This window comes from Mustelus asterias, chromosome 3, assembly GCF_964213995.1.
Source record: "Mustelus asterias chromosome 3, sMusAst1.hap1.1, whole genome shotgun sequence".
NCBI classification, from domain to species: Eukaryota; Metazoa; Chordata; class Chondrichthyes; order Carcharhiniformes; family Triakidae; genus Mustelus; species Mustelus asterias.
In genome coordinates, this window is record NC_135803.1 from 150327400 (window position 1) to 150615757 (window position 288358).

At 46.6% G+C, this 288358-nt stretch overlaps 2 protein-coding genes across 7 annotated transcripts in view; one reads left to right on the forward strand and one right to left on the reverse strand.

The window, feature by feature from the left end:
* Positions 1 to 14692: 14692 nt before the first annotated feature.
* On the forward strand, positions 14693 to 140493 carry hemk1 (HemK methyltransferase family member 1). Of its 5 annotated transcripts, XR_013497490.1 has the most exons (12): positions 14693 to 14860; positions 16647 to 17194; positions 19506 to 19597; positions 20429 to 20522; positions 69095 to 69262; positions 73505 to 73569; positions 86827 to 86876; positions 102998 to 103103; positions 107112 to 107207; positions 127121 to 127234; positions 137262 to 138002; positions 139164 to 140493. XR_013497490.1 is itself a non-coding variant. In XM_078209951.1 (11 exons), the coding sequence occupies exons 2-11, from the start codon at positions 16925 to 16927 to the stop codon at positions 137290 to 137292; spliced, it is 1086 nt and encodes a 361-aa protein (XP_078066077.1). In that variant the 5' UTR covers positions 14703 to 14860; positions 16647 to 16924; the 3' UTR covers positions 137293 to 140368. The 5 variants fall into 5 exon arrangements, 3 of the variants coding, with proteins under 3 accessions (XP_078066077.1, XP_078066076.1, XP_078066079.1); XM_078209951.1 differs by having other exon boundaries at positions 14703 to 14860; positions 137262 to 140368; XR_013497491.1 differs by lacking the exons at positions 14693 to 14860; positions 139164 to 140493 and adding an exon at positions 15127 to 15656 and having other exon boundaries at positions 127125 to 127234; positions 137262 to 138016.
* A 142476-nt stretch (positions 140494 to 282969) lies between these two features.
* The window catches only part of LOC144491726 (cytokine-inducible SH2-containing protein-like), a 14989-nt gene continuing 9600 nt past the window's right edge, over positions 282970 to 288358 (reverse strand). For both annotated transcript variants that reach the window (XM_078209956.1, XM_078209957.1), the window contains exons 2-3: positions 286054 to 286295; positions 282970 to 283915 (exon numbers count right to left, since the gene is read on the reverse strand). In XM_078209956.1, coding sequence (XP_078066082.1) covers positions 283434 to 283915; positions 286054 to 286295 — 724 coding nt within the window. In that variant the 3' untranslated portion in view covers positions 282970 to 283433. The remainder of the gene's footprint in view (positions 283916 to 286053; positions 286296 to 288358) is intronic.

Here is a 288358-nt window from a genome sequence, read left to right on the forward strand (position 1 = left end):
AGCCTTTACAGATACAAACAGTGTGAGTGGAGAGAGGGATAATCACAGGTTAAAGAGGTGTGAATTGTCTCAAGCCAGGACAGTTAGTAGGATTTTGCAAACCCAGGCAGTATGGTGGGTGTTACAAGTAATGTGACATGAACCCAAGATCCCGGTTGAGGCCGTCCTCATGCGTGTGGAACTTGACTATCAGTTTCTGCTCGACGATTCTGCGTTGTCGTGTGTCTTGAAGGCCGCCCTTGGCGGTTGTGAGACTTCTTACTGTGCCCACTCCAGTCCAACACCGGCAGCTCCACATCAGGGTTTATAGATGGATGGTAAGAGGTGCAATTAGTGCGGTTTGAAATTAACACCCCCCCCCACCCCACCCCCTCACCCCCACCCTCCCCACCCCACCCCCACCCTCCCCACACAACCCCTCGCCCATACCCTCCCCACCCCACCCTTTCCTGCCTTCAGTCCATAACACCTGTCCACAACACACAGAGACAGAGCAACACAAGCAAGCAAACACACAGAGAGATTAGATCCAAAGGCCAAAGGCAGACTGGCAATGCAGCCGGTGGTTAGGTATTAGGAGCTTAAACTCAGATAAGTATGCAGCAAACAGATTAGAGTGAAAATGCAGCCTCTGAAACACATCAGACTCTCTTCACGACGTGATAGGTCGAGGCAAGGTTGAGATAAGTACAGAAGGTGAACCCCAAGTGATGGAAAGCGGGATTAGTGTAGATTCTGTTGATGGGCCGAAGGGCCTTTTCTGTACTGTATGACTCTGTTACCAGGCCTGAACAAGACAGGACTGACCTTACTGTGAACAATTGGGAAAAGGAGTAAGGATTGGGGTTCGGAGCCTATCACTAAATAAATGAGTCTGACTATATGCGGAAATGACTGACCACACACAGAGAATACAATACTCAAGATGAACATACACGCTGAAGGTTAAAAATGTTCCTCTGGAATGGTATTCCTATTAGGTACAGTTATTCAGTGGAATATAATAAGCACACAGGCCTACAGCACATCAACTAAGAGGATGAGCTGTGTACAGAAACAAGCTGGCTGGGTGTTATACTGAGATAGAATCTGTGGGATTGCTGTTACTCACTGTTGCCTCTGATTGCAGGGAATCAGTCCTCCTCTTCCTCCAGCTCACCCATCAGGATAAAACGTTGCGTCTTCAGGAATATCCAGGGACAGGTGACAAACCCACTGTGTGTCTCTTTAAAATTCCTACCTTGTCCTTCTTAAAAGCAACACAAACGGTGCATGCAGTTCAATCCCATTTGAGATTGAAACAGAGGAGAATTGGAGCAGAGCAGTTGCAGGCAGGGTCACTGCACTGATAGTGGGTCTGAGTTGCTATCCAGTCCTTTCCGCTCAGTGCATCGACTAGATTTCGCTTTGCAATGCCTCCCTTCCCCAGGCTACATTCAGCCCAGCTCCAGCTGATGGCAACTCCCGCCCACCACCCCCGCTGATAGGTTGGCTCCTGGCAAGCCAGCCCTTCTTCACTTGCTGATTGGGTGAGTGTGCTGCCAGTCAGGGGGAAGGAGCTGGTCCAGCCGCAGGAGCAGGTTGTGTGTGTGAGTGAGTGTGAGTGGCAGTGCCAGAGAGATGCTGCAGAAATCTCCATCTGCCAGCCCATTCTGGCACTGTGACTGGGACAGGCTGGAGTGTGGAGGCTACCTGAGGGATTATATACAGCGTTTGACCGCATTACAATGTTTTATACATCATTTATTTATTAGTGTCACACGATGGCACGGTGATTCGCACTGCTGCCTCACAGCGCCAGGAATCGGGGTTCGATTCCTGGCTCGGGTCACTGCCTGTGCGGAGTCTGCACGTTCTCTCTGTGTCTGCATGGGTTTCCTCCGGGTGCTCCGGTTTCCTCACACAGTCCAAACATGTGCGGGTTAGGTGGATTGGCCATGCTAAATTGCCCCTCAGTATCAGGGTAAATATGTGGGGTCATGTGGATAGGGCCTTGGTGAGATTGTGGTCGGTGCAGACTCGATGGGTCGAATAGCCTCCTTCTACACTGTAGGGATTCTATGATTGACCTGAACAGGCACCGGAATGTGGCGGCTGGGGGAATTTCACAGTAACTTCATTGCAGTGTTAATGTAAGCCTTACTTGTGACTAATAAATAAACTTCAACTTTAAGTAGGCTTACATTAACACTGCAATGAAGTTACTGTGAAAATCCCCTAGTTGCCACAGTCCAGCGCCTGTTCAGGTACACAGAGGGAGAATTTAGCACGGCCAATGCACCTAACCAGCACGTCTTTCAGACTGTGGGAGGAAACCAGAGCACCCGGAGGAAACCCATGCAGACACGGGGAGAACGTGCAGAAAGTGACCCAAGCAGGGAATCGAACCCGGGTCCCTGGCGCTGTGCCACCTTGCCACCCCATGCCTTCCCATCACTCGCCACCCCACAGTGCTGACAAAATGTTACAACCTGCAGACTTTGCTTTAAAAGAAGAGGAATTCTGTTCTTTCCTTTTCACTCCATAGTGATGGCTCCACCTGATGTCCACTCCACAGGTGCCAGCTTGCTACTGGCATCTTGCTTATTTGGGTATTCTACAAGCTGGACCAGAAAGGGAATAACAGGCTGGTCAACAGACAAAGGCATCACAGTCCAGCTGATTTGATTTGATTTGGTTTATTACTGTCACACGTATTAGTGTACAGTGAAAAATATTGTGTCTTCTGCGCTATACAGACAAAGCATCCTGTTCATAGAGAAGGAAAGGAGAGGGTGCAGAGTGTAGTGTTACAGTCATAGCTAGGGTGTAGAAAAAGATCAACTTAGTGAGAGGTACGTCCATTCAAAAGTCTGATAGCAGCAGGGAAGAAGCTGTTCTTGAGTCGGTTGGTACGTGACCTCAGGCTTTTGTATCTTTTCCCGACGGAAGAAGGTGGAAGAGAGAATGTCCGGGGCACATGGGGTCCTTAATTATGTTGGCTGCTTTTCCGAGGCAGCGGGAAGTGTAAACAGAGTCAATAGATGGGAGGTTGGTTTGCGTGATGGATTGGGCTACATTCACAACCTTTTGTAGTTTCTTGTGGTCTTGGGCAGAGCAGGAGCCATACCAAGCTGTGATACAACCAGAAAGAACGCTTTCTATGGTGCATCTATAAAAGTTGGTGAGAGTCGTAGCTGAGATGCCAAATTTCCTTAGTCTTCGGAGAAAGTAGAGGCGTTGGTGGGCTTTCTTAACTCTTATGTCAGCAAGGGGGACCAGAAGAAGTTGTTGGTGATCTGGACGCCTAAAAACCTGAAGCTCTCGACCCTTTCTACTCCGTCCCTGTTGATGTAGACAGAATGTGAAGATGCCGGCGTTGGACTGGGGTGGGCACAGTAAGAAGTCTCACAACACCAGGTTAAAGTCCAACAGGTATATTTGGTGGCACAAGCTTTTGGAGCACTGCCCCTTGACTCACCTGATGAAGGGGCAGCTCTCCGAAAGCTTGTGCCACCAAATAAACCTGTTGGACTTTAACCTGGTGTTGTGAGACTTCTTACGATGTAGACAGGGGCATGTTCTCCATGGGAGGAAACCAGAGCACTCGGAGGAAACCCACGCAGATACAGGGGGGAGAACGTGCAGACTCCGCTCAGACAGTGACCCAAGCCGGGAATCAAACCTAGGTCCCTGACGCTGTGAGGCAGCAGTGCGAACCACTGCGCCACCGTGCCGCCCAATTGTTAGACCAATCATGACCAATATGGAGAGAAACATCTTTATTATGCTCAATATGCCCCTCCGTATTTTCCATTTCGAGTTGGCATCCGTAAAAAAACACACAGTTACCACTGAAGTATAAAGCTGCTCCCACAGCCCGTGCTGATTCCAGTTCAGTTACTAATTCTGCTTTGCAAAGTTGAACCTGCAGAGACTTGGCCATGTAGCTAGCAGGGACAAAAAGCTGACACTCCTGAGCAGAGTTAGAATATTATTTATAAAGAGAGTGCGAATGCACTTCAAGAGCGTAGTGTCGCCTTTGTGGTAATTAAATGCATATTCATTTTGCATTTGTAGTGAATACATGCAACTGTTGGAATAGAGTTTGCTCAAACATTTTTTGGTTTGATTTGATTTATTATTGTCACATGTATTAACATACAGTGAAAAGTATTGTTTTTTGTGGGCTATACAGACAAAGCATACCGTTCATAGAGAAGGAAAGGAGAGAGTGCAGAATGTAGTGTTACAGTCATAGTTCGGGTGTAGAGAAAGATCAACTTAATGCAAGGTAGGTCTGTTCAAAAGTCTGAAGGCAGCAGGGAAGAAGCTGTTCTTGAGTCGGTCGGTAAGTGACCTCAGACTTTTATATCTTTTTCCCGAAGGAAGAAGGTGGAAGAGAGAATGTCCGGGGTGCGTGGGGTCTTTGATTATGCTGGCTGCTTTGCCGAGGCAGCGGGGAGTGTAGACAGAGTCAATGGATGGGAGGCGGGTTTGCGTGATGGATTGGGCTACGTTCACGACCTTTTGCCTTGCGTCCGTTAAACCAATGACTGCACAAGGGGCTATCAACAAATGGGAGATTTATTAACTAAACATAAGGGGCGAGATTCTCTCTCCTCTCAGCCACGTGTTTCCTGCCAGCGGGAGGTGGCGTGTTGTTTGCTGGCGGTGAGGTTCTCTGGTCTTGTCGCTGTCAATGGGAGTTCTCATTAATGTCACCCCACGCCGGCAGGGAACCCGCGGGCAGGCGTACGCTACTGGTGGGACAGAAGAATCCCGCTGGCGTGAACAGCCGAAGAATTCCGGCCATGAACTCTCATTGACACATCTGCCCTGCCCCGAGATCCCGAGTAATCTTGCCAAGCTCCACCCCCGTGACGCTCCTCACGCGGTGACCGGTCTGCATCCTCCCCATTAAGTTTGGGTCCCTCGAGGTGTGAGATGTATAACTACATGTGTGTAAACTAAACAACGAATTTACAGAATGTACAACAGTCTGTACAAACAGTGAAACACCCAGTTTGGCTCTTGCAGCCACTGTGTAGCCTGTTGTGTGCCCACTGTGTGTGTTTCCCCAGCCACCCCCCACCCCAACCCTTCCAACCCTTCTTTCAGGGTAAGCTGGGGAAGGGCAAAAGTGGACGGAAAGACTGGGGTCTGGATCAGGTCTATACCACATTCTGCCAGCAGGTGGCCCGCATCCTGCAGCCGATTGACCCCAAATTGACACAGGGCTGAGTTTCAGACTGAGATCCCAGTCTTCGTTCAGGAGATGAGGATGGCGTCCAGCGACAGAGTGACCGCAGATCAGGATGTTTCAAAGTCCCGGTGCCATGCTGCCAGACCTGAGACCATGTGCTTCTGCGTGTTCCATTCAATCACCGACTTCACAAGGGACTTTCAACAATGGCACTTTGCACAGTGGTCAGCACAGCTGCCTCACAACGCCAGGGACCCAGGTTCAATTCCGGCCTCGGGTCGCTGTCTGTGCGGAGTTTGCGCATTCTCCCCGTGTCTGCGTGGGCTTCCCCCGGGTGCTCCAGTTTCCTCCCATAGTCCAAAGATGTGCAGGTTAGGTGGATTGGCCATGCTAAATTAACCCTAGTGTCAGGGGGATGAGCAGGGTAACTATATGGGGTTACAGGGATTGGTCCTGGGTGGGATTGTAGTCGGTGCAGACTCGATGGGCCGAATGGCCTCCTTCTGCACTGTCGGGATTGTATGAAATGGGAGATTTATTAACCAAACATACAAACTCTCATTAACACACCCACTCTGCCCAAGGGAAAGAAACGGCCTAGTGGTATTATCACTAAACTATTAATCCTGAAACTCAGCTAATGTCCTGGGGACCTGGGTTCGAATCCCGCCACGACAGATGGTGGAATTTGAATTGTATAAAAAATATCTGGAATTAAGAATCTATTGATGACCATGAAACCATTGTCGATTATCAGAAAAACCCATCTGGTTCACTGATGTCCTTTCGGATAAGAAATCTGCCGTAATTACCCGGTCTGGCCTACATGTGAATCCAGAGCCACAGCAATGTGGGTTGACTCTCAACTGCTCTCGGGCAACTAGGGATGGGCAATAAATGCTGGCCAACCAGTGATGCCCATGTCCCATGAATGAATTAAAAAAAGGTCTCGGGTAATTCTCCAAGCTCCACCCCTGTGGCACTCCATGTCATCACCTAGTCACGTGATGACCCGGCCTACATTATACTTGCAACCTACATTTTCCACCCCAACTAGACTTTGCCATGCTGTCACCCTGTGACTCCCTGGACTCCATTTAGAAACTATAGTCACAGAGTCCAATCTGATCTCAACCCAATCACTCCCAGTGGCACTGACGGTAGCTTTGACATCACCTCAACAGCTTTGACTGATTTGGGGTGATTTTCAAATGCGGATGATGTAGACACTTTATCAGATTCGCGAACATGACCTTCTAGGTATATGTTACGCTACAATCTACGAACATTAAGAGTGATTCATTTTGGTAGGACAAATTTGCATGAGGATTACAGGGTCAAAAATAGGGTTCTGAGGAATGTGGAGGAACAGAGATATCTCGGGGTTCATATCCACAGATCTCTGAAGGTTGCCACTCAAGTGGATAGAGCCGTGAAGAAGGCCTATAGTGTGTTAGCGTTTATTAACAGGGGGTTTGAGTTTAAGAGCCGTGGGGTTATGCTGCAACTGTACAGGACCTTGGTGAGACCACATTTGGAATATTGCGTGCAGTTCTGGTCACCTCACGATAAGAAGGATGTGGAAGCACTGGAAAGAGTGCAAAGGAGATTTACCAGGATGCTGCCTGGTTTGGAGGGTAGGTCTTATGAGGAAAGGTTGAGGGAGCTAGGGCTTTTCTCTTTAGAGAAGGTTGAGAGGCAACTTAATAGAGGTTTATAAGATGATGAGGGGTTAGATAGAGTGGACGTTCAGAGACTATTTCCTTGGGTGGATGTAGCTGTTACTAGGGGGCATAACTATAAGGTTCGTGGTGGAAGATATAGGAGGGGTGTACGAGGTAGGTTCTTTACTCAGAGAGTGGTTGGGGTGTGGAATGGACTGCCTGCTGTGATAGTGGAGTCGGACACTTTAGGAACTTTCAAGCGGTTACTGGATAGGCACATGGAGCACACCAGAATGATAGGGAGTGGGATAGCTTGATCTTGGTTTCGGAAAAGGTTCGGCACAACATCGTGGGCCGAAGGGCCTGTACTGTGCTGTACTGTTCTATGTTCTATGAAACTGCTTTCAGAGTTGCCGCATTAAAATTGTGCAACATCAGCAAATCTCTGCAACCTCTGAAGAATTCTGTCATGTTATTGTCGCTCATCCCTAAGGGGCTTCACACATCTGGATTACCAGTTGTTCCTCTCTCATTACACAATACCCAGTCTAGGATGGCCTGATCTCTAGTTGGTTCCTCAACATATTGGTCCAGAAAACCATCCGGTATACACTCCAGGAATCCCTCCTCTGCAGTATTGTTACTCATTTGATTTGCCCAATCTTCACCCATAACTACGAATGTTCCGTTATTGCATGTGTCTCTAATTTCCTGTTTAATGTCATTCCCAGCATCACCAGTACAGTTTGGGGATATATATGCACAAACCCCCGCTAAGGTTTTTTGCCCCTTAGTGTTTCTCAGCTCTACCCATACAGATTCCACATTGTCGGAGTTAATACCCTTCATCACCATTGTGTTAACTTCCTCTTTAACCAGCAATGCAACTTTTCCTTTTTGTCGGTCCTTCCTAAATATTGAATATCCCTGGATGTTCAGTTGCCATCCCCGGTCACCCTGCAGCCATGTCTCCGTAATCCTGATTATATCATACGCCATTGTTACATCTATTTGCGTGATTTATGCATCTTCTTTATTGCGAATGCTCCACGCGTTAACGCACAAAGCCTTAAGGCTTGTTTATTTAACATTACTCTCACTCTTTTTCACTGTGGCCCTGCTTGATTCTGGCCCTTCATTTCTCTGCCGATCACTTTTCTTATTACCCTTTCCAGAGAGGGCAACCAGTAAAAGGCGAACCAGTATAAGAGGACCAGAGAGGATAACTAGTTGTATAGAACTTCGGTGAGGCCACAGCTGGAGCACTGTGTGCAGTTCCGGTCGCCACATTATCAGAAGGATGTGATTGCACTGGAAGGGGTGTAGAGGAGATTCACCAGGATGCTGCCTGGGATGGAACATTTAAGTTATGAAGAGAGGTTGGATAGGCTTGGATTGTTTTCGTTGGAGTAGAGAAGACCCCGGGGCGACCTGATCGAGGTGTAGAAGATTATGAGACACATGGACAGAATGGAGGAGGAGCAACTATTCCCCTTAGTTGAAGGGTCAGTCACGAGGGGACATAGGTTCAAGGCGAGGGGCAGGAGGTCTAGGGGGGATGTGATGAAAAACGTTTTTACCCAGAGGGTGGTGAGGGTCTGGAATGCGCTGCCTGGGAGGGTGGTGGAGACGGGATGCCTCACATCCTTTAAAAGGTATCTGGATGAACACTTAGCGCATCATAACATTCAGGGCAATGGGCCAAGTGCTGGCAGATGGGATTAGGTGGGAGTTCAGGTGTTTCTAATGTGTCGCTGCAGACTCGATGGGCCGAAGGGCCTCTTCTGCGCTGTATGATTCTATGATTCTAAGTTTGTGAACAGACTGGCTCAATCTCAGACTGTGATTAAATAATGTCCTTTTTCACAAATGGGTGTGATTATTTATTCCGGCCAGGGCAAGCCTGTTAAGTCCAATCAAAGGGCATTCTGCTTACTTATTGCAAAAAATGTGTGGAACATGGCCAGGATTGGGCGGCACGGTGGCACAGTGGTTAGCACTGCTGCTTCACAGCTCCAGGGTCCCGGGTTCGATTCCCAGCTCGGGTCACTGTCTGTGTGGAGTTTGCACATTCTCCTCGTGTCTGCGTGGGTTTACTCCGGGTGCTCCGGTTTCCTCCCACAGTCCAAAGATGTGCGGGTTAGGTTGATTGGCCAGGTTAAAAATTGCCCCTTAGAGTCCTGGGATGCGTAGGTTAGAGGGATTAGCGGGTACAATATGTGGGGGTAGGGCCTGGGTGGGATTGTGGTCGGTGCAGACTCGATGGGCCGAATGGCCTCCTTCTGCACTGTAGGGTTTCTATGATCTTTCTATGACTGGTAATTGCCCTTTGATGCCTGGGACTCCTTTGTGGGCACAGCCACCTTGGGCAGAATTTTATGGCTCTATCATGATGGGGGTGAGGTTGTAAAATGCGGCAAGCCATTCCAAATTCCATCGACTTCGGTGAGACTGGGAAAATGCCGGCGGAAGGGGTGGTCGGATTCCGTCCCTTGTCTCACAGCTTTGTACTTGCTTTGATGGCTGCATTAAAGTCTGGCGTCTTCACCCCAACACTGTTGGCTATCGCGATCTGCTGCATGTACACAACCTGCTGGCAGTGTCAGAACAATTTCACACCCTGGTTCAAAGTAAACTGCTGAGCTTATTTCGCACCTACGCTCAGATATTGACCTCTCTTTAGTCCTCAGTGTTATAATACCGTGACGGTGGAAACTATGGCAGCCAATACATCTGGCACTGAAGCAGTGGTAAAAGCAAACTACTGTGAATGCTGAAAACTGAAACAAAAACAGAAAATGCTGGAAAATCTCAGCAGGTCTGACAGCGTCTGTGGAGAGAGAATAGAGCCAATGTTTCAAGTCTAGATGACCCTATACCCTTATACAACCTCAGAAGTACATCCCTGCTCTTGTATTCTAGCTCTCTCAACATGAATGCTAACATTGCATTTGCCTTCCTAACTGCTGACTGAACCTGCACGTTAACCTTAAGAGAATCTTGAACAATGACTCCCAAGTCCCTTTGTGTTTCTGATTTAGAAAATAGTCTATGCCTCCATTCCTCCTTCCAAAGTGCATAACCTCACACTTTTCCACATTGTATTCCATCTGCCACTTCTTTGCCCACTCTCCCAACCTGTCCAAGTCCCTCTGCAGCCCCCCTGCTTCCTCAATACTACCTGTCCCTCTACATATCTTTGTATCATCTGCAAACTTAGCAACGGTGCCTTCAGTTCCTTCTTCCAAATCGTTAATGTATATTGTGAAAAGTTGTGGTCCCAGAACTGACCCCTGAGGCACTCCACTAGTCACTGGCTGCCATCCTGAGAAAGGCCCCTTTATCCCCACTCTCTGCCTTCTGCCAGTCAGCCAATCCTCTATCCATGCCAGAATCTTACCCGTAACACCATGGGCACTTAACTTATTTAACAGTCTCCTATGCGGCACCTTGTCAAAGGCCTTTTGGAATTTTAAATAAATCACGTCCACTGGTTCTCCTTTATCTAACTTCCTCGTTACCTCCTCAAAGAACTCTAACAGATTTGTAGACATGACCTCCCCTTGACAAAGTCATGCTGACTCAGTCCTATTTTATCATAATTTCCAAGTACTCTGCAATCTCATCTTTAATAATGGACTCTAAAATTTTGCCAATGACCGAAGTCAGGCTAACCGGCCTATAATTTCCCATCTCCTGCCTCCCTCCCTACTTAAACATTAACAACTTTCCAGTCCTCTGGGACCCTCCCTATCACCAGGCAAGACTGTTCTCTTCCTGTTGGGGAGCACTTCAGCGGTCACGGGCATTCGGCCTCTGATATTCGGGTAAGCGTTCTCCAAGGCGGCCTTCGCGACACACGACAGCGCAGAGTCGCGGAGCAGAAACTGATAGCCAGGTTCCGCACACACAAGGACGGCCTCAACCGGGATATTGGGTTTATGTCACACTATTTCACATAAATATTTCTGCTTTTTTCCTCCTGAGTCTTTATCATGCGATCCTAGAATCAGAATTTATGTCACACTATTTGTAACTCCCACAGTTGCGTGGACCTGCAGAGTTTCACTGGCTGTCTTGTCTGGAGACAATACACATCTTTTTAGCCTGTCTTGATGCTCTCTCCACTCCCATTGTTTTGTTTCTTAAAGACTGGATTAGTTGTAAGTATTCGCATTCCAACCATTATTCATGTAAATTGAGTCTGTGTCTTATAAGTTCTGTTTGTGAACAGAATTCCCACTCACCTGAAGAAGGGGCTCAGAGCCTCGAAAGCTTGTGTGGCTTTTGCTACCAAATAAACCTGTTGGACTTTAACCTGGTGTTGTTAAACTTCTTACTGTGTTTACCCTCCCTACCTCCAGTGATTCCTGAAAGATCACCACCAATGCCTCCACAATTTCCGCAGCTATCTCTTTTAGAACCCTGGGGTGTAGTCCATCCAGTCCAGGTGATTTATCCACCTTCAGACCTTTCAGTTTCCCCAGAACCTTCTCCTTAGTGATGGCCACTACACTCACCTGTGCCCCCTGATTCTCCTGGAGCTCTGGCATCCCATTGGTGTCTTCCACCGTGAAGACTGATGCAAAGTAACTATTCAGTTCCTCTGCCATTTCTTTGTTTCCTATTATCACTTCTCCAGCCTCATTTTCCAGTGGTCCAATGGCTATTTTTGCCTCTCTCTTAACTTTTATATATTAAAAAAACTCTTCCTATCTTTTATATTACTAGCTAGTTTACACTCATATTTCATCTTCTCCCCCTTTATTGCTTTTTTAGTTGTCCTCTGCTTGCTTTAAAAGGCTTCCAAATCCTCTGGCTTCCCACTAATCCTTACCACTTTGCATGCTTTTTCTTTTGCTTTTATGCTCTCCTTGGCTTCCCTCGTCAGCCATGGATGCTTCGTCCTCCCCTTCGCATGTTTCCTCCTCCTTGGGATGAATTTCTGTTGTGCCTCCCGAATAACCCCCAAAAACTCCTGCCATTGCTGTTCCACTGTCTTCCCTGCTGGGCTCCCTTTCCAATCAACTCTGGCCAGTTCCTCCCTCATGTCTTTGTAATTACCTTTATTTAATTGTAATATCGTTACATCTGATTCCAGCTTCTCCCCCTGAAACTGCAGAGTAAATTCTATCATATTGTGGTCACTGTTCCCTAAGGGTTCCTTCACCTTAAGTTCCTTAATCAAGTTTGCCTCATTACATATCACCAAATCCAGAATGCCTGTTCCCTAGTCGGCTCTGTCACAAGCTGCTCCAAAAAAACCATTTCTTAGACATTCCACAATTTCCTTTTCTTGGGATCCACTCCCTACCTGATTTTCCCAGTCCACCTGCATAGTGAAGTCCCCCATGATTATTGTAATCTCCTGATTTATTTTCTGCCCCACATCCTGACTACTGCTCGGGGGCCTGTACATAACTCACATCAGGGTCTTTTTACCATTGCGATTCCTCAACTCTACCCACAGAGATTATATGCCTTCTGATCCTATATCACTTCTTGCTATTGATTTAACTTAATTCCTTACTAACAATGCAACCCTGCCCCCTTTGCCTATCTGCCTGCCCTTCTGATAGGACATATATCCTTGGATAGTTAGATCGCAGCCCTGATCCCTTTGCAGCCACGAGATTTTCACCTCAATACTGTTGGTGTTGTCATCCTGTGTATGTCTCAATCTGAAAGCAAATATAGCCTTCCGGTGCAGCATCAGGCCATTCTGCCCAACTGATCTGATTTGAGTTATTATTGTCACATGTATTGGGATACAGTGAAAAGTATTGTTTCTGGCACGCTATACAGACAAAGCATACAGTTTGTATAATACATAGTGGAGAAGGAAAGGAGAGGGTGCATAATGTAGTGTTACAGTCATAGCTAGGGTAGAGAAAGGGCCATTCAAAAGTCTGATGGCAACAGGGAAGAAGCTGTTCTTGTGTCAGTTGGTACGTGACCTTAGACTTTTGTAACTTTTTCCCGACTGAAGAAGGTGGAAGAGAGAATGTCCGGGGTGCGTGGGGTCCTTAATTATGCTGGCTGCATTTCCAAGGCAGCAGGAAGTGTAGACAGAGTCAATGGATGGGAGGCTGGTTCGCTTAATGGACTGGGCTTCGTTCACAACCCTTTGTAGTTTCTTGTGGCAGAGCAGGAGCCATACCAAGCTGTGATACATCCGCAGAAGATGCTTTCTATGGTGCATCTGTAAAGGTTGGTGAGAGTTGTAGTGGACATGCCGACTTTCTTTAGCCTCCTGAGAAAGTAGACGTGTGGGTGGAAACTTTCCGAACTTCAGCATTCTTACCGGTGTTTAAGAGTCTCCTTTGTCAACTGTTTGTCTCACCCTTTCTCTTCACTCTCGTGTATTTATCTGGCTTCCTGCAAAATGCCCCGGTGTTGATGTTCCATCTTAGCGACTCACACCAGGCGTGGCAGCTTCTTATACAACAATGGGCGGCACGGTAGCACAGTGGTTAGCACCGCTGCTTCACAGCTCCAGGGACCTGGGTTCGATTCCCGGCTTGGGTCACTGTCTGTGTGGAGTTTGCACATTCTCCTCGTGTTTGCGTGGGTTTCCGCCGGGAGCTCCGGTTTCCTCCCACAGTCCAAAGATGTGCGGGTTAGGTTGATTGGCCATGCTAAAATTGCCCTTTAGTGTCCTGAGATGCGTAGGTTAGAGGGATTAGTGGTTAAATGTATGGGGGTAGGGCCTGGGTGGGATTGCGGTCGGTGCAGACTCGATGGGCCAAATGGCCTCTTTCTGCACTGTAGGGTTTCTATGATTCTATGAGACAAACAGGTTGCATTTTAGAAACGTGAAATCCAAAATAGAAAAATCTACTGAGAAGGTGAGGGTCTCCGGAGAAGTCACTTTGACCACGAAACGTTCACTCTGTTTCTCCTCAGAAGCTGCCAGAGTGGCTGAGCTTTTCCAGCACTGTGTTTATATTTTATAAATACCCATCATTTACTAATAATTACACAAACGTGGAACTGAAAAGATCCAAAGTCTCCAATGGGGAATCCAGGTGAAGGTTATTGACCAGAGAGAGGGTTTAATTGTGGATCTGTAGCAGAGAGTGTGGAGAGGCAGTTTTGGAGCATTAACACCAGCACAGTCCTGTGGGGCTGGGAGCACAGATTCTGTATTGTCTGTCATCTGGGTCAGAGTGAGTGAGAAATTAAAAGAACAGAAAGCAGAATTTCCCTCCTGGAATCTCAGCACTGGATCCACTGGGCTGGGATTGTTCAGCGGAACCCGCGGCTCCAGCCCCGAATCTCACCCGGACCCGGATCACAGACACACCGGAGAGAGAGAGAGGCGGGGCCGGCGGAGGGGGGGGGGGGGGCCGGGCAAATGGGGCGGGGCCGATGGAAAGGGGCGGGGCCCGGGAAAGGGATGAGGTGTTTGGGGAGTTGGGGCGGGGACGATGGAAAGGGGCGGGGACGATGGAAAGGGGCGGAGCCCGGGGAGTTGGGGCGGGGCCGATGGAAAGAAGCGGGGCCCGAGGAGGCGGGGCGGGGACGATGGAAAGGGGCGGGGCCCGGAGAAGCGGGGCGGGGATGGTGGAAAGGGGCGGGGCGGGGATGGTGGAAAGGGGCGGGGCGGGAATGGTGGAAAGGGGCGGGGAGAGTGGGCGGGGCCCGGGGAGATGGGGCGGGGCCCATGGAAAGAAGCGGGGCCCGAGGAGGCGGGGCGGGGACGATGGAAAGGGGCGGGGATGGTGGAAAGGGGCGGGGCGGGAATGGTGGAAAGGGGCCGGGAGAGGGGGCGGGGCCCGGTGGGAGGGGGCGGGGCCGAGCTGGCTCGGGCTGAAGGGGGATGATCCGCCGCCATTTTGTTGGGCCGGCTCGGGCTGGAAGGTGCGATTGTGGAACCTTATTGCCGAGTTCATTCCGCGCTCCCCCTCCCCACTGTTCACCTCCCTCATCCCCCACCCTCTCTTTTCCGCTCCCTCTTCAGGCACTCGCTGATGGCAGGACGGGAGCTTCTTATTTATTAGTGTCACAAGTAAGGTTTATGTTAACACTGCAATGAAGTTACTGTGAAAATCCCCTGGTCGCCACACTCCGGCGCCTGTTCAGGTTACACTGAGGGAGAATTTAGCACGGCCAATGCACCCTAACCAGCACGTCTTTCTGACTGTGGGAGGAAACCAGAGCACCAGAGGGGAGAATGTGCAGACTCCACACAGACAGTGACCCGAGCCAGGAATCGAACCTGGGTCCACGGCCCTGTGAGGCAGCCGTGCAAACCACTGTGCCACCGTGCTCCATCCCAGGACCTGCGTCTGGAGCCCAGGCTGGGGCTCTTGCACTCGGCTTAGGCAGCACAGGCGGAGGAACCCATTGCCCACCAAACTGCTGCATTTACTAAACACTGTGGATGCTGGAAACCTGAAATAGAAACTCAGATTTGCTGATAATCATCTGGTCAGGCAGCAGCTGTACACACACCATCCACAATCGGGTCCATTTCTACACATATCCCCAGGATGTCCAGCTCAACTTCACCATCATCTCGCCCAGCTCTCTCACACTCTAATTTGTCACACTCCTTGTCGAGCATCCAGTACTGGATAAGTAGAACTTTCCTCAAATTAAATATTGGAAACACCTTGGGGCAGCGCTCCGAAAGCTCGTGATACCTGTTGAACTTTAACCTGGTGTTGTGAGACTTCTTACTGAGGGTTTCAGCAGCAGAGAGGCTGGAGGTGGGGACAGTGCAATGGAGGGTGATTCACACAGACTGCTCTGATATACCTCCCAGCAACCAACCTTAAATTGGCATTGGCCAGGACCAGGGAGTAAATGACCTGCTCACCTGGGTGTGGGATGGTGTTGTCACATTAGGAGACTTAAAAAGAACAGAGAACAACATTAATTTTAAAAAAAAACAAGTTTCAAACTGTTGAGTTGTGGTAAACCAGGGAGTATTATACTGTGAAGCACTGTAAAGTCATTGTGAACTATGCTCTATTACATAAGTGAATGTCTCATCATTCCATCGTAATGTATACCTAAGCATTAGTTACATCGATTTTCTTTCAGTATATTCACAGGCAACAAATATACAATGTTTCTTCGGAAGGAACTCTTCAAATGCAGACAATAAAATTATAACAAAACTTACTCCAACTTATAAATCAACGGTAGCACAGTGGTTAGCACTGCTGCTTCACAGCTCCAGGGACCTGGGTTCGAATCCCGGCTCGGATCACTGTCTGTGTGGAGTTTGCACATTCTCCTCGTGTCTGCGTGGGTTTCCTCCGGGTGCTCCAGTTTCCTCCCACAGTCCAAAGATGTGCGGGTTAGGTTGATTGGCCATGCTAAAATTGCCCCTTAGTGTCCTGGGATGCGTAGATTAGAGGGATTAGTGGGTAAAATATGTAGGGATATGGGGGTAGAGCCTGGGTGGGATTGTGGTCGGTGCAGACGCGATGGGCCGAATGGCCTCTTTCTGTACTGTAGGGTTTCTATGATTTCTATGAAAGAAAGGGTTTAATAAAGAGACTTCATTACTCCAAACTTGAGGCCTCACCCTGGGATTCCAAGCTCCCCACAATTCCCAAGAGGTTCTTATTTATAGTGAGTCAGCTGACCATATCATTCTGTAATTGGTTCCATGGGTCAGCTGACCCTTACAGTTTGTTACCGTTAGTCACATGACATCCAATACAGAGTTGTAACATACTAGACCCTTTATTTTGGGTACTCATGATGCACAAAATTTGAACTGCTTTGTTTTTTTTAAATATAAAGTTTGTTTAAATTGTCTAATATATTTGTTTTCACAGATATCCTGCATTTGAATTTATCTGGCTGACTGCAACGATTAAATGGGACGTCTTTATTAGAGCTCTATCTACAGCAACCCTGGACTGAAATTAGTGATTACAGGAACACAGCAGATCGAACCCACAATACAAGGAATTGACACGAGCTCCTCACACAAGGTGAGGTTGTCCCAGCAACAGCGCATTTAACAACTCAAAAGAAATTATTGTCCTGAAGACTCCTGTTCCAAGTGCAGCACGGCAGTGATTGAAGTAGGAAGGAACGGTGAGCAGATAAGATGCGGTGGAAGGTTTTCTCAGGACGCCACGTGTGCTTGGCCTCCCGTTTCCGAGCACAGTCACATTGTCACGGTAGAAGCCAACACGCTACGTTTCATGGGGCTACCTCTTCAACTGCTTCCTCCAGGAATCTTTGCCAATTTGTGCATGAGATGATGACGGGAGCTACCTGTGTGACTCACTGGCAAAGGATATTTGAACAGAAGGGAATATCAGAGCCACAGCATTCAAGTGAACATATAATATCCCATGTGCTCGGAGGAAAAACTGTTAAGTATCATGAAATTCAAACTCGTAGGGACTTGGGTCTATTGAAATGCTTTTAAGTGTAAAGTAATTAGTTGATTGTCTTAAAAGGAATAAGAATATTACAAATGTTGAGTGGATTTAAGGTTATAAAAATAACGTACAGGTGACCCATAATTTTGAGAGAGTTTTAGGAACCAGGAGTAGGCCATTCAGCCCTTCAGGCCTGTTCCACCATTCAATTATATTGTAAGAAATAGGAGCAGAAGTAGACCATTTGGTCCATTAGCCTGCTCCACTACTCAATAAGGTCATGGCTGATCTCGTTGTGGCCTCAATTCCACTTTCTTGGTTCCTTGACTATCTCACCCCCCCCCCCCCAACCCTTGACTCTCTTGTCGATCAAAAATCTATCTATCTCAATCTTGAATTATTCAAAGACCTCCTCAACTACTTTCTGGGGGAGAGAATTCCAAAGACCAGCGACCCCTGAGAAGAAATCTCTCCCCTCAGTTTTAAATGAGAATCCCATAATTTTTAAACTGTGACCCCCGCTCCCCGATATGGAGAAACATTCTCTCAGCGTACACCCTGTAAAGCCCCCTCAGAATCAATAAAATGACCTCTCATTCTTCCAAGGCCCATCCTGTTCCGCTCTTTCTCATAAGCCCTTCATCCCATATATCATCCTAGTGAACCTTCTCTGAACTGTTTCCATTGCCAGTATATCCCTCCTTAAGTAAGGAGACCAAAACTGTACACACTACTCCACATGCCACCTCGTCAATACCCTGTCCAGTCATAGCAAGACTTTCCTACATTTATACTTCAGCCCCCTTGCAGTAAAGGCCAACATTCAAATTGCCGTCCTGGTTATTTATTCTACTTGCATGCTAACATTTTGTGCTGGTGATTGTGGAGCCTAAGTATGTGAAGCTGCCAACAACCTCTCCAGTGTCAAATTGTCAATGCTGCTAAATGTCAGTGTGGTGACATCCTGGAGCATGACATCTGTCTTCCTGATGGTCAAACCAAGCCCTTTATAAGCACGAGAATCTGTCCGTTTGCTGCTGTAGGTGTTTCTCGGTGTGGAATGTCAGTTCAGCCTTGTCTACGTAGAGCAGTTCTCTGATGAGGACATGGGTCACCATCGTCCTGATCCCAGGCCCATAGCTGCCATTCTTTGCACGAATCAAGTTGTGTTTGTTACTGTTAACTGCTGTCTCCCGTGTTGTGTTAACGCTCTGCAGTGATACTGGGGTGTCCTCTCCAGGGCGTAACTGATGGGGGAGACCATAGCCTGCTCAAGCATGAGCATTGCATTTGTCTGCTTCCAACTCCCATTCAGCCCTTCAGGCCTGTTCCACCATTCAATTATATTGTAAGAAATAGGAGCAGAAGTAGACCATTTGGTCCATTAGCCTGCTCCACTACTCAATAAGGTCATGGCTGATTTCGTTGTGGCCTCAATTCCACTTTCTTGACTATCCGCCGCCGTCGCCGCCCCACCCCCCGCCCCACCCACCCGCCCCCCGCCCCACCCACCCGCCCCCCGCCCCACCCACCCGCCCCCCGCCCCACCCACCCGCCCCCCGCCCCACCCACCCGCCCCCCGCCCCACCCACCCCACCCACCCCACCCACCCCACCCACCCCCCAATAACCCTTGACTCTCTTGTCGATCAAAAATCTATCTATCCCCAGCAGTCTCCTTTTATAAGTACGGTGCCGATTAATCAAAGTTGCCAGTTAATGGAGTGTTCCATTTAACAATTGCTTGTTACATATTACATGTGTGATGGCTTATTTATTCGAAGAACCAACATGAAGACAACAAGCTAAATGTCCTCCTCCTGTTCTGTGTTGGAACCAGAGAATCCCTGCATTGCAAAAGGAGGCCATTCGGCCCATCGGGTCTGCATCAACTTTTCAAAAGAGTATCTTACCTAGGCCGACACCACCGTCCTATCCCTGTAAGCCCACACATTTAGCATAGCTAAACCCCTTTGGACACTAAGGGGCAATTTAACATGGCCAATCCATCTAACCTGCACGTCTTTGGAGTGTGGGAAGGAACCAGACACCCGGAGGAAACCCACGCAGACATGGGGAGAACGTGCAAACTCTGCACAGTCACTCGAGGCCAGAATCGAACCTGGATATTCTTTGATTCTCTAATTATATTGCTGTAATATTGAAGTGAATTCATTTAACAGCAATTTGTTTCCACCATATATCATTGCGGTGAATGAACGTGGCGAGAACAATGGGGTTCATCTTTATTCAACAATCATGTTAATTTTATAATGGTTGTCTTCTTCTCCACTCTTTGCAGATTCACAGTCTTGCACGGGAGGCCCTATCTCGTCCGCTCACTGCAGAGCAGAAGCAGACGATCTGGAATTTGTGTTCTCAGCGCCTTCAACAGTATGATACTTAAAAAATATATTTCACAGTTCCTTTATCGTTGCCTTTTTTAAAGTAATTCACTCTCAGGATCAAGCACACTACTCTGCATTCTGATGTTAAGGGATTAAAGGATGTGGAGGGAAGGCGGGATCAGGATATTGAATTTGATTATTAGCCATGATCATAATGAATGACGGAGCCGACTCGAAGGGCTGAATGGCCTCCTCCTGCTTCTAGTTTCTATGCTTACGTTAATTTCACTTCATATCCAGTAACGGGCGGCACGGTGGCACAGTGGTTAGCACTGCTGCCTCACAGCGCTGGGATCCCAGGTTCAGTTCCAGCCTTGGGTCGCTGTCTGTGCGGAGTTTGCACATTCTCCCCGTGTCTATGTGCATTTCCTCCCACAGTCCAAAGATTTGCGGGTTAGGTTGTTTGGCTATACTAAGTTGACCCTAGTATCAGGGGCATTAGCAGGGTAACTGTGTGGGGTTACGGGAATAGGGCCTGGGTGGGATTGTGGTTGGTACAGACTCGATGGGCCGAATGTACTTCTGTACTGTAGGGATTCTAACTGACCAGTACCCAGGTAACCTGCCAGGATTCACCCAGCAGGTTTTTACTCCTTTACTGTGTGGAAGCTTCTAGGCTCTTCATCACGTCTCCAAAGGACAGTTCTGGAAGTGTGCAACTGTGAAATGGAGAGAGCTGAACTCTCCTTCAGTGCAGGCCACTGATACACCAGAAGTACAGTGTTACTTCTAGAGATTCCTTGCCTTTCTAGCGAAACAATATTTTAGAAACTTTCGAAATGGTTTATCTTGCAGCCTGTTCTCTTTTCTCCCTTAGCGTGCCTGTGCAGTACGTGATCGAGGAGTGGGACTTCCGTGACCTGACCCTGAAAATGAAGCCACCAGTTTTTATTCCTAGACCAGAAACAGAGGTAACCAAATACGTTCAGTCACAAAATCACTTTGCGGGTTTACAGGATGGTGTGTTTGTGTTCCAGTTCATTAATGCATCCTGATAGCAATAAACAAACTGAGTAAAGGGCCAAAGCTTTCACTGTACGACACCACTCAGGACGCAATTGTTGCCGCTCGTCTTGCTCTGTTCTCACTCTTGCTGCTCTGCCGCCACTCTTATCCTCCCGCTGCTCTTGCTCTGCTCTCTTGGCCCTCTGACACTGATACTATGGGCAGGTTTTTCTGGCCCTGCCAGGTGTGCGGCGAGAGACAGGGCTTGAAAATACTGATGCTGGTGCTTGTTTAGCTCTTTAAAAACCTTATTAAATCCAACGAAAGGAGCCTGACTGCAAATTTCTAATCGGCCCCCAATTTCCCACAATGCCGGGAGGTAGTTTAGGAGCCTGAAGGCGGGCACTCGGCAGAAGGCCAGAGTGGGTGGGGGACAGGTGCGGGGCAGAGTTCCAGACAGGCTTAGAAGCTCCCAGCTGGGTGCAAGTGCAGCTGCACCTTTCCTGTAGAGGGACTCGGCTCCTCCCCTCCCTGCCCAGAGCTGAACTAGCCGCAAGAACCATTTATGAAGTTTTAAAGATGTTGGTGAGAGCCTCTGCCTTCTTCCTTCAACAGGCAGCCGTCCTAAATTGGACAGAAAATCTGTCTCCGTTCCAATTCATGGGGTGCCCCTGTGAAAGTCCCAATGTTACCGCCCCCTCAGAGGCAGCTTCCAGACCCAAAAAGAGTCTTGACTCTTTTTTCCCAACCCATGGAGTGGGAATATCGAGTGCTATTAATTTTTTATAAATATGAACAATGTTTCCCTGGCCCCTGTGACTGGAGATGCCGGCGTTGGACTGGGGTGAACACAGTAAGAAGTCTCACAACACCAGGTTAAAGTCCAACAGGTTTATTTGGTAGCAAATACCATAAGAATCATAGAATCCCTACAGTGCAGAAGGAGGCCGTTCGGCCCATCGAGTCTGCACCGACACAATCCCACCCAGGCCCTACCCCCACATATTTACCCACTAATCCCTCTAACCTACGCATCTCAGGACTCTAAGGGGCAATTTTTAACCTGGCCATTCAACCTAACCCGCACATCTTTGGACTGTGGGAGGAAACCGGAGCACCCGGAGGAAACCCACGCAGACACGAGGAGAATGTGCAAACTCCACACAGACAGTGACCCGAGCCGGGAATCGAACCCAGGACCCTGGAGCTGTGAAGCAGCAGTGCTAACCACTGTGCTACCATGCCGCCCTCACGGCTTTCGGAGCGCTGCTCCTTCGTCAGATGGAGTGGAAATGTCCATTTCCACTCCATCTGACGAAGGAGCAGCGCTCCGAAAGCTTATGGTATTTGCTACCAAATAAACCTGTTGGACTTTAACCTGGTGTTGTGAGACTTCTTACTGTGACTGGTCCCATAACTACAGCCCAGCATCTTCTGAGCTTCCTGACAGTCTCGCCTTGTCTGTCGTATTGCCTCCCATCCGGTATTAAACTGTGGCTCCTCTTGGAGATGACCATTGGTGCGGTCCTACTGCAGTGCCACACGAGCTTGGCTCAAAATGGATGAAAGAATCTCCCGTGTAATGTGCGCTTCCTTAAAGGTGAGCAGCACCATGGGAGATCTGCTGGTGTTGGTCAGACATTTCAGCTGTGTCAGAAAATGTCACAGTTTATATTGGATTACCTTCAGACTGAAGTGTGTGACAAAGCAGCTCAAGTGACATTACAAACTGGGCCAGTGAAGTTTGAGGCATTTATCAGTGTTATCTGAACCGTGAGAGAAGGTTCACCCTTGAAATACACACCAACCTTTCCTATTTATAATCTGTACATGTCGAGTTCAGGGAAACTGTTTTATTCTGTTTCCTATTGATGGGTATGTCTTTTCCTGGCAATGTTGAAGCAAAGGGTGAACAGTGGGAAGCTTTTTCCCAGGTCGGAGGTGACGTTCACGAGGGGTCACGGGCTCAAGGTGAGAGGGGCGAGGTATAACTCAGATATCAGAGGGACGTTTTTTACACAGAGAGTGGTGGGGGCCTGGAATGCGCTGCCAAGTAGGGTGGTGGAGGCAGACACGCTGGCATCGTTTAAGACTTACCTGGATAGTCACATGAGCAGTCTGGGAATGGGGGGATACAAACGAATGGTCTAGTTGGACCAATGAGTGGCACAAGCTTGGAGGGCCGAAGGGCCTGTTTCCTGTGCTGTACTGTTTTTTGTTCTTTGTTCAAATTCCAACCAGTAGCAAAGCAAAGGAATAAATAAACAACATGAAAGTATACAGTGTACCTGAACGCATCTATCAGATGATTGGTGTACTTGCATTTTTGATTTGATTTGATTTATTATTTGTCACATGTATTAGTATACAGTGAAAAGTATTGTTTCTTGCTCACTATACAGACAAAGCATACCGTTCATAGAGAAGGAAAGGAGAGAATGCAGAATGTAGTGTTACAGTCATAGCTAGGATGTAGAGAAAGATCACCTTAATGCAATTTAAGTCCATTCAAAAGTCTGACAGCATCAGGGGAAGAAGCTGTTCTTGAGTTGGTTGGTACGTGATCTCAGACTTTTGTATCTTTTTCCCGATGGGAGGAGGTGGAAGAGAGTATGTCCGGGGTGCGTGGGGTCCTTAATTATGCTGGTTGCTTTGCCGAGGGAAGTGTAGACAGAGTCAATGGATGGGAGGCTGGTTTGCATGATGGATTGGGCGACATTCACAACCTTTTGTAGTTTCTTGCGGTCTTGGGCAGAGCAGGAGCCATACCAAGTTGTGATACAACCAGAAAGAATGCTTTCTATGGTGCATCTGTAAAAGTTGGTGAGAGTCGTAGCTGACATGCCAAATTTCCTTAATCTTCTGAGAAAGTAGAGGCGTTGGTGGGCTTCCTTAATTATCGCGTCGGCATGGGGGGGACCAGAACAGGCTATTGGTGATCTGGATTTATATTATCATTCAAAATCCGAGGACGTTCCAAGCTGTGAAGCAGTTTTTTGATGTATTGTAATGTAGGAAATGCAGCCAAAAGTTTGATTGGGGTAAGTATTAGCTGGGGCACTGGGGATAACTAACTGCTCTTTGAATAACACCCTGCGATCTTTTATGTCCACCTGAGAGGGAAGACATGGTTTAACATTTCATCTGAAAGGTGGCACCTCCAACAGTGCAGCGCTCCCTCGGTACAAGCCTGACAAGCTGGGATTTTATGCTCAAGTCTCTTGACTTCGAGAGTTGTATTCCATGTTACTCTTGGAATTTCCTAAACATTGCTGTTTTGTTTTTTTTGAATACAGCGTAATAAAATCACTACCCAAAAAAAGAATTGCAAAGGAGAGTCTTATTGGACTCGAGTCGCTAACACTCTTTCCTCTCTCCACAAAGATAAGACCATAAGACCATAAGACATAGGAGCGGAAGTAAGGCCATTCGGCCCATCGAGTCCACTCCACCATTCAATCATGGTTGATTTCAACTCCATTTACCCGCTCTCTCCCCATAGCCCTTAATTCCTCGAGAAATCAAGAATTTATCAATTTCTGTCTTGAAGACGCTCAACGTCTCGGCCTCCACAGCCCTCTGTGGCAATGAATTCCACAGACCCACCACTCTCTGGCTGAAGAAATTTCTCCTCATCTCTGTTCTAAAGTGACTCCCTTTTATTCTAAGGCTGTGCCCCCGCGTCCTAGTCTCCCCTGTTAATGGAAACAACTTCCCTACGTCCATCCTATCTAAGCCGTTCATTATCTTGTAAGTTTCTATCAGATCTCCCCTCAACCTCCTAAACTCCAATGAATATAATCCCACGATCCTCAGACGTTCATCGTATGTCAGGCCTACCATTCCTGGGATCATCCGTGTGAATCTCCGCTGGACCCGCTCCAGTGCCAGTATGTCCTTCCTGAGGTGTGGGGCCCAAAATTGCTCACAGTACTCCAAATGGGGCCTAACCAGTGCTTTATAAAGCCTCAGAAGTACATCCCTGCTTTTGTATTCCAAGCCTCTTGAGATAAATGACAACATTACATTTGCTTTCCTAATTACGGACTCAACCTGCAAGTGTACCTTTAGAGAATCCTGGACTAGGACTCCCAAGTCCCTTTGCACTTTAGCATTATGAATTTTGTCACCGTTTAGAAAATAGTCCATGCCTCTATTCTTTTTTCCAAAAGATGCTGCCAGACCTGCTGAGTTTTTCCAGCATTTTCTGTTTTCATTTATAATAAAATCAATTTTGCCCAGCCAGGTGTTGTTTATTCCAGGGGTTTCCAAAAACTATGGGTTGCAGCACCTGTTGAGGTTGCAGAACAATCATTTGGGGATGCGAGCTCTGAGGCAGTAAAAGTGACTGTCGAGTGTTGACGCTGGACGAGATATCTATTTCCTCCTCTCTCTCTCCCTCTCTATTTCCTCCTCTCTCTCTCTCTCTCTCTCTCTCTCTCTCTCTCCCCCCCCCCCCCCCCCCCCCCCCAATGGTTCATCAGTGGGACAGCCTTTCCCTGTCCTGATTGGTTGTCTCTTCACTGCCCTGATTGACCATTAATTTTAGTGTTTCGATTGTTTAATTGTGAACTTCCATTGATCCACTCACAGTGGAAGGAGGTACTTGGAATTCACGCTTGGGCGACCAGCGAGCTATCCCTGGGATCATCAGAGCCAGGGCTTCCATTACCTGCACGTGCATGTCTTTTAGCCCCGAGGTCCCATCGGACTCTTCAAAACAGGTGTGGACTCAACAGTTGGTGGCCACACAACAAGTCTCATCCTTCCTCTCAACATTCATATCACCATGCCCGACTCATCAATCTCCCCCACCTCTTGATCTTACTCGAGGATCAAGTTTCAAATATTAAAGTGGAGTCGCCATGGGAAAAGGTTAAGCAAGCACTTTTTCCCCTGCTTTATTAATATTTTAGTATACCCTGAGTGTCCACCAGATGGCTGAGTTGGCACATTTTAGCTTTGAATCTCAGAGTTAACGTACAAAATAGATACTTACAGTTTTGTGCATGAACCCCCATTATTCAAATTAGATATTTTTTTATCCCTGTCTCTAAGCGGTCACGCTGTCTCACAGTATTACTGATCTATTTTTATTTATTTACTCGTTGCAACTGCATGATCATTTCTCGATGGTGTTTTGAATATTCTGAGTGCTATTTTACAATTTATGTGCTGCTTCTCCCACCCGGCCCTCTCTGTACAATTTCACATCTGCACGCAGTTTGTCCAGCATTGTCAGATATGTGACACATTTGTTGTTAAGGGAGCTCTTAATTCAGCTTCCAGAATCTTGACAAATGAATTGCTCGATGGCCCAGGAACCAAGTTTTAAACAGCAGCTAATAATCTCTATCTATCTGGATAACTCTCAATCCTTACTATGGTGTCGGCTGTGGCATGCTCTCCTCTGAGTCAGAAGCTTATGGGTACCAGTTCCGCAAGGAACTACAAAAGGTCGTGAATGTAGCCCAGCCTCCCATCCATTGACTCTGTCTACACTTCCCGCTGCCTCGGAAAAGCAGCCAGCATAAGTAAGGACCCCACGCACCCCGGACATTCTCTCTTCCACCTTCTTCCTTCGGGCAAAAGATACAAAAGCCTGAGGTCACATACCAACTGACTCAAGAACAGCTTCTTCCCTGCTGCCATCAGACTTTTGAATGGACTCACCTTGCATTAAGTTGATCTTTCTCTACACCCTAGCTATGACTGTAACACTACATTCCGCACTCTCTCCTTTCCTTCTCTATGAACAGTATGCTTTGTCTGTATAGCGCGCAAGAAACAATACTTTTCACTGTATGTTAATACATGTGACAATAATAAATCAAATCAAATCCATTCCGGAAACTTGGGGCAGAATTTTACGGTGCTCTGCTGGCCACCTTGCAGACAGGCGAACATGTGGGAATGTAGTACTTCAGAATAGGAGAAGGCCATTCGGCCCTTTGAGCCTGCTCTGCCATTCGGTAAGATCATGGCTGATCTGATTGTGGTTTCAACTCCACTTCCCTGTCCGTTCCCCGAATCTTTATCTATCAGAAATCTATCTAACTCATACTGGAATAGATTAAATGACCTAGCCACCATCTTGCTTCATAAGGTAACCCCTTCGTCCCAGGAATAAGTCGAGTGAGCCTCCTTTGAATTGCTTCTAATGCAATTATTTCCTTTTTCAAATAAGGAGATCGAAACTGTACACAGTTCTCCAGATGTGATCTCCCAAAGGCCCTGAACAGCTGCATTAAAACCTCCCTACTTTTATATTCCATTTCCCTTGCCATAAACACCAACATGCCATTTGATTTCGTAATCATTTGCTGTACCTGCGTACTAACTTCTTGTGATTTCATGTACCAGGACATCCTGTTCATTCTCCACCTCCAAATTCTGCAATTTCACTCCATTTAAACTGCTTTCCTATTCTTCCTGCCAAAGTGGACAAGTTCACATTTTCCCACATCATGCTCCACCTGCCAATTTTTTTCCCACTCACTTAACCTATCTATATGACCCTGTGCAGACACTTTACTTCCTCTTCACAACTTAATTTCCTATCATGGTGTCATTGAAAAACTTAGCTACCAGATGTTTGGTCCCTTCATTCGAGTCATTGACGCAGATTGTAAATAGTTGAGGCCCCAGCACTGAGCCGTGAGGTACTCCACTGGTTACGGCTCGGCAACCCAAAAATTATCCCTAGTCCCTGCGTCCTGTTAGCTAACCGATCCCCTTTCCATGCTAATATGTTACCCACTACAACATGAGCTCGTATATTATGCAGTAACCTTTGACGTGTCACCTTATCAAATGCCTATAAAATTCCTGGGTGACCTTAGTACCACTATCCTGCCCGCTCCCAATCTGGCCCCAATTTTATATTGGGTGGGCAAGGTCTAGGGCAGCCTGACTACCCTTGCAGCCAATTAACTGATCACTCAAGGGTCATATCCCGCCTGCCTCAATTTTGAGGCTGGTAGGAGGATTTCAGGGGCAGGTGAGGAGCCATCAGGCCTTGGATGGGAAGAGGGCACCTTCCTCAGTGGCCCCTTTTTCATAAAAGCAAATTACTGTGGATGCTGGAGTCTGAAACCAAAAGAGAAAATGTTGGAAAATCTCAGCAGGCCTAGCAGTATCTGTAAGGAGAGAAAAGAGCTGAAGTTTCCAGTCCAGGTGACCCTTTGTCAAAGCCCCTTTTCCATGTTGGGCCACACCCCCATCTTCCTCCCCTGCTGTTGGGAACAGCAGTAGGCCATAAAGCTGCCCAATCCTGTTAGGCACTGTTCAGTATGAATGTGGCTGATCTGCTTCCTATCTCCCTCCAACTGCCTTGCCTCCATGTCCCTTACTATCCTCGGCTATCAATCTCAGATTTAAACTTATTCATTGAGTTAGCATCGGAGCACATTTTGTAAGGCAGAGTGCAGTCAAATGGAAGAGCTAGGGTGGATGTGTTGGGGTGGTAGGAGAGGACGGAGGTAGTGTGAATGACATGGGAGGTGTGAGGGAAGAGAGGATGTGGGAGAAACCGTGAGTTTCTGGGGGAGGGGATGGGATGGAGGCTGGAGCGCGGCAGGATTTACCCCGTATCCCAGATGTTGCTCCTGTCCCTGGCACACCACACCATGGCACCACCGCTTTCAACACAAATATAGAAAGAATGAAAAGGCAAAAAAAGAAGCAGAAGAAGACAGAGTTAGGCAGGAAGGGGGTTTAGAAAGAGAGCAGTGGCCAGGAAGAGAATGAGAGTCAGAAACAGTTCAGAGAAGATACAGCAGACATGTCAGAGAGACCATATTCTTTGACTTATTATCTACAGTGCCAGTGAACATTATTCAGTGTATATTTTGAGGATACTGCCTTGAACTTTATAGTGTATGCTGAATAATTTTGCTTTTGTATTTTCATTTCTGTCAATACATTCGATGAATGGTTTCAGCTGTATTTATTGGGCTTAGTACACAATGTTTCTACATTGGTTAAACTGGAAGTGGAATAATAATCCTACGCACAATTCCAGTGTGCAGTATCCTGCAACCAAAGTCTTGAAACAGATATCATGGCTGCAAGTTCAGACAGGGTTAAAGACAGATTTCAAATCCTAAGGGAGGTAGAGCTCTTCGGAACATTTTTCTCAGAATCTGGGCAAGAAACAGTCTTGGAAAACAAAACATTTTGAACAATTAGATAATTGTTCTAATGGATGCTGAAACCTGAAACAAAAACAGAAAATGTTGGAGAAGCTCAGCAGGTCTGACAGCATCTGTGGAGAGAGAATAGAACCAACGTTTCAACCTGCTGAGTTTCATAGAATCGTAGAATCCCTACAGTGCAGAAGGAGGCCATTCGGCCCATCGTGTCTGCACCCGACCACAATCCCACCCAGGCCTAATCCCCATAACCCCATGCATTTACCCTGCTGTCCCCCCTGACACTAAGGGAGAATTTAGCATTGCCAATCCACCTAACCCGCACATCTTTGGACTGTGGGAGGAAACCGGAGCACCCGGAGGAAACTCATGCAGACACAGGGAGAATGTGCAGAAAACGCGCAGACAGTGACCCAAGTCGGGAATCGAACCCAGGTCCCTGGCGCTGTGAGGCAGCAGTGCTAACCACTGTGCCGACCTCCAGCCGTCTCTACAGCATTTTCTGTTCTTGTTTCGTTTCGAGTAATTATTCTTTTTTAAAAATTTGGAGATATAATATTCACTACTAACAGATCACAAACTTCATTTCAGTTTTGTCTATTTATGGCAACTTGCAGCTTGTTTGTTTAATATTGATACTGGCCGGCATGGTGGCACAGTGATTAGCACTGCTGCCTCACAGCACCAGGGATCCGGGGTCAATTCTGGCCTCGGGTCACTGTCTGTGTGGAGTCTGCATGTTCTCCCCGTGTCTGCATGGGTTTCCTCCGGATGCTCCGGTTTCCTCCCACAGTCCAAAGATGTGTGGGTTAGATTGATTGGCCATGCTAAGTTGCCACTTAGTGTCCGGGGTAGAGCAGGGTAAATACATTGGGTTACAGGGATGGGGTTGAGTGGGATTGTTGTCGGTGCAGGTTCAATGGGCCGAATGGCCTCCTTGAGCAGAGAAGACTGAGGGGGTGGCCTGATCGAGGTGTACAAGATTATGAGGGGCATGGGCAGGGTGGATAGGGAGCAGCTATTCCCCTTAGTTGAAGGGTCAATCACGAGGGGACATAGGTTCAAGGTGAGGAGCAGGAGGTTTAGGGGGGATGTGATGAAAAACTTTTTTATCCAGAGGGTGGTGAGGGTCTGGAATGCGCTGCCTGGGAGGGTGGTGGAGACGGGTTGCCTCACATCCTTTAAAAAGTATCTGGATGAGCACTTGGCTCGTGACTGACCCTTCAACTAAGGGGAACAGCTGCTCCTTATCCACTCTTGTCCCTTATAATCTTGTACACCTCAATCAGGCCGCCCCCTCAGTCTGCTCTGCTCAAGAAGGAGGCCATTCGGCCCATTGAGCCTGCACCGACAACAATCCCACTCAACCCCATCCCTGTAAACCCCACGTTTTTACCCTGCTCTACCCCAGGCTCTAAGTGGCAACTTAGCATGGCCAATTATAACAGTCAGGGCTATGGGCCAAGTGCTGGCAGATGGGTTTAGGTGGGAGTTCAGGTATTTGTGTGTCGGTGCAGACTCGATGGGCTGAAGGGCCTCTTCTGCACCGTATGATTCTATGATAATTTAGTCATTAAAATGCTGATAAAATGAGAAACAATTGAAGCAAAAGTAGATCACCGCAGGTTGATCATTGATGATTGTGCTACAGTCTTTCACCTCATTTACGCAGGTCCTGGTTTTAAGATGAATAGGTTTAACTAACTCAGCTGCTGCATTGTGTGATTTTGGTTTGTACAAAGGCTCCTTTTGTCTCATTTTGTCCCCCATTGTAAACTGTCACTTCCACCAATCAAGGTGCACGGGGAGGGAAGGTGTTGATGACAGGGAACCTCAGATTTCTCAGTAAATCACTACCTTTCCCCCCTCGGTTCGTTCTTATTTGTACCTACCACCAGTTTGGCAGGAAGCACAGCTGTCACGAGATATTCACGGCTGTTGCTTTTTCTGTCGAACGAAGATGCTTTATTTCCAGGGGAAAATGAAGGGGCGGTGATGGGGCTTCCCCCTCTGGTGATTCAGCAGAGTTCTCATGAGAGGCACGCATGGCGTTCTTGTTGCAAAAGGTGCTGAGTTTTGTTGCACTAAACTGAGGGTTGCGGGGGGGAAGCGGAATTTAGAAAGCAAAATACTGCGGATGTTGGAAATCTGAAATAAAGGCAGAAAATGCTGGAATAACTCAGCAGGTCTGGCAGCATCTGTAGAGAGAGAAACAGAGTTAACGTTGGGGTCTATATACGGGCGGCACGGTGGCACAGCGCTCAGCACTGCTGCCTCATAGCGCCAGGAACCCGGGTTCAATTCGGCCTCGGGTCACTGTCTGTGTGGAGTTTGCACTGTATCTGCGTGGGCACCCTCTGGGTGCTCCGGTTTCCTCCCACAGTCCAAAGATATGCGGGTTAGGTTGGTTGGCCATGCTAAATTGACCCTAGTGTCAGGGGATTAGCAGGGTAAATGTGTGGGGTTACGGGAACAAGGCCTGGGAGGGATTGTGGTCGATGTGGACTCGATGGGCCGAATGGCCTCCTTCTGCACTGTAGGGATTCTATGATACAATGGTTCTACTTCAATGATTCTACGACTCTTCTACAGAACTGACAATTTATAAAGTGCTAGTCCTCTAAAAGGTTTCAAAAGTGCTCCACATGCAGTGATTTACTTTAAAGCACAGTAATTGTTGGTATCTGGGAGAAAAAGAAAGACTTACATTTATACTAGTGCTTTTCATGATATTAAGACATCCGAAAGTGTTTTACAGCTAACGATGTTCTTTTGAAGTGTGGGCACTGGTATAATGTAGGGAAGCACAGCATCTAATTTGCACACAGCATGCTTCCACAAGCGGCAATGTGAGATAATCTACTTTGGTTCAGGGGATATTGATCAGGACGCTGGGGGTAGTTCCCCGGAAATAGAGAGCTTCATGAGATCTTGTGCATCAGAGAGGGTAGATGCGTTCTCGGTTTAACATCTCACCCAAAAGACGCCAGTACAGCGCTCCCTTTGGACTGCGCTAAAATTCCAGTCTAACTCCTTTCTCTGGATTGGAGCCTGGACCCACAATGTTTGGTCTTAGAGACTTGTCATGAATGGAGTTCAACACTCTGGAATCGCCAGCAAGTGTTCACATTCTGAATTTATAACAAAAGCAAGGCCATTGATGAAGCCGTTGAAGATGGTTTATCCAAAGACACATGCAAGAGAAGCTGCAATGGCAAATTTCTGTGTCTGCAATGACTAGCCTGTAATGGCCTCAACAAGGTCCATGAGGTGGGCCTTTTGGAGTATGAGTTCCCTGATTGAGGTACTCCTGGGCCTGGCAAGGCGTTCCATCTACAGGTCCAGGCAGCGGGTGATCGAGGGGGTCGTCCAACCTGACTGTCACCCCCTCTACTGCGGCTATATTCGCGGCCGGGTGTCCCTGGAAAGGGAGCATGGGGTGTCCGAGGGCACAGTTGATGCCTTCCATGCCCGCTGGCACCGCAGGGCCTGGGGTGTATTATTGACCCCTTTAATCACATTTTAATCTGATGTTTTAAGTTTACTTTCCGCTTTGTCTTTGGTTTTGAGCGGAGCTGCCCCTTTTGAGTTGTCCCTGAGTTAGTTTGATTTTGTTTATTTGGTTCAACCGGAAAAGATATCCCTGATTGAGGTAACGATTGCTTACCCAATCAGGGAGTCTCGCCTGTGTATATATCTGTTGAGGAGTGTCAAGGCTGCTGACACTCCGGATTCTAACTTTACACCTGAAGAACTCTTAGGAGTGGGATTGATTTTGCAATAAAAAGAATCTGGTGAAGAGACACTGACCTCTGAGGAGTTATTAAATTGCCTCTACAAATCCTCCTTTTTGATATGTTCAAATTTTATATTCAATGATTCAATTCAACAGTTTACAACTGTGTAACGACAAAACTACACCAAAGTTTGCCGGCTACCTCCATGGACACCTTGCGCTCATCTTTCTGCTTTCAGGCTGTTTGGTTTGGGACAGTTTTATACTTCTGAACTACTGGACTCCATTCTGTTGCCCCAAGGCATATGCTCGAATGCTATTAAAAGCTTAATGCCAATCTCTCGGTGTTTGAATACTCTTATCACAGTGCTGTAAATGTTCAGGATGCACCATTTGAGTTCTCCAAACCCAGTCCCCCGTTCAAGAACTATCCGATCTCAGAATGATGCCCTCGGTTGTGCCAAGCCTCAGTTCTACAATAAGCTAAGGCCTTTGCTGTGGTGTTTCCAGACATCTGGACCATCAGTTCATTTTGACTAAAGACCCAGGACTTCCCAAGTGCTTCCCCCCCCACCCCCATCCCCCTCCCCCCACCCCCTGCTGATACTCACCTACCTCACTGCTGCTTAATACCAGTTATCTACCTCTGACCTAGTACATCTTGCCCAGTATCCTCTTGTATATCTTGAAAAGGAGGAATTAAACTTTGATCGCGTGTGGTGTAACACAGCAGGGGGCAAGAGTTGAGAAGGGGTGGCTCCTCCCTGCGCGTGTGTTTTATTTCCTCACGACCAGGACATCACAGCAGGTCATACGCACTGTGTTTCCCAGAAGCCCTCCCACTGAAACAGGAAGCAGAGTTGGGGATAAAAAGAAGAGTGGGGCTTGAGCAGAGGGGTCAGCTGTCGTGAGTGCTTGTAGATGTAGAAGCAAAGGGCTTCTACCTCTGGGTGCCTGCAGAGGTAAAAGAACGTGCTGTAGGTCCCTCTTGAACAATCTGAGAGAAAATGAGTTTGTTGACCGAGTGAGCAACCTGAAAGAAAATGTGTTTGACCAGCCGGCTTTGAACTGTGTTTGGCATGTGACCTTGTATTGGAATGTAAACTGAGACTAGTTGAGAACGCGGGCCTGGTAGAGCCTTAATTTTCCAAGCACGGGCAAGAGACATTCTTTCTATTTTGGATTTAACTGCACCGCTAAATAGCGTCATAGAATCCCTACAGTGCAGAAGGAGGCCAATCGGCCCATCGAGTCTGCACCGACCAGAATCCCACCCAGCTGCTACCCCCATAACCCTATCTATTAGCCCTATTAATTTCCTGACACTGCGGGGCAATTTAGCATGGTCAATCAACCTAACCCGCACATCTTGGGAGGAAACCGGGGCACCCGGAGGAAACCCATGCAGGCACGGGGAGAACGTGCAAACTCCACATAGACAGGGACCCAAGCTGGGAATCGAACCCGGGTCCCTGGCACTGTGAGACAGCAGTGCTAGCCACAGTGCCGCCCCTATCCATTTAAAGATATAGGGAAGGTAAAGATTTAAAGATACCCTCAACAAAGAGCTAGGTTTTTGTTTCTTTGAATTGTGTAATCATTTTGAAGTTGGTTGTTTATTTGGAACATACTTTGTGACAGATATACAATCATTGTGCTGCTTCCTGAACTCTTGTTAAAGTGTGTCTAATTTCCCTATTTACAAAGATCCCAGTGCAATGCAAAACTCTTACCAGTGTTACAGTGGTGGAGAATGTGGGCATAAGCTGTGTGGGGGGAAAAAGGGGAAAAGCTACACACAAACAGCAGTGAAGAAATTTGACGATAAAAATATGAAGTAGAAAGTTAGTCCGATTGCTGAGTTCGCAGAAAGGATGATTGAGAATGTTGCAGCCATGGAGAATCTACTGCAGAAACTCGTGCAGGCGAAACTTGCATAGCAAGCCACAAACCGACAACAGGCTCAAATGAACTGACGCTGATAAAAAAGCTGCAGAGGGGACACCAAACATTGACAGCGAAGCCATCAGCTGCCGAGACACTCGTGCAAAGGGTGCACTCTGAATCGGGTCAGAGTGGGGAGACTAGCCAAAATCAGAGAGAAGAAAATGTCCAGATGCAGATTGAGATGAATCAGCTCCATGCAAAGCTTCTGGAGACTGAGAGGCAACTTGGTGAGGTACAAGGCCGGTTGAGGGAATAGAGGCAGCAATCTGAAGAGAAGTTGAAGGACAAGGGACAGCAAGTGACTGAACTGCAGCTCAAACACTTCCGCATCGAGCAACAGGTACAGGAAAGTTGAGCTGCTACGACTGAAGTTCAGTATCAGTTGGACAAACCGAACCAACAGCTCGAGGCTGAGAAGGAAATGGTTTGTGGTGTAAAACAGAAACTACAGGTGAAATCGGAGGCCCGGGATAAGCCAAGGAAATGGACGTTGGGAGACAAGCAAGAACAAGCTCAACTTGGCCACAAGCTCAAACGGCTGAAGGAGGACGCAAATAAGGCAGATGGCGAGAGCAAACTGCAAACGGAGTTGACCACACTCAGACTGGAGAAAGAGGCTTCATCCAAGGAGCTGGCAGAAACCAAGTACAGCTTCACCCGAACAAGTATTGACGGACTGAAAGCCCAAACAGTCAAACAAAGAACAACAGTACAGTACAGCACAGGAACAGGCCCTTCGGCCCTCCAAGCCTGTGCCGATCATGCTGTCTGCCTAAACTAAAACCGTATGCACTGACAGAGTCCGTATCCTTCCATTCCCATCCTATTCATGTATTCGTCTAGATGCCCCTTAAATGCCGCTATCGTACCTGCTCCCACCACCTCCCCGGGCAGCGCATTCCAGACACTCACCACCATTTGTGTAAAAAACGTGCCTTGCACATCTCCTCTAAACTTTTCCCCACACACCTTAAACCTATGTCCCCTAGTGCTAGACTTTTCTACCGTAGGAAAGTGCATTTGACTATCCACTCTGTCCATGTCACTCATAATCTTGTAAACCTCTATCAGGTCATCCCTCAACCTCCATCATTCCAGTGAGAACAAACCGAGTTTATCCAACCTCCCCTCATAGCTAATGCCCTCCAGACCAGGCAACATCCTGGTAAATCTCATTCTGTAAATCTCTCTTCAAAGCATCCACGTCCTTCTGGTAGTGTGGCGACCAGAATTGTAGACAATATTCCAAAGCAGCAGGAGGGATTGAAAGAGAAGCAGAAAGCTGAGCAGCAACTCCGGACAAAACCAAAAGAATCGCAGGAATCTCAGGAGCAGCAAAAGAAGGAATATGAGACCTCAGTGAAGCTCTGAAGGCGAAAGAGGAGGGACTTTATGCTGTTGGGAGAAGTGGGAATCGAGCAAGAGAGTGCTTTGAAAGTGAAGCCTGAGAGAATTTGAAACCAGAAGGCCTCTGTTGTCACACAGTACAAGGTAATGAAGGCTGAGAAAGCCAGGACCAGGGATTGCTCACTCAACACATTCAGGCTTTGAAAGGTCATCAGTTGGACATGGAAGACCGAAAGAGTGAGAGGGACAATCTTTTGTAAAAGGTACAAACGTTGGGCACTGCAGTTGCAGAGGTGACCTCCAAAAGCCAGAGCCTCCAACCTGCCTGTGAATCCCACAAGCAAAGCCATTCTAATGAGGTTGTAGGACCTAAAGCAAAATTGCAGGGGAAAATCGGAGAGCTACAAAATAAGAAGTCATTGAGTCATAGAGGTTAACAGCATGGAAACAGGCCCTTCGGCCCAACTTGTCCATGCCGCCCTTTTTTTTTAACAACTAAGTTAGTCCCAATTGCCCGCACTTGGCCCATATCCCTCGATAGCCATCTTACTCATGTAACTGTCTAAACGCTTTTTAAAAGACGAAATTGTACCCGCCTCTACTACTGCCTCTGGCAGCTTGTTCCAGACACTCACCACCCTCTGTGTGAAAAAATTGCCCCTCTGGACTCTTTTGTATCTCTCCCCTCTCGCCTTAAACCTATGCCCTCTAGTTTTAGACTCCCCCATTTTTGGGAAAATATATTGACTATCTAGCTGATCTATGCCCCTCATTATTTTATAGACCTCTATAAGGTCACCCTTAAGCCTTTTATGCTCCAGAGAAAAAAGTCCCAGTCTATCCAGCCTCTCCTTATAACTCAAACCATCAAGTCCTGGTAGCATCCTAGTAAATCTTTAATGCACTCTTTCTAGTTTAATAATATCCTTTCTATAATAGGGTGACCAGAACTGTACACAGTATTCCAAGTGATGCCTTACCAATGAATTACCAAAGAAGAAACAATGGGAGGAGGGTCCAAAGCTGAGTGCCTTTCCCAATTAGCACAGGAGATGAAGGGGCTAACAGAGGAAGCGTAAACAAGCTAGAGTCCAGTTACCTGAGGAGTTGAAGCATCAAGAAACAGCTAAAGACCAAATGAAGCAGTCTATGAATGAACAGATGGGAAGATCTGCCAAGTTGCAGATTGAGCTATCTGATGCACCAAGGATGGTTGGGAAGAAGAATAAAGACTCCATCTTGCATCTTGGAATGAAAAGTTTAAGGCCGTTCGTCAAAAGCAGGTTCACATAGTTGAGGTTATTGTGGGCTTGAAGGAAAAGCAGCACAAAGAGAAAAGTGTGGCCAAGGTGGAATTGGAGGCTGAGTGGGCAGGCAAGCTTGAGGTGGAGGTGCCCAAGGTCCAGAGGGAATTGAAGAAAGCTCGGAAGTCAGCTGATAAGCGGGAGGCCATGTTGGATGAGGTTGAGATGATGTAGGAGAAGGCTTGACGCAATCAGGAGGTCAGCAACGTTAAGCTGCAGCACAAGAAGGTGCTGGGAATTCACACCAAGTATGAATGACAGGAACTTCGAAAACGGCATGAGGAGAGAACCAAACAGTGGAAGAGCTTTGCCAGCAGATACAGGGCATGGAAGGGGCGAAAAGCTGGTTCAGGAGGCATCTGAAGGAAGCAGAGGAGATGCACCCTACTGTGTTGTCCAAAGATAAACTTGGAATCTCACTCCATGTCCCTCTGTTTATTCAACTGGTTCAAGTAGGATGGTGAATGTGTGGAATTCACTACCTCAAAATGTGGTTGAGGCCAAAATGATGTTTGATTTCAAGAGGAAATTAGATATAGCTCTTGGGGTGAAAGGGATTAAGGGACATGGGGGGAAGGGGGGATCAGGATATTGAATTCGATGATCAGCCATGATCAAAATGAATGGCGGAACAGGCTCAAAGGGCTGAATGGTCCACTCCTGCTTCCAGTTTCTATGTCGGCTTGTATCTTTTAACAGCACCTTCCAGCAACTGCACACAGAAAAAACTTTTTCTGCTACAAGCCTAGCTCTTCCCACTTCTAGTATCAAATGACTACGTGACCCTGTATACTTAACTCACTTTCCATTACTTTAATCAAAAAAACCCCTCTAGTTATAATGCAATTAGTTTCATTCTGAGTGAACACTACATGGTTACAATGAGTAATTATCCTGCTTTCCAGCATCTGCTGCATTCTCCCCAGACATACCAACTGTTCTGATGAAAAAAAAACACAACTTTAAATACTCTGCAGAAACATGAAATATTTCAAGAGCACAGTATCATCACAAACAAGATACTCTTTTTCTGTTTTGGCTTTGATTGCACTGGTAAATAGCGTAGCTGTCCGGTTAAAGATATAGGGATGATAATTAATGTAAAGAAAGCACTCAACAAATAGCTAGGTTTTTACTTGTTTGACTTCTGTATGATCATGAAGTCACTCACTTATATGGAACAGACTTTGTGGCAATGAATATACAGTCATTGTGCTGTGTGCTGAACTTCTGTGTTATAGTGAGCCTAATTTCCCCCCCTGCAAAGATCCCAGTGCAACCTTTACCAGTGTTGCAATAGGTAGAACGTACTGGAGGCAAGGCAATTAACTTACAGAAGAGGTTTACAAGGATGTTGCCAGGACTCAAGGGACTGAGTTACCGGGAGAGATTGGACAGGTTAGGACTTTTTTCTTTGGAGCGTAGGAGACCGAGGGGTGACCTTATAGAGTGTATAAAATCACGAGAGGCATGGATAAGGTGAATGCACTCAGTCTTTTTTCCCAGGGTTGGGGAATCGAGAACTAGAGGGCATAGGTTTAAGTTAAGAGGGGGTGGGGGGGAGGAACCTGAGGAGCAGCTTTTTTACACAGAGGATGGTACATATGTGGAATGAGCTGCCGGAGGAAGTGGTTGAGGCAGAGACATTGACAACATTTAAATGGCATTTGGACAGATACATGGATAGGAAAGCTTTAGAGGGATAGGGGCCAAATGCAGGTAAATGGGGTTAGCTTAGATGGGCGTTTTGGTCAGCATGGACCAGTTTCGGCCGAAGAGCCTGTCTCCGTGCCATAGATTCTATGATTAACTTAATAATTTTTAATAACTTAAAACATGTAATTTCACTTTAATCAGTCACTGTCAGTTAATTACACTGATTTGTTGTGTGTTACATCATTTAACTGTTCCATTATTATAAAACTGTGAACAAAACCATGAGAGACCTAATTTGACGTCTAAAATGAAATATTTTGGTCTGACAGTCAGTCTGAAGCAGGATGTCCTTTGCCCACTATATAGTAACGCTCTGACTCCTTATGCATCATTGCCTGAAATTTTCATGGGGATTCCCCCCGATCATCTATTGTTCTGCAGACTTGTTTACGCAATTCCTTTGGGGTTTCTGCCGAGGTTATAGTGGTCGACTGGGGGAAACCTCTGCCCAGCCCCCAGCTCCTGCCCACTATACCGCCATCACCTCCCCCTACTTCCCTCATTGGTGAAAATTCTGCCCCAATTCTCTCATAGGTTTTATTGCAACTGGAAACCTGGTAATTTTTTCCAATCACTTACGCCTTCCTGTGCCTTGCTGGGTAATTCCTGTGCAGTTTCCTTTCACTATCTGATCTAAAACCTCACAGAAACTCTTAATTCTTGCTGCAGTGCTTTTGATAGATCATGTTTTCAGAAGAGATCTACAGCCTAGTACTGCAGTCATTTGATCTCTGATATATGCTGACCTCAGCTAGGGCAGCTTTATGGGGTTGTTTACAATTGGCTTTGGCATTCTGGCTTCGAGCCGAGGGGGGGAAAAGAATTCATCCAGGGTTCCCGTTCCTGACAGTTGTGCAGTGAGATAAAAACAGAAGGTGCTAGAACAACTCATCAAGTCTAGCAGCATCAAAGAAGAGAGGAACAGTTAACGTTTCAAGTCCAATATGACTGACTCTTCAGAATGCAGGGTGCAATAATGTGCAAGTTGTGCATTGGGCCCTGCTGCTAAGTCAGCCTGGGTCCACGATGGTTAAGAGCTGTGATGCCCCATGCAGCTGAGCAACCTGCCTAGACTCACTGCCCAGACCCATGTGAAGAATGGCCGTTTGGGCAAGTTAACTTTGCATTACCAGTCTCCAGGAACTGACCCAAGTAAGAGAAGGCATCTGCCAAAAAAAGAAAATTGAATTAAAAACAATAATCTGTACATTGAAATCCACGGAAAGTTATCATATTTTCTCAAATGATGATTTCCAGATCAGAAACCCGCTTTCATCATCGTCAATAATTTTCGTGCACTCATGATCCTTGGCCGAACCGCAACTGCTGGTGAGATCCAGTTAGGGACCAGTAAAGTAGACAAAGTTAGAGATCCAAGACTAAGTGAAGAAATCCTCAAAATTGCACGGATTTTGAACAAAAAAAAAAGGTTAGAATGATTAAACGATTTGCAATTAACAAGTTGATTGTGGTCGAACACACTATGCACAATTATGCCAGATGCAACCAAAGCAGAGTCCATGGGTTTCACAATAACCCATCCGACTGTCTGTAGTGCTGTTAGTCAGTTAATCTCACTGAAATTTAACCTCTCACGAGAGTTTCCAATCTTCACCTTCGAAGATCTCGCCTTGGAATTCTGGCCGAAAGTTGCTCCAACTCAGCTGGCTTAAATGATAGCTATCTCACGGTTTCAATCTCATCTTCCAAGATTCCATTGCCCTGGATCCCTGAGTGCACTCAAATATCAACTTAAAGCACAATTTCAACTCATTGGCTGCACCAAGCAGAACACCACTGCTCCACAGGGATATCTTTGCCCCAACTGCCCGCAGCACCTTTGGTTGCCTTCTTACATCTTCTGAGCTTTCTTTAATTACCAGATCTACTCCAGAGCCCACTTCACTTAAAGTCTGCTCCCTGCATCTCTTTTCTCTACTTGGAGCCTGTCCTCTATTTCCTTTTAACTAATGTTCCCTGCCTTTGTCCCTTACCTGTGACTCTTCTTGGGGCCACTTCCTATCCCCTCTCATCTCTTTCTGATCTGGGACACTTGCTTGGGAACTCTCCCTGTCCTCCTCCCTGGTCCTTGACCTGGGACACTTGCTGGCCACGATGGCACACCTATGGCCACCTAACCAGGGATTCCGCACCCTTCCGCTTATTGGCATAAGCGCACTGGGCCTGTCCTCAGCCCAAAGAATGTAAAACATGCCAAACTGCGCATATGCAGCCCATTCCTGGTTTATGTCTGCGTGGGAAGATTAAAGAGTTTTGGGTCTTGGAGTTCCCAACCGCCAAACCCAGCAAGGTAAAGATAGGTTTTCATAGCAAACTTCAGCAACTTGTCATTATTTCAAAGCTCAGCAGAATTTCTGCCTTAGAATTCTATAAGATGTACCCAATTTACTATTTTAAACTGGTACCTGCACACAGTGTTTATTCTATATATGGGCAGCACAGGGCAGCCTCACAGTGCCAGGGACCTGGGTTCAATTCCGGCCTCAGGTCACTATCTGTGTGGAGTCTGCACGTTCTCCCCGTGTGTGCGTGGGTTTGCTCCGGGTGCTCTGGTTTCCTCCCACAGTCCAAAGATGTGCAGGTTAGGTGCATTAGCCATGTTAAATTGCCCCTTAGTGTCAGGGGGACTAACAGGGTAAGTAGGTAGGGTTATGGTGATAGGGCCTGGATTGTGATCGGTGCAGACTCAATGGGCCGAATTGCCTCCTTCTGCACTGTAGGGATTCTATGATTCTAGTCTTGTGGATGTTCAACTTCAGTTATTTACCTGCCTGTATTCAGCTCCCTTGTATTAGATATTACCATTCAGAATAATGGAATGATACAGCACAGAAGGCAGTCATTTGGCCCCTCCTGCCTATGCCTTTACCATGTCTTTACTTTGAAAAAGCTATCCAATTAATCCCACTTATCTGTCCTTTTTCCACAACTCTGCAAAAGTTACCCCTTCAAGTGTTATCCAATTCTCTTTAAAAGTTTCACAATGTGCTTAAACTTCTGTTACAGTACATATTCAAATCTGTCCCACCCAAGAAGCATGATGCCTGCCTCTCTCTCACGTTTCCATGGCAGGCTAGTGTCTGCAGTGCTGCTGTGTTTTGCGATGTAATACAGAAGCCAAATTTAAAGTTTATTTATTAGTCACAAGTAGGCTTACCTTAATACCGCAATGAAGTTACATTACTTACATTAACACCGCAATGGACGGCATGGTGGCACAGTGGTTGGCACTGCTGCCTCACAGCGCCAGGGACCCGGGTTCGATTCCCAGCTTGGGTCACTGTCGGTGTGAAGTTTGCACGTTCTCCCCATGTCTGCGTGGGTTTTCTCCCACAGTCTGCAAGACGTGCTGGTTAGGTGGATTGACCATGCTAACTTCTCCCTGTACCCAAACAGGCGCCAGAATGCGGCGACTAGAGGATTTTCACAGTAACTTCATTGCAGTGTTAATGTAAGCCTACTTGTGACCAATAAATAAACTTTTTTAAAAAGTTACTGTGAAAATCCCCTTGGCAGAGTGCAAAAGACAGGGACCAACTCCCCAAGTTTGGCTTGCAGGAGTAGGCAGCCTTAACCCAAGAACAGATTTGCTGTTGTACGTTTCACTGCAAAGAAATGGATCCCCTGATGGTTAACCCAATTATATTAAGGATTGCAGTCAGCTCTAGGAGAACTCTGCTGTGGGAATATAAAACAATCTTTAATTCCATACCTTAAGTTGCTCCCAACTCCACTGTGAAATTCACACTATTTCACTGGAGTGTTATACTCAAAACACTGTTTCTGGACTTAACCCAACTTCAAGCAGACGCAAGCTACCATTGTACTGACAGTTGTTTTTCACAGTTCAAGTGGATATAATACAAACATTTCACACATTTTACTAAAGGCACATGTACAATACAGATGTGTAGGGATTTCACTGGTTTCCTGTAATTTCTGAACAAGATGGGCTTTTTAAGGCAATCTCATAGTTTCCAAGTCTGCACCAACCATGCTACCCGACTGAACTAAAACTCCCTAAAAGAACAAAGAAAGTTACAGCACAGGAACAGGCCCTTCGGCCAATAGTGAGAAGAATGAAAGAAAAAGGCCCAGACATTCATTCCTGAGTGAAGTAGTACAAGTTGGGGAATTTTCCAACTCATCACACCAATCCTGAGAAACTCCCCTGAATGGTGGGAAATTTATTGCAGGGAGAAGCCGTGGAATAAAGTCAGGCCAAATGTCAGTTCAGGTGTGACCATAGACTCAGCTCTCTGGGACTTTGTCCTAATTATTTTTATTACATTTTAATTCCTGTAGTCCCCATATTGCTCACCACCCCCCACCCTCTGGAATCTACATGCCAACCCACCCACCACCCTTTGCTTTACACCTTCCATGCCAACCAACCTAGTATCTACCTTTTTATTTATTCATTCATGGGACATGGGCATCGCTGGCTGGGCAGCATTTATTGCCCATCCCTAATTGCTCTTGGACAGTCAACCACATTGCTGTGGCTCTTGAGTCACATGTAGACCAGACCAGATAAGGACGGCAGATTTCCTTCCCTAAAGGACATTTGTGAACCAGATGAGTTTTTCCAACAATTAACAATGGTTTCATGGTCATCAGTAGATTCTTAATACCAGATGTTTTTTATACAATTCAAATTCCACCATCTGCCGTGGTGGGATTCGAACCCGGGACCCCAGAGCATTAGCTGAGTTTCTGGATTAATAGTCTAGCGATAATACCACTAGGCCGTCGCCTCCCCATGAGCAGATCTCAGGAACCATGTTGAAATTAAATAATATAAATGTCTAAACATCTATTGCAACCTTCATTATACTAAAATATGCACGTCTATTCATAAAAACTTATTCAAAACTTTTGAAATCCCTATGCGGGCCGTAACTGGAGTTGCAAGGAGTGGAAAAGTAACAAAGGTACGCACTTGAGTAATGGAGCCAGCGAGGACCGGGGAAGAAGAGAGCCAGGGGAGTGGGCGGGAAGGGGTTATCAATAGCCTGTGGAGGCATCAGACCCTGAATAAATATCTACAGGACCCACCTTAGCAACGAACGGAGTATTAGCTTTGAGGTCCCTCCTGTTCACAGGCCCAGGGTATTGGAATTGGAGAATTAACAGACAGAAAACTCAAACTAAATGTCACATCATGAGCTGACAAGACTCACTTGATACATCAGAACCTGAGTATCAGCAGCATCTGAATGTGGAAGGGGGGTCAGAAAGGAAGAATTTACAGATATGAAACTCAAATCAAACATCATGTCAGGATCTGACCGAGTCATCGATTCATTAGAATCTGATATCATCAAAATTTGAATGTGGAAGCAGAAATGTTTGTCTGTTCTGTCTGTGGTTAAATGTTTCAAGCACTTAACCCCTTATGAAACAAACTTGTTTTCATAACCCCAAGTCAAAGACATCTAATCCTTTAATAAATTCTTTGCACTGTCAATCAGACAGTGAATTTAAGTCTACCTGCTGAGATAGTTATACGTTATGGAAAACAGCTGAGCATGATAATGCCGTAACAATAGTCCTTGGGGAAATGTCAACAAACAGGTATTGTAAGACACATGCAGCCTGTTTTTTTTAATGTTTAAAGGTCTGTGGATTTAAATAACTTCACATCTTGATGGTTCTACAGACTGCATCAGCCCTCTGAGAGCATTTACGTCTATTCTAAAAATTCACAATTCCCATGCTACAGGTTGAGCCCCTTCCTACAGCAAAAGAAAATGTGTCTGCGTGAACTCAGCACTGAGTTCCAGTGACCCTGCTGAGGTCAGCTTTTCCTTATGCATGAACCACTGGTGAAAATGGGATCTGTTGGAATTGGGGGCAGGAATTCCGATTCCGGGTTCCGCCCGCCGTTTTGCAAGATCGTGGAGCCGTAAGGCCGAAGACTTGTTAGAAGAAAGTGAAGGCGAAAGGAGGAAAGAAGTCATTTTTAAAATGCTGTTGATTCCAGAGAAACAGGATATGAAATTCTGCTTCTACGCAAAATATCATTGGTCCTTAAGGTTGTGGGTTTTTAGTCAGTCATGAGCTAACATCTGATTGCCAAGGGAATGATGTGTGTTCTATTTATACCATGTGCACCCCATGGTCAAACTCATGATTAAGTACTGCCAATGCTCAATTTACAGCAAGGATGTCAATCCGAGCCGACACAGATTTACTGTACTGAAAATAATGCAATGTGATTTCCTGTATGTTTCTTTATGTTCATGAAGAAGCATATGAATCTAGAGCAAACAGGGAAGAGGAGAGAAAATTAAAATTAAACAAACAAGCTGCTCCTCACACACACAAACTGGTTCCATTGGCAAAGGTGACACATAAAGAATCCATTGAACCCAGATAATACTAGGTTCAGTTGTGAGCTTGATATTTGATCTGAACTTGGACTGCAGTTACAGCTGGCCTCAGCAATCCAGGAACTAGGGCAGTGAAATTAATCCCTGAAGCTGTCTTGGAAAGCATTATTCTTCTAATTAAAATGAATTGTACACCGCTGGGGTTAGATAAGAAACATATCGAGTAAAAGGAATAAAAAGGCAGGAGACGGGTCACAGTCTGTGTGGAGTTTGCACGTTCTCCCCATGTCTGTGTGGGTTTCCCCCGAGTGCTCCGGTTTCCTCCCACAGTCCAAAGATGTGCAAGTTAGGTTGATTGGCCATGCTAAATTGCCCCTTAGTGTCAGGGGGACTAGCTGGGGTAATTGCGTGAACTTAGGGGGAGAGGGCCTGGGTGGGATTGTTGTCAGTGCAGTCTCGATGGGCCAAATGGCTTCTTCTGCACTGTAGGAATTCTATGATTCTATCACATCTTTTAGATGAAACGGCTGAAATGGGCTGCTTAAGTAACTAACAAATGCAGGACTGGGGACTAAAACAGTAACAAGTGAAAGCCTGTAGGCTAAATGCCCTTAGCTATCGCCTATGTGACACTCAAATACTGGAGGAAACAATTATTTGATTTGATTTGATTTATTGTCACATGTATTAACACACAGTGAAAAGTATTGTTTCTTGCGCACTATACAGACAAAGCATACCGTTCATGGAGAAGGAAAGGAGAGAGTGCAGAATGTAGTGTTACAGTCATAGCTAGGATGTAGAGAAAGATCAACTTAATGCGAGGTAGGTCCATTCAAAAGTCTGACAGCAGCAGGGAAGAAGCTGTTCTTGAGTCGGTTGGTACGTGACCTCAGACTTTTGTATCTTTTTCCCAACGGAAGAAGGTGGAAGAGAGAATGTCCGGGGTGCATGGGGTCCTTGATTATGCTGGCTGCTTTGCCGAGGCAGTGGGAAGTGTAGACAGAGTCAATGGATGGGAGGCTGGTTTGTGTGATGGATTGGGCTACGTTCACAACCTTTTGTAGTTCCTTACGGTCTTGGGCAGAGCAGGAGCCATACCAAGCTGTGATACAACCAGAAAATGCTTTCTATGATGCATCTGTAAAAGTTGGTGAGAGTCGTAGCTGGCATGCCACATTTCCTTAGTCTTCTGAGATAGTAGAGGCGCTGGTGGGCTTTCTTAACTGGTGTTAACAATTAGTGTTCCTACTGCTGGCTGCTGCATAGTGAAGCTTGCTGGGTGTATAAAGGTGTTGATGGAGGGTGAGGACAGATTGGGTTCAGGTATGTTGTGCATCATAATTCACTTATGCACAGTCTAAGATCATGCATGCAGAATGGCCTTTTAGCAAAGGACTCCAGAGTGGCCAGTGCCTGAGGACCTCCGACACAGCAGGAAAAGAGGAGGGAAAGTAAATACCAAAAAAACCAGTGCCTTTGTTTTCTTTCCAATGTAAGTGGAGGCGATGGCGTAATAGTATTATCGCTAGGCTATTAATCCAGAAACTCAACTAATGTTCTGGGGACCCGGGTTCGAATCCGCCACGGCAGATGGTGGAATTTGAATTCAATAAAAAATATCTGGAATTCAAAACTCCACTGATGACCATGAAACCATTGTTGATTGTCAGAAAAACCCATCTGGTTCACATTAGTGTCCTTGAGGGAAGGAAATCTGCTGTCCTTTCCTGGTTTGGCCTACATGTGACTCCAGACCCACAGCAGTGTGGTTGACTCAACTGCCCTCTAAGGGCAATTAGGGATGGGCAATAAATGCTGGCCAGCCAGCAACGCCCATGTCCCACGAATGAATAAAAAGAAAAAAAGACGTAGCTTCTGTGTCATTAGGGTACAGTAATCCATGGAGAAAATATCAGTTTGTTCAAGAGCAGCATGTGTCATCAATAGATTTAAAACTAGCTGTTGGTTTATGATCTTGCTAACTACTGTAAGATTGTGATGTCCTTCCTTAATGTGTCACAAAAGTTTTTCCCCTCTTCCCAAAACTCTTAAATATCAACGGAACTTCATCAACCCAAGGCATGGTAAGCTGTGGGAATGCCTGGATATTTTCCACCAGAAGGTGCCTGATTGCTATTATTCTGAGGAGCAGGAGAGAAAATGCTCAAACAGAGATATTGGCTGCATAATTTGGCTTCGTAGCCCTGTTGGTGTCATGCATGAACCAGAATCATCAAGCGAGTTGGATTGTGATGTCAGTAACCCACTGATGCATGTTGCTGAAACCTCATCTGTGCAAGTCCACTGAATGCCTGTCCTAACCACTCATTATTGAACATGTGTTCAGCTGCATGGGAAAACCCTACTCACAATATTTAGAGGGTCAGCCATCCAACTTGAAGGTGAGAGCTTTTGACTTAGTTCTGCTATTTGAAGGTTAATCAGAACACTGTGGCTAGTTCTTCAAGCTCTGTTGGTGAGCATGTGCTCATCCGTTCAGAGAACTCAAGAGGATCTAACCACCTGTAGTTTGCAAGAGGTATGAATCTGTGCAAATAGAACAGAAGTGGCAGAGGGTGCTCCATAAGACAGGCTTATCAAACGCAGGCTTTCTGAGAAAATTTCTCCAACTTTCATCTGAGCCAGGAACAATGCCTGAGACGACTGAGCCTCACCAAGGAAGTGATTGCAGAACTTTGCCATTTCCTTCAATATGACCTGTGGCATCACACCAGGGTAAGGACATGCAGTGACAGTGAAGATCACTGTAGCTTCAAAGTTCTATACGATCAGACATTTGAGGTAGGGGCATGCAATACATCCAATATCCCCCCACTATGCCATTCGTCGATGTAAGAGTTTTAACAACACCAGGTTAAAGTCCAACAGTATCTTACTGTGTTTATCCCAGTCCAACGCCGGCATCTCCACATCATTCATCGATGTATCCAGGAAGTGAAGGAAGCCTTATGCACCAAGGGAGGCAATTACATTGCATTATGTCGAAGGATGGAGAGGCAGACTGGTTAGGTACATGGATTTGCAAGGATAGTAAGATTAACGATGGAGCAGAGCGACAATGACAGCATGCACGTGGCTCTGTGGGTCACCTATGTCAATGGGAGGAGGTATAAGAACCGCAAGCTCAATCATCCCATCAGTGTGCAGTCGATGTGTAACGATTATGGTGAATGTTCACTATTCTGGTAGCAGACTGACACTTTCATTCTGAGCCATTCCCACCATCTACGCACCTTCAGGAAGAACCGAGAGGAGCTGCCTGGACACAAAGTGTAGCCCCATACTCAGAGCTGATGACCCACCTCTGCCATCTGACCATATAAGGACAGTTGGCCCATAATGAAAATCATGGGGCGCCCAGGGACATCATGAAGTAGGCCATCAACTGGCTGAAACAACACTTCCAATGCCTGGAACACTTTGGGGAGTTCTCCAGTACACACCAGACAACGTTTTGGCCTCAACTATTTTCTTTGATTGTGAATTCCACATATCCACCACTCTCTGGGTGAAGAAATTTCTCCTCACCTCAGTTCTAAAAGGTTTACCCCTTATCCTCAAACTATGACCCCTAGTTCTGGACTCCCCCACCATTGGGAACACTCTTTCTGAATCCACCCTGTCTAACCCTGTTAGAATTTTATAAGTTTCCATGCGATCCCCCTCTCACTCTTCTAAACTCCAGGGAATATAATCTTAACCGATTTAGTCACTCCTCATCTGTTAGATTGGTTTTCAAACTTGACTTGTAGCTTACTGGAATTGTCTTCCTACATACGATTTACCTCAGACATTAAAGTGTTTTCCACCAATAGTTATGCGTCTGAAAATTATTACAAGATACAGCTTGCATATTTGTATGTATGTTGCAGTAAACATTTAGTTTCAGATTTGGTATGAAAGAGTTTTATGACTTGCACGTTTATGATTAATTTATGAATACTGTAATTTTACTGATTAGTGTAAGAGAAAGGTTAATATATGTCTAGTTATTAGTACGCACTAATTTTTTTGGTAAGGGAATATTTGATGAATGGTCATCATGGGAACAGAATCTAAGATTTCTGTATCAACCCCATTATGATCCTGCTATCTGTAAATGTGTAGATTTATTCAAGCTTGATCTTGGTCCTGTTTATGGCTGCGTTGAAAAGTAGTCATGGTGCATTTATCTGATGCATTTGCCAAAACTAAATTGCTCTGTCTTGTCTCCAAGTGCATGCAGCACACCTAATCCCTGTTTGTAACATAACCAGAGTGACCATGGTTATGAACTGAAGTCAAACCCTTATTGGGTGGCACGGTGGCACAGTGGTTAGCACTGCTGCCTCACAGCGCCAAGAACCTGGGTTCGATTCCCGGTTTAGGTCACTGTCTGTGTGGAGTTTGCACATTCTCCCCGTGTCTGTGTGGGTTTCCTCTGGGTGCCCCGGTTTCCTCCCACAGTCCAAAGATGTGCAGGTTAGGTGGATTGGCCATGCTAAATTGCCCCTTAATGTCAGGGGGACTAGCTAAGGTAAATGTATGGGGATAGAGATCGTGGTCGGTGCAGACTCGATGGACTGAATGGCCTCCTTCTGCTCTGTAGGGATTCTATGGTTCTATGGTGAATCTTTTCCAAGTATATATGCCAACTGCAGAATCCCCTGACCAAGATGTCGGGGGGCGGGGGGTGTGGAGGGTATGTGGCCTTGTAAAGAATCGTCAATGGCAACTTCAAACACGAGAGATTGATCATAATGGGAGACTTTAGTGTAAAAATAGGAAGTGAGGCACGACATGCGTGCTGTGGGAAATTCGGCTTGGGTGAACTAAACCATAGGAGGAGAACAGGGTGGATTGGCTGACTGACAGCAAACATGTTTCTGTGAATACATGCTTTCGGAATCACAAGAAAAAACACTTGGATATTGTCCAGTGGGCAAATCAGAAACATGATTGATTAGATTTTTATGAAAATATGTGACAGGGAAGAATGTATTGATTCCAGAGTTCTGGCTAGTGCAGATTAAGTATAGAGTTTATTTATTAGTGTCACAGGTAGGCTTACATTAACACTGCAATGAAGTTACTGTGAAAACCCCCTAGTCGCCACACTCCCAACACTTGTTCAGGTACACTGAGGGAGAATTTAACATGGCCAGTGCACCTAACCAGCACGTCTTTCGGACTGTGGGAGGAAACCGGAGGAAATCCACTCAAACCAGGGGAGAACGTGCAGACTCTGCACAGACAGTGAGCCAAGCCAGGAATTGAACCCGGGTCCCTGGCGCTGTGAGGCAGCAGTGCTAACACTGTGCCACCGTGATTATGGGTTGTATATGGATCAAAGTTAAGGGCAGGTGGTAGAGATGGAAACATGAAAGAGAAACCACCCCCAAATGGCAGGTAGATTGTTTACATAAGAACTCCAATATAACTCCAATAATGGCACAGTGATTAGCACTGCTGCCTCACAGCTCCAGGGACCCAGGTTCGATTCCGACCTTGGTCACTGTCTGTGTTGAGCTTGCATTTCCTCCCTGTGTCTGCATGAGTTTCCTCCGGGTGCTCCGGTTTCCTCCAAAGGTCCAAACATGTGCGGGTTAGGTTGATTGGCCATGCTAAATTGCCCCTTAGTGTCAGGGGGATTAGCAGGGTAAATGTATGAGGTTACGGGAATAGGGATTATGGTCGGTACAGACGCGATGGGCCGAATGGCCTCCTTCTATACTGAAGGGATTCTGTGATTCTATATGAACAAGTTGTACCGGGTGAAATGGTTTCAAATCACCAAAGTGGAATCAACTTGGGAAAGATTCTCATCTGCTGTAAAAACTGCATTGAATCAAGATTACATGTTGAAAAAGGCTTGTGAATTGCTGCAGTTCGTTCTGTAGGTAGCATTCACAGTGTTGGAGGGAGTGAATGTTAAAGGTGTGAGCGGGTCTACTGATCAAGCAGAACGCCGTGTCCTGAATTGTGTTGAGCTTGCAGTTGTACCTTGCCATGAAGTTTGAGAGTATTCCTCCACATTCCTGACTTGTGGCTTGTATATGGAAGAGACTTGGCAGAATCAGAAGGTGATTGAATTGTCAGGTTTCTGTGCTTTACATTCCTGTCATAGCACGTGTATGGAAAATTGAGCAAAAGGAAATGTGTAAAATGGGTGCTATAGTTATCATGGTTGACCTTAATCTACATATATGTGGAAATGCCGGCATTGGACTGGGGTGGGGCACAGTAAGAAGTCTCACAACACCAGGTTAAAGTCCAACAGGTTTATTTGGAATCACGAGCTTTCGGAGCAGCGCTCCTTCACTCACCTGATGAAGGAGCAGCGCTCCGAAAGCTTGTGATTCCAAATAAACCTGTTGGACTTTAACCTGGTGTGAGACTGCTTACTCTGACAGTTAAGGTTCTGCTCAATGGTGATGCCCAACCCCAGGTAAAGTTTATTTATTTATTATTCACATGTAAGGCTTACATTAACACTGCAATGAAGTTACTGTGAAATTCCCCTACGTGCCACAGTTCGGCGCCTGTTCGGGTCAATCCACCCAACCAGCACGTAGACAAGAGAGGTAATTCCACAGTTCAGTGCCTAAGCTGCTGAAGGCGTGGGTGCCAAGGAAATCGGGAATGCGCAGGAGGCCAAAGTTGGACACTTACTTAAGGAACACAAGTCGAACCATAGAAAAAAAAAGTTGGCAACTGAACAGACAGATCCTGTCTTTGCAATGACGATGTGAGATAATTTGCTTATTCTGTTCACAGTCATGCATAAAGCCATGCAAAGTTAAAGTAGAGGTAATGTTTTCTACGAAATGCGTTGGTGTTACTCTGGTTTGTAAACTGGTCCTCCCCTCACTGTGTAAATGCAAGTTTGTTCTTTTACTTGCATTCCATCTTTTTTTCTCATCCAAACCAGCAGATTTGTCCAGTCCAATTCTACAGAAGACAGATTCTGACCAAAACGGAATCTAACTGTCCCACATTCCGTAAATTGGAGGTTATGGGAATGGAGGTGGAAAGCGGTAGTATTTTTAAAGGTGACATCAATATTTTTGTGAAATGGACAAGTGTTAATGGACAACAAAGTTGAAACGAGACCACCATTTTACTGTATTTCGACCTTCCACAATTTCCAATTGCAATGCTAACCATGTCGTGACCCCAAGGAAAATCTGACCCATCTCCCAGTGTTTTGAAGTGCGTTGTGATTCTGCCATTGGATACTTGAGTTTAGCAGAGGTGGCTGCAATGATGGTCGGAATTTTCCAGCCCACCCCGTTGGCGGGACCTTCTGGTCCACCTGAAGGTGATTTGATTTATTATTGTCACATGTATTGGGATACAGTGAAAAGTATTGTTTTTTTGCGCGCCATACAGACAAAGTATACTGTTCATAGAGTACGTTGGGGAGAAGGAAAGGAGAGGGTGCAGAATGTAGTGTTACAGTAATGTAGGGTAGGTCCATTCAAAAACCTGATGGCAGCAGGGAAGAAGCTGCTCTTGAGTCGGTTGGTACGTGACCTCAGACTTTTGTATCTTTTTCCCGACGGAAGAAGGTGGAAGAGAGAATGTCCGGTGTGCGTGGGGTCCTTGATTATGCTGGCTGCTTTGCCGAGGATGCAGGAAGTGTAGACAGAGTCAATGCATGGGAGACTGGTTTGCATGATGGAATGGGCTACATTCACAACCCTTTGTGGTTTCTTGCGGTCTTGGACAGGAGGGATCAGTGACCAGAACACACATTTGAGGTCAGGGTCAAGAGGATCAGAAGTGAGATAAGGGTTGGAATCTGAATCAATAGTAAATTTCAAAAGAGAAAATTAGGTAAATACTTGGAACAGAAACGTTTGCAGGGTTTTGGAGAAAGAGCTGGTGAGTGGGACTAATTGCTCACTTCTTTCAAAGAGCGAGAACAGCCTTGACTGGTTAAATGGTCCCTCAGTGGTGCATCCTTCTGTGCTACCATGAGAAGGTAAAGGGCAAATTTATAGAAATGTTCAAAATTATGAGGGGTTTCAGTGGGGCAGATACAGAGAAACCATTTCCATTGACAGGAGACAGTAACCAGAGAACACAGATACAAGATAGCTGGCAAACCAGAGGCAAGGTGAAAAGATAAAAGCAAATTATCACAGATGCTGGAATCTGAAACGAAAACAGAAAATGCTGGAAAATCTCAGCAGGTCTGACAGCATCTGTGGAGAGAGAATAGAGCCAACGTTTCGAGTCTGGGTGGCCCTTCGTCAGAGAGGACTCGAAATATTAGCTCAAGATGAAAGTTTTTTTTTTAACACAACAAGTTGTTATGATTATGGAATACACTATCTGAAAGCATGATGGCAGCTGATTCAATAATGACTTTCAAAATGGAATTGGATATATACTTGCTAAGGGAAATGTACAGGATTAAGAAAAAGGGAAGGGACTCAAGTTTCTAACAATGATTGCAATTTGAAATGTAACGCTGGTACTCTGTGAGCTTATGTAAGCCCAGGGTATAGGATTTGAGTGGTTGCCAACTTGAAACGTGAGAGTTCATGTAACGGGTGCTGGTCAGGTCTGTGGTGTATGTGTTTCTTCTGTGTACTTCATGCTGCCTTAAATTCTAGGAACTTGTGCATTCAGCACTTGTACTAGGAAGACGATGCAGGCTTAATTTCTCAGGGGGACTTTGTTAGCATAGTGTGTGAACAGGAACTTGCATTTGTGATAAACACAACAATTGTGCTTTATCATTTTTATGATCAGTGAGCAAGAAAACACATGAAACTTTTATTTCCACATGACCCTTGCCTTTCAGAATTAGATCTTCAGAACAGTGATCTTCAAAATTATTAAAGCTTTTGAAATGGAAGAAATGACCTGTATTTCTATAACTCTTTCATGACCTTAGAATGCCCCAAAACCACTAAGAACAATTAGGTACTTTTTATTTGAAGTAATGTTACAAAGTCACAGAGCCAATATGTGCACAATCCCACAAAAAGCAATGTGGTAATGACGAGGTAGATTCTTTTTCACGTTGAATGATAGATATGGCTGTGGAACTGGGAAAAACGCCACTGCTCTTCTTTAGAATGGTATCATGGAATCCTTTGTGTCTACCTGTGGGGGCAGAAGAGGCTCAATTTAACATACCATCCGTACATGGGTCTGGAAATATTGTGAAAAGAAAGCATTTGCAGGTCTATGGGGAAAGAGACTGGCGTGGGATTAATTGGATTACTCTTTCAAAGAGTTGGCAGAGGTTTAAATGGCCTCCTCTGCTGTATTACTTTACATTCATGTTATAGCATGTGTATGGAAAATTGAGCAAAAGAAAATGTGTAAAAAGGATGCTGTAGTAATCATGGCTGACTTTAATCTGCATATAGACCGGGCAAGCCAAATTAGCAACAAATTGTGGCAGATGAATTTCTGGAGTGCGTACGAGATTTCTTTTTAGACCAGTATGTTGAGTAACCAACTAATGAACATGCTATCCTAGATTTAGTATTATTCAGTGAGAAGGGGTTAATTACTAATCTTGTTATGCGGGGTTCTTTAGGAAACCATAACATGATAGAATTCTTCATTAGACTGAAAACAGAAGAAGTCTGATCTGCAACTAAGATCCTAAATCTAATCGAAGGAAGCTATGAAGGTATGAGGTGGAAGCTGGCTAAGGTAGATTGGGAACTTCATTAAACGGCATGATGATGGATAGGCAATGGCTAATATTTAAGGAAGGAATATATGCTTTGCGACAGTTATACATTCCTTACTGGCACAAAAAACACAACAACAAAAGTAACCCAACCAAGGCCAACAAAAGAAATTAAGGATCGTATTAGATTCAAAGAGGAGTCATATCAATGGCTAGAAAAAGTAGCAAGCCTAACAATTAGGAGCAGTTCAAACTTCAGCAAAGGAGGACCAAGAGATGGATTAAGAGGGGAGAAATAGAGCATGAGAATAAATTTGCAAATGACATAAAAGCAGACTGTACTTCCATCATTGTATAAAAAGAAAAACGATTGGTGAAAAGGAAAAAAAAGGTCCCTTACATTCCAAAACAGGAAAATGTATAATAGAGAACAACAAAATGATAGAGCAGTTTAGTTCTGTCTTCACGGAGGAAGTTGCAAATAACTTCCCAGAAATGCTAAGGAATTAAGGGTCTAGAGAGAAGGAGGAATCAGGGTGGTACAGTGATTAGCACTGCTGCCTCACGGTGCCAGGGACCCAGCTTCAATCCCAGCATGTGTGGAGTCTGTACGTTCTCCCCGTGTCTGCATGGGTTTCCTCCAGGTGCTCTGGTTTTCTCCCACAGTCCAAGGATGTGCAGGTTAGGTAAATTTCCCCTTTGTGTCCAAAGCTGTGTAGGGAAGGTGGATTAGCCACGGTAAATGTGTGGGGTTACGGGGATAGGGCAGGACAATGGGCCTGAGTGGAATGCTCTTTCAAAGAGTTGGTGCAGACTCGATGGGCCGAAAGGCCTCCTTCTGCACTGTAGGGGTTCCATGATTCTATGAATTGAGGGAAATTAGTATTACTTGGAAAATTGTGCGGGAGAAATTAATAGGCCTGAAAGCTGATAAATCCCCAGAACCTGATCATCTACATCCCAGGGGACTAGAGGAGGTGGCCAGAGAAATAATGGATGCATTGGCTGTCATCTTCCAAAATTCTGTAGATTCTGGAACAGTCCCGGCGGAAGGGAGGGTGGCAAATGAAACTCCCTATTTACCAAAGAAGAGAGGGAGAAAACAGAGAATCGGTGAGCCTAACATCAGTGCTAGGGGGAAAAAAAGTAAAAGTAAAGTTTATTTATTAGTCACAAGGCTTACATTAGCACTGCAATGAAGTTACTGTGAAATTCTCCGAGTTGCCACATTCCGGCACCTGTTCGGGTCAATGCACCCAACCAGCACGTCTTTCAGACTGTGGGAGGAAACCGGAGGAAATATTTGAATCTATTGGAAAATTCTAGATCCTATTATAAAGGATGTGATAACAGGACACTTAGTAAATATCAAAAGGGTTAGACAAAGTCAGCAGGGATTTACGAAAGGGAAATCATGTTTGACAAACCTACTGGAGTTTTTTGAAGAGGAAAGGATAATGGATAGGGGTGAACCAGTGGATGTGATTGGATTTTCAGAAAGCTTTTGATAAACCCCACAAAAGAGGTTAGTGTGCAAAATTAAAGCATATAGGATTGGGAGTAACGTATTGGCATGGATTGAGAATTGGTTAACAGACAGGAAACAGGGAGTAGGAATAAATGGGCCTTTTTCATAGTGACAGGCAGTGACTAGAGGGGTCCTGCAGGGATCAGTGCTTGGGCCCCAGCTATTCACAATATGCATCAATGTTTTAGATGAGGGAACCAAAAGTAACATGCGAACATGCAAAGGTGTCCTCGTACACCAGTCACTGAAAGCAAGCATGCAGCTACAGCAAGCAGTTAGGAAGGCGAATGGTGTGTTGGCCTTCATTATAAGAGGACTTGAGTACAGGAGTGAGGATATCTTACTGCAGCTGCACAGGGCCTTAGTGAGACCACATCTGGACTATTGTGAGTATTACTGTTTACTGTATTTACTGTTTACCAGACTGATTCCTGGGATGGCCGGATTGTCGCATGAGGAGAGATTGGATCAGCTGGGCCTTTATTCACTGGAATTTAGAAGAATGAGAGAGGATCTAATTGAAACATATAAAATTCTGGCAGGGCTGGACAGACTGGATGCTGGGATGTTGTTTCGTCTGGCTGGGGGTCCGGGACAAGGGGTCGCAGTCTAAGGATATGGATAGGCAATTTAGGACTGAGATGAGGAAAAACATCTTCGCTCAGAGGGTGGTGACCCTGTAGAATTCTCTACCACAGGTCTGTGGAGGCCATGTCACTGAATACATTTAAGAAGGAAATAGATTTCTAGGCTCTAAACATGTCAAGGAGTATGGGGAGAGCGGGAAAGTAAGGCATTGAGATAGAGGATCATATCTGATAGCAGAGCGGGTTCCCAGGGCTGAATGGCCTTCTCCTCTTATTTTCTATGTCTCTCTGCACCTTAATTTCTCACCTCCTCAGCATCCACGCTTTTAATTTCTCCAACATTGCCTCCTCCTGCTGAGGTCTTAAGCTCTGGAATTCCATCCCTCAGCCTCTCTGCCTCTCCACTTAGCTTTCCTCCTTGGTGGCACAGTGGTTAGCACTGCTGCTTCACAGCGCCAAGGACCCGGGTTCGATTCCCGGCTTGGGTCACTGTCTGTGTGGAGTTTGCACATTCTCCCCGTGTCTGCGTGGGTTTCCTCCGGGTGCTCCGGTTTCCTCCCACAGCCTGAAAGACGTGCTGGTTAGGGTGCATTGACCCGAACAGGCGCCGGAATGTGGCGACTAGGGGATTTTCACAGTAACTTCATTGCAGTGTTAATGTAAGCCTTAATTGTGACACTAATAAATAAACTTTAAACTTTTACTTTCAAAACACTTGCTTTTCGACCAAGCTTTTGGTGATCAAGCCTAATATGTCCTTAAGTGGCTCAAGTGTCAAATTTTGTTTGGTAACATTCCCGTGAAATGTCTTGGGATGTTTTACTAACTTAATGGTGCTACATAAATGCAATTTATTGCTATGTGCAAACTCTGTGTGGGTATTGCTTGCAAAACGCTTGCCTGCCACCCACTTTGCAAGAACACAAAAGTTGCAGACCTGAAATATAAATAAATTTTATTGAAGCAGCTGCGTGCGTGTTTATTGTTCTCGAAACACTGAGCGTGTCAGATTCCTAATGATTTACTGTGCAGCTGTGGCAGATATTTATTTATTAAAGGAAATAAGGTTTTTGTTTATTTTGCAGAAACCAATCACAAAGCACTTAATTTAATTTTTGCAGAGATCTAGAAACTTACAATTCGAGCTCGCAGACAAATCCTTCCGCCTTTCCTTCCATGCCAGTGAATAGTCTGGCTTTCTCACCAGCAAACATGGGAAGTAAATCCAAGAACGGGCCACTGTTGCAATCAGCAAGATGCTACGTGTGAAGGCCAACAGAGAGCCTTTCCTGGAGTACAACTTTAGCCCCGTGAATTACTGGGCGGGATTTTACGGCATCGCTTGGGTGAGACTGGAAGTTCCCGCTCGAGGTCAACGGAGATTTCCATTGTCGGACCTTCGCCCGCTCTGATTCCGTGGTGGGCGAGGTGGTAGAGTTCCGGCCACTGTGTCTAGCATTTGAAGACCATCTTTCCTGAGCATTATCCCTGAGAAGAGTCCTCTTCTTGGTTGCATAACTCAGGAAGAAAGCGGCAGAGATATCTGCTTTTGCAATAGGTGCAGGCCCAACAAACAACTTATGTCGAGAGGGCTAGAATACAAGAGCAGGGATGTACTTCTGAGGCTGTATAAGGCTCTGGTCTGGCCCCATTTGGAGTATTGTGAGCAGCTTTGGGCCCCGTATCTAAGGAAGGATGTGCTGGCCTTGGAAAGGGTCCAGAGGAGGTTCACAAGAATGATCCCTGGAATGAAGAGCTTGTCGTATGAGGAACAGTTGAGGACTCTGGGTCCGTGCTCGTTGGAATTTAGAAGGGTGAGGGGGAATCTTATTGAAACTTACAGGATACTGCGAGGCCTGGATAGAGTGGACGTGGAGAGGATGCTCATAGGAAAAACTAGAACCAGAGGGCACAACCTCAGACTAAAGGGACAATCCTTTAAAACAGAGATGAGGAGGAATTTCTTCAGCCAGAGAGTGGTGAATCTGTGGAACTCCTTGCCGCAGAAGGCTGAGGAGGAGAGGTCATTGAGTGTCTTTAAGACAGTGATAGGTTCTTGATTAATAAGGGGATCAGGGATTACGGGGAAAAGGCGGGAGAATAGGGATGAGAAAAATATCAACCATGATTGAATGGTGGAGCAGACTTGATGGGCCGAGTGGCCTAATTCTGCTCCTATGTCTTATGGTGAGGTAGGAGTGGCATTACCAACACTGCTTAGACATATTCTTGAAGGTTTCAACATAAGACCTCCCAGTAATAAGTGCCTCACCTAGTAAACCAATTCTTTCCCCCATCACAAATGTTTTTATAACTGATAAATTAAAAGTGTTCAAAAAAAAGTGGGAAAAAAATCCTCATTCCTTTCAGTGCCTCCATTGTTTTTCTCCCAGGTATTGGTTGCTGCCGTGTCCAAAGGCTGAATTTAGTGCCTTCAGCCGAGGAAATTTTGGGGGTGGGGAGGGCGTTTAGTGGGGCTGGAGGATGACGGGCGGAGACCAGTTAATGGTAGTCCAGTAACGTTAGCAGAAATAAGTGATTCATGCCTTCATTGCTGTCTTCAGCAACATGTAAAAGCAGAAAGACTAGGGTTCACTCAGTTTTCTTCTGCCCCTCCCTCCCTCCAACCCCAACCAGTTTATCAGTAACTGCACCCATAGCATTGTGAACTCTGTAGCAACGCAATCATCTATTTTCTTCATGTCACCAGGTATTCGATGACTAGGCCTCATTAATCACGTCAGTGTCTGCTGGAGTGTAAACTTAGGCACGTAACTAGACTGTCTTTCACAGAAGCTTTTGATATTTGCTTCCCTCGTTTTGCAACCATGCTTTCCAAGCCATGAAGCATACTTCACTGTGAGCCAAGAGAGCAAGAGACAACTAATATTGGCCATGTCACAGATGTACAGAAGCTTGTTTCGCTTTTTGCTTCACCTGGCCTCTATTCAGCACCTTACTTGTGAGAAAGGCTAAAAGCAAATGCTCACTGTGGGTGGTAACCTGCAGCTAAATTACTGCGGTAAGCTCAATTAATAAACACACATCACAATTATGAAACATCTAAGTGTAGAAAACCAGACATGACACAGAAGCAAATGAAAGATGCCAGTTTCCTGTCAATGCGTCTCCATCAAAGACAAAAGTTTTTTCAATTATTCTTGGGATTATGGGCATTACTAGCAAGGCTGGCATTTATTATCCACCCCTAATTACCCCATAAAGGGTGCTTTTTCAACCACTCTAGTCCACATTGGAGAAGGCACAGTCAGTAGTCTCTCACCTGATGAAGGGGCAATGCTCCGAAAGCTCGTGCTACCAAATAAACCTGTTGGACTTTAACCTGGTGTTGTGAGACTACTTACTGTGCCCACCCCAGTCCAACGCCGGCATCTCCACAACATTGGAGAAAGTAACCTCACCTGTTTCTGTCAGAGAGTAGAAGTGCAACCTGGGTTGGTAAAGCTTCTGCTGCTCTTAAGACTTGGAAATTCCTACTGGCCTAAGGAATGTTTGTCTCACATCTGCTATGACACCACTCAATGATCCAGGGCGGGTAGCATACCATAAAAGAAGAATCATACGGACTATAAACATTGGCTGTAATTCTCCTGCTGCGCACACCCCGCTGCCCCTGCAAGTGAGGACGGAGAATTTGGCGCTCAGCCAAATCTCCATTCACTGCAGCATGATGAGAGAATCCGGCTGGCGTGAATGGCCGGAAAATCCCAGCCATTAGGCGGAATGTTCCCGTTCTGCCCGCCCGCCATGGGAATCGTATTGGGCAGGATAGGACCATGCAAAGGTCTGTTGACCTTGAACGGGATTTCCCAGTCTTGGGGCGAGCGCAGCCCAAAACTCCCGCCAACTATCTCTGTTTCCCTCTCCGCAGACGATGCCAGACCTGCTGAGTTTTTCCAGAATTTTTTGTTTTAATTTCAGATTTCCAGCATCTGCACTATTTTGCTTTTATTATACTTTTTTTATTCACTCGTGGGACATGGACGTCGCTGGCTGGCCAGTATTTATTGCCCATCCCTACTTGCCCTTGGAGTTGCCCAGTTGCGAGTCAACCGCATTGCTGTGGCTCTGGAATCACCCGTAGGCCAGACGGGTGAGGACGGCAGATTTCCTTCCCTAAGGGGCATTAGTGAAACAGATGGGTTTTTCCGACAATCGACAATGGTTTCATGGCCATCAGTAGATTCTTAATTCCAGATATTTTTATTGAATTCAAATTCCACCATCTGCCGTGGCAGGATTCGAACCAGTGTCCCCAGAACATTAGCTAAGTTTCTGGATTAATAGTCTAGCAATAATACCACCAGGCTATCATCTCCCAACTCCCCTCCCAGCTCCTCCTCTCCTGTAGCCAAAATAAAGCAAGTAAGCCAACTTTATTAATAGGGAGTTGAAGGTCTCATTCAGTTTCAGGCATCTACAAATAACCAATTCCCATTTAATTTTTATTCAGTACGCAGGAAGCACAGTTAATGGGGAGACAGCCTATGCATGGTCTTCAGGGCGGCACGGTGGCACAGTGGTTAGCACTGCTGCCTTACAGCACCAAGGACCAGGGTTCAATTCCGGCCTCAGGTCGCTGTCTGTGTGGAGTTTGCACATTCTCCCTATATCTGCGTGGGTTTCCTCCGGGTGCTCCGGTTTCCTCCCACACTCCAAGGATGTGCGGGTTAGGTTGATTGGCCATGATAAATTGTCCCTGGTGTCAGGGGGATTAGCGGGGTAAATATGTGGTCGCGGGAATAGAGCCTAGGTGGGTTTGTGGTAACTGCAGACTTGATGGGCCAAATGGCCTCCTGCTGCACTGTAGGGATTCTATGATTCTTTGCGCTTCATAGACTCATAGAATCCCTACAGAGAAGGAGGAGGCCATTTGGCCCATCGAGCCAGCACCGACAACAATCCCACCCAGGCCCTATCCCCATAACCCGATGTATTTACTCTGCTCATCCCTCTACAGTAAGGGTCAATTCAACATAACCGATCCACCTAATCTGCACATTTTTGCATTGTGAGAGGAACCTGAAGCACCTGGAGGAAACCCACACAGGCACGGGGAGAATGTGCAGACTCCACACAATACAGTCCACACTTCCAGTACTTTCAGCTTCAATGGACAGAATTTTCCAGTGAGGTATGAGATCCTAGTGTCAGGACCAAATTGGTGTCCTGAGCCTGAATGTGCCGGCGGTGAAACAGTCTACCCAGAAGCAGCCGCGTCATTGTTCACGTCCAAGCTCACTATTAGGGATGGTGGGTGGGCTCCCATTGCTCATGGCCCCATCAGAAGGCTGGTGACTGCAGACCCTTGGCAGCCTCATGAGGAGAGGTGGCTGTGGCTGGGGCAGTTCAGGAACTGCGAGGGCGCCAGAAATGGAAGGCATCCCCGCTAGGCTCCACATCAAACATCAAGTAATCAAGTTCTACCCCGGTAGGTGAACCGGCCTGTATTGGAAACTCTGTTGCATGAATTTTTCCTGGGATCTTCAAATACAATAATTCAGTCCCTCTTTGTGGAATGGAGCCTCAGGCTGTTGCAGGGAGGCCACCTCCATTGAGTTGGTGGCCTCTGTATGTGCAAAATGGCAGGAAGGCTGCAGATTTGCCCTTCATTGGAACTTTAACTGTGCTAATGGAATGCCTGTTTCTGTAGTGCTGACCTGTTTCCTATCCCATCCTTATATCACATGTGTTAGTATACTGTGAAAAGTATTGTTTTTTGCACGCTATACACTTAAAACATACCATTTATAGGAAAGGAAAGGAGAGAGTGCAGAATGTAGTGTTACAGTCATAGCTAGGGTGTAGAGAAAGGTTAACTTAATGCGAGGAAGGTCCATTCAAAAGATTGATGGCAGCAGGGAAGAAGCTGTTCTTGAGTCGGTTGGTACGTGACCTCAGACTTTTGTATCTTTTCCTGACGGAAGAAGGTGGAAGAGAGAATGTCCGGGGTGCGTGGGGTCCTTATTTATGCTGGCTGCTTATGATATCCTTATCATTGGAATCTTCAATGGCTTAGATGTTTGTGTCTGGACAAGCAGCGTGAAACCTCCGAGAACTCACTGCTGTGTGGTTACAGCTGGCTGAATCCTAGCAGAACCCGGATCCAACCTTTACCCAAATTCACTTCTACTGGTCTCATGAATAATGAGAAACATATGGAGACATACCCCCAACACTAGGTGTCTGCGAAAGTGAACCTCGAGTTGTTGATTTGATTTATTATTTGATTTGATTTATTATTGTCACATGTATTATTGTACAGTGAAAAGTATTGTTTCTTGCACACCATACAGACAAAACATACCATTCATATAGAAGGAAAGGGGAGAGTGCAGAATGTAGTGTTATAGACATAGCTAGTGTGTTGAGAAAGATCAACTTGGTGCTTAACTCATTCAAAAATCTGATGGCAGCAGGGAAGAAGCTGTTCGTGAGTCGGCTGTTACATGACCTCAGACTTTTCTTTTTCCCGACGGAAGAAGGCGGAAGAGAGAATGTCCGGGGTGCGTGGGGTCTTTAATTATGCTGGCTGCTTTTCCGAGGCAGTGAGAAGTGTAGACAGAGTCAGTGGATGGGGAATATTCCCCAGTGGCAGGAATGCATCGGGAGCTGTCCCAACCTCAGAACTTGCCACCTCAGAACCTGACATGTTCAATCTCTCATCCTTTTTACGTCATATTATTCTTTGCTGTCATTACTGCTAAGTTAATTTTTAACCTGCTAACAGAACTCTGCCTGCCAGTCCAAAGATGTGTTGGCCAGGTGGATTAGCAATGCTAAATTGCTTTTTAGTGTCCCAAGATGTGTAGGTTTGGGGGATTAGCGGGGTACATGGGGTTAAGGGGTTAGAATCTGGGTGGGATGCTCCACCGGAAAGTTGGCGCAAACTTGATGGGCCGAATGACCTCCTTTTGCACTGCAGAGATTGTATGATTCTATGTAGAGATTGTATGATTCTATGTAGAGGTTGCATGACTCTATGAATGATGATTTGCCATTGAGAATTCCACACCACTCAGCACCCTGTACGTGAAGAGGTTTATATTGGAGCCTCCTTTTCTACTTCTGTTGGAGACAGGATCCTAAATTATCTGGTGTATTAAGCATTTGTGTTTATAAACACTGCAATTGTAACCAAAAAGCACGGGTCAGCCTACCTGATGATCACATATTTAAAAATATTTTTCTCTCTCCTCTTCAAAACCAGCTTTTCTTTGAGTTGGAACCATTTTTAAAACATGTGCTGGACGACTGGCCCTCGTCTCTCATGTAGCAGCCAAAGCTGATCCCTGCAGCACATCAAAGAGTGTTCTTCACAGAATTCTTTAAAGTCTACTTTTCTAAATGTCTTCAAACCTTTGAAGCGTTTGCCTGGATTTTGCTTAGTGTGTGTTCTGATTGTGAGCCAAAATATATTTCATTTCAAGATATTGACTTGGATTTCCTTGAAGTTAATCCCACTCTGCCACCAGAGGATTGGAAAATACCAGTGTAATGACCTCAACAAGGCCCATGAGGTGGGCCTCTTGGAATATGAGCTCCCTGATTGAGGCAGGGACTGGGGTGTATTATTGACCCCTTTAATCACATCTTAATTTGATGTTTTAAGTTTCCTTTCCGCTTTGTTTTTTGTTCCCCTCTTAGGGAGCTGCCTCTTTTGAGTTATCCCTAAATTAATTTGATTTTGTTTATTTGGTTGGACGCCAAAAGATGTCCCTGATTGAGAAAATGATTGCCTGCCCAATCAGGGAGTCTCACCTCTGTATATATTGAGGAGTGTCAGGGCTGTTGACACTCCAGACTCTGACTTTGTACCTGAAGCACTCTTAGGAGGAGAGATAAGTTTGTAAGTAAGAGGAATGCTGAAGGAACACCAGACTCTGAGGAGTTATTTTAACCAGGTCAGTGTACTTACTCCCCCGGGTTTCAATGGGAAGCGGGAGCAAACAAATGGCTGGGGGGGGGGGGAGAAGAGTTCGGATTTGTCTTACAAGCCAGCCCCACTATTTGAACCTCAGCAGCACAGTGTATATAACTCCTGAACGAAGCAGATGAAAGAAGATTGGAACAGGGTATTAAAGAAATAACTTGCATTTATATAGTGCCTTTCACAACCTCGGGACACCTCCAGATGTTTTATGGCCAATCAGTTACTTTTGAAGTGTAGTCATTTTGGTAATATATGAAACCAGTTTGCACACAGCAATAAGAAAAATGATCACCTGTAACAGAAAATGCTGGAAAACTCAGCAGGTGTGTGGAAAGAAGAGTCATACGGACTCAAAATTTCCAGCATTTTCTGTTTTATTTCAGACTTCCAGCATCCGCAGTATTTTGCTTTAACACACCTGTTTTTAGATGTCGGATGAGGAACTAATAGTGATCTGAGAAACATTCTTCCAAAAAGTACCATAGAATCTTTTATATCTACAAAGATTGGGCCTTGGTTTAATTTCAACCAAAAGGTGGCACCTCTGAGAGTGCAGCACTTCCTCAGTACTGCACTGAAGTGTCACCCTGGATTTTATGCTCTAGATCCTGGACTTGGGGTTCAAACCCTCTTTTGGTCACTAAGGGAATGAAGGGATATTTGGAAAAGTGATTTGATTTGATTTATTATTGTCACATGTATTAACATACAGTGAGAAGTATTGTTTCTTGCGTGCCATGAAGGCAAAACATACCGTTCATAGAAAAGGAAATGAGAGAGTGCAGAATGTAGTGTTACAGTCATAGCTGGGGTGTAGAAAAGAGTTAGAATGAAGTTTTAGAAGCACAGAACGAGAGTAAAAGATAGAATTAGAAGGTATGCTGGGCACAGCTTGCAAGAAGTCGCCTCACTCCGGCGCCATCTTGGATCAGTTGCCCTTGTTGCTCCTTGTGCGCTATGCAGACAAAGCATACCGTACATAGAGAAGGAAAGGAGAGAGTGCAGAATATAGTGTTACAGTCATAACTAGGGTGTAGAAAAAGATCAACTTAGTGTAAGGTAGGTCCATTCAGAAGTCTGACAGCAGCAGGGAAGAAGCTGTTCTTGAGTCGGTTAGTATGTGTATGTGACCTCAGGCTTTTGTATCTTTTTCCCGATGGAAGAAGATGGAAGAGAGAATGTCCGGGGTGCGTGGCGTCCTTAATTATGCTGGCTGCTTTTCCGAGGCAGCGGGAAGTGTAGACAGAGTCAATGGATGGGAGGCTGGTTTGCGCGATGGATTGGGCTCGGAAGTGGGGTTGAGGTAGAAAACAGCCATGCTCCTTGCGAATAACAGAGCAGGCTCAATGAACCATGAGGCCTACTCCTATTATGCTCTTACCTATTTAATTGACTCAGAGGCAAAAGTACTACCTGCAGCTAAATACTGCATTTGTGTCTTTCACAACCTATGTTGCTGCTTTAAACTCTTGCCTGTGAATGCTAACACTGCATGAGGCAGCTCCTCCACAGCCAGCAGCAATGGAGATGTTTTGTGAAATTAGCTGCTCGCCTCAGTGTCAGGAGCAGACTGTCCAGGGTAATGCTGGCACATGCCACATTTGTTTCTTATTCTGTGCAGCGATTGCCACCCGTGCTTCGAGTGATAAATGACTGTTGACCAATAATTCATTAAATTGCACTAAGTTGATCTTTCTCTACACCCTAGCTATGACTGTAACACTACATTCTGCACTCTCTCATTTCCTTCATCATAGAATCATCATAGAATCCCTACAGTACAGAGGAGGCCATTCGGCCCATTGAGTCTGCACCCACTCAGGCCCTATTCCCATAATCCCACACATTTACCCTACTCATCCCCCTGACACTGAGGGGCAATTTAGCATGGCCAATCAACCTAACCCACACATCTTTGGACTGTGGGAGGAAACCGGAGCACCCGGAGGAAACCCACACAGACACGGGGAGAATGTGCACACTCCACTCAGACAGTGACCCAAGTCGGGAATCGAACCTGGGTCCCTGGTGCTGTGAGGCAGCAGTGCTAACCACTGTGCCACCGTGCCACCTTCTCTATGAATGGTATGTTTTGTCTGTGTAGATCGCAAGAAACAATACTTTTCACTGTATGCTAATACATGTGACAATAATAAATCTAATCAAATCAAAAATCAAATTATGAGGTGTCAAAACAACACTCCTAAGTTGTGCCTTGTAGATGGGGGACAGATCTTGGGGAATGAGGAGGTGAATCATTTGGTGCAGAATTCCTAGCCCCTGCGGCACGGTAGCGCAGTGGTTAGCACTGCTGCTTCACAGCTCCAGGGACCTGGGTTCGATTCCCGGTTTGGGTCACTGTCTGTGTGGAGTTTGCACATTCTCCTCGTGTCTGCGTGCGTTTTCTCCGCGTGCTCCGGTTTCCTCCCACAGTCCAAAGATGTGTGGGTTAGGTTGATTGGCCATGCTAAAATTGCCCCTTAGTGTCCTGAGATGCGTAGATTAGAGGGATTAGCGGGTAAATATGTAGGGATATGGGAGTAGGGCCTGGGTGGGATTGTGGTCGGTGCAGACTCGATGGGCCTAATGGCCTCTTTCAGCACAGTAGGGTTTTATGATTCTATGATCTTTTCTTGCAGCAGGAGTATTTATGGGACTGTTCCAGTAGGTGACTGATCACTGGGCATCCCCAGGAAGTTGATGGAGGGAGATTCAATGATGGTGATGACATTGACTGTCATGGGAAGTGGTTACTTTCTCTTGTTGAAAATGACCATTGTCTGGCACGTGTGTGATGTGTATATTATTAGTCTGTTTATTGGCAAAATCTAAATGTTGCCTAACTCTCACTACATGCAGACATGGGATGCTTCGTTATTTAATAAAAGCAAAATACTGCAATGCTGGAAATCTGAAATAAAAACAGAAAATGCTGGAAAAACCCAGCAGATCTGGCAGCATCTGTGAAGAGAGAAACAGTTAAAATTTTGTGCTGCATGACTCTTCTTGAGAGCTAAAGAGAGAGAGAGATATGATGGATTTTATACTGTTTAAGATGGGGTGGAGCAGGTGGAGCAAAATGGAAGGTCAGTGGTAGGTTAGAGCCAGGAGAGATTTGACAAAAATGTTATGGGCGCAAGACAAAGAGAGTGTTCATGGTCGTGTTGAAGGCTAAAGAAGGTACCGATAGTGGCATAAGACAGCAGAATGTGTTTAATAGCAGGACAAGAGTCAACACTTTGTGAAAGCAAAATTTAAGAACAAGTGACAGATGGCTCTTTTGGGGAAGGGGACTGTAATAAGTTTTCGGAGGTGGAAGTCCCTTCACCTAAATTTCTTTATTTACAAGATCCAACTACACTATACAGAGCGCTCTCAGTACGTAGTCTACACGCGGAGTGTCAGAGGAACTGGCACGCCTGTTTAAGTACAGAGCATGGGGCTCCCTGATTGGATCATCAATTTGGCCTTTACTCAGGGAGTTCATATTCAAGCAGGCCAACCTCAATTGCCTGATTAAAATCGTTACAGGGGCAATGGGACGACAAAAATTGGATTTAAAAAGTGGGTCAAGATGTAGGAGAGAGTTCATGGTCTATGGTTGTTGAACTCAATGTCAAGACTAGAAGGCTGTGAAGTGCCTAACTGGAAGATAAGATGCTGCTCTTCCAGTTTGCATTGGGCTTCAATTTTGCTTTGTTATTTATTGCAAGTGGGACTGTGCAATCATCAACAGAAATTCCAACTTCTGACCTTAAGTTGGGGGGGAAGGTCATTGATAGAACAGCTGAAGATGCTTGGGCATCAGACGCTACACTGAGAAACCCCTCCAACAATGTCCTGGGCTGCGATGATGAACCTCCAACAACCAAAACCATCTTTGTTTGTGCAGGGTATGACTGCAACCATTGGCGAGCTCCCCCCCCCACCCTATTCTCACCAGGGTTACTCAGGCTCCTTGATGCTACACTGGATCAAATATTTTCATCATACCAAACACGGTCTCTCACCTCTTGAATTCAGCATTTCTGTCGTGTTTGAACCGAGGCTGAAATTAAGTCAACAAAATCATCTCATTGAACCAACTCATTTACTGAATGACGATTGGGAGGGAAATGAAAAATCTTAATTTTTATGAAATCGATAATCAGACGAGTGCAGAAAATCTCTGTGTGCAGCAGTCAGTGTGAAATAAATGATAGTTATTTTATGTTGATTTTCTGTGGGGTTTTTTCGTTTTACTTAGGAGTTAGTCAATCTGGTGTTGTCAGAGTTCACCGAAGAAGAGGATGTTTTGTTTTCTGTTGAGAAGACTCGTTGGCAGAACTCCCAACAGGCTGCTCCCGCTCTGTTCCTGGAAATTGGGTGTGGATCTGGTGCTATAGTTCTGAGTTTGCTGCATGTCTTCAAACAAGTAGGTATTGGCATTTTTTTTTTTCATTAAAGCCCTTTATTCAATTGATAATAGGTTTGAACTTTGTCATCACAATGTTAAAATCATTGCAATTAATTTGCCATACTTCCTTTATTCTGTTGGTTTATTTTAAAACGGTGTTGGCACTGGCTCACCCATTTCTTTTGAAGTTATGTGGAAAATGATATTCAGTGTTTACTTTTAAGTTTGTACCTTAATTCCTTTATCGTTTGGATATGCTGGCCTTGGAAAGGGTCCAGAGGAGGTTCACAAGAATGATCCCTGGAATAAAGAGCTTGTCGTATGAGGAACGGTTGAGGACTCTGGGTCTGTACTCGTTGGAGTTTAGAAGGATGAGGGGGGGATCTTATTGAAACTTACAGGATACTGCAAGGCCTGGATAGAGTGGACGTGGAGAGGATGTTTCCACTAGTAGGAAAAACTAGAACCAGAGGGCAGAGACTAAAGGTTATAGGGACGATCCTTTAAAACAGAGATGAGGAGGAATTTCTTCAGCCAGAGAGTGGTGAATCTGTGGAACTCTTTGCCGCAGAAGGTTGTGGAGGCCAGGTCACGGAGTGTCTTTAAGACAGAGATAGAAAGGTTCTTGATTGATAAGGGGATCAGGGGTTATGGGGAAAAGGCAGGAGAATGGGGATGAAAAAAATATCAGCCAAGATTGAATGGCGGAGCAGACTCGATGGGCCGAGTGGCCTAATTCTGCTTCTATGTCATCCTTAATGATCAACTTCAGCCAAAACAAGCAAGCTCGGTCATTCTGAAAACTTTATGTCTAATTTACGAACTCATAACATCTAACTAGAAATATTTTGGTAAGCCTGAAAAACATTTTCTCCTCCATATACTTTTCTGTTTTCACTTTCTTTTCGATGGCCGGAATTTTATGCACCACCCTCTGATAGGGGGACGTAAGTTGGGCAGAATGGCAGAGGGTACCATATCCGTTGTCTACCTGTCTCTGCTTGAATTTTACCAGTAGTGGGGAGGTGCTGGGTGGCTCGCCCATCCGTGATCCAATTGTGACCTTTAAGTATTCAATGAATGACTACTACAGGGCCTCTTCCTGCCCCCTCTGGTATTTTACTACCCGTGAGCTGTGCCCATGCCATGTGGCGAGTTTGTTGGATATATTCATAATATTCTGCATAAGATAAAGGTACACGGAGTTGGGGGTAAAGTGTTAGCGAGTATTGAGGATTGGCTATCTACCAGAAAGCAGAGAGTCGGAATAAGTGGGTGCTTTTCCGGTTGGCAATCAGTGACTAGTGGCGTGCCGCAGGGATCGGTGCTGGGGCCTCAACTATTTACCATATACATAGACGATCTGGATGAGGGGACCAAGTGTAGGGTAACAAAGTTTGCGGATGACACAAAGATGAGTGGGAAAGCAAATTGCGAGGAGGACACAGAGAGTCTGCAGAGAGATTTGGATAGGCTAAGTGAGTGGGCAAGGATCTGGCAGATGGAGCATAACGTTGGTAAGTGTGAGGTTATCCACTTTGGAAGGAATAATAGTAAAATGAACTATTATTTAAACGGTGAAAAATTACAACATGCTACTGTGCAGAGGGAGCTGGGGGTCCTTGTGCATGAATCACAAAAGCTCAGTTTGCAGGTGCAGCAGGTGATCAAGAAGGCAAATGGAATGTTGGCCTTTATCGCGAGGGGGATGGAGTATAAAAGCAGGGAGCTGCAACTGTACAGGGTACTGGTGAGGCCGCACCGAGAGTACTGTGTACAATTTTGGTCCCCTTATTTAAGAAAGGATATATTAGCTTTGGAGGGGGTACAGAGAAGGTTCACCAGGTTGATTCCGGAGATGAGGGGGTTGGCTTATGAGGAGAGATTGAGTAGACTGGGCCTGTATTCATTGGAGTTTAGACGGTTGAGGGGAGATCTTATAGAGACACATAAGATAATGAAGGGGCTCAACAGGGTAGAAGCAGCGAGGTTATTTCCACTTACAATGGAAACAAGAACTAGGGGATTTCGCCTCAAAATACGGGGGAGTCAATTTAGAACAGAGTTGAGGAGGAACTTCTTCTCCCAGAGGGTAGTGAATCTTTGGAATTCTCTGCCCAATGAAGTAGTAGAGGCTACCTCATTAAATGTGTTTCAGTCACAGATAGATTTTTAACCATTAAGGGAATTAAGGGTTATGGGGGGGCGGGCGGGTAAGTGGAACTGAACCCACTATCAGATCAGCCATGATCTTATTGAATGGCGGAGCAGGCTTGAGGGGCCAGATGGCCTACTCCTGCTCCTATTTCTTATGTTCTTATATTATTCTTATGATCGAACCGTAGGTTTGGTTTGGGAGGTTTATGGACCTCTTATTTCGGACACCCATTGCCTATGGAGGGACACCCCATCCCCCCAGCTGAAAGGGCAGCCCCCGGCTTGATCGCCCTCCCCATTGCTGTCCTCGCTCCTCCTGCTCTATCCTTTGCTAGGAGCTGCCTGACTGGCCCCGACTAGCCCACCCCATTCACCTATTTCTCCGCCTCCATCATTGGTCCTGGCCAGGAACCGGTGCAGTCCCAGGAGGCGACACAGTGGTTAACACTGCTGCCTCACAGCGCCAGGGACCCGGGTTCAATTCCTGCCTCGGATCACTGTCTGTGTGGAGTTTGCACATTCTCCCCGTGTCCGCATGGGTTACTTCCGGGTGTTCCAGTTACCTCCCACAGTCCAAAGATGTGCGGGTTAGGATGATTGGCCATGCTAAATTGACCCTCGTGTCTGGGGGATTAGGAGGGTAAATATGTGGGGGTTACGGGAAAAGGGCCTGGTCAATGGGGCCTGAATGTGGTCGATGCAGACTCAATGGGCCGAATGGCCTCCTTTTGCACTGTAGGGATTCTATGAAAAGTGGCCATTGCTCATAATGGTGCTTTTGGCCATCTGTTTAGCAGGCAGCTCTCAGAGACAGGATATCCTTCTCAAGGAAGGAGAAAACCACAATCTTAAGCAACCAATGACTTGGCAACCATAAGATCTGGTCGTGGCTTCCAGGGAAAGCAGAATGATATTCTCACGCCTGGTTTTCTGACCACTGCTTCCTCATTAAATTTCAATTTTCTTGTTTTCGTCCCTTCTATTTCTGTCTTATCCCTTCTCACCATTTCTGTCTCCCTGCTTCTCTGCTGACCTTTCATTCTGTCTCTCTACATTTCCTCTGCGTCCTCGCTATCTCTTGCCATACTTCCCTTCTCTGCACTCTTCCTTTGTCCCTTTTTCACCACCCTCCCTTCTTGTTTCGCTTTCCTCACCTCTCTTGCACTCATTCTTTCCCTATCCCTCCTCTGGGTGTCTGAAATAAAAACAGAAAATTCTAGAAGCACTCAGCAGATCTAGCAGCGTCTGTGGAGAGCGAATGAGTGTGTTGTTTCAGGTCAGTGATCTTTATGCAGCCAGACCTGCTGAGTGCTTCCACCATTTTCTGTTTTTATCTCTCATCCTCTTGTTGTTTCTCTTCTGATTCTTTGTTCTGTCTGTTAACTGATACGCAAATCCGATCTTTCCAGTGTGATTATTTCCTCATGCAACAATTTAAAGTTAAAAGTTAAAGTTTATTTATTAGTCACAAGTAGGCTTACATTAACACTGCAATGAGGCTACTGTGAAAATCCCCTAGTCGCCACACTCCGGCGCCTGTTCGGGTACACTGAGGGAGAATTTAGCATGGCCAATGCACCTAACCAGCGCGTCTTTGGACTGTGGGAGGAAACCGGAGCACCCAGTTTCCTCCCACAGTCTAAAGATGTGCGGGTTAGGTGGATTGGCTATGCTAAAATTGCCCCTTAGTGTCCTGAGATGCGTAGGTTAGAGGGATTAGCGGGTAAATGTGTAGGGATGTGGAGGTAGGGCTTGGGTGGGATTGTGGTCGGTGCAGACTCGATGGGCCAAATGACCTCTCTCTGCACTGTAGGGTTTCTGTGATTCACCCGGAGGAAACCCACGCAGACATGGAGAACGTGCAGACTCCGCATAGACAGTGACCCAAGCCAGGGGGGAATCGAACCTGGGTCCCTGGCGCTGTGAGGCAGCAGTGCTGACTACTGTGCCACCGTGCTGCCCCGACCACTGTGCCGCCCCAATTTCATTTGGTTTTCTGAATTCTGCCATTTAATTTCAACGTAAGCCTGCTGCCCTGTCCCAGTCTCCTGAAGTGTCATGTTGCTTCACTGCTTTTCCTTGTTGAATTGTTTTATTTTGCAGAGTTGTGCTGTGGCAGTGGATAAAAGTCCAGAAGCTGTGGACCTCACTAGACAAAATGCTGAGAGGTAATGAATAGGCTCCTTGGACCATATAGCATTGAAACATTGTTCATAATTTATCTCTAAATGATCAATATGCCATCAAATTATACATATTAACGTAACATGTATGTATTGCTGATTATGAACTGAGCGATAGTTTCTGGTGATCGAGTGTTGAATGTCATTTGACTAAGTTCAGTGACCGCAGGATGAGACATTAAACCAAGCTCCATATGCTCTCTCAGGTGGACATTAAGGATTTCATGGCACATTGAAGAAAAGCAGAGGAATTCCCATGATGTCCTGGCCAACATTTAATTCCTAAACCAATATTCTATGTAAGCTGATAATATTCCCAGCAACCGCAAGGTCCCAATGCAGGCCATGTACAAGTCAACCCCTTTAGGTTGCCTTGAGCATGCAACCATGGCCACATAATAGATTTAAAGGGGCCATATCACTCGCACACTCCAAATAAACGGGGGGCTGCAGAGGAGGTTCACTGAGTTGATTCCGGAGTTGAGAGGCTTGGCTTACGAGGAGAGACTGAGTAGACTGGGGCTATACTCATTGGAATTTAGAAGAATGAGGGGAGATCTTATAGAAACATAGAAGATTATGAAGGGAATAGATAAGATAGAAGCAGGATGGTCGTTTTCCACTGGCAGGTGAAACTAGAACTAGGGGGAATGGCCTCAAAATAAGGGGAAGCAGATTTAGGACTGAGTTGAGGAGGAACTTCTTCACACAAAGGGTTGTGAATCTGTGGAATTCCCTGCCCAGTGAAGCAGTTGAGACTACCTTATTGAATATTTTTAAGACAAGGATAGATAAATTTTTGAATCATAAAAGAATTAAGGGTTATGGTGAGCGGGCGGGTAAGTGGAGCTGAGTCCATGAAAAGATCAGCCATGATTTTATTGAATAGTGGAGCAGGCTCGAGGGGCGGCCTACTCATAGAATCGTAGAATCCCACATGCAGAAGGAGGCCATTCGGCCGATCGAGTCTGTACTGACCACAATCCCACCCAGGCCCTATCCCCATAACCCCATGCATTTACCCTAGTTCGTCCCCTGACCCTAAGGGTCAATTTAGCATGGCCAATCCACCTAACTCGCACATCTTTGGACTGTGGGAGGAAACCCACAGGGAAAACATGCAAACTCCACACAGAAAGTGACCCAAGCCGGGAATCAAACCTGGGTCCCCAATGCTGTGAGGCAGCAGTGCTAACCACTGTGCACCATGCTGCCCCTTGTTCTCCCTACTCTCCCTAACCCTACTCCTGATCCTTGTTCTTATGTAAAAGTTAAAGAGAACAGGGTCCACTATCAACATCATTAAAACAGATTACCTGATCCTTAATGTCATTATTGTTAGCTGCCAGAGTATGAGGGAGAAATGGACCGTGATGCTTCTGTTTCTGGGCCCCTTATTCATCCTTCCCTTTAACCACCCCTTCAATCATGCATGATATGTTTTTCCCTTTCCAGCTTCATCAATCAGTTCAGCAAACAATCACACAAAGGTCTAACGCCCATTGTTGGCATCTGCTTACATTGTCGGATGTTTTGGCAGCATGCGTCATTAGTATCAACAGCAACCAAGATATAATGCAGTGTTAATCCTGCAGATGATCTCACTATGACTATTAGACAAATCAGAGAGTACAAATTTCACTTCAACAGCATCATGTAATATTATTAATTTGGCAGGAAGATATCCCATTGGTTATTTATAACACTGTGGACAATAACACTGATTTAACACATTCTGCGCATTGCACAATATGGACACAGCGACAGCTAAGATGTTGCAAGGTGCGGCGTGGAGTAAACCAGATAAACTACACAAGATCTTTTCTGTTCTGTAGAAAAAGTAGAAGACTTTCTCCTGCCTGGGTGCATGATATTATTCAATATAATTATTTCGTACCAGGAGTATAATTGGATTCTATATTATCAGTAAGCTCACAGGACAGAAAGATCAAATGACCCCTGAGCAACAAAGTGGAATGATTGAACAGCATAGACCTTCACTGTCAGTGAGAAGTGCTGGAGCCTCACAGCACCGGGGACCCGGGATCGATTCCCGGCTCGGGTCACGGTCTGTGTGGAGTTTGCACATTCTCTGTGTCTGCGTGGCCTTCCTCCGGGTGCTCCGGTTTCCTCCCACAGTCCAAAGATGTGTGGGTTACGTTGATTGGCCATAAAATATAGGAGCAGAATTAGGCCATTCGGCCCATCAAGTCCGCTCCACCATTCAATCATGGCTAATAGGCTCCTCATACCCATTTTCCTGCCTTCTCCCCATAACCTTTTAACCCATTACCAATTAAAAATCTGTCCAACTCCTCCTTAAGTTTACTCATTGTAAATTTACTAAATTGCTAAATTGACCCTTGTTTTGGGGGATTAGCAGGGTAAATATGTGGGGTTACGGGGATAGGGTGGGATTGTTGTCCGTGCAGGCTCGATGAGCCAAATGGCCTCCTTCTGGACTGTAGTGATTCTATGATTCTATGAGCTCTTCGGTGTCTCTGTGTGACACAACGTTTAAGAGGCCAGAGCACAAAGACTGAATGGTTCACTATTGTATCTGCTTTCTTGATTAGCAAGTTTGAAAACTCTGCAAGTTTCTGTTTCTCACTGCAGTATATTTCAATATCTAATATGCAATATAACAAGCTCAAAAGCACCAAGATAGAGTGGGATAATAGGTTATAAAAGGACACGATAAAATCTTGTAAAGTTAATACAACCATACCACTCTGACTTCCCTTGTACCAACCCACAATATACTCCAAATGACAATCGCTCCTTTTATGCTAATGATGCTATCCTCGGGATTTGTCAACAGACATGTACCAGCAGCTCGGGAAAAATGTACACTGAATTGTTGATCTGAATTTTTCAGAGAAGAATGATTGGTAAAATATAAAGAAAAGACTCTGGAGAATTATGTGCAGTGTAGAACAGGTAACTGATTTACTGTGATTCCATTACACATTTGTGTCCTAGCAATTTCATGCCACAAAGTCTGCTTAGTAAACTTATATAAGCAACAAAATAAACTGAACTCCAGCCATGATTCCATCCTCTGTTCGCCAGATAATTATGGATGACAAAGGCCAACTATTCTAGCTGATCTCATCCATTCTGATGACATGTTAGGGGGAGGGGGAGGCCATTCGGCCCCTTGAGCCTGCTCAGCACCAAGAAGTCAATTCATGTTGGAAAAGTGGCTACAAAGAAACCACTATAGTTACCAAACAATTCAACTCTGTAGCTAATACAACTGTACCATTCTGGCTTCAACCCACGATATACCACAAATGGCATCTGCTCCTTTTACACTAATTATACTATCCTCAAGATTTGCCAACAGACACATACCAGCAACTCAGGAAAAATGTACATTGAATTGTTGATCTGAATTTTTCAGAGAAGAATGTTTGGTTCCAAACAAGCTCGGTACGGCCTTAATTCAAGAACTGGATTGTTTCCCCTTCCCACAGAGGCTGGCATACAAATTGTGCAAGTTGAACATTGTGAAATCCCGGCCGATCTGGGGGTGAGCGCAGGATAATGTAGAGATTTGTAAAACCTTTCATAGAATCCTACAGTGCAGAAAGAGGCCATTTGGCCCATCGAGTCTGCACCAACCACAATCCCACCCAGGCCCTATCCACATATCCCTACATGTTTACCCACTAACCCCTCTAACCTATGCATCCCGGGACATTAAGGGGCAATTTAGCATGGCCTATCAACCTAACCCGCACATCTTTGGACTGTGGGAGGAAACTGGAGGACCCAGAGGAAACCCACGCAGACACGGGGAAAATGTGCAAACTCCACACAGACAGCGACCCGAGCCGGGATTCGAACCCAGATCTCTGGAGCTGTGAAGCAGCAGTACTAACCACTGTGCTACCGTGCCGCCCCTTTCTTTAAGTAATCTCCGAGTGACAAATAGGAATTTAATTCCCAGACTTTGCAAGAGTAATAAAGTGGGTGATAGTGAGTCAACACTTTGTCTTCATCAATCCCGGTTTTTAGTTTCTTATATTTGTTTTGAAGACTCCCAGGATTCTCTGGTATATCAACATCTCATCAGAATTGTCTCTACTTTAGGGCATAATAAGAATTTAGGCTGCTATAAATGTGCTACTTTAATTTCAAAAGCGAATTTTGAGACAGGTACAGTATTTAATTTCGTGGTACTAAACCTTAAAAATGACCAACGTTAACCCCTCCTCCTCCCCCCCCCCCCCCCCCAACCAACACTATCCCCGTCTCCTTACTTCACACCCTCACTCCCTCAACTCACACCCCACATTCTCAACTCCTGATCTCAACTCCCCCCCCCCCCCACCATTACAAACACTCACCCCCTCATCTCACCCCCCCTCCCCAATCCCACGTCCTCCCACCACACCACACTTCACATTTCCCACCCCCTCGCCTCACTGCCCCACAAAAGCTGGCCATTCAATCCAACTGCTGTCTGCCAATGTTTTTGCTGCATCTGAGTCTTCACTGACCTTACTTCATTGAACACCATCGCATCTCCATTCCTTTCTGTCTCATTTACTTATCTGTCTGCTCCTTAAAGACATCTGTACTAATCACCTCAACTACTCCGCATAGCAACAAGAAGACATGGACCAGTTAGCCACCTATTTTCCCCACCTTCAGCTGCTATTGCCCCAAACCCTCGAGATCACCTGGAGAGGGTTGGCAGTGGTCTCAGAGGCAGACTAATGAAGTCCTTTTAAGGAGGAAGGGTGGAGGGGTAACAGTCACTGCCTCCAACCTATTTTAATCCTTGGCCTCATTTAAGGCCTAAACAAAGAAGTTAAGTTAGATCTTTAGAATTCCCCTGGTTCCATTAATTCAGACTGTTCCTTTTCTAATGCTTGCAGCAGATTTCCCAGAGCAGCTCTGACTTGTCCTTCCCTCGCAAAAGCAGATGACCAGAAGCCCACACTAAAGAGAAAAAGGAAGGCATGAGTGTATATAGCACATTCTCTGACCTCGGGGTCTCACAAAACACTTTACAGCTAATGAAGTGTTTTTGAAGTGTAACCGCTGGTGTAATGTGGGAAACATATTTTGCACACAGCAAAATCACACAAGCAACAATGTGATAATGACCATGATCATCTGTTTTTAGTAACACTGATTGAGGGATAAGAATCAACTCCAACAATAGCTCGCTTGAATAGCTCCAAATTCAACCCAGGCAGGTGGACTTTGGTCAAGACATTGCCGTGGGGAGTGAACCAAGGAATGGCTGTCCACCAAACTTTTGTTTTTCAAACTTTTGAACTTGAACAATAGCTTTGCAGTTAACTGTTTCCTAATGTATTTTCCGTGGCAACGCCTCTACCAATCAGGGACCAACGGCCAACCAATTAGCACTCTCTGTTCATGCAGTACACATTATTATTCCCTATCTTGTATGTAGTCTTGTGATCTGTCCTGATGAGTGTAAAGCAAAAAGCTTAAACAACATGTCTCTTTTACCAGCAATCCTCAAATTCTGTCCTTCCAAATGACTATTTATAAACAAGTTCTTATTCCGTATCAGTCGGCAGTAAATGATTTGTAAGTTACAATGAATTAAAGTGTTTTGATGGTATCTTCTTTATTTTCAACCATACTGTCATTTTAACCATGCGCATGTGAACCCAGATAACAAATTTGCATGCTCGTCAAGATTCCAAGTATTTTTATTTAATTTGTTTCCACTCTGGCAGAAAAGAGAAATATTTTCACCATACAAGGAACTGATTGTTGTGAAAATATCAGATTGCACAATGTGTTTTTGTTCTGTTCTCGTTGAGACCTGTTTTTGGGACTGCAAAATCTGGCCTTGGGTGTCATACGGCATTCAGCGCTGCTGCTGTTGCTATTCAGAGGATTCTGGAATGCGAGTGTATCTCCATTCTTAGACACAGCATTTGAAGGTGTTTATGGAGCAGGTGGGGGTAAGCAGGCAGGTCCAGTACCCCTCGAAAGGTAGGAAAATGTCCAAGCAGACACTGCAGCATGCCTTGAGGGAGATGACCGACAATTGGATCTATACTGAAGGAGAGAATACAAGAACATCAGGAAACAAAAATATAAGCTGGAATTCTCCGACCATTCGCGCTGGTGGGACTCTCTGGTCCCGCCAGCAGTGTCCCCCCACCGCCCGTGGGTTTCCCGCCACGTGGGGTGATGTCACGAGGAATTCCCATTGACAGCGGCGGGACCAGAGAATCCCGCCGCGAGCAAATAATATGCCATCTCCCCCCCCCAGCAGGAAAGACGCAGCTGGGAGGCTGGAGAATCTCACCCATAATCTCAGCATGATTGCAAAAAGCAGTCTTGGTTAAATATTTGAAGAGGTAACCGAGAGAGTAGATAAGGGTAATGCAGTAAATGTAACTTATCTAGATTTTCATAAGGCCTTCAGTAACATTTCACTAATAAAAATGTCAAAGAAGGTGGGGTTAGAGGACAAGTGGCAAAATGGATTGCTAGCTGGCGACAAAACAGAAAACAGAGAGTACTGAGGGTAATTATTCTGAATGACAGAAGGTGGAATTTTCCCATTTTGAGACGAAGTGCCGTGGCGGGGCTGAGAACATGGAGTGTTACCAAATCTTCCCGCCCCAAGCTTCATTAGTTATACACCCGGGTGTTTTACGCCGTTTCAGTGGTAGGGCAGGTCTGGATGGCACGTCATCTGCTGTGTTGTCCCGATGTCATGTTGAAAAGGTGCCCAGCATCACTGACCCACTATTGAAGAAAGAAGGTGGACTTCCTGAGAATGAAGGTCGATTGTTGGGAGCACTCTGAGACCAGAAAACGGATCTCCTGAGAACAAAGATGGATCTCCAGGGATATTCTGAAACTGGAAGATGGACCTCCGCCACGGCACCAAATCGGGAAGGCCCACATGCAGACACACCCCTGACCCACAAATGTGGCGCTTCCGGAGTGCCGACGGAGCCTTGGGAGAATTCCGCCCATGGTGTTCCATGAGGATCAATGCCCAGATCACAGTATTGCACAATTTTCTATTCACAATTTGGGATCAAAAAAGGCCAGGATTTTCCGCCCCGGTCACGTTGGGGAAGTTCAGTGACTGGGGCGTAATATATCGTGAGAAGTGCAAAGGCACGATGTGGAAAGCATGATGCAATCGCAGGGAAAGTTTTACCACGCCTGATCCTACGGCATTCTTTGTGAGCTTGAGGTTCAGTGTCACCGGAGGTAGGGCAGTTGGGATGGGTGGTGGCAACCACACCGCAAAGCTGCAGAGAGAGCGCACTGAAAATATCTGGAATGAGTGGTGCTAGCCCTGTACATAGTGGGAGATTTCCCCATTCCCTGCAAGATCCAGGCATGACTGATATGTTCAGTCACCGTGAAGGGACACCATCAATTTGCTGGGAACCTTGCACAAAATATATGGTGGAAGTCCTGAACTGGGTACCCTGCCTTTATCTTGTGCCGGAAGCAGGTTTTCACTTCAGAATTACAGGAACAAAGCTCATCAGAACAAGGAGCCACAGAAAGGGTGCAATTAGTGGAAGTTTATTTGGTGAACGTTATGTACAATTGTTCAACACCAGTGCCCATGCTGTGCAAGAGCTTCTTAACCTTTCCAACCCTGTCACTATGTCTTGGTGCATCCCCAACATCCACAGCGGAGATGGGGGCAGCCTGCTGCCTTCCACCCCCTGTTGTTTGTAATGACCTTGGCAGGTGTCCTCTGGAGGGGCAGGATCAGGGGGGCCCCCTGCCTGCCTTGAGGCAGTGTCACCCTCCCCGACCTGTGGAGCTGAAACTGAAGCGGTCACAGAAACAGGGGGATTCAGGTGGAACAATCCTGGAGTCAATTCAGTGGATGGCCCCGGGGTATGCACCAGCTGATCCTCACTATAAGTAACCGAAGGCTTCCTCTTTAAGATAGAGGGACTGCTGGAGTGAGCTTGAGAAGCCCCACCATCCTCTGGCATTGGCACTTGTGGATACAGAAAGTGCCTCTACTGTGGTGTGCATTTCCTGCAGCAGTGCAGAACGGAAGTCTTGGACCAAGATCTCCACCCTAGCTATGTTGACCTCAGTGTGTTGGAGCGGTGGCACAATCATCTCAGACATAAGGCGAATGGCCTCCTCCGTGCAACTTTTAAATCCAAGGAGTGTACAGACATCCCTTCCTGATTTTCTCTCCTTTGCCTTTGGAGTTCCAACAACTGAGACAAGACTGAATCCAGAGGCTCGTCATCTGACTGAGACTCAGCAAATTCCTGGCCTCCAGCAATCCTCTGAGTGCCGGTAACCTGAGATGACCCTGCCTCCTAGATCTCTGAAGGCGGAAAGGCAGGTTAATCGGGTGGTGAAAGAGACATATGGCACACTCGCCTTTATCAATCGGGGTATAGATTACAAAAGCAGATAGGTCATGATGGAGTTGTATTGGTGAGGCCACAGCAGTTCTGGTCGCCACATTATAGGAAGGACGTGAATGCACTGGAAGGGATGCAGCAGAGATTCACCAGGATGCTGCCTGGGATGAAGCATTTAAGTTATGAAGAGAGATTGGACAGGCTTGGGTTGTTTTCGTTGGAGCAGAGAAGACTGAGAGGTGACCTGATTGAGATGCTCAAGGTTATGAGGGGCATGGACAAGGTGGATAGGGAGCAGCTGTTCCCCTTAGTTGAAGAATTAGTTATGAGGGGACACAAGTTAAAAGTGAGGGCAGGAAAAACATTTTTACCCAGAGGGTGGTGACGGTCCAGAATGCATTGCCTGGGAGTGTGGTGGAGGCAGAATGCCTCACATCCTTTAAAAAGTACCTGAATGAGTACTTGGCACACCATGATATTCAAGGCTATGGGCCAAGTGCTGGCAAGTGGTATGAGGTGGGCAGGTGAGGGCCTTTCGTGCATCAGTGCAGGCTCAATGTACCGAAGGGCCTCTTCTGCACTGTAGCATTCTGTGATTCTCCGCCTGCTGTGGATCTGACAGTGTGATGTGCTCACCAGATTGTGACCCCAAGGCTGCTCGAAAATTAGATCCCACCAATGTGTGTGTCTGCACTGGTGAAAGGTGTTAGCACTGTGAGCTGGGCTGCTTAGACTGGAGCGAAAGGTTCGCCGGAAACACTAGCTGAGCAATGGGCCACCTACAAAACAGAAATGTTCCAAACCCAGTCAAGGATATTCCCTTGAAAGGAAAGGTAAGGCAAATAAATCCAGAGCTCTCTGGATGAAAAAAGATGTAGAAATTAAGTTTAGGAAGAAGAAGTGAGCTTATGACCAGCGCCAGGTAAATACAGTTGAGTACCAAGAGGAATGCAGGAGGTTCAGAGGGGAGGTGGGAAAGCGCATTAGAGAAGCAAAGGGGGTTTTGACAAAAGACTGGAAGCCAACATAAAGAGGAACCTCTAAAAGGGAAATAGTTTTTACTAATTTGCTTGAGTTTAATGAGGAGACAACAGAGGAGGTCGATGAGGGTAATGTTGTTGATGTGGTGTACATGGACTTTCAGAAGGCATTCAATACAGTGCCACATAACAGACATATGAGGAAAGGTATGGCTCATGGAATAAAAGGAATAATACAACTTGGATACAAATAGACTAAGTAATAGGAAGCGGAGAGTAACGGTCAATGGATAGTTTCGGGCTAGTGGTGTTCCCCAGAGGTCAGCTTTGGAACCCTTGCTTTTCCTGATATATATTAATGTTCTAGATCCTAGTGTGCAGGCAACAATTTCAAAGTTTGCAGATGACACAAAACTTAGAATTATTGTAAATTGTGAAGAAGGCGCTGGCCTCATGGTATTATCGCTAGACTATTAATCCAGAAACTCAGCTAATGCCCTGGGCAGATGGTGGAATTTGAATTCAATTTTTAAAAATCTGGAATTAAAAATCTACTGATGACCACAAAACCATTGTCGATTGTAAAAATCCATTTGGTTCACTAATGTCCTTTAGGGAAGGAAATCTGCCCTTACCCGGTCTGGCCTACATGTGATTCCAGAGCCACAGCAATGTGGTTGACTCTTGAACAAAGGAGACACGGGATGGGCAATAAACGCTGGCCAGCCAGCAACACCCATGTCCCACGAATGAATATTAAAACAAAAGACAGAGAATTTCAAAGGGACATCGACAAGTTGGTGGAGTGGGTAGATAAGTGACAGACAAAGTTCAATGTGGAGAAGTGTGAGGTGATGCATTTTGGTAGGAAGAACATGGCGAGACAATACAAAACGAGGGGTAAAATTCCTAAAGGGGTACAGGAGTAGAAGGATCTGGGTGTCTATGTGCATAGATCATTGAAGATGACAGGACAGGTGGAGAGAGCAGTTAATAAAGCATATAGTATCCTGGGCCTTATTAATCTGGGCATAGAGAACAAGAACAAGGAGCAAAAACAGAAAATGCTGGAAAATCTCAGCAGATCTGACAGCATCTGTGGGGAGAGAATAGAGCCAACATTTCGAGTCTAGATGACTCTTCATCCCAGTTCTGACAAGGCATTAGTTAGACCTCAGCTGGAATATTGTGGACAGTTCTGGGTGCCACAAAATAGGAAGGGTGCGAACACATTGGAGAGAGCGCAGAAGAGGTTTGCAATAATGGTTCCAGGGATGAGAAACTTCAGTTGAGAGGATAGATTGGAGAGATTGGGACTGTTCTCCTTGGAGACCAGAAGGCTAAGAGGAGGTTTGATAGAGATGTTCAAAATCATGAGGGGGACTGGACAGGGTAGATAGGGAGAAACTGTTTCCACTCGTAAAAGGGTCAAGATGAGAGGACACAGATTTAAAGTGATTTGCAAAAGAAGCAAATGTGATGTGATAAAGAAAACTTTTCACACAGCGAGTGGCTCAGGTCTAGAATGTGCTACCTGGAAATGTAGTGGAGGCAGGTTCAATTGAGGCATTCAAGAGGGCATTAGATGATTACTTGAATAAAAACAATATGGAGGGGTACGGGGAAAAGGCAGGAGAATGGCATTAAGTCATAATGTTCATTTGGAGAGCTGGCCTCCATCTACGCCATAACAATTATGTGATATACATCTGTTCTGCCATGCAGTTAGATCATACATGATCTAGTCACCTCTCCGAATAGCTGTTTCTTTAGCATAGTGAGAGTTTTTGTCTGATTACACTTCAATGAAGTACTTTGGGGCTTTTTCCTATGTTAAAGTGGCTATATAAGTGCAAGCTATTATTCCAATATCGTAATTTACCTTTTTAAATAGATAAATTTGTCATTTCATATATGACCTGAGTTAGACAGAGTGTATATTCTTCAATCCCAGATGACCTTGTAATGGCACATGATACATTCCAGTACATACTCATTGTCCAACCTCTAGGTCTTGCCCCATTTTCATTCATGGAAATGATCAGTGATGTTGAACTCAAGGAAAACCCTTGGATTAAAATCGGGTTCAATTCCAGCCTTGGGTGACTGTCGATGCAGAGTTTGCACATTCTCTGCCTGGGCCCGGTTACCTCCCACAGTCCAAAGCTGTGCAGCTTAGGTGGATTGGCCATACTAAATTGCCCCTTAGTTTCCCAAGATGTAGAGGTTAGGGGGATTAGCAGGATAAATGCATGGGGTTTGCAGGTAGGGCCTGGGTGGGATGCCCAGTCAGAGAATCAGTGCTGACATGATGGGCCGAATGGCCTCCTGCGCTGTAGGGATTCTGATGATTAGAGAACAGCCTGGAGTACATTGGAATAATCACATGTAGAGGTAACAAAGGATGAGGATTTCAGCAGCAGCTGAGCGGAGGTGGGATGCAGGAGGATGGCATTATGGAAATGAAAATAGGCAAACTTAGTAATGGCGCGAAGGTGAGGTTGGAATCTTGGGGGTTAAATATGACACTGACCTTGTGAACAGACTGGCTCAGCCTCAAACAGTTGCTTTGCAGAGGGTTTGGGGTCATTAGTTCCAGAACAGATTTTGGAGCGGGGACAATATTTCCAGTATTTAATTGGAGGAAATTTTTAATCCAGTACAGATGTTGGACAAGCAGACTGATGATTTTCACACTGGAAGAGCTCATAGAATTATAGAATTCCCACAGTGCAGAAGGAGGCCAGTTGGCCCATCAAGCCGGCACCAATCACACACCCTATTCCCTTAACTCCATGGTATTTACCCTGCAAATCCCCCTGACTCGAAGGAGCAATTTAGCATGGCCAATCCACCTAATCTGCACATCTTTGGAGTGTGGGAGGAAACCCACGATGACCTGGGGAGAACGTGCAAACGCCACACTGCCAATGATCCGAGGCCAGAACTGAACCCAGGTCCCTGGAGCAATGAGGCTGCAGTGTGAACCCACTGTGCCACCGTGCAACCCCAGTTGAAAGCGGTGGTGATGATGCAGAGCTGGTATTGTCAGTGTACATAGAAAGTAGAAGCACGAGGAGGCCATTCGGCCCTTTGAGCCTGACCACCATTCATTTGGATCATGGCTGATCATCAAATTCAATATCCTGATCCTGCCTCCCCCCCCCCCCCCATATCCCCTAATCCCCCCTAGTCTCAAGAACTATAACTAATTTCTTCGTGAGAAAGCTTGGGGCTGGCTATCTCGTCAGTAACATCAGAATGCAGGGTAGCGTGCTTGAGCTTAAGGAGAGCGAATTGCTTTAAAAAAGGCAACGATAAAGGAACTGTGAAATATATTTTTTAAGTATCATACTGTTGAAGGCGCTGAGAACACAAATTCCAGATCATCTGCTTCTGCTCTGCAGTGAGCGGACGAGATAGGGCCTCCCGTGCAAGACTGTGAATCTGCAAAGAGTGGAGAAGAAGACAAACATGTGGAAACGGACTTTCCGGGTGGCATTTTCCGAGGTGCAGCATGTAAATGAAAAAATGAGAAGGGATGACGGAAAGGATGCAGGAGCAGACTCGATGGGCCGAGTGGCCTAATTCTGCTCCTATGTCGTATTGTCTTAATATGAGAAAAATCAAGAGTGTGGCAAATTGGAGCACGATGATTTCTTGATCCTTGTTCCTGCAGGGAAAGGTCCCGCACACTGGGAATGTACGCAGGCTGAATCAATCCTTCCTTGAATGGAAAATCAAATTTGACTTACTGATTTGTCTCAAGCTAGTGAATCTGATTATTAAAGTACACATATTTTAGGAGAGGCCACTTCTTTCTCTATTTTCATAGATAACATGGATACAGATCGTGCACTGCCATAATCATTTTTTGCTGCTTGCATCTGCAGATTGTGTGTTCAACACAGGCTTCAAGAACTGCAGCTTGATGTACTATCAGGTGAGTCAAACTAAAAGGGTCGGAAGTTATCATTTTAACTTGGTGTTTGTGCATTTTAACTTTCTGTCCTTCAGGGAACACCTCTCCTCCCTTATTTTATTAGCATGGCAAAAATGGGATTGAGCTGGTGCCATCATTGGAGTTTAGAAGATACCACTCTGCGTTTTGCAGCAGGATTCCCTCTCTTAACTTGAGTAGACTCCTGGGACATGAGAAAGATTGTCCCCAGAGCTTGGTCTGTAGCGCACTTTGCTGGGGGTTTTGGAAAACAGTAAGAAGTCTCACAACACCAGGTTAAAGTCCAACAGGTTTATTTGGTAGCAAATACCACAAGCTTTCGGAGCACTGCTCCTTCGTCAGATGGAGTGGAAATGTGCTCTCAAACAGTGCAAGCAGACACAAAAATCAAGTTGCAGAATACTGATTAGAATGCGAATCCTACAGCCAGCCAGGTCTTAAAGGTACAGACAATGTGGGTGGAGGGAACATTAAACACAGGTTAAAGAGATGTGTATTGTCTCCAGACAGAACAGCTAGTGAGATTCTGCAAGCCCAGGAGGCTTTGGGTTTTGGAAAACACAGTAAGAGTTTTAACAACACCAGGTTAAAGTCCAACAGGTTTATTTGGTAGCAAATACCACAAGCTTTCGGAGCACTGCTCCTTCGTCAGATGGAGTGGAAATGTGCTCTCAAACAGTGCAAACAGACACAAAAATCAAGTTGCAGAATACTGATTAGAATGCGAATCCTACAGCCAGCCAGGTCTTAAAGGTACAGACAATGTGGGTGGAGGGAACATTAAACACAGGTTAAAGAGATGTGTATTGTCTCCAGACAGAACAGCTAGTGAGATTCTGCAAGCCCAGGAGGTTTTGGGTTTTGGAAAACACAGTAAGAGTTTTAACAACACCAGGTTAAAGTCCAACAGGTTTATTTGGTAGCAAATGCCATTAGCTTTCGGAGCGCTGTTCCTTCGTCAGATGGAGTGGAAATATTGGAAAACCCAGGTGGGCAGCAGGAAGGAAATGTGGGCAGTGTTGTTAACTCCTGATAAATGCAAAATACTGCGGATGCTGAAACTCTAAAATGAAAACAGAAAATGATTTGATTTGATTTATTATTGTCACATTAGCATACAGTGAAAAGTATTGTTTCCTGCGCACTATATAGACAAAGCATACTGTTCATAGAGAAGGAAACGAGAGAGTGCAGAATGTAGTGTCATAGCTAGGGTGTCAATCTCAGGTCAGTCAGATCGGCTGTCTCCAGGGTCCTAAGGATCGCCACAACTGTAAGAAATTGAATTAAAGCATTGTTAGAACGTTTAAAAGAGTTGGAATGAAGCTTTAGAAGCGTAGAACGAGAGTAAAAGATAGAATTAGAAGGAATGCTGGGCACAGCTTGCAAGAAGTCGCCTCACTCCGGCGCCATCTTGGAAATGTTGGATAAACTCAGCAGGTCCAGCAGCACCTGTGGGAGAAAAACCGAGTTAAAGGGGGGAATTCCCCAACTGTTCATGCCAGCGGGATTCTCTGGTCCCACTGGCAGCGCACACCTTCCCATGGGTTTTGCAGCGGCGTGGGGGAGACATCAATGGGAAATCCCATTGACAGCGGCGGGACCAGAGAATCCCACCATCAACGAACAGCGCACCACCTCCCGCAACCAAGAAACACGCGGCTGGGAGACCAGAGAATTCCCCCCAATGTTTCACAGAATCCTACAATGCAGAAGGAGGCCATTCGGCTCATCGAGTCTGCACTGATCACAATCCCACCCAGGCCCCATCTCCATAACTCCATGCATTCACCCTAGCTAGTTCCCCTGACACTAAGGGGCAATTCAGCATGGCCAATCCACCTAACCCGCACATCTTTGGACTGGGGGAGGAAACCGGAGCACCCGGAGGAAACCCATGCAGACATGGGGAGAACATGCAGACTCCACACAGACAATGACCTAAGCTGGACATCGAACCCGGGTCCCTGGCGCTGTGAGGCAGCAGTGCTAATCACTGTGCCACCGCGCCGCCGTTTCAAGTCCAATATGACAGAAGAGTCTGTAGAAGAATCATATAGACTCAAAACATTAACTCTGTTTCTCTCTTTGCCAGACCCGTTGAGTTTATCCAGCATTTTACACTTTTCTTTCTGTTACTTTTGGTGTTGGTCAGAGTCGAAAAGTGCACAGTGGATTTGAAAAACAGCGAAGTGATGTTAAACTTGTAAGGAACTTGGTTAGAGAGTACGGTAAGCAGTTCTGGTCTCCATATTACCGAAAGGAATTAAAAACGCTGGTGAAGGTGCAAAGGAAATCATGTACAAGGTTAATATCAGAGCTGAGGGATTATGGCCGGAATTCTCCCATCCCGCCTACCACTGGAATTCTAGCGGACGGGGGTGCGAGGGGGGAACCATTGATGTCAAGCGGGAATTTCCAGTTTTCAAACGAGCGCGCCCAGAGAATCCTGCCCTAAAACTGTAAGGCAAGATTGAATAAACTGGGCTTCTCTTCTCAAGGAAAGAGAAAGCTGAAGATTGGCCTAATAGAAGTCTTTTAAAATTATGAAGGGTTTGTTAAGGTAGATATAGAGAAGGTAATCCAACGTGTTGGGCAGATCAGAATAGTAAATTAAAGATAGACTTCTTTATTCAGAGACTGGTTAGAATGTGGAACTTGCAACCACCAAAGGCCATCGATGCATTTACGGGGGAAGCTAGATAACAACATGAGGGGGAACAGAATAATATACTGGTAGGGTTGGACAACATTGGTCACTGAAGCTGATGTAAAATCATGTAAACCATTAAAATGTGGACCAGCAGATGCCTGTGATACAGCCACACCTTTGTTCCCACAATTAGGCACACGCAGTCCTGACTTGCAGCTTGCCTGCTCCTTGCAGAGCACTGCAGCATCAGCATAGTCTCAGAAACTGAGGTTGCGGTGTTGAGTTCCCAGAGCCACCACTGTTGCGTGGGCATGATGAATGTGCAGTTCAGTTTCGTATTTGTTCATTTTGGAAATTCCCAGCTCAGGCCTTCCCCACATTCTTGCACTTTCAGAGCCATTGGGTGCAAATGACAGATGCTGCAAATTAATCAGACACCTGCTTCTGGTGTCTTGGCCGGTATCAGGTTATTTTGCTTCGTGTTAACAGATTGGGTTACAGATTCTTAGAAGCGACTATCAGAAGCATCATCTTAGTGGGCCACTTTCACTTGTGTGCAGTCTGTCTCTTCCTTTGCAGTTTCGTTAAATTATATATGTCAGCCGGGTCTGACGGCATTTGTTTATTGTGGCTTTATGGAAGAGAAATTGAGGCGCTTATTTTTTTCGAAATACTTAATAAACAAGAAAGAACTTGCAATTTTACAGCAAACTTCAGGGTGTTTCAAAGCGTTTTACAGCCTCTTGAAACGTCCTCCTTGTTGTAATGAAGGAAATGTGACAGCCCGTTTGCACGGTTAGCTCCCACAAACATCAATGTGATGATCAGATATCCGCCTTTCGTGATGATGATTGCCCTGTGTTTTGTTGCTCGTGCTGCTTCTCTAAACCAAATATTGAACAGGGTTCATGAAATTCTGCTTATTTTTAAGAACCTTATGGTGGCACTAATGGTGATTTATAAAACCGTGGTTCATCAGAAGGTGTTGGGAATTTGATTTGTCATTGGCTAATTCAGAAGACTGAGCTGCATAAAGGGCAGGGGGCAGCACAGTGGGTTAGCGCTGCTGCCTCACAGCGCCAGGGACCCGGGTTCAATTCCCGGCTTGGGTCACTGTCTGTGCGGAGTCTGCATGTTCTCCCGGTGTCTGCGTGTGTTTCCTCCAGGTGCTCCGGTTTCCTTCCACAGTCCGAAAGACGTGCTGGTTAGGTGCATTGGCCATGCTAAATTCTCCCTCAGTGTACCCGAACAGGCGCCGGAGTGTGGCGTAGTGGGATTTTCACAGTGACTTCATTGCAGTGTTAATGTAAGCCTAACTTGTGACACTAATAAGTAAACTAATAAGTAAATAAATTTTAAACAGATGTGATAAACGTAGGATTTAGGAGCAGGAGTAGGCTATTCAACCCATTCAAACCGATCCTGGCTGGTCTACCTCAATGCCATTCTTCGCACTATCCCCATATTCTTGACAGAGAGTTTTACAGTAACTTCATTGCAGTGTTAATGTAAGCCTTACTTGTGACTAATTAATAAAAAAACTTTATTAAAAATACTTAAAACTTTGATGTCATCTATTGATTTCTGTCTTCAACGTGTTCAATGATTGAGCTTCCATAGCCATTTGGACAGAAGATTCACTTCCGTTAGAGTGAAGAAATTCACTCATCTCAGGTTTCAATGGCCTGTCCCTTATCCTGAGACTTTGTCCCCGGTCCAAACCCAGCCAAGGGAACCATCCTATCTGCATCTGCCTTCTTGAGCCCTGTAAGAATTTTTTTCAATGAGATCACCTCTCATTCTTCGAAACTCGAGAGAATACAGGCCAAATTTCCTCAATCTTTCCTCATAAAACAATCCCATCATCCCAGGGGTTAGTCTGATGAACCTTTGTTGCACTCCCTCTGTGGCCAGTATATCCTCCCTTAGGTAAGGAGACTACGCAAAACCCCAGGTGCCGGCAGAGAGAGGATACAGCGGAACCACAACAAGGAGGAGAAGTGATGAAGCAACAAGATAGCACATGAGACCAATCCAGAGGACATAAGGCAAATGGACAAGGAAGAAATGGCTGTAAAAGGGGAGGTAGACAGCAGAGAAGACAGGAAGGCAGCATTGTGAAAAGACAGACATGTAAACCAAACATGTGAAATCATTCATTTATAGGCAGCACGGTGGCACAGTGGTTAGCACTGCTGCCCCACAGGGCCAGGAACCCAGGTTGGATTACAAACTTGGATCACCACCTGTGCAGAGTCTGCACGTTCTCCCCGTGTCTGCGAGGGTTTCCTCCGGGTGCTCCGATTTCCTCCCACATTCCAAAGATGTGCCCGTTAGGTGGATTGGCCATACTAAATTCTCCATCGGTGTACCCTTCCACAGTAACTTCATTACAGTGTTAATATAGACCTACTTGGGACACTAATAAATAAATAATTTGTCAAAGAAGTAATTTCATACTGCCAACAAAGGTTCTTGCCTCATTGCAGACCTATAAACCTTCCTGATAAATAAGGATATTCCTACATCCCCTTGCTCCGCTAACAAATGCCCCCACTCCGGCCCAATGCATACTACCCCGATCCACACCATCCCAGCCTGCCCACCATAACATAAAACACCCACAAACAAAAAGTCAGTCCATCCCACTAGCTCTGACAACCCCCCTCCCCCCATCCACCCCAACAGACACATACACGGGAGGCAAAAGAGCCAAGACATAGGAAGACAACAAACCACCCTTCAGCTCACTACCCACCCATCAGCATCCCTATCAGGGAACCCCCAGAAATCTTCCCCCCACCGCTTGACCACCACCACCCCCCCCCCCCACCCCCCTGCTAGTAGCCCACCTACTACCCCCAGAAAAAGCCCCCCCAATTCGGAGACTTACTCAGCAGCAGGTACACAAAAAGTCTCCAGCACACGTACCACCTTGACATCCAGCCCAACCCCCGTAAGAACAACAAAAGCCTCCCCCTATCACACACCATCTCAGCAACCACCTCTCCCCAATCATCTATAATACGGCAGAACACACGCACCCACTACCCTCTTCTTCCAGGGGTCCCAACCAACACCTACCCCCCTCCAACACACAAATATACACCGCTCTACCCCCGGTGTGCCGCTCTGCACAAGAAGAAACTAACATGAGTAATAATAATAAGAAAAAGGAAAAGTCCCAGGAGACAAGAAGACAACAAGTCACAATATAAAGGCAAGAGATCACAAAGGGCAACAAGCGTTGGACGTGAGCCGAACGAAAAGAGGCAGGACAAGAAGAATAAGGGGCATGTCCTCTATACAATTGCAGCAAGACGGCTTTACTCCTGTACTCATGTTCTCCTAAAATGAAGACCAACATACAATTTGCCCTCCTGATTGCTTGCCACACATGTCTGCTAGCTTCTAGTGACTCATAAACCAGGGCACTAATCGGCATTAATATCTGCCTGTAGGTTGTTCCTCATATCTGTGGAAAAAATCTTCTCCCCCAAAGGGTCCTGATAATTGTTTGGACAATGTTCACTTCCTGCAATCTCATTTGAGCTAGGAAAGGCTGACAAGCAAATATCTTTGGCAACCTGTTGCTATTTTGAGCTGCAGGTTTGTACATCAGCTTTATTAGAATTGATTCAGGTTTATGAGATAAACAAAGACCATGGGGTTTAATTCACTTAGTTTGACAAGCAGAAGTTGTTGGGTTGTGGGTTGTTTTTGTAAGTCAATCTATGAGGCCACCAAGAATAGGAAGTTAATCAGTGGCTGACCAATAGAGAATTCAGGAGAAATTTCTTTACTCAGAGAGTGGTTAAAATGAGGAACTCACTACAACAAAGAGTAGTTGAGGTGAATAGTATCGATACCTTTAAGAGGAAGCGAGACAACGTACATAACGGAGAAGGGAATAGATGCTCACGTTGATGGGATCAGATGAAGAAAAGTATGGAGAGGCTTTAGTGGAGCAAAAAGAATGGCATGAATCTGTTGGGCTGAATGGCCTGTTTCTGTGCTGTAAAAATTTTGTAATGCAAGCATAGCCGGGTAAGATTTAAGCATGTTTCCGGGTGAGAGTGGTGTTAACGCAGAAAAAATATTTTTTACCAAGCATTCATGGAGATCAGCAAAGTTTGTGATTACCTTTATCTGAGAACTGACAACACAAAAATAGATAGGAAAGCAATTTGTGAGGAGGACAGAAGGAGTCCACAGAGGGGTATAGATGAGTTAAGAGAATGGGCAAAAAATTGGCAGAAAGACTATAATGTGGGAAAATCTGAGTTTGTCCATTTTGGCAGGAAAACATTGAAAAACAGAATGTTGTTTTAAATGGAGAGAGATTGCAGAATGCTGCAATAGGAAGAGACCTGCGTGTCTTTGTACATGATTCACAAAACGTTAACACGTACATACAGCAAGTAATTAGGAAGGTAAATGGAATGCTGCCCTTTATTGCAATGGAGACGAAGTATAAACGTAGAGGGGTAGAATTTTCCTAAAAAATGGCAAAGTGGACTGGATTTTAGGCCCTCCGAACTGGAGGCAGTTTGGCAAGCAGATGGGCAGGTTATAAAATTAGACATCACCCTCGGTGTTCTTCCTAGCCCCATAGGCTAATTGAGGCCTGTAAATGGCCAATCCATGGCAGTGGTCACAGCTTCTGGTGATGTTACTGGGTCAGAGAGCTCTCTTGGAGGTAGGACTTCCTCGCCAGATTAGGGCGACTATTAAATAGCTGCAGGGTAAGATTGCGAAGTGGAGGGAAGCTCACCCCAGGTTTTACACCAGGGGGCAGGGACCCACTCCCTAGTAAATTCAGTTCTTGGTCTCCACTGGTATCTTAACCCGAAGCAAACAAAACAAAAGAAAGGTCTTACATTTATAAGGCACCTTTCATGTCCTCGGGAAGTCCCCTAGTACTTCTCACCCTTTGAAGTATAGTCATTTTTGTAAAGTAGGAAATATGGCAGCCAATTTGCACATAGCATCAATCAGGTAGTGATCAGTTGTGTTTTGTTAGTAATGTGGTTGATGGATTAATATTGTCCAGGACACCAGGGTGAACTCCCCTCCTCTTATTCAAATAATGCCATCAAATCTTTTACGCCCACCCTAGAGGGCTTACAGGACCTCAATTTAATGTTGCATCCAAAAGACAGCACTGTTATAGGTAATATTCTGCATTTCTACTTTTCCAACAATACACCCTCGGCCTCAATTTTGTACTTTGGACCCTGGAGTGGGACTAGAATCCATGGCCCTCTGACCCAAAGGTGATGTTCATTATATTGTTAAGATACACAGATACAGGGCTTTGGTTAATTACATGCTTAGAGCACTTATAAAGAGAGACTGCTGGAACACTGTTGTTGGTCGGTAGGAAGCAGGCATATGTAATGCTGCATTCTGTAACTAAACCTATTGTCAAGGAAAGCAATTGTCTAGTTTCAAACTTCACCAACTGGGCTGGGATTGGATTAACAGGTGAGAGTGCTACCGACTGTACCACAGCTGCTGCACAACAATAGGATTTCAAGATAAGAGGCAACTGCATATGTTTTGGTTCTATCATCATATTTACAGGCTGGAACATGACTGTGCTTGTGTTAATTGCTTTTAGTTGCTTGTTAGCTGTAACACACAGGCAGCTGCAAAATTGTGCAATGGATGTATTATACAATCTGTTTTAAATAAGGTTCTAGCGTCCTTCTAAGAGGAAACAGATATAATTTATAATACAGGTTGATGCACTCCCTGAGACTCTTAGTTCTGTTTATTTCTAAAAACAGTGGGAATATATTTCCTAAAGACGTCTGATATATTTATCAGCAACTGGCGATCAAAAATGGTGCAATTTAATATTCGGAAAATGAAAAGTGGTGATTATTAATAATTAACAGACGAGCAGTAGGAGCAACCAGTGTTGTTTGCTGAGCTTTTTCAGGATCACAAGTTGCTGGTAAATATATCAGACATTTTTAGGAAATATATTTCCACTGTATTTAGAAATAAACAGAACTAAAGATCTCAGGTAGTGCATAAACCTGATTTGACTTTTTGATCTGATTTGATTTATTATTGTCACATGTATTAACATACAGTGAAAAGTATTGTTTCTTGCACGCTATACAGACAAAGCATACCGTTCATAGAGAAGGAAAGGAGAGAATGCAGAATGTAGTGTTACAGTCATAGCTAGAGTGTAGAGAAAGATCAACTTAATGCAAGGTAAGTCCATTCAAAAGTTCAAAAGTCCTTTCAAAACTTCAAAAGTCCATTCAAAATTCAAATCGACTTCAGGAAGCGTAGTGGGGAACATGCCCCTGTCTACATCAACGGGGACAAAGTAGAAAAGGTCGAGAGCTTCAGGTTTTTAGGTGTCCAGATCACCAACAACCTGTCCTGGACCCCCCCCCATGCCAACACTATAGTTAAGAAAGCCCACCAACGCCTCTGCTTTTCAGAAGACTAAGGAAATTTGGCAAGTCCACTACGACTCTCACCAACCTTTACAGATACACCATAGAAAGCATTATTCCTGGTTGTATCACAGCTTGGTATGGCTCCTACTCTGTCCAAGACCGCAAGGAACTATAAAAGGTCATGAATGTGGCCCAATCCATCACGCAAACCAGCCTCCCATCCATTGACTCTGTCTACACTTCCCGCTGCATCGACAAAGCAGCCAGCACAATTAAGGACCCCACGCACCCCGGACATTCTCTCTTCCACCTTCTTCCGTCAGGAAAAAGATACAAAAGTCTGAGGTCACATACCAACCGACTCGAGAACAGCTTCTTCCCTGCTGCTGTCAGACTTTTGAATGGACTTACCTTGCATTAAGTTGATCTTTCTCTACACCCTCGCTATGACTGTAACACTACATTCTGCACTCTCTTGTTTCCTTCCCTATGAACGGTATGCTTTGTATAGCGCGCAAGAAACAATACTTTTCACTGTATGTTAATACATGTGACAATAATAAATCAAATCAAATCAAAAAGTCTGATGACAGCAGGGAAGAAGCTGTTCTTGAGTCGATTGGTACGTGACCTCAGACTTTTGTATCTTTTTCCCGAAGGAAGAAGGTGGAAGAGAGAATGTCCGGGGTGCGTGGGGTTTTAATTATGCTGGCTGCTTTGCCAAGGCAGCGGGAAGTGTAGACAGAGTCAACCTGTATTCTAAATTATATTTGTTTCCTCTTAGAAGGACACTAGAACCTTATTTAAAACAGATTATATAATGCTTCCATTGCACAATTTTGTAGCCACCTGTGTGTTATAGTCAACAAAATCTCCACCAACAAGCAACTAAAAACAGTTAACACAAACACAGTCATGTTCCAGCCTGTAAATATGATGATAGAACATAAGAGCATAAGAAATAGGAGCAGGAGTAGGCCATCTAGCCCCTCGAGCCTGCCCCACCATTCAATAAGATCATGGCTGATCTGATAGTGGGTTCAGTTCCACTTACCCGCCCGCTCCCCATAACCCTTAATTCCCTTAATAGTTAAAAATCTATCTACCTGTGACTTAAACACATTTAACGAGGTAGCCTCTACTACTTCATTGGGCAGAGAATTCCAAAGATTCACTACCCTCTGGGAGAAGAAGTTCCTCCTCAACTCTGTTCTAAATTGACTCCCCCGTATTTTGAGGCTATGCCCCCTAGTTCTTGTTTCTATTGTAAGTGGAAATAACCTCGCTGCTTCTACCCTGTCTAGCCCCTTCATTATCTTTTTATGTCTCTATAAGATCTCCCCTCAACCTTCTAAACTCCAATGAGTACAGGCCCAGTCTACTCAATCTCTCCTCATAAGCTAACCCCCTCATCTCCGGAATCAACCTGGTGAACCTTCTCTGTACCCCCTCCAAAGCTAATATATCCTTTCTTAAATAAGGGGACCAAAATTGTACACAGTACTCTCGGTGCGGCCTCACCAGTACCCTGTACAGTTGCAGCATGACCTCCCTGCTTTTATACTCCATCCCTCTCACGATAAAAGCCAACATTCCATTTGCCTTCTTGATTACCTGCTGCACCTGCAAACTGAGTTTTTGTGATTCATGCACAAGGACCCCCAGGTCCCTCTGCACAGTAGCATGTTGTAATTTTTCACCGTTTAAATAATAGTCCATTTTACTATTATTCCTTCCAAAGTGGATAACCTCACACTTACCAACGTTATGCTCCATCTGCCAGATCCTTGCCCACTCACTTAGCCTATCCAAATCTCTCTGCAGACTCTCTGTGTCCTCCACGCAATTTGCTTTCCCACTCATCTTTGTGTCATCCGCAAACTTTGTTACCCTACACTCGGTCCCCTCCTCCAGATCGTCTATGTATATGGTAAATAGTTGAGGCCCCAGCATCGATCCCTGCGGCACGCCACTAGTCACTGATTGCCAACTGGAAAAGAACCCATTTATTCCAACTCTCTGCTTTCTGTTAGATAGCCAATCCTCAATCCTCGCTAACACTTTACCCCCAACTCCGTGTACCTTTATATTATGCAGCAACCTTATCGAATGCCTTCTGGAAATCTAAATACACCAGATCCACCGGTTCCCCTCTGTCAACCACAATCGTTATATCCTCAAAAAATTCCAGTAAATTAGTCAAACATGACTTTCCCTTCATGAATCCATGCTGCGTCTGCTTGATTGAACCATTCTTTTCCAGGTGTCCTGCTATTTCTTCCTTAATGATAGATTCCAGCATTTTTCCAACTACGGATGTTAAGCTAACTGGCCTGTAGTTACCTGCCTTTTGTCTACCTTCTTTTTTAAACAGTGGCTGTTTTCCAATCAGCTGGCACCTCCCCAGAGTCCAGTGAATTTTGATAAATTACAACTAATGCATCTGCTATTCTTCTGCCGTTTCTTTTAGTACCCTGGGATGCATTCCATCCGGATCAGGGGACTTGTCTACCTTTAGTCCCATTAGCCTACCCAGCACTACCTCTTTAGTAATAGTGATCGTTTTAAGGTCCTCACCCCCTACAGTCCCATGACCGTCAATTATTGGTAAGCTATTTGTGTCCTCCACTGTGAAGACCGACACAAAAAAACTTGTTTAAGGCCTCTGGCATTTCCTCGTTTCCTATTATTAAATCCCCCTTCTCATCTTCTAAGGGACCAACATTTACTTATATTTGTAAAAACTTTTACTAGCAGTTTTTATATTTTGTGCTAGTTTACTTTCATAATCTATCTTTCCTTTCTTTATTGCTTTCTTAGTAGTTCTTTGTTGTTTTTTAAAGCCTTCCCAATCTTCTAGTTCCCCACTAATTTTGGCCACTCTGTATGCATTGGTTTTTAATTTGATACTCTCCTTCATTTGCTTAGTTATCCATGGCTGGCTATCCCTTTTCTTACATTCCTTCTTTTTCACTGGAATATATTTTTGCTGAGTACTGAGAAAAATCTCCTTAAAAATCCTCCACTGTTCCTCAACTGTCCCACCAATTAGTCTGTGTTCCCAGTGTACGTTAGCCAACTCCGCCCTCATCCTATTGTAATCCCCCTTGTTCAAGCAGAGGACACTGGTTTGGGACCCTACTTTCTCACCCTCCATCTGTATTAGAAATTCAACCATATTGTGATCACTCATTCCAAGAGGATCCCTCACAAGGAGATCATTAATTTTACCTGTCTCATTACACAGGACCAGATCCAAGATAGCTTGCTCCCTCGTAGGTTCTGTAACATACTGTTCAAGGAAACTATCGCGACAGCATTCTAAGAACAAGTCCACCGCGTCCGACTTGAGTTGACCAATCAATATGGAGGTTAAAATCCCCCATGATTATTGCTGTTCCATTTTTACATGCATCTGTTATTTGTTTGTTTATGGCTTGTTTATGGCCCGCCCCACCTTGAAGTTATTATTTGGGGGCCTATAGACTACGCCCACCAGTGACTTTCTCCCCTTACTATTCCTTATCTCCACCCACATTGATTCCACATTTTGCTCCTTAGAGCCTATATCGTCTCTCACTACCGCCCTGATGTTGTCTTTAATTAACAGAGCTACCCCACCTCCTTTTCCTTCCTGTCTATCCTTCCGAATTGTCTGATACCCCTGGATATTTAGTTCCCAGTCCTGGTCACCTTGCAACCACGTTTCTGTAATGGCCACTAGATCATACCCATTTGTACTGATTTGTGCCGTCAACTCATTCACTTTGTTTCGAATGCTACGTGCATTCAGGTAAAGTGTCTTTATGTTAGTCTTTCTTACCTGGACCCGATTTGTTAGTGCATTCCTTTGTTTGCATGCTCTGTCACTTCCTGTCACAGACTGGTTATCCTTCCCCAGACCATCTCCTTGCACTGTGTTGACCACCTCCCTTCTCATGCTTGTCACCTTTTTTACTCTGCCTGAGGTTAGATTCCTACCACCTTCTATACTCTCTGTTCTAGTACGTGGTCTGGAAACTTTACTAACCTCTCCTGAGCCCTCTGCTCCTTTAACTCGTTGAAAGTCCTCATCATTAACCTGCACTCCGACCCCCTCCTTTACCTTTGATTTTCTAATTCTCCATACAACTGAACCCTCCCCCCCAACTATTTAGTTTAAAGCCCTATCTACAGCCCTAGTTATACGATTCGCCAGGACTCTGGTCCCAGCACGATTCAGATGAAGACCATCCCATCGGAACAGGTCCCCTCTTCCCCAATACTGGTGCCAATGTCCCATGAATTCAAACCCATTCCTCCCACACCAATCTTTGAGCATTTACCTCCTTAATCTTATTGACCCTGTGCCAATTCGCTCGTGGCTCAGGTAGTAATCCAGAGATTATTACCTTTTCGGTTCTGCTTTTTAATTTAGCTCCTAGCTTTTCATATTCTCTTAGCAGAACCTCTGTTCCTGTTCTACCTATGTCGTTGGTACCTACGTGGACCACAACAACTGGATTTTTGCCCTCCCACTCCAAGTTCCTCTGCAGCCCAGATGAGATATTCTGAACCCGAGCACCAGGCAGGCAACACAACCTTCGAGATTCTCGATCCTGGTCACAGACAACAGTGTCAATGCCCCTAACTACACTATCCCCAATTACCACTACATTTCTTTTTTCTCCCCCCACTTGAACGGCTCCCTGTACCACGGTGCTGTGGTCAGTTTGCTCATCCTCCCTGCAGCCCCCGTTCCCGTCCACACAGGGAGCAAGAATCTCGAACCTGCTGGATAGGTTCAGGGACTGAGGCTCCTGGAAGTCTACTTCCTGGATCCCGCTACCTGCCTCACTCACAGCCTCACTCGCAGCCACACCCTCTTGTCCCTGACCACTGGCTGAATTCAAGCTAATTAGTCTAAGGGGTGTGACTGCCTCCTGAAACACAGCGTCCAGGTAACTCTCCCCCTCCCTGATGTGTCGCAGTGTCCGAAGCTCAGAATCCAGCTCATCAACCCTGAGCCGGAGTTCCTCAAGCAACCAACACTTACTGCAGACATGCTCACTGGGAAGCACAATGGGGTCCACCAGCTCCCACATCATGCAGGAACAACACATCACACGACCCTCCATCCTTATTTTCTTTGCTTTGTTTTTAAGTTTTTAAAAACTAAGAACTAAACCTACCCTGCCTCGCCCGTTTCCACCTAAGCCCGTTGAGCCAAAGCCCTTCAGCCCTCACTCTGCTACCTGCTCACTCCGCTGCCCGCTAACAACGCTGCCCGCTGGATAATGCGGCCTACTGTTTAAACCTCCCGCGCGCTTATAAAAAAATAAATAATTCCTTCCCAGGTCACCCCACGGCCGGCCTACTTCCGCTTTTCACTTTAAACTAGGAAAAAAAGAAACCCCGCGAAAAAGTAAGGAAAAAGAAGTCAATCCCTTACCCTTTTTACTCCAGCCACAAATCACTCCTCTCTCCCTTGCTCCAGTCGAACAACGACATGCAAAACATATGCATTTGATTTCCTGTCAGACAGGTTAGATTGAAATAATCCCCACTGTGTAAGTAGAAAAAAGCCTTTGGGCTGACAATATACCTTCCACACCTGTGAGTGGGCTTATCACTGATGCTGTGTTTTGTGGTTCTCAGCCTTGACCTTCACCTGGTCACACCACTGGCCAATCCCAGAGTAAGTCTCATGTCCCATTTGATCAAGTTTGTGTCCTCATCTGCTCAGTATCCAGGTAAATATAACAACGGTAGTGGCACAGTGGTCAGCACTGCTGCCTCACAGCGCCAAGGACCCAGGTTCAATTCCCGGCTTGAGTCACTGTCTGTGCAGAGTCTGCACGCTCTCCCCGTGTCTGATCCTCCGGGTGCTCCGGTTTCCTCCCCCAGTCCGAAAGATATGCTGGTCAAGTGCATTGGCCATGCTAAATTCTCCCTCAATGTACCCGAACAGGCTCCAGAGTGTGGCGAGTAGGGGATTTTCACAGTAACTTCATTGCAGTGTTAATGTAAGCCGACTTGTGACACCAATAAATAAACTAAACAATAATCAGGGATAAAGTCGAGAATCCCGATCAATGTATTCTGCTTTTTGCACGGTGGCACAGTGGTTAGCACTGCTGCCTCACAGCGCCAGGGATCTGGGTTCAATTTTGGCCTTGGATGATTGTGTGGAGTCTGCACGTTCTCCCTGTGTCTACATGGGCTTCTTTCGGGTGCTCCGGTTTCCTCCCACAGTCCAAAGTTGTGCAGGTTCGGTGGTTTGGCCATGCTAAAGAGTCCCTTAGTCACCCAAGATGTGTAGGTTAGATGGATTAGCCATGGTAAATGTGTCAGGGTATGGGGATAGAGCAGGGGAGAGGGTCTGGGTAAGATACTCTGTCAGAGAGTCGGTGCAGACTCAATGGGCCGAATGGCCACATTCTACACTGTGGAGATTCTATGATTGATTCTATGAAAGAAACAAAATCAACTCTAGTTAACTGACAGACCTTCAAGTTTTAGCTTGAATGTACTTCCCTCGGGCAAGACGTAATCAAAATGTTGTGTGTCGTCCATTTTCCCTTTTTAACAATCTCGTGAATAAAATGGGGCACATTTGGGCATTCTAACAAAAGAGAAATAGTTCGATTGGAGGATTAATCACCTGTTAGGACAGTTTCTTCAAATCTTTATACAAGGACAGAATAACAGGTTTCTGTGCTTTCCTACCATCCTCAGCTAAAATAAAAGCTATGAAGTATTTTCAAGGGAAAATTAAACTTTTCGTTTTGCGTAAATGTGAGCCCCATTCCCGAGAAGTGAGCGAATAAGGTCGGCTTATACTCTGGAGAGAAGGGAATTGAGGAATATAATGTAACGGTAGAGGTGATCCAGGAAAAATAAAGGATCCAACAGTAAATTTCCTTGTTCTGATCCAAGTATTCTGTGGCGTACAGCGTGCTCTGTTTACTGGTTACAATGTGGTATATTATCTACAGCAGTTTGCAGTATGAAGCCTGTCCTGAACCTGGATTTCTGTCACACAGATTCCCAGAAGCTGACTTGGATCTGTGGATCGGTGGATGTGATTGTCAGTAACCCTCCATACGTGTTTCATGAAGATATGTCTGGGCTAATGCCCGAGATCCTCAGGTAAGTCAGTCAGAACATATTCTCCACACTTCCACTGTGTTCACGTGGACGCAGTGATTGGCACTGCTGCCTCACAGCTCCAGGGACCCAGGTTCAATTCCAGCCTCGGGTGAATATGCCCCACTTGGACCTCTGCCCACTGCATCTGGAGTCTTCTTGTAAACAACGTGGGTCCCTTTGACCCCCTTGTTTGTGAGCTCTTCATGCAGTCATGTCAGTGTCCAGCTCTCCTCCCCTCGGTCTTCCCTCTGTCTTCCACTGTTCATCTCCTTCATCCACCCCCTTGCCCCTCTGCCTGCCACCATGAGCCCTCGCTCTCGCCCCACCTCCCCATCCTTCCACAGGTCTTCTTCCACATTGCCCCCCTTGTCTTCATCAGGTGACCCACCATCCAGCCCACCCACCTCGCATTCCACCCCTGCTCGAACTTCACACTTGGTTGTTGTGGCTGTGTGAGTCCTGCAGCACAGTACTGTCCAGACGCTAGGGTGTGGAACCGTGGGGAAGGAGACCACTGTACTTCCCAACACCAGGCACAGTGCTGATTGGACTCGGTGACACAGGAGGGTCCATGGGTCCAGCAGCACGGTGCTGTCCACGAAGACTAGCCTGGCATGGAGATGGAGGCAGGAACCAGTCTGCCCCGGCACAGTGGCAGAAAGTTGTTGCGCTCATCTCAAAGTCTCTTAGGAAATGAGGACCATCTTGTGCATCCCACTTTTTAGCAATTGGGTTTTAGATCGAAGTAACCTTACTCTGACGTGACGCAAGTTCAGAAGGCCTGATGGGATTCCAGCGGGTAACTATTTTAATGAGCGTTCATGAGATGCAAATAAATACAAATTTCCACCAGCCAGCAGGAAGCCTAATCTGCCCTTAACCCGCCATTGGAGAATTGTAATGTTATTTTATGTTGGCAGGTTTCCGACTTTCTGGCTCTCGCCACATCCTCTGCTCCCGCTGGCCACCAAACCCGCTGCAGGCGGGATTGGAGAATTCCGCCCTCATAGAAATCATAGAAACCCTACAGTACAGAAAGAGGCCATTTGGCCCATCGAGTCTGCACCGACCACAATCCCACCCAGGCCCTACCCCCATATCCCTACATATTTACCCACTAATCCCTCTAACCTACGCATCTCAGGACAGTAAGGGCAATTTTGAGCATGGCCAATCAACCTAACCCGCACATCTTTGGACTGTGGGAGGAAACCGGAGCACCCGGAGGAAACCCACGCAGACACGAGGAGAATGTGTAAACTCCACACAGACAGTGACCCAAGCCGGGAATCGAACCTAGGTCCCTGGAGCTGTGAAGCAGCAGTGTTAACCACTGTGCTACCGTGCCGCCCTGTGTGTTCATTTTATAATCGTAAAGAAAAATTGCAATTGAAGAGTCGTAAGAACGTGGAACGCACTAGCACATGGAGTGGCTGAGCTAAATAGTACTGATTTGTTTAAGGGGAAACTCAGATGGAGTATAAACACCACATCGTGATGAATTTCTCTGCTATAGGTTCTAGGTCAGATTCTATGAAGATAGATAAAGATTTTGGGTTTAGATCCTAACTCATTCTGAAGAAGGGCCAGTCCCTAACTATTATCCTTGCCTTTAATCTCTACAGATTGTGAATGAAAAAAGAGCTGTGTACTTCTATCATTTCCTTTTTATGTTTTTATTTCATAAGATAACTGGAACATCTTAGAAATCTTAGAAACCCTACAGCACAGAAAGAGGCCATTCAGCCCATCAAGTCTGCACCGACCACAATCCCACCCAGGCCCTACCCTCATATCCCTACATATTTACCCACTAATCCCTCTAACCTACGCATCCCAGGACACTAAGGGCAATTTTAGCTTGGCCAATCAACCTAACCCGCACATCTTTGGACTGTGGGAGGAAACTGGAGCACCCGGAGGAAACCCACGCAGACACGAGGAGAATGTGTAAACTCCACACAGACAGTGACCCACAAGGTGAAAATGAAGCCGACCCCAGTAATTGGGGTAGGGTTGGCACATTAGCCATTGCTCCACCTCCCAACTTCTTCATCAGAACACAGGGCCCGAGGCAGAAGTCAGGGCTAATAAAATCTGAGAGGACAAAACCCCTTCTTCACATTCGGGCTTTCCCTGTAATAGTTATCAGCTTCAGGAAATAATAATTAATGTCGTAAAGTCTGGTTGCAATCTAATTTAATGAACAGTATTTCAAGACAAAATACTTCAATATACATCAAATGTTCAAACCAAAGTGAGTGTCACTCCAGTGAAAAGAACTCGGTTTACCATCCCCTGTTCAGGGACCCAGGCTCAATAAGCAGCAATCCCTTCCATCTCCTTATGGGACGAGGATGGATGTGTTAAAAAGATGTACTTGTGAGATGTGGGCGGCACGGTAGCACAGTGGTTAGCACTGCTGCTTCACAGCTCCAGGGACCTGGGTTCGATTCCGGCCTCGGCTCACTGTCTGTGTGGAGTTTGCACGTTCTCCCCCTGTCTGTGTGGGTTTCCTCCGGGTACTCTGGTTTCCTCCCACAGTCCAAAGATGTGCAGGTTGGGTGGATTGGCCGTGCGAAATTGACCCTAGTGTCAGGGGATTAGCAGGGTAAATATGTGAGGTCACGAGAATGGGGCCTGGGTGGGATTGTGGTCGGTGCAGACTTGATAGGCTGAATGGCCTCCTTCTGCACTGTAGGGATTCTATGATTCTAAATGCCAGTGGTTGTTAATATCTCTCAGGATCGTAAGGTTGAGGAGCATGCAGCAAGGCATGATGATTTTGAAGGTGTTGGCTGGGTGATATTGAAGAAGTTCAGTTTGATCCATCAAGACCACATAAATGCTGCTGAAAATGCCTATGATTGCATTGAACAATGAGTCTGGTAGCTGAGCACATCTTATATCTACACTCAAAGAAGTTCATGAGCGCCAGATAGCTTTCCTCAGCCAGGACATTTTATGATCCTTATAATTACACTTTCTAATAAATAAACTTGCGGAATTTTACTGGCACATCCGCCCGAGGTTCGTACGATCCCACCCAAGGCCAATGGAGAAAGACATTCTCCGAGCCTCGTCCGCCCCCGGAATCAGGGCTCCATGCCAGTTATTTTGCATGACATTATTTTAAAAGACAAAAGTGCTGGTGCGATAAGTGGCAAAATACTGCGGATGCTGGAAATCTGAAATAGAAACAGAAAACGCTGAATAAACACAGCAGGTCTGGCAGCTTCTGTGGAGAAAGAAACAGAGTGAATGGTTCGAGTCTGTATGACTCTTCTTCCGAGCTGGTGTGTTACAATTTAGTCGGAGTCTGACACTGAGTTGTTGTTGTAACACGCACTTTTACATGCATGCAGTCTGGAGCTATGAATAGTGATGATAGTGGCTCCAATGATCTTTCTGTCAATAGCTGAACAGGATCCCCTCTTCCTGCCTGTCATTGGTACATGTTGGAAAGATTTGCAGGTTGATACTCAACCTGTTTGGGTGCTTTATGAACACATCCTTCTCGGCTGTCAAGTTCAATTATGAGACTCGAACCCAGAGATTCTGGCAGGGACGTAACCCACTGCACCATGAAACTTACAGATAGAATGCTGTCTACCCATAAATGCTGTTTCAAGATATACTCAGGAAATTTAGGCTATTAAAAGAGAAATATGACATCTCAAAAAGGGAGGGAGGAAAATCACCATTACTCCCTCAGAGCTGTTTCTGATCACCCAAAAAACTCCTGCCAGTCATTTGTGGTTGCTTTGAACTTCTAAGTTTTAAAGTTTATTTATTAGTGTCACAAGTATGCTTACATTAACACTGCAATGAAGTTACTGTAGAGTCCATCAAACAGATCATTCTTTTAACCGAGGAATCCTGATAGCACTAGCCACCTGGAAACATCAGGGAGAAAATAGCATGACATCATTCAGAGCAAGAAAGGAGAAGCAAGGGAATCTTAAGAGGATAAAATCCAGAATTTTATGCAAGCTTTTCCTTCACCAGATATGAAGACCATGATGCACTGGATGGTGGAGCAGATGGATTGGATGTCATCAAAGCGATCCTGCAGCTTGCTCCTACTGTTCTTAAGGATCATGGGTAAGTGTGGATTGTTATCATTTTACATTCCAGCGTGAATGAAGTGATGGAAGACTTCCTTTCATTTATTATTTATTGCAATTCACAACCTTTGGCACAATATGTACAGATGCACCCACTGTGATTACAGCAGCAGCCTGCCCTGTTTTGATTCTATATAAGTTGTAGCTAACCATATGCAGGTTGTGGACATTGATTAGGTTGTTATATGAGCACATATAAAGAGACACTTATTGACACTGGTATGGTTGGGTTAGAAAGTATGTACATATAATGTTTCACTCTGTGAATAAGTCTAAACTGAGTAAGGATTGGTTCCAGTTCCATTCTTCACCCACTAGCTATCAGGAGTAACAACCTGAAACCTCTCTCACTGAGCAGGAGAGGACCCATAATGTCATCGGGAACATCATCACTTCCAAGTTCCCTTCCACACAATTGTGTCTTGGATGTATATCCTGGATATTGATCCAGCAACAATGAAGGCATGGTGATATATGTCCAAGTCAGGATGGTGTCAGTACTTGGAGATGATGACGTTACTATGAACTTGACACACGGTATTGGAAAAGTATTATTATTTTCACAGCTTAATCTAATTCTATGGCACGGTGGCACAGTGGTTAGCACTGCTGCCTCACAGCGCCAGGGACTCGGCTCCAATTCCGGCCTTGCGTGACTGTCTGTGTGGAGGGGAGGATGGCTGAATCGAGGAACAGATTTTTTCTTGAGGCTGCTAGCCTTTTCCCTCTGGGTTGCTGACATCCTGCCCTGTATGGTGAAGACAGGTGGGCTGGAGAGGGTGAGATGAGTGCGCTGGACTGGTATTTAAATATGACACCTTGACCTTTGAATCTGTGGACGGACGAATCAGCTGCCGGCCCGGCAGGCGAGTTGGAGAGGAACTCATCTTTGCATAATTAATGAGATTTCAAGTGCAGAATTTGGCATGGGATTCTGCCATTCTAGCAATTGGGAAAGGTGCTGCCAGAGCCATCTGCTTCACACTTAGGGGGTGATTCGCTGGCCGCCCGCGCTCATGCGCAGATTGCACTGGGGCCACATGGGGCCGGAGATTTGCAGGGAGGGGCCATTGCGTGTTTAGCGCCAAGGAGAAGCTCTTTTAGGATTCTCCCCACCCCCAAGCATGACGTAACCCAGCGAGAGCGGGAACCAGATTAACGTATTTAAATCATCATCAATATGCTGTGACGGCTTTAAGCCAGATTCCCCCCGCTCCAGGGATTCCCCAACCCTCGGAGGGGGCAGTGGGAACCTGCCACCAATCAGCGCTGGTTTCCAAAAACAGAAACCAGTCATGAAGGCCATGCCAAGGGGCTCAGAGGCGGGTGGTCAGGGAAATGGCTGGATAGTGCCTAGTTCAGTGAGGATCTACCCAGGCTCCAAAAGAATTTCTAAGTGTGGTTGAATTGTTAATTGAAACGCACTGAACCACCCGACAGGAATCTCACCGGTTTTCCGGTAAGTCTACAAGATTATGAGGGGCATGGACAGAGTGAATAGTCAGAAGCTTTTTCCCAGAGTGGAAGAGTCAATTACTCGGGGGCACAGCTTTAAGGTGCGAGGGGCAATGTTTAAAGGAGATGTACGAGGCAAGTGTTTTACACAGAGGGTGGTGGGTGCCTGGAACTCGTTGCCGTGGGAGGTAGTGGAAGTGGATATGGTAGTGACTTTTAAGGGGTGTCTTGACAAATATATGAATAGGATGGGAATAGAGGGATATGGTCGCTGGAAGGGTAGGGGGTTTTAGTTAAGTCGGGCAGTGTGGTTGGTGCAAGCTTGGAGGGCCGGAGGGCCTGTTCCTGTGCTGTAATTTTCTTTGTTCTTTGTTCCCACTGGGGACAACATTGAGAAATAATTTGGGAGAATTGCACCCAAAATAGAGAATTCCGTCCTGAAAGTTCTGGAAACATGTGTGCAGGGCAGGCAGCGTCTGGGGAGATAGCGTTGACACTGTTTCAGATCGATAACTGTTCATCAGAAGGTATCTTTCTTTCCATTTTTATTTCAGATTCCAGCTTTTCCATTTTACCTACAAGCTGTCTTTCTGTCTGCTCTTTCTTCCGCACACCTTCTACTCAGCCTTTCCCCAACAGGAGCAGGAACGGGATTAGGACTTTTTCAAGATTGCAGATTGTGCAGGAGTTTCTTTAATGTTGAAATGACAGATTTCACTGGAAAACAAAATGACATGAATGGATTGATTTATGGTTTTGGCGATAGATCAGATCAGAGATTAGATAGGTTTCACTTTCATTTGATCAGTGCCAGAGGGCTGTTACGAAGCGGATGCTTTTTCTCCTCTTACTGGGAAGCATGGATAACAGTCCAGATAAGCTGGACAACACGTTCCTGTCAGCATTGCTGAGTCCAAAGTAAACAGAAATGATGTACATGTGTAGGACGTACAAGGCCTTTCTAGAAACTAATTCACTCAGTTCTTATTAATCATTTGTGAGGCTGCAGTGCCAACGATATCGCAAAGATATTTTTTATTCCGCTGTCCCTTTTGGAACAGATACTTTTTCTCATTCCCATACTACATGTGAGCAAGGTATACCGATTAAAAGTCTATTTATTAGTCACAAGTAAGGCTTACATTAACACTGCAATGAAGTTACTGTGAAATTCCCCTAGTCACCACACTCCGGCGCCTGTTCAGGTCAATGCACCCAACCAGCACATTTTTCAGAATGTGGGAGGAAACCCACGCAGACACGGGGAGAACGTGCAGACTCCACACAGACAGTGACCCAAGCCAGGAATCGAACCCGGTCCCTGGTGCTGTGAAGCAGCAGTGCTAACCATTGTGCTACCGTGCTGATTAGTCATTCCAGGAAGCATCTCAGTTGAGGGGAATACTTTTGAGGAACAACATTTATTTTTCCAGAGTGTGGAAGAGGTGGCGACAGATCGTAGACTCACTGATTTGATTGATTTGATTTATTATTGTCACATGTATTAACATACAGTGAAAAGTATCGTTTCTTGCGCGCTATACAGAAGCATACCGTTCATAGAGTAGGAAACGAGAGAGTGCAGAATGTAGTGTTACAGTCATAGCTAGGATGTAGAGAAAGATCAACTTAATGCAAGGCAAGTCCATTCAAAAGTCTGACAGCAGCAGGGAAGAAGCTGTTCTTGAGTCGGTTGGTACATGACCTCAGACTTTTGTATCTTTTTCCCAAAGGAAGAAGGTGGAAGAGAGAATGTCCGTGGTGTGTGGGGTCCTTAATTATGCTGGCTGCTTTGCTGAGGCAGCGGGAAGTGTAGACAGAGTTAGTGGATGGGAGGCTGGTTTGCGTGATGGATTGGGCTACATTCACGACCTTTTGTAGTTTCTTGCGGTCTTGGGCAGAGCAGGAGCCATACCAAGCTGTGATACAACCAGAAAGAATGCTTTCTATGGTGCATCTGTAAAAGTTGGTGAGAGTCATAGCTGACATGTCAAATTTCCTTAGTCTTCTGAGAAAGTAGAGGTGTTGGTGGGCTTTCTTAACTATAGTGTCAGCATGGGGGGATCAGGACAGGTTGTTGGTGATCTGGACACCTAAAAACTTGAAGCTCTCGACCCTTTCTACTTCGTCCCTGTTGATGTAGACAGGGTCATGTTCTCCACTACGCTTCCTGATGCTGATGACTATATCTCCTTCGTTTTGTTGACATTGAAGGTGAGATTATTGTCGTTGCACCAGTTCACCAGATTCTCTATCTCATTCCTGTACTCTGTCTCGTCATTGTTTGAGATCCGACCCACTACAGTGGTGTCGTCAGCAAACCTGAAAATCGAATTGGAGGGGAATTTGGCCGCACAGTCATAGGTGTACAAGGAGTACAGTAGGGAGCTGAGAACACCGCATTGTGAGGCACCGGTGTTGAGGATGACCGTGGAGAAGGTGTTGTTGCCTATCTTTACTGACTGTGGTCTGTGAGTTAGGAAGTTCAGGATCCAGTCGCAGAGGGAGGTGCCGAGGCCCAGGCCACGGAATTTGGAGATGAGTTTCGTGGGAATAATTGTGTTGAAGGCTAAGCTGTAGTCAATAAATAGGAGTCTGACATAGGTGTCCTTGTTATATAGGTGTTCCAGGGTTGAGTGCAGGGCCAGGGCATCTGCTGTGTACCTGTTGCGGCAGTAGGCAAACTGTAGTGGATCCAGTGATCCACTGTGGTGGTCATCTTTCAAAATTCTATAGACTTTGGAATGGTTCCTGCAATGTAACCTCACTGTATAAGAAAGGAGGGAGGGAGAGAATGGGAAGCTACAGACCTGTTGGCCCTGACATCAGCAAAATACTAGAATCCATACAAAGGATGTGATAACGAGACAATTAGAAAATAATTATCTGATTGAGCACAGTTGACATGGATTTGTGAGAGGGAAGTCATGTTTGACAAAACTGTTGGAGTTTCTTGAGGATGCTACTCGTGGAATAGATAAGGAAGAACCAATGGACGTGTATTTGGATTTTCACAAGGCTTTCAATAAGGTCCCAGACAGGAGATTAGTAAATAAATTAGAGCGCATGAGATAGGGATTAATATACTGACATGGATTGAGGATTGGTTAATGGACAGAAAACAAGAGAGTAGAAATAAATGGGTTATTCTTAAACTGGTAGGCGGTTACTAGTAGAGGAACACTGCTTGGGCCCCAGCTGTTTACAGTTCAGATCAATGATTTGGATGTGGGTCCAAATATAATACTTCCTAAGTCGTAGATGACATAACACTAGGTGGAAATGGATGTTATGCGCATGATGCAAAGAGGCTTCAAGGATATTTGAGCAGGCTAAGTGAGTGGGCAAGAAGGTGGCAGATGGAATATAATGTGGAGAGGTGTCTACTTTGTTAGGAGGAAGGGAGGTGCAGAGTATTTCTTAAATGGTGATAAGTTGGGAAGTGTTGTTGTTCAAAGGGACCTGGGTGTCCTTGTTCATGAGTCACTGAATGCTAACATCAAGATGCAGCAAGCAATTAGGAAAGCAGATCGTACGTCAACCTTTATTCTTTATCCTTTATTCCAAGAGGAATTGAGTATAGGAGTGAAGATATCTTATTTCAGTTGCATAGAATTATGGTGACCAAGCCTGGAGTATTGTATGCAGTTTTGGTCCCTTCCCCAAGGAAGGATATAGTGCAGCAGAGGTTCTGGGATGGCAGGACTGTCCTACGAGGAGCTATTGAAGAAACTAAACCTGTATTTTCTATATTTTAGAAGAATGAGAGGTGATCTCATTGAAACTTAGAAAATACTTCAGGGGGTAGACAGGATAGATGCAGCGAGGATGTTCCCTTGGCTGTGTGTTGAATCAAAGGACATAGTTTCTGAATAAAGGGCAAGCCATTTTGGACTGACATGAGGAGGAATTTCTTCATGGAGAGAATTGCAAAACTTTGGAATTCCTCCAAGCATTGTGGTACCTCTGTCATCGAATATGTTCAAGACAAAAATCAATAGATTCCTCAATACTAATGACATCAAGGAACATAGGAAAAGTGCAGAGTGGAGGTAGATGCCATGATCTATTTGAATGTCACAGCAGGCTCAAGGGGCTTAATGGCCTACTTCTATGTTTCTCTAATGTCTTATACCTTCAGAACGTAAGAAGTGCAACATAGCCAGTGAATTACAGGCCCTACTGTATTGTTACACATGAAAGTACAGCAGCCAATTTGCTACATAGGACACTTCCCTGTTCTTCAAATTGTCTTTTATCTATCTGAAATGATAGGTGTTTCAAATCTTAGCAATGCAGTAAAGTGTTAGCCATAGAGTTGTATCCATAAACCTTTAACACTGAGAGGAGACAGCGGTGAAGTGGTAATGTCACTGGACTAGTAATGCATTGGCCAGGGCTAACCTTCTGGAAAGAAGGGTTCAAATCTCACCACGGCTGGTGGAATTTAAACTCAAGTAACAATCTGGCATTGAAAAGCTCACCTCAATAATGGTGATCATAAACTATTGTTGATTATTCAAAAAGAAAATCTGGTTTACTAATGTCCTTTAGGGAAGGATGTGCTCTAATTTTGGTTACTAACATCTTGTGTGGGACCTTATCGGAAGTTTTCTGAACATCTGAATATACCATATCTACTGGTTCCCCTGTATCTATTCTGATGGATGTATCCTCAGAAAAACTCCAAACAGGTTTCACAGAATCACAGAATACTACAGTGCAGAAGAGGCCCTTCAGCCCATCAAGTCTGCACCGACGCATAAAATGCCCTGACCTGCCCACCTAATCCCACTTGCCAGCACTTGGCCCATAGCCTTGAATGTTATGGCGTGCCAAATACTCATCCAGGTACTTTTTAAAGGATGTGAGGCATCCCGCCTCCACCACCCTCCCAGGCAGCGCATTCCAGACCGTCATCACCCTCTGAGTAAAAAGCTTTTTCCTCACATCCCCCCCAAAACCTCCCACTCCTCACTTTTAACTTGTGTCCCCTCGTAACTGACCCTTCAACTGAGGGGAATAGCTGCTCCCTATCCACTCTGTCCATGGCCCTCATAATCTTGAACACTTCAATCAGGTCGCCCCTCAATCTTCTCTGCTCCAACGAAAACAACCCATGTCTATCCAATCTCTCTTTATAACTTAAATGTTCCATCCCCAGGCAACATCCTGGTAAATCTCCTCTGCACCCCTTGCAGTCCATTCACACGCTTCCTATACGGGGAGAAGGCAGGAGAATGGCACTAGGTAAATTTCTTATTTGGAGAACCAGTACAGACGGGATGGGCTGAATGACCTCCTTCTGCACCGTAACACTTCTTTGATTCTGAAGCTGGATGTAAACCCATAATCTTCTGACTGAAAGGTCAACGTCTGAATTCAGCAGAGCCTATCCAGCTAAGCCTGTCTGGCTTTTCGAGGCTGTTTTTTTTTTAATGCTTTCAACACCCTCCTCAGCACTTCTTGCAAATGGAGAAGGAAGGATTATATTTACCCTGGAGCCGACAGGGTTTCTCGCTGCTTTTTGTGGGAACTTGCTGAGTGAAAATTTGGCTGCTGCATCTCTTTACACTGTGACCAATGGCCACCTCCTGTGCTGCACAGTTCCAGGTAAAACAGTCTGCCAATTTGTTGTTCCCCTTTTAATTATATTGACAAAGTCAAGATCCATCTCCCCACAGCAATGCTTCATCTGTTCATGATTTTTAAGAGGATTTATGCCATCTATTTTTTAAAACATTACCATGACGACAGGGGATTAAGGATGTTGACTGAAGTTGTGTGAACAGAGATGGTTAGTAGCCACTAATTTATCCTTCCATTGGGTGGCGCTGGACACAACTGTGGACTGAAGGAAAAGAGTAAAAGACAGCGACAGATTATTTTGAATGATAATTTTCTTTTTTCCTCAGGAATGAAATGAACGGGAAAACTATGAATCCCCAAAAAAAGAAGCTTTTAAGTCTAAAAATAAGTTTTAAGTCTAAATTTATTTATTAGTATCACAAGTAGGCTTGCATTAAAGTTTTTAAAGTTAAAGTTTATTTATTAGTCACAAGTAAGGCTTACATTAACTCTGCAATGAAGTTACCGTGAAAATCCCCAAGTCGCCACACTCCGGCGCCTGTTCGGGTACACTGAGGGAGAATTTAGCACGGCCAGTGCACCTAATCAGCACGTCTTCCGGACTGTGGGAGGAAACCGGAGCACCCGGAGGAAACCCACACGGACGTGAGGAGAACGTGCAAACTCCACACAGACAGTGACGCAAACCGGGAATTGAACCTGGGTCCCTGGCGCTGTGAGGCAGCAATGCTAACCACTGTGCCACCGTACTGCCCCACTGCAGTGAAGTTACTATGAATAGGCTACAACTTATCCAACATGGAGGGGGTAACTTCACTGTAACACTGAAGGGTACAAACTGATCCAGCTGGATAATTGGGAATAAAATGAGGGGGGGGGGGCAGTATGACTGCTGTTGGGGGACAGTGAAGGGGGATGTTGATGATCTGTATTTCCCTCCCAGTAGGGACCAACCCCCTACCCCACCCTCCACATCCACGCATCGCCATTGAGGCCACTGCTGCTTCTGATGGCCATGCAGTGAACAAGGCCTGACCAACTGTTCCATATCTGACAAGATTATCCCATAGTTTTACCCTTTGTCCTATGCCCCTTACATTGTCTTCCCAGAATGCCTTTTGTGCCTTGTTTCCAGAGCAGCAGCCAATCACATCTTTGTCCCCACCAACCTCATTCTCATGTATGTTCCAAATGTCCCATAGTTTTTTTTCACTCAACAGTCAGGTCTGCACGGTAGCACAGTGGTTAGCACTGCTGCCTCACAGCACCAGGGACCCGGGTTTGATTCCCGGCTTGGGTCGCTGTCTGTGTGGAGTCTGCATGTTCTTCCCGTGTCTGCGTGGGTTTTCTCCAGGTGCTCCGGTTTCCTCCCACAGTCCAAAAGACGTGCTGGTTAGGTGGATTGGCCATGTTAAATCCTCCCTCAGTGTAACCCGAGCAGGTGCCGGAGTGTGGCGACTAGGGGATTTTCACAGTAACTTCATTGCAGTGTTAATGTAAGCCTACTTACGACACTAATAAATAAACTTAAACTTTAAACTAAGTGAAGGGATTGTCACTCCATGATCACGGGCAGGAAGTTGTGGCCTTTTTAAAATCAGTTTATTTGCCTTCATTTTCAGAGGGCACCTCTATTATGAGCCACACTTCCCTCTCCTCCCTCTCACTCTCTCTCTCTTTCTGATTTTGGATGCTTTTCAGGCCAGCCAGATGGCCCCCCTAGAGAGATTTTGGGACTTTTGCACATATTAAAAAGGGGCCTCATCCTTGTTGCAGGATCCCTCAGCGACATGGGTTAGCACTGAGCAGAACAGATGTCAAATTTTGTTAGGATTAATGCAGCCACCACCAAAAAGAAGCATTTTATTTACCTATCTTCCTATGGAGCTTTGACAATCAGGATCCAGAGTACTCTGTCTACCCTGTACTGGCCCACAACTATTACCATTCCCACTTGTGATGACTTCAGCCAGCCTAATGAGGTTGGCTAGCTAGAGAATGAACTACCTGATGAGTCTTTCCCAAAGTTAATTTGAGTTAGTTCATTTCTTTGGCACCTTAAAAGAGATACCTGATGAGTCTTGGCGGCACGGTAGCACAGTGGTTAGCACTTCTGCTTCACAGCGCCAGGGACCTAGGTTCGATTCCCGCTTGGATCACTGTCTGTGTGGAGTTTGCACGTTCTCCCCGTGTCTGCGTGGGTTTCCTCCGAGTGCTCTGGTTTCCTCCCACAGTCTGAAGGGCATGCTGGCTAGTTGCATTGACACAAACAGGCGCTGGACTGTGGCGACTAGGGGAATTTCACAGCAACTTCATTGCAGTGTTAATGTAAACCTTGCTTACACAAAAGAAGTACCTGATGAGTCTTAATTGATGGTTAAATCAGGGAGCCTCATGCTCCCTATTTAAAGCAGGTGTGTCAGACTCCCAGCCTGCATTCAGAGAGCTGACTGTGTACAGATGTATGGTGTAAATAAAGTAACTTGGTGACAGGACTTTTGCCTCCGTGGAGTTATTACACCACCCATTCCCTGTCCCCTCCCGTCCACAAGGTCCCAACCCCCAAACTGTGGTTTTGTGCTTAGTTGCAATCCTATTTACAATTCCTTTACCCCTTCCACTTAACCTGGTTTGAGGTCCTTTCATATCTCTCTATAATTTGGTCTTTTTCCTTTGATGAGCTACCCTTGACCTGTACTTTTTCATCTTTTTTAACATTGAACCTAATCATCGTGTGGTCACTGTTTTTGCTAAATCATCTCCTGTATTTGTGTCATCGTATTTGCTCTGTTGCACGACCCAGAATCAGGTCAGATAGTGCTTGCTCCCATGCTGGAGCAGCGGCGGCGATTTTGGCTGGCAAAATGCTCCACTACTTGCATCATACTTCAGACATTTCCCTATCCCAAGCCTCTTTCATATAATGAGAAATCTCCTTGCAATTACACGGGGGAAAAAAGACTAGATTCCACTAAAAATAACTCTGCTACAGTCCATCAGAAAGAAACACAGGGAAATGCTGGAAACACTCAGCGAGTCAGGCATCATTCTTAAAAAGGAGAAATACTGAAACTTATTGCGCAGCTCTACATCAGCTCAGAATAAAGTCAAGTATTATCTTCCACACCTGCTGAATTTTTCTCTGAGTTTTCTTTCTCCTCGGATTGTAACTATTATTACTACCTGACACTCTAATGTGACTACAGATTTCCTCTTGAATTTCCTTTGTCACTCTATGATTTGCAGCAATTGTAAAGAGCAGTAAGAATCAGGATAGTTTTTATTTCTGCCTTGGCTAATTTAAGAGGAAAATGTAAAATGAGTGAAAAGTGAAGGCAGCCTCTTTACAGCGATCTACCCTTTCTCCAGCATTAAAGTGAAGCAGGAATTCTGGCACTTTGAATTTGGACTTGGGCAGGACGAAAAGTAAGAGAACAGCTTGGCGATTTTGTACACAGTCCCAAGATTAGATTCTCCTCTGTAAAAGACCAGTAAGAACAGAACTAGTGACATGAGTACAGCGTTGCTAGAAATTTTTTTATTCATTCGTGGGACATGGGTGTCACTGGCTGGGCAGCATTTATTGCCATCCCTAGTTGCCCCGGGGGCAATTGAGACTCAAACAAATTGCTGTGGCTCTGGGATCACATGTAGGCCAGAGCATGTAAGGACTACAAATTTCTTACCCTAAAGGACAGTAAAGTTAATTTACTAGTCACAAGTAAGGCTTACGTTAACACTGCAATGAAGTTACTGTGAAATTCCCCTAGTCGCCACGGTCCAGCGCCTGTTCGGGTCAAGGCACCCTAACCAGCACGTCTTTCAGAATGTGGGAGGACACCGGAGCACCCGGAGGAAACCCACGCAGACACGGGCAGAACGTGCAGACTCCACACAGACAGTGACCCAAACGGGAATCGAACCTGGGTCCCTGCTGCTGTGAAGCTGCAGTGCTGACCACTGTGCTACCGTGCCGACCCTGTAGTGAACCAGATGGGTTTTTCCAACAATTGACATGGTGATAAGTAGATCCTTAATTCTAAATGTTTTTTATTGAATTCAAATGACACCATCTGCAATGGCGGGATTCGAACCCTGGTTCCCAGAAGATTGGCTGAGTTTCTGGATTAATAGTCTAGCGATAATACCACTAAGCCATCGTTTCCCCCATATTGTCATTTCTTTTTCCTGAGACAAATATTTCTAAATCTATAATTGCATATGGATGTACACCCAGTAAACTTTGGAAGACAGATACGTAAAGGAGGAAGATAATGTTTAACACTCCAGTTAAATAAATAAATAACACCGCCAGCTCTTGCCAAATGGGAATTAGCTTTTTAATTTTCAAGAACGGTCATTTTTAATAGTCCAGTTCTTACCAGGAAATCTACATTGATGTTTCACATCAGGTTCCACTTCTGAATACTCAATAGTTGTTAAACATTTATTTAAATAAACATTTGATAAGGTACAGGATGTGCTGATTTTTATCATGCTGAATATGCAGAGAATTAAGAATATTACCCTAAAATAGCTGCAATTATATTAAATTTAGATCGAACACTGCTGATCGTGTTCCAGTTGCCTCTGGTACATGCACCATCACTTGCCAAACCAAATTTCTCGAAAGCTTTTTGTTATGAACCTTTCAGTTGAATGGTACTGACCATGTTGGCTAATGAACTTGATTACAGAATGCTTCGCTTCCAACAAAGGAGTCCATGTTTCATGAGTGCAGCAAAGAGGAAAGTGAGCAACACTAACCTGCATTTATACAGAGCCTTTTTAATGTGGTAAACGTCATAAGACATTTTACAGGAGTGCCAGCAAACAAAATTTGATATCAAAACCACATCAGGAGAACTTAGAACAGAGGACTAAAGCTTTGTCAAAAGGCAGGTTTCAAGGAATGTCAAAAGACATTCGTGTCACTGTCCGTGCGGTGTCTACACGTTCTCCGCCTGTCTGCGTGGGTTTCCTCCGGGTGCTCCAGTTTCCCCTCACAGTTCAAAGATGTGCAGGTTAGGTGGATTGGCCATGCTAAATTGACCCGAGTGTCAGGGAATTAGCAGGGTAAATATATGGGGTTACGGGAATAGAGCCTGGGTGGGATTGTGGTCGGTGCAGACTCAGTGGGCCAAATGGCCTCCTTCTGCACTGTAGGGATTCTATGAAGATTTTTAAAAATTTTGACACTGAGCCACAAGAGGAGATATTGAGATAGATGAGCAAAAGCTTGGTCCAAAGGGGTAGAGTTTTGGAGCATATTACAAGAGGGGGAGCCAGGTAAAGTTTATTTATTTATTAGTCACAAGTAAGGCTTACATTAACACTGCAATGAAGTTACTGTGAAATTCCCCTACTTGCCACAGTTCGGCGCCTGTTCGGGTCAATCCACCCAACCAGCATGTAGACAAGAGAGGTAATTCCACAGTTCAGTGCCTAAGTTGCTGAAGGCGTGGGTGCCAAGGAAATCGGGAATGCGCAGGAGGCCAAAGTTGGACACTTACTTAAGGAACACAAGTCGAACCATAGAAAAAAAAAGTTGGCAACTGAACAGACAGATCCTGTCTTTCCAATGACAATGTGAGATAATTTGCTTATTCTGTTCACAGTCATGCATAAAGCCATACAAAATTAAAGTAGAGGTAATGTTTTCTACGAAATGCGTTGGTGTTACTCTGGTTTGTAAACTGGTCCACCCCACACTGTGTAAATGCAAGTTTGTTCTTTTACTTGCATTCCATCTTTTTTTCTCATCCAAACCAGCAGATTTGTCCAGTCCAATTCTACAGAAGACAGATTCTGACCAAAACGGAATCTAACTTTCCCACATTCCGTAAATTGGAGGTTATGGGAATGGAGGTGGAAAGCGGTAGTATTTTTAAAGGTGACATCAATATTTTTGTGAAATGGACAAGTGTTAATGGACAACAAAGTTGCAACGAGACCACCATTTTACTGTATTTCGACCTTCCACAATTTCCAATTGCAATGCTAACCATGTCGTGACCCCAAGGAAAATCTGACCCATCTCCCAGTGTTTTGAAGTGCGTTGTGATTCTACCATTGGATACTTGAGTTTAGCAGAGGTGGCTGCAATGATGGTCGGAATTTTCCAGCCCACCCCGTTGGCGGGACCTTCTGGTCCACCTGAAGGTGATTTGATTATTATTGTCACATGTATTGGGATACAATGAAAAGTATTGTTTTTTTGCGCGCTATACAGACAAAGTATACTGTTCATAGAGTACATTGGGGAGAAGGAAAGGAGAGGGTGCAGAATGTAGTGTTACAGTAATGTAGGGTAGGTCCATTCAAAAGCCTGATGGCAGCAGGGAAGAAGCTGTTCTTGAGTTGGTTGGTACATGACCTCAAATTTTTGTAAGTTTTTCCCGACGGAAGAAAGTGGAAGAGAGAATGTCTGGTGTGCGTGGGGTCCTTGATTATGTTGGCTGCTTTGCCTAGGCAGCGGGAAGTGTAGACAGAGTCAATGCATGGGAGACTGGTTTGCATGATGGAATGGGCTACATTCACAACCCTTTGTGGTTTCTTGCGGTCTTGGACAGGAGGAATCAGTGACCAGAACACACATTTGAGGTCAGGGTCAAGAGGATCAGAAGTGAGATAAGGGTTGGAATCTGAATCAATAGTAAATTTCAAAAGAGAAAATTAGGTAAATACTTGGAACAGAAATGTTTGCAGGATTTTGGAGAAAGAGCTGGTGAGTGGGACTAATTGCTCACTTCTTTCAAAGAGCGAGAACAGCCTTGACTGGTTAAATGGTCCCTCAGTGGTGCATCCTTCTGTGCTACCATGAGAAGGTAAAGGGCAAATTGATAGAAATGTTCAAAATTATGAGGGGCTTCAGTATACAGAGAAACCATTTCCATTGACAGGAGACAGTAACCAGAGAACACAGATACAAGATAGCTGGCAAACCAGAGGCAAGGTGAAAAGATAAAAGCAAATTATCACAGATGCTGGAATCTGAAACGAAAACAGAAAATGCTGGAAAATCTCAGCAGGTCTGACAGCATCTGTGGAGAGTGAATAGAGCCAACGTTTCGAGTCTGGATGGCCCTTCGTCAGAGAGGACTCGAAATATTAGCTCAAGATGAAAGTTTTTTTTAACACAATGTTTATGGAATATGATTATGGAATACACTGTCTGAAAGCATGATGGCAGCTGATTCAATAATGACTTTCAAAATGGAATTGGATATTACTTGCTAAGGGAAATGTACAGGATTAAGAAAAAGGGAAGGGAGGTGGGATTAGCTCTTTGAACAAACCAGCATAGACACGAACAGCTGAATTACCTCCTCCTCTGTTATATATGATTTGCATAGGATGGCATGGTGGTACAATGGTTAGCACTGCTGCCTCACTACATCAGGGACCTGGGTTCGATTCACAGCTTGGGTGACTGTCTGTGCGGAGTCTGCACATTCTCCCCGTGTCTGCATGGATTCTTTCTGGGTTTCCTCCCGCAGTCCAAAAAACGTGCTGATTAGGTGTATTGGCCATGCTAAATTCTCCCTCAGTGTACCCGAACAGGCGCCGGAGTGTGGCGACTAAGGGATTTTTCACAGTAACTTCATTGCAGTGTTAATGTAAGCCTACTTGTGAAACTAATAAATAAACTTAACTAAAATGGCATTTACCCATGAGGTAAAGTCATTATTTTGGGGGCTGCACTGCTGCCTCACAGCGCCAGGGACCCAGGTTAAATTCCCGGCTTGGGTCACTGTCTGTGTGGAGGTTGCACGTTCTCCCCGTGTCTGCGTGGGTTTCCCCCCGGTGCTCCAGTTTCCCCCCACAGTCCAAAGATGTGCAGATTAGGTGAATTGGCCATGCTAGATTCTCCCCCAGTGTACCCGAACAGGCACCGGAGTGTGGCAACTCAGGGATTTTCACAGTAACTTCATTGCAGTGATAATGTAAGCCTACTTGTGACATTAATAAATAAACTTTACTTTACTTTACAATCATAGAATCTCTACAGTGCAAAAGGAGGCCATTTGGCCCATCGGGTCTGCACCCACAACCCCACATATTTGCCCCACTAATCCCTCTAACCTACGCATCCTGGGACACTAAGGGGCAATTAAGCATGGCCAATCAACCTAACCTGCACATCTTTGGACTGTGGAGGAAACCAGAGGAAACCCGCACAGACATGGGGAGAAGGTACAAACTCCGCAAAGACAGTGACCCAAGCCGGGAATCAAATCCAGGTCTCTGGAGCTGTGAGGCATCTGTGCTAACCACTGTGCCACCGTGCCATCTCATGCTGCACCTAGATCAGGGGGGGTACATCACTGGTGAGCAACAACACTCAGTTCCTTCCCCCCCCCGCCGCCACCCTCAATCCCATTGGTAGAAAACCTAATGCTAAATCTCAAAGAGCTCCTAGCCAATTGCCCTCCCAACTTCTTGATCATTAGCTCATTTTAAGGACAAGTTCAGTAACAGCTTGATTAGTCCTGAGTGTGTTCATGGAAAGTCCCAGGTAATCCCTCAACTTTCCTCAGCTTGGTGTCAATTAAGTTGCTGACATTTGGATGACCAATCTCTCCCCATACCACCGCCACATGGTTTTTCACAAACTTTCCATTTAACTACAAGGTTGGCCTCACTGAGTCCTTCAGAAAAAAAGACTGTTGGATTGTTTACCCAGAGACTTTCCCAGCAGCAGGCTTTATTCCTCTTTAAAACAATCTACTGGTAGTAAATTTAAGAAAAAATAAAGTTATACTGAATTGTTACACTGGCTACGTGGGGGTCTGAGGACTGTCTAGTTGTTTGGAAACTGGAGAGCAGATTCTTAAATAGTACACCTGGGAACATGAAGAAACAGGAAGTCAATAAAATCTTTTAACTGGTAAACCATAAAAAGCTTTTCTTTTAACAGAAACTTGTGGTGGAGTTGAAAATCAGACAGTTTACTACAGGTAAATGTAAAGCTAAGATAATTGCCAAAGATTTTCTTGAAAAAGGCTTATGCATCATAGAATCCCCACAGTGCAGAAGAAGGCCATTCGGCCCATCAAGTCTGCACCAACCACAATCCCACCCAGGCCCTATTCCCATAACATTTACCCTAGTTAGTCCCCCTAACCCTCAGGGGCAATTTAGCACAGCTAATCCACCTAACCTGCACGTCTTTCGGACTGTGAGAGGAAACCGGAACACCCGGAAGAAACTCGCGCAGACACAGGGAGAATGTGTAGACTCCGCACAGACAGTGACCCAAGCCGGAAATCCAACCCGGGTCCCTGGCGCTGTGAGGCAGCAGTGCTAACCACTGTGCAATAATGAAGTCTGTTACAAAATGAGGTGTGGTTTGCAATTTTAACTTCCCTCCCCGCCCCCCCCCCATCCCCACTGAGGGGAGGAGAAGCATCAAAGGACAGGCATCGTGAAAACTTGCCACGCTGAACGTGCTGCCACTTTCTCAGTCCACAGCTTCTCATTTAGCTGGGGGTCTTGAGACTAGAGACCAGAGCTCACTATCTGATTCAGCCCACTGCCATGTTAACATATGTAAGGACCCGGTGATATACAAAGGTACATAGGTAGTTAATTAGCCACAGTCCACCAGGTACCGTAGGCATCTCACTCTATTAGAGCTGCATGGTGGCAGAGTGGTTAGCACAGCTGCCTCACAGCACCAGGATCGGGTTCAATTCCAGCCTTGGGTCACTGTGTGGAGTTTGCACATTCTCCCCGTGTCTGTGTGGGTTTCCTCCGGGTGCTCCAGTTTCCTCCCACACACCAAAGATGTGTAGGTATGGTGGATTAGTCATGCTAATTTGCCCCTTATTGTCCCAAGATGTGTGGGTTAGATGGATTAGCCATGGAAAATGTGTGGGGTTACAGGGATAGGGTGGGGGAGAGGGCCTGGGTTAGATACTCTGTCAGAGAGTCAGTGCAGAATCAATGAACCGAATGGCCTCCTTCTGCACAATAGAGCTTCAATGATTCTACAGATTCTATATTGTTTGAGGGGCACTACTCAACCTCAAGCGAGACCAGGGCAAGGAGGCAGGTCCCAAACCTACAGGACAGAACGGGAATTGAACCTACACTTGGCATTATTTTGAACCACATGCTAGCTATGTCCTTTTAATGTCCAACAGGCGCCGGAGTGTTGCGACTAGGGGATTTTCACAGTAACTTCATTGCAACGTTAACATGGAGTGTGGAGTAGCTGCCAAATTTCCCTGTCCTGTGCCCTCTTCCCTTGCCCAACTCCTGCTCTTGCAGCCCCTGATGGGGGGACATTATGGTTGGGTGGGTGGGTGGGTCCCTGTTTGCTGAAAGCTAAAATCCATCATGCAACTTCATATATAAAAATCAAAGTGTTTAGCTCCCTCCGCAACCTAATGGGTGGACGATACAACATGCTGCTCAATCATATGGATGGGCACAGGATGTGTTGCACCTCACAGTCGGGTATCTTTCTGACACTCAAGATTCCTGAAATGTAGAGCAAGCAACATGTTGGGCGGAGAACTGGAAAAACCAGACTCCGCCAAGAGATTGAACCTCAAGGAGTGGAGCGGTGAGGAGAAAAATGATGGCTGGAATTCTCCGACTGTTCATGCCGGCGGGATTCTCCAGTCTCGCCGGCACAGGATTCTCCAGTCCCGCTGGCAGGACATCCCTGCCCGCAAGTTTCCCGCCGGCATGGGGTGACGTCAATGGGAATTCCCATTGACAGCGGTCGGACCAAAGAATTCCGCCGCTAGCAAACAACGTACCACCTCCCGCCAGCGGGAAACACGCAGCTTGGAGGCTGGAGAATCTCACCCTACACTTTAAGATACATGAATTTACTTGCTAAAATTCTGGGTGTTTTGCTTGATTTTGGACATGTTTCTTTAGTTTCTGTTTCTACTGTGCCAAATGTTTCTTTTATAAAAGCAAGCCAAGCAGAAACTTTATTGACATTCAGGTCCGCTAACTGTCACGTTACAGAAATTTCCATTTAAAACAAATAAATCATGCTTCCCAAACCTATAGCTCTCCAGAATTTATTAGTGTATAATGCTGACTGCCTGGTAATGTTATGCTTTGATGAGGGATTTATGTTGAGTGCAAAAACAGCTCCTTCACAACCGTGAAGGCCCATTCTTTCTGCAGCGTGTGTGAAAGCAACATGAAACTTCTTACTGCTGTACAGCCGTCTCTCTATCCTGTCAGTGTAGACAAGCTCCACAAGCTGTCAATCCACTGTGACCCATGATCACTGGAGCCCAGAAATTATCTGCCAGTATTCTAAATGCACAGCATAAATCACAGAGGAGATCGTTATTCTTTGATTTAGATTCTTACTTCAAAGTATTAATGTACAAAAGATCGTGAATGTAGCCCAATCCATCACACTAATTAGTTTTTAAAGTTTAAAGTTTATTTATTAGTGTCACAAGTTGGCTTACATTAACACTGCAATGAAGTTACTGTGAAAATCCCCTAGCCGCCACACTCAGGTGCCTGTTCGGGTACACTGAGGGAGAATTTAGCATGGCCAATGCACCTAACCAGCACATCTTTCAGACTAACCAGCCTCCCATCCATTGACTCTGTCTACACTTCCCGCTGCCTCGGCAAAGCAACCAGCATAATCAAGGACCCCATGCACCCTGGACATTCTCTCTTCCAACCTCTTCCGTCAGGAAAAAGATACAAAAGTCTGAGGTCACCTACCAACCGACTCAAGAACAGCTCCTTCCCTGCTGCCATCAGACTTTTGAATGGACCTACCTTGCATTAAGTTGATCTTTCTCTACACCCTAATTATAACTGTAACACTACATTCTGCACCCTCTCCTTTCCTTCTCTATGAATGGTATGCTTTGACTGTATAGCGCGCAAGAAACAATACTTTTCACTGTATGCTAATGCCTGTGACAATAATAAATCAAATCAAATCAAAGCAGATGGAGAATGAGTTAATTCAGGTGATAGGAATTGCACGACTGATTAGGACTGTGTGTGAATCCAGTGCAGTTGGTGCCGGTCTTTCAACATTGTAGATTTCATGAAAAATAAACTGTTACAAGGGAAGAGCAATCTCAGGGGGAAAAAATGTTGTTTCTGTCCTCTGTGATGATGGTGAATTATTCCTCTTCATTTTCCTGGACTTTTCCAGGACTGTTGACCAAAATACCCTCCTTCTCCACTCGCTCTCCACCCATTGTCCATACCCCTTATATGGCTCCTCCCTATCCACGTGCAGCCAGTGGATTTGGGCGCGTTGGGAGGTGCAAGGGGAACGTAAGTTTGCATGGATGGAATTCCCTTCAAAATCCCGCCTGACTTGACCGAGTCACAGTTTTAGGCCGAGCAGGCAGGGTCTCAGACCGGACGCTACTCATGCCTCAATTAAGGCCCTTATGGGCCTTTTCCCACCCAGCCTCAATTTTTATGTTTGAGGACAAATGATAGAGGGGGTGGGCGAAACTCAAAATTGAACAACGTTTGATCTCATACGGCAAGAGGGGGGAAGGAAGTACCTCTATCAGAAGCCCCCTTCTGACTGACAGCGCTCTCCCCCTCAGACCCAGTGATCTCCAGATCTCCCCCATTGCAATCAGGCCTTCCCCACCCTACCCTACCCTCCACAACTCCTGACCCCGCCATTTACCTTTCCTCTGGTTCCCGGCACTTAAGACGGGTAGCTGCATTGTCTTTTCTGACCATCCTCAAAATTCTGGCCATGTGGATAGGTTGCAAATCAGCCATGTTCTCATTGGATGGCGCGACAGATTTGAGGAGTTAAATGGGCTGCTTCTATTCCTATATCCATCTCAGCAAGATTCTCCTTTGCTCCAGCAAGGTTTTCCTCGAGGTGGATCCCAGGCATCCAGAGATGATACAAAATTGGCTTCAGGAACATTCCAGCCTACGGCTCACCTATAGGGCTACCCACTGGGACTTCTGCGGAAAGTAAGTATGTTTAACATATATGAAAGTTCAAATCCACAATCCAGTACATTACCAAGAGTATAGTCAGAGAGATGAAGATGTACATCAAGAGTCATTAAGCAGATGACGCAAAATGCAAGTTTTAGAAGCATTTCTTTTGAAGGAGAATGTGAATGGTTATAATTTTACTGAGACCAGTAGCACCTTTTTTCAGAATCCAAAACCTAGGTATTTACGAAAAGATTAACGTTACATAAAAAGTTTAAACCTTTATTTATTAGTATCACAAGTAGGTTTACATTAACACTGCAATGAAGTTACTGTGAAAATCCCCCTGTCGCCACACTCTGGCATTTGTTCAGGTAACACTGAGGGAGAATTTAGGATGGCCAATGCACCCTAACCAGCACTTCTTTCGGACTGTGGGAGGAAATTGGAGCACCCGGAGGACACGGGGAGAATGTGCAGACTCCGCACAGTGACCCAAGCTGGGAATCGAACCCGAGGCTCTGGTGCTACCCATTGTGCCACCGAGCCACCTCATGGTTCACAGTTTAAAAAAGAATCATTTTATTACACTTCATATTACTCAGTTTTGTTAAAGATATTAAAATTACAGTGAACACAGTTACGTACAGTTCAAACTAAATTTCTTAACTCAAATTTCCTCCTATGCCTTTTTGGTCCCCCAAAACCCAAGTCAAAAATTGGAAGATTAACTATTTGACCTGAATACTGTTTCAAACCTTCATATATGAATTGAGATTTCTCAGGCTTTCCACTTACCTCCGGCAAAGTATCTTTTCATACCTCTTCTACACTGACCTCACTAGGCCTGGAGGTCTGGAGTGCTTATACTTCAATGCAAGGAGCGTAGCAGGTAAGACAGACGAACTTAGGGCCTTAATGCTCACGAGGAATTTGGATGTGGTTGCGGAGACAGAGACTTGGTTGGAAGAGGGACAGGACTGGCAGCTGAATACTCTGGGGTACAAGTGTTTTAGGTGAGACAGAGGAGGGGCCAAAAGAGGTGGGGGAGTAGCAGTATTAGTTGGAGAGCATATTACAGCGGTGCAGAGGGAGGACAATTCAGAGGGGTCGTGTAACGAGTCACTCTGGGTGGAGCTTAGAAACAAGAAGGGCGCAGTCACTATGTTGGGGGTATACTACAGGCCCCCCAACAGCCCAAGGGAAGTGGAAGAACGGATATGTCAGGAGATACTGGACAGGTGCAGGAAAAATAGGGTTGTTGTAGTGGGAGACTTCAATTTCCCTGGTATAGACTGGAAATCGTTGAGAGCTGGGACTCTGAATGGGGAGGAACTTGTAAAATGCGTACAGGAGGGTTATTTGGAACAATATGTAGATAGCCCGACGAGAGAGGGGGCTATGCTGGACCTAGTACTGGGGAATGAGCCCGGTCAGGTCTTCAAAGTTTCGGTAGGGGAACATGTGGCAAATAGTGACCACAATTCTGTTAGCTTTAGGATAGTGATGGAAAAGGATGAGTGGTGTCCCAAGGGTAAGGTGTTGGATTGGGGGAAGGCTAACTTTAGTGGGATTAGGCAGAAATTGGCAGCTGTTGATTGGGAGAGGCTGTTTGAGGGTAAATCCACATCTGGCATGTGGGAGTTTTTTAAGGAACAGTTGTTAGGGCTACAGGACAGGCATGTGCCTGTAAAAAAGAAGGATAGGAAGGGTAGGATTCGAGAACCATGGATAACCAGGGAAATTGAGGGACTGGTCAAAAAGAAAAGAGAGGCGTATGTTAGGTCCAGGCAGCTAAAAACGGAGGGAGCTCTGGAGGAGTACAAAGAAAGTAGGAAAGAACTCAAACGGGGAATTAGAAGGGCAAAAAGGGGTCACAAAATGTCCTTGGCAGACAGGATTAAGGAGAATCCCAAGGCATTTTATTCATACGTTAGGAACAAAAGAGTTGTCAGGGAAAAAATCGGACCTCTCAGGGACAAAAGTGGGGAATTATGCTTGGAGCCCAAAGAAGTAGGGGAGATCCTAAATGAATACTTTGCGTCGGTATTCACAAAGGAAAGGGATGTGTTGACTGGGAGTGTCTCGGAGGGGAGTGTTGAACCGTTGGAGAAAATCTCCATTACAAGGGAGGAAGTGTTGGGTTTGTTAGAGAATATAAAGACTGACAAATCCCCAGGGCCTGATGGAATCTATCCAAGGCTGCTCAGGGGGATGAGAGATGAAATCGCTGGGCCTCTGACGCAAATCTTTGTCTCGTCACTGGACGCAGGTGAGGTCCCAGAGGATTGGAGGATAGCTAATGTGGTCCCGTTATTTAAGAAGGGTAGGAAGGATAACCCGGATAATTATAGGCCGGTGAGCTTGACGTCCGTGGTGGGGAAGTTGTTGGAGAAGATTCTTAGAGATAGGATGTATGCGCATTTAGAAAGGAATAAACTCATTAACAATAGTCAGCATGGTTTTGTGAGAGGGAGGTCATGCCTCACTAACCTGGTGGAGTTTTTTGAAGAAGTGACCAGAATGGTTGACGAGGGAAGGGCCGTGGATGTCGTCTATATGGACTTTAGTAAAGCGTTTGACAAAGTCCCTCATGGTAGGCTGGTGAAAAAGGTTGGATCTCATGGGATAAAAGGGGAGGTGGCTAGATGGGTGGAGAACTGGCTTGGTCACAGAAGACAGAGGGTGGTAGTGGAAGGGTCTTTTTCCGGCTGGAGGCCTGTGACTAGTGGCTATACACTAGATACATCGATGACATTTTCTTCCTTTGGACTCATGGTGAACAATCACTGAAACAACTCTATGATGACATCAACATGTTCCATCCCACCATCAGGCTCACCATAGACTACTCTCCGGAATCGGTTGCATTCTTGGACACACGCATCTCCATTAAGGACGGTCACCTCAGCACCTCACTGTACCGCAAGCCCACGGATAACCTCACGATGCTCCACTTCTCCAGCTTCCACCCTAAACACGTTAAATAAGCCATCCCCTACGGACAAGCCCTCCGTATACACAGGATCTGCTCGGATGAGGAGGATCGCAACAGACACCTCCAGACGCTGAAAGATGCCCTCATAAGAACAGGATATGGCGCTAAACTCATTGATCAACAGTTCCAACGCGCCACAGCGAAAAACCGCACCGACCTCCTCAGAAGACAAACACGGGACACAGTGGACAGAGTACCCTTCGTTGTCCAGTACTTCCCCGGAGCGGAGAGGCTACGGCATCTCCTCCGGAGCCTTCAACATGTCATTGATGAAGACGAACATCTCGCCAAGGCCATCCCCACACCCCCACTTCTTGCCTTCAAATAACCGCACAACCTCAAACAGACCATTGTCCGCAGCAAACTACCCAGCCTTCAGGAGAACAGTGACCATGACACCACACAACCCTGCCACAGCAACCTCTGCAAGACGTGCCGGATCATCGACACAGATGCCATCATCTCACGTGAGAACACCATCCACCAGGTACACGGTACATACTCTTGCAATTCGGCCAACGTTGTCTACCTGATACGCTGCAAGAAAGGATGTCCCGAGGCATGGTACATTGGGGAAACTATGCAGACGCTGCGACAACGGATGAATGAACACCGCTTGACAATCACCAGGCAAGACTGTTCTCTTCCTGTTGGGGAGCACTTCAGCGGTCACGGGCATTCGGCCTCTGATATTCGGGTAAGCGTTCTCCAAGGCGGCCTTCGCGACACACGACAGCGCAGAGTCGCTGAGCAGAAACTGATAGCCAAGTTCCGCACACACGAGGACGGCCTCAACCGGGATATTGGGTTCATGTCACACTATTTGTAACTCCCACAGTTGCGTGGACCTGCAGAGTTTCACTGGCTGTCTTGTCTGGAGACAATACACATATTTTTAGCCTGTCTTGATGCTCTCTCCACTCACATTGTTTTGGTTTCTTAAAGACTTAATTAGTTGTAAGTATTCGCATTCCAACCATTATTCATGTAAATTGAGTCTGTGTCTTTATAAGCTCTGTTTGTGAACAGAATTCCCACTCACCTGAAGAAGGGGCTTAGAGCTCCGAAAGCTTGTGTGGCTTTTGCTACCAAATAAACCTGTTGGACTTTAACCTGGTGTTGTTAAACTTCTTACTAGTGGTGTTCCGCAGGGCTCTGTATTGGGACCTCTGCTGTTTGTGATTTATATAAACGATCTGGAAGAAGGTGTAACTGGGGTGATCAGTAAGTTTGCGGACGACACAAAATTGGCAGGACTTGCATATAGTGAGGAGCATTGTCAGAAGCTACAGAAGGATATAGATAGGCTGGAAATTTGGGCAAAGAAATGGCAGATGGAGTTCAATCCTGATAAATGCGAAGTGATGCATTTTGGTAGAAATAATGTGCGGAGGAGCTATACGATAAATGGCAGAACCATAAAGGGTGTAGATACGCAGAGGGACCTGGGTGTGCAAGTCCACAGATCCTTGAAGGTGACGTCACAGGTGGAGAAGGTGGTGAAGAAGGCATATGGCATGCTTGTCTTTATAGGACGGGGCATAGAGTATAAAGTTGGGGTCTGATGTTGCAGATGTATAGAACGTTGGTTCGGCCGCGTTTGGAATACTGCGTCCAGTTCTGGTCGCCACACTACCAGAAGGACGTGGAGGCTTTAGAGAGAGTACAGAGGAGGTTTACCAGGATGTTGCCTGGTATGGAGGGGCTTAGTTATGAGGAGAGATTGGGTAAACTGGGGTTGTTCTCACTGGAAAGACGGAGGATGAGGGGTGACCTAATAGAGGTGTATAAAAGTATGAAAGGCATAGATAGGGTGAACGGTGGGAAGCTTTTCCCCAGGTCGGTGGTGACGCTCACAAGGGGTCATAGGTTCAAGGTGAAGGGGGGGAGGTTTAACACAGATATCAGAAGGATATATTTAACACAGAGGGTGGTGGGGGCCTGGAATGCGCTGCCAGGCAAGGTGGTGGAGGCGGACACACTGGGAACGTTTAAGACTTATCTAGATAGCCATATGAACGGAGTGGGAATGGAGGGATACAAAAGAATGGTCTAGTTTGGACCAGGGAGCGGCATGGGCTTGGAGGGCCGAAGGGCCTATTCCTGTGCTGTATTGTTCTTTGTAACAGTTGTATCTTCTCCATTCAGCACAGGCATTGCTAGCATCTTAAGCGTACTCACTTCAGGTCAGAAATGTCCTGGTTGCAATCTTGTTTAACTCTGTAGTCTTGTATTTATGACCTCACCCTCTCTCTTTCTTCTCGGCTTGGCTTTTCCAGAAGGTCCTTAAGTTAACTCTGTTTTTTAAAACCCTGTTAGCCAATACACAGAATTTCAACTGAATCCTGCATGAAAGAAAATTTTCCTCCAGCCAATTAGTTCTAAAGCAAAGCCAAAATGCTTCAACACTAAATGGCATCCAGGGACCTCCCCACGCCTACAATTAACTTCTGATTGACTCTTTTTTTCCCCCTACTGTTATCTCCTAGGCAGCTTGGTCACATGATCAGTTGCTGGAAGCAAGCTGCTATATTTTTACAAGAAATTTCCTTTTAGAGAAGCTAGCTCTTGAAGGGACCATGACATCAACGTAAAATATAGGTCAACCCCCCACCCACCTCCCCAACCGCCAGAAAGGACATGGGATAACACATAGAACATAGAACAGTACAGCACAGAACAGGCCCTTCAGCCCACGATGTTGTGCCGAGCTTTATCTGAAACCAAGATCAAGCTATCCCACTCCCTATCATCCTGGTGTGCTCCATGTGCCTATCCAATAACGGCTTAAATGTTCCTAAAGTGTCTGACTCCACTATCACTGCAGGCAGTCCATTCCACATCCCAACCACTCTCTGCGTAAAGAACCTACCTCTGACATCCTTCCTATATCTCCCACCACGAACCCTATAGTTATGCCCCCTTGTAATAGCTCCATCCACCCGAGGAAATAGTCTTTGAACGTTCACTCTATCTATCCCCTTCATCATTTTATAAACCTCTATTAAGTCTCCCCTCAGCCTCCTCCGCTCCAGAGAGAACAGCCCTAGCTCCCTCAACCTTTCCTCATAGCAAAGAAGAAATGGAGTATGGAGTGGAGCTTTAAGTTCGGCAAAAGTGGAAGAGCAAAGAGACAGGCACAGAGGGATTCTCCCCATGATATCCCAGATCAGATCTCACTCCATAATCAATGTATGTAAAACTTTTGAAAAGACAGGTTTTTCAAGAGGCCAGCAACGCGGCACAAATAATTAAGCAGCTTTATTCATTAAAGGAGAATGAGATACGTTTTTGAAGAAGTAGACAAATGGAGATTTTGTGTGGTTTCCAATTTACAAGATACAAAAAGCAACAATTCAAATGGATGAAGCCATAATAAAAGGTACTGGAACACTGGCCTTTGTGCTGGGAGCCATAGAACTTAAAATAGAGGTGTAATAATGAATACAATTATAGTCAGATTACAGTTGGACTGCAGTTGGAGTATTGTGTACAATTTTGTTTTCTACAGTAGGGAAACAGTAAGAAGTGTCACCAGGTTAAAGTCCAACAAGTTTATTTGGAATCACGAGCTTTCGGAGCGCTGCTCCTTCATCAGGAGGGTCCTCACTCACCTGATGAAGGAGCAGTGCTCCGGAAGCTCGTGATTCCAAATAAACCTGTTGGACTTTAACCTGGTGTTGTGAGACTTCTTACTGTGCCCACCCCAGTCCAACGCCGGCATCGCCACATCACAGTAAGGAAAGGTTTTTGAGTCAATAAGAGGGCGTATCAACAATTCACGAGGAAGCTGTCAGGTCAGAGGCAATACAACGGTGAAGAAAGACTTATAAAAATTTGGGCTGACTTTGTGAGAGGAAATTAGAGGGGATTTTTAAAATATTATTTAAAATAATAAAGTGACAGGGTGGGGTGGATAGGAACAAGCTGTTTTCAATGAATAAGCGACTGGAGCAAAGGGAAACAGTTGAATGGTTAAATGGAGTGATAGCAAGAAAAACGTTCTTACACGGAGGGTTGTGAGGCTGTGGGATTCACTCCTCCGGGATTGAAACAGAGAGCACATCAACATTTAAGAATGGGTTAGATGGATGATTGAAGGAAAAGGGGGATGAAGAAATATGGGAACAAGGCGTCTGCTGGTTACAGAACCGAAAATCCCCATCTATCTGCTCCTTCAAAAATGCATCAAATTCTCCCTTAATGGATAAAACTGCTTAATTATTTGTGTCACGTTGCTGGCCTCATGAAAAACCTGTTTTTTTTTTAAGTCTTGACATACGTTCATTATGGAGTGAGATCTGTTCTGGGATATCATGGGGAAGAATCCCTCTGTGCCAGTCTGTGATTCTTCCTCATCAGAGACTAGCAATTTCTCCACCGGGAATGGAAGTTACAAAGGAAGCCCGTGAATTTGGATCACTTTGACCTGCCAACAGCTGAACTCAGAGTCCGAGGTCCCTGTAAAGGAGGATTGTTCGCCCTCACTTCTGCCAAAATGCTGTTGTCGCCTACTCAAGAACCAAGCTGAGAACAGATACGCAATTTCAGTTCCCAAAGACCCTTATTTAATAAAATGCAATGACGTGGATCCTAGGTACGGCTTCAATCTCAGCCTCATGTTGCCAACTTCTGCTTGGATGTATTCCTATAAGTTCCATTGCATAGTTTTACAGCTCCCCACGCCCCGCCTGCCATTTCTTCCCAACTCCAAGTACTTATATGACAACACCAGCTTGTATTTACAACAACAAAGCCTTCAAGGAAATGAAACTGATGCCTAATCCTTATGGTGCCGCTAGGATTTTACTCCTGAGTGTTGCTCACTGCAGTGGCCAAAAATTGAGTTCTTGGAGACTCCAGGCCAATTCCGGAGGTTTGACAACTCTATCTCAGACAGAGCATGAAGGATCCGTAGGGAATGAATTCAAGAATGCACGCAGGAGAGATGGAACATGTTATCAGCTAACGCAAACTCAGAATAGGCTGGGATATACTGGCACTGGAACAGGTGCAGAGGAGATTCACCAGGTTGATTCCGGAGTTGAGAGGGTTGGCTTATGAGGAGAGACTGAGTAGACTGGAGCTATACTCAGAATTCAGAAGAATGAGGGGAGATCTTCATAGAAGAATCATAGAAACCCTACAGTGCAGATGGAGGCCATTCGGCCCATCGAGTCTGCACCAACCACAATCCCACCCAGGCCCTACCCCCACATATTTTACCCTCTAATCCCTCTAACCTACGCATCTCAGGGGCAATTTTAACCTGGCCAATCAACCTAACCCGCACATCTTTGGACATATAAGAAACATATAAGATTATGAAGGGAATAGATAATATAAAAGCAGTTTCCACTGGCAGGTGAAACTAGAACTAGGGGGCATGGCCTCAAAATAAGGGGAAGCGGATTTAGGACTGAGTTGAGGAGGAACTTCTTCACCTAAAGGGTTGTGAATCTGTGGAATTCCCTGCCCAGTGAAGCAGTTGAGGCTACCTCATTGAATGTTTTTAAGGCAAGGATAGATAAATTTTTGAACAGTAAAGGAATTAAGGGTTATGGTGAGCGGGCGGGTAAGTGGAGCTGAGTCCATGAAAAGATCAGCCATGATCTTATTGAATGGCGGAGCAGGCTCGAGGGGGCAGATGGCCTACTCCTGCTCCTAGTTCTTATGTTCTTATGACTGAAACTATGTGTCTGCTCCTTTCTTATGCATTTCCGAATTTCCTTCACCTCATCGCTGATGGGCAAAACTCCTTCAAAGTCAACATTGATGGATTGGATAGCCAAAAGAGTCTCCCTCACCAGGTCCGTTTTTTTGCAACTCTCAAGTTACTTGCGTTCCGGGCTGGGGGTCAAAGAAAACATTTCAAAGATGCTCCAAAGCTCTCCTTGAAGTGCGGTAGTACTAACGTTAATGACCAGGGAGAGATTGCTCAATTATTCAGAATGGCGAAAACTTGTCCATCAATCTGTATCACGCTTTGAGTCATGAGGTCTTAATGATGAGGCAGAACGGCAGCAGAGGAGGAAAGAAAAGGAAGTAAATCCTGCGTTCCAGATCTCACCAGCTCATGGGACATCGTGCTCCATGCACCCAAAGATCTGCGGGATCGAAAATCAGCCTGTTCAGTCACACGAACACCCACGGTAGAACACACATGATCCTGAGTAGACGTCATCCTTGAATCGAGAGATGGGCCATGATTTTAGTCCCAATCCCTTCCTAAACCTCTCCAAATCATTTACCTCCTTCACTCAGCTTTAAGCCCCCTGCTTTTACATTGCTCAGTGTCACTTTTCATTGGATTGTGCACCTATGAAATGTCATGGAAGGTTTCCCTACATTAAAGGAGCTATATAAATGCAAGTTGATTTTGATTTGATTTATTTTTGATTTGATTTATTATTGTCACATGTATTAGCATACAGTCAAAAGTATTGTTTCTTGTGCGCTATACAGACAAAACATGCCATTCATAGAGAAGGAAAGGAGAGAGTGCAGAATGTAGTGTTACAGTTATAGCTAGGGTATAGAGAAAGATCAACTTAATGCAAGGTAGGTACATTCAAAAGTCTGACAGCAGCAGGGAAGAATCTGTTCTTGAGTCGGTTGGTACGTGACCTCAGATTTTGTATCTTTTTCCCGACGGAAGAAGGTGGAAGAGAGAATGTCTGGGGTGTGTGGGGTCCTTAATTATGGTAGCTGCTTTTCCAAGGCAGCAGGAAGTGTAGACAGTCAATGGATGGGAGGTTGGTTTGCATGATGGACATTCACAACCCTTTGTAGTTTCTTGCAGTCTTGGGCAGAGCAGGAGCCATATCAAGTTGTGAAACAACCAGAAAGAATGCTTTCTATGGTGCACCTGTTGTTGTGTGTTAGTTCATTTATGGTGATAGCGGAGGACCTGAAGCAGGGATTATTTAGAACTATGTCTCACATCTCTGTCCTAAAAATATCAGAACACGTGAAAAATGAGCAGTAGCTGGAATTAACCATGTTCAGGGTCTGTTTATAGATCTGATTTTAAATGCCTAAATTTGTTTGTTCCCATTACAGGCCACGTTTCTGTGTACTCCAGAGAAGTTGAACAATTGAAGGACCAACCCCTCACCCTTCCTACCGATATTTAATAGAAACTGTTAAGATTATCTCTGCACAGCTCTAGGGATGTTGTATGTGAGCAGCACACAATGTTTACAGCTCAGAAGGTTCGAGATCTGCATTGAATCTGTTGCTATGAGCAACCTCACTCTGATATCTCTGATGTACGCTGCCGCAAATATCACAATTTCCGCAGGGAGTGGATTCAACAATCAGCTGCTGTGACTTTGGCGGAAAATGGCAGGGAGCCTGATTATGCATCTATCCAGGATCCACTCCAAAGTGGTGGCAGCCAATCAAATGATCCCTCTAGAAGGTATTTTTATTCATTCATGGGATGTGGGTGTCGCTGGTGTAATAACTCCACGGAGGCGAAAGTCCCGTCACCAAGTTACTTTATTTACACCATACATCTGCACACAGTCAGCTCTCCAGTTGCTCCCTGCTGACTGCAGGCTGGGAGTCTGACACACCTGCTTTAAATAGGGAGCATGAGGCTCCCTGATTTAACCGTCAGTTAAGACTCCTCAGGTATCTTTTTTGAATAAAATTAAGACTCATCAGGTTGTTCATACTCTAGCAAGCCAACCTCATTAACCTGGCTGAAGTCATCACAGCTGGCTGGGCCAGCATTTAATGCCCGTTGCTAATTGCCCTCAAGAAGGTGGAGGTGAGCGGCCTTCTTGAACCGCTGCAGTCTATAAGACCATAAGACCATAAGACATAGGAGCGGAAGTAAGGCCATTCGGCCCATCGAGTCCACTCCACCATTCAATCATGGTTGATTTCAACTCCATTTACCCGCTCTCTCCCCATAGCCCTTAATTCCTCGAGAAATCAAGAATTTATCAATTTCTGTCTTGAAGACGCTCAACGTCTCGGCCTCCACAGCCCTCTGTGGCAATGAATTCCACAGACCCACCACTCTCTGGCTGAAGAAATTTCTCCTCATCTCTGTTCTAAAGTGACTCCCTTTTATTCTAAGGCTGTGCCCCCGCGTCCTAGTCTCCCCTGTTAATGGAAACAACTTCCCTACGTCCATCCTATCTAAGCCGTTCATTATCTTGTAAGTTTCTATCAGATCTCCCCTCAACCTCCTAAACTCCAATGAATATAATCCCACGATCCTCAGACGTTCATCGTATGTCAGGCCTACCATTCCTGGGATCATCCGTGTGAATCTCCGCTGGACCCGCTCCAGTGCCAGTATGTCCTTCCTGAGGTGTGGGGCCCAAAATTGCTCACAGTACTCCAAATGGGGCCTAACCAGTGCTTTATAAAGCCTCAGAAGTACATCCCTGCTTTTGTATTCCAAGCCTCTTGAGATAAATGACAACATTACATTTGCTTTCTTAATTACGGACTCAACCTGCAAGTTTACCTTTAGAGAATCCTGGACTAGGACTCCCAAGTCCCTTTGCACTTTAGCGTTATGAATTTTGTCACCGTTTAGAAAATAGTCCATGCCTCTATTCTTTTTTCCAAAGTGTACGACCTCGCACTTGCCCACGTTGAATTTCATCAGCCACTTCTTGGACCACTCTCCTAAACTGTCTAAATCTTTCTGCAGCCTCCCCACCTCCTCAATACTACCTGCCCCTCCACCTATCTTTGTATCATCGGCAAACTTGGCCAGAATGCTCCCAGTCCCGTCATCTAGATCGTTAATATATAAAGAGAACAGCTGTGGCCCCAACACTGAACCCTGCGGGACACCACTTGTCACCGGTTGCCATTCTGAGAAAGAACCTTTTATCCCAACTCTCTGCCTTCTGTCTGACAGCCAATCGTCAATCCATGTTAGTACCTTGCCTCGAATACCATGGGCCCTTATTTTACTCAGCAGTCTCCCGTGAGGCACCTATGTGGTGTAGGTACTCCCACAGTGCTGCTATGGAGACGATTTTGATTCAGTGTTTCTGACTGTCTGTTCCTTAGCAGCTTTATTTTCCATTCATAGAATCATTGACTTGTACATCACAGAAGGGAATGCATTGTGTTTGTGCTAACTCCGTAAAGAGCAATCCAATTGTGTACCACTCACTGCTTTCTCCCCATAATCCTGTAAATTTGTCACCTTCAAGCAGATTTTTTAAAGTTTATTTATTAGTGTCACAAGTGGGCTCACATTAACACTGCAATGAAGTTACTGTGAAAATCCCCTAGCCGGCACACTCTGGTGCCTGTTCGGGTACACTGAGGGAGAATTCAGCACAGCCAGTGCACCTGACCAGCACGTCTTCCAGACTGTGGGAGGAAACCAGAGGGTTTGGAGGAAACCCACGCAGATACAGGGGGAACATGCAGACTCCGCACAGACATTGACCCAAGCTGGGAATCAAACCCGGGTCCCTGGCGCTGTGAAGCAGCAGTGCTAACCACCGTGCCCCTCTGTCACCCTAAGGTGTCCAATTGGCTTTTGAAGGTTTCCATAGAATCTGATAACGCCCCACCCCACCCCACCCACTGGCTTTTCCGATTGTCCATTCCAGAATATAACAGTCGCTGTATGAAATTATTTCTCCTCATTTCCTTTCTAGTTCTTCCATCAATTGGTTTTCAACCCCCTTGCCAAAGGATACAGTTTCTCCCTACTTGCCCTATGAAAACCTTTTGTAATTTTGATTACATTTAATTTTTTCCCTTGAAACTTCTCTGCTCTAAGGGAGAAAAATCCCATAATATCCTCTCCATATTACTGAAGTCCCTTACCTCTGGTCTCATTTCTATAAATCCCTCTGTATCCCTTCAAAGCCTTGACATGTTTTCTGAAGTGTATCGTGTCCAGAACGGCACACAATGCACCACAATTGCACATATTAATGATCCTCCCTTGCTTATTGCCTTTCCAGTGATTGCTATTACTGGAAAGGAAAGTTTCATTTTATTTTTAAAAAAATCTTGTAAACTAAAATGCCAGCCATGCAGCCTGAGCTTGCACTGCCTGTTCTAATCAGTCCCACTGTAATCGGTAGAGTTACTCTGGAACACCGGTGCTGCTCCTTGTCAGATGCCAGTTTCTCTCAATTTCTCTCAGATAGCAGTATCTTGTTTAATCAAAAGGCTGGAGTTTAATACACCTTCCAGGAGGCGAACAAATACCTACGGTCGTGGGCACTGCCCTTCGGAAGCGATGTTGAACTTGAGATCCCAATTTCGGAGGGCCATTAAAAATCCTGTGATACCCAACAATATGACTTGAGGCATAAGATTCTGAAGGCGGAGGAGGCTCGAGTGGTCAGATGGCCTATGTTCTTGCAACATTTTTCAAGATGAACAAAAAGTTCCTCCAGTGTTACCAAAGCTTCACTGCTGCTCGTGTGTGAATTGGTTGCTTCATTTGCCTAAGTAGCAAGTCATAGAATCATACAGCGCAGAAGAGGCCCTTTGGCCCATCGAGTCTGCACTGACATTACAAACACCTGAACTCCCACCTAGTTCCATCTGCCAGCACTTGGCCCATAGCCCTGAATGTTATGATGTGCCAAGTGCTTATCCAGATACTTTTTAAAGGATGCGAGGCAACCCACCTCTACCACCCTCCCAGGCAGCACGTTCCAGACCCACACCACGCTTTGGACAAAAAAGTTTTTCTTCACACCCCCCCTAAAGTTCCTGCCCCTCACCTTGAACCTATGACCCCTCGTGACTGACGCAGAGCGGGGGAGAGATGGCTGTGGTTGGTAGTGTACCAGTGACGGTGCCAGGAGGGATCGGCCACAGACAGGCAGCGGAACCCCCCCGACCAGAGGATGATATGTCACACCCCCTCTCCTCCCCCCCCCCCCAGGAGATGAGTGGTCACACCCCCCCCCCCCCCCCCCGCCCAGGGGATGAGACGTCACACCCCCTCTCCTCCTCCCACTCCCCTTCCGCCCCGACCAGAGGATGACCTGGGTCAGAGAGCCGTTGCAGACCCTGACCCCGCTCTTCGAAGGCTGCAGCGGCGACTTCAGACTTTTATTTTGCAGGTCGGTAACAGCGCGGATGTGGATCGGGCCAGAAGACGGTAAAGTGGGATTTGGCGGTAGAGTTGGGCGCGCGGTTCATTAAGTCAATTTAAATGCATGCAAATGCATTTCAATCGTCGGGCCGCCCAAGTCGGGCGCGGGCCGGACCTGCGCCCGAATCGGGTATTGGTAAAGCCGCGATCTGCTCTGATTCGGGTGCAGATCGCGTTAAAGGCCCGACGCCCAACTTTACCAGGCGCGAAGCTTTGGTAAAATCGGGCCCCTTGAGTACTTCCTTGTCAAATTACTCCTTCCAAAGTCACTGCATTTTAAACAAGAAAGTAGTTCACATGAACTCCAATGAAGTAATTTGAATTGATTTATTATTGTCGCGTGTATTGGGATACAGTGAAAAATATTGTTTCCTGCGTGCCACACAGACAAAACACACCATTCACGGAGTACATAGGGGAGAAGGAAAGGAGAGGGCGCAGAATACAACGCCACAGCTACCAATAAGGTGAAGAGAAAGATTAGCTTACTATACGATAGGACCATTCAAAAGTCTGACGGCAGCAGGGAAGAAGCTGTTCCTGAGTTATTGGAATTATTTCTCAAGAGACATGGTAAAGAACTATATAGGTATAAGTATTTATTATCGCTGGAGCAGACTGCAAACTTAGCCACACAACTCTCAGTTCTGTTCAGAAATAGAACATAGAAAAGCTACAGCACAAACAGGCCCTTCAGCCCACAAGTTGCGCCGAACAATTTCCTTACCTTCTAGGCTCATCTATAACCCTCTATCTTACTAACCTCCATGAACCTATCCAAAAGTCTCTTAAAAGACTCAATCGAATCCGCTTCCACCACCACTACTGGCAGCCGATTCCACGCACCCACCACCCTCTGAGTGAAAAACTTACCCCTAACATCTCCTCTGTACCTACTCCCCAGCACCCTAAACCTGTGATCTCTTGTGACAACCATTTCAGCCCTGGGTAAAAGCCTCTGAGAATCCACTCTTTATCAATACCTCTCAACATCTTATACACCTCTATCAGGTCACCTCTCATCCTTCGCCTCTCCAAGGAGAATAGACCTAGCTCTTTCAACCTATCCTCATAAGGCATACTACTTAATCCCGGCAACATCCTCGTAAATCTCCTCTGCACTCGTTCTATGGCTTCCACATCCTTTCTGTAATGAGGCGACCAGAACTGGGCACAGTACTCCAGGTGGGGTCTGACCAGGGTCCTATACAGCTTGCAGCATTATCTCCCGATTTCTAAACTCAATTCCTCTATTGATGAAGGCCAGTATTCCATACGCCTTCTTAACCACAGCCTCTACCTGCGACACCTCTTTGAGCGTCCTATGAACCCGGACCCCAAAATCCCTCTGTTCTTCCACACTGCCAAGCGTCTTATCCTTAATATTATATTCCTCCATCCTATTCGACCTGCCAAAATGAACCACCACACACTTATCTGGGTTGAAGTCCATCTGCCACTTCTCCACCCAGTCTTGCATCTTATCTATGTCTCGTTGCAACTGCTGACACCCCTCTACACTATCCACAACGCCTCCAACCTTTGTGTCATCAGCAAACTTGCCAACCCATCCTTCCACTTCCTCATCCAGGTCATTTATAAAAATCACAAAGAGCAAGGGTCCCAGAACAGATCCCTGGGACACCCCACTAGTGACTGACCTCCACTCTGAAAAAGACCCATCTACAACCACTCTTTGCCTTCTGTGGGCAAGCCAGTTCTGAATCCACAAAGTAACGTCTCCTTGTATCCCATGCCCCTTCACTTTCTCCATGAGCCTTGCATGGGGCACCTTATCAAACGCCTTACTGAAATCCATATAAACCACATCTACCGCTCTTCCCCCATCTAAGTGTCTAGTCACATCTTCAAAAAACTCAATCAGACTCGTCAGGCATGATCTGCCTCGGACAAAGCCGAGGCAGATGAAAAAAGTATAAATACGTGTGTGTGTGAATGTATGTATGTGTATATATATCTGTGTGTGTTGTGTGTTTTTTAATAGAAACATACTTTTTAAATAGAGCTTGGGGAAACTTCATGACGAAAAAAAATTGCTTTATTAAATCTGTGCGTTGGTGTGACAGAAACTAAACTATTGCAAGGATCACAGTTTAATAAATGTATTTTTACCAGCAGAGACCCACAAAACATTTGTGGTCAAATTGCAATCTTTATTTGAACAGAACCTCTTTACTTACAGATTTCTAGCTAATATTTCATAAAAGACTAACGGAATCAAAATTTCTCACTCGAGAAAGCAACATAAAGCAACATCTGTGAAAACAGACCGAGGAATTTAATACAAATTTTGTCAAGAATCTGGCCTTCTGACTTATTTATAGTTACAACACATGAAAATCTAATTGCAAATGCTTTACTTTTGAGTTGGAAAGAAAGGTTTGCATCTGATGGACTCAATATTAGAAACATAGAAAAACTACAGCACAATACAGGCCCTTCAGCCCACAAAGTTGTACCTATAACCCTCTATCTTACTAAGTTCCGTGTACTTATCTAAAAGTCTCTTAAAAGACCCTGTCGAATCTGCCTCCACCACCGTTGCCGGCAGCCCATTCCACGCACCCACCACCCTCTGAGTGAAAAACTTACCCCAACATCTCCTCTGTACCTACTCTCCAGCACCTTTAGACCTGTGTCCTCTTGTGGCAACCATTTCAGCCCTGGGAAAAAGCCTCTGACTATCCACTCGATCAATACCTCTCAACATCTTATACACCTCTTATTATGAGAGGATTAAACACCCATTCTCTTTGAAAAGTGCTATTTTAATTTCTGTATCGATCATCAAAGGAAAATTTGTTCCATGACCAAGTACATGTTTAGGTTTCAAGTTGTTTCACAGCATTTTAATTAAACATAGAAACAAAGAAGATAGGTGCAGGAGGAAGCCATTTGGCCCTTCGAGCCTGTTCTGCCATTCATCACGATCATGGCCGATCGTCCAACTCAATAGCCTAATCCTGCTTTTTCCCCATAACCTTTGATCCCATTCGCCCCAAGTGCTATATCCAGCCGCCTCTTGAATACATTCAATGTTTTGGCATCAACTACTTCCTGTGGTAATGAATTCCACAGGCTCACCACTCTTTAGGTGAAGAAATGTCTCCTCACCTCCGTCCTAAATGGTCTACCCTGAATCCTCAGACTGTGACCCCTGGTTCTGGACACCCCCACCATCGGGAATATCCTCCCTGCATCTGTCCTGTCTAGTCCTGTTAGAATTTTCTAATTGCTCTGTCCTTGACTCTAAACTGTATGGTGGCATGCCGGTTGTATTTGGATTGAGTAGGAACTCTGGAGTGTATAGACTGTTATCACTTTCATGTATGGAATCAACGCTGACGCACTTTCTAAATTCACCTGACAGGTTTTCTAAAATTTTCAAATCCAGTGAATCCTCATTTCTAGCATGAAGAGCAGCTTCACCAATTCCATCATAATATCTGCCCCATCTTTACTTTCTCAGAAGACTAAGGAAATTTGGCATGTCCGCTACAACTCTCACCAACTTTTACAGATGCACCATAAAAAGCATTCTTTTTAAAGTTTATTTATTAGTCACAAGTATGGCTTACATTAACACTGCAATGAAGTTACTGTGAAATTCCCCTAGTCGCCACATTCCGGTGCCTGTTCAGGTCAATGCACCCAACCAGCACATTTTTCAGAATGTGGGAGGAAACCAGAGTACCCGGAGGAAACCCATGCAGACACGGGGAGAACGTGCAAAGCCCACACCGATAGTGACCCAAGCCGGGAATTAAACCCAGGACCCTGGTGCTGTGAAGCAGCAGTGCTAACCACTGTGCTACCATGCCATTCTTTCTGGTTGTATCAGAGCTTTATATGGCTCCTGCTCTGTCCAAGACCGCAAGAAACTACAAAGGGTCGTGAATGAAGCCCAGTTCATCACTCACACCAGCCACCCATCCATTGACACTGTTTACACTTCCTGCTACCTCGAAAAAGCAGCCAGCATAATCAAGGACCCCACGCACCCCGGATATTCTCTCTTCCACCTTCTTCCGTCGGAAAAAAGATACAAAAGTCTGAGATCACGTACCAACAGACTCAAGAACAGCATCTTCCCTGCTGCTGTCAGACTTTTGAATGGCCCTACCTCGCATTAAGTTGATCTTTCTCTGCACCCTAGCTATGACTGTAACACTACATTCTCCACTATGTAAGGTGTGCTTTGTCTGTATGGCGCGCAAGAAACAATACTTTTCACTGTATACTAATACATGCGACAATAAATCAAATCACCCCCTGCCCAGGCAATCCCAATCCCAGGCAATCCACCTTCGTATGTTGGCACTACTACCTCACAGCGCCAGGGACCCAGTTTCAATTCCACCCTTGGGTGACTGTCTGTGTGGAGTTTGCCCGTTCTCCCCATGTCTTCATGGGTTTCCTCCAGGTGCTCCGGTTTCCTCCCACAGTCCAAAAGATGTGCAAGTTACATGGATTGACCATGCGAAATTTCCCCTTAGTGTCCCAAGATGTGTAGGTTAGGAGAATTCGCATGGTAAATACTTGGGGTTACAGGCATAGGGCCAGGGTAAGATGCTCTGTCAGAGAGTCGGTGCAAACTCGATGGGCCGAGTGGCCTCCTTCTGCATTGTAGGATGCTACGCCAATCTTATCCCTGGCAGTTTCCCCCATCCCATCCCATCACTGTCATGTCACCCCATCGCTCTCTGAAATCCTATCCCATCCCCAATGGAAACAATCTCTTCGGCCAGGACGACTTTGCTACTTGGTATTGGTTGCTGCACACGCAGGGCACACTCCGGCCCTCCGTCTGCCTCACATGCATCTGCATGCAGCAGGCGCTGACACCAACCCAACGATCTTTAACCTAATTAATCAAAACATTCCAGACAGACAAAAGCTGACTTATAATAGAAGACAGATGCAGCTTTTTGAGGAAGTCATGCCTGCGGTACGCTTTCGATCACGGAAACCTCAAAACTGCACCTGAACACAACTTGCGAGTCGCTCAGAGGAATTTCCTAATTTACTGGTGTTCAGTTCCCTATTTTACAGCTCAAGTTAGTCACTTACGGTTTATTGCATCAGACTGCACATGGCCTTGTGAGTAACACATCACACAGTGTGCTGAGTAAGCTACAGTGTGCCACAGCACATCTACAAAAGGCCATTTCTTTGACCAAATATACTTCCAGTGCTCTGAAATGCTGAGCTCAGCTGTAACAATACAACTGATCGGACTGAGGGTACTGTCATACATTGCTGCATTGTGACTTTTAAGGGGCGCCTTGACAAACACATGAATAGGATGGGAATAGAGGGATATGGTCCCTGGAATGGTCGGGAGTTTTAGTTCAGATGGGCAGTACAGTCGATGCAGGCTTGGAGGGCCGAAGGGCCTGTTCCTGTGCTGTAATTTTTTTGGTTCTTTGTTCTTGTAAATATCTGTAAATTGACAGGAACGACATAGCTAGGAACTGATGTGTTATCTGCAAGTGTTCCAGGGGACATTTTCTGCAGCTTTTTAAAAATATTCATTTGTGGGACATGTGTGTCGCTGGCTGGCCAGCATTTGTTGCCCATCCCTAGTTGTCCAAGGCAGTTGAGAGTCAACCATATTGCTCTGGCTCTGGAATCACATGTAGGCCAGACCAGGTAAGGATGGCAGATTTCCTTCCCTATAGGACCAGATGGGTTTCCTTCCCTATCGTGAACCAGATGGGTTTTTCCGACAATCGACAATGGTTTCATGGTCATCAGTAGATTCTTAATTCCAGATTTTTTTAAAAATTGAATTCAAATTCCACCGTCTGCCATGACAGGATTCGAACCTGGGTGGCCAGAAAATTAGCTGAGGTTCTGGATTAATAGGCTGGCGATAATACCACTAGACCATCGCCTCGCCAGAGGAAACCCAGTAAGAAGTCTAACAACACCAGGTTAAAGTCCAACAGGTTTATTTGGGAGCAAAAGAGGAAACCCACGCAGACACAGGAAGAACGTGCAAGCTCCAAACAGACAGTGACCCGAGGCCAGAATCAAACCCGTGTCCCTGGCGCTGTGCGGCAGCAGTGCTAACCACTGTACCATCATGCCACCCACTTATGGTGTTATTTTTCTCTAAGGTAACTTGTGGACATTTGCCATCAGCGCTTTCTTGAGCTTCAGCACCACTTGGGCCAGTGTTGCTATGAAGTGGAGCAAAAATCCACACAGGAGTCAGGTAACCTACTCCTAGTTATGCACAAAACACCCAGACTGTTACCATGACAACATGAGATGCTGTATTGTGTAGCAGTGTTTCCACCGGAATCCAAGAACACCGTAATGTTTGTCTGAGAGCTCCAGGACGCCTTGGCCCTTGCTGTACTTCATTCAGGCCAGGTAATATAGTTTTCCACTGACATTAAGGAATGGGCCAGCAAGGCAGCCTCAATCACTGTTATTATTTTGACTAGCCAAAGTGCCAACTTCTGTAAACATGCGTGGAAAGACTGTACGAAAATGACTGGCAGGAAATGCCAGCCTTCCCCACACTGGAGCACCATGACTAGACTCTTCTGACCGCATCTGGGAACCATGTCATCTACTAGGGAGAAGAAACCCAACCAGGGCCAACAGCAGAAAAATATTCTGGAATAATTCTTTCCGGTTTCTCTGCCACCCACCCAAATACCAAGCAAGTGAAACCAGTCCAGGGTCAGAAATTCCTCAGGGAGTATGTAGTCCTCCTAATGCGGCAGGAAGCCAGAAGCTAACCCCGCTTGGACAGACAGAGGGACCCCGGGCAGCCTTTCACCGGCAGTGGCCAATCAAGAAGCAGCCACGTTGTTAGATGTTTATTAAGGAGGAAATTGAGGAGTAAATATGTGCACAATTCACAGAGGTCTGTAAAAACAATACAAATAAGGTAATTAGAATCATAGAAACCCTACAATGCAGAAGGAGGCCATTCGGCCTCCCACCCAGGCCCTTTCCCCATAACTCTACGTAGTTACTCTGCTAATCCCTCTGACTTATGCATCCTGGGGCAATTTAGCATGGCCAATCATCTAACCCGCACATCTTTGGACTGTGGGAGGAAACCGGAGCACCTGGAGGAAACCCACGCAGACATGGGGAGAATGTGCAAACTCCACACAGACAAGTGACCCAAGCCAGGAATCAAACCCAGGTTCCTGGAGCTGTGAGGCAGCAGTGCTAACCATCGTGCCACCCCATTATATTGGGTGATTTTAACTTCCCCAACATTAATTGGGATAGACACAGTGTTCTGGGCTTAAATGGAATGGATTCTTGAAATGTGCACAGGTGAAGTTTTTCGGCCAATATGGAGAGGATCCAACAAGGAACAGCGCAGTACTGGACCTAATTCTGGGGCTTGAATCTGGACAGGTGGTTGAGTTGGTGGTGAGGGAGCATTTTAGTGATAGCGATGGTACAATTTAAGCTTGTTATGGACAAAGAAATAGACAAGTTGCAAAAAAAGGTTTTGGACTGGGGGAGAGCGGATTTTAGTGAAATAAGGCAGGATCTGGCCAAGGTAGACTTGAAACAGCTACTTGTGGGGAAATCTACAGAAGAGTAGTTGGGGGGATGGGGGGGTCGTTCACAAAGGAATGGGGAAGGGACAGGCCCAACATGTTCTCTCTAGGGTGACAGGAAGGAGTGTCAAGCTCATGGACGATCAGAGATATTCAGGATATGATGAGAAGCAAAATGGGCTTTTAGCAGGTACAAGGGGTGCAAATCAGCGGAGGCATTGGTGGAGTAGAAAGGTGCAGGGAGGAGCTTGAGAATGCAATTAGGAGTGCAAAAAGGGGATATGAGAAAGCTCCTGGCTGGTAAAAGTAGGGAAAATCAAAGACAATGTATAAGTATATCAATGGGAAAAGGATAACCAAGAAAAGAGTAAGATCCATTAGAGGCCAAGGGGGCAATCTATGGGTGAAGCCAGAGGACATTGGGAGAATGTTAAACAAACACTCCACATTCGTGAAGGTACGGAATTCAGGAAGAGAGACTGCAAGTTTCTTGAGCAAATTGACTTAGGGAGTGACAAGGTATTGGAGATGTTGACAGGCTTAAAAGTGGACAAATTTCCAAGTCCAGATTAATTGTATCCCAGGCTGCTGTGGGAGGCAAGAGAGAAGATTGCAGGGGCTCTGACCCAAATATTTAACTCCTCTCTGGCCATGGGGAACATACCTGACAACTGCAGAACAGCTAATGTGGTTGCACTATTTAAGGAGGGCTGTAGAGATAAGCCAGGGAACTACAGACCAGTGAGTCTCACGTCAATGGTAGGGAAACTACTGGAGAAACTTCTGAAGGAGAGCATCTATCTCCACTTGGAGTGGCAAAGCTTGATCAGGGATAATCAGTATGGCTTTGCCAGAGGGAGGTCATGATTTAATTTTGATTGAATTTTTTGAGGAGGTGACCAGGTGTGTAGATGAGGGTAGTGCAGTCGATGTAGTCTATGGATTTCAGCAAAGCCTTTGACAAGGTCCCACATGGGAGACTTATAAAGAAGACAAATTCACATGGGATACAGAGTCATTTGATAAGGTAGATTCAAAATTGGCTTAGTTGTAGGAGACAGAGGGTGATGACAGAATGCTGCGTTAGTGATTGGAAGCCAGTGGCGTACCACAGGGATCTGTGCAGGGTCCCCTGTTATTCATATTTTATATAAGTGACATAGATGACTCCGTGGGGGGTAGGATTATTAAGTCTGTGGATGACACAAAGATTGGCCGGGTGGATAATAGAATCCCTACAGTGCAGAAGGAGGCCATTCAGCCCATCGAGCGAAGTTGAGTGTCTTGGGCTACAGGAAGATATGGACGGAACGGTCCATTGGACAGATAAGTGGCAGATGGAACTTAACCCTGAAAAGCGTGAGTTTCTGAAACTTTGGAAGAAGTAATTTGGATGGATTCAATGAACAACATGACACGAGGAAGTTCTGAGGAACAAAGGGACCTTGGCGTGTTTATCCACAGATCTCTGAAAACAGAAGGGCATGTTAGTAGGGTAGTGAAAAAGGCATATGGGACACATGCCTTTATAAATTGAGGCATAGATTACAGAAGCAGGGAGGTCATGTTGGAGTGGTGTAGAACTTTGGTGAGGCCACAGCTGGAGTACTGTGTGCAGTTCTGGTCGCCACATTATTGGAAGGATGTGATTGTATTGGAGGGGGTGCAGAGGAAATTTACCAGGATGCTGCCTGGGATGGAACATTTAAATTATGAAGAGAGGTTGGATAGACTTGGGTTGCTTTTGTTGGAGCAGAGAAGATTAAGGGATCGAGGTGTACAAGATTATGAAAGACATGGACAGAGTGGATAGGGAGCAGCTGTTCCTCTTAATTGAAGGGTCAGTCACGAGGGGACATAAATTCAAGGTGAGGGCAGGAGGTTTAGGGGGACTTTATCCAGAGGGTAGTGGCGGTCTGGAATGTGCTGCCTGGGAAGGTGGTAGCGGCAGGTTGCCTCTCATCCTGGATGAGCACTTGGCACATCATAACATTCAGGGTTATGGGCCAAGTGCTGGAAAATGGGATTAGGTGGCTTCACGTTTTCAGGTGTCCAGATCACCAACAACCTGTCCTGGTCCCTCCATGCCGACACTATAGTTAAGAAAGCCCACCAACACATCTACTTTCTCAGAAGACTAAGGAAATTTGGCATGTGAGTTATGACTCTCACCAACTTTTACAGATGCACCATAGAAAGCATTCTTTCTTGTTGTATCACAGCTTGGTATGGCTCCTGCTCTGCCCAAGACTGCAAGAAACTACAAAAGGTCGTGAATGTAGCCCAATCCATCACGCAAACCAGCCTCCTATCCATTGACTGTCCACACTTTCGGAAAAGCAGCCAGCACAATCAAGGACCCCACACACCCCGGACATTCTCTCTTCCACTTTCTTCCATCAGGAAAAAGATACAAAAGTCTGAGGTCACGTATCAACAGACCCAAGAACAGCTTCTTCCCTACGGCCATCAGACTTTTGAATGGACCTTCCTCGCACTAAGTTGATCTTTCTCTACACCGTAGCTATGAATGTAACACTACATTCTGCACTCTCTCGTTTCCTTCTCTATGAACGGTATGCTCTGTCTATAACGCGCAAGAAACATTATTTTTCACTGTATACCAATACATGTGATAATAATAAATCAAATCAAAGTCAGGTGTTGCTCACATGTTGGTGCAGAGTTAGGCCGAAGAGCTTCTTCTGAACTGTGTGATTTTGTGATCAACCATGATCGTTTCGCAAGGTGGAGCAGGCTCCATATACTGTGGGGTCTATTGCTGCTCCCATTTCTTGTGTTCTTGATCCAATCAGAGCTATTTTGGTGTAAATGGTTGAAAATATGGTAGTGAATTCCTGTTTGCTTTAAACCCTGAAGTTACTTTAATTCCTTCCAGTATAATGATTCACATGAAACATTTTTTTTAAAAGTTTCCAAGGGCTTCCATCTGAACATATACATTTCTTCATGTTTGGCTTCATAGGCAAAACCAAAATATGTGGGAGAGTCCATGAATAATAATAAATAGTCACTAAAAAAACTCCAATAAGGAATTCAGAAAAAAAGTTTATTTTTTAGAAATATGGTTAGTATATGAAACAGTCCTATGAGGTGGTTGTGATGAATAACACCAAAGGGAAGCTAAATAAATACGAGAGAGAAAGTAGAATCATAGAATCCCTGCAGCGCAGAAGGAGGCTATTCGGCCCATCTAGCCTGCTCCGACTCTTTGACAGAGTATCTTCGCCAAGCCCTCTCCCCTGCCCTATCACCATAACCCCACACATTTACCATGGCCAATCCACCTAATCTACATATCTTTGGACACTTAGGGGCAATTTACCATGGCTAATCCATCTAACTGCATATCTTTGGACACTAAAGAGCAATTTTGCATGACCAATCTATCTAACCTGCACATCTTTGGACACTAAGGGGCAATTTAGCATGGCCAATCTCCCTGAACTGCACATCTTTGGAGTGTGGGGAGAAACCAGAGCACCCAGAGGAAACCTACGTAGACACGGGGGAGAATGTGCAAACTCACCCAACAGACTGACCAAAGTTACCCGAGGCTAGAATTGTGCCACCGTCCTGCCCAGTAGGAAGATATTTCAATAGGGAGGTCAAAGAAACCTTGTGGGGAGCATGGATATCGAATTATTTGTTTCTGTGCTGTAAATTTAGGTAATTCTGCATAAAACTAAAGTGATCCTTTCATGAAGCTGAAAGCTCTAATTGATGAAACCACATGCCCAAAAACAATCAGGCAGGATAACGACTGAACTTGTTAAAAATTCCAATGAGTACCATAAAATGTTGTAAGTCACAACTGAAGTGGTTTCCCTTTGGAGACTTATTAAGTGCAGCAGTTAAATGCTGGTTGTTTTACTCATACATGCCTTTCAGGAACATGCTTTTCATAGCTGCAGAGTGGGAATTAAAGCTGTGGGAGTTCTTGGCAAACTAGTCTGTGTGGCTGGTAAGTTGTCTTGGGCTATATTCAAACCTAGAGTTCAACCACTGATGCCAGGACTTGTGCTTCACTAGAAAACAGTGGACGAGTGCAAGAGGTGTAGAGTTCCCTGCATTCTCTCTTCCACCTTCTTCCGTCAGGAAAAAGATACAAAAGTCTGAGTTCACATACCAACCGACTCAAGAACAGCTTCTTCCCTACTGCTGTCAGACTTTCGAATGGACCTACCTTGCATTAAGTTGATTTTTCTCTACACCCTGGCTATGACTGTAATGCTACATTCTGCACCCTCTCCTTTCCTTCTCTATGAACGGTATGCTTTATCTATGTAGCACGCAAGAAACAATGCTTTTCACTGTAAATACATGTGAAAATAATAAATCAAATCAAATCAAAAACCTAGCTCCGATGACTGACAGGAACCATCAGACACCAAACCACTGTCCACATTTAGCACGAGGATCAGTAGAATTAAATTAACACAGCATTTTGCAATTCAAACGAAAATAAAATTGCTCCAAATTAAAGTTTATTTATTCGTGTCACAAGTAGGTTTACATTAACACTGCAATGAAGTTCCTGTGAGAATCCCCTAGTCGCGACACGCCGGCACCCGTTCGGGTACACTGAGGGAGAATTTAGCATGGCCAATGTACCTAACCAGCACATCTTTCAGACTGGGAGGAAACCGGAGCACCCGGAGGAAACCCACGCAGACACGGGGAGAATTTGCAGACTCCACACAAACAGTGACCCGAGCCAGGAATTGAACCCAAGTCCCTGGCGCTGTGAGGCAGCAGTGCTAACCACTGTGCCACCCTTTAAAAACAGGCACTGATAGATAAAGCATGCTAGGCTCAAGTCTAAAAGAGAAAGACGGGTTGTCATTGTAAATTAGAGCTTGCAACAAAAGTTGGAGATACCCCTTCTGAAATATCAAGGAAAGATCTGCATTTTTATAACACCTTTCATGGCCTGGGAAAATCCCAAAGCCCTTTCCGGATAACTCATTGTCAGTTTTGTTCAGTGGCAGCTCTAAGTCCCAGTGGTGCAAATCATGTAGCAACTTGTGTCGTTCTCCTATTCACGAGCTGTCTTTTTGTCATCACAAGTTTATTTACTCATTCTTTCATGTAATTAGAGCATCGCTGGCATTGCCAGCATCTGTTGCCCTTGAAAAGGTTGCACTGCTGCAGATCATCTGGTTCATGTTATAGAGATGGGGATGCTTTGCTGCAATTGCACAAGGTGTTGGTGAGGCCACACCTGGAGTATTGTGTGCTGTTTTGGTGTCCTTATCTGAGGAAGGTTGTCCTTGCTATAGAGGGAGTACAACAAAGGTTTACCAGGCTGATTCCTGGGATGGAGGTCTGTCATATGAGGAGAGACAGTCCATTAGGATTGTATTCACCGGAATGAGAGTGAAAGGGGATCTTATAGAAACTTATAAAATTCTAACAGGGTTAGACAGGGTAGATTCAGAACAAATGTTCCCGATGGTGGGGGAGTCCAGAACTAGGGGTCATAGTTTGAGGATAAGGGGTAAACCTTTTAGAACTGAGGTGAGGAGAAATTTCTTCACCCAGAAGGTGGTGAATGTGTGGAATTTACTACCACAGAATGTAGTTGAGACCAAAACGATGTCTGATTTCAAGAAGAAATTAGATCTAGCTCTTGGGGCTAAAGGGATCAAGGGATATGGGGGAAGGCAGGATCAGGATATTGAATTTGATGATCAATATGAATGGTGGAGCAGGCTTGAAGGGCCGAATGGCCTACTCCTGCTTCTCGTTTCTATGTACACCCACAGAGCCGTTAGGGAGGGAGTTCCAGTATTTTGATCCAGCAACTGCGAAAGAACGGTGATATATTTCCAAGTAAAGGATGTTGAGTGACTGGAGGGGAACTTGCAGGTGGTGCAAGGCAGCAGTGTATCCATGCATCTGCTGCCCCTATTCTTCCAGGTGATAGAGGTTGTGGGTTTGGAAGGTGCTGCCTAAGGAGCCTTGGTGCATTGCCGCCGTGCATCTTGCTGCCACTGTGTATAGTGGTGGAAGGAGTGAATGTTGAAGGTCATGGATGGGGTCTAAATCAAGTGGACTGTTTTTTTCATGGATGGTGTTAAGCTTCTTGTGTTTCTGGAGCTGCACTCATCCAGGAAAGTGGAGAGTATTCCATCACACTCCTGACTTACGTCTTGGATAGGCTTTGGGGAGTCAATAGGTGAGTAACTGTCTGCAAAGTTCCTAACCTCTATCCTGTACTTGTAGCCACAATATCGATACGGCTGATCCACTTCAGTTTCTGGTCAATGACAAGCCCCAAGATGTTGATAGTGGGGGATTCAGTGATGGTAATGCCATTGAATGTCAAGGGGTAATGGTTATCTTCCCATTTGTTGGAGATGGTCATTGCGTGCCACTTGTTTGGCACAAATATTTGTCGAGCCAAACCAGAATGTCATCTAGGTCTTGCTGCATATGAAAACAGACTGCTTCAGAACCTGAGAAGTCATGAAAGGTGCCAAGCAATGTTCAGCCATCAACGGACATTCAATGAATTAATGAATCTGGAATAAGAAACTAGACTTAGGAATTATACTCATGAAATTGCCAGATGGTTATAAAAGCCATCTGGTTCACTAATATCCTTTAGGGTCAGAAATCTGACATCCTTACCACACCTGGCCTACATGTGACTCCAGATCCACAGCAATTTGGTTGACTCTTAATTGCCCTCTGTAATGGTCTAACTATGTTAGGAGTTGTGGGTTTTAACAGAAAAAGAAAAGACTTGGTTTGCACACGTATATTCACACAAACACACAACAGGTTTTATTGAGGAGCTGCTCTCGATGCTGTATCAAGTACAAATCTGGAAGTAAAACAGCAGCCTGAGCACACATCTAAATCATGTGATCAGCTCTTAAAACAACCCTTTTAAAAATATATAACACTCTCTGAAATGGCCCAGCAAACCATTGCCTGCTAATATCAGGGCGGCATGGTGACACAGTGGTTAGCACTGCTGCCTCACAGCGCCAGGGACCCAGGTTCGATTCCCAGCTTGGGTCACTGTCTGTGTGGAGTTTGCACATTCTGCCCGTGTCTGCGTGGGTTCCCTGCGGGTGCTCCGATTTCCTCCAACAGTCCAAAGATGTGTGAGTTAGGCTGATTGGCCATGCTAAATTGTCCATTAATGTCAGGGACATTAGCAGGGTAAATATTTAGGGTTGCAGGGATAAGGCATAGGTGGGATCATTGTCGGTGCAGGCTCGATGGGCCGAATGGCCTCCTTCTGCACTGTAGGGATTCTATGATTCTAAGCCATGCAGTTGTATCAAACAACTACAGAAAAGTCAAATAAAAATAGAACTGGATGGACTACCCAGCATCAATCTACATGAAAGGAACTGCAGCAGTTCAAGAAGCTGGCTCATCATTACCTTCTCACGCTGCCTTGTCCGTCATGCTTAAATCCCATGACAAATAAAATGAATGTCAACCTAATGTATTAAATGTTTGCCTGCTAATATCAGTAACTTTAATCCCAAGAATCCTCAGTAGGGAACATCTTCACCATCTTGTAAACATTATTGGTAATTAGTCCTTATTCGATGACAAAAAGTACAAGCATCTGTACTTTTCAAGCTACTTTTCATGTAGGGTTTTGAATTCAGTTTCTGGGAGGCCAGTGTCTCAGCTTCTAAGTCTGGCTTCCTATTCCTAGTGTAAGACTCATTAGGCCCAAGCAAAACAACATCTGCAAGTCTCCCACTGGGTTAAAAGGGACAGATTTAGCTGTGTAAAAACATTGGGCACCCTTTCTAGGAAATCCAGGTTTAATGACACTCAATATAAAGGAAGAATTTGTATGCCACAACTGCAACTTGTAATTAGATATACATAGTCAAATGTCCCAAGGCGATTCGCAGAAATATTATTAAAACAAAATGCCCAAGCCGCAGAAGGAGATTAAAATCCAAACTTTGGGTATAATCGTTGCATGTAAGGACTGTCTTAAAGAAGGGGGAGTTTTATAAGTGTGCAGGGTGCTCCAGAACACGTCGCAGGCAAGAAATACTTTTCAAGGCACACGGGGCGTTAGAAATTCCAGGAACCAAAGTTAGTGAAATTATAAACAAAATGAGGATGAGTTCATCAGGATTTCTGAAGCATTGATGCAAATAATCCTTTATTTTCATATGTTCTTTGATCAAACATTTGACAAAGTATTCAGATCTCCTGCGTCACCATGCCAACTTTTGTAGTTTAAATTCCTGCACAAAAACAAAGTGGTGATGGACTTTGCAGAACCAACAGTCACGGCAGACGTGTTGTGTATGTGTGTGAAGTTAGCTTGCACAGGTCCAATCCTGCTCTTATTGGGTGTGGCCCCCCATCGCTCAAAACTCCAACCTTTGAGGCACTAACTGACCAAATTCGGCAGCAAATTCATGAGTGTGCTTTTAGATTCTTACACAAACCAACCTATCCCTCAGAGCGAGAATGACCATTTGTGCCACTTAGCTTGTGCCTTGTGCTCACAAACTCCCGGGACTGGATTGGAGCGGTCCAAAGTCACTATGCATCGGGGCCCCAATAGGTAGAGAGAGAGAAAGAAAGGGAGAGAAGAATTTCTTACAATTCTGGCCCAAACACATGGTTGAGGAAGTATAAGATTAGCAACAGGTGTAGACCATTCAGCCCTCCAGCCATTCGGTAAGTTTGTGGCTAAACTTCTACCTGAAGTCCAACTTTTCACTGATCCAACTTTCCAATATCCCCAAAGTATCGAAAAATATATTCAATTTGATTCATACAGTGCAGAAAGAGGCCATTCAGCCCATCAAGTCTGCACCAACCACCCAGGCCCTATCCCCATAACCCCATGCATTTACCCTAGCTAACCCCCAGACACTAAGCGGCAATTGAGCATGGCCAATCCACCCAACCCGCACATCTTTGGACTGTGGGAGGAAACTAGAGCACCCGGAGGAAACCCACGCAGACATGGGGAGAATGTGCAAACTTCGCACAGACAGTGACCCAAGCCAGGAATCGAACTAGGGTCCCTGGTGCTGTGAGGCAGCAGTGCTAACCACTGTGCCACTGTGCCTCCCTTTGGATTTATTATTGTCACATGTATTGGGATACAGTGAAAAGTATTATTTCTTGTGCACTATGCATACCATTCATAGTGTACACGGGAAAAAGAAAGGAGAGAGTGCAGAATGTAGTGTTATGATCATAGCTAGGGTGCAGAGAAAGATCAGCTTTATATAAGGTAGGTCCATTTAAAAGTCTGATGGCAGCAGGGAAGGAGCTGTTCTACGGCTGGTTGGTGCGTGATTTCAGACTTTTGTATCTTTCTCTCGACAGAAGAAGGTGGAAGAGAGAATGTCCAGGGTGCGTGGGGTCCTCAATTACACTGGCTGCTTTTCCGCGGCAGCGGGAAGTGTAGGCAATATTCATCCCCGTCTTGAATATACTCAACGACTGAGAATCCATTGCTCTCTGGGGCAGCAAATCCCAAAGATTCACCACCCCATTGAGTGAAGAAATTTCTCCTCACTCACTTCACTCCTCATTCTGAGGCTGACACTGTGTGACTCACACACACACACACTCAGTGAAGCCCTGCCACCATGAATTCAGTCCTGTTTAAAGTTAATGAATTGATATTGTGATGGGTGTAGGTTGTGTCTTCCCACACTAATTGGAAAACAAAAAGGCTCTTGACTAACCACCTTCTGAAGGGAAATTAGGGATGGGTAGTAAATGCTGGCCTGACCCACAATGCTCACATCCACTGTCTTTTTTCCCCCATTTTCAATACTTTTATAACTGGTAAAGATAATGCCCAACGGAAATGACAAAAAAAAGGCACAGTAACTAGCCTCACAAAACCAGGTTAAAGTCCAACAGGTTTATTTGGTAGCACGAGCTTTCGGAGCGCTGCCCCTTCATCAGTTGAGCAAAGAGTTGGGTTCACAAACAGGGCATATATAGACACAAACTCAATTGCAAGGTAATGGTTGGAATATGAGTCTTAACAGGTAATCAAGTCTTTAAAGGTACAGACAATGTGAGTGGAGAGAGGGTTGAGCACAGGTTAAAGAGATGTGAATTGTCTGCAGGCAGGACAGTTAGTGAGATTTTGCAAGCCCAGGCAAGTTGTGGGGGTTACAGATAGTGTGACATGAACCCAAGATCCAGGTTGAGGCCGTCCTCATGTGTGCGGGACTTGGCTCGCATTCCAACTATTATCTTGTAATTGAGTTTGTTTCTATATGTGCCCTGTTTGTGAATCGAACTCTTCACTCACCTGGTGAAGGAGCAGCGCTCCGAAAGCTCGTGCTACCAAATGAACCTGTTGGACTTTAACCTGGTGTTGTGAGACTTCTTACTGTGCCCACCCCAGTCCAACGCTGGCATCTCCACATCAAAAACAATGGATGCAGTTCTTCCAAATAAATTTCTAAGTGTTATCCTCAGTGGGAAAAGTGGTGCGATTCCTGCTGACTGGGTCAGTGCGATCCAGATCACAATCTAGTGACACTTAGTCATTTCCTTTAGAGCTTGGAGTGATTCCCACCGGCAAAGAGATTGTGCAGAACCTAAAGATGCGGGAAAGACCGGCTGCCTGGAGATTGGGGATCTCAACAACCCTACAGACACCCCCCCCCCCCGCCGCCTACTCACCGGAAAAGACACCCTCTCCCCCACACGCTGGCATCAGGCCTTTCCCGCGCCCCCCCGCCCCCCCCCCTCCAATCACCACTACCGGCGATCCTTATCCCCACCCCTCCCAATGTGTGAAACTCCACTAAGGGGTCACCAAGGGCCCGCCCCCTTTAGCCCCCGCACCCTCCCCCCATGCCTTCCTCTCCAGTCCCTTCAGGCTCCCCCTCTTTCAGGCCCCCCCCCCGCTAATGCCCCAATCCAGGTCCCACCCCTTGGCTGTGCCAACCTGGCAATACCAACCTGGCAGTGCCAGGGTGCCAGGGCACTGACCAGTCATGTCCCTGACTACCCAGGGACTCCAGTGGTCTCAGAACGCCTCCCCTCCCCCATGTGTTCATCACCCTTGCTCTCAGTTTGTGGAGATCAGCAGTCATTCCAATTGGCTTCCCGTTGTGCCGATCGGTCGGTGAATACCGGGAGGCAAGTGAATCTGGCTAAAACCCGGTAATGCATATATCAATTATGATTTGAATATACTAATCTTGTCCATGCCCTGGCTGGTCGTGAACTAGGTGCTGTCGCCATTGTGCATGGGGCGTGTGTGGTGGAGGGGATCCCAAAAGGGGTTCTCCACAGCGCAAATCGCATAATGGTCCCTCCGTCCAGAACGCGGTTTGTGCCTGTGCGGGCGGGGGCCGGAGAATCACCCGCAGTATTTTTTAATGTCCCGATGATTTTTCTCCAGCAGTGTCCCAGTTTAATCTTGCATTCCTGGAGACTGCAGATTTGTTCCGAGAGTTTGCACTCACTGCTTTGGAGACAATTCCCGAAGCTCTGGGTGTCATTTCAATTCATGTTGTGTTTTGCTGAAGGAAGGAATCTGGGGCTCTATTTCAGCCGATGCAGCCAGTTGCAATGGGTGGGTGCCCAGCCTCGTGACTCTGGCTGGGTTCATACAGGTCTGCTTATTTATTTGATTTATTATTGTCACATGTATTGCGATAGAATGAAAAGTATTGTTTCTTGCGCGCTTTACACATAAAACGTACCGTTCATAGAGAAGGAAAGGAGAGAGTGCAGAATGTAGTGTTACAGTCATAGCTAGGGTGTAGAGAAAGATGAACTTAATGCAAGGTAAGTCCATTCTTCTTCCCTGACAGCAGCAGGGAAGAAGCTGTTCTTGAGTCGGTTGGTACGTGACCTCAGACTTTTGTATCTTTTTCCCGGCAGAAGAAGGTGGAAGAGAGAATGTCCGGGGTGCGTGAACCCTTGATTAAGCTGGCTGCTTATGCAAGCACACGTGTGGTGTAATCACACCACCACATCATCGCAGTAAATTATTTGTCAACTACAAGGGTTGTGAATTATCATCGAGGATGTTAGCTCTGCTTCCCTCTCTCTACAGATGCTGCCTGACCCGCTGAGTACTTCCAGCACTTTCAGATTTCCGGCATCCACAGTATTTTGTCTTTCACGTTAGTAGGAATGCCCCCCCCCCCCCCCCACCTCCCCCTGCACCCCACTCTCACTCATTTTTTATTGCTCTTGTGTGTACTCATCTGAGGATAACAGAGAAGGGAGCTCACAAAAGGATCTCGCTGACAAAACAAATGTAATCATGCTTCTTTCACACTTTCATTCAAATGTTGATGCATTAAAGAAGTGATGGAATGCAGAAAAATAAGGAAGTACCAACTGGTTCACAAGTTTTTGAGAAGAAAGATGCAAGTGGCCTTGTGGGGTTTGACAGGGTTATTGCAATGCCGGCACAGTCTGAATGCAAACAAAATGCAACCCTGAGTCAGGACTCTGGCATTTGGCAGCACTTGGAGTGAAACTCAGGTCACTTACAGAAATGAATCCCAGTAAGAAGGGGGAAGTTAACACCAGCGTCCTGGTAAATATTTATCCCTCAATCAACCTCACGAAAACAGATGATCTGATCATTATCACGTCGCTGTTTGTGGGGGCGTGCACAGTTGGATTGCCACATTTCCAACGTTACAGCAGTGCCGACACTTTAAATGTACTGAAACGCCTGTAAAACGCTTTGACCTATCCAAAGCTGTGGTCTCTCTCTCTCTTGAAGCTTTGCTGGAGACTAATTGTGTATTTAACTGACAGAAATCTGGAGCGCACCCACTGAGAGTTACTATCAAATGAACCACAGATGTGAAATCATTCCCTCTTATTTACTGGGCAATGGATGAGCAGTTCTATTTCAGTTTTGCTGCGTTGGTTGTCGAAGAGGTTACATCAGGTAAGGGTAGTCGGAATCCTTCATGGGCCACCATCTCCTACACCCTCGATCTCCACCACTCCGGGGGATGGGTGCAGCTCCAACAACACTCAAGAAGCTCCACACCATCCAGGACAAAGCAGCCCACTCGATTGTCACCCCATCCACAAACATCCATTCCCTCCACCACCGACGCTCAGTAGCAGCAGTGTGTACTATCTACAAGATGCAGCAATTCACCAAAGATCCTTAGACAGCACCTTCCAAACCCACTTCCATCTAGAAGGACAAGGGCAGCAGATACATGGGAACATCACCACCTGCAAGTTCCCCCCCCCCCCCCCCCCCCCGCAAGCCACTCACTGCCCTAACTTGGAAATATATCTTTTATTGTCGCTGGGTCAAAATCCTGGAACGCTCTCCCTAACAGCACTATGGATGTACCTACACCTCAAGGACTGCAGCGGTTCAAGAAGGCAGCTCACCACCACCTTCGCAAGGGTGATTAGGGATGGGCAACAAATGCTGACCCAGCCGATGACACCCACATGAATTTTTAAAAACCCATTTGCCATATTTGTCTTTACTTTCTTTACCATCGCATCTGAGTTTGAACATTGCCGACCAGATTTCCCCTTCTCCTTTCTGGTAAAGGAGAAAACCAAAGGCCAGGATTGTACCGCCCTGTCCCGTTGGATGACAGCCCCCCTCCCCCCCCCCACATAAAGTGAAGAACATTTTGACCATGGTACCTGGCTACGGGGAGATGGGGGTGGTTACTGGTTTCCAAATGGGTAGGGCTGTGTGGTGGTACTGACCATCATAACTCTCGCTGTTGGCTCATGATCTAAGTATGCATGTTTGAGACAAGCCTCAAACACCCACAGGCCGTCCTGGAGAGAAGGGATAAATGAACATTCAAAATAACGGACAATCCCTTAAAATGAGGGATAGATATTCACCCTGTCTCTGGGGAGGGTTTTGGAAGTGGTGGAGGGTCATAGAGTCACAGACATTACACAGAACCGACTTCATAAAGGAAAACATGCCCCTATCTACATCAATGGGGACGAAGTAGAAAGGGTCGAGAGCTTCAAATTTTTCGGTGTTCAGATCACCAACAACCTGTCCTGGTCCCCCCATGCCGACACTATAGTTAAGAAAGCCCACCAACGCCTCTACTTTCTCAGAACACTAAGGAAATTTGGCATGTCAGCTATGACTCTCACCAACTTTTACAGATGCATCATAGAAAGCATTCATTCTGGTTGTCTCACAGCTTAGTATGGCTCCTGCACTGCCCAAGACCGCAAGGAACTACAAAAGGTCATGAATGTAGCCCAATTCATCACGCAAACCAGCCTCCCATCCATTAACTCTGTCTACACTTCCCGCTGCCTCGGCAAAGCAGCCAGCATAATTAAGGACCCCACGCACCCCGGACATTCTCTCTTCCACCTTCTTCCGTCGGGAAAAAGATACAAAAGTTTGAGGTCACGTACCAACCGACTCAAGAACAGCTTCTTCCCTGCTGCCATCAGACTTTTGAATGGACCTACCTCGCATTAAGTTGATCTTTCTCTACACCCTAGCTATGACTGCAACACTACATTCTGCACTCCCTGCTTTCCTTCTCAATGAACGATATGCTTTGTGCAAGAAACAATACTTTTCGCTGTATGTTAATACATGTAACAATAATAAATCAAATCAGTAACCCCATCCTGAGGCAGGCATGGGGAGAACGTGCAAACTCCACACAGACAGTGACCCGAGGCCAGAATCAAACCCGGGTCCCTGGCACTGTGAGGCAGCAGTGCCAACCACTGTGCCACCGTGCTGACTACCAACGCCTCTACTTTCTCAGAAGACAAAGGAAATTTGGCATGTCAGCTACGACTCTCACCAAATTTTACAGATGCACCATAAAAAGCATTCTTTCTGGTTGTACCACAGCTTGGTATGGCTCCTGCTCTGCCCAAGACCGCAAGAAACTACAAAAGGTCATGAATGTAGCCCAATCCATCACGCAAACCAGCCTCCCATCCATTGACTCTGTCTAGACTTCCCGCTGACTTGGCAAAGCAGCCAGCATAATTAAGGACCCCACGCACCCCGGACATTCTCTCTTCCACCTTCTTCTGTCGGGAAAAGATACAACAGTCTGAGGTCACGTACCAACCGTCTCAAGAACAGCTTCTTCCCTGCTGTTGTCAGACTTTTGAGTGGACTTACCTTGCATTAAGTTGATCTTTCTCTACACCCTAGGCACGACTGTAACACTACATTCTGCACTCTCTCGTTTCCTTCTCTATAAATGGTATGCTTTGCATGTATAGCTCGCAAGAAACAATACTTTTCACTGTATGTTAATACATGTGACAATAATAAATCAAATCAAATCAAGAGTAATAGAGCTTTACAGCCTGGAAACAGGCCCTTCAGCCCAACTTGTCCATGCTGCCCTTTTTTTAACCACTAAGCTCATCCCAATTGCCCGCATTTGGCCCATATCCCTCTATACCCATCTTAACCATGTAACTGTCTAAATGCTTTTTAAAAGACAAAATTGTACCCGCCTCTACTACTACTTCGGGCAACTCGTTCCAGACACTCACCACCCTGTGTGTGAAAGAATTGCCCCTCTGGACACTTTTGTATCTCTCCCCTCTCACCTTAAACCTATGCCCTCTAGTTTTAGACTCCCCTACCTTTGGGAAAAGATGTTGTCCACCTAGCTGAACTATGCCCCTCATTATTTTATGGACCTCATGCTGGCAAACCTGTGAGACTGGGACAAGGGGGTAGTGGGGAGAGGGGCACAGAGGACACAGACACATAGTTCACCTCAATTCTGATGCTACTACTAACTTGCTCAATCTCCCCTCCTCCTCCCACACTCTTTTCCCCACCCCGCCGCCACACACATACACACACAACTCCCCAGACATCTGCAGGATGGCACTGAACGCAAGACATGAACACAAGCCAAGTCCAAAGCATGGCAAATAAAAAGTCTGCCAGGGCGTCAAAACACGTCCCAGGAGAGCCTGACTTGGACACAGGGCAAAGGGCCCGGTTATAGGACCATCTCAGAAAATCACTCTGCTATTGCCTGAATGGGCGGCTGAAGCAGATTCACTGGGTACGTTGAGAAGGGAATTGGCTAAATTGAAGGGAAGGAGTCTAGGGGGTCATGAGGAAAGGAGAAGTGGAGTGAGCACAGCTTGATGTAATCTTGTGATAAGTCTTTCCTGTTTTGACACATTTTGTGTAACAGATATCCAGGTGTCTGTGTCACTAGATATAAACAATGTGGACATTCAACAGGAAAACTCCAGTCCTGGCTCAGGTTAACATTGCAAGCTTTGTTGCCTGCTAAGATGCACCTCCTCTGCATTTAAGTGAGTCGTCCTTTTTAAAGCACACTTCACTGCTAACAGCTCTGTGACATTAACATCGATGGCGATGTCCTGTTTGTCAACGAGGAGTTTCCACAGCCAAGACCATTCGTGTTCACATCCACACCTGACAAGAGATTGCTAGGCAGCGATTGGCAACAATTGCTTGGGTTTTAACCCCATTGGCAAACACAGCGACGACCTCGCCAACGTTAATGTACATGGCACAGTGGGTTAGCACTGCTGCCTCACAGTGTCAGGGACCCAGGTTCGATTTCCGGCTTGGGTCACTGTCTGTGTGGAGTTTGCACATTCTCCCCGTGTCTGCGTGGGTTTCCTGCAGGTGCTCCCGTTTCCTCCCACAGTCTGAAAGATGTGCTGGTTAGGTGCATTGGCCATGCTAAATTCTCCCTCAGTGTACCCGAACAGGCACCGGAATGTGGTGACTCGGGGATTTTCACAGTAACTTCATTGCAGTGTTAATTTAAGCCTTACTTGGGACAATAATAAATAAACTTTAAGAAAAACATCACTGCTATTGGAGATCATGGATCAGACCCCAGTGCATTTACACAGCAGGGGAATCAACTGTTACCGATAAAACAAAAGTGTATAGAATCCCTACAGTGCAGAAGGAGTCATTCGGCCTATCGAGTCTGCACCGACAACAATCCCACTCAGGCCTGATCCCCATAATCCCATATATTTGCCCTGCTAATCCCCCTGACAGTAAGAGGCAATTTAGCACGGCCAATCCACCCAACCAGCACGTCTTTCATTCTGTGGGAGGAAACCGGAGCACTCGGAGGAAACCCACGCAGACACGGGGAGAACGTGCAGACTCCGCACGGACAGACAGTCACCCAAGGCCGGAATCGAACCCGGTCCCTGGAGCTGTGAAGCAGCAGTGCTAATATTTTTACTGTCACCGTAAAGATAGAAGGAAACAAATTGATTTGAAAAGTGGACTAATTTAGAAAGTCAGGATTTTTTTTTCTCAGATGGCACCGGAGCGTGGCAATTTCTTGCAAGCTGTGCCTAGCATACCATCTAATTCTATCTTTTACTCTCGTTCTATGACATTCTACACTCTCTGGTTTCCTTCTCTATAAATGTTATGCTTTGTATAGTGCGCAAGAAACAATAGTTTTCACTGTGTGCTAATGTGACAATAATAATTCAAATCAAATTTGTTTGCATACAAGAGCTCATTATGAGGACAACAGTAGGACACTTCATGAGGATTTGTATACTGTTGCCCTGATCAGATTTTAGCCTTTGACCAATACCATGATCAAGAGATTATCTACTCACTCACCATGCGGCTATTTGTGCAACCTCACTGCACACAAGATGGCTACCCATGTTTACAGTAGCTACGTAATTCATTAGAATCATAAACTCCTACAGTGCAGGAGGTCATTCGGCCCATCGGGTGTGCACTGACCACAATCCCACCCAGGCCCTATCCCCATAACCCCATGCACTTACCCTAGCTAGTCTCCCTGACACTAAGGGCCAATTTAGCATGGCCAATCCACCTAACCCGTACATCTTGAACTGTGGGAGGAAACCGGAGCACCTGGAGAAAATCCACGCAGACATGGGGAGAACATGCAAACTCTACACAGACAGTGACCTAAGCTGGGAGTCGAACCCAGGTCCCTGGCGCTGTGAGGTTGTAGTGCTAACCATTGTGCCTCTATGTCGCCCCTCTTTGTGAAGTCTTTTCTGAGACATTTCTAAGAGACACGATGAGGTGGTTATATAAGTACCGGGCTTTCTCTCAGGGTTATGGCTGAAAGAGCTTGGCACACGGTGAAGCGAATGTTAATCGTGGGACGATAAACAGACAGAGCTCGCTGCCCATGAACCAAGTCAATATTGTGCGGCATCGATTGCACTCCTGCCCGCAGGTAGGTCCAGGGGTGGGTGGGGTGGCCTGGACCAGCAAAGGACCGTGTCAGCTTTGTAGAACTCAGGGGAAAGCTCCTGTTCCCTCTGGGCTACACACAATTTGGACTGATTTTGGGGCTATTTGTGAAGTGCTCAGTCGGGAACGCTTTAAGATACACTGGCTTTGGTCACTCATCAACAGGGCAAATGGGGAGACTGCACAAAGGAGAAAATGCTGGAAAATCTCAGCAGGTTTTTGTTTAACTGTTCTCTGTCTTTTATTTCTTTATTGTTTTTCTTTATTTTTCTTCTCCCCCCCCCCCCCCGCCCCACTCTTTCCTCCTATCTTATCCCCCCTTCCTTCCCCTTTTTCTCAATTTTACCTCTCTTCCACCCATCCACCCCCCCCCCCCCCCCCCCCGGGCCCCACATCTTCATCTGTCATAGTTTATCCTCTGATTTCAGCTTCTCTGCCGTTTGGCCATTCACACCTTCTATTCTCTCTGCGTTCAGCTTTTAGCAGTCCTTTCCTGTTGTTTCTGTGGCTATGACTCATCTTTCATTCCCTCCCCCTGCAGTATAAATATCTCCCACTTTCTCTACCTTTTAGCTTTGACAAAGGGTCGTCTGGACTCGAAACGTCAGCTCTTTTCTCTCCTCACAGATGCTGCCAGACCTGCTGAGATGTTCCAGCATTTTCTCTTTTGGTTGCAGATTCCAGCATCCGCAGTAATTTACTTTTTATATATGGGAAGACTGCACACCCACATATCTCTTAAAATTGTAAGAAGTCTCACAACACCAGGTTAAAGTCCAACAGGTTTATTTGGAATCACGAGCTTTCGGAGCGCTGCTCCTTCATCAGCGGAGTGGAGATGAAGGAGCAGCGCTCTGAAAACTCGTGATTCCAAATAAACCTGTTGGACTTTAACCTGGTGTTTTGGGACTTCTTACTGTGCCCCACCCCAGTCCAACGCCGGCATCTCCACATCTTAAAATTGTAGTCAGGCTTGCTAACTAGATGACAGAACCCTGATAGGCATAGATTGAAGAACCCTCCGCCTGAAGTCGGCAGGTACCCGTGGGGAAACCCTCTTAAAGGAAGAGATTTGCATTTATATAGCACCTTTCATGAATTTCCAATTAGGAGGGTGTCTGGTAAAACTGCCAAGTAGATGTCGCTGCCAGCAAGTGCAGACATGGGGCTCGCCCCCCCCACCCCACCACTCCCGACATTGAGGTCCCAACTAAACATTCTGGCCTTAAACTCAAACATTTCCAGTTCTCGAAAGATCACCAAGATGAAACATTAACCCCCCTTTCTCTCTCCGCAGCCACAGCCAGACCAGCTGACCATTTCCCGTTTCAGATTTCCAGCCTCTGCAGCGTTTTGCTTTTGTCTAGTTAGGTTTTAAATTCTGTAGATTCTTTGAGGAAGGAAATGTAGAAAGGGAGTCAACGGGCTATTTGAGGACCTGATATTTGAGGACCTGAGCCCACCAACGCCTCTACTTTCTCAGAAGACTAAGAAAATTTGGCATGTCAGCTACGACTCTCACCAACTTTTACAGATGCACTACAGAAAGCATTCTTTCTGGTTGCATCACAGCTTGGTATGGCTCCTGCTCTGCCCAAGACCGCAAGAAACTACAAAAGGTTGTGAATGTAGCCCAATCCATCACGCAAACCAGCCTCCCATCCATTGACTCTGTCTACACATCCCACTGGCTGGGAAAGCAGCCAGCATAATTAAGGACCCCACGCACCCCAGACATTCTCTCTTCCACCTTCTTCCATCAGGAAAAAGATACAAAAGTCTGAGGTCACGTACCAACCGACTCAAGAACTGCTTCTTCCCTGCTGCCATCAGACTTTTGAATGGACCTACGTTGCATTAAGTTGATCTTTCTCTACACCCTAGCCATGACTGTAACACTACATTCTCATTTCCTTCTCTATGAATGGTGTTCTTTGTCTGTATAGAGCGCAAGAAACAATACTTTTCACTGTATGTTAATACATGTGACAATAATAAATCAAATCAAAAATCAAATCAAGAATAAATTGGAATAGAGATACTGGATGCGCTATGGCATAAAAGGAGTTAACGCCATATTGAGTTTAACACTGACTTCCTGCAGCTGTATTAACAAATATGCAAGTTAGTTTTCCCACAGCTCTGTGGGAAGATGTGTTAATATGATTGACATTCGTTTACACAAAGCCTAGTTTCTGTTTTTCTGGTCTGTGGTGACAGATCAAAGAAATTTACAGCACAGGAACAGGCCCTTCGGCCCTCCAAGCCTGCACCGACCATGCTGCCCGACTGAACTAAAGCCCCCTACCCTTCCGGGGACCATATCCCTCTATTCCCATCCTATTCATGTATTTGTCCAGACGCCCCTTAAAACTCGCTATTGTATCTGCTTCCACTACCTCCCCCAGCAGCGAGTTCCAGGCACCCACCACCCTCTGCATAAAAAACCTGCCTCCTATATCTCGTATAGAGGGAGTACAGTGAAGGTTTACCAGGCTGATTCCTGGGATGGCAGGTCTGTCGCAGAGGAGAGACTAAATCAGTTAGGATTATGTTGACTGGAGTTTAGAAGAGTGAAATTATAAAATTCTAACAGGGTTAGACAGGGTAGATTCAGAAAAGAATGTTCCCGATGCTGGGGGAGTCTAAAACTAGGGGTCATAGTTTGAGGATTAGGGGTAGACCTTTTAGAACTGAGGTGAGGAGAAATTTCTTCTCCCAGAGAGTGGTGAATGTGTGGAATTCACTACCACAGAAAGTAGCTGAAGCCAAAAACGTTGTCTGATTTCAAGAAGAAATTAGATATAGCTCTTGGGGCTAAAGGGATCATGGGATATGGGAGGAAGGGGTGATCAGGATATTGAATTCGATGATCAGCCATGATCAAAGTGAATGGCAAAGCAGGCTCGAAGGGCCGAATGGCCTACTCCTGCTTCTAGTTTCTATGTTTCTATCCCTTAATACCTTAGGTTAAGAAAAATCAATTCCAGCTATGAACTAACCATTGAAACCGTGGTTTGTGAGAGAGAGTTCCAAACTTCAACCACCCATTGGGTGGCAGAAAGTTTTGTAATTTCATTCCTGACTCTAACTTTTACACAAACCACACTGTCCCCTCCCAGTCCTCAACACCCCACCCAGCAGAAATCATTTCTCCCTATCGACATTACCTGTTCCCCTTAATATATTGAACGCTTTGAAGCACATTGCCCCATAACCTTTGAAATTGCAAAGAATACATCCTAGTTTCAAATTGAATGAGAACCTGGGTTTCTGCACCAGTCAATGGCCCCCGCCGTGTAATATAGTCTGATAATTCCTCAAAGAACATTTAAACCGTGACATTTTAGCGCAGGGGGAGCATTGAGGAATTCTGACACCAGGTGCAACAGTTCTCCTCCTGCCAATTCATTGATTGAATTTGATAAATAAAACCAACAGGCGGCACGGTGGCACAGTGGTAGCACTGCTGCCTCACACGCGAGGGACCCGGCTTCGATTCCCGGCTTGGGTCACTGTACGGAGTCTGCACGTTCTCCCCGTGTCTGCGTGGGTTTCCTCCGGGCGCTCCGATTTCCTCCCATGGTCCGAAAGACGTGCTGATTAGATGTATTGGCCATGCTAAATTCTCCCTCAGTGTACCCGAACAGGCGCCGGAGTGTGGCAACTAGGGAATTTTCATTGCAGGTTAATGTAAGCCGACTTGTGGCACTAATAAACTTTTTTTTTAAAGTGGTTCCGCTTGAGGCAGTAAGTTGTTTTGAAAGTGCATCTTTTCCTACTGTTAGCAGAGGGAGCTTTGTTGATATTTCCTTTCATTCGAGTGCCAGACTCGTCTTCATGGAAATCCTGGGCTGATTTTCATAGTGAATCATTTTTCCTGGAACACTTTGATACGTCTTTCAGATTCCATACGCTCACTCCCCCATTCCCCACCCCTCCCAACCCTACCTCACTTCCCGCTGCACCATCCTCCCTCCTTTATATTTAGAGAACAGCAACCAAACATTCACAAACCTATTCCTGGAAACACACAATAGGAATTACATCATAAGAACAAAATGAATCCCTTATCACTGTACACAGGCTGCCTGCAGGCAGAACCTCTCTCACAGGAAGATGCACTGTGTCACTGTAGAAAATGAGTGACACCCTGACATAGAATGTTCCTTGTTGTTTGGTGGATAACAATAGTTGTGAACCCTTGTTGCTATGAACTGTAATTTATATTCCCTCATCATTAATAACCAAAACAAGAAATGATGCCTTCATTGACTGAAGAGTGTCCCTTTCAGATCCCATTACAGATCACAAATCTTCTGTTCCCTTTGATTTTCCTTCCCCATGTGCCAGCCTGTTAGTATATCATTATGTCAGCCATGTTCAGACAGCAAAGTAAAGTTTTTAAAGTTTATTTATTAGTCACAAGTAAGGTTTTACATTAACACTGCAATGAAGTTACTGTGAAATTCTCCTAGTCACCACATTCCGGCACCTGTCCGGGTACACTGAGGGAGAATTTAGCACAGCTAATGCACCTCACCAGCATATCTTCCAGACTGTGGGAGGAAACCGGAGCACCCAGAGGAAACCCACGCAGACACGGAGAGAACGTGCAGACTCCACACAGACAGTGACCCAAGCCGGGAATCAAACCCAGGTTCCTGGCGCTGTGAGGCAGCAGTGCTAACCACTGTGCTACCGTGCCGCCCAAACCTGCAATCTCTACTGCCTAGAAGGACAAGGGCAGCAGAGGCCTGCACCAAAATCTTGCTGGCTTTTATGCCGATGGGATCTTACAGTCCTGCCGATGGCGCACACCCCCGCCTCCCCCTCCACATACCCCCCCCACCGCCCCCCCCCACCGCCACCCCCACCGTTGGTTCCCGATGGCGAGGGGTGGGTTCAATGGGAAATCCTGTTGACAACAACGGGACAGTAAGATCCCGCTGCCAACAGACGGGGACGAAAATCTTGCCGATGGAAACACCACGACCTGCAAGTTCCCCTGCCAGCCACGCACCATCCTGGCCAGGGGGACAATACAATTGGATTTCTCCCCAGTGACACATTTCTGCAATTAATGAGGCTTACATTTCCAAATAGTGCTGTGCATGAACTTGCCGACACAAACGTATCATGGGAATGTTGTTCACAAGTCTTTAAGTTGCCATCTCTTTAAGGGCCCAAAATACTGCAAGGTGACTTTAAGAGATCACAAGTGGAATTATCGATGGGCATCTTTGCACATTTGAGGTTGTCTGTCTTTTCCACAGCGCTGGTTCAAAAAAAATAGCAGGGGAGTGGGGGAAGCCTGGTGTCCTGGCCAATGATGCCAAAACATTGAATGTATTCAAGGGGCGGCCGGATATAGCGATGGAATCAAAGGTTATGGAGAGAAAGCAGGATTAGGCTATTGAGTTGGACGATCAGCCATGATTGTAATGAATGGCGGAGCAGGCTCAAAGGGCCAAATGGCCTCCTCCTGCTCCTATCTTCTATGTTTCTAATTCTTCCGTCAACATCAGAAAGACAGGTTATCTGGGCATCCCTGTGCCCTACTTCAGGAACCTGCCTTCTGAGGAAATGTTTAGTCGCCTCTCCTAATATCTCCTCATATAAGTCGGCTAGTCAGTTTTTAGTTTTTCCAGTGAAAGACGTTTGGACATTTTATTGTGTGAAAGAAGCTCTATTAATGCACATTGTTGTCGATTTCAGAAAACAGTCACTGAGGAAGTAAGAGTAAATACCATGCAGATTCATTGCAAACCTTCAGCACTCATTCCAGAATCTTGGCTGTAAGAGCAGAAGCGGAACGGTAGCACGGTGGTTAGCACTGCTGCCTCACAGCGCCAGGGACCTGGATTCGACTTCCGACTCGGGTCACTGTCTGTGTGGAATCTGCAATTGTTACATAGAACATAGAACAGTACAGCACAGTACAGGTCCTTTGGCCCTCGATGTTGTGCCGAGCTTTGTCCGAAACCAAGATCAAGCTATCCCACTCCCTATCATTCTGGTGTGCTCCATGTGCCTATCCAATAAAGTTCCTAAAGTGTCCGACTCCACTAACACAGCAGGCAGTCCATTCCACATCCCAACCACTCTCTGAGTAAAGAACCTACCTCGGACATCCCTCCTATATCTCCCACCATGAACCTTATAGTTATGCCCCCTAGTAACAGCTACATCCACCCGAGGAAATAGTCTCTGAACGTCCACTCTTTCTATCCCCCTCATCATCTTATAAACCTCTATTAAGTCGCCTCTCATCCTCCTCCACTCTAAAGAGAAAAGCTCTAGCTCCCTCAACCTTTCCTCATAAGACCTACCCTCCAAACCAGGCAGTATCCTGGTAAATCTCCTCTACACTCTCTCCAATGCTTTCACATCCTTTTTATAGTGAGGTGACCATAATATTCCAAATGTGGTCTCACCAAGGTCCTGTGCAGTTGCAGCATAACCCCACGGCTCTTAAACTCAAACCTGCTGTTAATAAACGCTAACACACTATAGGCCTTCTTCACGGCTCTATCCACTTGAGTGGATGTACAAGGCAAGTTTTTTTACACAGAGTGTGGTGGGTGCCTGGAACTCGCTGCCGAGAGAGGTAATGGAAGCAGATAGTGATTTTTAAGGGGCGTCTTGACAAATAAATGAATGGGATGGGAATAGAGGGATATGGTCCCCGGAAGGGTAGGGGATTTTAATTCAGTCGGGCAGCATGGTTGGTGCAGGCTTGGAGGGCCGAAGGGCCTGTTCCTGTGCTGTAATTTTCTTTGTTCTTTGTTACACCTCGGTGCTACCGGTTGTCCCAACTCAAACGGGGAAAATGAAGAGTTGGTGGTTACCTGGACATTGGGATGGCACGGGTACAAACGGGGTCATGTGTCCGGAGCTCCCAGAGCTCGGGCAAAGACATAGCGTTTAAGAGTTGCTCAGTTATTGTTAATAAACATCTGCTGATAGTCTCTGGTCACCAGTTTTTGGAACCCAATTCTTCTAGAATGACAACCAACCCATCCACTATTTCCATGGCCACCTCCTCCAGTATCCTGGGATGTAGATTATCAGGTCATAGAAATCATCATAGAAACCCTACAGTACAGAAAGAGGCCATTCGGCCCATTGAGTCTGCACCAACCACAATCCCACCCAGGCCCTACCCCCATATCCCTACATATCCCACTAATCCCTCTAACCTACGCATCTCAGGACACTAAGGGCAATTTTAGCATGGCCAATCAACCTAACCCGCACATCTTTGGACTGTGGGAGGAAACCGGAGCACCCGGAGGAAACCCACGCAGACACGAGGAGAATGTGCAAACTCCACACAGACGGTGACCCAAGCCGGGAATCGAACCCAGGTCCCTGGAGCTGTGAAGCAGCAGTGCTAACCACTGTGCCACCGTGCTGCCCCTGGGGATTTATCAGCTTTCAGTCTCATTAATTTCTCCAGCTCTATTTTTTCAGTAATACTAATTTCCTTCATTTCCTCCTCTCACTCGACCCTTGGTTCCCTAGCATTTCTGGGAAGTTATTTTTGTCTTCCTCCATGAAGACAGAACTAAAGTAGTTGTTTAATTGCTCTGCCATTTCCTTGTTCTCGATTATAAATTCTCACATTTCAGATTGTAAGGGACCTACATTTGTCTTCACTAATCTTTTTCTTTTTATGTCCTCATAGGAGCTTTTACAATCTTCTTTTATGTCACTTGTAGGTTTACTCTCATACACTATTTTTCCCCTTTCAATCCACCTCTTGGTCCTCCTGTGCTGAATTCTGAATCCTCAGGCTTGCTACATTTTCTAGAAACTTTATGTGACTCCTCTTTGGATCTAATACTACCCTTAATTCCTTTTGTTAGCCAATCAGAGGGTCACTTTCCCTGTTGCATTTTTGCACCAGAAGGAGATGTTTAACTGTTGCAATGTATACATTTGTTCCGTAATTATTAGCCACTGCCTTTCAATGAAGTTTCTCCATCTATCTTAGCCAACTCAACTTTGTGGTTTTCTTTGTTTAGATGTAGGACTGTAGTTTTGGATCGGACTACTTCGCATTTCTTCTGAATGAAGAACTCTATCATGTTATGGTCACTGCTAAGAGCCGATATATTATCCCCGTGAACTCTGAAAACATGTATTCTCAGACTCCGAAGGCCATGGCAAAACTTACTACTGTGAAAGTTTCGACGTATAATGGTTCACTAATTCCATGCGCAGGATCCATAGTTCTGGAGTGCCAGTACAAACAATCCTCTTGATTGCCACAGATGTTCTATATCATGGAGGCTAAAGGCCCAGCAACTGCGGGTCTACCGGCAAGCGGTGACTTTGAAGTGGTGACAATCCATGGAATCAGTCAGACCTCACATGGCAGATCAATCTCAGAATCCACTCCTATCACCTCAGTTCACCATCTAACATCAAAATATCCAGAATGTTTCAACAATATTGGCAATTTCAAGGGAGCTGCAACATTACACTTGCAGGAGAACGCAAGTCCATCAATTGATGTGGTACAATTTGTGCATCACATATGCCAACAGTAACAAGAACAACTGGCATAGCTTCTACCCTGCAGAAATGGCCTGATTCAGTTCAACGTGTGCACAAATACCTGAGACCATTTTGGCCTTACGAGGATGAGCTGGGCATCCCTCGGGGAGTCATTTTTAAAGGTCGGCAGATGAAGGTGCCAGAATCTTTGCAACCTGATATTCTTCAACAACTTGGACAAGAATCAGATGAGAAGACTCAGGAGAGAGAGAGTCTATTGGCCGGGTATGAACAATGATATTGAAGACACCAACAACCTGTCCTGGTCCCCCCATGCCGACACTATAGTTAAGAAAGCCCACCAACGCCTCTACTTTCTCAGAAGACTAAGGAAATTTGGCATGTCAGCTACGACTCTCACCAACTTTTACAGATGCACCATAGAAAACATTCTTTCTGGTTGTATCACAGCTTGGTATGGCTCCTGCTCTGTCCAAGACCGCAAGGAACTACAAAAGGTTGTGAATGTAGCCCAATCCATCACGCAAACCAGCCTCCCATCCATTGACTCTGTCTACACTTCCCGCTGCCTCGGAAAAACAACCAGCATAATTAAGGACCCCACGCACCCCGGACATTCTCTCTTCCACCTTCTTCCATCGGGAAAAAGATACAAAAGTCTGAGGTCACGTACCAACCAACTCAAGAACAGCTTCTTCTTTGCTGCTGTCAGACTTACCTACCTTGCATTAAGTTGATCTTTCTCTACACCCGAGCTATGACTGTAGCACTACATTCTGCACTCTCTCCTTTCCTTCTCTATGAACGGTATGCTTTGTCTGTGTAGCGTGCAAGAAAAAATACTTTTCTCTGTATATTAATACGTGTGACAATAATAAATCAAATCAAATCAAATCAAGTTGTCATCAAGAAGTGTGAGGCATGCCAAGAGCGAATTCCAAGTCAGCACAAAGAAGTATTCATTCCACATGAAGTCCCTACTCCCTTGATCCAAAATCTCACCGAACCTCTTTCCTGTCCATGGCAATGTCAATTATTGTCGACTACCAAGTATCCCATTATTCATCAGTCGTACAATATTTAAGCACAACTTTCACACACACCACAACTGCTATTTCCAGTTTATTTGGTGTCCAGAGAGATGATTCTGAAAAACGATCCACAATTCATTGGTAAGCCATTTCAGGATATGTGTGAGAAGTGGAATATCGATCACACGACTTCTTCTCCTCACTACCCTAGATTAAACAGCCCAGTTGAATGAATGATTTGCATGGCGAAATCCTTAATTCTCAAATGTAGACAGGCCACCCAAATCTGCAGGTTGCAGTATTACATCTGAGAGCAACACCCTTAATTCAATCACTGGCAGAGTTCATCATGAGCAGACCAGTGTGTACCATTCCATTCTCTCAGACCAAAGAGGAAACCCACACAGACACGGAGAGAAAGTGCAAACTCCACACAGTGACCCGAAGCTGGAATCGAACCCGGGTCCCCGGCGCTGTGAGGTAGCAGTGCTAACCACTGTGCCCTAATGGTCACATGACCCAGGGAACCAATCAGGAAACTGGGTAGGGGATCACGCAGGTAAGTGTGCACTTTCTGTGCTCAAGAGTCATCTCGGGAGCTGAATGCAGCCACAAGGCTACAAGCCCCTGTATAGTTTTAGCCTGTAAATAAATAAGTTAATTTCCCTCGAGTGGTGAATGAGCATCTTTACACAGTCCTATGCACTTTGTGTAATAGTGAGTAAACGTGAACGCATGTTGGGAGTAGTTAAACCTATTTGGAAAGGGGGATGTAACTTAAAAAGAAAGGTGATGTTGTAATATGCCTTTGAGGGAAGGAGCATGACATCTAGAAGGAAAGTGTGTCATATGATCCAACCTCAGTTTCACTTTGACCTGTGAGCAGAACACAGCACACACAGCCCTGCTGCTGATGTCTTCAAGTTTTCTGCCTCTGTATAAATGTTCTCAAGTGCCCAGTCTTAAAAAGTGAACCCACAACATGTTTACATAATCCCTTATGATTGATACCTTTAAATCATTATAAAACCATCACACTTCCCAGCAGGCTTGGGGACGCAGGTCTTCTATTTGAGTACCTTTTAGCCCACAGTTGGGGCCCCTAGCAGCAATGGCTGCCCCTTTTGCAGTACTATGTAACTCAACTACCTACTCAGATCCCTTGCAGGGGGCCTGCCTGACTGGCACCAGCACCCGCAGACCCCACTTACCACAGGGAGGACAGTGTTCGTCCGCAATGTACTCTTCCTCTGGGTGCAGTCCCAATAACGGCCAGCACACCGGCTGGCGCTGCTGAGCCTGCTGGGCTGCACACTCCCTGATTGGCTAGAGCAACTAGGGGCAGGCACCTGTCCTTAACAGAAACATACATCCCGACAGCAACCAATTAGAGAGGATGGTGGCACAGTGGTTAGCACTGCTGCCTCACAGTGGGTCATTGTCTGTGTGGAGTTGTCCCCCGTGGCTGCGTGGGTTTCCTCCGGGTGCTCCGGTCTCCTCCCACAGTCTGAAAGACGCGCTGGGTAGGTGCATTGGCCATGCTAAATTCTCTCTCAGTGTACCCGAACAGGCGCCGGAGTGTGGCGACTAGGGGATTTTCACAGTCACTTAATTGCGGTGTTAATGTAAGCCTACTTCATAGAATCATAGAATTCTACGGTGCAAAAGGAGGCCATTCAGCCCATCGAGTCGGCACTGACCACAATCCCACCCAGGCCCCATTCCCACAACCCCATGCATTTACCCTAGCCAGTCGCCCTGACACTAAGGGGCAACTTGTGGCGCTAATGAATAAACTTAAACTAGTTGCCTGTTGAGAGTAAAATGGGACAACAGGTCCTGCAAAGGCTGCTTCCCTCCGGTCCTAACATCCAGACCCAGCGCAAGAAGAAACTTCCAGCCAATCTGTTACATCTTTTCCGCCGTCCATCCCCGTGCTGTCAGTCGCAGAGAAGTCACATCATCTATTAGTCCGGTCCGAAGTTTTCACCTGAGTAAGTATCGAGTTGGTCGTAAGATCTCCCACATTACTGGTGTTGCTCAGCTTGGCGAATCCAAATTGACCATGGTGCTCAGCCCGGGGTCAGGCACGGTACCACCACAGAGTGGTGCCTGAGAGTGCGTCAGAACTTACTTCTCTCTCCTGTTGGAGCATTGCATCCCAGCAAGCTCCTCTCCTCCCGAGCTCTGTGAACTCAGGCAACCTTTGAATCCGCACTGCCATCTGTCACGCTGAAGGAGCTATCCTTTCAACTTGTGAAGTGGCCTGCCTGGATCAGGTGTCCGCTCGCTGATAGTGGCTTTCCAGTCAAGCTATTAGTTGATACAACCAGGCTTTCAATCAGGTGGCAGAGATGGTAACTATTCAGGGTTATTTAACATCTCAGAAGGCCCAAGGTGTTGGTAACTGTCCAATGTGAAGCTAGGATTGAGCCTTGCTCAGTTGTCCACTCTTCCTATCCAGACAATATCCCTGTCTGATTGTATAGGCACCTAACCCTGACCTTTCAGTGACTGGACACAAAGCACCAACTAAACCCACTGGAAATTAGCCAATCTTCTCTCCTTCGTCCATTGTCGGTGACTGGAAACAGCCATTAGATTGACAGAGTTCAGCTTTATACAGATGTCTGATATAATACTTTCTCAGAAGACTAAGGAAATTGGCTTGTCACCAGCTTTTACAGATGCACCACAGAAAGCATTCATTCTGGTTGTATCACAGCTTGGTATGTCTCATGCTCTGCCCAAGACCGCAAGAAACTACAAAAGGTCATGAATGAAGCCCAATCCATCACGCAAACCAGTCTCCCATCCATTGACTCTGTCTAGACTTCCCGCTGCCTCGGCAAAGCAGCCAACATAATCAAGGACCCCACGCACTCCAGACATTCTCTCTTCCACCTTCTTTCGTCGGGGAAAAAGATACTAAAGTCTGAGGTCACGTCCCAACCGACTCAAGAACAGCTTCACCATCAGACTTTTGAATGGATCTACCATATATTAAGTTGATCTTTCTCTACATCCTAGCTATTACTGTAACACTACATTCTGCACCCTCTCCTTTCCTTCTCTATGAATGGTATGCGTTGTCTGTATACTGCGCAAGAAACAATACTTTTCACTAATAATAAATCAAATCAAATCAAAATGAGACAAGCAGAGACATGAGTTAACCAGGGATTTGATCTTTCTCCCATCAAGCAGAGCTGTGAGTAACCAAAATCTTCCCCAAAGTCAATCAATTACTTTGCAAGATGTTAACTCGATAGGCAAAGGTCTAGCCATTTAATAAAAAAATTATTTCATGGCATGTGGGAGTCGCTGTCAAAGCCAGAACAGTGTTTATCTCCTAATTGCTCTTGAACCAAATCTCTCGCTCAGTCATTGCAGAGGGGCAGTTAAAAGTCAACCACATTGCTGTGGCTCTGGAGTCACATGTAGGCCAGACCAGGTAAGGACAGCAGATTTCCTTCCCTAAAGGGCATTAATGAACCGGATGGGTTTTTCTAACCATCAATGATGGTTGTCAATCTTTTTGATAAAACAATTAAAATAAATCAAATTAACTGAGGGACAAATTAAAAGGGGCAGCCCCCAAAAAGAAGGAAACAGCCCAAAACAAAAGACAAAGCAGAAAGGAAACTTAAAACATCAAACTAAAATGTGATTGAAGGGGTTGATAATACACCCCAGCCCCTCTGGTGCCCAGTGGGCATGGAAGGTACCAACAGTGCCCTCAGACACTGCATCCTCCCTCTAATGATGGTTGTCATAGTAACCATTATTAAGAGACGCTTTTAATTGTAGATTAATTAATTAAACTTAAATTCCACCAGCTGCCCCTCCTTTAAGGCCAGAAGTGTCCCCATTAGCAGTGAAGAATCATTGAGTCTGTTTTGATGGTCTATGTTGAGGCTCAGTGTTAACTCTATATTGTATCATTACTAACCCAGCACTGTCTTCTGTAGTTAGTAGTTAGGATGCACCTTCATCTCTCTAGGTCCAAGCTCTGGGATTCCTTTCCCAAATCTCTCTGTGTCTCTGCCTCTCTCCTCCTTTTTTCGATACTCCTTAAAGCTTGTCTCTGACGAAGATTTTGACCACCTGCCCTAATGTTGTGAAGTTGAGTTTGTAAAGCTGTGAAGAATGTTTGTAAAGATATAAAAGAATGGTAAAAATGTTAGAGGGAAAGAAAACAGTGTGTGGTCTCTTTAACAGCTGCTTTGGAGTTTAGTGCTTGGATGCAGAGTGCACACAGACTCTAAGTTGGAACATTTGTTTCAAGGACCAAGAATCAGGGTTGCCTTGGTAACAGGTTTTTACATTTTAATAGCCTATCAGATTTAAATTTGCTGTTGTTGACAACTTCAGACCAATCACAGTGTAAGAAAATTGCGAGGTCGTCGCAAGTATAAAGGCCAGATCATCAGCCATCTCAGAGGAACATCTCTAGAGCCAGAGCCAGATCAATTGAAGCACTTAAAGGCAGGTAAGGGCAGTTAGATTAACGGAAACAGTTAATTGAGGGGTGGCATTGAGATTAGTGCAGACCTGATGGGCCAAATGGCCTCCTTCTACTCTGTAGGAATTCTATGAAATCTTCTATGAAATTCTTAACGGTGCCAGTTTCAGATATGTCTTAAGAGAACTCACCATTTAACCAGCGAAAAGTACCAAATCAGACAGTGCTTACAGCGGACTACAGAAGAGCACCAAATATTTTCTGAAAGCCATCAAGCCTGGTTGTATATAGTTTTTTGAGAGGGACCAAGATTCTGTTATTGCTATTTTGGTACTGAATGGTCCTTGTCATTATTTGAACAGCATTTTAGTTGAACCACCCTTTAATTAAAATGTCACTGGTTTAGTCAAAGTTCTGGTTGGTTGAATAAAATAACTTGTTAATCATTCACTTTAAGCGAGTGTCAGGTCTTTATGCTAATGAACCTCTAAACTTTAACGTAGAACAAATGACACCTTCCCAAACACTTTTACCAGATTATGAAACCTGGCGAGACGCGCCATCAATAGGTCAAGGCAGCGGGCGATCGACGGGGCCGTCCATCCCGACTGTCTGCCCCTCTACCGCGGCTACATTCGCGGCCAGGTGTCTCTGGAGAGGGAGCATGCGGTGTCCACGGGCGCGGTTGACGCCTTCCGCGACCGCTGGGCGCCGCAGGGGCTGGGGTGTATTATCGACCCCGATAATCACCTTTTGGTTTGACGTTTTAAGTTTCCTTTCGACTTTGTTTTTGGTTCGGGCTGTTCCCCCCTTCCTTTTGGGGAGCTGCCCCTTTTACTTTGTCCCTAAGTTAATTTGAGTTCGTTTATTACGTTGGTACCCGAAAGAGCTACCAGATTATGAAACGAGGTAACGGGATTAACCTCTGTTTTGTAATACCCAATAACATGTCAGCTGTGTCTGTAACAGGATGACCTGGTACTTCCGTTCCTGGATTGTTGACAACATTCTCAGATGGTGATATAACTCCTGATGGCAGCACTGGCTGCTGGGTTAACTCTCGATCTCCAATGATCTACAGGTTCCCAGATGATCCTTCCTTCTACGTCCACTTGATAAGACAGGGATCCAGTTTTGGATCCAACCCAACCCACTTCCAAAATTCTTCTCATACACGGCTTCATCCACTGAAATCAATCGTGTTGACTGACGTGAATCATGGTTTGTCTTCTGACTGCTTTGGCTGGCCTATACCCTCTCCGGCAAATTTGGAAACACGAGGTAGTCTCGTTCTGAGACAACGGTTCATGAACCACTGCGGGCAGGACTCCTGCTGTGGCATATACTCCAGAAGGAATCGTGAGATCCTGGTCTCCAGGGTCCCTCCTGACTGCTTCTTTGGGCCAGACTTAATTTTTGGACAGCTCGCACAGCCAGTCCATTGGATGTTGGGCGGTAAGGCGCAGTCCGAATGTGCTTGATACCATTGAGGCTGGTGAAGTTCTGAAACTCAGCACTCCTGAAGACTGTTCCATTATCAGACACTGATTTCCAGTATTCCATGGGTGGAAAAACATTGGCGTAATTTCTCAACTGTAGTATGCGATGTCGGAGACTTCACCTCAAACTTGCTGCCACAATCCAAGATGGCGACTTCTTGCCAGCTGTGCCCAGCATAGCCTCTAATTCTATCTTTTACTCTCGTTCTCTGCTTCTAAAGCTCTACCCTAACTCTTATAAACTCTCCGCTCCGGACATTCTCTTTTCCACCTGTTTCCTTCGGGAAAAAGGTACAAAAGTCTGAGGTCACATACCAACCGACTCGAGAACAGCTTCTTCCCTGCTGCCATCAGATTTTTGAATGGACTTACCTCACATTAAGTTGATCTTTCTCTGTCAATCAACCTAATCAAAACTTTACCCTGAAATTCCAGCGAGAAAACAAGTAAACACAAATGCATTAAAGAGTTATTATCCTGCAGTCTCAGCATGGAGCTGTCTGCCTTTTTAGACAAGCTAACTCCTTGCAACAAAACATGATATATATATTTCTTACACGCACATCACCATCACACCAGTGCTTGAAGGTATTTTCATAGGCAAAGAGGATTAATACCCAACGCTGAATTCTTGCTGATGCGACTGGCGAAATAGCCTTGTTTCATTTAAAAATACCCAAAAGCGATTTGTGATCAGAAACAACTTGCTGGGGAAAAGAATTCCAAAGATTCATGACCCTCTGAGAAAATAAATTCCTCTCCATCACCATCTTAAATTGACAACTGCTTACTCTGAACTGGAACCCCTAGTTCCAGATCCCCTGCTATGGAGAATTTGAATTCAGTAAAAAATATCTGGAATTAAGAATCTACTGATTACCATGAAACCATTGTCGATTGTCGTAAAAACCCATCTAGTTCACTAATGTCCTTTAGGGAAGGAAATCTGCTGTCCTTACCTGGTCTGGCCTACATGTAATTCCAGATCCACAGCAATGTGGTTGATTCTCAACTGCCCTCCAAGGGCAACTAGGGATGGGCAATAAATGTTAGGCAGCCAGCGACACCCATGTCCCACGAATAAATTTTTCAAAAATTGGATGTTAACCTGCATAACAACGGGAAGGCGATGGCCTAGTGGTATTATCGCTAGACTTTTAATCCAGAAACTCAGCTGATGTTCTGGGGACCGGGTTCGAATCCCGCCACGGCAGATGGTGGAATTTGAATTCAGTAAAAAAAAATCTGGAATTAAGAATCTACTGATGACCATGAAACCATTGTCGATTGTCGGAAAAACCCATCTGGGTCACTAATATCCTTTAGGGAAGGAAATCTGCCGTCCTTATCTGGTCTGGCCTACATGTGACACAAAGAACAGTACAGCACAGGAACAGGCTCTTTGGCCCACCAAGTCTGTGCGGACACAGATGCCTCTCTAATCTAATATTTTCTTGCCTCCACATGTTCCATATCCCCCTATTCTCTGCCTATTCAGGTATCTATTCAGATGCCTCTTGAACGTTGTTATAGAATTTGTTTCCACCACCTCATCCGGCAGCGCGTTCCAGGATTCACCACCCTCTGTGTGAAAAACTTGCCCCTTACACCTCTTTTAAACTTTCCCCCTCTCACTTTCAACCTCTGCCCCCTTTGACCCTGGGAAAAAGACTCTGACTATCCACTCTATCCAAGCCTGTCATAATCTTGTAAACATCTATCAGGTCCCCCCTCATCCTCTGACGCTCCAGTGAAAACAATCCAAGTTTTTCAACCTTTCTTCATAGTCCATATCCTCCAAACCAGGCAACATCATGGTAAATCTCTTCTGCACCTTTTCCAATGCACTAGGCAGGATCTGGAGAGTGCCGATGAAGGGAGGCTGTTTGAGGGGAAATCAACATCCGTAATATGGGAGTCTTTCAAATGTCAGTTGATTGGAATTCAGGACCGGCATGTACCTGTGAGGATGAAGGATAAGTGTGGCAAGTATCGGGAACCCTGGATAACAAGGGATGTTATGAGTCTTGTCAAAAAGAAAAAGAAAGCATTCGTAAGGTCTAAAAGGCTTAGGACAGATGAAGACCTTGAAGAATATAAAGAACATAGGAAGAAACTCAAGGAAGGAGTTAGGAGGGCTAAAAGAGGAAACAAAAAATCCTTGGCAAACAGGATTAAGGAAAATCCTAAGGCATTTTATACGTATGTAAAGAGCAAACGGGTAGCCAGGGAAAAGGTTGGTCCACTCAAGGATAGTAGAGGGAATCTCTGCATGGAACCAGAGGAAATGGGCGAGATACTAAATGAATACTTTGCCTCAGTTTTCACCAAAGAGAGGGACTTGATGGATGAGGAGCTTAGGGTAGGGTGTATAGATATTCTGGGTCATGTCGACATCAGAAAGGAGGAGGTATTGGGCGCCTTAAAAAGCATTAAAGTAGATAAGTCCCCAGGGCCTGATGGGATCTACCCCTGAATACTGAAGGAGGCAAGGGTGGAAATTGCTGGGGCCTTGACAGAAATCTTTGTATCCTCATTGGCTACAGGCGAAGTTCCAGAGGAGAATAGCCAATGTTGTTCCTTTGTTTCAGAAGGGTAGCAGGGATAATCCAGAAAATTATAGGCTGGTAAGCCTTACGTCAGTTGGATGGAAATAATTGGAAAAGATTCTTAGGGACAGGCTTTACTCACATTTGGAAACAAATGGACTTATTAGTGATAGACAGCATGGTTTTGTGAAGGGAGGATCATGCCTCACTAACTTGATCAGGTTTATCGAGGAAGTGATGAAGATGATAGGTGAGGGAAAGGCAGTGGATGTTGTATACATGGACTTCAGTAAAGCCTTTAACAAGGTATCTCATGGTAGACTGGTATGAAAGGTTAAGTCACATGGGATCAGAGGAGAGCTGGCAAGCTGGATACAAAACTGGCTTGACCATAGGCAGATTTCCACTCCAGCTGACGAAGGAGCAGCGCTCCGAAAGCTAGTGGCGTTTGCTACCAAATAAACCTGTTGGACTTTAACCTGGTGTTGTGAGACTACTTACTGTGTTGACCATAAAAGACAGAGGGTAGCAGTAGAGGGTTACTTTTCTGAATGGAATGCTGTGACTCACAGTGTTCCACAGGGATCAGTTCTGGGACCTTTGTTGTTCGTAGTATATATAAATGATTTGGAGGAAAATGTAGCTGGTCTGATTAATAAGTTCACAGACGACACAAAAATTGGTGGAGTTGCGGATAGTGAAGAGGATTGTCAGAGGATACAGCAAGATGTAGACCAGTTGGAGACTTGGGTGGAGAAGTGGCAGATGGAGTTTAATCTGGACAAGTGTGAGATAATGTATTTTGAAAGGTCCAATGCATGTAGGAATTATACATTAAATGGTAGAACCCTTAGGAATATTGACAGGCAAAGAGATCAGGCGTATATGTCCACCGATCACTGAAAGTGGCAACACAGGTGGATAGAATAGTCAAGAAGGCATTCGGCATGCTTGCCTTCATCGATCGGGGCATTGAGTATAAAAATTGGCAGGTCATGCTGCAGCTGTACAGAACCTTAGTTGGGCCTCATTTACAATATTGTGTATAATTCTGGTCGCCGCACTACCAGAAGGATGTGGATGCTTTGAAGAGGGTACAGAAGAGGTTTACCAGGATGTTGCCTGGTCTGGAGGGTATTAGCTATGAGGAGAGGTTGGATAAACGCGGTTTGTTCTCACTGGAACGATGGAGGTTGAGGGGTGGCCTGATAGGGGTTTACAAGATTATGAGTGGCATGGACAGAGTGGATAGTCAGATGCTCTTTCCTAGGGTAGAAAAATCAAGTACTAGGGGACGTAGGTTTAAGGTGCGTGGGGAAAAGTTTAGAGGAGATGTGTGAGGCAGGTTTTTTTACACAGAGGGTGGTGAATGTCTGGAACACGCTGCGCGGGGACGTAGTGGGAACATTTAAGGGGCAACTAGGCAAATACATGAATAGGATGGGAATGGAAAGATACAGACTCTATAAGTGCATATGGTTTTAGTTTAGGCAGGCATCATGATCGGCGCATGCTTGAAAGGCTGAAGGGCCTGTTCCTGTGCTGTACTGTTCTTTGTTTTTGCATCAACACCCTTCCGGTAGTGTGGCGACCAGAATTGTACACAATACTCCAAATATGGCCTAACCAAAGTCTCACACAGCTGCATCATGATTTTCCAATTCCGATACTCAACATCCCAATCGATGAAGGCCAGCATGCCATATGGCTTCTTGGCCGCCTTGTCCAGCTGAATTGCCATCTTCAGGGGACTGTGGATTTGAATGCCTTGATCCCTCTGTACGTTAATATTTCTAAGGGCTCTACCATTTACTACCAGAACCACAGCAATGTGGTTGACTCTCAACTGCCCTCAGGCAACTAGGGATGGGCAGTTAAATGCTGGCCAGCCAGCGACACTCATGTCCCACGAATGAATTTAAAAAATACACTTCAAAGGCAATTAATTTATTGAGTGCTTACTTCTCTCAGGGCAAATTGACGACACAAAAAGAAAATCACAACAGGAACTGTAACTTCAAAGAAAAAAATCATTGGCTGGGGAGGCAATGTCCTCGTTCTATTATCGCTAGACTATTAGTCCAGAAACTCAGCTAAAGTTCTGGGGGCCCGGGTTCGAATCCTGCCACAACAGATGGTGGAATTTGAACCCAATAAAAAATATCTGGAATTATTGAATACCATGAAACCATTGTCGATTGTTGGGAAAAACCCATCTGGTTCATATAGTCCTTTAGGGAGGGAAATCTATTGTCCTTACCTGGTCTGGCCTACATGTGACTCCAGAGCCTCAGCAGCAAGATTGACTCTCAACTGCCCTCCAAGGGGAACTAGGGATGGGCAATAAATGCTGACCAGCCAGCGACGCCCATGTCCCTCAAATGAATTTAAAAATGTTGCATGCCCTGGGGTATCCCATGACAATATTCGAACACAAGTTGTTCCTTTCCACATGAAAGTAACTCCAGTATTTTCTTTCCCTGATTCTCACTGAACTCCAGATGCCAGAAGAATTCTGTACCTTTTGTGTTTTTGATTATAGGTTGTCTTCAATCGAAGTGCACAAGGGCGGCACGGTAGCACAGTGGTCAGCACTGCTGCTTCACAGCTCCAGGGTCCCGGGTTCGATTCCCAGCTCGGGTCACTGTCTGTGTGGAGTTTGCACATTCTCCTCGTGTCTGCGTGGGTTTCCTCCGGGTGCTCCGGTTTCCTCCCACAGTCCAAAGATGTGCGGGTTAGGTTGATTGGCCAGGTTAAAAATTGCCCCTTAGAGTCCTGAGATGCGTAGGTTAGAGGGATTAGCGGGTAAATATGTGGGGGTAGGGCCTGGGTGGGATTGTGGTCGGTGCAGACTCGATGGGCCGAATGGCCTCCTTCTGCACTGTAGGGTTTCTATGATTTTCTAAGGGGTGGAGGCCTTCTGAAAGAGAACACAGACCTGGATTAAAATAGTAGTGCTCGCCTGCTGCAGGGTGTGAATCTATTGCTGCTTCTAAGAAATAAAGAGACGGTTGGGCCGAGTGTTAACCCTGTGAACGCTGATCGTTTCCCCCTTGCACCTTTAGTGCAGACACCTAACCAGGTTGCTGCAATATTATTTGCTCTCTATTAACCACTGCACTGTTACCACAGAATGATTCCTGTTACTGCTGCAACCCTGCAAAGGCTAAGTGTTACTAAACACAAACCATCTCTTCTCTATAAATGGCCCGATTTGTTCTATTCTGTGAAAGGTTTGGGTGGGACACTGATGATGAACTTAAGATAAATTCGATGCCTTGCAGAAGGGAGCCACAGAGCAACTGAGTGTGAGTAAGAGTCGTTGCTTTGGCTCTGACGCCCGAGCTGTCAGGCCAGCACTTATTTGTTGTGTGTGGCTGAACGTAGAAAAGCATCTCTTTTCCAGTTCATTGACACCATCCTAGCAATCCTCTACCAGTGCAAATATTGAAATTGAGGAAACCACTAACTGCTGAGGCCAAGGTACACATTTGTTCAGATGTTTGATAAACCACCTGGGGCGAAAATAGGATTGAAACAGGACCAACAACAAGCACCGAGTTAGTTCGGACTGTATGTTGCGATAGAAAGAAAAAAACTTGCATTCATATAGCACCTTGCAAAACCACAGGACATCTCAAAACACAACAAAATATTTCCTGAACTGTAGTCACTGCTGTAATACAGGAAATGCAGCAGTAAACTTGTGCACCGCAAGACAGGGAAAATTCAGAAAGAATATTCCCGATGGTATGGGAGTCCAGAACTAGGAGTCATAGTTTGAGGATAATCCCTACCAAGGAAGGAAACCATTTGGCCCATCGAGTCTGCACTGATAACAATCCCACGCTATCCCCATAACTCAATGCACTTAAGCCTAGCTAGTCCCCCTGACACTAAGGGGCAATCCACCTAACCCACACATCTTTAGGACTGTGGGAGGAAACTGGAGCACCCGGAGTAAACCCACGCAGACACGGGGAGAACGTGCAAACTTCACACAGACAGTGACCCAAGCCGGGAATCGAACCCTGGTGTCTGGCGCTGTGAGGCAGCAGTGCTAACCACTGTGCCACTGTGACATCACAAAACACAATGAAATATTTCTTGAACTATAGTCACTGCTGTAATGCAGGAAATGCAGCAGTGAACTTGTGCACCGCAAGACAGGGTAGATTCAGAAAGAATGTTCCCGATTGTGGGGGAATCTAGAACTAGGGGTCATAGTTTGAGGATAATCATAGAATCCCTACAGTGCAGAATGCAGCTATTTGGCACATCGAGCCTGCACTGACAACAATCCCACTCAGACCCCACGTATTTACCCTGCTAATCCCCTAACACTAAAGAGCAATGTCCCAGGCCAATCCACCTGACTCGCACACATATCTTTGGACTGTGGGAGGAAACAGGAGCACCTGGAGGGAACCCACGCAGACACGGGGAGAACGTGCAAACTCCACACAGACAGTGACCCAAGGTTGGAATCGAAGCTGAATCTCTGGCGCTCTGAGACAGCAGTGCTAACCACTGTGCCGCCCTAAAGGGGTAAACCTTTTAGAACTGAGGTGAGGAGAAATTTTTTCCCCCCAAGAGAGTGGTGAATGTGTGGAATTCACTACCACAGAAAGTAATTGAGGCCAAAACATTGTCTGATTTCAAGAAGAAATTAGATCTAGCTCTTGGCGCTAAAGGGATCAAGGGATATGGGGGTGAAGGCAGGATTAGGAGACTGAATTTGATGATCAGCCATGATCATAATGCATGGCAGAGCAGACTCGAAGGGCCGAATGGCCTATTCCTGCTTCTAGTTTCTACGTTTCTTTGTTTTTTTTATAATTAAATAAATGACCAGGCCATCTGTATTCAGGGATGTTGGTTGAGGGATAAATGTTGGTGGGAAGCTAGAAGAATCCCTCTCCTTTTCTTCAAATATTACAGTGTGATCTTTTATTTCCGTATTTATTTTTATTCTGTGGGTGTTGCTAACAAGCTCAACGTTTATTGCCCATCCCAAATTGCCCTTAAACTGAGTGACTTGCGAGGCCATTTATAGTCAATCAAATTGTGAATCCGGAGTCACATGTAGGCCAGGCCAGGTAAGGACGGGAGATTTCCTTCCCTAAAGGACATTAGTGAACCAGGTGGGTTTTTACAACAATCGTTGATGGTTTCGCAGTCATCATTAGACTTTTAATTAGCTTTTTTTATTGAATTCACATTTCGCCATCTGCTGTCATGGGATTCGAACCCGTGTCCCCAGAGCATTACCTTGGGTCTACATAATAAGAACATGAGAACTAGGAGCAGGAGTAGGCCATCTGGCCCCTCGAGCCTGCTCTGCCATTCAATAAGATCATGGCTGATCTTTTCGTGGACTCAGCTCCACTTATCCACCCGCTCACCATAACCCTTAATTCTGTTGGATTACTAACCCAGTGACAATACCACTATGCCACCACCTCCCCTTAAAATACATAAAAATGGATAGATGGAGCCTCTTATTGGAATGACTGCAGTGACTGGCGAGTCCAGTGATTTAATTGGGAGATATTCAATTAACTGGTTGAGCCAGAGGATGTACAAAGTAGTTCTACAGCAACAGCGTGCAGTCCATCTCCCGTGCCACAACCCTCACCCCCTCCCCTCCCTCCCAGAACAAGGATATAGCTCCCCTTGTTCTCACATTTCACCCCACCAGCCTCCGCATGCAAAGAATAATCCTCCGCCATTTTCACCAACTCCAGAGTGATGCCACCACCAAACACATCTTCCCTTCACTCCCTCTGTCAGCATTCTGCAGAGACTGTTCCCTCCGGGATAGCCTAGTCCACTCCTCCACTATACCCAACACCTCTCCCGTCACTCATGGCACCTTCCCATGCAATCACAGAAGGTGTAACACCTGCCCCTTTGCCTCTTCCATGCTCACCATCCAAGATCCAAAACACTCATTCCAGGTTAAGCAGTGTTTCACTTGTACCTCTTTCAATTTGGTCTATTGCATTCACTGCTCCCAATGCGGTCTCCTCTATATCGGAGAGACCAAGCATAGACTGGGTGATTGCTTTGCTGAGCACCTTCGGTCTGTGCGCAATCAGGACCCTGACCTTCCCGTTGCTTGCCATTTTAAACACACAATCCTGCTCCCATACCCACGTGTCTGTCCTTGGCCTGCTGCAACGTTCCAGTGAAGCTCAACGCAAACTGGAGGAACAGCATCTCATCTTCCGGCTGGGCACTTTACAATCTTCCGGTCTCAACATCGAATTCAACAACTTCAGATGATTTGCTCTGCCCCACCTCGTCCCCCTTTGTTTTCATTCTATTTTATTTAATTTTTTACTGTTCTCTACCTTTTATTTCTTTATTGTCTTTTTTCATTTTTCGTCCCTCCCACCCTTTCCCACTATTTTATCCCCCTTCCCATACTTTTTCTCCCCCTTTGCATCCCCTTTTATAAGTTTTACCTCTGTCCCATCCAATACCCGCCACCTATCCCAACATCTCCATCTGTCATAGTTTACAGCTTCTCTGCCATTGGGTGTGGCCATTCACCCCCTTTATTCTCTCTAAGGGCTGCCATTATCAGCCTTTCCCCCTGGTTTCTGTGGCTATGACTCACCTTTCATTCCCTCCCCCTGCAGTATAAATATCTCTCACTTTCTCTGCCTTTTAGCTTTGACAAAGGGTCGTCTGGACTCGAAACATCAGCTCTTTTTTCTGTCCTTACAGATGCTGCCAGACCTGCTGAGATTTTCACGCATTTTCTCTTTCGGTTTAAGATTCCAGCATCCGCAGTAATTTTCTTTTATCTTTGTTCTAATTTGCTGGTGATATCTAATTGGTGTCATTATTGTGAATAGTAAGGAACAAGTGGACCAGAAGAATATACAAAAAATAAGAAGTGGCAGATGTGGAACTCATTGCCACAGAGGGCTGTGGAGGCCAGGTCATTGAGTGTCTTTAAGACAGAGATAGATAGGTTCTTGATCAATAAGGGGACCAAGGGTTATGGGGAGAAGGAGGAGAATGGGGATGAGAATCATATCAGCCATGATTGAATGACGGAGCAGACTTGATGGGCCAAATGGCCTAATTCTGACCTTATATCTTGTGGCCTTATAGAAAAGGCTGAATGGCCCATCGAGTCTCCTCCTTCATTTAATGAGATCATGGCTGATCTCGTACCTCAACCCCACTTTTCTGCCCAATGCTCAAATGCTTGAGACACTAACATCCAAAAATCTAAGGATCTGAATCTTGAATATACCAATCGTCTGAGCATCCAGAGGTCACATATACAACCCTTTGGGTGAATATACTTCTCATCATCTCAATCCAAAATGGCCAACCCATTCTTCTGGAACTCAGATCCCATTCTCTGGTCTTTAAAGTTTATTTGTTAGTGTCACAAGTAGGCTTACATTAACACTGCAATGAAGTTACTGTGAAAATCCCCGAGTCACCGCACTCCGGCGCCTGTTCAGGTACACTGAGGAAGAATTTAGCATGGCCAATGCACATCTTTTGGGCTGTGGGAGGAAACCGGAGCACCCAGAGGAAACCCACGCAGCCACGGGTGAACGTGCAGGGAATTGAACCCGGGTCCCTGGCGCTGTGAGGCAGCAGTGCTAACCACTATGCCACCGTGCCACCCTTCAGATGTGCGGGTTAGATGGATTGGCTATGCTAAAGTGCCCCTTAGTGTGAGAGGGACTAGCAGTGTAAATACTTGGGATTACAGGGGATAGAACCTGGGTGGGATTGTGGTCGGTGCAGACTCGATGGGCCGAATGGCCTCCTTCTGCACTGTAGGGACTCTATGGCTCTATGATTCAGCTGGGGGTAACAGCCTCTCCATGTCCACCCTGTCAGACCTTCCAATAATTTGATATGTTAAAGAGATCATCTCTCATTCTTCGAAATTCCAGACAATTTAACTCCATTTGACTCAACATCTCCTCATTGGACAAGCCTCCCAAACCAGAAATCAATACAGTGAACTTTCATTTCACCCACTAAGGCAAGTATAACCTTCCTTACACCAACCGAATCAAAATTGTACAGCACTCCAGGTGTGGTGCCATCAAAGCCCAAATATTTACAGCTCAAATTCCTTATTCCTTTCCTCCAACCCGATTGCAATAACACTCTGGACACTTTACCAGTAAAACAATGGCCAGGTCCAGATTCAGGCTCACCTACAATGTCAAGATAATTAACAGGCCTGCGAGCACTCACTCTCGGCTCATTCATGAGTTCCGGTCAATTTGGTAAGACACCATACCGATTCCAAAGCACCTATCCTTGTTTTCAAATCCCTTTGTGATATTTATCCGCCTCATCCCAACAGCCTTCTCCATAACCCCACATTCCCTCAACTGCACTCTCCGATACTCTTCAAAGAACAAAGGACAGTACAGCACAGGAACAGGCCCTTCGGCCCTCCAAGCCTGCACCAATCACGTTGTCCTATTTAGACCAACCGCCTGTAGCCCTCTATTCCCGTCTGTTCATGTGGCTATCCAGATAAGCCTTGAATGTGGCTAACATGTCTGCCTCACCCACCTCACTTGGCAGTGCATTCCAGGCCCCCACCACCCTCTGTGTAAAAAACGTCCCTCGCACATCTCCACGGAACCTTTCCCCCATACCCTGAACTTGTGCCCCCTTGTAATTGTCATTTCTGCCCTGGGAAAAAGCTTCCAACTGTTCACCCTATCTATACCCCTCATAATTTTATAATCTTCTATAAGGTCACCCCTCAGCCTCCCTCTTCCCAGGGAGAACAATCCCAGTTTATTCAATCTCTCCTTATAGCTAATACCCTCCATACCAGGCAACATGCTGGTAAACCTTTCCTGTTTCATTCCAATTAACCACAGGATCAGCCATCCGGCCCATTGAGTTCACACCAACTCTCTGAAAGAGCACCTCAGGCAGGCCCACCGCACCCCTGGAACAAGTGCAGAGGCGGCGGGATGGGAAGAAGGCCTGCCTCTGTGATTGGGCACTTTGGCCAAGTTATGTGGGAAAAGTGATGAGGCGGGCAATGTGCTGCGCACAGAACTGCGGGTGAAAACCAACTGTGCCCTCCTTATTCATTATACACGTGCTCCCTCTCTCACCTTGCAAAAACTTAAACATCTTCGTCCAGAACGAGAAGGTTGTTCCCTCACTTTTCCTGAGTTTCCTCTTCCATCTCCATTTCCTTGTGGGGGAGTGGGGGGGGGCGGTGGGGCTGGTTGTGTACAGAGGCGATTTATTCTCAAAAACGGCACAATATGAATTCAATTGGTCGCTGTGGTCGAGGTTGTAATCCCTCTTAAGTGGACGAAAACAGGAAGATTATTTGGTCAGAGCAGACATTGCAACTAAAGAAGAAATAATAGAACTGTATTGACAACCTTTTCCCTTCAGATTATACTGGGAAGGAGACGAGAACAATATGCTTCTGTTTTAGAACTGTTGAACATGCAAACACTGAGGAGGCCGGTCACTCTATCAGAGTTGATTGTTTTGTGGAACCTTGCCATTTGCAGTCAGCAAAATGTGCAAATTGAATATGGCTCGGAGGCACTTGGCAGAACATTGAGTATTACCTGCACAAACGATAAAGATTCCATTCACATCAGTCTTTGGAATGGTTCCACCTTAATCCTAATTAAAAGTTTCAAAATGATATCTGTCAAAACATTGCTCAGTTGTTTTGTCTACAGTGGACTCACCACAAACCAGCACTTCCCTCTTTAAACCAGGTCTCTCCTTGGCCCCTCCCTGTGTCTGACATTGAAGTCATGGCTTTAGGAGACAAGTGGGTGAGGAACCTGGTGGGGTGGTAGCGAGGCGTGGCGGTGAGGAGTGGGTGGCGAGGGGTGGTGGCGAGTTGGGGGGGGGGGGGGTAGTGGGTGGCTGCTGGAGGAAGCATCTCCTCATCAGTTCATCTTTTAGTACAGCTAGACAGTGCCACCATCGAAATCAGCTTTTATTGTACAACTATATCACCACTGAGACCATAAGACATAGGAGCAGAATTAGGCCACTCGGCCCGTCAAGTCTGCTCCGCCATTCAATCGTGGCTGATATTTTTCTCATCCCCATTCTCTTGTCTTTTCCCCATAACCCCTGATCCCCTTATTAATCAAGAATCTATCGATCTTTGTCTTAAAGACAATCAATGACCTGGCCTCCACAGCCTTCTGCAGCAAAGAGTTCCACAGATTCACCACTCTCTGGCTGAAGAAATTCCTCCTCATCTCTGTTTTAAAGGATCGTCCCTTTAGCCTGAGGTTGTGCCTCCTGGTTCTAGTTTTTCCTACTAGTGGAAACAAGGGAGAGACAGATAAAGACCCTCTGATCCATCCAGCCCGCAAATGATTTGATTTTACTGATTGGATTTGATTTGATTTATTATTGTCACATGTATTAGCATACAGTGAAAAGTATTGTTTCTTGTGCGCTATACAGACAAAGTATACTGTTCATAGAGAAGGAAAGCAGAGAGTGCAGAGTGTAGTGTTACAGTCAGAGCTAGGGTGTAGAGAAAGATCAATTTAACTTCATGCAACAATCTACCCTGCGGTACCTTGTCAAAGGCCTTGCTAAAGTCCATGTAGATAACATCAACTGCACTGCCCTCATCTACCTTCTTGGTTACCCCTTCAAAAAACTCAATTAAATTTGTGAGACGTGATTTTCCACTCACAAAGCCATGCTGACTGTCCCTAATCAGTCCTTGCGTCTCTAAATGCCTGTAGATCCCGTCTCTCAAAATACCTTCCAACAATTTACCCACCACAGATGTGAGGCTCACTGGCCTGTAGTTCCCAGGCTTTTCCCTGCAGCCCTTTTTAAATAATGAATCAAGTCAAATCACACCGCATGGACTGCAGCGGTTCAAGAAGGCAGCTCACCACCACCTTCTCAAAGGGCAATTAGGTACAAGTGTCGTAGGCTTTGGGTACAGACAACACTTAAACTGCAGTCGACTTGGATACAGACAAAACTTAAACCCTGAGTACTCAATTTCCAAGCTTTGATAACTTGTGCGCAAGTGAGAACATGAGGCAAGCAAAGTATTGCCGGGTGTTCTGTTGATTCATACAGAACATTTAGCAGTTATAGCTAATTACAGCAAATGAGAAACGAGCAATTTTTCTAATCCTTCATTGGCATACATATCCACCAATCAAAGCATCGCCTTTTGCCCTTTCTCATCCAATAGAAAACTGTCTCCTGCCAATCCTTCATTAGCATAATATGTCCTCATACCTTGCTATTTGGTAATTGTCACGGTAACCTGTTCTTTGTTTTTATCCTGTGTCCAAGTCTTGGAATGTGGTGTTTATGGAACAAGGTTTTTAGATTTAGTCGCTTATCCTGAGTACGTAAGTGTTGGCTTTACTGACGGCCTCACTGAAGGTCTTGTTTGGCGAATAATCCTTTTCCATTACTTGACAGAGTTTTTTGACAACCGTGGAACTTTAATTTTCACAATTGTTTGCAAACTAACTTCCACACTTGAACTTTCTTGAGATCATCCAGGATCCACGACAAAACTGCGTGGTGTTAATTGTAAACCAAAAGAGAAAACGCTGGAAAATCTCAGCAGGTCTGGCAGCATCTGTAAGGAGAAAAAAAGCTGACGCTTCGAGTCCAGAAGACCCTTTGTCAAAGCTAAAAGGCATAGAAAGTGGGAGATATTTATACTGTGGAGATGCCGGCGTTGGACTGGGGTAAGCACAGTAAGAAGTCTCACAACACCAGGTTAAAGTCCAACCGGTTTATTTGGTAGCAAATACCATAAGCTTTCGGAGCACAGCTCCTTCGTCAGATGGAGTGGATATCTGTTCTCCAACAGTGCACAGACACAGAAATCAAGTTACAGAATACTGATTAGAATGCAAATCTCTACAGCCGGCCAGGTCTTAAAGGTACAGATAATGTGGGTGGAGGGAGCATTCAACACAGGTTAAAGAGATGTGTGTTGTCTCCAGACAGAACAGCTAGTGAGATTCTACAAGCCCAGGAGGCAAGCTGTGGGGGTTACTGATAATGTGACATAAATGCAACATCCCGGTTTAGGCCGTCCTCATGTGTGCGGAACTTGGCTATCAGTTTCTGCTCAGCGACTCTGCGCTGTCGTGTGTCGTGAAAGCCGCCTTGGAGAACGCTTACCTGAAGATCCAAGGCTGAATGCCCGTGACTGCTGAAGTGCTCCCCAACAGGAAGAGAACACTCCTACCTGGTGATTGTCGAGCGGTGTTCATTCATCCGTTGTTGTAGCGTCTGCATGGTTTCCCCAATGTACCATGCCTCGGGACATCCTTTCCTGCAGCGTATCAGGTAGACAACGTTGGCCGAGTTGCAAGAGTAGGTACCGTGTACCTGGTAGATGGTGTTCTCACGTGAGATGATGGCATCCGTGTCGATGATCCGGCACGTCTTGCAGAGGTTGCTGTGGCAGGGTTGTGTGGTGTCGTGGTCACTGTTCAGATATTTATACTGCAGGGGGAGGGGATGAAAGATGAGTCATAGCCACAGAAACCTGGGGAAAAGACTGCTAATGGCAGCCCTTAAAGAGAATAAGGGGTGTGAATGGCCAAATGGCAGAGAAGCTGTAAACTGTGACAGATGAAGATGTTGTGGGGGGCGGGGGGGGGGGATTAATTGTAATCTACCTTCCACCCAAGCAACAAGTTGTAGCCTAGCCAGTGAGATTGACTTCCCTGGAATAAAAGAATTCACTCTGACCCTGAATTCCTTAACTCTCTGTCTTTTCAGCGTAACTTTGCCATAAGTGTGATGATGAGATTCATTGAATGTTCCCCAGTGCTTCTCTCTACCATTGCCTCACCTCCTGAAGGCACTTAATGAGGCATCATTGATCCTTACACAGCTCAGTCCAATTGACCATTCTTCCAATGGGTCTGCAGTGTGTGCTGCCATGCTATTTGGCCACGGAGAACAGAACAATTTAATGCCTTTTTCCTCATCTGCATGTTTGTGTCTTTCACTTAGGCCTCACCAGAGAGTCTTGATGAGAGGGAAGCTCGTTGATCTTCCCAACTCATTGTCCTGTGACTGCAAGTCAGCTGGAGCAGCATCCAGATCCGCCACATTAACACATGCTGACCCTGGGATCTTCCTGTTCTCCAGTATTTCAGACTCCTTTCCTTGAAGAGGCAGAAAACCCCTTTCCCTCATTTTCATCACCCTGGCCGGGATTTTCCGTCCCTTCCCGGCGACAGAATCTTCTGGTCCTGCCGAAGTCAACCCCCCACGGCGGGTTTTCCAGCGCCGGGAGAGGGGAGCCACGCATACTGCCATAGACACCGGCGGGACTGGAAGATCTCGCTGGTGACCAATGGTGAGCCACCTTCTCCATCAGAAAACACTCTGGGGGCCAGGGCTGAAAATGACCACCACCCCATATCACAACTGGACAACACTGACTCATAGAATCCCTTCAGTGCAGAAGGCGGCCATTCAGCCCATTGAGTCTGCACTGACAACAATCCCACTCAGGCCCTATCCTATCCCCGCAAGCCCATGTATTTACCCCGCCAATCCCTCTCACACTAAGGGTCAATTTAGCATGGCCAATCCACCTAACCTGCACATCTTTGGACTGTGGGAGGAAACCGGAGCACCCGGAGGAAACCCACGCAGACACGGGGAAAACGGGCAAACTCCGCACAGGCAGTGACCCGAGGCTGGAATTGAACCCGTGTCCCTAGTGTTGTGAGGCAGCAGTGCTAGCCACCGGGCCACCCCTGTTCAGCTGAAGGGGCCCTGATCTTAACAACTAAAGTTTAAGTTTGAGTTAATTTATTAGTGTCACAAGTAGGCTTAGTGCAATGCAATGAAGTTACCATGAAAATCTCCTAGTCGCCACACTCTGGCACCTGTTCGGGTACACTGAGGAAGAATTTATCCTGGCCAATGCACCTAACCAGCACATCTTTCGGACTGTGGGAGGAAACCAGAGCACCCGAAGGGAACCCACGCAGACACAGAGGGCCCGATTTTACCAAAACTTCGCGCCTGTTTTCGGGCACGAAATCGCGGTAAAGTTGGGTGTCGGGCCTATACCGCGATCTGCACCCGATTCCGAACAGATCACGGCTTTACCGACACCCGATTCGGGCGCGGGTCCGGACCACGCCCAAATCGGGCGGCCCGACGATTTAAATCCCGCTTTACTGTCTTCTGGTCCGTTCCGCATCCGCGCTGTAAGCAACCTGCAAAATAAAAGTCTGAAGTCATCGCTGCAGCCTCCGAAGAGCGGGGTCAGAACCTGCAACGGCTCTCTGACCCAGGTCATCCTCTGGTTGCGGGGAGGGGGGGAGAGGGGGTGTGACGTATCATCCTCTGGGGGGGTCGGTGGGAGGGAAGGGGCTGTGATCGATCATCCCCTGGGCGGGGGGGGGCAGTGAACGAGAGGGGGTGTGACGCATCATCCTCTGGGGGGGGGTTCCGCTGCCACTCTGCGGCCGATCCCTCCCATTATTCACCTCAGCAGAACGCTGAGGTGAATAATGACAGTCGTGGTTTTTGAAGTATGCGGCCACTCCGGAGAGGAGGGATTCGTTCCTCTGGTGGGAAGAAGGGGTCGGCCGCAGAGTGGCGGCGAAACCCCCTGCCCCCTCCAACCGCTCCCCCACCCCCGACCCCCGGGGATGAACGGTCACACCCCCTCCCCTCCCACCCCCCTCCCCCCCCCCCCCCCCCCAGAGGATGACGTGGGTCAGGGAGCCGTTGCAGTCTCTGACCCCGCTCTTTGGAGGCTGCAGCGGCGACTTCGGATTTTTATTTTGCAGGTCGCTTAGAGCGCGGATCCGCATCGGACCAGAAGACGGTAAAGTGGGATTTGGCGGTAGAGTTGGACGCGCGGTTCATTAAGTCGATTTAAATGCATGCAAATACATTTAAATCGTCGGGCCGCCCGATTCAGGCACGGGCCGGACCCGCGTCCGAATCAGGTGTCGGTAAAGCTGCGATCTGCTCGGAATCGGGTGCACATCGCGGTATAGGCCCAATGCCCAACTTTACTGCGATTTCACGCCCGAAAACGGGCGCGACGTTTTGGTAAAATCGGGCCCATAGTGTTCAATTCTGGTCGCCACACTACCAGAAGGATGTGGAGGCTTTGGAGAGGGCACAGAAAAGATTTACTAGGATGTTGCCTGGTATGGAGGGCATTAGCTATAGGAGAGGTTGGAGAACCTTGGTTTGTTCTCACTGGAACGACGGAGATTGTGGGGCGACCTAATAGAAGTCTACAAGATTATGGGAGGCATGGACAGAGTGGATAGTCAGAAGCTTTTTCCCAGGGTGGAAGAGTCAATTACTCGGGGGCACAGGTTTAAGGTGCGAGGGGCAAGGTTTAAAGGAGATGTATGAGGCAGATTTTTTACACAGAGAGTAATGGGTGCCTGGAACTCATTGTCGGGGGAGGTAGTGGAAGCGGATACGGGTAGTGACTCTTAAGGGGCATCTTGACAAATACATGAATAGGATGGGAATAGAGGGATATGGTCCCCAGAAGGGTAGGGGGTTTTAGTTAAGTCAGGCAGCATGGTCGGTGCAGGCTTGGAGGGCCGAAGGGCCTGTTCCTGAGCTGTAATTTTCTTTGTTCTTGTTCTTAAACTTAAAATTCCACCCATTGGGTAAGAGATGGGGAAAGCAAATCCAGTGATTTTTAGACCATTACCACGGTAACTCAGTGAGACAGCAGAGTTGTTGGGGGCAGTTACCGCCCAATCTTGCCAAGGTTCCTGCCTAACGGCTCGAAGCCTGTCTTTTTTCAACATGCACTCAGCTTTGGTTGTTAACCACGGAATGATCTAGTGAAGCCCAGAAGAAAGTTCTAACATCTTTGAGGTTTCTGAAAAGCTAGACTTAAATAGAGAAGGAGAGGACTCAGTAATTTCAGAAGTTAACAAATCCCACACCTTCCTATTGCATGTGTGTGGTCTCAAACTGTGGAAAAACCACATGTATAATTACCAGTTGCGCAACGTTCTTCTCACATCCCAGATCCATGGATTTTTAATCCCATTGAATAATTCAAGCACAAGAACCCAGGCTGATACTTCATTGCGGTGCCGTATTGACATAGGCACATTTTTTTGGGTGAAGCACTAAGCGGCACACCCTGTGAGACGAATGTCGCTTTTTATAGAAAAGCAGCGTCTCAGCCCTGAAGAATATGACTCTATGAGCCTGATTTTACCATCAAGCTGCGTCTGTTTTTGGGCTCGAAAACTTGGTAAAGTCGGGTGTGAGGCAAGTAGCGCGATCCACACCCACCTTCACGCAGGTTACCCCTTTACCAAGGGCTGAAAATGGCCGCTGCTGGGACCGTGCCCGAAACAGGTGCGACGGCCATTTAAATGCATTTGCATGCATTTAAATTGACTTAATGAGCTGCACGCCTAAACTTACCGGCACTTCCCCCTTTACCACCGTGTTCGCCCGTCCAGATTCGGCGCGAAACAGACATGGTCTGCAAAGATCCAATTCAGGCGCTCCAGCTTCTGAGGAGGTAAGTTCCAAGCATCCGGCGACTCTCTGCTTCAGAACGGTGGGGAGGTGGGTCAGATGGCTCCACTCAGATCAGTGGGGGGGGGGGGGGTGGGGACAGGAGGGGGTCCGCCGCCCCGTGAGGGGGGAAGGGGGGGTCCGCTGCCACTCTGCGTGCGATCGTTGAGGGAGCAGGCGGGTCAGGGGGCCGCGAACGGTCTGGGTAGTGGGGGGTTGGGGGGATAAGGGGGTCAATGTTGTGGGGGTGGGGCAATGTCTGTGGGGGCCAGAGGGAGGCATTCTCCGGCCCAGGAGTGATGTGGCAAGGGGTGCTTTTCTATCTTTTTTTTCTGCGCATGCGCAGTTGGAGGTGCCGATTGGAGCTGCAGGGTTTCAGGCACGATAAGTCCCGCCCACAGGTTTCTGCAGCGCGATTCGGAATCGTTGATATTTTTTCAGGCAGAGCAGGTACGGGGGCGCCTCAGAATGGGTCTAAAAGTCGGATCTGAAACACTCCCAGTTTCAAGTCCGCCCAACACTTCGAATGAAAATGGTAAAATAGGGCCCTATGACTCTATTATAGAGGGATATGGGCCAAATGCGGGCAATTGGGACAAACTTAGGGGTTAAGAAGATTGGCAGCATGGACAAGTTGGGCCAAAGGGCCTGTTTCCATGCTGTAAACCTCTATGACTCTAATATTATTCCAACCATGAGCAGGTCAACCCTTTGCTGTGTGGATGTGTGTGGGATCTTGCTGTGCACAATTTAGCTGCCATGGTTGACAGCAATTTAACAGTGACTCCATCGTGGGGCAGGGAAAATGAATTACTGGCTGTAAATGCTCTGGGATGTCCTGGAGATGTGGCAGGCACGGTATTAACGCAAGTTTCTCCCAATATTTTCCCAGTGCACATGTTTAAGTTTAACTTTATTTGTTAGTATCACAAGTAGGTTTACATTAACACTGCAATGAAGTTCCTGTGAAAATCCCCCAGTCGCCACACTCCGGCGCCTGTTCGGGTACATTGAGGGAGAATTTAGCACCTAACCAGCATGTCTTTCGGACTGTGGGAGGAAACTGGAGCACCCGGAGGAAACCAACGCAGACAGGGGGAGAACGCGCAAACGCCACACAGACAGTGACCCAAACCGGGAATCAAATCCGGACCCCTGGCGCTGTGAGGCAGCAGTGCTAACCACTGTGCCACCCTGGGTGATGGTGTGTGAAATGGCAACTATCTAATTCGCTGCTGATTATATACCCGACCTGTGTTGTAATCTGTGAAGTGCACATGGTCCATTAATTCGCTGCTGTGCAGTGCTGCTGTGAAGTGCACATGGTCCATTAATTCCATATTGTCCCTTGTCCACCACTGCCCAAATTTAAAATTATCTCCTCCATTAATGTGCCGGGCAGCGTGGAAAGGCTTGGCCTCTGGAATTTATTCTTCTGTTTTTTTCTGTTCTTCCATCAGGAAAAAGATACTAAAGTCTGAGGTCAAATACCAACCGACTCAAGAACAGCTTCTTCCCTGCTGCCGTCAGACTTTTGAATGGACCTACCTCGCATTAAGTTGATCTTTCTCTACACCCTAGCTATGACTGTAACACCACATTCTGCACTCTCTCCTTTCCTTCTCTATGAATGGTATGCTTTGTCTGTATAGAGCATAAGAAACAATACTTTTCACTGTATCCCAATACGTGACAATAATAGATCAAATCAAAACATCTTACCATAACCACCCAATCCCGTAATTACCCCACTGATCCCCTAACCTACAAATCTTGGGACACTAAGGGGCAATTTAACATGGTCAATGCACCTAACTTGCATATCTTTGGACTGTGAGAGGAAACCGGAGCACCCGGGGGAAACACACGCAGACATGGGGAGAACGTGCAAACTCCACACAGATAGTGACCCGAGGCCAGAATCGAACCCGGGTCCCTGGCGCTGTGATGCAGCAGTGCTAACCACTGTGCCACCGTGCTGACTACCAACGCCTCTACTTTCTCAGAATTCTAAGGAAATTCGGCATGTCAGCTACGACTCTCACCAACGTTTACAGATGCGTCAAAGAAAGCATTCTTTCTCGTTGTATCACAGCTTGGTATAGCTCCTGCTCTGCCCAAGACCGCAAGAAACTACAAAAGGTCATGAATGTCGCCCAATCCATCACGCAAACCAGCCTCCCATCCATTGACTCTGTCTACACTTAAGAACATAAGAAATAGGAGCAGGAGTAGACCATCTAGCCCCTTGAGCCTGCCCCGCCATTCAATAAGATCATGGCTGATCTGAAGTGGATCAGTTCCACTTACCCGCCTGATCCCTATAACCCCTAAATCCCTTACCGATCAGGGATCCATCTATCCGTGATTTAAACATATTCAATGAGATAGCCTCCACCGCTTCAGTGGACAGAGAATTCCAGAGATTCACCATCCTCTGAGAGAAGAAGTTCCTCCTCAACTCTGTCCTAAACTGACCCCCCTTTATTTTGAGACTGTGCCCTCTAGTTCTAGCTTCCTTTCTAAGTGGAAAGAATCTCTCCACCTCTACCCTGTCCAGCCCCTTCATTATCTTATAGGTCTCTATAAGATCCCCCCTCAGCTTTCTAAATTCCAAGGAGTACAAACCTTCCGCTGCCTTGGAAAAGCAGCCAGCATAATTAAGGACCCCACGCACCCCGGACATTCTCTCTTCCACCTTCTTCCTTCGGGAAAAAGATACAAAAGTCTGAGGTCACATACCAACCGACTCAAGGACGGCTTCTTCCCTGCTGCCGTCAAACTTTTGAATGGACCTACCTTGCATTAAGTTGATCTTTCTCTACACCCTAGCTATGACTGTAACACCATCATTTCCTTTTCTATGAACGGTATGCTTTATCTGTATGGCGCGCAAGAAACAATACTTTTCACTGTATGTTAATACATATGACAATAATAAATCAAATCAAATCAAAGATAGGACTGTCAACGTAGTGGAAGAATGTAGGAGTGTAGTAACTAGTTAACTCAATTGCTCACTGCACTGATAACCAGTGATTGAAGCCCTAGAGTAATTCCATTTGAACAGTGTTCTTGACCTTGTTCACCTACTTTGCCAATCCAAAATGGGGACCTGGGGTCACAAATTGTCAACAGATCCTGGAAATCTATTAAAGATTCTCTTTGTGCCAATGCTTTGTCAATACGCCTCTTGGCATCGCGTCTTAACTGATACTGGAAACCTGGCTGTCGACTCAACAAAATATTGTCACATTTTTGAGGACAGTTTGACAAGGTCCCTCATGGCAGGCTGGTGCAAAAGGTTAAATCTCATGGGATAAAAGGTGAGCTAGCTAGATGGGTGGAGAACTGGCTTAGCCATAGAAGACAGAGGGTAGCAGTGGAGGGGTCTTTTTCCGGTTGGAGGTCTGTGACTAGTGGTGTTCCGCAGGGCTCTGTACTGGGACCTCTGCTGTTTGTGATATATATAAATGATTTGGAGGAAGATGTAGCTGGTGTGATCAGTAAGTTTGCGGATGACACGAAGATTGCTGGAGTTGCGGATAGTGATGAACATTGTCAGAGAATACAGCAGGATATAGATAGGCTGGAACATTGGGCGGAGAAATGGCAGATGGAATTTAATCCAGATAAATGCAAAGTGATGCATTTCAGTAGATCTAATGTAAGGGGGAGCTATACAATAAATGGCAGAACCATCAGGAGTATAGACACACAGAGGGACCTGGGTGTACAAGTCCACAGATGCTTAAAAGTGGCAGCACAGGTGGAGAGGGTGGTGAAGAAGGCATATGGCATGCTTGCCTTTATAGGACGGGGTATAGAGTATAAAAGCTGGAGTCTGATGTTGCAGCTGTATAGAATGCTGGTTAGGCCACATTTGGAGTACTGCGTCCAGTTCTGGTCGCCGCACTACCAGAAGGACATGGAGGCTTTAGAGAGAGTACAGAGAAGGTTTACCAGGATGTTGCCTGGTATGGAGGGTCTTAGCTATGAGGAGAGATTGGGTATACTGGGCTTGTTCTCCCTGGAAAGACGGAGAATGAGGGGCGACCTAATAGAGGTGTATAAAATTATGAAGGGCATAGATAGAGTGAACAGTGGGAAGCTTTTTCCCAGGTCGGAGGTGACGAATACAAGGGGTCACGGGTTCAAGGTGAGGGGGGCAAGGTTCAACACAGATGTCAGGGGGACGTATTTTACAGAGAGGGTGGTGGGGGCCTGGAATGCACTGCCAAGCAAGGTGATTGAGGCGGACACGCTGGGATTGTTTAAGACTTATCTAGATAGCCACATGAACAGACTGGGAATAGAGGGATACAAAGGAATGGTCTAGTGGGCACATGAGTGGCGCAGGCTTGGAGGGCCGAAGGGCCTGTTCCTGTGCTGTATTGTTCTTTGTCTTTGTTTCTTTGACAGGTCATCAACCTGCAACGTTAACCTTAACTTCCTCTCCCCACTGGTGCTACCTCACATAGTAAGGAGTCTAACAACACCAGGTTAAAGTCCAACAGGTTTATTTGGTAGCAAAAACCACTCATGAAGGAAGAAGGTGGAAGAGAGAATGTCCGGGGTGCGTGGGGTCCTTAATTATGCTGGCTGCTTTTCCAAGGCAGCGGAAGTGTAGACAGAGTCAATGGATGGGAGGCTGGTTTGTGTGATGGATTGGGCTACATTCACGACTTTTTGTAGTTTCTTGTGTTTACCCCAGTCCAACGCCGGCATCTCCACATCATGGCTACCTCACATACACAGAGTTTTAGAATTTCTGATCTCGATTATAATGAAGGATTGAATAGCCAGTGACATTGTTTTTTCCCCCAATATATTGGCGAATGATTTAACCCCGTCAAGAAGGAGGTGTCCAGATTGTCATCTTGATTGGAAGAGTGTGGATACGGGAGGCGATGGCCTAGTGGTATTATCGCTAGACTATTAATTCAGAAACTAAGCTAATGTTCTGGCACCCGGGTTCGAATCCTGCCACGGCAGATGGGGGAATTATAATTCAATAAAAAAAATATCTGGAATTAAGAATCCAGGGGCGGCACGGTAGCACAGTGGTTAGCATTGCTGCTTCACAGCTCCATGGACCTGGGTTCGATTCCCGGCTTGGGTCACTGTCTGTGCGGAGTTTGCACATTCTCCTCGTGTCTGCGTGGGTTTCCTCCGGGTGCTCCGGTTTCCTCCCACAGTCCAAAGATGTGCAGGTTAGGTTGATTGGCCATGCTCAAATTGCCTTTAGTGTCCTGGGATGCGTAGGTTAGAGGGATTAGTGGGTAAATATATAGGGATGTGGGGGTGGGGCCTGGTTGGGATTGTGGTCGGTGCAGACTCGATGGGCCGAATGGCCTCTTTCTGTGCTGTAGGGATTCTATGATTCTATGATTTCTACTGATGACCATGAAACCATTGTCGATTGTCGGAAAAATCCATCTGGTTCACAAATGTCTTTGAGGGAAGGGAATCTGTCATCCTTACCCAGTCTGATACATGTGACTCCAGAGCCACAGCAACGTGGCTGCCCTTGGGCAACTAGGGATGGGCAATAAATGCTGGCCAGCCAGCGACGCCCCACAAATGAATAAGCTAAAAATATATAGATGCTCTAGCTCGGACTCTCATCCAGTATATTCATTTGATAATATGCCCCCTTTAATCCCACAACGCCCCCCCCGCCCCCAACCGCCCCCCCCAACCGCCCCCCCCCCCCAACCCCACCCCCGCCCATCAGGCGCTAATACTTAGACTTCAGTTCTGTGTGATTATGGGGTAGATTCTGATGGACTTTCTCCTCAAACTAATGTGGTGAAGGTGTTGACAGGGACTAAGCCGTGCGTCTATCGAGAGTGAGCACACTTCACTCTCTATCTAACGGTAATCCAAACTGGGGACGTGTGATGTCAACAAAGAAAGAATTGTGTTCATGTTTTTCTTTATTCTTTCACAGGGTGTGAACACCGCTGGCAAGGCCAGTATTTATTGCCCATCCTTAATTGCCCTTGAACTGAGGGGTCTGTTCAGCCATTTCAGAGGGCAGTTAGAAGTCAACCACGTTGCTGTAGCTCTGGAGTCACATGTGGGCCAGACCGGGTAAGGGCGGCAGATTTCCTTCCCTAAAGGACATTCGTGAACCAGATGGGTTTTGTTTTAAAACATAAAACATGTGAACAGAGAGCAGGAGTAGGCCATTCAGCCCCTCGGGCCCGCTCCACCATTTAATAAGATCTTGGCTGATCTGATTGGAACCTCAAATCTGCACTCCGCCTGCTCTTGTTAAGCCATCATCCCCTTGCTTACCAAGAATCCATCCACTTCTACCTCACATACACTTAGGGCACAATCTCACCTGCCATTCACGACCCACTGCTGCTGCAAGTGCGGGCGGAGAATTCGGCACTCAGACAAATCTCTGTTCACTGTGGCGGGACTGGAGAACCCCGTTGGTGGGAACTGCCGGAAAATTCCACCTTTAGACTCTGCTTCCACTGCCTTCTCGGGAAGAGAGTTCCAAAGACTCACAACCCTCTGAGTGGAAAAGGTTTTGCCCCATCTCCATCTTAAATGGGCGACCCCTTGTTTTTACAAGGATCAATAATACTTTTGCAGCCTCTATTACCGAGACATGTTTATGTTCCAGATTTAATAACGCGTTTAAGTTCCACCAGCTGCTATGGTGGGATTAGAACTAGCACTAGCCTCGGGATTAGTGATCTAGTGACCTCACCACTAAAATATCATCGCCCCATATTTGGGACTGTAACACACGTAGCACTTTTCACAACATGTGGACATCTCATCTTATAGTCGATGAAGTAGTTTTTGAAGTGTGGTTACTATGGGAATGCAGGAAATGTGTGCAGCAAGATCCCATAAACAGCATTGTGGTAAAGATCAGATAATCTGCTGATTGAGGGGTAAATATTAGCCAGGGCCCTGAAGATATGGGCTGCACAATGGCACAGTGGTTAGCACTGCTGCCTCACAGCGCCAGGGACCCGCATTCGTTTCCTGGCTTGGGTCACTGTCTGTGTGGAGTGTGCACGTTCTCCCTGTGTCTGTGTGGGTTTCCTCCAAGTGCTCTGGTTTCCTCCCACAGTCTGAAAGACGTGCTGGTTAGGTGCATTGGCCATGCTAAATTCTCCCTCAGTGTACCCGAACAGGCGCCGGAGTGTGGCGACTAGGGGATTTTTACAGTAACTCCATTGCAGTGTTAATGTAAGCCTATTTGTAACACTAATAAATAAACTTAAATTTAATAACTCCCCTGCCCTTCTAAAGAGTGGCATGGAATCTATTGCATCCATCCAGATGGGGCCTTGGACACTCTGGGGGGGGAATTACCTCGCAACCCTCCACACGTTTCGCACCAGCAGGAAGTGGCCTACCATTGGCCAACAACGAGACTTTCTGCTGTGGTCAACGGGGTTTCCCATTGAATCTACCCCACGCTCTGTGAAACCTGTGGTGGAGTGTGCGCCATACTGGAAGATCCCGCCGGCATGAAGAGCCGGAAAGTTCCAGCCTGTTGTGTTCCGCTTCCCAGACCAAACACCTTGAAAAGCACAAGGTGAGGGAGGAACATAGAAGCGATGAGAACAGAAAGCCACACAAAAAAATCTTAAATCTTCACTCAGAAGATCGGTCAGAACATTGAATACAGGAGTTGGGACGTCTTGTTGAAGTTGCACAAGACATTGGTAAGGCCACACTTGGAATACTGTGTACAGTTCTGGTCACCCTATTATAGAAAGAATATTATTAAACTAGAAAGAGTGCAGAAAAGACTTGATGGTTTGAGTTATAAGGAGAGGCTGGATAGACTGAGACTTTTTCCCTGGAGTGTAGGAGGCTGAGGGGTGATCTCATAGAGGTCTATAAAATAATGAGGGGCGTAGATCAGCTAGATAGTCAATATCTTTTCCCAAAGGTAGGGGAGTCTAAAACTAGAGGGCATAGGTTTAAGGTGAGAGGGGAGAGATACAAAAAGGTCCAGAGGGGCAATTTTTTCACACAGAGGGTGGTGAGTGTCTGGAACGAGCTGCCAGAGGTAGTAGTAGAGGTGAGTACAATTTTATCTTTTAAAAAGCATTTAGACAGTTATATGGGTATAGAGGGATATGGGCCAAATGCAGGCAATTGGGACTAGCTTAGTGGTTAATAAAAAAGGGCGGCATGGACAAGTTGGGTCGAAGGGCCTGTTTCCATGCTGTAAACCTATATGGCTCTCGCCTGGCAGATGTAAATAGTGAACCCACTCAGGCACTGTGATAGCCCATCGTACTGGCTGCAGCCAATGGAGTGACACTCTGACTTACATGGAAGCCGCTGTGACGTGCTTTATCTGAAATTCTTAGAAAAATTGTGGTTCATTTGGCAGCCCGGCTTCCACAGAATTCTTTATCAGCAAAAGGAGAGATCTGATTTCATAAGTCTGTAAATTACATTTGAAGTTGTACACATAGTGGGCGGATATTTCAAACGCTTTTTCTGAAGGCTGTGGTGAGAGATGACGCATGGCTTGTTCATGCGAGTAACTGTCAGTATGCTCGTCAGGTAGAAAACCTATTGCTGAGACTTGCAACTAGGCGTCGACTGGAGACTATTCGAGAAGAAGAATTATTTCATTGCCTTTGAATTTTACGACCTGGCTCCACGCTAGCACTCGGGGGACACTTGAGGAGGAATCTTTTTGCTCCCTGAGGGTTGTCTGTCTGTGGGATTCTCTTCCTCAGAGGGCAGTGGAGGCTGGGGTGTTATTCAAGGCCGAGTTGGAGAGATACTTGATAAACGAGGGAGTGAGGGGTTATGGAGGTTGTGGGGGTTGTGGGGGGTTGTGGAGATTGTGGGGGGTTATGGTGGTTGTGAGGGGTTATGGGGGGTTATGAGAGGTTATGGGGGTTATGGGAGTTATGGGAGGTTATGGAACTTGTGGAGGTTGTGGTGGGGTGTGGAGGGTTATGGTGGCTGTGAGCGTTTATGGGGGGTTATGGGAGGTTATGGGGGTTGTGAGGGGTTGTGGGGGTTATGGGAGTTGTGGGGGGTTGTGGGGGTAATGGGAGGTCGTGGGAGCTTATGGGGGTTGTGGGGGATTGTGGGGGTTGTGGGGGGTTGTGGGGGGTTGTGGGGGTTATGGGGGGTTATGGGGGATTATGGGGGATTGTGGGAGTTGTAGGGGGTTGTGGGGATTATGGGGGGTTATGGTGGTTGTGAGGGGTTATGGGGGGTTATGAGAGGTTATGGGGGTTATGGGAGTTATGGGAGGTTATGGGAGGTTATGGAACTTGTGGGGGTTGTGGTGGGGTGTGGAGGGTTATGGTGGCTGTGAGGGTTTATGGGGGGTTATGGGAGGTTATGGGGGTTGTGAGGGGTTTTGGGAGTTGTGGGGGGTTGTGGGGGTAATGGGAGGTCGCGGGAGGTTATGGGGGTTGTGGGGGGTTATGGGGTTTGTGGGGGTTATGGGAGGTTATGGGGGGTTGTGGGGGATTATGGGGGTTGTGGGGGATTGTGGGAGTTGTAGGGGGTTGTGGGGGATTATGGGGGTTGTGGGAGTTGTGGGGGGTTGTGGGAGTTGTGGGGTTGTGGGGGATTATGGGGGTTGTGGGGTTATGGGTGTGGGGGTTATGGGATGTTGTGGGGATTATGGAGGTTTTGGGAGGTTATAGGAGTTATTGGGGGTTATGGGGGTTATAGGAGGTTGTGGGGGGGAAGGGTGGCAATGACAAGGTGGGGCTGGGCTCACAACCAGATCAGCCGTGATCTCACCGAATGGCACAGAACAGACCCAAGGGTCCGAATGGCCCACAATCCTGCTCCGAGCTCCTCCAATTCCGAATCGCCAGGATGTTCCTCACAGCAGTGAGATGTTCAGACCTTGTCTGGGCCTGTAAACGTGGCTATAGTGAGTCGCCACCCCTTTGATTCCTGTCAAATCCCTCCCGATCTTTATTCCCATTGGGCTGCATTTTTTGACCGTTCTTCACCTGTGGGATTTTCCAGTCCCGCCGAAAGTAACCCCCTCCCCCTCACCCCTGCGACAGGTTCCCCAGCGAGCCACGCAAAATGCCGTAGACATTGATGGAACTGGGAGACGCTGCTGGCAGCCAATAGCAAGCAGCCTCTGCCTCTGGAAAACTCTCCCTGAGGGGTGCTGGAAAATCCCGCCCATTGTTTGTGTTTGTCACCCAGTGCAGGTGTAGGGATATAGGAGGAGGAGGCCTTTCCATCCCCTGAGACACGCCTCCATTCAGTTAGATCATGCACCTCAACTCCATTTGCACACCGTAATTCTGCACTCCTAACCCTAACCCTAACCCTAACCCGAACCCTAACAGAAAGGCAGTGACCTCAGTTTGGAGAGCCTGTTACACACCGTGAGACTGCAATTTTAGCTTCAGTTGTTGAAGTTTTGCCTCTGAGGATCATCATTTTAAACCCACCCCACAGAACTGTTACAGCGCTGGAGGAGACCGTTCGGCCCATCGTGTTTGCACTGGCTCTCTGAAGGAGCAACTCACCTGGTACCATTTGTATGCCTTTTCCCCGTGACGCACCACCAATCGAGTAAAGACTAGTTTGAATGCAAGAACAAATAGGCTTTTATTAGCAAAAGACTTGGAGCACACCCATGCCGATGAACTGGTCCAGACTGAGGCAGGGGGGTGGGGAGCAGTCGCCTTTATACCTGGACCGGGGGGGGGGGGGGGGGGGGAGTCTCGGGTAGGGCCGGCAGGGATGTGTCCAGGCATGTCACATATACAGGTAATAAGCTAACAGTGGTTTACCACACCCCGTAAGGGATTGAGCCCGGAAGTGAAGCCGACACTCCCACTGCTACAGTGTCGGTACACGGGTCGGAATTTTACCGTCACATCCGCCTGATTCAGGGGGCAGGCGAGGCTCGGAGAACGCATTTTCCATTAGCCTCGGGCAGGATCGTATGAAACTCGGGCGGACGTGCCGGTAAAATCCCGCCCACAGTCTCAGAATAAAAAGTCGGCCATTTCAGGCCTAGATGAGAAGGAATCATTTCATTCAGAGGGTGGTGAATTTTTGGAACCTACCACTCCAGAGGGCTGAACTCAAGCAGATGCTGATAGATTTCTAAACACCAATGACATCAAACGGGAATAGTGCCGGAAAATGATGATGTGGTTGAAGATCAGCCATGATGTAGGTAAATGGCAGAGCAAGTGCGAGGGGCTGAATGGTCTCCTCCTGATCCTATGTTCTTACTGGTGCCATGGATTGGTGAAATCAGAGGTCCTGCCGTTTTGTTTAATCCAAAGCTCTATTTCGAGTTGCCAACCATAGTTCAATGTATTCCTGGAGATTTCATCACATGACTTGCCCCTACACTCCAGCCAACACACCCATCCTTGTGACACATGGCCTTCTTACACCAATCGGAAAGCAAAAAGACTCATTACCCAATTGGATGATACTTGACTATCAGTCACATGGCTTTTCTTTCTTTCCCCACATTTTCAACATTTTTATCTCTGGTAAAGAGAAATATTCAAAGAAAAATGACAAAAAAAGTATTTTATTTACTGTCCTGATGATTTTTCTGCAGGGTCGCAGTGTCCTGGAGACTGGCCTCCGATTCTAGAGGACTCCAGGCCAACCCTGGGGGGTTGGCAACCCCTAGCTCTATTGCCTCTACCCTATCTCGTTTCAACTTCCATTCACCATCTTTCCCGTGTTCAATCGTTCATCCTTGCTTTCAATTTTTCCCATGGCCCCACCTCCCCACACTTCTCCCACCCCCCTCCCCGCCGCACCTGCCCCCCATCTCTCTCCCCTCCAGACCAACAACCCTCCGAGATCTCTGCGCTCCCGCAATTCTGGGCCCTGAGCACATCCCTGGTTTTCTCCCAGATATCCTGGAGACGATTCTCCCAAAAAAATTCTAAGTACTGAGTTCACAGGAAAACTGATGCAAATCACGATTGTTTTTTCAGTGGGAGTTCAGATCCGACTCTCCTTCACTCTGTGCATCGGGGAAGCGGGGCCTATTCGCACCGGAGTCTGACAGTTCCAGAACTCTGCGCATGCGCAGTGGCCCCGAGCTGTCAGCCTGCAGTTTGCCTGGCCAGCTCAATCACTAGCCAGCACGGGACCCCTGCAGTGCTGCCCCTCCAGCCCCCGCCCCCACGGCCTGATAGCAGCCCCCAAGATCATTCCCGGGCCAGCCCCGACTCCCTCCCCCCTGCCGTCCTGGAGCGCCCCAATCTCCAGCCCGCCCCGATCTCCAGCCCACCCCTCCCAGCAGTGATGATTCCCCCATCCCAGCAAACCCCACCCCCCACGGGAGGTAGACACATCAACACCCGGCAGAACCCCCCACCCCCCCCAACACCCCCCAGCCTGCCCCCATCACTGGCCTTCGTCCAGCCCCGAACTATGCCAACGGCAGAGTGGCACAGGACCCTACAGCCCCACTGATCGCCCCTAAGCCCCACTCCATAGGCCTCACCCCTAGGCCCTGCCCCCTTGGCCCTGCCCAATGCCCGGTGAGCTGTGCCAAGGTGCTCCCCGGGCATGGGCACTTTTCCCCTTGATCACAGGCCGGTACTGCCAGGGTACCCATGCCCAGGGGCACCACCCCCCCCCACCGCCCGACCCCCTGGGAGACCCAGATTGCCCCCCACCCCCTTCACTCCAGCGGGGTTTCCTGCTAGTTCCCCGAAAATGGCGACCTAATTTGAACCCCATTGGAGTGAGATTGTACTGGCGGGGTGGGAGATGCTATCGAGCCTGGAGAATTCAGTCCCGGGCCCAATAATGACGTTCAAATAACGTTAAAAATAGATTAAAACCACTTACCTGGTCTTCCCGCCGGTTTCCAGTGTGGTCCCAACCGCGCCGGATATCCGTCGCTCGGAGATGCGTGCATGTACAGGAATCCCGCAAATCGGCCCACGCACGATTCTCCCGACCCGACCTGCAAAAATTAGCAGGTCAGGATGGGAGATCGTGGACCCTGAGTGCAAGGGCAGCTACTGTAAGCTAACCTGCTAAGTTAGAGTTTTCCCAGAACTTGCAAAGGTGCCAGCAGCACTGGATATTTATGCAGCTGGCTGACTTCAAGCAGTCTCTCTTTGGTATAAAACACTTCAGGTAAATCAACAGGACACTGGTGTTTCGCAACAACTTGTATTTATATAGCACCTTTAATACAGGGAAACATGCTTGACATATGAGGAGCGTTTGAGGACTCTGGGTCTGTACTCGATGGAGTTTAGAAAGATGAGGGGGGATCTCATTGAAGCTTACAGAATACTGAAAGGCCTGGATAGAGTGGGCGTGGGGAAGATGTTTCCGTTATAGGAGAGACTTGGATCTGAGGGCACAGCCTCAGAGTAAAGGGGCAACACTTTAGAACCGAGATAAGGAGGGTGGTGAATCTGTGGAATTCATTGCCCCAGAAGGCAGTGGAGGCCGGGTCATTGAGTGCCTTTAAGACCAGAGATAGGTTCTTGATTGGTAAGGGGATCAAAGGTTATGGGGAAAAGGCGGGAGAATGGGGTTGAGGAACTTATCAGTCATGATTGAATGGCGGAGCAGACTTGATGGGCCGAATGGCCAAATTCTGCTGCTATATCTTATTACAAAGTCTCACAACACCAGGTTAAAATCCAACAGGTTTATTTGGAATCACGAGCTTTTGGAGCGCTGCCCCTTCATCAGGTGAGTGGTGAAGGAGCAACCTTCATCTATGAAGGAGCAGCGCTTCGAAAGCTCATGATTCCAAATAAACCTGTTGGACTTTAACCTGGTGTTGTGAGACTTCTTACAGTGCCCACCCCAATCCAACGCCGGCATCTCCACATCATGACTTTATATTATGGTCTTATTCCATGGCACTTCACAAGGGTCACAGCACAAAATTTGACAAAGAGCAATACAAGGAGATATTAATGGAGTTCTGAAGAAGATTCATTTTCTGGGTTCTTCCAGTCCCGTCGACAATGGTTCGACAGGTGCCAACAACAGGAAGCCCTGCTGACAGCAGCAGGACTGGAAGATCCCACCATTGGCCAATCACAGGACATCTCCACCACCACAAAACAAACCACGGGGGGTAGAAAATCTGGGAACTCTGTTTCTCTCTCCACAGATGCTTCCAGATTCACTGAGTTTTCCGGAACTTTCTATTTTTATTCTATATTATATAAGGAGCTACTAGGCCAGATGACTGAAGCTTGATCAAAGAGCTAGGCTTTAAGGAGTGCCTTAAAGGAGGAAAATGAGATGGAGAGGTGAAGAGGAGGAGGGAGGGAATTCCAAAGTCTTCCAGCTCATGGTGGAGCCATTAAAACCTTGGGATGTTCAAGGGGCCAGAGTTATTCTTGGGAGGTCCAGCACATTCAGAGACTTTGGAGAGGGAAAGGCGCATGGAGGTGAGGCAAGAGCTTTCAAGGACAGAAGGGCCAAAGATGAATTTTCTGAGGCGGTTGAGTTATCCGCCAGAATTCCCGACTAAAATGGGAGCCTGGAGAATCAGCTGGATGGTCAGCCAGTCAGTGGTGATGGGGTCAGGGGAGCAGGGGACTGGAGCTTGAGGACAAGAAGAGCTCAGAAGACCATGAGGAGAGAAAGGAGAGAAACTGAGGAAAGATGCAGATTTGGGGTTAGGGCAAAGGGAAGCCTTCGAGGAAGTTTGGCCTGGTGGGATAATGGGAAGGGAAGGAGACAGCAGAGGCAGCTGATTGGATGATCTTAATCTTCGTGGCAAAGACGTCCATGACACAAAAACAGAAAATGTTGGAAAATCTCAGCGGTTCTGACAGCATCTGTGGAGAAGATATAGAGCCAATGTTTCGAGCCTGGATGACCCTTCGTCTGGGCCAGTCCATGAACTCATCAGTTGGAGTGAAGATGGAGGAGATAATGGAGGATGGTTATAAGAAGATAAAAAGTGGGGATTGATTAGATGGCTGGAGTGTGATGCAGAATAATGCCCGTGGTGTGGGTTCAATCCCTGTTGTTGTCTCAGTGGTTCATGAAGACCTGTCTATTTGCTCCAGAAAGTGGTGTCCCTCGACTATATATAACCAATTCTGTCTCTCTAACTGAGAGTGATGACTATGGTTAATCTCTTAATATGGCAGAGATGTCGGGTGTTATCTTTGCCTTCCTGGGTGATCTTTGAATGGTGTTAGTGATGGAGAGCATTGCCTATATGTCAGATCTGGCAATGAATGGATGGGTCATTTTCGTGCTTTGAGGCATTGGAAGTGTCTTCCAGCCTGAGCGAGTTTGAATGATTGCTACACTAGCTATTCCATTGCATAGTAAGAAGTCTCACAACACCAGGTTAAAGTCCAACAGGTTCATTTGGTCGCACAAGCTTTCGGAGTGCTGTTCCTTCATCAGGTGAGTGGGAGTTATGTTCACAAACAGGGCATATATAGACACAAACTCAATTTACAAGATAATGTGTGGAATGTGAGTCTTTACAGGTAATCAAGTCTTAAAGGTACAGACAAAGTGGGTGGAGAGAGGGTTAAACACAGGTTAAAGAGATGCGTATTGTCTCCAGCCAGGATAGTTAGTGAGATTTTGCAAGCCCAGGCAAGTCGTGGGGGTTACAGGTAGTGTGACATGAACCCAAGATCCCGGTTGAGGCCGTCCTCATGTGTACGGAACTTGGCTATCAGTCTCTGCTCAGCGATTCTGCGTTGTCATGTGTCGTAAAGGCTGCCTTGGAGAACGCTTACCCGAAGATCAGAGGCTGAATGCCCATGACCGCTGAAGTGCTCCCCAACAGGAGGAGAACACTCCTACCTGGTGATTGTCGAGCGGTGTTCATTCATCCGTTGTCGTAGAGTCTGCATGGTTTCCCCAATGTACCATGCCTCGGGACAGCCTTTCCTGCAGCATATCAGGTAGACAACATTGGCCGAGTTGCAAGAGTATGTACCGTGTACCTGGTGGATGGTGTTCTCACGTGAGATGATGGCATCCGTGTCAATGATCTTGCAGAGGTTGCTGTGGAAGGATTGTGTGGTGTCATGGTCACTGTTCTCCTGAAGGCTGGGTAGCTTGCTGCGGACAATGGTCTGTTTGAGGTTGTGCGGTTGTTTGGAGGCAAGAAGTGGGGGTGTGGGGATGGCCTTGGCGAGATGTTCGTCTTCATCGATGACATGTTGAAGGTTCCGGAGAAGATGTTGTAGCTTCTCCACTCCGGGGAAGTACTGGACGACGAAGGGTACTCTGTCCGCCGTGTCCCATGTTTGTCTTCTGAGGAGGTCGGTGTGGTTTTTCGCTGTGGCGCGTCGGAACTGTCGATTGATGAGTCGAGCGCCATATCCTGTTCTTATGAGGGCGTCTTTCAGTGTCTGGAGATATCTGTTGCGATCCCCCTCATCCGAGCAGATCCTGTGTATATGGAGGGTTTGTCCATAGGGGATGGCTTCTTTAACGTGTTTAGGGTGGAAGCTGGAGAAGTGAAGCATCATGACGTTATCCGTGGGCTTGCGGTACAGTGAAGTGCTGAGGTGACCGTCCTTAATGGAGATGCGTGTGTCCAAGAATGCAACCGATTCCGGAGAGTAGTCCATGATGAGTCTGATGATGGGATGGAACTTGTTGATGTCATCATATAGTTGTTTCAGCGATTGTTCGCCATGAGTCTAAAGGAAGAAAATGTCATCGATGTATCTAGTGTATAGCATCGGTTGAAGGTCCTGTGCAGTGAAGAGGTTTTGTTCGAACCTGTGCATGAAGATGTTGGCATATTGAGGTGCGAATTTGGTCCCCATGGCTGTTCCGTGTGTCTGGATGAAGAACTGGTTGTTGAAGGTGAAGACGTTGTGGTCCAGGATGAAGCGGATGAGTTATAAAATTGCATCTGGAGATTGGAGATATTCCATTGCATGCCAGACCACCAACCTTACCGTGGAGATGTTTTGTTAGATTGGGAGTGGGAGCCAGGTACCGGGGTATCTAAGTGATGACCCCTAGAATTATTTGTGTCGAGCTGCCAGGTCAGATTTACTGCGGGAATCAGGAATGGATAAAGTGGATCGGAAATTGAGCTTTTTTGTCTTTCATTTCCCTTGCCAAGCTCCCTGAATCCCACAGAAAATGGGAGGCTTCATCATGGAAAATCCCAGCCATAGCTTCCACATCTGGATCGCTACAGTTGCTGGCAACTCTGGAAAATGTGGCATTAACTTACCGCAAATGATGGCTTGTGTTGCTCCAGATGTTGGCATTGTTTCAATGGGTAACTAGAAAGCCCAAGTCAGAAATCCAGGGACTTTAACACATTATCCTCCGAGTGCAACAGCGAGGGAGTGTTGAAGGGACTGTTTTCTGGATGAAACGTTAAACTGAGGTGCCATCTGTCTCCTCCGATGGACGTACAAGAATGCATGGCACTATGAACTAGGAGCAGGAGTAGGCCATTCGGCCCCTCAAAGAAGAGGGGGTGTGGGGATGGCCCCTTGTGATCACCGAACACCACACAAAACAAATGATCCAATCATTTATCTTGACACTTGTGGAACTTTGCTCTATGCAAATGGCTGCCACATTTCTCTACATTTGGGGCGGCATGGTGGCACAGTGGTTAGCATTGCTGCCTCACAGGGCCAGGGACCCAGGTTCAATTCCCAGCTTGGGTCACTGTCTGTGTGGAGTTTGCACGTTCTCCCCGTGTCTGCGTGGGTTTCCTCCGGGTGCTCCAGTTTCCTCCCACAGTCCCAAAATGTGCGGGTTAGGTGGATTGGCCATGCTAAATTGCCCCTTAGTGTCAGAGGGACTGGGTAGGGTAAATACATGGGGACTGTGGGGATAGAGCCTGGGTGGGATTGTGTGCGGTGCAGATTCGATAGGCCGAATGGCTCCTTTCTGCACTGCAGGATTCTATGATTGCAGCAGTAACGTTGCACTTCAGATAAATACTTTGAGTGGAGCATCGTCGCAGGAGGGACCATAAACGGCTCTCCATATTTTCCTGTCCCGCCCTCAGCGATGCCTGCCGGTGTCGGGGCTGGAATATGCCAACCTTCTACAGCGGTGAGCTCTGTGGTTGTGGAAGGCACCATCCAAATGCAGGTTTGCTCTTTGTCCTCACAAGACCCACGGGTGGAGGGGGAGGAGGCCTCACCTCTGCAGGAATTGCAGTAATGCAGTTCTGGTGCTAAATTCAGCAGCAGGGGCCTTACAGTTGGGCAACAGTGTTTTCAGACACATAACAGTGTGATCGTGCGTGGCGGACAGTTTGACTTGTTTGAGGGCATTCCAGGTCACTGCATAAACATCCCAGCTAGTTGGCAGATCTCCTCTAACAGGGCGTAAGCGCGGTCCTATTTTAAGAGCACAGGCCTGTAGGCTTTTCTCCTCTTCTGGGCTTGCTTTCCCACATGAGCTGCAAATAAATTGCGATCATTCTCAGGGGCCGGTGGTGATATCTAATACCAGGAGGTAATGGACGTGGAACGGGGAACAGACACCATAAAGGCAAATAATCTGAACAGATTTAGCCTTAAAATACTGGGTATTTACGCCAGTTAAAATAGATTGCAGAAAATTTCTAGACAGCTGAAGTGTTTGCTGGAAATCCAGTCCTGGAAATCCAGGCACGGTGGCACAGTGGTTAGCACTGCTGCCTCACAGCGCAAGGGACCCGGGTTCGATTCCAGCCTTGGATGACTGTCTGTGCGGAGTCTGCACATTCTCCCCATGTCTGTGTGGGTTTGCTCTGGCTTCTTCCCACACTCCAAAGATGTGCGTGTTAGATTGATTGGCTATGCTAAATTGCCCCTTAGAGTCAGGGGAATTAGCAGGGTAAATGTGTGGAGTTGCAGGAAAAGGGCCTGGGTGGGATTGTTGTCGGTGTAGGCTCAATGTGCCAACTGGCCGCCTTCTGTGCTGTAGGGATTCTATGATTTCTATGATTCTGTGAAATCCACCCAGGCGTTACAGCATCCGGGCAAAGAACAGATGGTTTGGGGGAGATATCCTTCATTGAAGGTTAAAGAGAAAAAAGAATGGGTGAGTCCCTTTTTACAGAACTAATCCACAAAGGGATTAGCCAAGCTGCCTCTCCTCTGTCAAAGGAAGAATTTGCATTTATATAGCACCTTCCAAAAGTGCTCAACCGTCAACGATGTGCGATCATTGTTTTAAAGCAGAAAATGTGGTAGCGCATCGGCACACATTGCCAAGAGCAATAAGATACATGTGCAATTAGCCTGTTTTGATTTGTGGGCTAAATGTTGGCCAGGACACAAGGAGGCCACTGTTCGCAATTCCTTGAATAATGTCACGGGGGATATTTTACCTCCATGTGAGGGGACAGTTAAGATCTCAGTATCCCACCTGAATGAAGGCACCTCTGACAATGCAGCACTCCCTCAGTCCTGCACTGGACTATCAGTCTAGATTGGATACTCAGGAGTCTGGAGAGGGGCTTGAACCCAAATACACAAATCACCAAAAGTGATGAGGCAGGCCATTCAGAAAAAGCAAACAAACTGCTGCATTTCCATACTGCCTTGGAAGGAGAGGTGACCACCAAGTGAAATAGCGAAAGAACCATCTATTAATAATGAAACTATGTACAGAGAGTGGGAGAGATGCGACTGACTACTTCGACTGCCTGGGATAGCCTATGCTTCAGCCCAATTGGGGTTAGGGTTAGGATTAGGGTTAGGGTTAGAATTAGGGTTAGGATTAGGGTTAGGGCTCATAGATGTCCAGCCATTTTGAGTGTGCTTCCACTATAAGTAGGAACATGGTGCTCATGAACAGGCTATAAAGTCAACATGGAGCCACAACCGACCTGGCCACTTCCAAGTGCACATCAGATTGCCAACGGTAACTTCTGTTATGCCTGGCATTGGTCACAGTGTTTACCCATACCAAGATTCTGTTATTACTGTTTTGGTACTGAATGGTCCTTGTCTTTATTTGAACAGCATTTCAGTCGAACCTTCCTTTAATTACAATATTACTGGTTTAATTAAAGTTCCTGGTTGGTTAAATAAGATAACTTGTTGATTATTCACTTAAAGCGAGTGTCAGGTCTTTATGTTAATGAACCTCTAAACATTAATGTAGAACAGTGAACACCTTCCCAAACCAGATTACGAAGCGAGATAAAGAGGATTAACCTCTGTGTCGTAACAATGTAAACTTACTTGCGATACTAATAAATAAACAAATATATAAACTTACTTTCTATACCTGCGTTTAACCCGGGCCACCACACATAACCACATGCCAATATTTTCATCTTGGACATCTCTGGGTGGGCGCCATGTAACTCCTCCAATAATATCTCCCTGGCAGGCATGGAGACAACAAGCCTTGCTCCAAATGGAAGGAAGCTGTCTTCACAGACCAATTCATCCTTTCTTATTTGAAAGGGTTTCAATTGTTTGGACATTCCGTGGTAAGACCAGCCATGAAGAACCATGTTCTTAACTCTGGACAACATTGGATCGTTCTGAATCCAGTATTTAATCTGTTAAGGTGACATGGGTAAGTGTGTTGAGGATTTTCAAGGTAAGGACAATTTCTTATGGCAAGGGTGGGGGCAGCGTACTTTCTGATATTGGGAGATGGCTCAAGGCGACTGCATTTGATATCTGTATGGATTCATACCTGTATGATTTCTATGGTGTCTCCCGTCTATTTTGGAAGGTATATTCATAAGTGGAGGAATTTCTTCAGCCTGAGAGTGGTGAATCTGTGGAACTCTTTGCCGCAGAAGGCTGTGGAGGCCAGGTCATTGAGTGTCTTTAAGACAGAGATAGATAGGTTCTTGATTAATAAGGGAATCAGGGGTTATGGGGAAAAGATGTTATGGAGCTGAGAAATATATCAGCCATGATTGAATGGCGGACAGACTCGATGGGCCAAGTGGCCTAATTCTGCTCCTATGCCTTATGGTCTTATATGCCAATTGATAAAGCCTGGCACCGTATCCTTGGTGATGCTGTACTGAAGGGATGGCTTTGTGTTTTCGAGATAAGCCTAGCAGGAGTTTATGGTTAGTAACTACGGTGAAATGCTATTCATAAACATATTGGTGGAATTTCTTTATCCCAAAGATAACAGCCAACCCCTCTTTCTCAATCTGTGAGTACGCCTTTTCTGTCTTCGTTAGGGTCCTTGAAACGTAGGTGATGGGCCTTCTAACCGGTCCTCCATTTTAAATGACAAGACAGCCCCAACTCCAAAAGGAGGTCCTTCAGAAGTGAGAATGGTTTCCATTGAAGAGTCTAAATGAAACAAAAGGCAGAACAACTGCCGGGTTCGCTTTGCTTGGTGGGAGGCTTCATTTTGCTGTTTCTCCCAGTACCATCTCTAGTGATTTTGAACAATGCACGTAGAAGTGCCAATATCCTGGGTAAGTTTGGAGTAAACTTTCCGTAATAATTTCTCATTTCAAGAAAAGATATGGGGCGGGGTTTATGGCCTCACTCGTCCCGAAACCGTAAAATTCCACCTGAGGTCAGCAGACCTTCCTATGGATCACCCCTCACCCACTCCGATTCCTGTGGGGGGTCGGGGGGGCGGGGGGGGGGGCGGTAAAATTCCGGCTTTCATCTCTGATGCATTCTTTGGGGCTGGTGCTTTCTTAATGGCCTACGTTTGACTTCCATCAGGTGCAACCCTTACGCATCTACTCTAAACCCCAAATAAGCCACCTTGCTTGCATTGTTATTTAAGAAAGGTAGCAGGGATAACCCGGGTAACTATAGGCCAGTGAGCTTGACATCCGTGGTAGGGAAGTTGTTAGAGCGGATTCTTAGAGACAGGATGTATGCGCATTTAGAACGGAACAATCTCATTAGTGACAGACAGCATGGTTTTGTAAGAGGGAGGTCGTGCCTTACAAATTTGGTGGAGTTTTTTGAGGAAGTGACAAAAACGGTTGACGAAGGAAGGGCCGTGGATGTCATCTATATGGATTTCAGTAAGGCATTTGACAAAGTCCCTCATGGCAGGTTGGTTAAGAAGGTTAAGGCTCATGGGATACAAGGAGAGGTGGCTAGATGGGTAGAAAACTGGCTTGGCCACAGGAGACAGAGAGTAGCATAGAACATAGAACATAGAACAGTACAGCACGGAACAGACCCTTCGGCCCACGATGTTGTGCCGAGCTTTATCTGAAACCAAGTTCAAGCTATCCCACTCCCTATCATCCTGGTGTGCTCCATGTGCCTATCCAATAACCGCTTAAATGTTCCTAAAGTGTCTGACTCCACTATCACTGCAGGCAGTCCATTCCACACCCCAACCACTCTCTGCGTAAAGAACCTACCTCTGATATCCTTCCTGTATCTCCCACCATGAACCCTATAGTTATGCCCCCTTGTAATAGCTCCATCCACCCGAGGAAATAGTCTTTGAACGTTCACTTTATCTATCCCCTTCATCATTTTATAAACCTCTATTAAGTCTCCCCTCAGCCTCCTCCGCTCCTGAGAGAACAGCCCTAGCTCCCTCAACCTTTCCTCATAAGACCTACCCTCCAAACCAGGCAGCATCCTGGTAAATCTCCTCTGCACTCTTTCTAGCGCTTCCACATCCTTCTTATAGTGAGGTGACCAGAACTGCACACAATATTCCAAATGTGGTCTCACCAAGGTCCTGTACAGTTGCAGCATAACCCCACGGCTCTTAAACTCCAACCCCCTGTTAATAAAAGCTAACACACTATAGGCCTTCTTCACAGCTCTATCCACTTGAGTGGCAACCTTTAGAGATCTGTGGATATGGACCCCAAGATCTCTCTGTTCCTCCACAGTCTTCAGAACCCTACCTTTGACCCTGTAATCCACATTTTAATTTGTCCTACCAAAATGAATCACCTCACATTTATCAGGGTTAAACTCCATTTGCCATTTTTCAGCCCAGCTTTGCATCCTATCTATGTCTCTTTGCAGCCTACAACAGCCCTCCACCTCATCCACCAGTCCACCAATCTTGGTGTCATCAGCAAATTTACTGATCCACCCTTCAGCCCCCTCCTCTAAGTCATTAATAAAAATCACAAAAAGCAGAGGACCAAGCACTGATCCCTGCGGCACTCCGCTAGCAACCTGCCTCCAATCTGAAAATTTTCCATCGACCACCACCCTCTGTCTTCGATCAGACAGCCAGTTACCTATCCAATCGGCCAACTTTCCCTCTATCCCACACCTCCTCACTTTCATCATAAGCCGACCATGGGGGACCTTATCAAACGCCTTACTAAAATCCATGTATATGACATCAACTGCCCTACCTTCATCAACACACTTAGTTACCTCCTCAAAGAATTCTATCAAATTTGTGAGGCACGACTTGCCCTTCACGAATCCGTGCTGACTATCCCGGATTAATCCGCATCTTTCTAAATGGTCGTAAATCCCATCTCTAAGGACCTTTTCCATCAATTTACCAACCACCGAAGTAAGACTAACCGGTCTATAATTACCAGTCGAAGGGTCTTTTTTCTGCTGGAGGTCTGTGACCAGTGGTGTTCTGCAGGGCTCTGTACTGGGACCTCTGCTATTTGTGATATATATAAATGATTTGGAAGAAGGTGTAACTGGTGTTATCAGCAAGTTTGCGGATGACACGAAGATGGCTGCACTTGCGGATAGCGATGAACATTGTCGGACAATACAGCAGGATATAGATCGGCTGGAAAATTGGGTGGAGAAATGGCAGATGGAATTTAATCCAGATAAATGCGAAGTGATGCATTTTGGAAGAACTAATGTAGGGGGGAGTTATACAATAAATGGCAGAGCCATCAAGAGTATAGAAACATAGAGGAACCCAGGTGTGCAAGTCCACAAATCCTTGAAGGTGGCAGCACAGGTGGAGAAGGTGGTGAAGAAGGCATATGGTATGCTTGCCTTTATAGGACGGGGTATAGAGTATAAAAGCTGGAGTCTGATGTTGCAGCTGTATAGAACGCTGGTTAGGCCACATTTGGAGTACTGCGTCCAGTTCTGGTCGCCGCACTACCAGAAGGACGTGGAGGCTTTAGAGAGAGTACAGAGAAGGTTTACCAGGATGTTGCCTGGTATGGAGGGTCTTAGCTATGAGAAGAGATTGGGTAAACTGGGCTTGTTCTCCCTGGAAAGACGGAGAATGAGGGGAGACCTAATAGAGGTGTACAAAATTATGAAGGGTATAGATAGGGTGAACAGTGGGAAGCTTTTTCCCAGGTCAAGGGGTCATGGGCTCAAGGTGAGAGAGGCGAGGTATAACTCAGATATCAGAGGGACGTTTTTTACACAGAGCGTGGTGGGGGCCTGGAATGCGCTGCCAAGTAGGGTGGTGGAGGCAGACACGCTGGCATAGTTTAAGACTTACCTGGATAGTCACATGAGCAGTCTGGGAATGGAGGGATACAAACGAATGGTCTAGTTGGACCAATGAGCGGCACAGGCTTGGAGGGCCGAAGGGCCTGTGTCCTGTGCTGTACTGTTCTTTGTTCTTTGTTCTAAAGGAGTATTTCTCTCTCTTCAATCTGACTCCAGCTTCCGGGAATCTTATCCAGGTTGGTTCAGTGATGCCCTTCTACAGCACATCATCCAAGTAAACAATTACCCGAGGAAAACCTTGTTATAAAAAGGCTCTCCATTATGTGGTGGAAGATTGCACAAGCTGAATAGGCTGTGATTGACAGCCTGGTGTACTGGTATAGTGAGTTATATGTGAGTTAATAGTGACAAACTCCCTGGATACATCATCCAGTTCCAGCTGCTACTACACGTGACTCATGTCTATTTCTTTTTATTCATTCATGGGACATGGGCATCGCTGGCTGGCCAGCATTTATTGCCAATCCCTGGTTGCCCAAGGGCAGTTGAGAGTCAACCACATTGCTGTGGCTCTGGAGTCACATGTAGGTCAGATCAGGTGAAGATAGCAGATTTCCTTCTCGAAAGGACAATAGTGAACCAGATGGGTTTTCGGACAATGGTTTCATGGTCATCAGTAGATTTTAATTCCAGATATTATTTATTGAATTTAAATTCCACCGTCTGCCGTGGTGGGATTCGAACCCGGATCCCCAGAACATTAGCTGAGTTTCTGGATTAATATTCGAGCGATAATACCACTAGACCATCACCTCCCCAAATTCCTCCCTGATTCTAATGTGGTGTCTTGCTCTGTAAAATGTTGCTTTAGCCTTTGGATGCACGGAAATGTTGGCTCTCAAGCTTCGCACTTTGCCTAGTTCTATTGATATCTCCGGAGGACATCCCCTTCTTGAATTCCCAACATTTCTAGCCAGTTCAGTTTTATTTCCTGAAGCCACTCTCATCCCATCAAGCTTGGCCCTATGCCCTCAACTACGATTAAAGGCAATTGGTGCAGTTGTTGTTCCCAAAATCCGTATAGCCTCTTGTGTATACGTCGCCAGCCTGGTTACCATGTTTTTTAATCTCGGGGGCTGGACCCCCCCCCCGTAGGTAGTGGTATGTTTGTTCTCCCACTGCTGTGATAGAGGCTCCTGTGTCAAGCTCATTTTGCCACAAAGTAAATGATGAACAGCCACTCATTCATCTGTCAACCCATTTGCTGCCTTTTGTGACACTGGTTAGGCATTCATAGAAACATAGAAACTAGAAGCAGGAGTAGGCCCTTCGGCCCTTTGAGCCTCTCCGCCATTCATTTTGATCATGGCTGATCATCAAATTCAATATCTTAATCCCCCCCTTCCTCCTATATCCCTCGATCCCTTCAGCCCCAAGAGCTCTATCTAATTCCTTCTTGAAATCACACAACATTTTGGCCTCAACTACTTTCTGTGGTCGTGAATTCCACACATTCACCACCCTCTGGGTGAAGAAATTTCTCCCCACCTCAGTTCTAAAAGGTTTACCCCTTTTCCTCAAACTATGACCCCCTGGTTCTGAACTCTCCCACCATCGGGAACATTCTTCCTGAATCTACCCTGTCTAACCCTGTTAGAATTTTATGTTTCTATGAGATCCCCTCTCACTCTTCTAAACTCCTGGACTCGTTTCGATCGCCTCAGGGGGTCGGAGAGGAATTTCCCAGATTTTTTTTTCCCCATATTGGCCCTGGGGTTTTTCACTCTGGGTTTTCGCCTCTCCCTGGAGATCACATGGTCTGGAATGGGGGGGTGGGGGTAAGTTAATAGGTTGTAATGAACAAAGCATCGTAGCTGTGAGGGACAGCTCGGTGGATAGGATATTGGTATGTAGATAGGCTGGAAAATTGGGTGGGGATCCTGGATTCAGGATTCAATCCTGGACTGGGGAGCGGCGCGGGCTTGGAGGGCCGAAGGGCCTGTTCCTGTGCTGTATTGTTCTTTGTTCTTTGTTCTTTGTCCAGTGAATATAATCCTAACCGACTTAGTCTCTCCTCAAATGACAGACCTGCCATCCCAGGAATCAGCCTGGTAAACCTTCGCTGTACTCCCTCTATAGCAAGGACATCCTTCCTCAGATAAGGACACCAAAACTGCACACAATGCTCCAGGTATGGCCTACCAACGCCCTGCACAATTGCAGCAAAACATCCCTATCCCTATAAGACCATAAGACATAGGGGCAGAATTAGGCCACTCAGCCCATCAAGTCTGCTCCACCATTCAATCATGGCTGATATTTTTCTCATCCCCATTCTCCCGCCTTTTCTCCATAACCCCTATCTATCTCTGTCTGAAAGACACTCAATGACCTGGCCTCCACAGCCTTCTGCGGCAAAGAGTTCCACAGATTCATCACACTCTGGCTGAAGAAATTCCTCCTCATCTCTGTTTTAAAGGATCGTCCCTTCAGCCCGAGGTTGTGCCCTCTGGTTCTAGTTTTTCCTACTAGTGGAAATATCCTCCCCGCGTCCACTCTATCCAGATCTCGTAGAATGTCCAGAATGCTCTGACCAAGGTGCAACTTGCCTTCCCGCTAGAGGCCAAAGCCTGCTCGATCCTGAGCTTCCTCCACCCCAGGTAAATGCTCCCGCCAGCGTATAAGTGGGGGCTGCATGGGAAATGGCCCTGAAATGGCCAATAATTGGTGCGTCTCAACCGGGGCAAGAGTGGGTGGTCTATTCGAGGCCTCAGTGTAAACTCACTGAGAGGCGGAGCAGGCGGGAACCAAAGGGAATCCCATTCAATTCTCTGCCCCCCACCATTCCCCCCAACCCCACCTAAAATCTTACCGGTGGGGAGTGTGAAATTTAAGTCCACATTTTACCAGGAGATTAAGCCCTTTACCCTTCAGGTCTCCCCGTAGCATTCAGAGACAGCCTCCCGCAATGTCACACTCCCTCAGCCCAGCACTGACGTATCAAAGATCAATTTATTTCCTCGGGTCTTGCCTTGTATTCATACTCACCGCCCGTCCCCCCCCCCCCCCCCCCAACCCCCATCCCCCCGCTACCGAGAAGTCAAACAGACGCTTGTGTAATCCGTGCATGTGTTGCAAAATTCTTGAGATCAGAGAAAATGGAAGTTCCAGCGCCCGATTTCACATTTCCTCCCTCCCCTCTCAGAAAACATTAAGCTGATCTGCGTTACTATGGTGACAGTTCAACCTGACCAATTCTATCGCAAAGATCAGGCTGCCTCTTGCCCCCTTTTGACTGAGCAACCATTACTGGGATTGGAAACATTTATTGGCCACTTCAAAGAGAAAGTATGAGGAGAAGGTCATTTAGTGTCTCGGTCAAGTAGACGCGATTAAAGAATTTCTTGGAATCACCTCAATAATTAATTTGTGCAGAATGAGTTCCTAGAATTTAGTTGGTTTCAGCAATTCCACCAAAGGACTTTGTCAGGAACAGCAACAACATGTATTTCAATAGAATGTTTTATGTAATAAGTAAAGGAGGCAGGGTGACACAGTGGTTAGCTGCCTCCTGGTGCCAAGGACCCGGGTTCGATTCCCCGCTTGGGTCACTGTCTGTGCGGAGTTTGCACGTTCTCCCCGTGTCTGCGTGGGTTTCCTCCGGGTGCTCCGGTTTCCTCCCACAATCCAAAAGAAGGGCTGGCTAGGTGCATTGGCCATGCTAAATTCTCCTTAGTGTCAAGGGGACTAGCTAGGGTAAATGCATGGGGCTATGGAGATAGGGCCTGGGTGGGATTGTGGTCAGTAGGGATTCTATGATTCTATGATCTCTCAGTGTAACCCGAACTGCTGCCGGAGTGTGGCGACTAGGGGATTTTCACAGCAACTTAGAATCATAGGATCATAGAATCACTACAGTACAGAGAGAGGCCATTCGGCCCATCGAGTCTGCACCGACCACAGTCCCAACCCACATATCCCTACATATCTACCCTCTAACCTACGCATCTCAGGACACTAAGGGCAATTTTTAGCATGGCCAATCAACCTAACCCACACATCTTTGGACTGTGGGAGGAAACCGGAGCACCCAGAGAAAAACCCACGCAGACACGAGGAGAATGTGCAAACTCCACACAGACAGTGACCCGAGCCGGGAATCGAACCCAGGTCCCTGGATCTGTGAAGTATCAGTGCTAACCACTGTGCTACCGTGCCGCCTTCAGTTCATCGCAGTGTTAATGTAAGCCGACTTGTGGCACGAATAAATAAATAAACTTTAGAGCTTTAAAATAAGGCACTTCACAGGAGCATTGAAAACAGGAATCGCGACTGAGAACTATGAGGAAGTATTGGGGCTGATAACCAAAAGCTTAGGGTAAACAAGTGGGTTTTAAGGAACAGTTTAAAAGCAGAAAGCAAGTTAGAAAGTTGGTGAGCCTTTGAGGGTAGGACAGAGGAGCTGGGGGGAGGGGGGGAGGGAGGGGGGTCTGTGGGCAGGGCGAGGGGGTGAGTTGGTATTCCAGTGTTTCGAGCTCAGGTAACTGGAGGCACAGTTACATGGAGCGATTAAAATCAGAGATATTCAATAAGCCAGAATTAGCAAGTACTGCAGAGGTGGAAGGGGATTACAGAGATAGGGAGGGAGGGTAACGCCAAAATGTCCCAAAGTGCTCCAAAGCCAGCGAGGTATTTTAATTGCAGTCACTGATGTAAAGCAATGATGCCAATTTGTGCAGTAGCAAGGTCCAGCAAGCAGCAACGGAACAATGGTCAGACAATCTCACTAGAATTCTACCTTGGTGAGGCCACACCGAGAGTATTGTGTGCAGTTTTGGTCTCCTTTTCTGAGGAAGGATGTTCTTGCTCTCGAGGGAGTGCAGCGAAGGTTTACCAGGCTGATTCTGAGGATGACGGGACTGATGTATGAGGAGAGATTGACTAGGCTAGGATTGTTTTCGCTGGAGTTCAGACGAATGAGGGGGAATCTCGTAGAGATTTATAAAATTCTAACAGGATGAGACAGGGTAGATGCAAGGAGGATGTTCCCGATGGTGGGGGAGTCCAGGACCAGGGGTCACAGTCTGAGGATTCGGGGTAGACCATTTAGGCCGGAGATGAGGAGACATTTCTTCACCCAAAGAGTGGTGAGCCTGTGTAATTCATTACCACAGGGAGTAGTTGATGCCAAAACATTGAATGTATTCAAGAGGCGGCTGGATATAGCACTTGGGGCGAATGGGATCAAAGGTTATGGGGAGAAAGCAGGATTAGGCTATTGAGTTGGATGATCAGCCATGATCGTGATGAATGGCGGAGCAGGCTCGAAGGGCCGAATGGCCTCCTCCTGCTGCTATCTTCTATGTTTCTATGTTTACCGTTGCGCCCGCCACGGAATCAGAGCGGGCAAGGGGCAGACAACGGAAATGTCCGTTGATGTCAGGCGGGAATTTCCAGTTTCGCTCGAGCGAGGCCATATAATCTCGCACTCTGTTTTTTTTTTAGGATGTTTGGTTGAGCGATAAGTATTTTTAAAAATTCATTCCTGGGATGTGGTTGTCGCTGACTAGGCCAGCATTTATTGCCCATCCCTATTTGCTCTGCATTGCTGGGCCACCTCAGAGTTAACCACATTGCTGTGGATCTGGAGTCACATGTAGGTCAGACCGGGTAAGGACGACAGATTTCCTTCCCTAAAGGGCATTAGTGAACCAGATGGGTTTTTATAGCAATCGACAATGGTTCATCATTAGACTTTTGATTCCAGACTTTTATTGAGTTAAACTTTCAACATCTGCTGTGGTGTGATTCGAAACCAGGTTCCCAGAGCATTGCCCCGGGTCTCTGGATCATTATTTCTTCAGCCAGAGATTGGTGGATCTGTGGAACTCTTTGCCGCAGGAGGCTGTGGAGGCCAGGTCACTGAGTGTCTTTAAGACAGAGATAGATAGGTTCTTGATTAATAAGGGGATCAGGGATTATGGGGAAAAGGCAGGAGAATGGGGATGAGAAAAATATCAGCCATGATTGAATGGCGAAACAGACTCAATGGGCCGAGTGGCCTAATTCTGTTCCTATGCCTTACAGTCTTAATAGTCTAATGACAATAGCCTGCACCCAGACACCAAGGAGAACTCGCCTGCTCCTCTTTGAGACATTACCATAGAATCTTTCACATTCACATGAGGCCAAAGGAGCCTTGGTTTAACATCCCATCTGAAAGACAACACCCCCGGCAGTGCAGCACTACCTCAGTACTGCACTGGAGTGAGTGTCAGCCGAGATTTTCTGCTCAAGTCTCCAAAAATCTGAAAACTTCAAAACTGAGGTTGATAAGAGTTTTGTTCGGCAAGGGTACAAGGATTACAGAAAAGGGACAAGTAGATAGAATTAAGATCTCAGGGGCTGAAAGGCCTCCTCGTGCATGACTACAATCACCCAATGAAATGAACATATGAATTAGGAGCAAGCGTAGGCCACTCGACCCCTCGAGCCTGCTCCACCATTCAATAAACCCATGGCTGTAATCTCAACCCCACATTCCTGCCTAACCCCCAATAAACTTTCACCCCCTTTCTTTCTTATCAAGAATCTATCTAGCTCTACCTTAAAGATATTCAAAGACTCTGCCTCAAAAACCTTTTGAGGAAGGGAGTTCCATAGATTTACGGCCCACCGAAGAGAAATAAATTCTCCTCATTGATGAGGGTAGGACAGTGGATGTTGTCTACATGGACTTCAGTAAGGCCTTTGACAAGGTCCCTTATGGCAGACTGGTGCAGAAGGTGAAGTCGCATGGGATCCGAGGTGAGCTGGCAAGGTGGATACAAAACTGGCTCGGTCAAAGAAGATAGAGAGTAGCAGTGGAAGGGTGCGTTTCTGAATGGAGGGCTGTGACAAGTGGTGTAAATACAGTAAGAAGTCTCACAACACCAAGTTAAAGTCCAACACAAGTAGTGTTCCTCAGGGATCAGTGCTGGGACCTTTGCTGTTTGTAATATATATAAATGATTTGGAGGAAAATGTAACTGAATTGATTAGTAAGTTTGAGGACGACACAAATGTTGGTGGATTTGCGGATAGCGATGAGGACCATCAGAGGATACTGCAGGATATAAATCGGTTGGAGACTTGGGCGGAGAGATGGCAGATGGAGTTTAATCAGGACAAATGTGAGGTAATGCATTTTGGAAGGCCTAATTCAGATAGGAAATATACAGTAAATGGAAGAACCCGTAAGAGTATTGATAGGCAGAGGGATCTGGGTGTACAGGTACACACGTCACTGAAAGTGGCAATGCAGGTGGAGTAGGTAATCAGCAAGGCATACGGCATGCTTGCCTTCATCGGCCTGGGTATTGAGTTTAAAAATTGGCAAGTCGTGTTGCAGCTTTATAGAACCTTAGTTAGGCCGCACTTGGAATATAGTGTTTAATTCTGTTCGCCACACTACCAGAAGGATGTGGAGGCTTTGGAGAGGATACAGAAAAGATTTACCAGGATGTTGCCTGGTATGGAGGGCATTAGCTATGAGGAGAGGTTGGAGAAACTTGATTTGTTCTCACTGGAGCGACGGAGGTTGAGGGGAGACCTGTTAGAAATCTAGAAGATTATGAGAGGCATGAACAGAGTGGATAGTCAGAAGCTTTTTCCCGGCGTGGAAGAGTCAATTACTAGGGGGCATAGGTTTAAGGTGCGAGGGGCAAGGTTTAAAGGAGATGCACGAGGCAGATTTTTTACACAGAGAGTAGTGGGTGCCTGGAACTCGTTGCCGGGGGAGGTAGTGGAAGCAGATACAATAGTGACTTTTAAGGGGTGTCTTGACAAGTACATGAACAGGATGGGAATAGAGAGGTATGGCCCCCAGAAGGGTGGGGGTTTTAGTTAAGTCGGGCAGCATGGTCGGTGCAGGCTTGGAGGGCCGAAGGGACTGTTCCTGTGCTGTAACTTCCTTTGTTCTTTGTTCTTTGTTCCTCAAATGAGCAAAACGCAATAAGAACTCAGAAATGAAAGTTCAGCTCCTGTGCCTTGGTGATCTGGTAAATAGAAAGTGACAGACTCCAATTCCAAAAACTGTAGGCCACTTCTGCTCGATACATATAAAAGGGAAGAGGAGATTTGCTTTGTCTTTTAACCCTCTTGTTTTGTGAATGGGCCATAAGAGCACCAGTTGATGGAACATCATGTACCAAGTGTCAACATCAGTTCAGATGGAGCACGGGTTGAGATGCAGGGTACAACTCCCTCTACCTCGTTGCTACAATCCATCTCAATGTCTGTCCCTTCTCAGCACCCCTCAACCCCTTCCCTTCCTCCTGCCAACCCCCTCTCCCCCTCCACCATTCCGACTCTCTCCACCTCACTAAACCTTCCACTTGTAACAGTTAGTGGAAGCGAGTTGGCTTCGCCTGAACATTCACACTGCAATAGCAAATAAGACAGCCATAAACCTAACTGTCTGTGAAACGATTAGGTAAACATTACATGGAAAGCCGTGGATATTGTCCCCATTTCCAGGAAGGCGAATAAATAACTTTTGGATGTCTGTTTATTTAATGAGATGACCTTACAACAGTAACAACACGTCAGAAACCATCTGTACAAATTAAATAAACTGTGAGATGCCAACCGACACTTGTTGAAACCTAACTTATTGTCACCAGCTAAATATTTTCCTAAATAACAGCAATGACTTCACTCCAGCTTTGCCAATCTTCTAAGGAATTCATTTTAATTAAAAAATGAGATATTTCGGAAGATTTGTTTAGTTTTCATTTAAATACAAATTTTTTTTACTCTATAGATTCCCGAGGATTGGCACTGCAAGCCGCAACTAGAGGAGTCCCGCTCCCCTGATATCCTTAGCTGCTAAATGAGCATCTTACCCAGACCCTATCCCCATAACCCCACATAATTACCCCGCTAATCCCCCTAACCTGCACATCTTTTTGACAGTAAGAGGCAATTTAGCATGGCCAATCCACCCAACCTGTATATCTTTGGACACTAAGGGACAATTTAGTGGGCTCAATTTTACCAAAACGTGCGAAATCGCGGTAAAGTTGGGCGTCGGGCCTATACCGCGATCTGCACCCGATTCCGAGCAGATCATGGCTTTAGTGACACCTGGTTTGGGCGCGGGTCCAGCCCGCTCCCGAATCGGGCAGCCCAAAAATTTTAATGCATTTGCATGCATTTAAATCGACTTAATGAACCGCGCGCCCAACTCTACCGCCAAATCCCACTTTACCGTCTTCTGGTCCGATGCGGATCCGCGCTCTAATCGACCTTCCGAATAAAAATCCGAAGTCGCCGCTGCAGCCTCCGAAGAGCGGGGTCAGAGACTGCAACGGCTCCCTGACCCAGCTCCTCCTCTGGGTGGGGGGAGGGGGGTGTGACGTATCATCCTCTGGGGGAGGAGGGGGAGGGAGGGGAGGGGGTGTGACCGATCATCCCCTGGGGGAGGGGGGGGGAATGCCGCTGCCACTCTGCGGCCAATCGGTGGGGAGGGAGGGGGCAGGGGGTTCCACGGAACGCTGAGGTGAATAATGACAGTCGTGGCTTTTGAAGTATGCAGCCACTCCGGGCAGGAGGGATTCGTTCCTCTGGTGGGGAGAAGGATTCGGCCGCAGAGTGGCAGCGGAACCCCCTGCCCCCTCCCTCCCCACCGATCGGCTACAGAGTGGCAGCGGAACCCCCTGCCCCCTCCCTCCCCACCGATCGGCTGCAGAGTGGCAGCGCCCCCACCCCCAAGGGGATAAGACATCACACCCCCTCTCCTCCCACCACCCCCCCAGGGGATGATCAGTCCCACCCCCTCTCCTCCCAACCCCCCCCCCAGGGGATGATAGGTCACACCCCCTCTCGTTTCTCCCCCCCACCACCCCCCCAGATGATCTGTGTCAGAGAGCTGCTCTCTCTGCCTTTTTCTCCCCGCCCGGGCGCGCTGCTTCAGATTTTTTTCGAACTGCACATGCGCAGTTCAGAGCTCCGATCGGTCCGGCAGCGCTAAGCCCCGCCCACAGCGCAAATCGGACTGGAGCCAGCAAAACGCGTATGGGCGCGCTGGAAAGAGGATTCCGGGCTCGGATCTATTTGACGCCCAGATTCGGCACTTAGACTCAAAATGGTAAAATTAGGTCCAGTATGTCCAATCCACCTAACCTGCACATCTTTGGACACTAAGAGGCAATTTAGCATGGCCAATCCCCCTAACCTGTACATCTTTGGACACTAAGGGGTAATTTAGCATGGCCAATCCACCTAACCTGTACATCTTTGGACACTAAGAGGTAATTTAGCATGGCCAATCCCCCTAACCTGCACATCGTTGGACACTAAGAGGCAATTTAGCATGGCCAATCCCCCTAACCTGCACATCTTTGGACACTAAGAGGCAATTTAGCATGGCCAATCCACCTAACCTGTACATCTTTGGACACTAAGAGGCAATTTAGCATGGCCAATCCACCTAACCTGCACATCTTTGGAGTGTGGGAGGAAACCAGAGCACCCGGAGGAAACCCATGCAGACACGGGGAAAATGTGCAGACTCCACACAGACAATAACCCAAGGCTGGAATTGAACCTGGGACCCAGGCGCTTTGAGGCAGCAGTGCTAACCACTGTGCCACCGTGCCACCCATCCAGTTTCCATCCAGTGATGTTCCACTGGGAATTGAAAAGTCGGCAGCTGTTTGCTGGACAGCAGAAATTGTAGCGTTGTATTCAAGAGGCGGCTGGATATAGCACTTGGGACGAATGGGATCAAAGGTTATGGGGAGAAAGTAGGATTCGGCTATTGAGTTGGATGATCAGCCATGATCGTAATGAATGGCGGAGCAGGCTCGAAGGTCCGAATGGCCTCCTCCTACTCCTATTGGCTATAGTTCAATGATGCAAAGTTAAGTAAATTGGGTTTATATTCTCTGGAGTTTAGAAGAATGAGTGGTGATCTCATTGAAGAATACAAGTTCTGAGGGGGCCTGACAGGGCAGATACACTGAGAGGTTGCTTAACCCTGGCTGAGGAATCTAGAATATTGGAGCACAGTTTTTGATAAGGGACCGAAGCTTGTGGCCTGGAAGATCAGTACTATTGCCAACCATAGCTTTATACAAGACATTTCTCCAAACTCCTTGACGTTACATGAATGGAAAACAAACCCTTCAGAGAAACCTGGCTGACGTTATCTTTTAGTCACGGTTGGGGCTTTTTATTGGCTTTAATCAGATGGATAGTAAAAATCCGTTCGAATGAAATTCCCTTCAGAATGAAAAATTCTCAAAAGTCCCATCACCGTTACATGTAGTCAGTTCCTGTTCTAGATTGACAGATAACAGAGCCAGCCTGCTAAAGACGTTTAACAAGGGCTTAAAAATAATTTTCCTTTGAATCTTTAAACCATTTCTTTATTCTGAGAAGCTGAAAGCTTTTCTGGCATGGGATTCCCTGAGACAGAGAATTCTAAATGATTGTGATTTAATGGAACCAGCATAAAATGGATTGATGACAGAGTCAGTTGTCCACATTGAGGGTAAGCAAGCAGATATTTGATAAATCCACTTTAAGACCGTGACGAATAGGAACAAGAGTATGCCGTTTGGCCCCTCGAGCCTGCTCTGCCATTCAATAGGATCTTGGCTGATCCGACATTCCTCGCATCCACTTTCCTGCCCTTTCTCCATAGTCCTTGTTTCCCTGACTGATCAAAAATCCATCTATCTCAGCCTTAAGGACTCTGCCCCCACACCTCTCTGTGGCAAGGAGTTCCAAAGACTCAAAACTCCCTGAGAGAAGAAATTCCTTCTCATCCCAGTCTTAAATTGGTACCCGTTTATTCTGAGACTGTGCCTTCTGGTCCTAGACTCTCCCATGAGGTAGAGTCTAAGACCAGAGGGCATAGTCTCAGAACATCCTCTCAGCATTTACCCTGTCAAACCCCTTTAGAACCCTCTATGTTTCAATGAGATCACCTCTCATTCTTCTAAATTCCAACGGGGAGAGTCACAATCTGTTTAACCTTCCCTCAAGAGAATCCCTCCATTCTGGGGATCATCTTAGTGAAGCTTCTCTGAACTGCCTCCAATTAAATAATCTCTTCCCTTAAATAAGTGGAGCAATATTGCTCAGAGTATTCCAGAATTGGCCTCACCAGTACCTTGCACAGTTGCAGCAATATTTCCCTACTCTTTTACTTCAACCCCTTCTGTGCGGGAAGGGGCGGGGGGGGGGCGGTGGCGGGAGGCATCAGGTCAAGTCTCGGGCAGGAGGGGGTTCGGCTCAGGCTTCGAGGGTGGGGAGGGGGGGGGGTGGGTCGGGTCGGGTCAGGCCTCGGGAAGGGTGGAGGTTAGAGTCGCTCCTGGTGGGGAGGGAGAAGAATCCGTGAGGGTGGGGGGAAAAGCCATGGGGTTGGCAAGTTCCTGTCGGGGTACAGTCCCTTGGGGATTGGGGGAATCCAGTGCTGGGAGATAGTTGGGCGGGTGGGTTGAAGGTGGAGAGAGACCCCTGGGATGTTGGGCAATGTGGGGACGTCCTGTGAAGGTTTGGGACGGGGGGGGGGGAACTCCTGAGAGGGCGGGGGTTAGGGGAGTCCAGCAGGGTTTGTGAGTGTTAGGGGGAGTCCCTTGGGGAGTCGGTGTGGGCTTGTGCAATAGTTACCCAGAAATTAGAGGAGTTAATTCCTCTAACCTTTCCTGAGAAACTATTGGGGTAACCCAGTCAGAACCATCCAAAGTTTACAATTTAAATTACATTTTCAACTGGTTTCTAGTGCAGAGAAATTTACCTGGACATGTTTGCACTGACAAGCAATTGCCATGCAAACCTTACCTAAGAATCTCCAAATGGGACAACCAAACACATCCCAAATACAGCACCCTGGATCTCAAAAGTTACAGTCCGTTATCAGAGACCGGGCAAAATTCACATTCAACCATTGAAATCAAGGACTAGATGAAGCAAACAATTCATTATAAATGATTTCTATCACCTAGTTAATGTTTGTATTTATTTATTAGTGTCACAAGTAGGCTTGCATTAACGCTGCAATGAAGTTACTGTGAAAATCCCCTCGTCGCCACTATTCAGTGCCTGTTTGGGTACACTGAGAGAGAATTTAGCACGGCCAATGCACCCTAACCAGCACGTTTTTCAGACCGTGGGAGGAAACCGGAGCACCCGGAGGAAACCCACGCAGACACGGGGAGAACATGCACACTCCGCACAGACAGTGACCCAAGCTGGGAATTGAACCTGTGATTACAGAACATTAGTAAATCATAGAACCCCTACAGTGCAGAAGGAGACCATTCGGCCCATCGAGTCTACACCGACCACAATCACGGCCCTATTCCCGTGAGCCCACATATTTACCCTGGCTAAACCCCCTGACAGTAGGGTCCATTTAGCATAGCCAATCCACATAACACGCACATCTTTGGACTGTGGGAGGGAACCAGAGCACCCAGAGGAAGCCCATGCAGACACGGGGAGAACGTGCAGACTCCACACAGACAGTGACCCAAGCCGGGAATCGAACCCGGGTCCGCGGTGCTGTGAGGCAGCAGCGCTGACCACTGTGCCACCATGATTTAATAAGAGACAGCATCATTGTTGGAGTTTTGAAAGAAATCCTGTCAGACTTCTTACCATCGAGGGAAAATTTGACGTTGAGAAAAGCAGGGCCACCGGTCAGGTAGGCAGTTGTTAGAAAGCAAAACTGAGTATATTAACGAATGAGGGGAAAAGTCAATTTAAGACATTCAATTTGTTGGGCAAAGTGAAAGCTTGGTGGCAGCAGCAACCAGGAGAACACGCTGAAAGATCACCGAACGCCATTTTACCATGTCCCCACTGTGATGGGAAGAAGGTCCACAGGTGCAAGGAAAATCCCACCCAAAACACCAAACGTCACGGACGTGGCAAAGTCAATCGTTTGAAAAAATGTCCGTGTGCAAAATGAAAAGGGAAATCTTTGAATGGAAGTTCTGTACAAGTTGTACAGGAACCAGCGAATCATTATTCTCAGTGACAGCAAAGAAAACAAAATCCATCCTGGTTCGAAACGTTGGCTCCATTCTCTCCCTACAGACGCTGTCAGACCCGCTGAGATTTTCCAGCATTTTCTGTTTTTCGTTTGAGAACAGAAGCTAATGCAGTGGCACTAACATTGAGTCAATGGACATCGCACAGAATTGAAATCAGATTTGGGGTGGCACGGTGGCATGGTGGTTTAAGATGCGAGGGGCAAGGTTTAAAGAAGATGTATGAGGCAAGTTTTTTACACAGAATGTAATGGGTGCCTGGAACTCGCTGCCGGGGGAGGTAGTGGAAGCAGATACGAGAGTGACTTTTAAGGGGCGTCTGGACAAATATATGAGAATAAAGGGATATGGTCCCCGGAAGGGTAGGGGGTTTTAGTTCGGTCGGGCAGCATGGTTGGTGCAGGCTTGGAGGGCCGAAGGGCCTGTTCCTGTGTTATGGTTTTCTTTGTTCTTTGTTCTTTGACCCAGAACAAGGAAAAAAAACATTTCATTGCAGACGTTGAGAACTTTGCAACCTTAACCATTCAGTATTTGCCAGCATCATAGCAGAAGTTGCAAGGATTTTGGGAGGCTCCATTGCAAGATGAGGAATGTGTGCAGAATCACCCATGCTGCCTCGATAGATGACCAGAGTAACCCTGGTAATCCCAAACTCCCTCCAATTCGATTTTCAAGTTTGCTGACGACACCACTGTAATGGGTCAGATCTCAAACAATGACGAGACAGAGTACAGGAATGAGATAGAGAATCTGGTGAACTGGGGTGTGGTGGACCTCAGTTGTGCCTTTGTCCTATATGGACCACCGTTGTGTGTGTTTGTCATACCTGGACACATCCCCTTCCAGTTTGGTTCCTCCCCTCAGCACCTAGTATAAAGGTGGCTGTCTCCTCCCCCTTGTTCAGTCCAGGTCGGTTAATTGTTGGGATCTGCTCCTGATTCTGTTGTGAATAAAAGCCTACACTTATATTGGCATATCGGTAGTCTTTCGCCTTATTGATAGCGCATCATGGGGCAACGATAATAATCTCACCTTCAATGTCAACAAAACGAAGGAGATATAGTCATCGGCATCAGGAAGCGTAGTGGAGAACATGACCCTGTCTACATCAATGGGGACGAAATAGAAAGGGTCGAGAGCTTCAGGTTTTTAGGTGTTCAGATCACCAACAACCTGTCCTGATCCCCCCATGCTGACACTATAGTTAAGAAACCCCACCAATGCCTCTATTTTCTCAGAAGACTAAGGAAATTTGGCATGTCAGCTACGACTCTCACCAACGTTTACAGATGCGCCATAGAAAGCATTCTTTCTGGTTGTATCACAGCTTGGTATGGGCTCCTGCTCTGCCCAAGACCGCATGAACTACAAAAGGTCGTGAATGTAACCCAATCCATCACGCAAACCAGCCTCCCATCAATTGACACTGTCGACACTTTCTGCTGCCTCGGCAAAGCACCAAGAATAATTAAGGACCCCACGCACCCCGGGCATTCTCTCTTCCACCTTCTTCCGACAGGAAAAAGATACAAAGTCTGAGGTCACGTACCAACCAACTCAAGAACAGCTTCTTCCCTACTGCTGTCAGGGAAGAAGAATGGACTTACCTTGCATTAAGTTGATCTTTCTCTACACCCGAGCTATGACTGTAACACTACATTTTGCACTCTCTCCTTTCCTTCTCCATGAACGGTATGCTTTGTCTGATGGTCAATGATGAGGGTTGGTGGCCCCATGAGATCTCCATCAGGAGATACTCCAGATGCTTCACCAGGTATCCTGGTATTTCCAAGCCGGGCCAGAGTGTAACGCTCCATATAGCGGCCAGGTATCTCACTCTCTATCCAAGGCATGGTCTCCAACTGTGTTGCCTTTGCCCCTCACAAACAGGAGCAGAAAGAGCCACTTCTTCCCTTTCCTTTCCCATCCCGGCCATGGGAACGTCTGAGTATGGATTTATTCGGATTCAAAGGGAAAGTATTTCTTATCGTTGTGGATTATTATTCCTGCTGGATTGAGGTGCCAAAGCGACACGGCCTCACCTCTGAAGCCGTTACAGTCTCTCGGGGAGAACATTTTCCACACACGGCGTTTGTTGTCTCTGACAATGGGCCACGATTCGTTAATGAGTGTTTCCAATCCTTTGCAGCATCATTCGGATTTGTGAACATGACTAATTCACTGAGGTACCCTCAGGCCAATGGAGAGGTGGAGAGAGGGGTAAGGATCATTAAAGATTTCCACAGGAAAATAAATCAAAGATTTTGAGTTTGCCCCGCTCAACTACCGATTACAGGATGGCTTCTCCCCATGTGAACTTTTGAACCCAACTTACTTCCCTTTCTCACAAGTTAACACCAAGTGTCACAGTAAAGGGCCACAGCCATGCCCGACAGAAGGAAGAAGGTTATGGAGCAGGCCTAGGCCATATTATCAACCAGCGGTACAGGTTATAGACCGGGCCAAGTCCATATTGTCAACCAGCGGCACAGGCAAGAGATGGAATGGATTAGGGACCAGCAGTGAGAAGGCACTCTATCGGAGTGGTTGCATCAACCAAGTTCATACTTTGTCCAGACAGAAACCAGTACCATCCAAAGAAATAGGATTGCCTTGATTTCGATGAATAAGAAGCCATTAGCTAGAAGGGCTGCACACCTGATCATCATCAGAACAACATGACTACAGAACGAATTATGAATAACGATGGAAACAAGAAATTTAGATACCCAGAGACTGAGGTTGGAGCAGACAAATTCTCAACAACCTCAGAAAGAACACTACACGATCAGGGGGATGAGTGAAACCACCACAGAAATTATTCCTGTAAAAACAGAGACTTAGAGTCATAGAGGTTTACAGCATTGAAACAGGCCCTTCGGCCCAACTTGTCTGTGCCATCTTTTTTTTTAACCACTAAGCTAGTCCCAATTGCCCGCATTTGGCCCATATCCCTCTATGCCCATCGTACCCATGTGATTATCTAAATGCTTTTTAGAAGACAAAATTGTACCCGCCTCTACTACTACCTCTGGCAGCTCGTTCCAGGCACTCACCACCCTCTGTGTGAAAAAATTGCCCCTCTGGACACTTTTGTATCTCTCACCTTAAACCCATGCCCTCTAGTTTTAGACTCCCCTACCTTTGGGAAAAGATATTGACTATCTACCTTGTCTATGCCCCTCATTATTTTATAGACCTCCATAAGATCACCCCTCAGCCTCCTACACTCCAGAGAAAAATGTCCCAGTCTATCCAGCCTCTCCTTACAACTCAAACTAGGAGGATATGTCAGGTATAGATTGGATGGAGGTATCGAGTAAAGGTTTAACTCTAACAGTGAGCATGTGCGTAAGGAGCGATGTAATGAAGATGTGACACAGAAGAGAATAAGAATCTGGGAGATGAGCAGTAGCTCTGTCCCAGTGCTTTGTAAATTTGTACATTACTGAGTATGTAAGTAAAAGTCACTTTGAAAAAGGATCTTTGCTTCCAGCCAGACATCTCGCTCAGAGTAAGGCACAAACATCTTCCAAGATGACCCAATGACATCAACAACAACAATTGCAACAACAAACCACTGGCTGGGGAAGCTCGAACACAGAGGCCCTGTCTAAGAATTCAATGAGAGTTTTAACAACACCAGGTTAAAGTCCAACAGGTTTATTTGGTAGCAAATGCCATTAGCTTTCAGAGCGCTGCTCCTTTGTCAGATGGAGTGGAAATCTGCTCTCAAACAGGGCATACAGAGACACAAAATCAAGTTACAGAATACTGATTAGAATGCGAATCTTTACAGCTGATCAGGTCTTAAAGATACAGACAATGTGAGTGGAGGGAGTATTAGGCACAGGTTAAAGAGATGTGTATTGTCTCCAGACAGGACAGCCAGTGAGATTCTGAAAGTCCAGGAGGTAAGCTGTGGGGGTTACCGATAGCATGACATGAACCCAAGATCCCGGTTGAGGCCATCCTCATGTGTGCGGAACTTGACTATCAGTTTCTGCTCAGCGACTCTGCGTTGTCGTGTGTCGTGAAGGCCGCATTGGAGAACGCTTACCCGAAGATCAGAGGCCGAATGCCCGTGACCGCTGAAGTGCTCTCCCACAGGAAAAGAACAGTCTTGCCTGGTGATTGTCGAGCATTCTGATCAGTATTCTGTAACTTGATTTTGTGTCTCTGTATGCCCTGTTTGAGAGCAGATATCCACTCCATCTGACGAAGGAGCAGCGCTCCGAAAGCTAATGGCATTTGCTACCAAATAAACCTGTTGGACTTTAACCTGGTGTTGTTAAAACTCTTACTGTGTTCACCCCAGTCCAACGCCGGCATCTCCACATCATGAGAATTCAATCATAGAACATAGAACAGTACATAGAACAGTACAGCACAGAACAGGCCCTTCGTCCCACGATGTTGTGCCGAGCTTTATCTGAAACCAAGATCAAGCTATCCCACTCCCTATCATCCTGGTGTGCTCCATGTGCCTATCCAATAACCGCTTAAATGTTTCTAAAGTGTCTGACTCCACTATCACTGCAGGCAGTCCATTCCACACCCCAACCACTCTCTGCGTAAAGAACCTACCTCTGATATCCGTCCTGTATCTCCCACCACGAACCCTATAGTTATGCCCCCTTGCAATAGCTCCATCCACCCGAGGAAATAGTCTTTGAACGTTCACTCTATCTATCCCCTTCATCATTTTATACACCTCTATTAAGTCTCCCCTCAGCCTCCTCCGCTCCAGAGAGAACAGCCCTAGCTCCCTCAACCTTTCCTCATATGACCTACCCTCCAAACCAGGCAGCATCCTGCTAAATCTCCTCTGCACTCCTTCCAGCGCTTCCACATCCTTCCTATAGTGAGGTGACCAGAACTGCACACAATATTCCAAATGTGGTCTCACCAAGGTCCTGTACAGTTGCAGCATAACCCCACGGCTCTTAAACTCCAACCCCCTGTTAATAAAAGCTAACACACTATAGGCCTTCTTCACAGCTCTATCCACTTGACTGGCAACCTTTAGAGATCTGTGGATATGGACCCCAAGATCTCTCTGTTCCTCCACAGTCTTCAGAACCCTACCTTTGACCCTGTAATCCACATTTAAATTAGTCCTACCAAAATGAATCACCTCACATTTATCAGGGTTAAACTCCATTTGCCATTTTTCAGCCCAGCTTTGCATCCTATCTATGTCTCTTTGCAGCCTACAACAGCCCTCCACCTCATCCACTACTCCACCAATCTTGGTGTCATCAGCAAATTTACTGATCCACCCTTCAGCCCCCTCCTCTAAGTCATTAATAAAAATCACAAAGAGCAGAGGACCAAGCACTGATCCCTGCGGCACACCGCTAGCAACCTGCCTCCAATCCGAAAATTTTCCATCGACCACCACCCTCTGTCTTCGGTCAGACAGCCAGTTACCTATCCAATCGGCCAACTTTCCCTCTATCCCACACCTCCTCACTTTCATCACTTAGAAGTTTAAGGAGAAATGTCTTCATTAATGTGTGGGCGGTACTGTACTCAGTTCCATGTTAACCATTTATGGGCCAGACCCTTACACGGCACAGTGCTGATGGGCATGATTACACATGGGCCTGATGTTCAGAGAAGCCCAGGAATCTGAAGCTTTGTCCGGGAGAGGATCCAGATCCACATCTTTTCCAGAGAGCTGGAAGGCCATGGTGTAGGATTTGAACTAGGCAGAGGCCCTTTGGGAAGGTGTAGTGGTATTGTCACTGACTAGCAATCCAGATACCCAGGATAATGTTCTGGGGACCCGGGTTAAAATCCCACCACGGCTGATGGTAAAATTTGAATTCAATAGAAATCTGGAATTAAAAGTCTAATGACGAATATATGAAACCATTGTCAATTGTTGTAAAAGCACATCTGGGGTCCTTCAGGGAAGGAAATCTGCCGTCCTTACTTGGTCTGGCCTACATGTGACTCCAGAGCCACAGCAATGTGGTTAACATTTTTTTTATTCATTCATAGGATGTGAGTGTTGCTGGCTGTACAAGTGATTATGATTTAAAACACATATGCTGATATTTTGAATGTATTAATGTATTTTTAAGAATGATTGTTCACTTTAGCCAAAGGCAGATTTCTGCAAAGCATCATGGTAAAGGGCATTAGGACAAAACCATATTCTAAGGGAATGATCAAACCTTGGGAATATGCAAGGTTTTATCAGAACGGGTTCTAATGGTTAGAACATTCAGAACACTTAATCAAATTCCATGAGTATGGTTTATTCACTGTCCAGATGAGACGGATGCATGCCCAGACGTGGTGTCATTAATTAATCTGGTATAGCAGTGACCTTTAGGGGAATTTATGAGAACGTACACTTTGAACTTTGTGGCTGGCGTCTGGTTACTACAAGATACAGGATGCTGAGTTAGTAAAAATGGGAGGAAATGTCTGGATTCTAAGGACTAATGAACTGCCATTATAGAACATAGAACATAGAACATTACAGCGCAGAACAGGCCCTTCGGCCCACGATGTTGCACCGACCAGTTAAAAAAAAACTGTGACCCTCCAACCTAAACCAATTTCTTTTCGTCCATGAACCTATCTACGGATCTCTTAAACGCCCCCAAACTAGGCGCATTTACAACTGATGCTGGCAGGGCATTCCAATCCCTCACCACCCTCTGGGTAAAGAACCTACCCCTGACATCGGTTCTATAACTACCCCCCCTCAATTTAAAGCCATGCCCCCTCGTGCTGGATTTCTCCATCAGAGGAAAAAGGCTATCACTATCCACCCTATCTAAACCTCTAATCATCTTATATGTTTCAATAAGATCCCCTCTTAGCCGCCGCCTTTCCAGCGAAAACAATCCCAAATCCCTCAGCCTCTCCTCATAGGATCTCCCCTCCATACCAGGCAACATCCTGGTAAACCTCCTCTGCACCCTCTCCAAAGCCTCCACATCCTTCCTGTAATGTGGGGACCAGAACTGCACACAGTACTCCAAGTGCGGCCGCACCAGAGTTGTGTACAGTTGCAACATAACGCTACGACTCCTAAATTCAATCCCCCTACCAATAAACGCCAAGACACCATATGCCTTCTTAACAACCTTATCTACTTGATTCCCAACTTTCAGGGATCTATGCACACATACACCTAGATCCCTCTGCTCCTCCACACTATTCAAAGTCCTCCCGTTAGCCCTATACTCAACACATCTGTTATTCCTACCAAAGTGAATTACCTCACACTTCTCCGCATTAAACTCCATCCGCCACCTCTCGGCCCAACTTTGCAACCTGTCTAAGTCTTCCTGCAAACTACGACACCCTTCCTCACTGTCTACCACACCACCGACTTTGGTGTCATCAGCAAATTTGCTAATCCACCCAACTATACCCTCATCCAGATCATTAATAAATATTACAAACAGCAGTGGCCCCAAAACAGATCCCTGAGGTACACCACTTGTAACCGCACTCCATGATGAATATTTACTATCAACCACCACCCTCTGTTTCCTATCCGCTAGCCAATTCCTGATCCAATTTCCTAGATCACCCCCAATCCCATACATCTGCATTTTCTGCAGAAGCCTACCATGGTGAACCTTATCAAACGCCTTACTAAAATCCATATATACCACGTCCACTGCCTTGCCCCCATCCACCTCCTTGGTCACTTTCTCAAAAAACTCAATAAGGTTAGTAAGGCACGACCTACCTGCCACAAAACCATGCTGACTATCACCTATCAATTCATTACTCTCCAAATAACTATAAATCCTATCCCTTATAATTTTTTCCAACATCTTGCCGACAACAGAAGTGAGACTCACCGGTCTATAATTCCCGGGGAAGTCTCTGTTCCCCTTCTTAAACAATGGGACAACATTCGCTAACCTCCAATCTTCTGGTACTATACCAGAGGCCAACGACGACCTGAAGATCAGAGCCAGAGGCTCTGCAATCACTTCTCTTGCCTCCCAGAGAATCCTTGGATAAATCCCATCCGGACCAGGGGATTTATCTATTTTCAGACCCTCCAGAATATCCTGCACATCCTCCTTATCAACTGTAATACTGTCTATTCTACTCCCCTGCAACCCAGTGTCCTCCTCAGCTATATTCATGTCCCCTTGCGTGAACACCGAAGAGAAATATTGGTTCAATGCTTCACCAATCTCCTCCGGTTCCACACATAACTTCCCTCTGCCATCTATAACTGGCCCTAAACTTGCCCTAACCAACCTTCTGTTCTTGACATACCTATAGAACGCCTTAGGATTCTCTTTAACCCTATCCGCCAAAGTCTTCTCATGTCCCCTTTTAGCCCTTCTAAGCTCGCTCTTCAACTCCCTCTTAGCCAATCTAAAGCTTTCTAGTGCACTACCCGAGTGCTCACGTCTCATCCGAACATAAGCCTCCTTTTTCTTTTTAACCAACAAAGAAACTTTTTTGGTGCACCACGGTTCCCTAGCCCTACCAATTCCTCCTTGCCTGACAGGGACATACCTATCACAGACTCGCAGTAGCTGCTCCTTGAAAAAACTCCACATGTCGGACGTTCCCAGTCCCTGTAATCTCCTAGTCCAACCTATGTTTCCTAATTCTCTCCTAATAGCCTCATAATTACCCTTCCCCCAGCAATTATGCCAGAGGCTAAGGCGTGATTGGCTAAAGAATATGACAGGTATTATTGATTTGATTTGATTTATTATTGTCACATGTATTAACATACAGTGAAAAGTATTGTTTCTTGAGCGCTTTACAGACAAAGCATACCGTTCATAGAGAAGGAAACTAGAGAGTGCAGAATGTAATGTTACAGTCATAGCTAGGGTGTAGAGAAAGATCAACTTAATGCGAGGTAAGTCCATTCAAAAGTCATAGAGGTTTACAGCATGGAAACAGGCCCTTCGGCCCAACTTGTCCATGCCGCCCTTTTTGTAAACCCCCTCAGCTTGTCAACATGCTCAACAATATTCTTACTTAAACTTTGTTTTTGATGAAAGCTCGTGGTGGACCAGTTGAATCACACATGAAGTGAAACCTCTCATGCTCATCCTAGCCAAATTCAATTTAAAATGTTATGGGTCAGGTGAGCTTCATGGAACACCTTGAAGTATCCATCATGACTTGTAACACTTGACATTAACCTTCCATGGATCCTTTACACCCAACCCAGTGCCGCAAACCCCATAGAGAGCAGCATGGAGGATCTGTGCCAAAACCATGCCCTCTTTTTACATCACTAGCTGAAGTATTCTCAAGGCTGCTCTGAAAACAGTTAAGGAAGAATGAAAGAGTAGAGTGGATATGGGGATTGAGCAGGTAAGTTCCATGCAGCCAAATACGAGTCCAGGTGGCTTGGTTGCCTGCCAGGATTCAGGACATCTGCTCATGGTGGGAGAGGAACTTGCTGTGGGAGGCGGAAGGATCTAGTTGTCATGGTCCACGTTGGTAGAAATGGCATAGATAGAACGAGGAAAGATATTCTGCTTCGGGAGATGAATGCGTAACTCAAGACTGGTGTGGGAGAAACGGGCTTCAATTCATGAGGCACTGGCACTAGTACTGGGGGAAGTGGGAACTGCACTCCTAGAACTGTCTTCATCTGAACCGTATGCTGGGACCAGTGTTCTGGCGGGCCATATAACGAGCGTGGTAGAGAAGGCTTTAAACTAAAATGGGGGTTAGGGAATATAAGAGAGGAGATGTAGCAAATCAAATAGAAACAAGGTAATAGAGCAGAGTAGTGTGGCAGGAAGGGACAAACAAGCTGGGTGGTAAGAAGATAAGTTTAAGGCTCTGTAGTTAATGTTATTAAGGATCTCTTGACAATGCACTCAGAAAAGCATGTTACAACAAGTTACAACATGGTTTTACAACAAGTCAACATGGTTTTAATAAAGGGAAATCCTGTCTGACAAATTTATTAAGTGATGGAACCAATAAGATAGATAAAGAGGAACCGGTTATTGTAGTACACCTGGATTTCCAAATGGCATTTGATAAGGTGGCCCACAAAAGGTTAGTAGGAAAGATACAGGCTGATTAGCATGGATAGAGGATTAGATAACAGATAGAAAGCAGAGAGTGGACATAAACAGGGCTTTTTCAAGTTGGCAGGCAGTAAAAAGTGGAATGTTGCAAGAATCAGTGCTGGGGCCTCAGCTAATTGCAATCTATTATAATAATTTAGTCGAAGAGACAGACTAACATATCTAACTTTGCTAATGATACCAAGCTAGGTGGGAAGCTAAGCTGTGGGGAGGATACAGAGATGCTGCAAAGAGATATAGACAGATTTAGTGAGTGGGCAACAAGATGGCAGATGGAGCATAATGTAGGGAACTTGAAGCTCACAAAATTCTGAAGGAGCTTGATAGGGGAATGGTAGAGAGATTGTTTCTGCTGGTCGGGGAATCTAAAGCGTAGGGGCACAGTCACAGGATAAGGGGATGATCATTAAGAACTGAGATGAGGAGAAATTAGTGGCGGCACAGTGGTTAACACTGCTGCCTCACAGCGCCAAGGACTCAGGTTCAATTCCAGCCTTGGGTCGCTGTCCGTGTGGAGTTTGCACTTTCTGCCCGTGTCTGCGTGCGTTTCCTCTGGGTGCTCCGGTTTCCTCCCACAGTCCAAAGATGTGCGGGTTAGGTTGATTGGCCATGCTAAATAGACCCCAGTATCAGAGGAATTAGCAGGGTAAATGAGGGTTACAGGAATAGGGCCTCGATGGGCTGAATGGCCTCCTTCTGTACTGTAGGGATTCTATGATTCACTATAAGGGTGGTGGTTCTTTGGAGTTCTCTATCCCAAAGTGTTGTGGATGCTCCATCCTTGAATACATTCAAGACTGGACTATACAGATTGTTCCTCAGAGAATCAAGGGCTATGAGGAATGGGCAGGAAAGTGAAGTTGAAGCCCAAGATTAGCCATGATCTTATTGAATGGCGGAGCAGGCTTGATGGGCCTGTAGGGTTCTTCATACAGTGAGTAGAAAAATCTACTCACAGTACGAAGAACAGAAAGAAAACATGAAACCTATAAATTATATTGAAAATGTAACGCCAGCACTATCAATGCTTAATATTAACAGTTTACTTAACAAAGCTCGCGTGAACACTTCAGGCAGCAGCACCTGTCCTCCTTACTGTTAGAACAGCAACAGCTTAGTCTACACATCACCCAAATAAGATTTTGCATTAAATCGTGCGTTTCTGGTTCCCAATACATTCTACATTTTTTTTGAAGTTCTTAATGGTATTCCCAATTACTGAGGCAGGCACGCTGACATCGTTTAAGACTTACCTGGATAGTCACACGAGCAGCCTGGGAATGGAGGGATACAAACGATTGGACTAGTTGGACCAAGGAGCGGCCCAGGCTTGGAGGGCCGAAGGGCCTGTTTCCTGTGCTGTACTGTTCCCTGTTAGAACATAGAACAGTACAGCACAGAACAGGCCCTTCGGCCCACGATGTTGTGCCGAGCTTTATCTGAAACCAAGATCAAGCTATCCCACTCCCTATCATCCTGGTGTGCTCCATGTGCCTATCCAATAGCCGCTTAAATGTTCCTAAAGTGTCTGACTCCACTATCACTGCAGGCAGTCCATTCCACACCCCAACCACTCTCTGCGTAAAGAACCTACCTCTGATATCCGTCCTGTATCTCCCACCACGAACCCTATAGTTATGCCCCCTTGCAATAGCTCCATCCACCCGAGGAAATAGTCTTTGAACGTTCACTCTATCTATCCCCTTCATCATTTTATACACCTCTATTAAGTCTCCCCTCAGCCTCCTCCGCTCCAGAGAGAACAGCCCTAGCTCCCTCAACCTTTCCTCATATGACCTACCCTCCAAACCAGGCAGCATCCTGGTAAATCTCCTCTGCACTCTTTCCAGCGCTTCCACATCCTTCTTATAGTGAGGTGACCAGAACTGCACACAATATTCCAAATGTGGTCTCACCAAGGTCCTGTACAGTTGCAGCATAACCCCACGGCTCTTAAACTCCAACCCCCTGTTAATAAAAGCTAACACACTATAGGCCTTCTTCACAGCTCTATCCACTTGAGTGGCAACCTTTAGAGATCTGAGGATATGGACCCCAAGATCTCTCTGTTCCTCCACAGTCTTCAGAACCCTACCTTTGACCCTGTAATCCACATTTAAATTTGTCCTACCAAAATGAATCACCTCACATTTAACAGGGTTAAACTCCATTTGCCATTTTTCAGCCCAGCTTTGCATCCTATCTATGTCTCTTTGCAGCCTACAACAGCCCTCCACCTCATCCACTACTCCACCAATCTTGGTGTCATCAGCAAATTTACTGATCCACCCTTCAGCCCCCTCCTCTAAGTCATTAATAAAAATCACAAAGAGCAGAGGACCAAGCACTGATCCCTGCGGCACACCGCTAGCAACCTGCCTCCAATCCGAAAATTTTCCATCGACCACCACCCTCTGTCTTCGGTCAGACAGCCAGTTACCTATCCAATCGGCCAACTTTCCCTCTATCCCACACCTCCTCACTTTCATCATAAGCCGACCATGGGGGACCTTATCAAACGCCTTACTAAAATCCATGTATATGACATCAACTGCCCTACCTTCATCAACACACTTAGTTACCTCCTCAAAAAATTCTATCAAATTTGTGAGGCACGACTTGCCCTTCACGAATCCGTGCTGACTATCTCGGATTAATCCGCATCTTTCTAAATGGTCGTAAATCCCATCCCTAAGGACCCTTTCCATCAATTTACCAACCACCGAAGTAAGACTAACCGGTCTATAATTACCAGGGTCATTTCTATTCCCTTTCTTAAACAGAGGAACAACATTCGCCATTCTCCAGTCCTCTGGCACCATCCCCGTGGACAGCGAGGACCCAAAGATCAACGCCAAAGGCTCTGCAATCTCATCCCTTGCCTCCCACAGAATCCTAGGATACATTTCATCAGGCCCAGGGGACTTATCGACCTTCAGTTTATTCAAAACTGCCAAGACATCCTCCCTCCGAACATCTATTTCCTCCAGCCTATTAGCCTGTAACACCTTCTCTTCCTCAAAAACATGGCCCCTCTCCTTGGTGAACACTGAAGAAAAGTATTCATTCATCACCTCGCCTATCTCTACTGCCTCCATACACAAGTTCCCACTACTGTCCTTGACCGGCCCTAACCTCACCCTGGTCATTCTTTTATTCCTCACATAAGAGTAAAAAGCCTTGGGGTTTTCCTTGATCCGACCCGCCAAGGACTTCTCATGTCCCCTCCTAGCTCTCCTAAGCCCCTTTTTCAGCTCATTCCTTGCTAACTTGTAACCCTCAATCAAGCCATCTGAACCTTGTTTCCTCATCCCTACATAAGCTTCCCTCTTCCTTTTCACAAGACATTCCACCTCTTTCGTGAACCATGGTTCCCTCACTCGGCCATTTCCTCCCTGCCTGACAGGAACATACCTATCAAGGACATCCAGTATTTGTTCCTTGAAAAAGTTCCACTTTTCATTAGTTCCTTTCTCTGACAGTTTCTGTTCCCAACTTATGCCCCCTAATTCTTGCCTAATCGCATCATAATTACCCCTCCCCCAATTGTAAACCTTGCCCTGCCGTACGGCCCTATCCCTCTCCATTGCAATAACAAAAGACACCGAATTGTGGTCACTATCTCCAAATTGCTCTCCCACAACCAAATCTAACACTTGGCCCGGTTCATTTCCCAGTACCAAATCCAATGTGGCCTCACCTCTAGTCGGCCCATCCACATATTGTGTCAGGAAACCCTCCCGCACACACTGCACAAAAACTGCCCCATCCAAACTATTTGACCTACAAAGGTTCCAATCAATATTTGGAAAGTTAAAGTCCCCCATGACAACTACCCTGTGACCCCCACACATATCCATAATCTGCTTAGCAATTTCTTCCTCCACATCTCTATTACTATTTGGGGGCCTATAGTAAACTCCTAGCAACGTGACCGCTCCTTTCCTATTTCTAACTTCAGCCCATATTACCTCAGTGTGCAGATCCCCCACGAAGTGCCTTTCCGCAGCCGTTAAACTATCCTTGATTAACAATGCCACTCCTCCACCTCTTTTACCAGCTTCCCTACACTTAGTGAAACATCTATACCCCGGAACGTCCACCAACCATTCCTGTCCTTGTTCTACCCACGTCTCCGTAATGGCCACAACATCGTAGTCCCAAGTACCAATCCACGCCCCAAGTTCATCTACCTTGTTCCGGATGCTCCTTGCATTGAAGTAGACACACTTCAACCCACCTTCCTGTCTACCAGTACCCACCCTTGACCCTGATACCTTCCCCAATACCTCACCACCCTCACTGACTTCTGGACTACAACTCCCTTTCCCGCTCCCCTGACAAATTAGTTTAAACCCCCCTGAAGAGCTGTAACAAATTTCCCTCCGAGGATATTGGTGCCCCTCTGGTTCAGGTGAACCCCGTCCTGTTTGTACAGGTCCCACCTTCCCCAGAACGTGTTCCAATTATCCACGTATCTGAAACCCTCCCTCCTACACCATCCCTGCAACCACATATTTAACTGCACTCTCTCCCTGTTCCTCAACTCGCTATCACGTGGTACCGGCAACGTACCAGAGATGACCACATGTTTCGTCTTGGCTCTCAGCTTCCAGCCCAGCTCCAGAAATTCCTGCTTTAAATCCCCGTCCCTTCTCTTACCTATGTCATTGGTACCAATGTGCACCACGACTTGTGACTGTTTCCCCTCCCCCTTCAGAATCTGGAAAACACGGTCTGAGACATCACGGACCTTGGCATCCGGTAGGCAACATACCATCCGTGAGTCTCTTTTGCTGCCACAGAACCTCCTATCTATCCCTCTAACTAACGAGTCCCCAATAACTATCGTCTGACAGCAGCAGGGAAGAAGCTGTTCTTGAGTCAGTCGGTACGTGACCTCAGACTTTTGTATCTTTTTCCTGACAGAAGAAGGTGGAAGAGAGAATGTCCGGGGTGCGTGGGGTCCTTAATTATACTGGCTGCTTTTCCGAGGCAGCGGGAAGTGTAGACCAAATCAATGGATGGGAGGTTGATTTGCGTGATGGACTGGGCTTCATTCACGACCTTTTGTAGTTCCTTGCGGTCTTGGGCAGAGCAGGAGCCATACCAAGCTGTGATACAACCAGAAAGAATGCTTTCTATGGTGCATCTATTGTTGATCTATGTATATTGAAGATGGTTGATTTAAAGCTATTGAAAGGCGGGAGTAATTGATGAGAAAACCTATAATTGATCTGTTTTGAATTGTATATCATAGAAATCATAGAAACCCTACAGTGCAGAAGGAGGCCATTCGGCCCATCGAGTCTGCACCGACCACAATCCCACCCAGGCTCCACCCCCACATATTTTACCCGCTAATCCCTCTAACCTACACATCCCAGGACTCTAAGGGACAATTTTTAACCTGGCCAATCAACCTAACCCGCACATCTTTGGACTGTGGGAGGAAACCGGAGCACCCGGAGGAAACCCACGCAGACACGAGGAGAATGTGCAAACTCCACACAGACAGTGACCCGAGCCGGGAATCGAACCCGGGACCCTGGAGCTGTGAAGCAGCAGTGCTAACCACTGTGCTACCGTGCCGTCCTGTGCCGATATGTCAGAATTCATTGGAGAGGAGTAGTTGCTCAATCTGGGGAGCTGCCCGACCCCTTTGATGATTTCTCCTAGTGGCTACTGGTCACAATAAAGGTTACGTCATTAAACTGAGACACTGACTTCGTGAGTCTTGTATTGTCTGAAATTTCTCTCAGTACCTGACCATCTTGAAAACCCCACCAACAGGGCGACAGAAGCTAAAGGACTATGTCTGGTGAGTACAGGATGCCTGTGTATCTGTTGCCTTTTTGCTGACATCAAGTGTGATGTCTGGTCTTGTCAGTTTGGATCCCTTTGCCTGGGGACCGTGAATTGGATCCAATTTGAACTGTTTCCTTTGGAGCAAGCAAGGAGATGGATTAAAGGCTTATCCTGTCCAAAAGCATTGGCTTTGTAACTCTGAGAAAGGAATTTTAAAAAATTTAAATGTGAAGACAAGTTTTGAGCTTGGCAAAATGCTGATTGCTCCATTCAGTTCCAATGAAGAATGTTACTGGAAAGTTTGAGAGTGAACTAGGAGTTGACTGTGAAGTAATTTAATCCCTTGGTGCCTTGTAAGATTCCTGGAATTAAGTTATCACGATTTCAGTATTCTGTGGTCTGTATATAGCACTTAAGTGAACTCTGTGTAACTGGAGTTAATAGAAATACACTGGAATTGGAAGGAATTCTTCGAGGAATGTGACAGAATTTAACTCGAACAGGCTGTAACAATGGCTAAAGAAAACTAGACTTGCAGTGGGTTTTGACGGATTGGCTGAAGGCCCTTTCTGCGCTCTACAATAACCATGGCTTTTCAAATGTGTTCATGGGAATATGAGTGATGCTGGCAGGGACAGCATGTATTGCTTGTCCTTAATTCCCTTCAGCAGGTCACGGTGCGCTGCCTTTTTGAATCACTATTGTCTTGTCCCTCTTTTTGGGAACTATTTAGGGGCCTATTGTGGGCAGGGCCTAGGGGCGATAGGTCGGCTTGGGGGGGGTTCCGCTGCCACTCTGCAATGGGATCGGTTTGGGCTGGAGGGAGGCCAGCGATCAGGGTGGGCTGGTGGCGAGGGGGGGGGGGGGGGGGTGGGGGGGGTGGTCTGCCTCCCGGGGGTGGGGGGGCATCTGACCCCAGAGAGGAGTCAGTTGAGGGGGGGGGGGGGGTCTGCCGGGGTGAGGGGGGTGGGGGGATCGCCACTGCTGGGAGATGGGCTGGACATCGGGGTGCTCCGGTGGGGGGCGGCGGGGGGTGTCAGGGCTGGCCCGGGAATTGCTGTAGGGGCCGCGGCCTGGCTGTGGGGGGGCGGGGGGGGGGGGGGGCATGCTGGAGAGGCAACACTGCGGGGGTCCCAGGATGGCCAGCGATCAGTCTGGTCAGCAAACGGGAAGACTGACAGATTGGGGCCATTGCGCATGCGCAGAGTTCCAGAACTGTCAAACTCTGGAGTGAATAGGCCCCGCCTCCCGGGGTTTTAATGATATTCACGACTGGGACCTCTGCAGTGCACAGAGTGCGGAGATTCAGGTCTGAAGTTGCACTGAAGAAATAGTCATGATCTAGGACAGTTTTCCCACCAATTCAGCACTTTTGGGAGAATTGCCCCCTACATTTCTATGGCGACTTTCACAACTTGAGGATGCCCCAGTGCACTTTCCAACCAATGGGTTAAACCTCAAAGCGTAGTCACTGCTGTGAAATAGGAAATGTGGCAACTTGAAAGTTCCCACGCTCGGCAGTGCGGTAAATGACCAGACAATCTCATTTTTTTTAGTGGTGTTGGCTGAGGGGAAATTATTGGCCAGAGCTCTGGGGAGGACTACCCTTTCCCTTCCTCGAATAGAGGATGTGGGATTGGTGACTGAAATGGCCGACAGGGCCTTGGTTTAGTATCTCATCCGAAAGACAGCATCTCTGGCAGTGCAGCACTCCCCCAGCACGGCAGCGGGAAGTGCCACCCTCAAATTACTGCTCAACTCTCTCGTCTGGGGTCTGACATGGAGGTGGAAGTGCCACTCACTGGAGCACAGCTGGCACTTTGTGTACAGGTTCGTGCACAGGAATATCTCGTTCCTCCATCACAATTATCTTGGAAATGCTACATTAGTTTGTGAAATGCTTTGGAACATCCAAAGGCGGCGCTATATGAATGTAAACATTTTCTTTATTTCTTCATTGACAATGGGAGGGATTAATAGGGTCGGCGCGGTGGCACAGTGGTTAGCACTGCTGCTTCACAGCGCCAGGGACCCATGTTCGATTCCGGCCTTGGCTGACTGTGTGGAGTTTGCACGTTTCTCCCCGTGTCTGCGTGGGTTTCCTCCGGGTGCTCCGGTTTCCTCCCACACTCCAAAGATGTGCGGGTTAGGTTGATTGGCCATGCTAAATTGCCCCTTAGTGTCAGGGGGGTCGGCTGGGTAAATAATGGGGTTACAGGGATAGGGCCTGGATGGGGTTGTTGTCGGTGCAGGCTCGATGGGCCGAATGGCCTCCTTCTGCACTGTAGATTCTATGATTCTATGAATGTTCTCCCTTCACACTGCAGTGGTGACGGACGTGCACCATACACACCTAGGTCCTGAATTGAAATCGTGATATGTTTAGCACCATCCTGCCCGTATGGCAGCAGTTATCCATAAATCCCCACCATAAAGTTTATTGTTCCTTTTTATATGAAGGGTAATTGCAGCAACATTTTGCAAGCTGTCAGCTGTCTGGGTTCCTGTGTCATTTGCTAAGTTTCAATAAGTGTTCTGCTGCGTTGGAGATAAGCCAGGATGGAAAGGCTAATCTCCTGTTCTCACAGCAGATTTTTCACATGCCTGGAAGCTGTGGCTCGGTGGTAACATTCTTTCCCATGCGTCAGAAAGTCCTGCACTCAAGTCTCTCTCCAGGACTTGAACATAAAAATCAAGCAGACAGTCCAGTGCCGTACCGAGGGAGTGCCGCTCTGCCAGTGGTGCTGTCGTTGATTTGATTTGATTTATTATCGTCACATGTATTGGGACACAGTGAAAAGTATTGTTTCTTGCCCGCGCTGGAGTGTGGCGACTAGGGGATTTTCACAGTAACTTCATTGCAGTGTTAATGTAAGCCTACTTGTGACACTAATACTTAAAGTTGAATCCCCTGCCCATTACCTATCCCCCTCAAACAAGGGATACAGCTGCTCCCTGCTCATCCTGTCCATACCCCTCCGGAATGGCCTGAGGCCATAGAGGACATTATATAAATACAACTCTGTCTTTCTGATCCATCTCAGAGCTAACACAGGAGACCAAAAGCATTGCTTCTCAAAGGTATCAAGGCAAACGTACACAGCAAAACATTGGAAGATCCCTGTAGACAAGTTTCAGCTTGTGTTTCCAATTAACTTGTGGTTTGGTGTCAGTGTGTATGACCAGACTGCAAGTGATTTAGTGACAGTCAATGTGGCCAGGTCTCTGGTCATCTAGCTACTCTCTAAGAAAGAAACATTTACATTGACATAGCGCCTTTCACACCTCAGGACTTCCATAATCCGTTACAGCCCGTGAGCTGCTGCCATCATTGTGACTCGGAAACGCAGCAACCAGGTTACTCTCCAGAACAGCAGAAATGACGGGGTGGGTGCACCAGGTGGTGGGGGGAGGTGGTTGGGGTGGGAGGGGGGGTGGATTTGTCCCGTCCTACCCGCCACGGGAATTGTAGTGGGTGGCGGGCAGACCATGCAAAGGTCCATTGACCTCAGGCAGGATTTTCCGGTTTTGGGGTGAGCACAGCTGGAAAATCCCACCCTAGGTCTTTTAGGCGTTCCTGAGAAATAGATATTGTCCGGAACAACTTGGGGAATTCCCCCACACTTCTTGAATAGAGCCGTAGGATCGTTTTTGATTTCATAGTACCTACAGGACAGAAGGAGGGCATTTAGCCCATCGAGCCTGCACCGACAACAATCCCACCCAGGCCCTATCCCCTTAACTCTACATAGTTACCCTCCCAATCCTTGCTAATGGCTCGCTGGGCCATTTCAGAGGGCAGTTGAGAGTCAACCACATTGCTGCCGCTCTGGAGTCAGGTGTAGGCCAGACCAGGTAAGGACGGCAGATTTCCTTCCCTAAAGAACATGAGTGAATCAGATGGGTTTTTCCGACAATCGACAATGGTTTCATGATCACGGCAGACTCTTAATTCCAGATTTTTTAAATTGAAGTCAAATTCCACCAGCTACCGTAGCGGGATTTGAACCCGGGTTCCCAGAATATTAGCTGAGTTCCTGGATTAATAGTCTAGCAATAGTACCACTAGGCCAACACCTCCACATGGTGTGGAGCCGTACCAAGCTGTAACACATCCAGAAAGGATGCTTTTTATGGTGCACCTGTAAAAATTGGTGAGAATCATAGCAGACATACTGAATTTCCTTAACCTCCTGAGAAAGTAGAGGCGTTTGTCCGCTTTCTTAACTATAGCATCAGTGTGGAGGGACCAGGACAGGTTGTTGGTGATCTTGACACCTAGAAACTTGAAACTCTCGACAATTTCCACTTCATCCCCATTGATGCAGACAGGGGCATTGGCCTTCACTGCGCTTCCTGAAGTCAATGACAACCTCCTTCGTTTTGTTTGACATTGAGGGACAGATTATTGTTGCCGCACCAGTTCACCAGATTCTCTATCTCTTTCCTGTACTCTGTCTCATCATTGTTTGAGATCCGACCCACTATGGTGGTGTCATCAGCAAACTTGAAAATCAAGTTGGAGAGGAATTTGGCCACACAGTCATAGGTGTACAAGAAGTATAGTAAGGGGCTGAGGACACAGCCTTGTGGGGCACCGGTGTTAAGGATAATCGTGGAGGAGGTGTCGTTGCCTATCCTAGTGATTGCGGTCTGTGGGTTAGGAAGTCTAGGGATCCAGTCACAGAGGGAGGAGCCGAGCCCTGGTCCATGCAGTTTGGAGATGAGTCTGCATCGGTTTCCTCCAGGTGCTCCGGTTTCATACACAGGAAAAACGTGCAGACTCCACACAGACAGTGACCCAAGCTGGGAATCGAACCCAGGTCCCTGGCGCTGTGAGGTAGCAAAGCTAACCACAGTGAGAAAAAATAGTGCAGTCTGACACATGCAAGATCGGATCATAGCACTTTACAGCATAGAAGAGGCCATTTGGTCCATCATGTTGACACAGATTCTTTCCCTTTTGTAACTTCTGCAATTTTTTCCTTTCAATTCCCTTTCGAATGCTCCTAAACAATTTCCTTCCGTCACCCATCCAGGCAGCGCAATCCTAATCGTCATGACTCTGAAGATACAATGTGGAAAAAACAAGATCTACTTCCTTCTCCTGGTACTCTAACCAATTACAGGAAATCTGCGGCCTTTAGTTCTGAACTTTCCTGCCAATGGAAATAACTTCCCAGCAGGTCTGACAGCACCTGTGGAGGGAGAATGAAGCCAATGTTTTGCGTCAGGTTGTTTCTGAAACGTTGGCTCTATTCCCTCTCCACAGATGCTGTCAGACCTGCTGGGTTTCTCCAGCATTTTCTGTTTTTGTCTCAGATTCCAGCATTCGCAGTATTTTGCCTTTGAAATAATTTCTCCCTGCCCACTTCATCAAAGCCCCTCATACTCCACGATCAAATCCAGACGTTTTCTGTTTGATCTCAGGATACTGACAAGCTCTGCTACTTGTCCACAGCTTTCTCTTTACATGTAGTGACAAGCTGCCATGATTGGGATTAGCTAGGGAATTTCAACACAGTGACAGGGGAGGTACAGCCAGCGTATGTCCCAAGTCGGAAAGATGCATGACTTAAGGGAAAGTGGGGATTATTTTTGCAGCTCCCATCCTTAGAGGTGACGGAGAAGTGGTGTTAAAGTGATCTTATTGAACGGTTGTAGTGCATCCTTAGGGCATCACGCAAACCAGCCTCCCATCCATTGACTCTGTCTACACTTCCCGTTGCCTCGGAAAAGCAGCCAGCATAATTAAGGACCCTATGCAACCTGGACATTCTCGCTTCCACCTTCTTCCATCGGGAAAAAGATACAAAAGTCTGAGGTCACGTACCAACCGACTCAAGAACAGCTTCTTCCCTGCTGCTGTCAGATTTTTAAATGGACCTACCTCGCATTAAGTTGATCTTTCTCTACACCCCAGCTATGACTGTAACACTACATTCTGCACTCTCTCGTTTCCTTCTCTATGAACAGTATGCTTTGTATGTATAGCGCGCAAGAAACAATACTTTTCATTGTATGTTAATACATGTAACAATAATAAATGAAATCAATCAAATCATGGTGACACAGTGGTTAGCACTGCTGCCTCACAGCGCCAGGGACCCGGGCTCGATTCCCGGCTTGGGTCACTGTCTGTGTGGAGTTTGCACATTTTCCCCATGTCTGCGTGGGTTTCCTCGGGTACTCCAGTTTCCTCCCACAGTCTGAAAGACATGCTGGTTAGGGGCATTGGCCATGCTAAATTCTCTCTCCGTGTACCCGAACAGGCGCTGGAGTGTGGCGACCAGGGGATTTGCACACTGACTTCATTGCACTGTTAATGTAAGCCTACTTGCGACTCTAATAATTTAACTTTGTAGCCGGTATGTGTAACGAAACTGTTTGTTGATCATAGAGTTGAAACATAAAAGGCTGAGAATATTCATGCTTTATTCAAATGGGTTTTTTTTGCATTAAAAGACATATCAAGCTTGTGGGTAGTTTGCTGGTTTGCACCAAAAATGCAGCAGCCTCTTGGATAGACTGTGGTTTTTCTGTTGAAGAGGGCGAGAAGCCAGCCACATGTTGTGATGTATTCAGACTGGGGGTGGATTAGCCAGCTCTGCAGGTGTGGCCCCTGTACAACATCAATCATCATTCTCACACCAGAGAGTTTAATGAAGCAACACTTTCTCAGACAGTTACAGACTTGTAATCATTTCTTTTCGCTCATTTTCTTATGATCTTCTGTTTGTTCATTTCTCGATACTGACACAGAGCCCGGGGAGGGAACTAACTCCACTGTGTTTAGTTTATTCTTTCATCGGCATGTGTCACCGCCAGGGAGAGTTTTTGTTGCCCATCCCACAGAACCACAGAATCCGTACAGTGCAGAAGGAGGCCATTCGCTCCGTCGAGGCTGCACTGACCCTCCGAAAGAGCATCTTACCCAGGCCCACCTCCCCGTCCTACCCCTGTGAACCCAAACATTTACCATGGCTAATCGCCCTCATCTACACATCTCGGGACGCGAAGGGGCAATTTAGCATGGCCAATCCACCTAACCCGCACATCTTTGGACTGTGGGAGGAAACCGGAGCACCCGGAGGAAACCCACGCAGACCCGGGGAGAATGTGCAAACTCCACACAGACAGTCACCCAAGGCCAGAATTGAACCCAGGTCTCCGGTGCTGTGAGGCAGCAGTGCTAACCACTGTGCCACTGTACTTGGGTCAAGCCTTCTTGAACCACTGCAGTCTGTGTGGTTTAGGTAGGCTGCAGGTTTGGAGGATGCTGTCAAAGGATGGCTAGACAAGTTGCTGCAGGGCCATCTTCTGTATGGGACATGTGGGAAAGGAAATTTGAATGCAAATCCACTATTTCTAGCAGTAGAAATGGAATATTAGATGGCCTGAATGGCCTCAACACCCCTCCCATTTTTACAACATTTTTATTCTAAGCACATGAGTGATGGTGGCTGCAAACCAAATGCCCTTTAAGAGGCCATTTCAGACGGGATTAAGACCCAAAACTGGAGTATAGGCCAGGCCAGCAGCCTCCCATGCCCTGACCAACATTAGTGAGCAAACTGGGTTTCTACAACAATTTGATAGCCTCGATGACTCGAATAAGGACGGTTCTTATACAGCACCATCTCCAGGAATAGCCTTCAGCACTCCAGCGGCTGTTTACAGAGAGCTGTTCAGCTGCAAATGTCAAATTGATAAGGGAGTGTTCCATTCTGAGGAACCGTTCCATTGGAACTTTGAATTGATAAATTGAATTATATTGTCAAGTTATGGGGTGCAAAGTTCACCATCTGATTTAATCTACCCGGTGTGCCAGACCTTTGCAACTGTTCTCTCATTTTCCCGAGAAATTAGATAAGGGGCACTGCCAAGGGATGCCAGCTCAATTTCCCTTCTACCCCTGACATTCAGGTTAACTGGAGAGGCTTGGCTAGGGTTGGTGTACAGTTTAAACCAACACATACAAGGTGGCTTAAAGCACTCAAACAATCCCCAAAGTTAACAGCAGTTCACGGGAGTGTGTAACCCGCTTGGAGAAGATGTTTCGATTTAACAGGAAATTCAAAACGAGGGATAGTAGAAACAGCACAGAAGGAGTCCATTCAGCCCATCGATCCTATGATGATGGCTCTCTGCGCAAGCAAACATTCCATCTCCCATGCTGCCTCCTCATAGCTCTTCAAATATCCCATCCACTTTTGGAAGTTGCTATTGAATTTCCTGCATCTCTCTCAGACAAGCGAGTACCAGCTCATAACAATTTGCTGCACACACAACATTCTCTTTACCTCAAATCTGTGCCCTCTGACCATCCTGAGAGTGGAAACAGTTTACGTAAATAGTATTCACCAGTAAATCCAACAAGGAATTTTGGTAATGGTTTCTTTACCCAAAGGTTGTTCGAATGGCCTTGGAGGGAGTGCAGAGAAGGTTCACCAGGTTGATACCAGAGATGAGGGGTGTTGATTATGAGGAGAGACTGAGCAGATTGGGTTTGTACTCGTTGGAATTTAGAAGGCTGAGGGGGGATTTTATAGAGATCTATAAGATTGGGGCTGGATAGGGTAGAGGTGGAGAGATTCTTTCCACTTAGAAAGGAAGCTAGAACTAGAGGGCACAGCCTCAAAATAAAGGGGGGTCAGTTTAGGACAGAGTTGAGGAGGAACTTCTTCTGTCAGAGGGTGGTGAATCTCTGGAATTCTCTGCCCACTGAAGTGGTGGAGGCTACCTCGTTGAATATGTTTAAATCACAGATAGATGGATTCCTGATCGGTAAGGGAATTAGGGGTTATACGGATCAGGCGGGTAAGTGGAGCTGATCCACTTCAGATCAGCCATGATCTTATGAATGGCGGGGCAGGCTCGAGGGGCTAGATGGCCTACTCCTGCTCCTATTTCTTATGTTCTTATGTTCTTATGAATGTGGAACTGGCTACCAGGACAACAACTTGTGTTTATGCAATGCCTTTAATATGCTAGTCATCGAGGTTTGCAGTATGGAAACAGGCCCTTTGGCCCAACTTGTCCATGCCGTCCTTTTTTTAGCCACTAAGCTAGTCCCAATTGCCCACGTTTGGCCCATATCCCTCTGTACCCATCTTACCCAAGTAACTGTCTAAATGCTTATTAAAAGACAAAATTGTACCCGCCTCTACTACTACCTCTGGCAGCTTGTTCCAGGCACTCACCACCCTCTGTGTAAAAAAATTGCCCCTCTGGACCCTTTTGTATCTCTCCCCTCTCACCGTAAACCTATGCCCTCTCGTTTTAAACTCCCCTACCTTTGGGAAAAGATATTGACTATCTAGCTGATCTGTGCCCTTCATTATTTTATAGACCTCTATAAGTTCAGCCCTCAGCCTCCTACGCTTCAGGGAAAAAAGTCCCAATCTATCCAGCCTCTCCTTATAACTCAAACCATCAAGTCCCGGTAGTATTCTAGTAAATCTTTTCTGCACTCTTTCTAGTTTAATAATATCCTTTCTATAATAGGGTGACCAGAACTGTACACAGTATTCCAAGTGTGGCCTTATTAATGTCTTGTGCAACTTCAACAAGGTGTCCCAACTCAGAGGAGAGCAGAGGGATCTAGGTGTACACACATACACCTAGATCCCTCTGCTCTGAGATCCCTCTGCTCTGAGCAGAGGGATCTCAGAGCAGAGGGATCTAGGTGTATGTGTGCATAGATCCCTGAAAGTTGGGAATCAAGTAGATAAGGTTGTTAAGAAGGCATATGGTGTCTTGGCGTTTATTGGTAGGGGGATTGAATTTAGGAGTCGTAGCGTTATGTTGCAACTGTACACAACTCTGGTGCGGCCGCACTTGGAGTACTGTGTGCAGTTCTGGTCCCCACATTACAGGAAGGATGTGGAGGCTTTGGAGAGGGTGCAGAGGAGGTTTACCAGGATGTTGCCTGGTATGGAGGGGAGATCCTATGAGGAGAGGCTGAGGGATTTGGGATTGTTTTCGCTGGAAAGGCGGCGGCTAAGAGGGGATCTTATTGAAACATATAAGATGATTAGAGGTTTAGATAGGGTGGATAGTGATAGCCTTTTTCCTCTGATGGAGAAATCCAGCACGAGGGGGCATGGCTTTAAATTGAGGGGGGGTAGTTATAGAACCGATGTCAGGGGTAGGTTCTTTACCCAGAGGGTGGTGAGGGATTGGAATGCCCTGTCAGCATCAGTAGTAAATGCGCCTAGTTTGGGGGCGTTTAAGAGATCCGTAGATAGGTTCATGGACGAAAAGAAATTGGTTTAGGTTGGAGGGTCACAGTTTTTTTTTTTAACTGGTCGGTGCAACATCGTGGGCCGAAGGGCCTGTTCTGCGCTGTAATGTTCTATGTTCTATGTTCTAACTCGATAAAGGGTGCTTCACAGGCACATTCATAGAATCCCTACAGTGCAGAAGACACCATTTGGCCCATCAGACTCTCTGACAGAGCATCTTACCTCTCCCCGTCTCTATTCCCGTAACCCCACATATTTACCATGGCTAATCCATCAATCCTACAGATCTTTGGAGTGTGGGAGGGAACTGAAGCACCCAGAGGAAACCCACGCAGAAATGGGGAGAACGTGCAGACTCTGCACAGATAGTGACCCAAGCCAGGAATTGAACCCAGGTCCCTGGCGCTGTGAGGCAGCAGTGCTAACCACTGTGCCACCATGCCACCTTTAGTGAGATGAAGGGTGGGAAGACGCTGTTGTGGAGCATAAACACCATCATATCCAGTTGGCCCGAATTGCCTTTGCCTGTGCTGTAAACACTATAATGTGTAAGCGTACATTTAGCACCAGCATGATGAGACCATACATGGGAACCTTGTATGAGCTTGTGCGGGGTGAGTTTTGAACTTTTCCTTCATGGGATGTGGGCGTCGCTGGCTAGACCAGCATTTATTGCCCATCCCTAATTGCCCCTTGAGAAGGTGATGGTGAGCTGCCTACTTGAACCTCTGCAGTCTCTGTGGTGTAGGTACACCCACAGTGCTGTTAGGATGGAAGTCCCTCCAACCTGTAGGGCTAGCATTATAGTTTGCCCTCACTAATCTCAGCAGCAGCTCTCTGTCCCACTTACCCTCAGTCAGTTTGCAGGACATTGCGCCAGCAAGGCTGAGTCTGGGAGATTGTTTCACCTGCTCGAGATAAACTTTTCCCAATCTGTGACTTCTGGGTGCAGTTGGACTATGTGTTTATGTGTGTAAACTCCGACAACCCTCTATCCCTCTGAGCTCTCTGTGTCCCTCCAATTCTGACCTCTGGTGCAATCCCAGTTTTAACCACTCCAATATTAGCAGCCGTGCCTCCAGCTGCCTGGATCCTGAGCTCTGGAATTCCCATCCTCAACAACTCCAACCCTCTATCCTTCTTCCTTCCTTTAAGATGCTTCTCTTTAGCAAAGCTATATGTCATCCACCAAAATATCGCCTTTGGTTTAATTATTCTTCCATGAAACATTAAAGGTGCTGCATCACAGAATAAAAGAATCTTTACAGTGCAGAAGGAGGCCATTCAGCCCATCGAGTCAGCACTGGCTCACTGAAAGAGCATTCTTTGTAGTCCCATTCTCCAGCCTTATCCCAGTAACTGTACACATTCTTTCTTTTCAGATGGTAATCTAATCCCCTTTCGAATACCTCAATTGAACCTGTCTCCACCAGCCTCCAAATTCCAACCACTATCTGGGTGAAAAATGTTTTCCTCATCACTTGTACTCCTTTTGCCAATTATTTTGAATCCGTGCCCTCCAGTTCTTGATTGGAAACAGCTTCTCGCTATTTATCTGTCCGAACCCCTCAGGATCTTAAATATCTCTATCAAGACTCCTCTCAGCCTTCTTTTCTCCAAGGAAAATAGTCCCAATCTCTCCATCTATCCTCTTAGTTACAGATCTTTATCCCTTTAATCATTCCTGTAAATACCTAAATGCAAATTGTTGTTGTTAGTCTCTGGAAGCAGATTCAATAATCAGAGAATTAGATAAATGGTTGAAGGAAAGGTGCTGAAGGAGAGTTAGAGGGTTGCCTAGCCAAATGCCAGTGGCAGGACCCCAGGAAATCTCACCCCTCAGGGAATAGCAGGAACAAAGTGAACTCCTGAGAGCTGTGTCACATGTTGGTTTGATCCCAAGCAAAGCGAAGGAACCTTCAAGATCCTGTAAAGTACAGGGGAACTTTTGGGTGATATAAAAGTAGAACAGGAAGTGTAATGTTGAAAAAATAAGTGTTTGCAGAACATAGTGTGAAGTTAATAAATTTACTTTGTTTATCTCTTGCAAAGTAAAATTTTTTGTTTAAAATGTGAAACTTAGACGCACAATTCTTTCAGATAATAACTATGACTTTGAATTCCTTTCTAAATGCTAGTGGTCACCCTCGAGATCGCACAGCATCAAGAGTGCTCATACTCACACCTCATACACCAAAAGAGCAGTGTTGTTTCCCATGATGTTTCAGTGGGTACAGGCACCATGGGACATAGATATAAACCACAGAAACCAGAAAGCCCGAGGGTCCATTGAACCATCGAATCCCTACTGTGCAGAAAGAGTCTGCATTGGACTCTCTAAATGAGCATCTCACCCGGGCCTCCCCTCTGCCCTATCCCCGTAACCTCTGTTCATTTACCATGGCTAATCCACCTAACCTACACATCTGTGGACACTAAGGGGCAATTTTAGCATGGCCAATCAACCCAACCCGCACATCTTTGGAGTGTGGGAGGAAATCGGAGCACCCGGAGGAAACCCATGCAGACACGGGGAGAACGTGCAAACTCCACACAGACAGTGACCCGAGCCGGGAATTGACACGGGTCCCTGGTGCTGTGAGGCAGCAGTGCTAACCACTGTGCCACCGTGCCGCTCTTTATGACTTTGTGGAATGATGTGAGATGGATAATACTGATTTGGCAGCCAAAATGCCACAGATACGAGGAATAGGAACAGAAGTAGATCACTTAGCCCATTGAGCCTGTTCCACCATTCAATATGATTATGGCTGCTCTCTTGATTTGCCCTCAAATCCTACCATTGCCTCATATAAGGGCAGCACGGTGGCACAGTGGTTAGCACTGCTGCCTCACAGCATTAGGGACCTAGGTTCAATTCCTGGCTTGGGTCACTGTCTGTGTGGAGTCTGCACATTCTCCCTATGTCTGCGTGAGTTTCCTCCGGGTGCTCCGGTTTCCTCCCACAGTCTGAAAGACGTTCTGGTTAGGTGCATTGGCCATGCTAAATTCTCCCTCAGTGTACCCGAACAGGCGCTGGAGTGTGGCGACTAGGGGATTTTCACAGTAACGTAATTGCAGTGTTAATGCAAACCTAGCTGTGACACTAATAAATAAACTTAAAACCTCCATTTTACGGCATTAAAGGTAAGTTGTTGGTTTTGTTCAACTTAGATCAGAGGAAACGAAGTTTGGTAGCAATGGAAAAAAGCATCCAATTAGCTTTATCTCATTCTACAGCACAGTGCCAAAGTAACCATTACTAACTGCACAGGCTTGGAGCGCACTATTCAGCAAAAAACATTTCAAAGATTCTAATTTCCCTGAAGCATTGTGCAAGACGCTTCCTAACTTCCCAACACAGCAATCACGCAATCCCCTGGGAGAGGCACAAAATAACAGGAATTGTAAGTTGGAAAAACTCTTGAAAATTCCTCTCCCATTTCCCCAGGAGATCAAAGTTAATTCAAGAAATCTGACCATAGTGTGAAAAATTATAGAATCTCAGAATGATTGCAGCACAAAAGAGGTCAATTGGTCCATCGCAGCTGTGCCAACCCTGTACAGGAGCAACGCAGCTAATCCCACTTCACTGCCCTTCACGGCTTCACGGCACAGTGGTTAGCACTGTTGTCTCACAGTGCCAGGGACCCAAGTTCGATTCCCGGCTTAGGCCAATGGCTACACCAATTCTGCACATTCTCCCCATGTCTGTATTGGTTTCCTCCAGTTTCCTCCCACACTCCAAGGATGTCTAGGTTAGGGGGATTGGCCAAGCTAAATTGCCCCTTAGTGTCCAAAAATATGTAGGTTAGATGGATCAGCCATGGTAAACACGCAGGGTTATGGGAGTAGAGCGGGGGGAGAGGGTCTGGGGAAGATACTCTGTCAGAGAGTCGGTGTAGACTCAATGGGCTGAATGGCCTCTTCTGCACTGGGGATTCTAGGGATTCTATGGTTCTATGAACTTTCTTCAATCCCCTTTTGAAAGCCATGATTGTATCTGCCTCCACCGCACTCTCAGGCAGTGCATTCCAGACCTTCATCACTGACTGCGTCAAAAGATTTTCCTAATGTCGATATTGCTTCTTCCACTGTTTACCGCAACTCATTGCCCTCTGCTTCATTCCACCAATGGGAACAGTTTCTCCCCATCTACCCTGTCCTGACCTCCTCATGGCTTTGAACAGCCTCAATCAAATCTACTTCCAACCTTCTCTTCCGTAGGGAGAACAACCCCAGCTTCTCCAATCCATCGCAGTAACTGAAATCCCTCATCCCTGTAACCGTTCTCCTAAGTCTTCCCGAATCCTCCCTGTGAAGCATTCACATCTCTTCCTAAAGTGTAACGTCGCAATCAGACACAGGACTCCAATTGAAGCCAGACCTGATTTTTAGGAAGGATCACCATGACGCGCTTGCTATTGTACTCTATGCCTCTATTTGTAAAGGCCAGGATCTTATCTGTCTTTTTAACCACTTTGCCAACCTACCCTGCCACCTTCAATGATTTGAGCACATGTATCCCTGGGTTCCTCCTTTAGAATTGCACCCTTTAGTTTGAATGGCAGAGCAGGTTTGAGGGGCTGAATGGCTCATTCCTGCTCTGAATCTGTATGCTGATATGTTCTCATATTCTCTATTTGCCGCTCTGATTTCCTTCTTCATCTCCACTCTGTCTGGTTCTCATTTAGTTTATTGACCTGACCTGCCATATTCCCCTCTGTTTCATCTCAGTCTCTATCTCTTTTCTCCTCCAGGGAGCTCTGGCTTTGGTTGTTAGAGTGAATGTATCCTGGCTGTATCCAAACCATCCCCTCTCTGAAGGCAGTCCAGCGTTTCATTGCAATATTGTTCACCAATCTTTGACTCCAATTTTACCTGAGCCAGAACTATTATCGCCCCACTGAACTTGGTCAGAGGGTCATAGAGGTTTACAGCATGGAAACAAGCCCTTCGGCCCAACTTGTCCATGCTGCCCTTTTTTAAACCACTAAGCTAGTCAGTCCCAAATCCCTCTATACCCACCTTACCCATGTAACTGTCCAAAATGCTTTTTAAAAGACAAAATTGTGTCCACCTCTACTATTATCTCTGGCCGCTCGTTCCAGACACTCACCACCCTGTGAGTGAAAAAATTGCCCCTCTGGACCCTTTTGCATTTCTCCCCTCTCACCTTAAACCTATGCCCTCTAGTTTTAGACTCCTCTATCTTTGGGAAAAGATATTGACTATCTAACTGATCTATGCCCCTCATTATTTTATAGACCTCTATAAGATCACCCCAAAGTCTCCTATGCTCCAGGGAAAAAAGTCCCAGTCTATCCAGCCTCTCCTTCCTTCTCCACTTTAACTTTTGAACTTAGTTTCTTTACCATTGCTATCCTAAACCACTCAATACTGTGGTCACTGTCCTCTGAAAGACCCCTCTCTGACTGATACTTGACTCACATCCTTTCCCATAACCATGCCCCCTTCCTTACTGGGCCAGAAACATCTAGAAAATTCTTCTAAAAACACTTCAGAATCTCTTCACTCTTCATCCCTTGCCTTCTGCATGAGGCAAACTCTGCCCCCAACCAAGAACCTCTTCAGCTCCATCTTGAAGGCATTTAGCACAGAGAGTCAACATGCAGTGTACCAGCCGACAACATGTCCTGGAGTCTCACTGCCGTCTGGGCTTCCAGTCCATTCCCGTTGGCTTTCCCAGGATACAATTCCACATTTGGAGTTGTAGGGACCGTGTGACCGCAGTGTTTTGTGCCCCTGCCTCTGAGCCAGAGGTCCCATCCAGGACTTGATTGTCACAGAAGGTGTGTTTGTAACCTGGCCAAACAGGTGGATTATCAACTTGCAAACCCTCCCAATGGCAGGCGGTGAGATGGGAGAATTTCCCAGTTAGCCTTGCTTGATGCAGAATGATTCTACTTAGGCGATAGCCTCGGCCTTCAGGTGAGTGACCTGTTCCAGGTAAGCACACGTTTCATCTGCTCATGCACCTCCAAACAAGAGAAGAAGCTGCTATCGGGAGAAAAGTGGTTACAGAAAGACACTTGGATGGTACGCAAGGCAATGAACAGGCCTCTGATGCTTGGTATTGTTTGCAAAAATGCACACCGAGTCTCAGTCTAAAGAAACAGAAATGAAGGAGTTTGTCTCCGCCTGCTCCATGTTGACACGCAAGCCGATCCAATCTACATCCCGACTGGGATCAAGCGAGGCTGTGTCCTTCTCGATCTTCCTTGCTGCAATGTTCCATCTCACCCTCAGAAAGCTCCCCACTGGAATGGAGCTAATCTACAGAACAAACAGGAACTTGTCCAGCCTCTGCCACCTGCAGGTCAGATCCAAGGCCACCCCACTCTCTGTCATTGAACTGCAGACGGTGCTTGTGTCAGCGCACATACAGAGGCCGATCTCCAAGCATCGTCAACATCTTCAGCAAGGAGGGCATGGGCCTTACACGAAATATCCGTAAAACAAAGGTCCTCTACCAACCTGCCCCCACCGCACAGCACTGCCTCTCCCTTCCCCTCCCCACCACCCTGGTTATTAAAATCCGTGATGAGGCCTTGGACAACATGGACCACTTTCCACCCCACACACCCAGGCACCCCACCCACCCCCCCCCCCCCCCCCCCCCCGGGCACCCCACCCACCCAGGCACCCCACCCACCCACCCCCGCCCCGGGCACCCCACCCACCCAGGCACCCCACCCACTCCCCCCCCGCCCCGGGCACCACACCCACCCGGGCACCCCACCCATCCGGGCACCCCACTCACCCGGGCACAACACTCACCCGGGCACAACACCCACCCGGGCACAACACCCACCCGGGCACCCCACCCACCCGGGCACCCCACTCACCCGGGCACGCACTCACCCGGGCACCCCACTCACCCGGGCACGCACTCACCCGGGCACAACACCCACCCGGGCACAACACCCACCTGGACACAACACCCACCTGGACACAACACCCACCCGGGCACCCCACTCACCCGGGCACGCACTCACCCGGGCACCCCACCCACCCGCTCCTCCAACTGCCCCACCTGTGACAGAGGCTGTAGGTTGGGTATTGGACTCAGTCACCCGAGAACTCGTCTGTATGTGAAGCGAATCACCCTCGACTCCGGGGAACTGCCTAAGAAGAGAAGAAAAGAATAGGGCAGAGTACAAGGTGGGAATGAAGGCCAATCAGGATGCGGTGGGACTGCATTCCTGTACATTGAAGGAGGAGAAGGTGATTGAGGAATTTGACAGGAGCGAATGTGGGAGGAGAGGGAGCCAGTCGTCAGTGGGTTCTTTCTCCAAAGGCAGGGAAGTCTAAAATTAGAGGGCAAAGATTTAAGGTGAGAGGGAGTATTTGTGGCCCAGGGCCTGGCTCCAGTGGTGGTGTGGTTAAGTTTCTTTATTAAACCTTTTTCTTTTATTTACTTTGTAAATCCTTTTATTGCTTGCAACTGAAGTATCCTCACAGCTGGATGAACATTCAGGAGCAGGACTTACCAAGACGTTTCTAAGAATTCTGATAGAGGGGGAGGTACTTGTCCAGACTTGATTGCGACACAGCTGGGATGCAATGAAATAGAAGATGTGGGGAAGGATTCTTTAAAATTCATTTACAAGATGTGGGCGTCATTGGCTCGGCCAACATTCGTTGCCCATCCTTAACCCACAAGATGGTGTGAGCCGCCACCTTGAACCGCTGCAGTCCCTGAGGTGTAGGTACACCCAATATGGTAAAAATGGCACGGCACATCCTGTGTACCTGTGCCGGGGCACTGAATTCAGTGGGAATACTAACAGGAAAACCAAATGCTGCTTTTCCATCTCAACGGCCATTTGATTTTTAATCAAGGTATCATATGAAATGTCAGTGTCCCCCGCCCCCTCACCCCGCCGGTTCTTCCTGTTTGTTTGTCTGTAATTAAGGGAAGAGTGGTGTAATGGATCGAAGGCAGCTCGATGTGGCTTGAATCAATATTATTCATATTAATTAATATTATTTTGGGTGGCACGGGGGGTGTGGCGCAGTGGTTAGCACTGCTGCCTCACAGCGCCAGAGACCCGGTTTCAATTCCAGCCGCGGGTCACTGCCTGTGTGGAGTCTGCACATTCTCTGCGTGGGTTTCCTCCGGGTGCTCCGGTTTCCTCCCACACTCCAAAGATGTGCGGGTCAGGTGCACTGGCCATGATAAAGTGACCCTAGTTTCAGGGGGATTAGCAAAGTAAATATGCAGGGTCATGGGGATAGGGCATGGGTGGGATTGTGGTCGGTGCAGACTCGATGGGCTGAATAGCCTCCTTCTACACTGTTGGGATTCTATGATTAGGCTTTATTGCCAAATAAATAATAATATACATATATATACCCCAAGGTCAGACTAATTTACAATGCGACTGGACTGCTCAACTCATCTCCCTGGCTCCAACTGCCAGTCCCTCCTCAACCCCTGGCTCGTACCTCCTCCCGATTGACTCAGCTTCCTTCCAGGATGATCCATAGGGCCCTCATTGATCATGTGGCCCTCGGGAAATACTACCCCCTGCCTTAAAGGGACATGCTACTCACTCCTTCCCCCTAAAATCCAAAATAGTCCTGAGGAGAAACAAAGAACAGGCTTGGTGAGATACGCAAGTCTCTAATGTAAAAGGGTATCAGGAAGAACCTCTGGATAATGCATCAGTCAGTCCGGAGACTCTGGCAGTGAGCCTTGTTGCAGTGGTAGACATTTCTATGTTTACAAGACCAGATGGTATCAGACGAGAAAGGCAGACTTATTCATCCAGGATTTAGTGGCTCTTTGGCAGCTTCTGGTTCCTCAGTCTCCATAAGCATCGGTTACTCCGATCCCACATTCCCCACTGAAATCCCAGGAACCAGACCTGGCATTGTCGAACTATCTGCAGGGGTCGCCTACAGATCCCCTGTGTCCATTACTGCTCTCCTCTTCAGAGGGCGGCACGGTGGCACAGTGGTTAGCACTGCTGCCTCACAGCACCAGGGTCCCAGGTTTGATTCCCAGCTTGGGTCACTGTCTGTGTGGAGTTTGCACATTCTCCCTGTGTCTGTGTGGGTTTCCTCCGGATGCTCCAGTTTCCTCCCACAGTCTGAAAGACGTGCTGGTTAGGGTGCATTGACCCGAACAGGTGCCAGAATGTGGCGACTTGGGGAATTTCACAGTAACTTCATTGCAGTGTTAATGTAAGCCTTATTTGTGACAATAAACAAACTTTAAGTTGAGGTGGTCCACGTGCATCCTAATCCTGCAGCCTTGTACCTCCACAACGATGGAGACCAGTCTCCACAGTTTTACCAGCCGCTCCTGCCGGGCCTGTTGCAAAGTTTCTAACCAAAACTGAATGCTCCACTTTAAACACTTTTTTTTTCCTGAATCGTGATTTTCCATCTGGGAATCTTGCCCAGCTTGTACCCTCCCTGCCAAATTTGGGAATAACATGTCCCATCAGTAACTCAGATGGCGTGACCCTGCGGTCACGTTTGGGATGGTGTTTTTTTTAAATTCATTCGTGGGACATGGGCGTCGCTGGCTGGCCAGCATTTATCACCCATCCCTAGTTGCCCTTGAGAAGGTGGTGGTGAACTGCCTTCTTGAATCGCTGCAGTCCACGTGCTGTGGGTTGACCCACAGTGCCGTTAGGGAGGGAATTCCAGGATTTTGACCCAGCGAAGGAACGGCGATATATTTCCAAGTTAAGAGAGTGAGTTGCTTGGCGGGGAACTTGCAGGTGGTGGTGTTCCCATGTATCTGCTGCCCTTGTCCTTCTAGATGGAAGTGGTCGTGGGTTTGGAAGGTGCTGTCTAAGGATCTTTGGTGAATTGCTGCGGTACATCTTGTAGATAGTACACACTGCTGCTACTGAGCGTCAGTGGTGGAGGGATTGAATGTTTGTTGATGTGGTGCCAAATCAAGCGGGCTGCTTTGTCCTGGATGGTGTCAAGCTTCTTGAGTGTTGTCGGAGCTGCACCCATCCAGGCAAGTGGGGAGTATTCTGTCACACTCCTGACTTGTGCCTTGTAGATGGTGGATAGGCTCTGGAGAGTCAGGAGGTGAGTTACTTGCCGCAGTATTCCTCGTCTCTGACCTGCTCTTGTAGCCACTGTGTTTGTGGTGAGTCCAGTTGAGTTTCTGGCCAATGGTAACCCCAAGGATGTTGACAGTGGGGGATTCAGTGATGGTAACACCATTGAACGTCAATGGGCGGTGGTTAGAGTGTCTCTTATTGGTGATGGTCATTGCCTGGTATTTGGGTGGCGTGAATGTTACTGCCACTTGTCAGCCCAAGCCTGGATATTGTCCAGATCGTGCTGCATTTGAACATGGACTGCTTCAGTATCTGATGAGTCGCGAATGGTGCTGAACATTGTGCAGTCATCGGCGAACATCCCCACTTATGACGGAGGGAAGGTCATTGATGAAGCAGCTGAAGATTGTTGGGCCTAGGACACCACCCTGAGGGACTCCTGCAGAGATGTCATGGAGCTGAGGTGACTGACCCTCCAGAACCATCTTCCTATGTACCGGGTATGACTCCAACCAGCGGAGAGTTTGCCCCCTGATATCCATTGATTCCAGTTTCGCTGGGGCTCCTTAATGCCACACTAGACGATGGGGCCTTGATGTTAAGGGCTGCCACTATCACCTCACCTCTGGAATTCAGCTCTTTTGTCCATGTTTGAACCAAGGCTGTAATGAGGTCAGGAGCTGAGTGACCCTGGCAAAACCAAACTGGGCGTCACTGAGCAGGTTGTTGCTGAACAGGTGCTGCTTGATAGCACGGTTGATGACCCCTTCCATCACTTTACTGATGATCAGGAGTAGACTGGGCAGTAATTGGCCGGATTGGATTGGTCCTGCTTTTAATGTACAGGATATACCTGGGCAATTTTCCACATTGTTGGGTAGATGCCAGTGTTGTAACTGCACTGGAAGGGCTTGGCTAGGGGAGCGGCAAGTATGTTATCAGGACCCATTGCCTTTGCAATATCCAGTGTTTCCAACCGTTTCTTGATATCACGTGGAGTGAATTGAATTGGCTGGAGACTGGCATCTGAGATGCTGGGGACCACTGGAGGAGGCTGAGATGGACCATCCACTCGGCACTGCTGGCTGAAGATTGCTGCAAACACTTCAGCCTTACCTTTTGTACTGATGTGCTGGGCTCCTCCATCATTGAGCATGGGGATATTTGTGGAGTCTCCTCCTCCTGTGAATTGTTTAATTGTCCGCCACCATTCACGACTGGATGTGAAAGGACTGCAGAGCTTAGACCTGATCCGTTGGGTGTAGGCTTGCTTAGCTCTGGCTATCACTTGCTGTTTTTGCCATTTGATATGCAAGTAGTCCTGTTTGGTAGCTTCACCAGGTTGATACCTCAAATTTCAGCTATGCCTGGTGCTGCTCCTGGCATGTCCTCCTGCACTTTCCATTGAACCAGGGTTGATCCCCTGGCTCGATGGTAATGGTTGAGTGGGGGATATGTCGAGCCATGAGGTTGCAGATTGTGCTGGAGTACAGTTCCGCTGCTGTTGATGGCCCACAGCGCCTCATGGATGTCCAGTCTTGAGTTGCTAGATCGATTTGAAGTCTGTCCCATTTAGCACGGTGATAATGCCACACAACACGATGGAGGTTATTCTCAATGTGAGGGCGGGACTTTGTCTCCACAAGGACTGTGTGGTGGTCACTCTTACCGATATTGTCATGGACAGATGCATCTGCAGCTGGCAGATTGATAAGGATGAGGTCATGTATGTTATTTTCTCTTGTTGGTTCCTTTACCATCTGCTGCAGACCCAGTCTAGCAGTTATATCCTTTAGGACCCGACCAGCTCGATCAGTAATGCTGCTGCCGAGCCACTCTTGGTGGTGGACAATGAAATCCCCACCCAGAGTACATTTTGCGCCCATGCCACCCTCCGTGCTTCCTCCAAGTGTTGTTCAACATTGAGGAATACTGATTCATCGGCCGAAGGAGGATGGTACGTGGTAACCAGTAAGAGATTTCCTTGCCCATGTTTAACCTGAAGCCATGAGATTTCATGGGGTCCAGAGGCGATGTTAAGGACTCCCAGGGCAACTCCCTCCCGACTGTATACCACTGTGTTGCCACCTCTGCTGGGTCTGTCCTGCCGGTGGGACAGGACATATCCAGAGATAGTAATGGTGGTGTCTGGGATGTTATCTGTAAGGTATGATGCCGTGAGAATGACTATGTCAGGCTGTTGCTTGATTTGATTTGATTTGATTTATAATTGTCACATGTATTAACATACAGTGAAAAGTGTTGTTTCTTGCGCGCTATACAGACAAAACATACCGTTCATAGAGAAGGAAACTAGAGAGTGCAGAATGTAGTGTTACAGTAATAACTAGGGTGTAGAGAAAGATCAACTTAATGCGAGGTAGGTCCATTCAAAAGTCTGACAGCAGCAGGGAAGAAGCTGTTCTTGAGTCGGTTGGTACGTGACCTCAGACTTTTGCATATTTTTCCCGACGGAAGAAGGTGGAAGAGAGAATGTCCGGAGTGCGTGGGGTCCTTAATTATGCTGGCTGCTTTGCTGATGCAGTGGGAAGTGTAGACAGAGTCAATGGATGGGAGGCTGGTTTGCGTGATGGATTGGGCTTCATGACGTTTTGTGGACTAGTCTGTGAGACAGCTCTCCCAATTTTGGCACTCGCCCCCAGATGTTAGTAAGGAGAACTTTGCAGGGTCGACAGGGCTGTTTGTTTTGCCGTTGTCTTTTCCCGTGCCTCGGTCGATGCCAGGTGGCCTATCCGGCTTCATTTCTTTGTTGAGACTTTGTAGCGATTGATAAAACTGAGTGGCTTGTTAGGCCATTTCAGAGGGCAGTTAAAAGTCAACCACAATGCTGTGGCTCTGGAGTCACATGTAGGCCAGACCAGGTATGGACGGCAGATTTCCTTCCCTAAAAGGGCATTGGTGAACCAGATGTGCTTTTCCAGTTGTTTCATGGGGCTACCACACCTTCTGCCGGTATGTTTGAAGGAGGGGGTGGGCTTGTAAAATGCCGCATGTGGCCAGCAGGCTTGCCTCCTTCCCTCCCTCCCCCAACCTGTCTCCCATTTCAGGCAGTGGCCTCAGGCAGACCACTCGCCCTTGGACCTATTGAGGCCCTTGAGTGGCCAACTATTAGCTACTTAAGTGTCTCATTTCACCCCGTCATTGTTTTTCCCACAGAAGGCCCAGACCAAACAGAAGGCCTGGCAACTTTAACTGGGCGAGCTGGTATTCGACAAGAATCAGGGAGATTTCAATTGGGGGGGCCCCTGTGCCCACTGGAGGCATCTTCTTCAAGGTAATATACCTCCTTACCCCACTCCCCCCCACACCCCCACCCTCTGCTCAGCCTCTCAAACCCAAACCCCTCACTCTCCTGAGTGGAGCCTGCCAGCCAGGCCTCACTGACATTCCCCACTTAACCCGAGGCCTTTACAACTTCCTCTTCCACAGGAACTGGCCGTGACCTCAGCCGCCGCCGAAACCTGCCACCGCCGCCGTCACAGAGCTGCCGGCCAATCAGATTGGATATAATCTTGACCAACAGGGGAGTCAAAGGTTATCGAGGGCAGCCAGGAAAGTGGAGGTGAGTCCACAATCCGATTGGCCATAGTCTTGTTGAATGGCAGGGCAGGCTTGAGGGGCCGAATGGTCTCCCCCCTGCTCCTATTTTCTATGTTTCTCATGAGTGGCCACCGAATTGACTTATGGCATCAAATACAACATCCTGTAATTCCAGCTCACAATCACCATCACTGGGGCCCAGCTTTCGTGTCCACATTTATTTAATTACATTTAAATTTCCCAGTTGCCGTTGGAACTCATATTTCCAAACCACTTCTCCAATTACTCGGCAACGAAACTAACCGCAGAGCTGTATGGGGGTGTGGGGGAAGATCCAAATCTGTTCACCTGCACATTCAAACCAGAGAAATGCCAGGGCAAGCGCTAGAATCCAAATGAGCCGAAGGTTTTGGAGGGTAGCCCTTCACCAACACCCAAACTCACAGATGCCTCGCGGGACTTCCTCAAACCAGCTTTTACATACTGCAGTTCCAGAATTCCATTTCTTTATAATCTAGCCAAGAACAAAGAAAATTACAGCACAGGAACAGGCCCTTCGGCCCACCAAGCCTGCACCGACCATGCTGCCCGACTGAACTAAAACCCCCTACCCTTCCGGGGACCATATCCCTCTATCCCCATCCTATTCATGTATTTGTCCCTTAAGTCACTACCGTATCCGCTTCCACTACCTCCCCCAGAGCAGTGTAGAAGGAGGCCATTCGGCCCTTCATAGCAGAGCAGGTCCTTTGGTTGAGTTGCTCAATGAGTCCCTAACCCCCTGCTCATCAATCATAGCCGTACGGGCAGCACGGTGGTTAGCGCCAGGGACCCGGGTTCAATTCCTGGCTTGGGTCACTGTCTGTGTGGAGTTTGCACATTCTCCCCGTGTCTGCGTGGGTTTCCTCTAGGTGCTCCGGTTTGCTCCCACATTCTGAAAGACGTGCTGGTCAGGTGCATTGACCTGAACAGGTGCCAGAGTGTGGCAACTAAGGGAATTTCACAGTCACTTCATTGCAGTGTTAATGTAAGCCTTACTTGTGACTAATAAATTAACTCTTTACTTCAGAACGTTCCCTTCGAATCTTTATCCAATTCCTGTGCGAAAATTGCCCATTGAATCTGCTTCCACCATCCTCTCGGGCTCTGCATGTCAGATCGTAGCTATCTGCGTAAAATAATTCTCCTCATCTTCCCTCCAGTTACAGGATGTGGACGTCGCTGGAAAGGTCAGCATTTGTTGCCCATCCCCAATTGCCCCTTGAACTGAGTGTCTCGCTCTGAGGCCAATGCAATAGTGGTTTAAAAAAAGGGTGGCATGGACAAGTTGGGCCGAAGGGCCTGTTTCCATGCTGTAAACCTCTATGATAGGAGAAGAAAGCTTTTATTACACAGCGAGTGGTTTGGGATCTGGAATGTTCCGCGTGGAAGTGTGGTGGAGGCAGCTTCAATCAAGGCATTCAAGAGGTCATTAGATGATGACTTGAATGGAAACAATGTACAGGGGTACGGGGAAAAGGCAGGGGAATGGTACTAAGTCATGATGCTCGCTTGGAGAGCCAGTGCAGACACGATGGGCCAAATGGCCTCCTTTTGCGCCGTAACAAGTCAACCACATTGCTGTGGGGTCTGGAGTCACATAGAGGCCAGACCCGGTAAGGAATGGCACATCTTATTCTGTGAAGGATATTAATGAACCAGGCAGGTTTTTACAACAATCAATGATAGCTTCATCATCATTATTACTCACACCAGCTTCCAGTTCCAGATAGAATTCATTGAATTCACTGACAGGACCTGTACACCACCATTTTCCCCCTTCAGAGCTCTTTTGTCAGTGAGTTTAAACCTGCCTTATTTGGCTACAGACCCATCTGTTGCTGAAAGGTTTCTCGATATTTACTCCATCGAACTCCCTCAAACTTTAGAAAACCGCTATTAAACCGCCCACTCAGAAGAATGAGAAGGTGACGGCCTAGTGGTATTATTGCGAGACTATTAATCCAGAAACTGGGCAGCACGGTAGCACAGTGGTTAGCACGGCTGCTTCACAGCTCCAAGGTCCCGGGTTCGATTCCCGGCTTGGGTCACTGTCTGTGTGGAGTTTGCACGTTCTCACCCTGTCTGCGTGGGTTTCCTCCGGGTGCTCCGGTTTCCTCCCACAGTCCAAAGATGTGCGAGTTAGGTTGATTGGCCAGGTTAAAAAAATTGCCCCTGGGATGCTTGGGTTAGAGGGATTAGCGGGTAAAATGTGTGGGGGTAGGGCCTGGGTGGGATTGTGGTCGGTGCAGACTCGATGGGCCGAATGGCCTCCTTCTGCACTGTAGGGTTTCTATGATAAAACTCAGCCAATGTTCTGGGGAGTGGAGTTCAAATCCTGCCACGGCAGATGGTGGAATTTGAATTTTTTTTTAAATTCTGGAATTAAGCATCTACTGACGACCATGAAACCATTGTCGATTGTCGGAAAAACTCACTGATGCCCCTTTCAGGAAGGAAATCTGCCATCCTTACTTGGTCTGGCCTACATGTGACTTCAGCGTCACAGCCGTATGGTGGACTCTCAATTGCGCTCGGGCAACTAGGGATGGGCAATAAATGCTGGCCAACCAGCGCATGTCCCACGAATGAATAAAAAATTTTTTAAAAATAGAACAACCCTAATCCTTCTCCCAGCCCATCGTCTATGGATTGTTGAACAGGGAAACCCTCTTGAAAGCATCCACTCATTCATCAGTAGGTCATTCGACCCCTCAAGCCTGCTCTGCCATTCAACAGGACTATGGCCGATCAGATTGGGGCGGCACGATAGCACAGTGGTTAGCACCGCTGCCTCACAGCGCCAGGGACCCGGCTTCAATTCCTGGCCTTGGGTGACTGTGCGGAGTTCGCACGTTTTCCCTGTGTCTGCGTGGGTTTCCTCCGGGTGCTCCGGTTTCCTCCCACAGTCAGAAAGACGTGCTGGTTAGGTGAATTGGCCGTGCTAAATTCTCCCTCAGTGTACCCGAACAGGCGCCGGAGTGTGGCGACTAGGGGAATTTCACAGTAACTTCATTGCAGTGTTAATGTAAGCCTACTTGTGACACAAATTAAAAAAAACAATCCCATCCCCCTCCTCTACAGCGTAAATCACTCAGATGCTTACTTATACAGTGAACACTTCTCTCGTAGTGAAATTTTCAATGCGATTTATAATACTTTATTAGAAAATACTTTATACTTTTGGTCTTTTTCTTAAAAAAAACACAATTCATTCTAAAAATATTCAAAGTGCATTCAATAATACAAAGGCTGTAGAGTTTGTTTTTTTGCAGATCTGTGTCACGTGGTGGTTACTCAGTGGGAAACATCCAGTCTGCTGCTTTAGTTATGTATTTTGTTCACATTTTAGTTTGTCAAAATGTCCACAGAAGCTGCTCCCGCGCAATGAAGCAACAAGTCTATCCAACTGTGCAGAACACGTGCGTTCAAACATAAATGTGCGGTGTTGCCCGTGCCCCATCTCAACACGTTGGGAAGCTCCGCAGAGCGACCATCGCTCAGCCAAGAGAAACCCCCCGCTAAACTGCGCAGCCGTCTCTAAGAAACCCCTCCCGCCTCGCCCCCTCGGACAGGAAAAATAAAAAACACCCCATCTCAGAGGAGGAAAGGGTACTCTTCTAAATAATCCTGGACACGTTTTGGCAAAGGCAGCTTGTCCACTTGGTGCGTTACCCGGTTAATAGTTAATCGGCACAAGTGCTGAAGCGAGGGGAAGGAGTCCCTTCGGTGAAGAGGCTTAATAAGTTTCAGGTGGATGGCAGTGTCCTTGGGCGGCAGGCCCGCCGTGTCCGCCACTTTGTCGTACCGGTCCACGATGCACGAGCAGACGTAATGCTGGATGAGGCTCAGAACTTCGCTGAACGCCAGGATCCTGGGCTTCGCCAGGTAGTAAGAGTCCAGGCAGAACTTGCCGTTGCTGTACTCGATGCGGACGTTAGTGGGGCCCCGGTTGGTCTTCACGGAGAGGGTCAGCAGGTAGCAGGGATGCGAGCTATCCCGAATGAGGAAAGTACCCTCCGGCATCTTGTTGAGTTGCTGCTTGGCTTCACTGGCTGTCAGGGAGCCCCAGTACCATCCTAAAGTTCAAGAGAAAACAATCAAACCTCGCCTTTAGACACTGTTAGCAAGTTCAGTCAGTCGGTCTCTCCGCCATTGTACACAATAACTGCTTACGTTTATACCAGGCTTTTACCAACAGACAATGGCCCTGCAAACCCCCACAGGAGGAGTTTATTTGGAGGGGCAGTTGGCAGCTTACTGCACAGAAATAGACCATTCGGCTCGGCTGGTCCGTGCTATCCAACAGAAGGCAAATCGACTTCAATCACCTCCCCCCAAAGCAAGTTTACTCATCAGCCTCGATGCAAAGACTGTATCTAACCGGCCAATCAGTTTCCCTCATCTGGGCTTCATCCCAATTCCCCTCAGCGTCCTGTCCACCCAGAAGGGAAAAAACCCAGTAAAAAACTGGGAATTAGAACCGGTCCCAACTGGTCTTGTACACATTAAAATGGAATGCAAGCAAACACTGGGAGATAAGAATTCTGGTCCCACTGCTGCCTACTGGGCAGCATTCTCAGGGGCCCTGAAATCCCACTGCCCCAGAGACCCTCCCCACTGCCCTGAAGACCCCCCCCCCCCACTGCCCCGGAGACCCTCCCTCCCACTGCCCCGGACAGCCCCCTAATGCCAACCTGCTTGTGTAGACCCTGGAAAAGCTGTATTCAAACATGAATAAACACAACGTGATGGGTCTCTGAGTTCAGCGAGCGCAATGTAAGGAAGCAGAACCTGAAAGATATTAGAGATTCATGGCACTGTGCGGGATGGGGGGTGGTGGTGGGGTGGGGGTGGGGGGGGGGGGGGGGGGATGACACAGAGGAGGGTGTGTGTGGTGCTATCCCAGTTTAGGACGACAGACAACTCCACTCAGTACTTGCCCAGATCTGAGAGGGCTTGAAGGATCAAGCTCAGCCCACAGAGTTTAGTTAGTCTGCCCACAGCCCATCACCCTCACCGTCACCAACATTTCTTCAACCTGTTTGCTTACCAGCAAATGGGCGGCATGGTGGCACAGTGGTTAGCACTGCTGCCTCACAGCGCCAGGGACCCAGGTTCGATTCCCGGCTTGGGTCACTGTCTGTGCGGAATTTGCACATTCTCCCCGTGTCTGCGTGGGTTTCCTCCGGGTGCTCCGGTTTCCTCCCACAGTCCAAAGACGTGAGTGTTAGGTTGATTGGACATGCTAAATTAACTCTTAGTGTCCCGGGGTGTGACAGGTTAGAGGGATTTGCAGGGTAACTAAGTGGGGATAGGGTCTGGGTGGGATTGTGGTCGGTGCAGTCTCGATGGGCCGAATGGCCTCCTTCTGCACAGAAGGGTTTCTATGATTTCTTTAAAGCTCAGAGTCGGCATCGCACTTTAAGGAGCGGGTCAAGGCCTGGGAGAGAAAAGTTACTGGAAAATGATGGCAGGAAAGTCAGTTTCGTGGAGAAACCAGATATGCCAGGGCTGCCCCTCTTAGAGGGGAGAAGGTTCAGGCGAAATTTAACAGAGACATTCAAAACTGTGAAGGATTATAACAGAGCGGACACACAGGGCGGGATTTTCCAGCCACGCTCGCCCCCGAAACTGGAAAATCCCACCCAAGGTCAACGGACCTTTGCATGGTCCGCCCCTCACTCACTCCAATTCCCGTGGCAGGTGGAATGGTAAATTTCACCCCGAAGAAACTGAATTGGCAGAACGGGGAGCAAACATTGATGATAATCGGCCAAAAGAGGGAAGATGAGGAAAATCCATCTTGTTATAATCTGGGACCCACTGCCTGAGAGTTCGAAGGAAGCAGATCTCCTTCGGTGCAGAAGGAGACCATTCGGCCCATCAAGCTTGCACTGACAACAATCCCACCCAGGCCCTATCCCTGTCACCCCATGTATTTATCCTGCTAATTCCCGCTGACACTAAAGGGGCAATTCACCATGGCCAATCAACCCAACCCGCACATCTTTGGACTGTGGGAGGAAACCCACGCAGACACGGGGAGAATGTCCAAGCTGCACCCAGTCAGTGACCCAAGGCTGGAATTGAACCCGGGTCCCTGGCGTTGTGAGGCAGCAGTGCTAACTGCCGTGCCACCCAAATAACTGGAGCAATAACTTTCAAAAGGGCATGGGGTAAATACAGGAGGAAAGGCTTTGGTGAATGCTCTGACCTGATAGGTCCAGTTGCCGGAGTGTGGTAGTGATACACTGCATATCCGCCTCAGGGTCTCTCTTCTCAGCAGCTTCCTGGTTTTGCTGATTCACCGGCACGAGTGCAGAATTCTCCTCCTGAAAAGTCATCAGGGACCCGTTCCTCCCAGCTCGGTTTTCCCGCGTTTCCGTTATCAGGATTACGTCAGCTGCCGCCCGGGTCAGAGGGATGTTTGCTGCTCCTTGCTGAGTGGGTAGAGGTCTAGCAACAGGGAGGAAAGGAGAACATTCCTCGTTAATACAAGAAGCCACAAAGCAACTCACTTAACTCCCCACAATATCGACCCGAGTTGCCGTAGCGAAGACAGTGAAACAGGTTTTACCCACCCCGTCCGCACAAAGTACCCGTCTCCTATCCTTGAGGCTGAGCAAACAGTTGAAAAAGGTTTTCTTTTTTAAGGGTTTATATCATCAGCCCCTTGAACTGCAATGTGAACATTCCTTCCGTGAGCAGCCAGTCCTGGTATCGGACTAAAACCCAGAACCTCCGGGCCAGTGGTATGGGTGTTATCCACCGCGCCACAAGGCCTCCCTAGCTGGTTTTGCAATTTTACTACAGGGCAGCTTGAGGCTGCAGATCCCAGCTCCAGCCATAGTTTATTAGTGTCAAATTCGGCTTACATTAACACTGCAATGGCTACAAGAGAAGGTCAGAGATTGGGAGGTCTGCAAAGAATAACTCATCTCCTGATGTCCAAAAGTCTGTCCATTATCTACAAGGCACAAGTCAGGAGTGTGATGGAATTCTCCCCAACAGCTCCAACAAGACTCAAGAAGCTCATCACCATCCAGGACAAAGCAGCCCCACTTGATTGTTACCCAATCCACCACCTTCAATGTCCACTCCCTCCACCACCGGCACTCAGTAGCAGCAGTACGTACCGCACCCAAGATGCACTGCAGCAACTCAAGGCTCCTTTGACAGCACCTTCCAAACCCACGGCCACTACCACTTAGAAAGATAAGGCCTGCAGCCACATGGGAACACCACCACCTGCAGGTTCCCCTCCAAGCCACTCACCGCCCTGACTTGGAAATATATCGCCGTTCCTTCACTGTCACTGGGTTAAAATCTTGGAACTCCCTCCCTAACAGCACTGTGGAGGTACCTACGCCACAGTGACTGCAGCGGCTCAAGAAGGGGGCGGGGCGGGGGGGGGGGGCACAGTGGTTAGCACTGCTGCCTCACAGCGCCTGGACCCTGGGTTCGATTCCCGACTTGGGTCACTGTCTGTGTGGAGTTTGCACATTCTCCTCGTGTCTGCGTGGGTTTCCTCCGGGTGCTCCAGTTTCCTCCCACAGTCCAAAGATGTGCGGGTTTGGTGGATTGGCCATGCTAAGTTGCCCCTTAGTATCAGGGGGACTAGCTAGGTTAAATTCAGGGGGTTGTGGGGATGGGGCCTGGGTGGGATCGTAGTCGGTGCAGACTCGAAGGGCCGAATGGCCTCCTTCTGCACTGTAGGATCCTATGATTCTAAGGCAGCTCACCACCACCCTCTCAAGGGACAGTTAAGGATGGACAATAAATGCTGGCCTGGCCAGTGACACCAACATCCCGGGAAATAATTATTTTGAAATCTCTCTTAAACTGGTCAGTACTAAGGAGAACCCAACCGAGCCTCTCCAGTCTCTAAATAATTCAATTCCTCCTTCACTGGTATCATGCTAATAAATCTCTCCTGCCCCCTCGCCAAGGCCTTGACATCCATGTGAAAGGGTGGTGCCCAGAACTGGACACAGTACTTCAGATGGGGCCTAACCTTTGATTTATAAAGGCTTTATAAAAGCGTAATTCTTTGCTCTTGTACAGTGGTAACTGTTTTAAAGTACATTTATACGCAGTTTAAACTGCACTCCAGATCTAGAAACATTTTTTGCAATGATTAAAAATGAAGCATTCTATCGAGTTTCCGCAGTTGAAGATATATATTCGCTACAATTCTATTTCAGTTTTACGCATGGAGGATTCCCTTCTTTTCCCCATTCATCACATGTTTTCGAGAAAGCTTCTTTGTAGCTTTTCACAACTGTATAAAAATTCGCTGAACAATGCCATTCCATTCACCAACTGGCTCTTCCACATCTTAGATAACGGAACGGCTGCCTTGCCAGACAAGACACAGGATGTTTTTTCAACTCAATTTGTGTGACTGGTCAAAAGGCCAACATTTATTGATGTGAGTACATAATGGGCAGGGTTTTCCAGCTGCGCTGACGCCGAGACTGGAAATTCCCACCCCCAGGTCAACAGAAACGGTCCGCCAG

Coding starts and splice junctions, on each gene's coding strand:
- hemk1 (XM_078209951.1), top strand. CDS start 16,925: ATGCGGTGGAAGGTTTTCTCAGGACGCCACGTGTGCTTGGCCTCCCGT. Junction 73,570..86,826: donor ACTAGACAAAATGCTGAGAG/GTAATGAATAGG, acceptor TTGCATCTGCAG/ATTGTGTGTTCAACACAGGC. Junction 107,208..127,120: donor ACTGTTCTTAAGGATCATGG/GTAAGTGTGGAT, acceptor CCTTTGCTCCAG/CAAGGTTTTCCTCGAGGTGG.